The sequence below is a fragment of the Brachyhypopomus gauderio genome, chromosome 18 (assembly GCF_052324685.1).
Source record: "Brachyhypopomus gauderio isolate BG-103 chromosome 18, BGAUD_0.2, whole genome shotgun sequence".
In the NCBI taxonomy this organism is placed as follows: domain Eukaryota; kingdom Metazoa; phylum Chordata; class Actinopteri; order Gymnotiformes; family Hypopomidae; genus Brachyhypopomus; species Brachyhypopomus gauderio.
The window spans coordinates 9,413,488-9,687,776 of record NC_135228.1 but is presented as its reverse complement, the minus strand read 5'-3'; the positions used below and the strand labels follow the sequence as shown (position 1 = coordinate 9,687,776).

The 274,289-nt window shown below is 42.4% G+C and overlaps 9 protein-coding genes and 1 long non-coding RNA gene across 25 annotated transcripts; 6 read left to right on the top strand and 4 right to left on the bottom strand.

The window, feature by feature from the left end:
- Nucleotides 1-9,346: 9,346 nt before the first annotated feature.
- Nucleotides 9,347-18,723, bottom strand: LOC143482246 (organic cation/carnitine transporter 2-like). Of its 2 annotated transcripts, XM_076980558.1 has the most exons (11): nucleotides 18,000-18,723; nucleotides 17,842-17,909; nucleotides 17,229-17,332; nucleotides 12,840-12,994; nucleotides 12,374-12,545; nucleotides 12,053-12,179; nucleotides 11,434-11,531; nucleotides 10,679-10,893; nucleotides 10,197-10,379; nucleotides 9,883-10,018; nucleotides 9,347-9,632 (listed from the first exon to the last, which is right to left on the bottom strand). In XM_076980558.1, exons 1-11 carry the CDS (start codon nucleotides 18,238-18,240, stop codon nucleotides 9,560-9,562), a joined length of 1,572 nt encoding a protein of 523 aa, XP_076836673.1. In that variant the 5' UTR covers nucleotides 18,241-18,723; the 3' UTR covers nucleotides 9,347-9,559. The 2 variants fall into 2 exon arrangements, with proteins under 2 accessions (XP_076836673.1, XP_076836672.1); XM_076980557.1 differs by having other exon boundaries at nucleotides 17,842-18,721.
- A 3,087-nt stretch (nucleotides 18,724-21,810) lies between these two features.
- Nucleotides 21,811-31,546, top strand: slc22a5 (solute carrier family 22 member 5). Of its 5 annotated transcripts, none has more exons than XM_076980432.1 (11): nucleotides 21,811-22,025; nucleotides 22,204-22,606; nucleotides 22,681-22,784; nucleotides 23,533-23,687; nucleotides 23,862-24,033; nucleotides 25,924-26,050; nucleotides 26,132-26,229; nucleotides 26,525-26,739; nucleotides 29,974-30,156; nucleotides 30,320-30,455; nucleotides 30,535-31,543. In XM_076980432.1, the coding sequence occupies exons 2-11, from the start codon at nucleotides 22,220-22,222 to the stop codon at nucleotides 30,602-30,604; spliced, it is 1,647 nt and encodes a 548-aa protein (XP_076836547.1). In that variant the 5' UTR covers nucleotides 21,811-22,025; nucleotides 22,204-22,219; the 3' UTR covers nucleotides 30,605-31,543. The 5 variants fall into 5 exon arrangements, with proteins under 5 accessions (XP_076836547.1, XP_076836548.1, XP_076836546.1 ...); XM_076980433.1 differs by having other exon boundaries at nucleotides 22,161-22,606; XM_076980431.1 differs by having other exon boundaries at nucleotides 21,811-22,090.
- A 1,486-nt stretch (nucleotides 31,547-33,032) lies between these two features.
- LOC143481593 (uncharacterized) lies at nucleotides 33,033-41,466 on the top strand. The gene is made up of 3 exons (XM_076979657.1): nucleotides 33,033-33,111; nucleotides 33,221-33,466; nucleotides 36,187-41,466. The coding sequence occupies exons 2-3, from the start codon at nucleotides 33,315-33,317 to the stop codon at nucleotides 37,229-37,231; spliced, it is 1,197 nt and encodes a 398-aa protein (XP_076835772.1). The 5' UTR covers nucleotides 33,033-33,111; nucleotides 33,221-33,314; the 3' UTR covers nucleotides 37,232-41,466.
- Nucleotides 41,467-47,715: 6,249 nt separating this feature from the next.
- LOC143481929 (uncharacterized) lies at nucleotides 47,716-77,894 on the bottom strand. Of its 5 annotated transcripts, XR_013122108.1 has the most exons (11): nucleotides 77,832-77,894; nucleotides 77,651-77,740; nucleotides 76,679-76,904; nucleotides 64,281-64,564; nucleotides 58,778-64,170; nucleotides 58,442-58,658; nucleotides 57,728-57,957; nucleotides 54,300-54,427; nucleotides 52,112-52,258; nucleotides 51,383-51,537; nucleotides 50,151-50,270 (listed from the first exon to the last, which is right to left on the bottom strand). XR_013122108.1 is itself a non-coding variant. In XM_076980117.1 (10 exons), the coding sequence occupies exons 2-10, from the start codon at nucleotides 77,717-77,719 to the stop codon at nucleotides 48,819-48,821; spliced, it is 7,062 nt and encodes a 2,353-aa protein (XP_076836232.1). In that variant the 5' UTR covers nucleotides 77,720-77,740; nucleotides 77,832-77,894; the 3' UTR covers nucleotides 47,716-48,818. The 5 variants fall into 5 exon arrangements, 2 of the variants coding, with proteins under 2 accessions (XP_076836232.1, XP_076836233.1); XM_076980117.1 differs by lacking the exons at nucleotides 51,383-51,537; nucleotides 52,112-52,258; nucleotides 54,300-54,427 and adding exons at nucleotides 47,716-49,081; nucleotides 49,659-49,765 and having other exon boundaries at nucleotides 49,998-50,270; XR_013122107.1 differs by having other exon boundaries at nucleotides 52,112-54,427.
- Nucleotides 77,895-129,748: 51,854 nt separating this feature from the next.
- Nucleotides 129,749-133,102, bottom strand: irf1b (interferon regulatory factor 1b). Of its 3 annotated transcripts, none has more exons than XM_076979521.1 (9): nucleotides 132,953-133,101; nucleotides 132,405-132,496; nucleotides 132,168-132,267; nucleotides 131,867-132,075; nucleotides 131,613-131,736; nucleotides 131,320-131,430; nucleotides 131,156-131,184; nucleotides 130,850-130,982; nucleotides 129,749-130,468 (listed from the first exon to the last, which is right to left on the bottom strand). In XM_076979521.1, exons 2-9 carry the CDS (start codon nucleotides 132,489-132,491, stop codon nucleotides 130,335-130,337), a joined length of 927 nt encoding a protein of 308 aa, XP_076835636.1. In that variant the 5' UTR covers nucleotides 132,492-132,496; nucleotides 132,953-133,101; the 3' UTR covers nucleotides 129,749-130,334. The 3 variants fall into 3 exon arrangements, with proteins under 3 accessions (XP_076835636.1, XP_076835637.1, XP_076835638.1); XM_076979522.1 differs by having other exon boundaries at nucleotides 130,850-130,979; XM_076979523.1 differs by lacking the exon at nucleotides 130,850-130,982 and having other exon boundaries at nucleotides 132,953-133,102.
- Nucleotides 133,103-137,716: 4,614 nt separating this feature from the next.
- acsl6 (acyl-CoA synthetase long chain family member 6) lies at nucleotides 137,717-159,674 on the top strand. 2 transcript variants are annotated; one of them, XM_076980004.1, is made up of 22 exons: nucleotides 137,717-138,031; nucleotides 147,027-147,247; nucleotides 149,680-149,791; nucleotides 150,155-150,219; nucleotides 150,758-150,859; nucleotides 150,980-151,079; nucleotides 151,343-151,521; nucleotides 152,200-152,232; nucleotides 153,453-153,504; nucleotides 154,469-154,542; nucleotides 154,729-154,806; nucleotides 155,586-155,720; nucleotides 156,019-156,153; nucleotides 156,313-156,408; nucleotides 156,629-156,701; nucleotides 157,725-157,813; nucleotides 158,047-158,163; nucleotides 158,463-158,606; nucleotides 158,714-158,815; nucleotides 158,939-159,010; nucleotides 159,122-159,258; nucleotides 159,360-159,674. In XM_076980004.1, exons 1-22 carry the CDS (start codon nucleotides 137,986-137,988, stop codon nucleotides 159,361-159,363), a joined length of 2,166 nt encoding a protein of 721 aa, XP_076836119.1. In that variant the 5' UTR covers nucleotides 137,717-137,985; the 3' UTR covers nucleotides 159,364-159,674. The 2 variants fall into 2 exon arrangements, with proteins under 2 accessions (XP_076836119.1, XP_076836120.1); XM_076980005.1 differs by lacking the exon at nucleotides 137,717-138,031 and adding an exon at nucleotides 140,242-140,317 and having other exon boundaries at nucleotides 159,122-159,674.
- A 1,146-nt stretch (nucleotides 159,675-160,820) lies between these two features.
- LOC143482355 (uncharacterized) lies at nucleotides 160,821-168,403 on the top strand. Its single transcript, XM_076980699.1, has 11 exons — nucleotides 160,821-161,042; nucleotides 161,359-161,449; nucleotides 163,950-164,013; nucleotides 164,100-164,145; nucleotides 164,242-164,355; nucleotides 164,496-164,621; nucleotides 165,179-165,257; nucleotides 166,179-166,234; nucleotides 166,329-166,414; nucleotides 167,048-167,221; nucleotides 167,502-168,403. Exons 1-11 carry the CDS (start codon nucleotides 160,919-160,921, stop codon nucleotides 167,538-167,540), a joined length of 999 nt encoding a protein of 332 aa, XP_076836814.1. The 5' UTR covers nucleotides 160,821-160,918; the 3' UTR covers nucleotides 167,541-168,403.
- A 181-nt stretch (nucleotides 168,404-168,584) lies between these two features.
- Nucleotides 168,585-192,340, top strand: fnip1 (folliculin interacting protein 1). 4 transcript variants are annotated; one of them, XM_076980695.1, is made up of 18 exons: nucleotides 168,585-168,854; nucleotides 175,173-175,302; nucleotides 176,792-176,923; nucleotides 177,104-177,207; nucleotides 177,333-177,407; nucleotides 177,503-177,594; nucleotides 178,724-178,807; nucleotides 179,894-179,965; nucleotides 183,031-183,166; nucleotides 183,606-183,807; nucleotides 184,273-184,358; nucleotides 187,180-187,326; nucleotides 187,611-187,780; nucleotides 188,024-189,437; nucleotides 189,709-189,874; nucleotides 190,073-190,270; nucleotides 190,602-190,717; nucleotides 190,845-192,340. In XM_076980695.1, exons 1-18 carry the CDS (start codon nucleotides 168,766-168,768, stop codon nucleotides 190,921-190,923), a joined length of 3,492 nt encoding a protein of 1,163 aa, XP_076836810.1. In that variant the 5' UTR covers nucleotides 168,585-168,765; the 3' UTR covers nucleotides 190,924-192,340. The 4 variants fall into 4 exon arrangements, with proteins under 4 accessions (XP_076836810.1, XP_076836812.1, XP_076836813.1 ...); XM_076980698.1 differs by lacking the exon at nucleotides 168,585-168,854 and adding an exon at nucleotides 171,151-171,277; XM_076980696.1 differs by lacking the exon at nucleotides 168,585-168,854 and adding an exon at nucleotides 173,252-173,497.
- Nucleotides 192,341-192,461: 121 nt separating this feature from the next.
- Nucleotides 192,462-253,820, top strand: rapgef6 (Rap guanine nucleotide exchange factor (GEF) 6). Its single transcript, XM_076980813.1, is given in 32 exon segments — nucleotides 192,462-193,045; nucleotides 204,283-204,353; nucleotides 204,851-204,907; nucleotides 205,796-205,879; nucleotides 209,470-209,539; nucleotides 211,744-211,890; nucleotides 226,852-226,983; nucleotides 227,289-227,469; nucleotides 227,895-228,031; nucleotides 228,941-229,099; nucleotides 229,736-229,888; nucleotides 230,930-231,094; nucleotides 231,819-231,926; nucleotides 232,139-232,342; nucleotides 232,703-232,811; nucleotides 233,029-233,272; nucleotides 235,456-235,613; nucleotides 237,725-237,739; nucleotides 238,701-238,941; nucleotides 240,706-241,092; nucleotides 242,314-242,525; nucleotides 243,975-244,098; nucleotides 244,891-244,914; nucleotides 245,581-245,798; nucleotides 247,222-247,401; nucleotides 247,994-248,134; nucleotides 248,229-248,363; nucleotides 249,112-249,319; nucleotides 250,026-250,486; nucleotides 251,022-251,077; nucleotides 251,079-251,310; nucleotides 251,754-253,820. Coding segments are annotated over 32 exon segments (4,893 nt in total). The 5' UTR covers nucleotides 192,462-192,988; the 3' UTR covers nucleotides 251,777-253,820.
- LOC143482441 (uncharacterized) lies at nucleotides 204,518-211,783 on the bottom strand. The gene is made up of 3 exons (XR_013122222.1): nucleotides 211,464-211,783; nucleotides 210,620-211,009; nucleotides 204,518-207,043 (listed from the first exon to the last, which is right to left on the bottom strand). It is a non-coding gene; the product is annotated as an uncharacterized LOC143482441 (long non-coding RNA).
- Nucleotides 253,821-274,289: the final 20,469 nt, after the last annotated feature.

Genomic DNA, 274,289 nt, shown 5'->3' with positions numbered 1-274,289 from the left:
TCATCAATGTTTTGTTATTGTTATGCTCAATAACTATAAGTTCAGGTCAATAGAGTTGTTTGGAAATTTGTTTTTGTATATATTGCACATACAAAAAATAATATTCTGTAACTGGTTAATAAATGTTTCATTTTGTGCAAGTGTATATAATGACTATTACACCATTTATATTTTAGTCAACTAAATTCTTTTGATATTTAGGGCATACTCACACTAGGCACGGTTTGCTCGTTCCGTGCTGGGGCCCGGTTATCCCCCCTCCCCACTCCCCCTCTGGCCTGCACTCACACTGGCTTCAGCAACCCGGCCCGAGCACGCTTACGTCATCACAACGCCGCTTTATTTGGAAAAAAGGGCGCTCGCACAACACTATGGAGCTCATGATTCTCTTTTTATTGTATTTTTGGAGTCGTTTTGGGAGTGCAGAAACACGGTGCAAGCACAGATTTATCGATAATTTAACACAACGATTGTCTGCTAATCGCTTTGCCGCTATAGAGGGTTTTCCATCCACCGAGTTTTTGCGCATTTTGAAAATGCGCACGAAAAAAGCTGGATGGAAAAAGACCAAAATTCGAAAAAAGCCCCAAATATTGCAAAAAGATTTTTACACTAGGAGGAGGTGGAAAAGTTAGACTATCGCATCGCCAAAATAAAAAAAAACTGGATGGAAAAGGGTTTTTCGCATAAACGATGACGTATCATGCCTAAAGTCATGTGGTTCTGTACATGATCGCGATGTAAAGATGGCAAATGCATGCAAAAACAGTTCTGGAGAGAGCAAAAATTGAATTTAACTTCTCCATGTACAGAAAAGAAAAAGAAAAAAATGTTTCAAAACCTCAACGTTCAAAAATGCGTAACTGCCAGATGGACGTAAAACCACTATTGTTTGGCGTCCTCTCACGTGATCTAAAGTTTATTCGCATAAATGTAATGAATGGAAACAAGGCTTCGCATTTTTTTTCTGCCGAAACTTGGAAATTGCGCATTATTTTTTCGAAAGATTTGGATGGAACGTGAGCATCGCATCACTGACGTCATGTTTAAGTTCCAGCGAAATGAACCAATCAGACGAGGCACCAAGCGGGCCCGAGTCCACATGAATCGTGCCCTGGCCCACCTCTTCAAGCGGGCCCGAGCACGGTTAACTGATCCGGGCCCGGGCACGGTTGGAGCGCTCACACTAGCCAAACGAATCGTGCTTCGGCAGGCAACCGTGCCCGGGCCCGGATCACAGAGCCTAGTGTGAGTACGCCCTTAGTCGACTAAATTCTAATGATAATTAGTTGACTAAAACTAGACTAAGACTAAAAACAAATCAATGACTAAATTATGACTAAAACTAAATTACATTTTAGTCAAAAGACTAAGACTAAAACTAAATCAAAAATTGCTGTCAAAATTAACACTGTAATGAAGTAATAAAGCGAAAGCAGATTCATTTGTGGACATGCTGAGAAATATAATAATACATCTGAACATGCCTTCATGTAGATCAGGCTGTTCTACTATCCAGTAAACAGATGGACTGTGTATCTGATGGAATTGCACGCCAATCTAACTCTTCAACCAATCTGAAGAAACATCATAGCAAGGACAAATCTGGGTTTGTTGGTTTCTGTTTTGGAACCACCTTTCAGAACATGTTGGTTTTCTTTTTGGTGGCCATGTAAACTCAAAAGAATGTAAATTGTTGAATGGAAGATGGTTCAGAAATGCAACTGAGCACATAAAACACAAAACATAACAAGGAAGTCAGAAAGCTATGAACAGATCACACACAGTCCATGCAGTGGCGGTTCTAGGGGTGGGGCCACAGGGGCATTGGCCCCAGCTGAAATCTGATTGGCCCCCTGAAGTGCCCCTGTCCTGTCACTCATATGTCCTTTGCCCGAGAGCGATGATCATCAGATTATAGGTGGATGCAATTCCATATCCAAACACTAGTGGCGCCAAATCGGAATGTCCAGAGTGAATAAAGCTTACAGAAGATTTGCACGATCCGGCGGAGAAACTTTTTCTATCCACAACCGATGGCACTTTTGAGGAGTTGGTTGGTAAGTCATAAATACCTGTTTACTCACAGCTGTCACGTAGCTTTAGTCTGATTAACATTAAATTAAGATGCAAAGCTAACAATAGTTAACAGTAGTGTTAACTGAGGCCCTACTTGTGTTTAGACATGAACGTTAGCATTTCGCCAATAAATGCAATGCGAATTCATGTTCTTCTTTGTAACTTGTGTGTTAACATTAAATATAATGTTTGGCAATGATAGAGAATATAAAAAGAAAGGGTCAGTGTCATGCAGGAATTCAGCAGTTTTTAATAATAATAATAATAATAATAATAATAATAATAATAATAAAATTTTATTTGTAAAGCGCCTTTCTGGACACCCAAGGACACTGAACAACACAAGAAAAATAAGATACAATTAAGAGATACAAATAAATATGCATAAAAATACAATATAACAAAAATCTCATCCATATGCTAATTTAAAAAGATAAGTTTTAAGTCCTGTTTTAAAAAGATCTATAGATGTACAAGCCCGCATTGCATCAGGGAGCCCATTCCACAGCATTTGACCCGCAACACAGAATGCTCTTTTCCCAGTGGAACTCAACTTATAGGGCGGAACCACAAGCAAGTGTTGGCTTGACGATCTAAGTGTACGCATCGGGGAGTATGGCTGGAGTAACCTACTTAAGTAGGGAGGAGCAAGGTCATGAAGGGATTTAAAAACCAACATGAGCAGTTTGTACTGGATGCGATACTGCACTGGAAGCCAGTGAAGGTGACACAGAACTGGGGTAATATGCTCCCAAGATCTTTTATGGGTGAGCACCCTCGCAGCTGAATTCTGCACATACTGCAGCTTGCTCAAAGCCCGCGCAGGGAGGCCATACAACAGAGCATTGGAATAATCCAGTCGGCATGTGACAAACGCATGGATCAAGGTCTCAGCAGCAGCAAAAGAAAGGAAAGGGTGAATCCTAGAAATACTCCTAAGGTGGAAGAAGGCTGCCCTACATGTATTTTTAATGTGTGACTCAAAATATAATGTAGAGTCAAACGTGACTCCGAGATTTCTTACCTCAGCAGAGGTATAAACAACAAAACCCGGAATACTAACAGTAGTGTCACCAAGTCTCCTAACTGTAGTAGGAGAAGCAATTATGATGGCCTCAGACTTTCTATTATTTAAACTCAGGAAGTTTTTGGCCAAAAGATTGAGCCAGCCAGACGCTGAAACATTGCAGAGAGAGAGAGAGAGAGAGAGCAGCAGAAGACTGTAGACCAGAGGCTGGTCAGGAGCAGGGCAACAACAGTTAATGCTGTAATGTATGATATTGTAACTTGTGAAATGGCACATAAGTTCGTACACCTCAGTGATGATTTACCATAACTTTAATGTAATGGCTTAAATTTGTATTGGTTCGTATATGACCACATCTACCACAACTCACTATATTTTAAGCTTTCAAGTCTTTCCTTCAGTTTTAAATAAATAATAATGTGGTCTTGTAGACAACATGGTTTCTGCTGAATAGTTTGTGACATATATATGTATTTTAGCCACAAACTGGGACAGGATTCTCTCTGATAAGGACAAGCAGAGTGAAGTTGATGACAACTCCCCATTCATTCTGTAAATGGTCTTTAAATTTCAGTGAATTATGCACTCATTCACTTACTGTTGCTGAATGCCATGAAAGTTAAAAGTTGAGGGATATTAACAATTGACTGTGTGCTATTGTGTGCAAGGATGTTTGACGAATACTTGGCCCCTCTATGAATATTGTGGCCCCTTGATGGCCCCTTACTCAGAAAAATCCTAGATCCGCCACTGAGTCCATGAACCCTTGTGGTAATAGTTGGATAGAGTCACAACTGCATGGCTGATGTACATATAAGGACAAAGGATATTCTAGCTCTTAACTGAGAGATAAATCAATGACACTACTTCACTCCCTCATTTCTTGGTGGATATAAAAGCTACTTAGTTTCTAGTTTCTAGCCATCTGAAAACATGGCAAAGTAGGGGAATTGCTTCTCAAAAACAGTTATATGAAAAAATTTTATTTCTCATTTTTATTGTTTATTTTGTCCCTCTTGTCAACCAGAGAAAGATGGGCTCCCCCTTTAAGGCAAGGTTTCTTCATTTTCTTCATGTTTTGCCACTGTCACCTTTGACTTACTTACTGGAAGCTTGGACCAGGTCGTCCGTAAAGTTGCTTTGTGACCGGTGTTGTAAAAAGCACAATATAAACAAATTTGACTTGACCTATTCTTAATGGATGCCATCCAAAGTCTTGAATAAAGCATAAAAACAAGTGCTGAAACATTTAGTTGTATGTTACGAATTGACCAGGCAGAGAGGGATCCAAATGCGGAAGAACACAGCTTTTATTGAAATGAGACGCTGGCACAGAAACAGGCAGGTGAATCACGAGTACTAGGATAAGTAACAGCGTTTTCTTGGCGTGGTCAGGACGGTCCAGGGTCATACCGGGGGAGCAGAAGTCAGGAGGTACAGAGGGACTAGGCAGGAGACAAGGTCGGGGACGTAAGCGAGGGTCAGAACACAGGAGAGCAGACAGGTAATAGAACGGCTTGGTACGCGGCATGAGTCGGCAATACTTCGCGACTGAGACGTGCTGGGGAAGGTGTATATGTGTGACTGAAAGGGGGCGTGGTAATGAGGGGCAGGTGAGGCTGGTTAGGGAAGATCAGGTGGCATTCCTTACATTGTAAGTGAATTTTAAATATTTTTCTTTGGAATCTTTTTTTTTGCCTGCCACTGATTGAAACTGCTGTTTCAATCAGACCCTCCAGAAAGTCGCGATGTTGCGATTTGCAACTTCAACGCAACTTCAAGCAAACCCCGCGAATTCAGGGCGGTGTTGCAACTTCAGCCAATCACCGCAACTTTCCCGCAAATTTGACCAATCACTGATGTCGTCTTGATGTGACGTCGACAAACTCCCGCCTTACTTCCGTATATACGTTCAAGAGGAGCAGACTGAAAGCAGCATGAGCGACGAAAATAACGGCAAAAAGATCGGGAAAAGCAGTATCCCGGTACACTACATGAAAGCGGGGATAAACTGTCCAGATCCGACCCGCGAATTGATTATCTATGGCCCCCTGGATGATATTTAATTACTATTAGAACCGGCCCGCAGGCCACAGCCGCCCGATGGTGTTTTGCACGCACAAACACTACATTCCCCACAATGCAACGGTAGCCCGTGAAGTCACTGCAGCGCACGCAAGCGGCGAGGGTCTGAGATAAAGTTTATAAGTTTAAACTTTAAACTGAGATAAAGTTTATTTATCTCTGATCCATATCTATGAGTTACTAGTTCGCTCTGGTGCCAACCACTGGCGATCGATCTCGATATAATACTTAATTTGGGTCCATTTTACAGGCCGCCCGGTAACAACTTACGTTCGCTAACCCCGCCCCCCCGATCAACAATTAATGTTCGCCACCCCCTCCAGGTTCAAATCTCACTTCAAGCGATCTTGAAAAGTTGCCAACCCTGAATAAATAGGTAAATAGATAAGTAAAATGGACTACTAAATAGAGGAAACCATACAACATTTACTCCCTATTGTAATGTACTCACAAAAAAGCAAAAACACACCGCAACTTCCATCGCAATTTTTTTGAAAAACACCCGCAACATCAAACATTTTAGCCCGCAACAATCACAAAAAAGGCCCGCGAAATCCTGGTGGGACTGATTGAGAGACTGAGACCTTAGGGAGCTATACAAGGTTTCTATGTCAAATCAAACTGAAACGTCAGGGATTTTGAGCTGTAACCATACAGATACAGGTTTTTCTGTCCCTCTCACTGGGAACTCTGCTGCTCAGAGTGTGGCGACCTTAAAAAAAGAACACTTAATAAAGAACAAGGTGGATTTGTGACCCTACCGTGATTGAGCTATCTGATACAGGTTTAATTATCTTACAAAGTTATACATTAACTCAATCACCATATCTCCACACAAACAAACCTCTTTGTACTATTTTAGTACATTAAGAAATAGTTTTAGAGTGGTACAGTCTTGGAGCTTCTTTAGACACAGGGCCTGAGAAATACACACATGGTCACTTGGATCATATTGAAAATCAGGCAACAATGAACAGTTTAACATTTTGAATAAAGCTGTGACCACATGATGGCATCCTCTTCATGTAGCATAGTCAGGAGAGTTCATTTTCATACACCTACAATGGTACCACTCTTCACAACAGAGAATGGATTGAAGTCATAATTCCAGGAAATATGGCAAAAATAGGACAACCATTTTGTACTTCTAGTGAGAATATAATGCAACATACAGTGAGGAAAATAAGTATTTGAACACTCTGCGACTTTGCAAGTTCAGCAACAGCTGAAGGCTACTGTGCCAAATATTAACATTGATTTACCTGTGATAGTATTCAAATGTGTATTTGCAGCAGTAACATACACATAAATTATTTAAATTTTATTTAGATTTTTTTTTAGATTATGTTTCTCACAGAGGACATGCACCTAAGATGAAAAGACCCCTCCACATTCACACCTTCAGATATCCTTGTTCTTAAATCTTGTAACATTTCTAATTGCCTTCATTTTGATTATTTCTATCAATGACAGATCTCAACATCAGGACCCATTCTAAATCTTGCTTGGTTACAGTACCATTTATAAGTAACTGTTTCGTAACAGTCCCTGCTTCTCTGATCCAGCATCCTATGTCAGTGCCAATCATTACACAGCAAATATGCATGAGGAAGCAAATGGGATCATGAGATCCTTAACAACAGGAGACTTTAAATGGGTAAAATAGCAAGAATTAACAATGCACAGTTTGTGCGCAAATGGATAATTTTATGCTGGTAGTTGATGTAAATGAAAGAGTAAATAAGTGTTCAGGACTTTTGTTTACTTGTATGCTGGTATTAGCAAGCACCCGGGAGCCAGCTGCATATGAAATTTATTAAAAACATACTATGACTTTTAATTTTAAATGTCAGTAGGAATCTCCAGCTCTTCCATTACTACAGATCAACAGATCAAAATTAAAACAATTTTAAGTGATAAGGTCTTAGTGTAATAGCACACTCCCCAATCCCCTAGACCACGTGATACGATCCGCCATGTGATTAGCACGTGTTCATCATGTGCTAGTGCTTGTCATGTATCTGTGTTGCCACACCCCCATTGTGAGTCTGTTACTTCATTCACATTACTGTATGTATTTAAACCCTCATGTTTGGACTCTGGACTCTGTCTTGACTATGGGTGGTGCTATGCTCACTCTGAATACTGCTATGCTACTGCATTTGCATTTAAACATGTCCCATTCTTCGTGCATTGTTTGTTCATAGTTTGTTTTGAATAGACAGTATGTGTGCAAAGCTGGTGTCTGATTCCATCGTTCTTGATGTGCATGGCACTGTATCATATTTCTGCTTCTGAGCACTTTGTACATTACAGTTATTCCTTCTTTGCATGCCTGTTGTAAATGTATCTTTAAATGTAAGTGATTCATTAAACCACCTGATGTGTTGCAGCAAAAATATGTCTGCCATTTGTGACATAGCACTATATTTTTATGGCAACGGATTTTCATTTATTCTCTGACAATAAAAAATGTTTTTTTCATAATAAACATATAAAATGCATTTTATTTATAAGGAACAGCCAAATGTAAGGAACAGCCATCACACCATCCTCCCCTCCAAAGAGTGACCGTCTCTTAGCCCTCTCCCAGCCGTCACAGCCCTCATCTCTGTGAAGCACCCTTGTGCGTAACACTGCCACATACAATTGTCCTTTCCATCAGGGCCATACCCATGCACCTCATCAGAAATCCTTACACTGGGCTTCACATCCCCTCACAGCAGGGGTGGGTTCCTAGGGCACGCTCCTGATGGCATCGGCCATCCCACTTCTGACACCATTTGTGATGAAAGCTGAAGACAGCCTCCCTACCTGGGGCACAAACCCAGGTCCAAAATGAGGTAAACAGATTATTTGACCACTGGACCAAAAAGCATCCATTAAATGTGGAGGACAATGTGTGAAAATGAGAAATGGTCACTTTCACTAAATTTACAAAGCGAGTGAAATGCTAATCTTGCTGTGAATATTGAGATAACACCAATATTTTCTAACACTAACACTCTCATTTACATTAAACTAGTGTCATACTTTCTGCTGTGACTCCACTCACACTCAGCATCACTGTCTTCAGTCACCTGATATGCCTGATGTGTTTAACCTTCCTTGTTGTGATTTGTTGTTCCTAACCCCTCTGTGTCTGAGATTCGATATTGTAATTTTAGACCTTCATTTATCTTTTGACTCTGTTCAGTTTTGTTATTGCTTGGTGTCTGTTATTTTTCCATCATGCCTTTGAATATAGGGTATTGTCTCAGACTGCTCACCAGTTATGACCTTGGACCGTGTGTATGATATTGATCTTGGATTTGCCTGTAATAAAGCTCACTCTCCTCAGCAAGTGTGCCTCCTATTTGCTCCACGCCTCAGGCATTACATTACCCATTTACCTGCCCTATTTAAACCCTGTCTCTCCTCTTTGCCTAACTGTGAAGTCTCCTGAGCCATCTCTTGAGCCTGAACATTCCTCTCTGTGTTCCTATTCCTCTTTCCTTTTCTGGGTATTGACTTCCTTTTTTGATTGCTCCACCAAGTGGAGTGTTTTCTCTTTTCTACCTACTGATACCCAGGTTTCTGCCTGTAACTTGGCAGGCCTAGCAAACATTAAAACAGACAAAGCTCTCCTACAAACCTATAACTAGACCAAATCACATCCCACATAACTAAAACACTAATAAAACACTATACTGTATCATCAGCATACTGTACCATCAACTTACATCCCCAAAGACATAAAGAAGACATGCATCAGGACTGTTTTGTCCTGGCATCCAGATGGTGGAATACATTTCCACCCACTTTTTACAAAAGAAGCCTGAAGACTCGCCTCTTCACTAATGCACAGTCCCAGTGACCCCCTAATTCTCAAACTGTCTCTGATTAGCCACGTTCTATTACCAGCAATGAAATACACTGGTACTCTTGATCAAGCTTGATACACTGGCACACTCACTCAAACCAGCCCCACCTGGCCCTTGTTCCCCAGTTCTTCCCCACTCACGACATTCCCTTTCTCATACTGCTCTCTTGCCCTTCCTTGTTGCCATAATGTTGCAAATCATGGCAAGAAAGCTTGTACTTGGCAAGTACAGCATTGTACCTTTAAAAATGACTCAAAGCCACAGATAATATTGCAAAGCTTTCATTTGTGAAAGGAATTCAAAGCTATAGCTGAAATCTAAAAGATCATAGCCAATATAGGTATGCTCTTTTATACAAATATACTAGTTTAATAATTGAGTACAAAAATATACATGTTTAATAAACACCTCAGCATTAATACTGGTCCAAATAATGACATTTTCTCTGCATTTCACTTTGGGACAAAAAATCAAGTCATAAAAAGTAATAAAAAGAGTTGCATTGTTAGGAAAGAGAAACACATTCTTGGTCACCTTTGGAATGATCAAGGTTGTAAGTAATTTGTCTTTTTTTAAACCTGAAAGACAAATGAAAGAAATTTAAAAATAATAAAAGGAAATACAAATTCAGACACTGTCAACTCACTGGTTCCCTTTTGAAGGTTGACTCTTACTAAATTGCAGTATATAACTAATGATAGTTAAATACGGTAGTTAAGCTTGCATTTATTCCTCTGTTCAGAAGTGTCATCAAAGACCATGTGCCAATAAGTGATCATACATAACTGAACAACAGAGGGTGCTGGACCCTTGGAGCAGAAGGCTTACCCAGTAACTTTCTGCATGTGACTCATGGTCTCAGGAAGAGGCATACCGAGGCTCTCTGGAAGCAGGAGACTAAGCAACCCAGTAAAAATATTTAAGCTGCCCATTAGAATGTACGGCAGGGCTCTGTAATAGCCTCCTGTGAAGGTGAGACAAAGAAGTCAATAAACCAATGTGATCTGGATTATTTTGTCACGTACAACACATTCCCATTATATTGTCTTTCATTGCTATAATACTGATTTCTGCCTAGAATAAAGTTTAAACATAAGTTGTGAGTGATAATGATTACTGAATTAAAAAGAGGGGCTACTGACCCAGATATATGAAGTAGGGAGCAGATATGCTGCCAACCCGTGAGGCCATGGAGCAGGCTCCCATAGCCGTGTTCCTCAAGATGGTGGGGTACAGCTCGGCAGTGAAAGCATATATGATTGCAAAGGCTATAGTGACGCCAAACTTGCCCAGCATCTCCAGTAAAATGGCCACATAGCTCAGGTCTGTGACAACAAAAGACGAAATGTGTAATCGAAATGTCGTGACAAATGCCATTGAAGACATCACTCGTGGCTATATGTTTATTCAAATGCAGAGGTCATCTTGTATGGAATGAGGATAAAGATGGATAAAGAGTGTAGCCCTTATGAATTCATTAAGTTCTCTGCTCATTAAAATTCATGACTTATGAGAAATCTCAGTTTCTTTCATATGATAATCCAAAGATGAGCAAACAAGTCACAATGACTTTGTAGTTTCTGCAACAGCTATACATAGTTGATAGGATCTTAACACTTCTCACGCTGGGGTATAAAGTGTACGAAGAGCAGCACAGTGCCACCCAGAGAAAGGGTGGAGAAGAGACACAACCGTCTGGGCAAGTAGCGAAACATGAGCCAGGACATGATATAGGCTGGCACTTCCACAGCTGCTGAGAAGAAGCAATTCAAGTAGGAGTTCCCATGCAGGTTGGACGTGTTTAGTGACAGTGCAAAGTATCCTATAGAGAGGGTTGTCCTAGGAGAAGGATAAGACAATCAAAGCCTGTTGCAATTAGCCTTAAAAGCCTTATGTTTATGGGTTAAAAATGCTGTCACAATCAGTTGTATAACATATGAATATATTTTTTGATAAATGTAAGGAGATAAGGGAAGTGTAAATTTCACAATTTGCGAACCTACTACACACCTACTACAGCATGATGGTGCTTAGCACACTTGATTAAAAGCTATAAGTAATATTAATTATATGAGTAATGTTAAATCCCTAAATCCATAAATATAAATCTCTGCATTTACAGGGCATGAAAACTACATGTGCCTTTTGTACCAAATATAATGACCCGAGCCAACTCATTAAAAATGCAATGGGTTTTCTATCTTGGAGAAAAAGACCTATGAGAAAACTTTTCTGCTCTAGAATGTTGTTCAAAAACACTACAAATTCATTCTTTCTAGTCTGGTCACATTGCCACCAAAGGGTTACACATTCACATCAGTTGCGTGTGACAGCTGGGCTTTTATTTGTTAGCGATGCAGTGCACAGATGGACACTCACCAGACCAGACACAGCAGGATGGTAATGGCCCGGATGTTGCTGGATCTAACCAGATCACAGAGGTTGTAGGACTTCGCCCTTGCTTCCTTCTCTCCAGCCTATGGGGCACATGTGACAACAAAGTATGTTTTAGTACACTACAGAGAGCCCCTACTAGAAGATCAAAAAAGCAAAACACAAGGCCAAACAAGGCACCATATGACGGCCACAGCTAACAAAGCACTCCAGATAAACACAAGATATTTTTCATTTTGCTTAAGTGGAGCATTTAGAATGTGTCTTTATTTTCTCATTTCTTTAAGATATACTTAAAGCTGTACACAACTCTGATATTTTTGTTATGTTTTGTATTTACAGTATATCATCTGAGCCACACTCAGCTGCATGTTAATCAAAGTGGATTCCTTGTACCATGACCGCTGTGTTTTACTACCTGTAGTAGCATTATAATTTCAGCAATTTCCCAAAACAGCAAATCTAGACTCACCTACATGTACAACCTAGTGGAAACTGACAAGCCATTAACAGAAACAGTTTGCATACATGCAATTTTTTATTAAAGAGTTCTGTCCAACTAATAATGTTATGTACCTGAGAGGTTTTTTCACAAGCGCTGTACCTGTGGTGGTGGAAAAATGACATCAGGCGCTTTGATCCCATTTTTCCTGGCAGCATCCTGTAGTATGGCTTCAGCCTCTTCTATTCGACCCCGAGACACCAGCCATCTTGGAGATTCTGGAATGAACCTGTCACGCCAAATATCAATGAGCTCAGAATTAATAGTTTCACTAACTAGGTCCAGATTAATCAAGCAAACTTATGTCATGTCATGTCTTATTGACAGTAGCATTATTTTAACAAGTAAGTATGAACAATTTCTCACACACATGGTAATTACATATTCTTCATGGTATTAGTATAGTATATGGCACACACCTACCACCAAAGTGGGATATAAAGGAAGCCAGGTAGAGCAATGGCCAGAAGTAGCATCCTCCAATCTCTAATGAAGTACGCCACTAATGGTAGCACCATGTAGCCAATAGAGAAAAAAATGCACACCCCAATGGTTGAGTAGATGATGCGAACCGACAGGCTCAGAATTTCCATACCTTGTAAAAAATTAAGTTGTTACGTCAGCAACAGCTTTGATCAGAATTACTGTGTAAACACAATCATTTTTTAGGCAAAAACAATATTTTTCTGAATTAATTTGATCCCTACATTTCAGTCTTATTGTTACAGCATTAAGAGTTTGATTACTTTCAGTAGTAAGCATTCCATAATATTCATTCTTTCACTTGAAAATACATATTATACAATTATACATAAAAGTGTATACATATTGTATACAATAACATAATTCATATTTAAGTCTAGAACAACCCATATCAGCATATACCTACCTAAAACAAATGCAGCCACATAGTTTGAAATTTGTCCCATCCCAACGATAAAGAAGAGGGAGCAGAATATAACCCAAGATGGAGAGAAGACTTGAATGAGGGTAAATATCGTCTGAACTGCCATAGTTAGAAATAGCACAATTTTTCTTCCAAACCTGTATGTGAAAATAAAATGGTAAAATGTCAAAGACATCTTAAATAAATAAACTTAAATAACATGAAAGCTTATACCTTATCTCACACTTGTCCCTCTCCTTTATTTGGTTACCTGTGGTTTGGTTTTTACTTCTTAGTTTTTAGTTCTTTGTTTTGGTTTCATTAGGTAACGCCTCTCATTCAGTTCTCCACCCCTTATTGTTTTCACCTGTTCCTTCTAACTTGTTATCTTGTTGTATATAGTCCCTGTGTTTGCTCTGTCATGTCACTGACCTATTGTGCAAGCTTGTCATGTTTTGTTCAAGACTGGTTTTATGGTACTACGTCCCCATTATGTAGCCTCATTATGTGATCTGGACATATTTTGTTGCTAATCTGACTTTGGACCATTAAAACAACTCTGACTATGGATTTGCCGTTAATAAATCTCTCTTCTCAGTGAATACATCCGCCTTGTAATTACTCCTTGTCATTGTATAAAGTTTAACTTGATCTTGTAAATTGTATGTTTATTAACATTTGCTACTACCTGTGCACCTCAACCTATGTCCTCATCTTTAAAACCTAACCCTCTGACATATCAGAAATCATAATCATACCATTTTAGAGTCATGCCCTTAGACTGTAGAAATTTTACTTAGCCTTATTGTGATCCTAGGTGAGGACTTTTGTGTGCTTTCTAGGGGCGACCTGCATTAGTCGCTGATTCGAATATTCGACTGAATGACCCCTATTCGACTATGAACGTCATAGTCGAATGTACTATTCTGACTGCATGGGGGTGCCCAAGGATGCTGCTAAGAATTAGTTGTTACATGAAATGTCTTTGTTTTTGTTATATATAGCCTTTTGTCAAATAAAATCATCCTAATTTTTATTAATAAATATTTTTAAATGATGTGTGCGCATTAACAATAGGCATCTTCCTTACTACACATTAATAAATCACACCCTGCAGTTGCACAATCCAAATGAGTGGAGCTGAACACGCTACAGAATATGCAGCATCTGCCAAGATTATAATGGCTACTAAAAAAACTTGTGTGGGAGTATTTTGAAAAGGATAAAGATGAATCAAACAAAGTAAAGTGCAACTTATGTAATCAACGCCTTTAATTTCACACAACAACCAACATGGCATACCATTTAAAACGGGTAAGGCAAAAAAAAAAAAAAAAAAGTTCATCCGTTTGTCAATGTGGGCATTGAATAAAACACATCTGAACATTTATGTGTCTTTTTTCTGACAGTTACACCCGCAGATTCATGTTTACAGCTCAGCCAGCACGTCTGCAGCACCAGCAGCCCCGAGATTAATGCAAACAAAAATTGATTTGAGACCACCACTTTCACAGAAAATAAATTACTGAAAAAATAGCGGTGTTTGTTGCGCTTGATATGAGACCAGTGCGCATTGTTGAGGGTGAGGGATAATTTTGTTGTTGTTTGCTTTTTAAACCCCATTACTTGAACCTTACTTTAATTTATAATTTTTTTGCTGTTGAGGGGCAAATAGTTTTTATATTTTCAGTCAGGCATATTTTATTTAAAATATTTTTGACATTTTCAGGGTTGCCAACTTTTCAAGATCACTTGGAGTGAGATGGGGGGGGGGGGTTGGGTCTGGCAAGTGTAATGTGACGGGTGGGTGAGCGAAAATAAATGGAAGCGATCACGCCAAGTCTCAGGGAAAAAGGATGGTTTAATATGTAAAGTGCGCAAACCAAAACCCGTGAACTGATCCGAATTAAGGATATAATAACCAGCGGTCAACTGGTACAAAGACAAGACATATATACACGAACAAACAACCCTCAGGTGAGACGGATCACGGGCTCCGCCCACCTGAGGGACGAACACAACACCACACCCACAGGACAAGCTGCTGCTGTAGACGGGGGCGACCAGTAGGGGTCCGCCGTACCGTGACATGTAAATTGTGTAAATAGCATGCACCACCATGCTAAACCACCATGACTATGTCAGAGGCCCACAGTTAGTTAGTGTCACTTTCCCAGGTAATCTTTTCCATCCAGTATTAGGCTTGTGGATTAACAATCATGGAAGGAATTCATGGAAGGAACTTAAGAATTCTCTGAAAATAAGGTTGGTCATTGCTTAGACAAAATAAGTATTTTGACATAATGATGTATCAATAAAAATCAAAGCCTCTTGTACAAACATGATACATGTATTTGTTCTATGTAAAAACCTATTTATAGTGTCAAATAGAAATAGAGTCAAAAGAAACTCAATGCAACCTGGTTAACTATCTGGGGTGAGTTTCCCAAAACGTTCTTAGCGCTAAGTACTTCTTAACCTCGTACGTAAGAACTAGGTTATGAAGTACTTAGCGCTAAGAACGTTTTGGGAAACTCACCCCTGAACTATAGTAGTACGTTTTTCTATTCAATTCTTTCTTACTAACTGTAATAGATCATGTAAGCACATCACCAGAAGACAGCATTTTACCAGGATTTTACTAGAGTTAGTTTTTATAGTGTATTGGTAGAATGTCTGTGTGCATTAACAGCTTTGTTAAATAGATAAGATATCATATATAAAGTTTAAACAGGAAGGTTGTGCATTATTTTAAGTCAATAAGTTTTTTTTATTATCATTATTATTATTGATAATGTTTTTCCCTGTGCAGTTTTGAGTTTGGCTAGGAAATTCCATGTCAAATAATTTGATCTTGATATCTCTTAACTCTCTCAAAATTCTCAACACAGTTCTTGGGAAATGTACAAAGGTCTCTTTGAGTACTTTGAACATGCTGAGTGATTTGTTACTGCTGAAGTCAGCCTTTAACATCTTTCTTGACTTCCATGGTGGGGACTACGATGAGCCTCTGTTCTACTATAGAATCCAAAAATCATTGACAAGTACCCTGAGTGTAACCTATGCAGCTAAGCTGCATCTTAGTATCATCAATGTATCTCATGAATACATTTTTGTGTTTTGTTTTTCAAAAGTCCAAAGACATGGATGTTAGGTAAATTGGGATTCCCAGATAGAGTTCTCCCTGTGTATGTCTGTGTGTTCAATAAAAGCAGTTGTCTGAGTGTCTGTGCATGAATATGTGTGTGCTTGTATGCCCAGTGGTGGAGAGAGGGTCTGTCCTCTCTCCCCACTTCCTGCACCCCATTCAGTCCCCCAGGGGGCTGTGGATTCCGGTAGAGAGTACGCTGTGCACAATTGGCTCGCCGGTGTGTGATTCGTAGTGTAAGAGTTGTACCTGTGTTAAAATTGTAAAGCGACCTTGGGTATCTAGAAAGGCGCTATATAAGTTGAACATTCATTCATTCATTTATTCATTCAAAATATTTTTTCATGCTTAGGAGACTTTGTCCCCTTAGTGTCTCTAAAAGGGAGTGGTTTATTACATCTATTTAGGATCATTGGAAGTTCACTTTTTCATTGGAAGTTCACTTTCCTGATGTTTTTTTTTGTTGTTGTTTTTGTGTGAATATGTATACAAATTTAGAATGCATTTCCCATCTTTAATTCATAAGCATATTTTGCATAAATGTGTCAAAATCCTTACAGGATGTAGCTAAAGAAAACCAGGTAATATGCATTGTGCATTAGCAAAGGGCACTAGCAGGAGAATCTACTCATTTAATTGCAAGCTTATTGTCCTAATTATCACTTCAGATATGAAAGAAAATGTCAGTGACTTTCACAATGATCGATTTGTCCAATTGAAATTTAAGTTAATACCATAAAATGTTAATGGGAATTTTCTTAACCCTGCAGCAGACTCAAAGAAACCAAGTTCACCTGTGTAAGGTGGTATTGGTTTGTTTGCAGTCACAGTGTGGTACAGTACATGAGTGAGAACTTATATAAAAATACTACAGATTTGAAAAAGAATCAATAAAGGCTTTTCCAGACTTATCCATTAAACATTGTGATGATATGCATAAAACGGCATCTTTAAATTCAATCAATCAATGAATCACCTGACTTTGATCATGCAAATACGTATGTGTATGGGTGGTCTGTTGCGCCCTGTTCACCAATACATTCATTAAGAAAAGGGAACTTGAAAGTTGTAGACTCTATTTGTCTTCAGTTCAGTCCATACCCCTTGTGAACAATTTCTGATTTTACATGTACTGAATTCATCAAATATTTACCTGGCTGTAGTTTTTCTTTAATAATTTTGCTGTCATTGTTGTTGCTTTCTTTGTTTTGTAATAAAGTGTGAAGAGGTTTCAAAGGTACCACCTGTCAGACAGTTGTCCAGAGATGAAGGATCCAAGAAACACACCACAGAAGAAGAGAGATGAGGTCAAAGGTGTTTTCCAGTCATCTGAGCACACCAAATCCCACTGTCCGGCAGCAAACATCAAAAGAACACAGTCGTACTTTAATGTTCAAAAGAAATGCACATTAAGTATTTTGTAATACCACACTTCCACATCAGGAGTCATCTTATCTGCAATCATTTGGGTTGTCAACAACTCCACCACCACAACTAGCATCACTGTGAATCCCCACAAAGCATTGACATTATATATCAATGTTTTATGTGTCCAAACATCATGCTCCTCAAGGGTTTAGATTTTTTAGCCAAATGACTATAAACGTGTGATCGTACGGCTAAAGAGCATATTATTATTTTACCTGTTATTACAGTCATAGGGGCGGAGTTAACGGAGTAAGCGTTACAAACGAACTGTCTTGTAAATCGATTGTAAACATGTCGTAAATAAAAGCAATAAAACGCTGATTAATTCAGCTATCACCCGTACAGAGCAACTAATATACACAGTACAAGTAAATTGAAGTGTTTTGATAATTACAAGCACAAAAGCCCACAGCATCCCACATAACATACCTCAGTAACGATTGTCGACACATACGTTTCCCGATCGTAATCCCACCCATCCTCACAGCTCTCTTGTTCTAATGCAGATACATTCACATCAACCCATGGGATTAAGCCTTTGTCTGAATAACCTTTTATCACGTCTAGTTTATATCGAGAGCATTTACTAATCCGCGTATGCCCGCCGTCCACTTCAACAGGGATCGAAACGTTTCTCCATTCAACAGTGATGTTTACGCTTGCAGGAATGTGGCAGTGATGAGCCGGTGTATCGCCGATGAAAACAATAGATAAACCGGTAAACCCATTCGGGATAATGCTGGAGCACAAAAGAAAGAATACAGTCTTTTGAAATGTCCCCCAGTCTCCGAGAAACGCGGTGTTTTCATCATATTTTGAAGCGTGCATTGCAAATGGATGGGAACTTTTAAAAAACCGGCAAGGAAGTGAGACTACCACACAAAGGTCGTCGTTTTATGATGAGGTGGAGGGGTGGGGGCTACTGCTTTGAGTTTTTATGCGGTGGCAATAAACTGCACCACGCTTGTACAAGCTGTACATTAAAAATAAATAACGCAATGTTGTTTTTCAGTGTGTCCAATCTTTATATGCTGTCCATACTTTACATGCTTTACTTCCTCAGACGTTCCAAACATGAACATTTACGGAAATCAAACGGTGTTAAATCTGCTCATGAACTTGGTAGTGGGGGAATAAGTGGACCTGGCTACCCAGGGCCCGAGTAGGGAGAGGGGAGAGGACAATTTGCTGCTACGCTCCTGCGTAGAATATGCACTTGCTGTAATTATAATGCTGCATTATAAATAGGTAACCTATGCACGATTACATCTCCGATTTAATTATACATGTAGGTTAGCGATTTATAACGTATTGGGTATTTCAATAGTTGGGCCAATTGACATATTTTATTAGATTTATCCTACTATAGAATATAATTAGAATATAGTTGTAAAGTGGTCTACAGCAGGGGTTCTCGACTGGTCTCAGCCCGGGACCCACATTTTCTCATTGTCATTAGGTCGCGACCCAGTTTTATACAGTACAAATGTTATAACAAATTAAAAAGGTAAACAATTGGTGGTTACCATGGCAACAAGACTGGTTCGCAGGCTGGGCTCCAGACAAAAAGAAATATTTAAGGAGCCAGTGGGTCCTAAAAGAAAAAAATCAGGCACCAATAACTTTTTCTAGGGGCCATAATAATATACAAACTAATAAGCATTGCAACACTCACATCAGATCAGATGTTATTTAGGATCTCTACTGTCACCACTACAAATTACTGAAAGAAAGTGGCGGTCGTAAAGGCCCCAGAGCACTGCACACTCTGTTTTTCTGCAACTATTTCAATAGTTTTTAAATGATCCGTCATAAGATAAAAACAAGTTGTATACATATTAAGTGCACATTTTGTCAAATATTTCAATTGCTTTTAAAATGTCCATCATAAGAGCATAAAACAATAGTACATTAAGTGCATCCTAATCAACAACCTTGTTTTGTGGACTTATGATGGACTGTTTAAAGCTATTGAAATATTTGACAAAAACTGACCACCACACATTGGTGCAATGTATAAATACCCATCTTAATGTAATACTTGTTTGCTGGACTTAGATGTACCGTTTATAAGCTATTTAAATTACTGCAAAAAATGCGCAGTGCTCTGGGGCCTTTACGACCGCCACTTACGTCTGTGGTAAACCTTCTATAACCTACTCAAGCCTTTCATTAGACACAATATCTTTATCATAACTGAGAAACTGTGACGGGTAGGGTGAGCGAAAATAAATGGAAGAGATCACGCCAAGTCTCAGGGAAATAGGATGGTTTAATATGTAAAGCGCAAACCAAAACCCGTGAACTGATACGAATTAAGGATATAATAACCAGCGGTCAACTGGTACAAAGACAAGACATATATAGGCAAACAAATGACCCTCAGGTGAGACGGATCACGGGCTCCGCCCACCTGAGGGACGCACACAATGTCACAAAACAACAACAACAACAGCCGCTGTGGACGGAGGCGACCGGTAGGGGGCCGCCTCACCGTGACAGAAACACTTGATAGTTTAATGTGTTAAGTGATTTTCATTGATCCCAATACCAAAAGCTTCACTAAAAATATCTATAGAGAACTTAAAAAATGTATATCTTTTATTTTTTTTAGACAAAAAACATGTCTCCAACTATGAATTTATACTGAAAAATCTGTGTTTTTTGAAAACCTCTCTTATCACCAATCCATTTCCGCCCACAGAACGGTATCTTTATTAACTCAATATTTGTTATCCATCAACTATAGACTGTTGTTTGTGGGAGTCCCAAGAGGCAAGCAGTTTATGAAATACTCTAAGCAGCTCCACTGACACCAATCTTGTCAAAGTCACATTATTTGGGAGTTTTATTTGAATTTAAAAATTCTTGACCGGATTTTATGCATTGTGCTCCTGTAGCACAACTGCGTGATTTAGACATTAGGTATTTCAGCAGGTGTTCCTAATAAGGAATTTGTTGAGTTTAGCAACTGTTAAGTATTTCTGATATTGGCAACACTGTCCCAGTCCAGTCATGCAATGCAGAAGAACATTAAATTTAAATAACATCCAAAACTACCCAGGATGCATTTTTATATATCCATAAACTGTCACTACTGCCAAAAAAAAAAAAAATTTTCCTCGGTTATTACATCTGTACCGAAGCGCTCTAAAAGAGTAGCCTTCCACTTTTGCTGCATCACAGATTACATTTTGTTCAATTTTTTTGTTACTAAAACTGTTACTGTTTAAATCATGTGTCAGTTTATGTTCAAAATCTAAGTTAAATGGGGATATGTTGCTCTGATAAAACAAGGAAACACCTTTACCATCAAGCATGCATTTCTATTTACATTAAAAAATTACAAATTTCTTATATTCTGGAGGAACCTGATTGTAATGGTAGTCTTTGATATGCTACTTTGTATGTCTAGTGTAATCTCATCTCTTTGGATAGGTAATCTTCACTTTTAACAGAATGATCTTCCACATGAATCGCCCAGGAAAAGATCTTGTCAACAATTAATAATTAATCATTGATAAAAGTTCCATATAACTAAAGACAAATGTCTCAGATCAGAAGACCCACTTCACTTTCTCCAGCAGTGCAACAAAACAGAAGTCAAAGATGAAATATGTTATGCAGCAAACATCTTTTTTACTTATTATTAGAAAATTGTATGAATCTGGTGCATAGTCACAGTGATTTAAAACAATGTCTCTCAGTGTTCTTCTTATTATAAAGTTCAACTGATTACATGGTAATCAGGGAATTAGATAGGATAATTTCAGGATGGAAGATTCACTGAGCTGAACAGTGATGACCAGCTTCTCGTTGGGCTTAAAATTAACCAATGAGGTTTATATCTCCCAAAAACCCACAATAAGCTCCTTTCCTTTTTTATATTCATGCATGTCTGTGTATTTCATGTTTTTTTAATAGAACATGTTCTGAAAGCATGTTCTCAGTGATTCTACATTTTAACACAAATTTTTTTCATATAATGAGAGTTTCAGTTGTTAAAGCTTTTAAATTCTTAAATGATTTGATGCCTCAAAGCTTTGCTACGTTTCTCACAACTAAAGCTGTAGGCTTTCCGATGCATTAAAAATATTTTAAAAAGCAGCAGTCCTACCCATTAACAACTACCAAAAAACTGGGAGTGCATCCGGTTTTTAGTAATTTGATTTACAAAATTCCACAGTAATGTACCTCATAAAATCTGATTGGATTTCTTTTCATTTATATCATTGCACTTCTTCTGTAAAATTTGTTTTTGGCAAACTATTGCTAGTCTGTGTTTCCTTGTATTGCACTAAGCTCCCCAACCATTGAGTGTGTGCTGTGGAGTTTAATGCCACTAAAGCCATTCATATTGCAAGCACGTGTAATTCTTTTTGGTCTTTGCACTGGCAAGAATGCTGCTTTGAGAGGCAGCTGTATAAGGACACTTGCTGGACACTTTCGGAAACTCGTGTTTACAGACTGGTCTACTACAACAGACATCTGCCTGTTTTTGTTTCTATGAACAATGCATCAGAAAACTTCATTCCTGCATTTTTTGTGCTCCTCGTTGTGTTCAGAAGACGTGGATAAGGCCATTCTCTCTGCATAGAGGCCTCTTCAGAAAGGTAAACAAACATCGAAGCAGCTAGCATTGAGGGCCCCACTGCAGTCACATCAATGAGATAAAGAGGTCAGAGACTTTAAAATCTTACAAGGTAGATTTTTTTCTTTCCTCCTTCCTGTTGTGTTGTTCACCACAGGAGGCCTGGCTCTCAACACTCTTATTTTCTGTACATGTCTCAGTGTCATCCACACTACAATGGGAGATTATGAAGAGGAAACAGCCTTCCTGGGCCAAAAAGGTCCTTTCTTCATTGTAGTTTTTCTACTTCTGAACGTCATCTACATCTCTACTGGTTTCCATAGCTTCTATATTGTATTTGCTGGGGCCTCTCCTTCACATAGCTGTCGGGTCCTGGATGGGAATCTAAGCAAGGAATGGATTAATGCCAGCATACCTATTGAGGAGATGAATGGAAAATTGGAACCAAGCAAGTGTTGGAGATATAATTTAGACACAATTAAACATTTAGCCACTGTAGGGTACAACTTTGTTGATGTAAACCTCACAAAGGTCTCAAAGGAGAGGTGTGCGGATGGATGGAATTACAGTACAGAGATCTACCACTCCACCATTGTCTCTGAGGTAAGAATCTCTTGCATGAGAAAATCATGAAAAATAACTTGGTGAAATATTAAATATAGTTTAATATATTACAGTGGGACCTGGTTTGTGAAAGAGAGTGGAGAGTTCCATTTGCCTCCTCAACTTTATATATGGGCTACTTGTTGGGCTCTCTCGTCTCGGGCCAGCTCTCTGACAGGTACCAAACAGCCTTCTTAGTATCTTTACATTTGGTGCACTTTTGCATGTTGAAAGACTCAATAAAGAAAACATGTGTATGAAACATGTGTTTCTTTCATGGTTTAGGTCCTAATTTTTAATAGTCAAAGAAATTGTTGCCAAAATAATCCAAAGTCCATTTTATGTACAAATGCTGCCACCTGGTGTAAAAGAGATGTACTACGCTATCTATGGAGGCTCATATGCTGTCGTGTAAACTGATGATTGATGTTTATAATGTGTGTAATAGTTGTCAGGAACTATGCTGGATATTTTACCAGTGATATCTATTTTTAAATGCGTGCCTAAATGAAATAATGAACAATACTTAATCATATGATAGCATACTACTTCATATAATAGTCTTTACATTACATTTCCCTATGATTTTAGTATGCCTTTGTCATTGTATGCCAACATTGTCTCTACTGTTACTCAAATTAAAAAAATACACATTGTTTGCTAGACTACATCAACACATCAAAATACACCCATCTGATATATAATGCAAATGCAACATATTGTAATTTATCATTTTGGGTCATATTTTATATTATTTACATTATTTGAACATTTATTCTTTTAAATCTTGGACAAACTTAAAGGTACAGAACTTCCCAAGAGTAATTCAGAGAAGGCTCATACATGGATAATTAATTATTTATATTATCAGTTATCAGTTATTATTATTATATCAGTGGCATTAATCAATTTCTTTTTTGTTCAAGGTTTGGGAGAAAGAAGGTTCTTTTTGTGTCTCTTGCTTCTGAGTCTCTTGTCATCTTTGCTCAGTCATTCTCTCAGTCATGGTTGGTCTTCTGTACCCTATATTTCTTCGTGGGTGCCTTCCAGATATCTCTGTACATCACAGCATTTGTTCTTGGTAAGCAAGCTCATGAAATATAATTTTCAATCATATCATGATAATCACATCATCTACACTAATGCTGTAATTAAACAATCCTAATGTATATGTCTGCAGTTGTAAGTCCACACAGGTTTACACACCTAAAACAGTGACAGAAAATGTAACATTTAATTGTAATCATTTTCACAGGTACTGAAGTGCTGAGTAAGTCATTTCGAGTTCTTTTCACTACATTGGGTGCTTTTCTACACTACTGTATTGGATACATGCTGCTCCCATGGATTGCCTTTGCAATCAGAGACTGGCGAACTCTGCTCAGAGTCCTATCAGGGCTAACACTGGCATACATCCCATTATGGTGGTAAGCAGCAACACACAAAATGAAAAATCCAATCATGTAGACAACAAATTTGCTTTGTGATTTGTATGTGTACTAAATAATATTCATGAATTGGACTGAACTCCAGTGAAGCACAGGATGTATCCACATAGAGCACTGCTGAGATGTGCTGCAGCTAAGATTCATTTGTAGTTCCATCCGTGCCAAAAACAAATGCATGATCCAGTTCCCACAAGGCCTCACAGGGAGCAAAATGTGGCAGGAGTCAAACAGTCTAGTCTTAATAATTTAGAGTTTTCTGTCCTTTTGACTCAGCGAATGCAAAGACAAACTTTGTGTGATAAATTTGGTATCCTGGGATTCTGTTAATATTAAAGAAAATACTCATACCATGGCCTTCTAAAGCAGGAGTTAGAGGATACAAGACCTACATGTACCTCAAGTTTAGTGGTGCTGCAACACAGCTGTGGAAATAGTATGCTCTCTTGCCATGACAATAGGTTTAAATTGAGCTCAGTCAAGGGAAAAGTCCACCTTCTTCAATTCCATAATTTCAAACATAAAATAATAAGTTCAGCTCCAAATTATGTTGAAATTACACCATAAAATTGTATTAATATTGGGAAAAACAAATGATTGAAACAGATTGGACCAACAGTGAGACTGACAAGCATGGCATTTAAAGCTGGTTCTAAAGCTTGTCACAGTACCGAATCTGCTCTTGAAAGTTTTCAATGATTTGTATTAGCTACTGCATCTGGGATCTCTGCCTTTCTCATACTTATTGCTGCCTTTGATACAGTGGACCATAGTGTTCTCATTTCACAGTTGGTATTAAGGGTATTGCTCTGGAGTGGTTTAGATTTTACTTGACGATCAGAAGTTTTTCTATCAGACATGGTGATTTTTTATCCTCCTTATCTTTTTTTGTGGAGTGCCCCAGGGTTCCATTCTTGGGCCTATTTTTTTCTCTTTATATGCAATTATGAGGGTGTAACGCTCGCAGGAAGGAGGCATGACGAGCGTTGCAAGGTGCAACATACAATGTTTATTGACAAAAAACACGCAAAGCCCAGCACAGATGGTGCAAACACGCTAACGCCGATGCTTGCACGGGCATGAACTTTAGACAAAGACGAGCACAAGACACTGCGCGAACGCACATTAAATAGGTGATTAACACAGACCCTCGTGATCTCGAGACAAGGCACAGGTGATACTACGAACACACTCACGGACAACCCACACCCACGGAAGTACTAATATGGACACAACAGCACGCAGACAACGTAGCGGCACGCCCACAGGGAAGGGTCCGGGACTGTCACCGTAACAGAGGGTCCATGCTTAGAAAATAGGGCATTTTCGTCCACTGTTATGCAACTGATATGCAACTTTATTCATTGATGTAACAGAAAGAAAATCATTTTCTAAAGCCATTATTAGACCGCCTTGAGGACAAAAGTTTGGCAGGCCTTAGCTTTTTAAAATGTTTTTGAAAACTGAAATTTTTATTTACCCCAAGAGTACATGTAAAGCCTATCAGTTATATTTGAGCTCACTAGATGCCTTTGTAAGACCTACCATAAAAAGTTAATTGATGATGATTTTAAATTGGACAAACTTGTTTAAAACAATTTTTTTTTCCAGCGGAGGTTTGTTTTAATTTCATCCTGATTTTATCCTGATCCTGACTGTGATGTTCTGTTCTCTAAATGCACTCTATAAATATAATGAAGTGGAATCAAATATTTGTTTGATCTCAGCCCTCACCCCAACACATCTTATAGTTTGTTGCATTATGTTATTGCAGTGTTAGAAGCCTTAAATAAGACCAGTGCCCCTTGAAAACTGAGACCATGTGCATGCCAACAGAGTAGTGAGATAGCAGTAAACCATATCATTTTACAGGTTCATTCCAGAATCTCCTCGATGGCTGATCTCTCAGGGGAGAATAGAAGAGGCTGAAGCCATAGTGAAAGAAGCAGCTAAGAGAAACAAGGTCACTGCCCCTGAGGTCATCTTCAAGGTGTCTGAGGTCCGACCCTAAACATCATAAACAATAAACAATAAAGTGTTTGCTAAATCTTAGAAAAAAATATTTCTCAATGTCTTTTAGGTTAAAGTGGCATCATCACATATGAAAAAGTACAGTATGATCGATGTTGTGAAGACCAGCAATATATGTTGTACTACTTTTATGTGTTTGTTGCTGTGGTAAGTAATACATGATTGTGTCCTCACTATCCTTTAACACCAGTGGTTCCCAAAGTGGGGGGTGCGCCCCCTAGGTGGGGCGTGGAGCTATTGCAGGGGGGGGGGGGGGGGGGGAGCTTGGAAGTAAAACATGTGCACATGTCTCAGTATGGGGGGGCGCAAAAATATTCTCATCTACGAAAGGGGGGCACGGCAGAAAAAGTTTGGGAACCACTGCTTTAAACTTATATTAATGAAGACTATTTAATCTTAATGTGTGCATTTGTTACCTTTCCTATTGTTTGTGTCTTCCTAGGATGGCCATCAATATTGGATATTTTGGACTGTCATTAAATACATCAAATCTCCTTGGCAATCCATTCCTGAACTGTTTTTTATCAGCGGTTACCGAGGTACCTGCTTACATCATAGCAACAGTGCTGCTGAAGAACTGTCCCCGGAGACCCCTACTCTCTGCCTTCCTCAGTATAGGTGGAGGATTCCTGCTCTTGATCCAGCTAATCCCTGACAGTAAGGAAACAGCCTTTTCTAATTTATGGACAAACGCATTGGACAGTTTCTCTGAAAATACCTCCTCAAATAAGAGTAATTTGTGTGTGCAGATGTATGTGGTGCTCTGTACTCCTACTTTATATGAACAGATATGTGTAGACAGCATATGAAACACAAATAATATGGATTCAAGATGAAAATAACAGATGGACAAACAAATGCCCTCTTTGTTAACTTAAAGGAGTAGTAAGGATAAACAGGTTGCACACTCTGAGATATACACATTTTATTAAGGGCATTTTAATTAATCATAGAACAGGTGTAAGGACTGATTGGAAGATATATGCAGTGAAGCGACAAGTATGCAGTGAAGCAACAGGTTTATTTACAGGGATTTCACAAACAGGACTGGTAGATTACTACATTGGCTAGATCAACACGACGGACACAATTACAACAAGGCATACTGAAGATAACTAGACAGTGTGACGATGCCAAGTGAGCAGGATGCCGAGATGCAGGCAGCGTATAGAACACAAGGTTATTCCAATAATCTGGCTATCGTGCTATTAGGGCAAGACATTTAAACAAAGTAGCAACATCACATTTCACAAACACCCGACAACAAAGACAGCACAACACACACTTCAGTACACGGAAGACAACAAGTATCACGTGCATCACAATACCAAAGACGAGATGCACTCACAACTCTCATACAACATGGAACACACACAGATGTACATATATGGACATGAACGAACATAACCACACAGACACACCCACAAAGGGAGGGGTCTGGGGCTGTACCGTGACAAACCCCCCCACCAGGGGCACTTCCTCCCAGAGCGCCCAGCTACAGCAGTGAGCTCCAGACCCACGACGACAGGTGGGGCCTGAGCTCAGAGAAGCTTGCACCAGGGGCTTCCATAATTTGCCTCATCCTCAACTTCTATATCGCTCTCCACCAAGGAGACAGCTCTCTCCATACCCTTGTCCTCTGGGGAATGGGTGTCCTGGACTTCCATGTCACTGCCTTGTCCCTGCAAGAGAGAGGTGTCAGATAGAGATAAACCAGCCTCGTCCTACTCACACTCGCCCTCAAACAGCAGAGCTCACCCCCTTTCCCGCATATTTCACAGTTCAAAAGGAGCTCTCTGAGGGGGGTGTGCTAATCCCCTCACCTAGTTCGCTGAGTACTCCCACAGACGGGGCTAATCCCCCACTCTCCGTAGTGCCTAGTGCTATATGAGTAGTCAAATGGAGGGTGACTATTCCCCTTACCCCCCATAGTCCATGGTGCTATGAGTATTGAGTATTCTGAGGGCTGAAAACTACCGTATTTTCTGGACTATAGAGCGCACCACAATATAAGCCGCACCTACCAATAGTGCAGTATTACAGCAGTATTATGTCTAAATATCTAGTTAGGACAAAACTAGAGTGCTCAATGAAGTTATAGTCACTGTAACTCCCTAACATCATCTGTAGCGTCTTTATGCGTGTGCAAACAAGGGGACTCGGAATTTGGCACAACAAATGTTGGTTTGAATAAATTTCTCTGTCGTGCCTGCTGCTTGCATGTGCTAAATGAAATTTGACCTGTGCTAAATGAAAACTTTGACCTACCACCTGATTAACTTTCTGCTCCGCCCCCTGACGGGTGAAGAAAAAAGTGTCTACAATGTCTACAGAAAAAAATGTCTACAGAAAAGCCGCACCTCTTTATAAGCCGCATGGTTCAAATCGTGGGGAGAAAAGTAGCGGCTTATAGTCTGGAAAATACGGTATTTCAATTCTCTCCTCCAAGTGCTCTCAGTCAGAGACCATCATTTTCGGTGTTTCTCTCTGAGGCCCTGATGAACTGTCCTGGTTTGTCAGGGAGGAGAGGGAGGGATTATGCCAGTCCTTACAAGTGCCCCCATCCACCGATGGCTGTCTCAATAAGTTTGTTTGGGATTTCTCCTCAGTGCTGACAAAAGACATGGTTCCTCAAGACCCTCAGTTATAGGAGCCTGGGCCATACTTCCACCTTTATTTTCCTTTCCATTCTTCAGCATATTTTGTTTTAGGTCCGTTGTTCTGTGGCGATGCCAAAAGAGCAGGATGTTGAGACATAAGCAGCATACAGAACATAAATTTATTCCACTAATACCAGGCTATAGTGCTATTAGCACTAGACAATTAAACAGAATAGCAATTTCATGTTTCACAAATAACAACTGAAAAAATGACAGCACAACACTAACTTGTTCAAGAAAGACAACAAGTTACACCTGCAGCACACTACCAAAAAGTCGAGACACACAAAAAACTCTAGTGAACACACACAACACAGAATATACATGGATGTACATATATGAACATAGACAAACGTAACCATACAGACACACCCACAAAAGGAGACAAACAAACAAACAGACAAATGCACATACAAAAAACAAATCACCAAAACCTAAATGAAAGACAGGGAAGTGTGTTACCAAGTAGAGAAATAACGAGCAGACACCCAAGGTTAAGACACAATGGTGTTTCTAAAACAACAAACAACACCAACACAAATGTAGACTACAGATCTGATCAGGAACACCACATGTGCATAATCAAAAAACGCAAGAAATACCATGACTAGATAAGATTCAAGGCCTGATCTGTATAGACAAAACAAAAAAGCTATGGGGGAATTAGAATGAACATGAGGAGCGATAATACATGGATAACAGACCTGACATAACGAGAAAGCAGCATGTGGCATGACCACAGTAGAAACACAGTACTTAGGAGCATTAATGATCCTCAACAGAAAACTCAAAGACCAGGAAATACATACCCAAGTAAATGATAAAAAAACTATGGACAACTGGAATTAATAAACGAAGACAAGGATATAAACAAGATGTACAGCAAAGGGGCACAAGGATAACCAAAACAATTAAGTGACCACTGAAAGGGGAGGGAGAAATGGGAATCCTAAACCTCAGTGACAGATGGGTCAGAGCCAAACGGGACAACAGGTTATGGTTGTGTATCTGGAAGACAAGGCCAGGAACAAGAAACAAGGCCAGATTGTAAACCAAAACCAAAATGTAGTGACAAATAGAACAAAAATAAATACAAATACACTAAGAAACAGCATAGACAAAACAAATCTTATTAAATAATCTTGTTGCTTGTCTGCTTGCATTGTAATTCTGTATATACTTTGTTTTACTGAACCATGGACTGTAACCAGTGACTGTAACTCTCCTACAGGTCTTCATACACTGGCACTGTCCCTAGAGATGGCTGGCAAATTTGGCTTCACCATGTCCTTCACTGTGGTGTACATCTACACGGCAGAGATCTACCCCACTGTGCTTAGGAACCTGGGAATTGGAATGTGTTCTTCTGCTGCACGCATTGGCAGTATCACCGCACCTTATGTCATATTCTTAGGTGAAACCAGTGATTTATGTACTGAGGACATGTAGCTTATATTTAATCAAACACTGGATTGAAAAGGAACTATATTCCATTGACTGAAATGCTTGTTTGATCTCAGTCATTTTAACTGATTGTGAAATTCTTGTCTTGGTAATTCCATTCTCTTCTTATGTAGGTACTTTCAATAAATATCTCCCATACATTCTGATGGGAAGTCTCACCATTGGCTCATCCTTAGCAAACATATTCCTCCCTGAGACTTTTGGTAGAGTTCTGCCTGAAACTGTGGAACAGATGCAGAAATGCAAAGGGTATGGCTTTCCAAATACACTTTTCTGAGCTCAGTTTATCAGTTTGCAGATAATTAAGCTCACACTGCTTTTGCTGCAGCTGCCATAAGAGAGATGTTCCTGTGGTCGAAGGAGGCAAGAAAGTCATCCTACAGGAAGAGAAACTCTGAAGACATCACCGTGGAGACACAATAAGATGCCCTGAAGACATCACAGTGAAGACACGATAAGGTACTCTGAAGACATCACAGTGAAGACACAATAAGGTACTCTGAAGACATCACAATGGAGACACAGTAAGGTGCTCAGGAGTAAAGATAAATGATTGAACTTTATCAAAACCAAATAACCTTTTCCCATTGAAAATCTATTTTGTTTTGTGGAAATCAGCACAAGGATGGAAAAAAACTCATAAATACAAGAATCTTTCACAACTGGTTCTCTGCTTCTTTACATATTCGTGTGACGGTACAGCCCTCGAGCCCTCCCTCTAGGCATATCTATGTGTTTGCAGTGTACAGTCATTTCTGTGTGTGTTTTGGTGTGTGTGTATTCCTTTTTTTCATTCATCTCACCTGTCTCTAGTCTCATTCGCATTATATGTTGCTCTTGTGTCTTGTTATTGTTCATCGTTGCTCATCTTTGTTTGAGTTGCATGTCTGTTTAGTGTTTGATTAGCAATAACACTAAATACAATAAACATGTATTCTTTGAACTGCTATCACCTCACCTTCCTGCCATTCCCTTGCCCACAATTATATTATTATTTTTATTATTATTATTAGTTATTATTATTATATATTATGAGCCTTTGTCATAAAACATGCATTAGCTTTATACAACCCTAACCCTAATCTACTGTTTATTATTGGATATTTTATGGAAGCATATGTTTAATTATTGAGAATGTCACTGGGTTTCTTGCATTCAGTGTTCTCAATGTAAAAGATCTGTCATCATGTTTGTTGTTTTGTACCATTTGTGTGCTCATGTTATTCTGTTGCCTTTTATACAGGGAAGATCAAGCTACAAAAAACATGCTTTTGTTATTTCTGAATTTGTACAGAATTAATACACTAAATTATAATATTAATAAAAATGACAGAATACATCTATTTGAGCATTCATCGGGAATGATTGTGTTATATATTATTTAAGCTGGTATTTAAACTGAGTTCTTGTATAAAACTTATATCTGTGTGACGGGCAGGCAGTGTGAAATAATGTGTAGTGGAGATAGCCAAGGTCCCTTCATCATCACACACAGAGAGGAACCCTCCTTCGCAGAGTGTAAAGTTTCATCCCATTAATTGTATGGGAAAGTTAAACATGGCTTTTCATCCATCACTGCTGCTTCCAGGAATTCACAGTCACAATGGGTTTCTTCTCCAAAGCTTAGAAGCCTAACCTTATCTGATCACCTGAGCGTGGGATGAAGGCCATAAAAGTGGTCTGGTCAGGATCAACCCTCCTCTGAAGGACACAGGGCTCACAACTCAGGAAGAATCCGCACTCATAAACCTAAATTACAGCCTTAACTGATTCCCCAAGGTTTAACCCCAATTTATAATCTGAGAACTGAGGATGCAAATATGTCAAGAGGTCTTTATAACTTCAAATCTAAACTGTACACTAAATCAAAATCCAGCCTACAGAAATCGACTCGGCGAACTCAATCTAAGACACAAAACTGAACAGCTTTTCAACCAAGGGAAGGGTAATTGTTCTTAAAACCAGTATTCAATTTAAATAGCCCTTAAGGACCCTGGACAAAGGATCAATGCATAAGCTGAACCATGTGCCTATGAGATTTGAACATTATGTGATCTGTGGTTGATATAAAAGCACAACTTATGATCTTTCAGTAATAAATGGTTCCATTATAATACCTTTTATTGTATAATCACCGCACATTGATGCATGTCTATGTATTCCTGTGTGTTTCAGTAGTTTAGATATCCATGTCCCTGTATTCTTGAATTGAATTATGAATGCATGTATATATATACGTATATAATATATATATTACTGGTGGGACTTTAACGCGTTAATTTTGATTAATTAATTACAGGGAAAATAACTAACGAAAAAAATTTACGCATTTTAACGCATTTAACGCATGAGACACTTTTGCACCTTGGAATGATGTGGTCTTTCAAGGAGGGGAAGCTCAATTTCTGCTTGAGTGATAGAAGTCAGTCTCCAAACACAAGCAGCTACAACAAAAACCACCAGAAATAGAAGCTCGATTTATCGCTAGTTGTTTTTAACGAAGAAAATGCCGCTAAGAGGATTAGGAAAATCTCCGGTTCAACTCAGATCAGAATGAAAAAAAAAATTGAAAATAAATGCTCCCGTGGAGGTTTACACCAAAAGATCGCTTATTCGCTCATTTCACTGTCAATCAAAAAGGGATTCGGCCTCAGACAGATCATCCAATCATCATGCAGAAGCTGAGCGTCCGGGCCAGCCGAGGGCAGCCCACTGCCCCATAGACCCCCAGAGACGCTGAGCGTCCGATGGGCGGGACAAAGCCCAGAATTCATCCAATGGCTCGTCTCGTTTCGCTGCACTCTTTGCTTCGCTATTGAACTCTGTAGACGTTCAGCGTCCACACCGTTTAAAGCGCTGTGAAGCTGCGGGACTGAGTAAGAGGAAAGCCACTTCGTTACCAGTGGTAAGAAGGTGATTCTGAACAAATGTTGAGTGCGTTGTAGCACATATTTAGTCAATGACATGTACACACAACAGTATATATCTGATCACTTATTTTTTTGACATTTTAGGGGAAGCTGAGCTTGCAGTCTTAAAGCAATCACCACTGGTGGACGCACAATAAGATGAGCATGATGGATATGAGTGAAGAGGCTATGTTGGTGGATGGGAAATTTAAATATAAGAAACTTCCAGATGGAAGTACAAACAAAAATAGTGTTATTTGCACTTTATGCAGGAAGAAGTTCGCTTATCACAGGAGCACTTCCACCCTTCGTTACCACCTCAACACAAAACATGTTGGGGCTAACGCGCAGGTCAGTAACTTAGCTGCTAAATGTATTCCTAGTACGAGCAAACTGTGTCGTCAGTCAACACTCGACCACATGTCGGGGTTCAAATTAAGAAACAAAATGTCAAAGTCCACGTCAGACAAATTGACCAATTCACTGGCAAGATGGATTGCTGTGGACTGTAGACCGCTCTCTGTGATCGAAGGCTTAAGTAAGACGCGGCAAGTTTAAACGCCTCCGCCGTTCGCGTAGGTTCGCGCAAGGTGGGCGGAGTCGCGCGCTACGGTCACTCGCGAAAGTATAATGCAGGTTTTACAAGAAGTGCTGCAAATTACGTCAGTTGATGCAAGTTACGAACTGCCGTCCAGAAAGAGAATGTCGCGAAACCCCCAAAATTAAATAACATTTTTGGTCAGAATTTCCAGTGTTCTGAAAACTGTTTGCTCTGTTTTCTTCACTCATCTATTGGTCTGTGTAGTAGACTGGTGGAAAATAAACAAGATGTTGAAGTTTATGCTTATGTTCATTGATTCATTCATCATTCAAACTTAAATTAATATTTAGGAATTTATTTAGGAATAGGGAATTCTCGGTCTTGAATTGTGCTGCGGCTCTTTATCTAGTCTACTTTTTACATTTATGACATTTAGCAGACACTCTTATCTAGAGAAACTTACAAAGTGCTTTGCATCTGATCACAGAATTCATCCTAGGCAGTGACGTGCACAGACATTTTGGGGGGCAAGTGCTCAGGTGGGGGAAAGGGCACTTTTTAGCGCATGTGGAACATTTTATTATTAAAAAAATTACACACACACGTTGAATGAAATTTGAACCTCGCGCCGGTCGCGACGCGTCATGTATATACCAAGCTTGACGCGGCTCAGGGATTACGGCACATGCAGCGCCGTGCACAGTGCCTAGTGCCTGTACATTTAAATTGTAATGGTCCAATGAAAGTAATTTAAAAACCAGGACATTTCCTCACTTAAAAAAATACCCAGGACAGGACGAGAAATACGTCCCGGGAAATACGGACGTTTGGTCGCACTACACAGTAGACAAATCATTTTTGGCACTTACTTACAGTTAAACTGCATTTAGCAGCGAATGACTCGATATGCATATTACTATTACGAGTGCTATCATATCGCTTGTGTTTTTCAGATTTCATATGAGAATCAAGCGCTTTACAGCCCATTGTACCAAGTTTGAATGTTTTTCGTCAAGTTCACATCGCGCCTCATACGAATCACTGGAAGGTTTCAGCTAGCCACATCCTCCAGCCACCTCATTGAATGGACATTTACCCATGTCTGCATCCTTGTATTGTTGTTCCCACCACAGCCCTCAAATAATAAAAGCAGCTTGCTTATTTAATGCCTCCCCTCCTAAAATTCCAGACATTTTAAGACATTTTTAGACCCTGAATATGTAAAACTAAATTTAAGACATTTTAAGACTTTTTAAGGACCCGCGGTGTACCCTGGATATTACACATAGCGGCGAATATATATTTTAACAATATGCACACAGTTCTTCCTTCCAGAGTTCGTCTATTCTCCCTCAACAGCTCCATCGCTCTGCAGAATTGTACACATTTGTCCAGTGTAAGTTTATCTTCTCTAAGTAATCTCTCTCTCAGAGCAACATCATTTGTTCCACACACAATCCTTTCTCCTAATATACACTGCTCAAAAAAATAAAGGGAACAATTAAACAACACAATATAACTCCAAGTCAACCACACTTCTGTGAAACCAACCTGTTCAGTTAGGAAGCAACACTGATTGTGAATCAATTTCACCTGCTGTTGTGCAAATGGAATAGACAACAGGTAGAAATGAGAGGCAATTAGCAAGACCCCCCCCCCCCCTTCCCCCCTATAAAGGAGTGGTTCTGCAGGTGGGGACCACAGACCACTTCTCAGTACCTATGCTTTCTGGCTGATGTTTTGGTCACTTTTGAATGTTGGTGGTCCTTTCACACTTGTGGTAGCATGAGACGGACTCTACAACCCACACAAGTGGCTCAGGTAGTGCAGCTCATCCAGGATGGCACATCAATGCGAGCTGTGGCAAGAAGGTTTGCTGTGTCTGTCAGCGTAGTGTCCAGAGGCTGGAGACGCTACCAGGAGACAGGCCAGTACACCAGGAGATGTGGAGGAGGCCGTAGGAGGGCAACAAGCCAGCAGCAGGACCGCTTCCTCCGACTTTGTGCAAGAAGGAACAGGAGGAGCACTGCCAGAGCCCTGCAAAATGACCTCCAGCAGGACATAAATGTGCATGTGTCTGCACAAACGGTTAGAAACCGACTTCATGAGGATGGTATGAGGGCCCAACGTCCACAGATGGGGGTTGGGCTCACAGCCCAACACCGTGCAGGATGCATGGCATTTGCCAGAGAACACCAGGATTGGCAAATTCGCCACTGGCGCCTTGTGCTCTTCACAGATGAAAGCAGGTTCACACTGAGCACGTGACAGACGTGACAGTCTGGAGACGCCGTGGAGAGCGATCTGCTGCCTGCAACATCCTTCAGCATGACCGGTTTGACAGAGGGTCAGTAATGGTGTGGGGTGGCATTTATTTGGAGGGCCGCACAGCCCTCCATGTGCTCACCAGAGGTAGCCTGACTTCCATTAGGTACCGAGACAGCTGACGCTGTTGCGGAGCGAATTTTGATTGTTTCTCTAAAGGGTGATAATCTGTTTACGTACTAATCTTTACTTTTTCCCTCCCTAGACAACTATTACAGGTAGTGCTTCCACTATCAAGACAGTTGACTACTCTCTTCGACTGGAAACATCTTCGACATTTCGACATCTTAACCGAAGCTAAGTATTACATCATGTCTGAGTCCCTTGTTGCTTGTGTTGAGTGTGGCATGTATAGCTACTCTTCTTCCGTCAGTAGTGATAATAATAATTATATTTGTGTGAAGTGTAGGTTAGTTATTAGTATGACGGAGAAGATTTCGCTTTTAGAGGAACGCATCCGGGCTTTAGAAAGTCCTAGAAAGTTTGTAGCAGCTAGCGCAGCTAGCGTAGCGGCTAGCGCAGCTAGCGTAGCGGCTAGCGCAGCTAGCGTAGCAGGCCCGGGTTGCACAGCTGTAGCTAGCGAGCCCTCAGCTCCGGCATTAGAGCCCTCGCAGCGGGGCGAATGGGTGACGTCTCGGCGGCATAACCGTAGGGCTGAGCACCGTCCTTCTCAGGTTCCCGTGTCAAACAGGTTTGCCCCACTCAGTAATACACCGACTGAGCGACCTGTTAAAAGAGCTCTGATGATAGGAGATTCACAGCTCAGACACGTGAACGTAGCGACTAGTTTAGAGACACCAGCGGCCATAGTCAAGTGTATCCCGGGGGCTAGAGCGCCTGACATCAGGGCTAATTTAAAGGTGCTGGCTAAACGTAAATATTCTAAGATAGTTATACACGTCGGCACCAATGATGTGGGATTGAGACAGTCTGAGATCACCAAGGATAATGTTAAAGAGGTGTGCGAGTTAGCGGGGACGATGTCAGATGCCGTAATATGCTCTGGTCCCATTCCAGTTCGGCGTGGCGCTGAAACCTACAGCAGGTTATGGGCGTTACACCGCTGGATGTCTAAATGGTGCTCAGATAACAAAGTGGGCTATATAGATAATTGGACACGTTTTGAGGGCAGGCCTGGCCTTTTGAAGCGAGACGGCATTCACCCCTCTTGGGAGGGTGCTGCTCTCATTTCTCATAGCATATCTGCTAGGCTTAATAGTGGTAGTGTAGGTGTAGTTAATGGGGATTGACAAACCAGAGCCGAGGCCAGGCAGCAGACAAACAGGCTAATCCGACTGTCTGCGAGCTGCAAAGAGACGTCACCTAGGTCACACCAGATTGAAACTGTGTCTGTTCCTCGAGTACCAAAAAATAATTCTCGTAAAGTTAGTAGACAAAATTTAATCAATGTTAAATTCAACTATGCTCCCTCAGAGAGCAGTTTAAATCTGAAACTAGGACTACTAAATATTAGATCCCTGTCATCTAAAGCATTGCTTGTTAATGAAATGATTACCGATCATGATCTATGCATGCTTTGCTTGACGGAAACCTGGACCCGACCAGACGACTATATGGCCCTAAATGAAGCTTCTCCCTCTGGCTATAGATATGTCCATAACCCCCGTCCAAATGGTCGAGGAGGTGGGGTCGCTACAATATATGACTCTGATATAGGCATTTCTCAAAAATTTGGCTTCAAGTTTAATTCTTTTGAACACCTCATCCTCACTGTATCAAATGTTTCAAATTTAACAAGCAACAAAGTGTCACAGTCGTTTATGTTAATTACTATTTACCGCCCCCCTGGTTCATACTCTGAGTTCTTGCAGGAGTTTTCAGACTTCCTGTCTCATGTAGTGCTATCAGCCGATAAGGTGATTATAGTGGGTGATTTTAATATCCATTTTGAAAATCGGTGTGACTCTTTTAGCATTCATTTTCAAGCAATTCTTGATTCAATGGGTATCACTCAGAATGTGGTGGGTCCTACGCATAACTGTAGTCATACTTTAGACTTGGTCTTGTCATTTGGTATTGACATATCCAGTTTAGCAATTCTTCCTCAGAGTGAGGCTGTTTCTGACCACAGCCTCATAACATACGAGTTGTGTTTAACTGACTGTGTTCATCGGCCACCCCGCTATCAAATTAAACGAGCTATAACACCCAGCACCATAGCCGCGCTCACTGATATTTTACCGGGTCTGACAAACACTGATCCACTTGTAGCTCCGGAAGGACTAGAGCGTTTCACCGAGCACGTCGAGACTTCCCTTCGTACAGCTTTAGACAAAGTTGCACCACTACGATATAAGAGAGCCACGGAGAGAAGAATAGCGCCATGGTACAATGAGCACACGCGTAGCCTCAAACGAGCCGCGCGGATTCTGGAACGTAAATGGCGAAATATGAAGTTAGAAGTGTATAGACTATCATGGAAAAGCAGCCTTATTGAATATAAGCATGCCCTCCATATGGCAAAGTCCTTATACTTATCGGCCTTAATAGAAAAACATAAAAACAACTCAGGACTCCTTTTTAAAACTGTTTCCAGCCTTACGAGGAGTCATGAACAAAACAATTCTCTTATTCCACTAGAGTGTAGCAGTAACAATTTTATGAAATTCTTTAATGATAAGATTGATAAAATTAGGGAAAACATTAGTAGTGCTATCTCAGAGCCTGTCAACATGCCAATGCACCTTGACAGCTGTCTGGTCAGCTCTGATGCCCTGTTAGAGTCTTTCTCCCCAATTGGTCGTGAGGAGCTTATTTCACTGGTGAAATCTGCTAAACCCTCCACATGCATACTAGATGCTGTACCAACCCATCTACTTAAAGAATTACTGCACAGCAATGTAGAACCGTTGCTTACTATAATAAATTATTCTCTGAGCCTGGGCTACGTTCCCAGTTCATTTAAACTTGCAGTCATCAAGCCGCTAATTAAAAAACCTGGTCTTAACCCCCAAGAACTGTCCAACTATAGGCCAATATCTAATCTGTCATTCATATCCAAAATTTTAGAGAAAGTAGTTTCTTCACAACTCTCTTCCTTCTTACAGACAGAACATGTCTTAGAGTTATTTCAGTCTGGATTTAGAGCTCATCACAGCACTGAAACAGCACTAACTAAAGTACTGAATGATCTCTTAATATCCTCTGATAAAGGACACATTTCGTTTCTCATACTGCTAGACCTCAGTGCTGCTTTTGACACCATTGATCATAATATTCTACTTAATAGACTGGAGACACTCATTGGCATAAGAGGTCAAGCACTCTCCTGGTTCAGGTCCTACCTGACAGATCGTTACCAATTTGTGCTAGTAAATAACGAATGCTCTGAGCATTCTAAAGTAAAGTATGGTGTCCCACAAGGATCTGTACTGGGCCCCATATTATTCTCATTATATATGCTACCACTGGGCACTATCATTCGTAGGCATGGTATTAGCTTCCATTGCTACGCAGATGATACTCAGTTGTATATATCTTCTAATCCAGATGATACAACCACAACTCTCAAGATTGAGAACTGCGTCCAGGATATTAAAAACTGGATGGCGTCTAATTTTCTTAAACTAAATTCTGACAAGACTGAGGTACTGATTCTTGGGCCTAAAGCTGTTAGAAGCAATTGGGCTGATATTCCCCTTACCCTAGATGGTTTTTCAGTAACACCAAAATCTACTGCAAAAAGTTTAGGTGTCACTATTGATTCTGATCTTTCATTTGACACACATGTATGCAATGTCACTAAGGCTGCCTTTTTCCATTTACGTAATATTGCCAAGCTGAGACACTTACTTTCTTTAGCTGATGCAGAGAAGCTAGTTCATGCTTTTGTCTCGTCGAGATTGGACTACTGTAATAGTCTTCTAATTGGATGCTCTAAACAGTCCATAAAGAAGCTACAACTTGTACAAAATGCCGCAGCTAGAGTCCTAACCAAGGCTAGGAAATTCGATCATATTAGTCCCACTCTCGCTGCACTACACTGGCTGCCGATTAAATATCGCATTGAATTTAAAGTTCTCCTGTTAACCTATAAGGCGTTAAATGGTCTTGCCCCACAATATCTGAGTGAACTCATTGATTACTACAACCCATCTCGCCCTTTGCGCTCCCAAAATGCTGGATTTCTCGTAGTTCCAAAAATTAGTAAAACTACAGCCGGAGGCAGAGCTTTCTCTTTTAAAGCCCCTCAATTATGGAATAGCCTTCCAGCTCCAATCCGAGACTCTGACACAGTTCCAATCTTTAAATCTAGACTTAAGACTCACCTGTTTAGTCAAGCCTTCAGCTAAAATTCCCCTTGTAAGGTGTAGGGGCTTGGGGGCCCCCAGACGTTGAGATTTCTGGTGATCTGAGATGTTGATGCTGTCATCCAGCTGTGTCTTGGCATCACTCTATTTGTGACTATGACTTGACTGGAAAGCAATGTCTCAGTGAGCCCTCATGCCTGTGGTCACCTCTGAACCTCTCCCTTTAGTTATGCTGCTATAGATTAGTCTGCCGGAGCCACATGCTGATCACTGGCACGTGAGCTACGTACATTTAAATCAACGGTGGTTTAAATTCATGTCCACTCAGTCTGTATTATCTATCTTCTTGCATGGCTCTACCCAAGACGATTGGATGCAGGCACCTGGGGGATGGTCTGGCTGCCGGTGGATGTGCTGATACCGGGGTTCACCTGGGGAGTAACACTGCAGTCGGAGCCTACAATACCAGCATCACTGCTCCGACACGGAATGAAAGCCTGGCATTCATCAACAGACATTTACAGTGACAATATCAAAACCCAGAACTTTCAATTCTACCTTTTACCTAGTCTGATTGTGTGAATTATGTGTGACTTGTGTATTTGTGTGTTAACGGGCCGCCCAATGGAGGATGGGTTCCCTTTTGAGTCTTGGTTCTCCCGAGGTTTCTTCCTATTCCTCACCATCATAGGGAGTTTTTCCTCGCCACTGTCGCCTTTGGCTTGCTCATTAGGGTTCTGGACCCATAGTATTGTTAACCTTGTAAACCCTGTAAAGCTGCTTTGCGACAACTTGAGTTGTTAAAAGCGCTATACAAATAAACTTTGATTGATTGATTGAGATGAGATCCTCAGACCCCTTGTGAGACCATATGCTGGTGCGGTTGGCCCTGGGTTCCTCCTAATGCAGGACAATTCTAGACCTCATGTGGCTGGAGTGTGTCAGCAGTTCCTGCAAGATGAAGCTATGGACTGGCCATCATGTCTCTCTCCATCCACCAACGTCACGTTGCACCACAGACTGTCAAGGAGTTGGCGGATGCTTTAGTCCAGGTCTGGGAGGAGATCCCTCAGGAGACCATCCGCTACCTCATCAGGAGCATGCCCAGGCGTTGTAGGGAGGTCATACAGGCACGTGGAGGCCACACACAATACTGAGCCTCATTTTTACTTGTTTTAAGGACATTACATCAAAGTTGGATCAGCCTGTAGTGTGTTTTTCCACTTTAATTTTGTGTGTGGCTCCAAATCCAGGCCTCCATTGGTTAATAAATTTGATTTCCATTGATGATTTTTGTGTGATTTTGTTGTCAGCACATTCAACTTTGTACAGAACAAAGTATTCAATGTGAATATTTCATTCATTCAGATCTAGGATGTGTTATTTGAGTGTTCCCTTTATTTTTTGAGCAGTGTATATAAAATAAGAAGGGGTTATTTTAACTAAGGTTTCAGGGTAGCTTTGATAGTTTTATTGCCCCCCAATAAAACTTTATTGCCCCACCCCCTCATCCGCCATTTTATTGCCCCAAGTACATCCTGAGAGTGACCCCCTAATTTTAATTACCATATTTTCTGGACTATAGAGCGCACCTCAATATAAGCCGCACCTACAAAGGAAAATGTTGTATAAGACGCACTGGGCAAAAAGCTGCATATATCTACTAAACTGAATACATTTAACTGAACTGATCAGTTTCCGAACAGTGCCTGTAGCATTTCACGTGCGACAGATTTGGCATTCAGCCGGTGTTGTGGCGAATTCCGACTCCCCTCGTTTATCCACGCATAGACGCTACAGATTATATTGTCAATTTACGTTTCTATATATAAATAAGCTAGACTTTAATTATCCATCACAGCAAACGGCACGGCATTATCTATGTCCAAAGCCACACTGGCTCAAGAGTGTTAATTAATTTAAATAAAAAACAATGGCTATACCGAAGTTCACCTCTGATCACATGACTTCTCAGTATTACAGCAGTATTATGTCTAAATATCTAGTTAGGACAAAACTAGAGTGCTCAATGAATATAATCATTGTAACTCCCATGAATATAATTACTATAACTCACTGTAATGCTATCATCTGTAGCGTCTTTATGCGAGTGCAAACGAGGTGAGTCGGATTCTGCTGGGGAGTCGGAACCAACACATGTTGGTTTGAAAAAAATTCTCCGTCGTGCCTGCTGCTTGCATGTGCTAAATGAAAATGAGCACTTTCTTCTTTGATTTACAACTTTGACTTACCACCTGATTAACTTTCTGCTCTGCCCCCTGATGGGTGAAAAAATGTCTACAGAAAAGCTGCACCTCATTATAAGCCGCATGGTTCAAATTGTGGGGAAAAAAGTAGCGGCTTATAGTCCGGAAAATACATTTAGTTAAAATACGTTTAGTTTAGTTATTTATCAAGAGTCCCTAAAACTTTTGCCCCTCCATTGTCTTTTATGTGTGTGTGTGTGTATGTGTGTGTCGCATCCCCAAACACAATCTTTCACACCTTACACATCCTTGGGAACGCACCCTGTCTAAGGGTGTCTTAGGGTGACCACCACACATTTAGAGGAAGAGGAAAGGGTGAGCGGTTTAATTTCGTTCCACCTCATGTACCACATGTGATGTGAATGACAATAAAGTCTCCTTGAATCCTTGAAAGCGCGTGTCCCCACCGGTTCTACGGCAATGCCAAAATGAAAGTATACGTTTACAGAGGAGTTAATGAAAAAATACAGGAATTTGTGTCCCGGATTTTTACTCTGAATTTTTTTTGAACATGTACTTTTGCCTCAGAATTTCTGAACACGTATTTTGTGAGCCAAATTTGGCAAATCGAATTAGAGCAACTCAAAAATGTAACGACGGGGTGAAGGAGGCAGGCACCACGACGTTGAAGGTGAACATACAACGATTTATTAATACTGACGTGAAGCTCCGGGCGGAGCGCGAGCAGCACGCAGTTCACACTCACACAGACACGAAACTTTAGACAAAGACGAGCACAAGACACTGCGCGAACGCACATTATATAGGTGATTAACACAGACCCTCGTGATCTCGAGACAAGGCACAGGTGATACTACGAACACGCTCACGGACAACCCACACCCACGGAACTACTTATATGGACATAACAGCACGCAGACAACATAGCGGCACGCCCACAGGGAAGGGTCCGGGACTGTCACCGTAACAGAACCCCCCGCCAGGGGCTCGCTACTCCCGGAGCGTCCCGCGCAGCTGGAAAGCCCAGAACCTACACCGACGGGCAGGACCGGAGCCGCCGGGATCACGAGCCTCCGAGAGCCCTCACCCCCGGTGGAGGGAACCGCCACGAACAGCCCTAGTACACCTTTCCTGGGAAGACAGGGGAAAATACATTAAACAACAGCACGTTGACAAACACACACACAGGTACATGAAACACGAAAGGCACAAGAGGGAAAAGGAAATTAGGGAACAACAACGGGACAGACAAACAGACGGGTACTGTCAGCCATGGGACCGCTAGCACACTTGCAGCCAGCGGCGCAAATCCCCCTGGGGCAACGGGATAGACCGGAGGCGTGATCCCTCCAGTCGGGACAGTACCCCCAGCGCACGCAGCGCTGGGTGTTGCTCCGGGCGCGCTCGTGCCCTCCTGCGGTGGTCGCGGCGTTTTTGCCGCGCCTCCAGGCGCCACCGGAGGAACCCTCTTTCGCCGCACGCTGACGGCCCTACGAGGCGGCGATCCTGCAGCTTTTCTGGGCACCACCGGAGGTCTTCCCCGTCGCCTTGTGCTGGCTGCTGCACGAGGCGGCGTTCTGGCCGCTCCTCTGGGCACCACTGGAGGTCCTGTCTTTTGCCGCGAACCGGTGGCGGTTCGAGGAGCCCCTGTCGGAGACCCCAGCCTCCACTCCTGGCCGCTGGCAAAGCCAGTCTCCCCTCGTACCTCTCGGGGTAGCGGCTTCTCGTCCCCCGCCATCTCCATCTCCTCCTCCTCGGAGAGCTCCTGGTCCACAGCCATCGGCTCCTCGGAGTCAGGATAGCGCGACCAGCTCATCTCGCTCCCCTCCGAGGGAGCACAAGGGACCTTCTCTCTGTCAGGGCACCCCTTCTCCGACCTAACGGTCTCTTCGGAGCTGACAGAGAGGCTGTCTTCCTCCTCGCCATAGCAGACGGTGGGAACGGAGTACTCAGACGGCGTTGGGCTGCCGCCTTCTTTCCCACCGTAGCAGACGGTGGGAACGGAGTACTCAGACGGCGGAGGGCTGACGTCATCCTCTCTGCCGTCGTAGCAGACGGTAGGAGCGGAGTAGACTGATGGTGGAGGGCTGACGTCATCCTCTCTCCCGTCGTAGCAGACGGTAGGAGCGGAGTAGACGGACGGTGGAGGGCTGACGTCCTCCTCTCTCCCGTCGTAGCAGACGGTAGGAGCGGAGTAGACGGACGGCGGGTAGCGGGCTCCGTCGCCTGTCTCCTCCTCTCTCAACTCTTCACTCTCTGTGTCGAGCTCAGGAGGGGTCGCCGCTACCATACCCGCATACTCCACCAGAGGGCCCTCTTCGCCCTCATCACCGCTTGCCGGGGGGGAGGACTCCCTTCTCAATGCGTGGAGACCCTCTCGCCACGCAGCTTCAAAGAAGGGGTCCTCTCTCAAATCCTCCTCAGGGTACGCCGGGGGTGGAGAGCAGTGACTCCCCTCCCACACCCTCTGTGCGGCCAGCCGGAAAACTTCGGCCCCTTCCTCGCTTTCGGCCGCCAGAGCCTGACGCAGCAGGTACTCACAAACCGGATCCTGCTGCTTCACCCCTACTGGGACGGGGGTGTCGAGGTGGCGTGCAGGGAAAGAAGAGTGGTGGCGTTTCGCCTTCTTCTTCTTCTTTTTCTTGCGCGCAGATGTGTAACCCAGCATCTTTATGGCTCGTCTTTCTGTAACGACGGGGTGAAGGAGGCAGGCACCACGACGTTGAAGGTGAACATACAACGATTTATTAATACTGACGTGAAGCTCCGGGCGGAGCGCGAGCAGCACGCAGTTCACACTCACGCAGACACGAAACTTTAGACAAAGACGAGCACAAGACACTGCGCGAACGCACATTATATAGGTGATTAACACAGACCCTCGTGATCTCGAGACAAGGCACAGGTGATACTACGAACACGCTCACGGACAACCCACACCCACGGAACTACTTATATGGACATAACAGCACGCAGACAACATAGCGGCACGCCCACAGGGAAGGGTCCGGGACTATCACCGTAACAGAAAATATATCATTTGAATTTTTTTACACTTGAATTTCTTTCATTGTAATTTATTGACCATGAATAATGAATAGTGAAAACGTGCTCTTGAAAATTCAAGCATTAAATTCAAAAGCAACAAAATTCAGATGCATAATTTCAGTGCAAAAAAAATTCTGTGCTTCAAATTCCAAATCCGATGACACTGATTTGCTTCCATACTAGCAGCGTTAACTTAGCTAGTCGGTAGTATTCACTCGTCCGCCGCTGCAGCCATGTTTCATTATGCTCACAATAAACAGATTGATGATTAAAGCAATACTTTTGCTTACTTTTTATTTAGAACAAAAAAATAATATTCCAGAACTCTCGAATGTCTGGCAGGAACCCCAGTAGCCTGTTCTGCCTGTATGTCACATTCTCATAGGTCCGTACTGAAACATGAACCTCAGTTCACCAACAATGATATTGTTAGAGTCTACTCAGAGAACTACTGCATAACAATATAGAGCCTTTGCTCACTATAATGAACTCTTCTTAATAGCCTAGGCTACATCCCCAAATCATTTAAACTTGAAGTCATTATGCTAATTAAAATTAAGCTACTAATTCTGTTAAATTTAATAATACAAAACATTACCCTATTGTTGTGGAAATTTCCTGAAAATAGATGATAGATAATAGATAATCACAGGAATCTCGTCTAGCACAAGAGCTCTGGGGAGAGAGGGCAGTCCACTCTCCTATATACCACGCACGCAGGTGGGTCAATATTATAATTATCTTAAACACATTTCCCAGCTCACAGTAGGTTGTTTTTGCTTCACAAGTGTATTCTCCCATATATGGAGCTTTCCTGGTTTTAGTAAAACATGAAAAGAACTGATGGTTAGCAGAAGGATGACAGACATAACATAGTACTCTCTGTACACATGCTCCTGGCACCGGTTACACACAGACAAGGACATGATTACAAACGAATCACTGATCAACCTCAATCACAATTCTTCTGCTAGTCAGTACTAAATCTTAAATGACATTAGCAAATTTCCCTAACACCTATGAATTGTCATTGAAATTTGGACCTTAGTGGTGAGCAAGAACACTCAGAGGCATAGGTAAGATATTAAAAGTATTGAAAGTATTAAAAGAAAATGGTTCAATCCAAAGATCTGTTACATATACTGAAAGCTCCTGCAAGGAAGAGCCAACCTTCTCTGTAGTCATGATCCTTTACATCAGGGCTATTCAACTGGCGGCCCATGAACTTGATCCGGCCCGCGACGAAAAATTAAAGCCTGGTTTAAGCCTGGTTTATACTTGACGCGTCGCGAGGGTCCGCGCGGCGAAAATGACGTAATCGCTGTGGCTCCGCCCGTGCGCGAGGGCCTCGCGTGCTGTCGCTGCGCGAGGTCGTGCACCTCTCGAATTTTGTAACTTCGCGCGCGCCGCGCGTCAGCGCAATGAACAAAGTCACGTTTTCAGGGTTCATACACCTTTATAAGGTGGAATTAAAGCACTTGCATGTCACTTTAAAGTTTCATTTCAATATTTCCCAGCATGTTAAACTTAATTAAGTTAAATATTTATACATATACTCGAAATAATTTGCTTTTAATCACATTATTTAATGGTGGTTTATTTTCAAAACGTCTTCACGTTCTCTCATGTTTCGTCCTGGAATTACAAGAGGCTCTTCAGTCAGATAGCTATTTGTTGTGAAACTAAGTAGTTACAATTTCAAACATTTTCAAGTACTTTAGTCTAAATTCCAGCACTTTCAAACCTGAAACACAAAGCAACATTAAAATTTGTCATAAATGTTAATTCCCCTGTTGTTGAGGGGTGTTTCTTTATACTACCTCATATCGTTTCGGCGAACACTGCACGCGGATTTTGACGAATTTTAATGTTGCTTTGTGTTTCAGGTTTAAAAAGTACTTTAAAATGCTTGAAATTGTCGTTTTCAATTTATCGTTCTCTTGTATTACGTTAATACGAAACATGAGAGAACGTGAAGACGTTGGGCGTTTTGAAAATAACCACCATTAAATAATGTGATAAAAAGTGAATTATTTCTAATCATTTTGAGTATATGTATAAATATTTAACTTAAATAAGTTTACCGTGCTGGGAAATATTGAACTGGACCTTGAAAGTGATGTACAAGTGCTTTAATTCCACCTTATAAAGGTGTATGAACCCTGCAAACACGACTTTGTTCATTGCGCTGAGGCAAGGCGCGCGCGAAGACAAAACTTGAGAGGTGCATGACCTCGCGAATCGACAGCGCGCGAGGCCCTCGCGCACGGGCGGAGCCACGCCACAGCGATTATGTAATCACTCGTGCCGCGTCAAGTATAATTAACCAGGCTTTACGTTTGCCCCCCGTCAACAAATTACATTCGCCCCCCCGTCAACAAATTTCTGGCCCACAGGTCAGAGCTCTCTGCCAAATCTGGCCTGCAGATAAATATAGTTGAATAGCCCTGCTTTACATTATCTATTATCTATTATCAAGAATTGTTTAGATACAGAAATATGGATGTCCCATTGGTCCCATCCGTGCCCGGTGAGGTGGGTGCTATCTCTTCCTCCACTGTGTCATCGGGTCAAGGCTCCTCTGTTGAGCAGGTGATTTAATTATTTTGGATACAGAAGGACCATTAAACGTTTTTATCTACAAACAAACCACAGTTATGAATGCATTTGTGTATAAACTGAGAGACGGACCCAAGTGCCGGCTCGAACTGGCACAATAAGCCGTGATTTAAGTAGTGAGTGCGAGAGTAAAGCACACACACGCACAGCGGCAAAAACATCAACACAAAATGATGCAGAAAACTCAATACGCAAAATGAAACTCAACTGTGCACACTTGGGAGAAAATAGAAACAAAAACAATGCGGAAAACTCAGAGAGAGAGAGAGAGAGAGAGAGAGGAGAAAAATAACAAAGGCAACTCCAAAGATGCGGAAAAAACTCGTCGCGTAAAAACAAAACCAAGAACGCCAGGGGAAGTAACTGGCTGCAGGCAAAATGCCGCAACAAACAAAACCTTCCCAAAATAAATATATAACGGACAGGAAGTGAAACAGATGGAGGAAAACTTGAGATAGGCCAGGTAGCGGCGCAGGAGATAGAAACTCAAATAAGTGACAGGATTTTCAAGAGAAACAAAAAGAGAGAGGAAGGTGGCGAGACACCTTACAACAGCGCAATGGCAGAAAAAGCAGAGAAGGGCTGAAATCGTACCAGCATGACCAAAACGAATCAGCAATGATCCGTCTCCACAAGCTTCCTTAAGAAGCCATGGCAACAGGTAAAACGGATCATTGCTGATTGCGCCGATTCAGTCTAGGACTGAATCTTTTTTGTTGTTGTTTTTGTATTTCACTGAGAATCTGATGATATTCAGCAGTTTTTTGAGATTCATGTAAGTCTTGATCCACCCATGTTTCCAGTCGTTGTCTTTGATTCTGATCAATGATTCTCATGTGGCTGTACTCTTTCACAAGACTGTGAAAGCCTGCTTTATAGTAGGCTCGTTTGCCTTCCACAGACAACTCATGATGCGGAGGGTTGTTATTGATACCTGGAAGGACAGAAGTGAGAGTAATGAACTCTAGGAAAAGTGTTGAAAAAAGTCCTCTGCTACATGCACTTACCTGCCAGTTGCAAAATTTTTTTTAAAAATCACTAAAAAAAAGTAGATTAAAGTATATATACTATACTGCTAAAAGTATTCACTCACAATCCTTGACTCGCATATGAGCTTATGTAACATACCATTCCTAATCCATAGGGTTTAATATGACATTGGTCCATACAAAATAATATAAATTTAGCTAGCTACATCAGTTATCAAGCTCAATTCAGTCATACTCTGCCATATGTGCATACATCAATTACCCACATTTCACCCATCTCCACCACCCAGACCCCTGACATAGACCTTCACTGCTCAGAGTTAATCACCTTAAATCACTCATTTGTCTTTCTTCTTATTGACTGAGTTCTATTTCTGCCCTCATTAAATATTAATTTTGTTGCATCCCACTTGATTTACAATATCACAGTAACAGTGGGAGTGAAAATATTTTTTAAATATGTTGTACAGGAAACATTTTACCTTAAAAACACACAGGTTCTCTATAAAAAGCTTTTCTTACCTAAATCAGCTTTAAGTCTTTCTGAGGTTAGTGGGTGATGCAGGATCATACACTGCTTTAGTAACAGCTCAGAATCTCCAGCAGCAAGAGTTTCTGCAATCAGCTTCCTGTTAGAAATGAGTTAAAATTATAATTGGTTAGACTTAACTACTTTGTGTAATCAATCAATAGTTTACCCAACATCTTACAGTTATCCTTTAAAAACAGCCAATATTAATATAATTTTTTTCAAAGATAATTTAATTAAGACTGGAGGAAGATGGAATACCTCCTACAACAGTTAAAATACTGAATGCTGCTTTTTAAACCCAATTAAGTATTTCAAGGTCTAAAGCTTACCTGGCTATCTTTGCTTCGTTGCTTGAACCAGTAATTAAAGCCAGCCTGTGATCTTGGCCCAAAACCTCTATTGTAATCAAATTCTGTCCTCTAACATCATTTTGTATGCTGTCAATCATTGCATAAAGTTCAGGATTTTTATTTTTTAATGTCCCCCGATTGTCTGGAGTGTTAATTATCTCGAGGGCTTGTATAATGGAGTTCTTTGGTGGAACATGATCTGCATTACATGTTCCGTTGTTGTTGAGGCTGGCTTTTCGAGCACTTAGCATGCTGATAAGAGAAAGAGAATTAGTTACATATCAGTTATCCAATGGAGACAATACTGGATGCATGTGTAGCAGTGTAGTATTGTTTCTTCATTACTGTCAATCAAAGGAAGTGCATTGCCTCACAAAGTTAGAAACTAGAAGCTTTTAAGGTTCCTGCTGCATGAAGTAAAAATTGTTAAGAAAAGGTTTCTTTCAGCTCCTCTGCTGAGGACCCAAAGTTAACAACCCCAGGACTGAGGAAACCCTTCTAATCAGATTTACCAGGACCTAGTCTGAGGAATTATGGCTTCCACCAAGGCAGAGTTTGTTTATCTAATGCAATCCTAACCAGGAAGCATCACCTTTGGAATTTGCAAACACACCTATATCTAAGAATGCCAGAATTTACCATGATTTATATAACTCTATATTCTGGAATAGGTACTGGATTCTAACCCCTTTTAGAGGGAGCAGCATTTCAAAACCATTTATTTTAATAAAGAAGAGGACAAATTATAGCTAAAGTGTCACAACGGGAGGAGGCAGGCACGACGCGCGGGTACTCCAACATATAACGTTTATTTTGTGAAACAAATAAAGTGCGGCACGGGTTGCGCAAGCACATCACAAGAAACACTCACAAGGCACGAGCTTTAGACAAAGACGAGCACAAGGACTTTGACATTTTGTTTCTTAATTTGAACCCTGACATGTGGTTGAGTGTTGACTGGCGACACTGCTCGTACTAGGAATACATTTAGCAGCTAAGTTATCACTACTGACCTGCGCATTAGCCCCAACATGTTTTGTGTTGAGGTGGTCCCAGTCAACATGTCCATGCGGGCCCCACATGGGTTTGAAATGGGCTGGCACATGGGCCCTTTTTGGGCAACCCAGCTGGGGCCCACAAAGATTTGTCCATCGGCTCCACATGGGCCCCATGTGTGTTAGCCCATGTGGGCCAATATTGGGGTCAATGTGGGCCTCAGGTGGGCCCCGTATGAGCATTGATTCACTGGCCCTACATGGGCCCCATGTGTACTTTGCAAAACTGTTGTATAAGAGCACAGCACTAAAGACTGTATTATCATAAGTAATTTCAATCAGAGATGAGCTGTTTATAATAATACTTACATTTAAATGACGACAAATGCTTGATCAATCCTAATAAAAATGTTTTATTGAAAACGACAACTCATTAACAATTTTAACCATAAATGTCCATAAAACATATGTTAAGAGTCTTTAGAATCCTTTACTGTGTGTTGCTGAGTTGTGTAGTTTCACATCTTGTAGAGAGAGAGAGAGAGAAGAGGGGAGGGAGAGACAGACAACAGTATTAATTAAAGCACACAACAGTAACACTGCAGATTATCTAAACCACTTTTAGCAATGATAAAACATCCTTCTCTGTGAATCTAAAACATGGTAAAGCATAAAAATCCTGTTTGTACTATTGAATTAGCACACTAGGCCTGTTTAATGGGCATGCATTTTCTGCACCACCTGGGTCCTGACCATAATACACTGTACAGAACTCTATGAAGGCTCTTGCCAGCTTCTAGTTTGCACAGTATAATAAAATCCTGACCAGTACTCCTTCAAATATACTATACAATTCACTAATTTGAGCTGCTGCAGTTACTCAAAATTTCCAAAGACACTGATGTCTAACACTTTAAATCACCTCTTGGGGGAGATTTTACAAAGGCCAAGTGATGTGTTTACAAGTTAGGTGTACATAAAACATTTAAAAACTCCAATATAGGAGCTGTCAGGGTTTTGGAAAGTAAAAATGACTGATTTTCACATGCCTTCATAGTCACATTATCACAAACGTGTAACTCACTATTGATTACTTACATCTGTTCTGCGTTCCTTTTTTGAAAGTCTCTCTGTGCTCTCAGTGCACGGTTTCCATCATGGTCACGAGCATTGGTAAACCACTTTGAGACAGCTCTCTCAACATCTTTAGTTAATTCTGAAGATAAGCATTTTGTTTTAGGGCACCTACAAAACAAAATTTAAAATTCAGATAGAATAAACTGAGGCAAAAACAACTACCACATGTTACTTTACAGAGCACCAAAACGAGAAAACCGCTATCTAACTTGGACCCATTACAAGAATGATTAGTAGCTGTTTATCCGTAAGACAATACTCTTTTCTGCTATACACAAGATTGTCTATGGTAGGTTAGGACTACGATCATTTGTTTTTCCCCTCATACTGGGATTAATACTACACAGCTCTACCTTAGAAATGCAGTCATTTGTACAGTGGTACCTCGAGATACGAGTTTAATCCGTTCCAGACCCGTGCTCGTATCTCGAACTGCTCGGTTCTGGAAGCAATTTAACAATGTAAAATATTGTAATTGGTTCCGGTCCTTAAAAAAGTCACAAAACTAGCGTAAATGTGGAAAAAAAGACATGTACTCCGGCCGAACAGACGAGCGAGTTCGGCTACACGAGTGCCTTTCTCATGCAGGTGAATAATCTCCTGCTTAGTTTCTATAGTTATCATTCTCTTCTCACTGGACTTTCCACTACTAGAGCCTTTTTTGGAGCCATAATGCAAAACAAACGTTTGTAGTATTGAAATACTGTACTGTATACACCGTACGTAGTGTTACTCGTTGCAAAGCACACATGCGAATGGCTGTTGTTACGACCACTGGTGGTCGTTGTGGTGTTCGTGTCTGACGTTACAGGTCCAGATGTGTGTCTCCTCCCACCGTGTATGTCATTCGCTTCCTGGTTGTTGTGGATTGGCTGTCCACCGCCCAAGACCCACAGTCCCCCCTTTAAAAGACCATCAAATCAGCAAGACGAGGAGATTATTCTCCCGATTGGCGTGTGGTGTGTTATAGAGTTTGTTCGATTGTTTGGTTGATTTTCTGGAATTTGACTTTGAATTATTTCGTCCCTGTACTTGAGTTTGGATTTGCCCCTTTTGGTCTTGGTAGCTGGTGTATATATTGTATGTGTTTATGTATATAATTTATGTGTATATACAGTATATGTAAATAGTGTGTAAATATAAAAATCCTGCTTGTTAATTCGGCCCAGAAGGGAAGAAAGGACACGACGCTCTTTTGGTTAAACCGTTCTCTTTGTTTTGTCATAGGTAGTTAGGGTAGGTTATTGTTATTTACTTTCATTTCTTTAAATCACATTAGGTTAGGTAGTTGATATTATTTTGGTTAGAGACGTTTTTGTTTGTTATTTTGAGCATTGTGTCGTGTCCTGGAGTTACATCCCTTGGCCATACATTGAATAAATTCGTCATTTCATTCATATCCATCTCACTCCCTCTTTTCCATATCATACTCATTCTCTGTTAGGGCTATAGCCTAGAGTAGTCGTAACACTGTGATGACCGGTTCATGCTCGTATCTCGAACGTGCACTCGGGTGTCGAACAGAAATTTTGCTCGTCTCGGTGCTCGTATCTTGGATCGCTCGTATATAGAGCAGCTCGTATCTCGAGGTACCACTGTATTTGGTATATTTAATGCCAGGACACGACTTACTATTAACTGTAAAGGTTTATCACTTAATTAATAACTAACAGGACAATTATCTTTTCTACCAAAACGTTAAGCAAACATTCTCTAAACATAACTAGCTAGCTAGTTAACCAAGGTGACCACTTAGTTCTAGTGTTTGCTAAGATAGGTTAACTCACTATCTTAGGTTAGCTAGCCTAGCAACATTGAAATTTGCACTTATGTCTTAGCTGATCTAGGAAAATTAATTAACTAAATCTAGGTGGGTTACGTCGAAAATGTGTAAACATAGACATTTAAACACTATATTTCCCCCCACAGATTATTCCTCTTAGCCATAACAAATGAACGCTTGCGTTCTACCTTTCAACGCTAACGGTTGTTTTAGCTATCAAGCTAGCAAATTAACATAGCTAGGTTTGAATTAAATATAACGTCAGGCATTATATCCTCAGATATTTTTCTTTCTTTCATTGTATATTTGTTCTTTTACACATTGATAACCAAATTAGAGAAACCGGATAAAAAGTTAATTTCTTACCTCAGTGAATGATATCTCCAACGGATATAAAAATTCACTTTCAGTCAGGCCAGGCGGGAGACCGTTTAGTCTTTCGTTGGAGGCGGGCGCGCACGAGAGGAGGCGAGGCAATGGTTTATTCCATGCATCTGAAGCAGGTTCATTAACTTTCTTAATATTTTGAATGAATTTAGTTATTATAACTGCTTCACAAATTAAACTATATCAACATGCAATTTATTTGTTTGTGTGCCAGAGAAATATCCAGTTCTACCATCATTTGCTTGAGCTGAGGTATAAAATCGTGTACTATGTAAAAATGTCTGTTTTGTAAATGGTATTTAAAAGTCCGTTTTTAAAATATTAGGCTGTTTTAAAAATCAGGCCCACGTGGGTCCCAACTATAACCCAACTGGGGCCGGGATTTATAACCCCAATGGGGCCCACAAATGTAACTCAACTGGGGCCCGAATAGAACCCTTAAAAAAGCCCACTCTAAGCCCATGCCCAGATAAAACCCATACTGCCCAGTTAAATCCCATGTGGGGCCCATGTGGACATGTTGGCTGGGGTAACGGAGGGTGGAAGTGCTCCTGTGATAAGCAAATAACACTATTTTTGTTTGTACTTCCATCTGGAAGTTTCTTATATTTAAATTTCCCATCCACCAGCGTAGCCTCTTCAGTCATCTCCATCATGCTCATCTTATTGTACATCCATATAATCAGTATGCCCGGAACTCGTGCACTGAGAAACATTCCACGGTGCAAAAGTGTCTCATGCGTTAAATGGGTAAATTTTTTTAGTTCGTTATTTTCCCTGTAATTAATTAATCGAAATTAACGCGTTAAAGTCCCACCACTAATATATATATATATATATATATATATATATATATATATATATATTATATATATATATAGTATATATATATAGTATATATATACTATAGTATAGTATATATAGTATTAATCTAGATTAATTTCAAGATTTCAGTGAGATTAATCTATATATATATATATAGATTAATCTCACTGAAATCTTGAAATTAATCTAGATTAATCTATATTAAAATGGCTCATATGTGTGCTACCCAAGTAATGACTAAAAGTCAGTTTTTGAGATAGGGTTTCTTAATACAGAGGTTGCATTAGACCAGGAGCTCATCTCCTGTTTCCAAAATGCATCAATGACTGCTTTTGAGAAAGCTGTTCTACTTTGATACTTGAAGAAAAAAAACATGCTCAATAAAATGTAGGCTACTCGTGTTCAACGGTTTATTCAGTTAAACATGAATTTGTAAGCCTACATACTGTACATTAAAAGGGGTTAATAACATGTTTATTCAGCTAAACATGATATTTGAAATGTAAGCTAACATTTAGTACATTTAACCTCACGGACGTAATTTGGGGGAGACTTTTTCAAAAGCCGGTTTTGGTCCTCTGCAGTTTTAACGATTAAAAAGAAATATTTAAATAGCGACGAATCTAGCGCTAGGACCATAAAGAAAACGACCGTTCCGAGCTCCGCTCCGGTAACACTTTACGTTCCTAAAAATGAATTTTCCATGAAGCAAACCTGGCGACTTCGTGGCCGCATCCATATAAACACATGTACGATTTGTAATTCACAGGTTTGAAAACTCGTTCTCGCCCCTACTGTGCAATTTGGTTAGGAATACAGCCGAACTAAACTATCAAGTTGAAAGTCATCATAGTTTGCTTACCCATTTTGACCCAGTTCCCAACTAGTGTTGCCACCTGTCCCGGTTTTCCCGGGACTGTCCCGGTTTTCACGTGCCTGTCCCGGTTTTTCTTCTTTTTAATATTTGGTCCCGGCAAAAAAAAAACAGGTTAGTTCAAACCACGATTCAGACTGTTTCTGCACACTTTAAATCTTTTTTTTTTCTCGCTGTGTCCATTTTAAACTCCTTCGGTAAAATTTTACGTTCGCCAACACCCCCCCCCCCCCCCCCCCCCCCGCTCAACAACTTACGTTTGCCGCCACCACCCTCCCCCCCTCGTGAAAAGATTACACTCGCCACCCTGTGTCAGTATGACAGTGTCCTTGTTTTTTGTCAGACCTAGGTGGCAACCCTATTCCCAACCCAACTTTAAGAATAGATTAACGGCGATAACGGCGCCCGATAAGAGTATCAAATTAACGGATATATAAATATATAAAATGTGTGCTATATATATATATATTAGTGGTGGGAAAAATGAGATGACAGTACAGCTTTAGAAACGCAATAAACAATAATATCTGTACTATATAACTTCTTAAGCAAAATAAGGTTCCAAACAAAATAAGGTTCCACAGCTCTGTGTTCCTCGGAAGTGGAATATGTAAACGACGCACACGAGGGCATCAAAGGAATGAATCGAAACTAGCTAGCGGTGGTACGCTAATGGTAGCTAGCATCGCCACAGCGGGCGGAAATTATCATACAGTTAAGCCCGCTCACTAAGAGGGAAGATATGATTGGTCAATTTTGCTGTCATTTGAAACTGGTATTGCACTGAATTATAACTGCCTGGCCCTCTGTAAATTAAGAGCGGGCCCACCAATCACCACCATTCTGCGGAGGCATCACAGTCCTGATAGGGGGAGACACAGACTCACAGGCTTCCACTTAACTTAACCCTCACCTTCCAACACAGATTGAATACACGGTTGAATAATTTATGTGCTTATATTTTTGTAATTGTTTAGATGTCGATTGTCAAACTGTAAGTAGATAAAATAAAATTAGATAAATTATATTATATATATTTATGTTTTAAGAATATTTTAGGCCCTCTGAGAGGGCATAGAGGGCCCTGACAGTGTGTGTGTGTGTTTAATTTATTGGTTACATATTTAGCTTGTATTTTTTATCCTGGTTACATGCTTCTACAAAGACAATTCCATAAAGCACATATAAAATGCTTTGGCTTTCCAGTGGATGTGTCAAAGCTGTGGATGGATGTGTCTGTGCTGTCAGCAGATGCGCCGATACTGCCAGCAGACATCCCGGTGCTGACTCCTACCTGAGACCCATCATCCGTATTGGAGGGACTGCTTAGCCTAGAAATAGAACTTCTACTGGTTGGGCCACCAAATGGAGGATGGGTTCCCTTTTGAGTCTTTGTCCTCCCAAGGTTTCTTCCTAATCCCTGCCTAGGGAGAATTTCCTTGCCACTGTTGCCTCTGTCTTGCTCATTAGGGATCTGGACCCATGTGCTTGTAAAGCTTCTTGGTGACAACGTGTTCTAACAAGCACTATATAAATAAATTTGTCTTGAGAAGTGAGATCTAACAAAGCAAGGGAAGGGGCTCAATGTTGCTGACCAATAATCGGGGGAGGCAGAGTGCTAGAATGAGGCATTGGGACTTGGTGACTGGGGATTCAATTGTAAATGCAAAATGGAAACTATTCTGGAATTGAAGATAAGATAGCTTACCTATTATATTTGCCAACAAATCCAAGACGGTAGCTTTTGATGGTTTTATAGTCAGAACTGCTGATGGACTTGCAATGGTAATGGATACTCTTAGAATATTCCTGCAAAGCATGATCTGTCTCCTTTTTGGTTCCTCCAATGATGGCATATTTCCCTGGATTTTTCTGAGAGTAGTCATACCCTCTCTGAAGATTTAGGATGGGTGCATATAATTCAAGGTTTTTCTGAACCTATTAATAAAATAAATTAAACATCTCAGTATAGCAGAATAAGCATATCCTAACTGTCCTGAATATTCATTTATTTCATTTATTGATTTCAGTGGATTTTATGAAATCACCATATGATCTGTAGGTTATTTGGGGACGCATTACTTGAACATCAATGAAATCACATGACACATGCATGTGCCATCACCTTACCTGGGTCATACAAATTATTATTGCAGTTAATTAAAGCAACACAACATGTGTTCTCAACATTACCTACATAGAACATTGAAAAACATTTGTCCTTTTTCTGAAATTAGAACACTAAAGAATGTTATTATTATTAAAATAACCCAAAACATTGGGATAGCATACAATGAATGTGTTGTAAATTCAATACAATAATAGTGATCAATATTTTTGCTTTGGAAAAAAACCCAGAAAGGTCTGGAAAACTACCCTAATACAAGTTGCCATTTAACCAATATTATGGTATTAGAAATACCTCATTTTTCACTTTTTCACGGAGGATTATAGATTCTTTCTTTGGGTCATCTGTATTGCTGCCAGTTACTTGTGCAATTGCATGATAAAGACAATTCTGATTTTCTGAGTTGACACGGAGTATTTTCCCATCAGCTTGCACAATTTCAAAATGCCCACTGTACAGTTGTTGTTCACCCTGGATCTTTGATTTGAACCATGTGAAAAAACCTCTCTTCCTAAAAGAAAAATTCCATATCAAATAATCATTAAATACCAGTCATGTAATTAAGTACATTGTTCAACATAAAATACATTATTTAAAATATAGTAGATGATACTTTGTTATTAGACTTACTCTGGTGGATGCAAGTCTTTGGCATATTTTGTCAGTCTCAGTGATATGTCACCTGCTGATTTGTTGGTACCAGGATAAAATTCTTCAGATAACTGATTTCCATGCTGATCAACGACTGAGAGTCTAATTCCTTTTCCATTGATCAGGTCACTTTTTGTGAGCACATAAATATCTACAGCTGATGCAGGGTGATCAAATTTGCTTATATCTTCTGCATATTGCAATAGCTCTTTCTGTTCATCTTCTGAGAGAATTGTTTTTGTACTGTGGCTAGCAGATTTCATGTTGTGCTTGTGTCTCTGATCATAAAAAAACTGTTGAGTTTTGTGTTTCTGTAATATATTGTCAACAATGTTTCCAGCTCTTTTGTTCAACTCTCTTGTAAATGTCTTTGTCATAAGCTTGGTCATATGTTCAGAACAGACCTTGAGAAACTGATCAGCGACATCTTGAGCAACTACATGTAGAAGTTCAGTTTTGAGGCGCTGTACATCTTGTAATTCATGTCGTCCGTCTTGATCATACTTTTCTCCCTGAAGCTCATTGATGCTCTTCAGTAATTCTGGTATGACTTTGCTGTCTATTATCTCCTTTGTAGGAATGTTGTTCAACAATTCAATGAAATAGGTGTAGTAATCAGAACCTTGCAAACACCATTTGACTCCTTTAGCTACACCTGAAAGTCTTACTTTGTCCAAAAGTTCTGTGGCTGCATTACACACCTCAGAAAGTCTGCTGATAACTTGATGGACTTTTGTGCCGTTGAAAATGAGCTGAGGGATGATGTCATTACAGAGCAAGGCAACTGATGTTTTCACTTGTTTCTCATAATTCTGGTCTATCTTGAAATTACTGGTTTGCAGTGCTGCTTTTGGAACATCTGAGCTAATGAGGTCACTCAGAGACTTAACCAAGTCCTTATTCCCCTTCACTGATGAACAAACAAGATCCCCAAAAGCTAATTTAAAAATCTCCTCAAATGTTTTTTTAAGTGCCTCGTCGATTCCATAGTTCATGGCAGTGATTACAGATTGTTTTCCTAGTTCCTGAGCAGCAAACTTGACGCCATGTCTGAAGTTCTGTTTAAGCGCAGTTGAAGATGTCATTTTTTTTACCACACCACCCAAGGATTCCTTTGCAGCAAATGATGTCCCAGATTGAATGGTACCTTTAAGTGAAGTAAACATGTGCTTTCCTGATTTGATAACATCAGATGCAACAGAAGAGAATGACTTTGTACCGTTAAGAAGACCTTTGGTCACATTATACACTGAAGTGACTGCTTTCTTGATAGTGCTGAAACCAGCACTTAGTAAAGACATTCCAATACTGATACTCTTAGATATTGCCCATGATGCCCAATCGAATGATCCCTTTACCATGCCCTCTATCCCATTAATCATGTCTGACACTCCTTCTGAAATGAGGCCAAGTCCAAGTTGGGTAGCGGTGCCAAATGACAAGGCACAAACAAGAACTCCAGCAACCACTTGTAAGAGCCCAAGGAAAAAGCAAATCAAAGCATCCCAGCAGAACTTAGGCTTCTGTTTTACTTCAAAAACAATTCCCAGGCCGTACTCATATAACGCCATCAGCTCGTTTGTGATGATGAAGTTGTTTTCTTCTGACAGCGTATAGACTGAACACTCTTCTGTAATGGCATCACTATTGCTTTTTTCTAACTCTTCCAGTTTGCCCAAAGCATTATCCACATATGTCATCCAAGACTTGAAGATGTTCATTCTGGCCTCCATTTGACACTGAAAATTGTTTATATGATGGGATTCAAAGTTATCAGAGACTGCTAAGTTGCATGAGACCATTGTGTTTGAAACCTCTGACACATAGACACCTATGAAATCTTTTGTTTCCTTTAGTAGCATCTTAGCCTCTGCCTTATAGTCATCCTTGGCAAGATTAATTGTGATATATGCCTGGTTATAGAGTGCCACAGCTTTGTAGAATGGGTCACATTTTGCAACATTTTGCCAACAGGATTTTGCTCCATAGTCATTTTTGCATTTGTTTTGGCTGTGTAGATTCATTCTCACAATCGCTTGTCCAGTGTGATCATAAAAATTATTGCTTCTTCCTGCGAGCAGGTTTTCACTTGTTTGTTTCAGTGTTTGGATAAGGTCTGATTCAAGTTCAGTGAAATCATCGTGTTTGTTGATGTGTTCTTCATGAAGGGTCAGCCACAAGGCCCATGATTCTTTCAAAGTATTGAGTGCAGGTTGATAATCAAATTTAGCCTGGTAGGATGTAAAGCAATCAGGAATATCACCAAGCTTCAGCTGCAAGGGGTCCTGGCGTTCCTTCTCTGTGTAATGTCTTTCAAAGTCATTCAGAAATGTACAAAAAGTAGAAAACAGTTTTTCCTTTAGATTTATTTCAACAAGCTCATCACTTTCCATGTCATGTATGCGCTTAATTTCATATTCTTCTCTGAGCTGTCGCATGATTTCCACAGACTGATCTTGGTAAGCAGGTGCTAGATGATCTTGATTCAGAATCATTTGGACCATGCCAGGATTTCCTTTCCGGGCTGTGCGGCCAAAGATTTGTTTCTCTACTCTTCTATTGCGGGGGAAATGAGTAAGAAGAACAAAAAGGCCACCACATTCATTCACACTTTCCTCAACCTTTATGTCTGTCCCACGGCCTCCAAGATTTGTGGCGATAATAATTCTTCCTGCACAAAATTTCTGTTTTTCAATATTGTGTCTCTCGCTAATTGTATACAGAGTTATCTGGTCTGCCTTACAGCTTCCTTCACCATTCATTTTCCTATGAACTTCATTTGCAGTTTTAACATCTTCACAAATTACTAAGACAACTTGTCCCCTATCTGCTACTTTCCATGAACATTCACAAATAGTCTGAATCCATTCATTGTTGTCTCCTTTCACCTGGAGAGATGGAAGCTCAACAACCTTTTTGTGTCGATGAGCAGGAATTGTGTAACTTTTTGTTTCATAATGCCTTGCCAGGAAGTCCTTGTCTGCATCACCTCCTAATGTACCTGAAACACCAAATATTCCAGTTCCATTAATGTACCTTTTAAAGTAATGGAAATTTGACATGTAGTTTGTCACATTGGATAGTGATGAAACTGCAAGGTGGTGCTTCATCTCCAAAAACTGTTGCAGCCCATTTCCCCACTTCTTGTTTTTTTCCAACACTCCACTTGCTCTGAAGTCCACTGGAATTATGGAATTATATTCATGTTTCTCAGGACCATTGGCAAGTCCTCTCTCTGCAGCTGGTGAAATGTCTATCATGTATTCTCTGCCCAGAGTCATTTCAACAGCCTTTAGTGCATTCTCAACAAGCACTGGTAACTGATTCTCAATGTAGTTTTTCAAGAAAAAAGGGATGACAATGAACATTTTAGATTCTTTGAAATCTGGAGCTGATGGGACTTTATCTGAGTACTTAATAAATGAATTTATTGTACTCACAGTTTCCTCAATGAGTGACTTCTCAGCCATGATTTCACATGCCAATCCACCTTCAAGCAGTAGCATTTCAATGTTAAGATCAGCCTGAACTTTCTCTGGTCCGAAAGTCTTGGCTTTCTTATTATTTTCAGAATAGCAGTGAAAGGCCACACTATTCTCAAAAACTTCCTCAAATATTCTCAGAAGGTCATATTGTTGCGAAATTCCAATTTTTTTCATGACTTCAGCAAAAGCTTTTGACATACTGTCCTGGAAGTCACTAACTTCTTTTTCTTCCTCTGTTTTAGTCTCGGCTCTACACAACATTTCAATGTCCTCCTGGGAATAAAACCCCAAATCCACTCCCGGCAGTAAGATTTCATTTACTGAAAAGTATTCTGATGTTTCCAGTCTCATAACAGCAGATGTTACAGTTTTATGAAAGTGCTGTATTCTTGTTATCCATTTTATCTCACCTGTTTCTAACATTTCAATTGGCTGACATGTTGATATCATGGCCCATATGCTGGCAATAACTTGCTCCAAATGTCTCAAACCACTGGCTTCATGGGACAAGAACGTTACCTGAACTCCATTGTCCAAGGTCATATAGTCCACTTCGTCCACAATTACAATCTCAAATTTCCTTTCTCCACGAGTGGTTCTCTTCTCAAACTCTTGTTTAAGTGTGTCTGCTGCAAAATAACCAACTGTGCCATAGACTATTTGTTGTCTGTATGCTTCTTTCAACAATTTGTCCTGTTCCTCAGAAGAACACACACCTGAGTGAGGTGGAGGTATTACAGATGATGTGACACCAAACATTTGAAATAGTTTTTGCCACTCTTCTTTGTCCCGCCGTGCCAGAACTGGAGAACTGGTCACAATGTCAACATGTACTCCACGAACTGCCATAATTGTAGCAAACATGGCTAAAATACAGGACTTCCCTTCTCCTGTTCCAATCTCAAGGAGACAACCTTTATTTGACAGAAGTAGCAAGAGTAATGATGCTAGTTGTGTAAGCCTGGGAAAATAGCCTTGAATCACCTGGTTATCTGTTGCTGTAAACGTTGAGCTATCTTGCACAGCTATTGACATGTCAATTAATACTTGTTTTAGAATGTTTATATCTGGATTTGCAAGATCAAGAGATTTAATCATTCTTTTGTCATCCTCTATTTGGTCCTTGGTAAGATCTACCCATTGATATTTTGGAAGGTCTGATTCCATGTACCTCAGCACATCCTCCATAATAACCAAAGTATTTAATGAACAGTTTTCTTCCTGAAGCTCCCTCAAAATTGTGTCTGCATCTTTGTCCTTGACATTTTTTGCTTGTTGTTGCAGAAACATTAAAGGATTTTCATCTTTGAAAGCAGAAAGTGTTAGGAGACAACTTAACTGGTAGGTTTGTGCTGTGTAGAGAATTGAATGTATTTCATTGCAGTTGAAAACTAAAGCCTTGCGAATGAAAAGCATTATTTCTATGGGAATCCAAATCCCATTAAACAGCATTTGTCCCAAAATCTCCCTGCTTTGTTGTGATAGGTCTGGAATTGAATCAAGAATATTTAATAAAATACATTCAGCCAGCGTTGGATTTGTGACATAAAGTTCTTCGATCAAACCAAAGAGAATGTCGTACTGTTTCCCTCCACCAAAATCTTGATCAGTTTCCTTTTCTGTGTCAATAACACTGTGCAGTGTTAATTGAAGAGACGCCTCTAAAATTATGAGCTTCTCCGTCAGAGATAAATCCTCATATCCTACAGCTTGGTCAAAAGTAAACTGAGACCAAACTGAAAGACTGTTTTCTCTACAACATTTGAGCATTATTTCATTGTGCAGTGTCTTAATCCTGTTGGCTATTGTTGAGGTCTCTAATTCTTTATCTTCTGTAATTTGGTGCTTCAGCAGAAGTCTTTTGAATTCATCTTCTATAACAGAAACCTACATTGAATATGACCAAAACAAAAAAAAACACAAGCAACACAAGTAATGAGTAAATAAAAAGTGAAAAAGTGCTTAATGAACTTTTGCAAACCCCTGATGACACATACCTCATCTCTCTCAATTGCAGCTGCATCATCATCTATTTGCTGATGGAGAACTTGTGTTTGCTGCTGATATTGTACATGGCCTTTGAAACTCTGTTTTTCATGAAGTCGCTCACTTGCTTGAGACAACTTATTTCTGGAAGATTCCCACTCTCTATCTATCTCTTCCTGAATCATTCGCTCTCGTTCCAAACGTTCCAGACGCCTTCTCTCCTCCTCTTGTTGTCTGCGGTATTCTTCTTGTCTTCTCTGCTGTTCAAAATATTGTGCATCCTCTTCCATTTTTCCTGTTTAACGAGATGATTGGGTACTACTGAATTAAGAACATCTTATATCAGTGACAAAGTTGAACTTTAACATTTCAAATTAACCATTTTTGTAATTGTTTTACAAAAAATGTATGTGTCTCTAATATATATACCTGTTTCTTTCTGTCCTACTCTTAATCTTGTGGATGTAATTCCTCAACCAAATCAACAATGGTCTTTGAACTACTATAGAAAGCACGGTCATACTCAGTGAATATTGAGAACTATTAAAAGCCTGCTTAATGATTCTGACCAAATATATCCTAACCAAACAACGGTTGGCATAACAAAGTCAGTGCCTCTGGAGCAGATGGGGCCAGTATTAACATGGGTTGGAATAGGGTCACTGTTTAGAAGTGTTTCATTGTTTGCTTCACAGACTGGAACTGGTGATGCTGGACACTCAAAAATCACTACCAGTGATTGAAAAAGTCTATGACCTGTTGCAGCTAGTATGGAAAACATACTCCAAAAGCAAGCATGAGCTGAGGGCACTTGGGGTGAAGTTAGGATCTACCATGTGCACACCTTCTGCAGTGAAGACTCAACAATGAATGCCTCACATTTTCCAAGCACTGTCTGTATTTCTCCAGTTGGATCACACCACAGGACAAGGCCAATATACAGCTGTGCACTATGATATAGAGCCTCCATACTCAAATAGCGGCCCGCGGGCTATCTATTTCTGGCCTATCTATTTTTGAAAAGTTTTTTTTTTTTTAGGAATCTTTGTTTTCAATCGCCGCTCTTATTTTGAAATCGCGCACCGCGATCTCAAGTCGATGCCGGGGATTGCCTTTATGGCAACAACAAACAGGTAGCAGATGCCCAAATGAAAATGTGCTGCAGCAAGACAAGACAAAAAAAGGTAGCAAATAGCATTCCCGTGGGCATAAGATTTCAGAGTATCCAGCACAAATGCTCAAGTCTTTCAAGCTGTAAAGACAGAGATGAGGCATACTGATCCAAGTCTGTGTCAGTGAACATACTCCTATCTGTGTTTTTGAACTGGTCCTGAAGCACAGCATCTGTCCCTTCCGGCCACACTTTTACTATCCTCTCAGTGGGTTTCACATGTTGGATGAGTGGTGAATAGAAAATGGGAATCTACGTCACGATGCTCTGCATGCTGGGTAGTGGCTGCCATATTTTAGGACACGGATCCAAGAATAAATGGACCGTGTCAATGGTAAACGCGATATCGCTAACCGTGACAAGTTTAACCTCCACTCAAACCATGGGTGATTATCAGTTCTAGTGGCCAGGTGGACTGCGCACACTGCACATGCATGGCTGGCATCGCAGTGTCCTGTACACACACTGGGGCTCTCCTGTTTAAAATTAAAGTAGCAGTGCGGATACGGGTGACCAAAACGGTCACTGATGTTCCAGCCTACTGGATGATGCCTGCTAATGTTGACAAGGTTCAAGCAGAGGAGGCTCACAAGATTGACTTCTCCACTGGTGCAGCTAAGAGGAAGGCACTTGACAAGTGCATCAGAAGAGAGAAAATTAAGCCGGGTATACGTACTGGTGTCGGTTCCAGAAATCTGTGTGTGCATTAACCCACACTCTCTGACTTGTCTCCCTTGCTTCAGCTTTTGCACACTCATAGCAAAGCTGTTTGTCTTTCTGGAATGGAGGACTACTACCGTCATTATGGAGACCCTGTTAAGCCAGTGGTAGTGCCGAAGTAATTGTTGCATCTTCGTGCAACAATTACATCTTCTGTGTCCTAAACTCCCATAATGCACGTGAGCCAGATTAATTTGTGCCACACATTACCAGACATTGCACTATGGGCAGGCACGATAAAGTCTAGGTAATGTTCAAGTGAGTTTTGAAACATTTTGTAAAACCTTTTCTTAACCTTAATGGGAACTAGTGCTTTTCTGAGCATGTGCTCATGAATGAACTTGAGTACGTTTAAGACTTTCAGTGGAAGTTTCAGAAGTTGAGTGTAAGTTGTTTTGTTTTTTTTAATACAAGGTCTTTCAATTTTACCATATTCCAGGATTGAAAGGTTGTGGTGAGATCTATGGGTTGCTGTAACAAGCATCTACTATGATGTTCTCCATTACCTTGAAGGAGAGGGCTCAGCATTTCCAACATCACACACATCTTCTGTTGCCACTGTGTTCCTACCACGCCTGCTGAAAGACTGGGCAACACTTCGTACACAAAAAACAGATAACCTATGTCCCGCTACGTCGTAGGTTTGACGCAGAAGTACAAGTTCGCCTTAATTTAGCTGAGAAAAAGAGGTGTAATTTGGACGTAAAATCCATCCGTCTGATTCTAATGGTGAGCCTACTGCCCTGAGTTTACCCACAATAAATGGCCTTACCCTATAAAAACACTACACTATAAAAATGGGCACATGATTAGTCAGCATGGAAAGAGGCATGGCTTACTGTTACTAAAAACACAACTCAGCGTGACATCGCCTTTATGATTGCCAGCTAATGTTAAGTGAATACTACAGCACATGAACATAATTAGGTTAGCTAGCTAACCTTAGTTAGCTAAAAAAAAAACCAACTAGTGATTACTAACAGCTAAAGCTAGTGTGTCTTCTGTGCGTTATATTTATAACTTACATTGATGTGTTTCTTCAAGTTCAAAGGTGAATTTTTGAAGGCCAATATTTCACCCTCTTTAGGGAGGAAGAGATGGCACTTCATCCTATAGGAATTTACTTTCGCTCCAGCAAACGTAAACACTTTTTTTTACCCCATTTGACAATTGCGTCATTTTTCAGAGTCAGTGTTTTTACACGTGTGCCGAAGCACGCCAGTGACACACGACACAAACAGAGAAGAGACAGAAATGGAGAGTCAGGAGCAAGCCGAAGAAAAATTAGCATTTTCAAGGTGGCGATATAAACATTATTTAAGAAAATACATGAAGTTCCTGAATGTATACCAGACTGGGTATTTGATTTATTTAATTAAGAATAGAGTTTTTAACTAAGAATAGTTTTGTTAAGTTTACATCTGTTGTGAACAAACCAGTTGTCTCAGGTTGAGATAATTTAATTTAATTTGATAGATGTAAATGCACTTTATATAGTGTAACTGTTTACTTTTGCTTTTTTTTTTTTTTTTTTACAAAGATTTGGGATTTTAAAGGATTTTATTCTGCACTGGTCTGTTGATGTGCAATAAATATCAAAAGTTAAACATCTTTCTGAGCTACTCATTTCAACTGACTGTTTAACTGTAATGCAAATAGTTACTTTCCCTGGTAACGAGTTACTTTTATTATAGAGTAATTCAGTTACTAACTCAGTTACTTTTTTGAGCAAGTGGTGAGTAACTATAACTAATTACTTTTTTTAAAGTAACGTTCCAAGCACTGTTTATAATACATTCTTTTTGTTATCATTGTCATTGTTTTTACTGTAATGCAGTGGCTCCCAAAGTAGGGGGAGCTATTGCAGGGGGGGCGCGGAGCTTGGAAGTAAAACATGTGCACATCAGGGGTGTAGTGTTTAAATTCGCCAACTACTGGCAATCGATCTCTATCGCGTCATACACTCGCCACCCCCCCAACAACTTACACTCGCCCCCCCCCGCTCAACAAAATATTGGGCGCAAAAATATTCTACTAAAGGGGGGGCACGGCAGAAAAAGTTTGGGAACCACTGCTGTAATGTAATGTAAATGTAATTAACTGACATGAGACAGTACTCTGCATTTACTCACTAATTGAGTAGCTTATAATCAAAGTACTTTTTTACTTTAACTCAAGTACATTTTTGGATGCATACTTTTACTTGAGTAAAATTTGGTTCAAGTAAAAGTACTTTTACTTGAGTTAAATTGTTTAATACTCTACCCATCTCTGCATATGTATTTGTTTTTGAAAAGTGTGAAATGTTTGAAAATATATTGAACGTGTTTTCAACATTCTGTCTTGTGATTTTTAAATGCATCACACTCTTGTAATGTAATTTACTGACATGAGACAGTACTCTGCATTTACTCACTAACTGAGTAGCTTATAATCAAAGTACTTTTTTACTTTAACTCAAGTAAATTTTTGGATGCATACTTTTACTTTTACTTGAGTAAAATTTGGTTCAAGTAAAAGTACTTTTACTTGAGTAAAATTGTTTAATACTCTACCCACCTCTGCATATGTATTTGTTTTTGAAATGTGTGAAATGTTTGAAAATATATCAAAGGTGTTTTCACCATTCTGTCTTGTGATTTTGTAAATGCATCACACTCTTGTGTACATACAGAATATTTTAAGGAGTATATTTCAAGTACATAAATAGTAAGCTACAAGTAATATGCCAAGCAAAATTAAAGTAGCCTAAACTAGTGAAATAACCATACTTAAAGTATACAATAAAAATAGACTTGAAGTATATAACTAGCACAATGGCAGTATATTGATAAGTGGTATACTTTAAGCATATGAGAGGGATATACCAAGTACATTGAAAGCATATAGATGAGTATTCTAGTTTTATACTATAAAGTGTACTTTTGAAAACTTAAAATGAACTTTAAAGTATACTTTTATAAACTAGAAATGTTTATGTTTCGTCCGAAAAAGTATTAAATTGGTATACTTTCTAGTACACAAGTATATGGTCTGTAGTATACTTGCTATACTTATACTGAAGTATACTTAATAAAATGAACTTTAAGTATACTACTTTTTGCTAAAGTTAGCAAGCTGGTAGCAATAGCTAGCTAGCTCTCCATAATTTGACAACAAGGATTAAAAGCAATGCATAATTATCAAAACAATACTGGTCTTCAAACTAAGACCAATGTCTGTATTTATACACTTGGGTCTAGTTCCAGTTTTAAATGGTGTGGCAGTTATTTTGCTCCAGAATGGAACAGTGTGGAACAGTTTATGGTGGAAGGGGGAAAACGAAATTGGTGAATGGCAATTTCTGAAAATGTTACCAGCTGTAAATGGATAATAATGTGATTTTGATAGCTTAAACCACTGTGTCAAGGTATATGTAGTATTATTAAGCAAGGTCATGTGTATGTGTGTGTATATTTTACAGGTACAGTAGTTCACTCTGCAATGAGCTTCCCATGGACTTTATGTTTCTCCCTCAGGTGGGCATGGCTCATTAGGGAATCCAACACCTGAGAGTCATTTGTCTATGTACATGTTTTGTCTATGTACCAGTTGACTTCTAGTTATTGTATCCTTTATTTGGTTTATATCACAGGTTTTGCATTAGTGCACATGATTCATTAAATCCTACAATTTCAATGTGACTGATCGCATCCTTTTTTTTTTACCATTGCTGGTCACATCTCAGCTTAATTTCTACAATGGTTTTAATATTCAAAGTGCACACAGTAGTAGAGATGAAATTTTGTACATTATATCTTTTCACAATGTTTTAGTTTTGAAGGACCTCAAGAGAAAAATAAGCAAAAAATGTATGGGAATAAATTCTAATTAACATTTTAATATTGTTAATAGCTAACAATTTAGAGAATTAATAAAAAAGCTATTTTTAAAATCCCAGTGTTACTTTAACTCCATTTTGAAAGTTAACAGAGTAACTCACCAAGTGTCTAACTGTTTAATAAACTCTGAAGAGTGTGGAGCTATATAAACCCTCGAAAAGTGTTAAAAGTAACTCTGTGGGATTTGATTCAACACTGGACTTTTTGTGGTGTATGGACAGTAAAGACACGTCTCTGCCACCATTATCTACTGCTCTTTCCCAGTGCACCCAGCATTGCAAGTAGATTTAAATAAATGTATTTTATGGTAAACCAGGCCCAGTGAGGAAGGGGACCCCAACTCCCATGCCCCCTGTCACACAGAGGCTGAGTGGGCCAGACACAAGTGCAGGAGATCCACAGGTTTGTTAATAAAATACACAAAAAGACTAAATCTCAAAATCCTAACCCAACCAAACAAGGGACAAACACAGCTAACAGGAAACAATAGTATTAAACAGTAATGGATAACCAGACATGAAAAACGTACACGACACCAGAGCTAATATGGACAACAGAAAATAGAAAACGGAGCAACTAGAAAACAGGCACTTACAAAACTCAAAAAACTACAAGGAGCACAGAAACATAGAACTTGGACAAAACCAAACACTAATCATGAACTAATTAACACTTAAAAGAAAACACTACAGCAGGGGTCGGTCAATGAGTGTCTAGTCAATGAGTGTGCCACTTTCAACAAATAAAATTGGAGCTGGGGGGGCAAGTTTTAAATTGTTCACGGGGGGATGTGGGGGGGGGTTGTGGCGAGTGTAAATTGTTAGCGGAGGGGAGGTGTAAATGGACACAAATTAAGTATTATATCGCAATCGATCGCCAAGTCAGGGTGTCCGCGGGGTTGTAAAAGTATTAAAAGGTAGTAAGTTCAGTTGGCCAAAATTAAGGCCATTAAAAAGTATTAAGCTTAAGTTCGGGAGATTTACATCTATATATATATATATATATATATATATATATATATATATATATATATATATATATATATATATATATATATATTAACTATCATATTGACTTAATAAGCAAACAGAGCACAAATCGGCTATTTCAATGGCACAGTTGGCCACCCAATATCAGAAACAGGTAGATTTGTCCCACCCAAAAATTAAACAAATTTAAACATGGGTCTGTGGGTGGAGCTGAGTGCAGAGCGTTGATGAGCGATTTCGATTTGAGGATCATGCTCTCTGTCTGAGATTTTTTATTATTAATTTTTTTTGCTGATGCTGGTCCAGCGTGTCACGTGATTATGCCTTGGCGTGCCAACGGTGGCACGCGTGCCATAGGTTGCCGACCCCTGCACTACAGCATGGAACCCCTTAGCAAAAAGAAGTGTATTCAAGTGTACTATGATACTATTAATCAAAATTTAGTTAAAAAAAAAGTATTAAATTGGTATACTTTTTAGTCCTTTTAAAGTATATGGTCTGTTGGCCTGTGTGTGTGTATATGTGTATATATATACAACAAATCAAAAGGTGACAGGATTAAAACAAGCAAGGAACAAACCAGGTAATGAGGACTAGAATAGAACAGAACAACAGAGAGGTAACTGCACAAGACACAAACAATACAACTAGAAAGATATCACTAAAGCAGATGCTACAACAAAAAACAAGATGCTACATGTATTGATGTCAACAGGGCCGGCCCTTCCATTAGGCGACATAGGCAAATGCTAGGGGCGCCGTCTGTCCAGGGGGGCGCTCGCGTGCATGCGTTTTTTTTTTTTTTTTTTTTTTTTTACAAATGAACAATTAATAAATGTGAAAACAAGCAAAGTACACAATCATAATTTCATTTTTTATAATAGTCAAATTAATAATTCTTATAATAACAAAACACGACACCTATCACCCGCGCGCCAACCCGTCCTCCCTCGCGCACTCTGCGCACCTCGTTACTGTTTCTCTCTGGGGAAAAAGACACCACAGAGTGAGTGACATCTCCTCGAAAAGACGTCAAAAAGGCAGAAGTCCTCTGGTGCCCAGGGTAGAAAAATAAGAAATGTGGAGGAGGAAAGGCGGCAAAAAACAGGTAGTATAATGGTAATATGTGGTGAATTAACACTATACCATTGGCGAAGCGTCAGGGACTTCCAACGCCTTCTCTGAAGGTTAATTGATCTTAAAAAGGATGCTTTATCTATTATATGTAATATATGTTAATAACGCTTCACCAATAATTTGTATTTTTCCTATAAATCGGCTTTCAAATCCACTTTTCGTGCTTGTGCTGGAAAAAAAAACTTAGTGCTGAAATAAAAAATCAACCAATCAGAATATTTCACACCGTTGTTTCTAGGTAGAAAGAAAGGCCCTCCCCCAGGAACTTCTGTTTATCTGTCGCATACGCTTGCCTTTTACATTGAAAGCTTTTATTATAGATTGGCAGTTTTATCAACCAATCATATTATCCAATTAGAATCGTTATGTAAAATAGTTTTTAAATATTTTTTGTGCAACACCTTTATATTTATTGCTTGTTATATGGTAATATTTAAGTCATTTGCTTTTTATTTGTTTCTTTAATAGTGACACTATCAACCCAATGATTGATGATGCAGGGGGCACCAACCAAAATCTCGCCTAGGGCACCACATTGGTCAGGGCCGGCTCTGGATGTCAAACTCGAAACGCAGAATCAAACTGAATCAATTCATTTGAATCGAGGTGTTCCGAAACACTGTTTCGACCTCGTATCAAAAGGAGAAAGTCACGTGACTGTTCTAAAAATGGGTTTCGTTATGTCACGCAGTTTCGCTACATTTAGAATCTTTTCGCGTTTTAGTCCGCACTTAAGTTCAAGCAGCTGGTCTGAGATCAGAATGTTTACTGATTACAACTGATTACTTGTAATGTTTAAAAAATTAAGGATTACACAAGTATTTCCCTACCTTGCAATGTAAAATGAATAATGCCAGCTATATCAATCCATTGACTAACAATGTGTAACGTAGGGCTACGCCCCCCTCTCCTAGCTGTCACTCCGGGTTCCCTTGTGTCTGTGTTCCTTGCCCGTTCATCGCCTCCTATTGTCTGCCACGCCCCTGTCGTCATTGTTATCACCTGTTCCTTGTTTAAGTTCTGTGTATTTATAGTCCCTGAGTCTCCTATGTCGTTGTCGGTTATTCGTGGTATGTTCCATATTGGATTGCTGTTTGCCTGTTATTCGTGTGCTCTGTGTTTCCCTGCCTTGTTCGCGTTTCCCTGTTTTCGTCATGCCTGTGTATCTTTGTTATTCGGACTGCCCTCCCGTTATGACACCTGATTGCTTTTCTGACGACGATTACGGAATGCCCTGTAATAAATCTCGCTCTTCTCAGCGTTTGTGTCCGTCCCCTCGCTCCGCATGCAGCGCATGCAGCGTTACAGAATAACCGACCAAACAAGGACACAGCGAGAGAGCAAGACTCTGGTAAGTTCAATCGCTGTAATGAGATGTTGGCTGGTTTAATACGGTTCGACTCTCCGGTATTACAGCGCGAGCAAACCAGAGACAGGAATTCCCCTTGCGCTGTGGGTACAGGGGAGTCTCATCGCTGTAAGAACAAAGCGAAATCACTTTCGGTTTCTAGCTTTAGCGACGAGCTCCCTGATAAGCGCTATGTGTCTGCCCGACTCGATAAACGCTACAGGGAGGAGCAACCTGTAGCGCGAGATTCGGGCAGGCGGAATGAATGTGCAGATGAGTGTTGGCTTGCCTCTCGGTTGGCTTTCAAGAGCCATTGTGAACTCCCGGTGCCTCCAACAAGGCGGAGTCACAACAAAGCCAGTGAGAGGCAGTTGTGTCTATATGTTCTTCCAGGCACAGACCAGACCGGGGAAGGAGGAGGACCATGCCCCCGATTCAGAGCCCCACTGCCACAACGCATGAGGTCATCGCCAGTGATCTTGCCAGCCTCTCCTCTAGAGACGCCCAAGAATTTTTTGGGGGGGGAGTAGTGGCCACTCACCCCAAGAGTGGCCGGCTCGGACCCCCGATGATGTCAGTATGGCGGTCACGCCCCCTGATGATGTCAGTATGACGGTCACGCCCCCCGATGACGTCAGCTCGGTGGTCCCACTTCCCGTGGACGTCAGCCCGGTGGTCCCGCCTCCTGTTGGCTTGGCGGCTCCGTCCCCCGATGTCGTCAGTATGGCAGCTCCGCCCCCCGAAGACGTCAGTATGGCGGCTCCGTCCCCCGAAGACGTCGGCTTGGCGGCTCCACTCCCCGAGCGCATCTCCTCACCTCAGCGACCTGTTCCCGCGACACAAAGGGGGTCGTCTCCTGTTCCTGCTGCCCGTCAGCAGGCCCCGCCTGGTCCTGCTGCCCGTCGGCAGATCCCGCCGGTTCCTGTTCCCGCTGCTCGTTGGCAGATCCCGCCGGTTCCTGTTCCCGTTGCCCGACAGCAGACCACGCCGGTTCCTGTTCCCGCTGCCCATCGGCAGACCGCGCCGGTTCCTGTTCCCGCTGCCCGTCGGCAGGCCCCGCCTGTTCCCGCTGTCCGTCGGCAGACCACGCCTGTTTCCCCTGAGACTGTGCTGCCCATGTGTGGGCCTGGACTCAATGATGGTTTTGCTCCTCCCCTTGGTAGTCCTGTTTCATTGCCCGTGTTCCCCTTGCTCCCATGTTTCGTCCCTGGTTTTGTGTTGGTCCCGGTTCATGTGTGTGTGCCTGTTCATATCCTTGTGCCCGTTCCTGTGTCTGTGTCCTGTGGTGTTATCTCTGTCCCTGTCCCCGTGTCAGTTCCCCAAGTCGTGACCCACTTTGTTCCTGTCCCAGTCTTGGTCGTTCAAGCAGTCTTTGCCTCTGTCTTTGCCTCTGCCCTGTTCCCTGGCCCCACTCCTGTGTCTACTCCCGGTCCTGTCCCGTCCAGTCCTGCTCCCGTGCCTCGCCCTGTCCCTGCCTGTAATGGCATGCCCCGGCCCAGCTCCTGGCCAGTCTCTGGTTCCCCTGTCCCTGCCGTGGCCCAGTCTCCATGCCCTGCTTTCCCCTGATCTGTTCCTCCAGTCTGTCCCGCGTCCGCTGTCCCTGTCCCTCGCCGTGTACCGTGGGTACCTGTCCTGTCCTAGTCTGATTCCTTGTCCTGTCTGCCCTTGCGTGCCCCGGAGTGGCACGCTTTGAGGAGGGGCACTGTCACGTAGGGCTACGCCCCCCTCTCCTAGCTGTCACTGCGGGTTCCCTCATGTCTGTGTTCCTTGCCCGTTCATCCCGCCCTGCTCGTTTGTCTCTATATTTCTTATTGTCTGCCACACCCCTGTCGTCATTATTATCACCTGTTCCTTGTTTAAGTTCTGTGTATTTATAGTCCCTGAGTCTCCTATGTCGTCGGTTATTCGTGATATGTTCCATATTGGATTGCTGTTTGCCTGTTATTCATGTGCTCTGTGTTTCCCTGCCTTGTTCGCGTTTCCCTGTTTTCGTCATGCCTGTGTATCTTTGTTATTCGGACTGCCCTCCCTTCATGACCCCTGATTGTTTTTCTGACGACGATTACGGAATGCCCTGTAATAAATCTCGCTCTTCTCAGCGTTTGTGTCCGTCCCCTCGCTCCGCAGCGCATGCAGCGTTACACAGTGCATCGTAATGAAAAATACATCTTAATGACATCATTAAATCAGCCCTGTTCTTTGCTAAATTATGTGTTTTCGTGACTAACATTTATTTAGGGACACAATATGCAATGGGGGAATATTTCTTGTAATTTTTCATTAAAAAAAAAACACATTACTTATGTTTCTGTTAAGAAAACGTTGTGGATTTAGGCCCTGGTTGCCAAATAAATGTCACTGTGGCGTGTGATGATTCAAATGTCTCACAAGATCGAAAAGCCCCACTAGCTACATGCAATGACCAACAACATGGCTGGAGAATCACAGGGTTTAAATAGACAAGCAAAACGAGGATAAACGAGACACAAATCAATACACAACGTGGGGGACACAAGATACAGGAACGTGAAGACAGACACAAATAGGTATTTCAAAATAAAAGCACAAAGAGAAAAACCAGGTAATAAAATCAAAACAAAAGGCGTTGCTGTGTGGAATGTAACAGCCCCTTGTCACTCCCACACACACACACACACACCCCTCGCTCATTATCCCTCTCATATTGACACTCCCTTTTCACATGACTCACATTTGTGCACATAAATGTTTGCAGCATTTAAGCCCACAGGTTCTACAACCCAGTGCTGCACATTGAACTTAAATGAGTGAAGCACTGAACGCATGCACTCTTGACTTGCAATGCCTTGACTTGCAATGACATTGCACACCTTTCTTCATATTAAGAGACTACATTCCTTTTCGTGTATCTTATTGTATCTGTCTTTACTATGGAAAGTAAACATGACACCTGACTCCGATGCTTTCTCATATATAATTCCGACAGCATTACATATATCTAAATAAATGAACATTCACTGAAAGATTTTCAAATATATAAAATAATTGTACTAAAAAGTACTGACTTTTTAAAACAAATAATTTTTAAGTTAATTTAATATCTTTGGTTTCTTTTTTGTGGTGAAGTTATAACAACTTATTTTATTAAAATGTGCTGGGATTTTTATTTTTTGCAAGTTCTTACCGTAGTTTGGACAATTTGGAACATTTCCTTCAGTGCTGCAAAATAGCTGAATATAAGCACGATCAGGGCTTTCTCTTAAAGTAAAAGTAGGGTCGCCTTTATGTGTGTTGAACTCATATGTAAATGTATTCCAGTTGTGATTCCAGTATCTGAAATAGATGTAGCAATGGATTGCCCTCTGCACTCCATACTCTTGATGGGATCTACTGCAGAGAGGTTTAAAGCTCTAAGAAGCAAAATTAAAGATTAGTTGAATCAACAGCAGTTCACAGTACAATGTAACCCTGTTTCTATACTGGTGTTTCTATACTGTTTGAATAAAGTAACAAATGTGTAATCTAGATAATCTAGATGTAGTGTAACATATTACTATATACATTGTTAATGACAGTTACTAAGTTATATGAATGTATTTTAAATGTAATATCTATAGGAGTGCTTGAAGGTTTGTGAGCACTTTAGTCAACTACATACATTTTTACATAATACTTCATAATTGTCAGAAAAGTAGATACAAGTATAAAGATAATCTAATCAAATACATGAGTTTATTTGTTTGTCAAGGAAATTATTGAACTATTATTAATATTCCATGTATGTAAATGGAAACAGTATGTGAACTTTTGCTTTCAGTATGATGTGCAGCAATAACTACAAGTAAATATTTCCAGGAATTGTTGATAAGTTCTGCACATTGGATTAGACATTAGCTTTAGAGGCTAGACACCAGAGATGAAAGATACCACAGTGACATAAAGCTACATTAAAAACATGACAAACACAACTACATTACTTTTTTAAAGAAATGAAAGTGCTTTCATTTATACTTATATCTTTATACATTTGTAACAGTTGTATTTTATACTAACTTGTGGCTTCCTATAAAAAAGGATTTTGCATTAAGTTGCAGAAATGAGCAAGAAAGTGACATTTTATGGAACATGAGGTGTTAAATATATCAAACCAGCTTACCCCTGAGGATGATGAGGAGTAGTACCACATATAGGGAGTCTCATTCCTGACTGAAACTGTATTACCCATTGCAGGATCTGGTAATGAAACCTTAAGTGCAACAAAGTACTGTCAGTGAGAAAATGTATGAAGTCCCTGGTGCTAAACATTGAGCTACAAATGGAAGAAACAAAGAGCAGACCTGGATTTACTCCTGTGCAGACTTCTCTATTGATCTGGACAACTGTAGCAGTGAATGCTTAAGTACAGAATCTAGACTGCTGGTGGTAATAATCCACTCCTCCTAGTCATGTGGAATGAGGCCAAGAAAGGTTGGGCACTCATGAGTCAGCAGAATACTTCTGCAGATTTCAATGCTGAGCCACTCTGCAATTTTGCATGTGTACTGTTAGGGCTTTAACTTCTATCAACCACTTTAGCCCAGCATGTTCGTTTGATGCAAAAGACATAGCAGGAACAACATACCAAAATTATAGCAATACCAAAAAGGCCTTTAATAAAACAGAGATATCTCTGGGGATTCCAAACTATTCTCATTTACATCAGAGAGATCCGAAGTAAACTGGTAACAAGCAGGTTTATATACTATGGCCCCACCCCTTCAGTCCTCTTGCATGGTCATACTTAGGAGTTATCAACGTACATGCATGACTTGTGCACTGTGTCCCAACCTAATAGGGTGTCCTTACAGGCAGTTGGTGCAAGTGACCTTCTGTGGAGCTTATCAGTAGGCTATAGAACATATTCTACAGACACTTCACTCCCTATAGACCAAACTGTTCTCTGATGCAACAATATGCTATATGGCCCCTTGTGAGGCCCTTCTTAAGATTATGTATAAACTTTAATAGTTTAAGGAAGCAATTATTTATCTAATTAATAATTATATATCCAATTTTAATATCCATTTCATTGATGAGCAAAATATATTTTGCTAATGTTATTGCTAAGCAAAAACTTATTTTCTCAACAGTACCTTTTTTATTCTGAATTTCCATTCAAATGAATCCTCCAGACTGGACCACAGGACCTACAGACATGAAACTTCAATAGGTAGGAGTCTCTTCCGCTACTCAGGCATACAACACCAATCCAGTTGAACTCTAGGTGGACCTACAGTGCACCCAAACACTTTCCCTCAATTATTGTCATGCAGAGAATTTTTGTTATATGTTATTCAATTAGTCATGCAGACAAAAATGTTTCCAGTGATTACTAGTCTTCCAGTATACAAAAAACTATTAATCTTGCAAAATTGTTTGTGAACTAGTCCAAGGTTTTCATAAAACTCACATATGACAGTCGAAAATGCGGTGGACTTTCTACTGCCAATACAGTACATATTTAGCTCAACTCGAGATAAGATAGCCTTTTATTATACCACAAGGGAAAACTTGCATTGTCACAGTAGCAAGGGGTTCTTGATTTGAGTGCTGCATGAGAATTAACACAGCGGGTGTTAATCAGTGGTATTATTACAAAGGTAATGTTGATTCAGTAAGCATTGCATGCACTTAACAGTGTATGACCAGCAATTTTGTAGAGTAAGAAGTGCTGTCAGTGAACATCCAGACATGTCTCTGTAGATCAGGGGTGCCCAATACGTCGATCACGATCTACCGGTCGATCGCGAAGGAAGTGCGGGTCGATCGTGAAGGAAGTGTGGGTAGATCGCATGACGTTAAAAAGTAGTTGATGAATGACAGGCAATCGTCCATCCGCACTGGCAGTTGTATTTTCATTGACATACATGGTAGCCAATCTGACGTCATTTGACACACACGCTGTTAAAAAATAAATTTGTTTTGCATTATTGTAGTAGGTAGATCATTTTGACTTGGTCATTTTATAAGTAGCTCGCAAGCTGAAAAGTTGTGGCCACCCCTGCTGTAGATAGAGTACTGTTCATATAGTGTAGTGTAATTGTACAAAGTGTCTGTTGCTGTGCTTGGGGAGGTGATGGTTGTAAAGTCTCACAGCAGAAGGGAGGAAGGAATTGTTGTATCTCTCCTTTACACACTGTAGATGGAGGAGCTGATCACTGAAGTGGATGCCCAGTGTTGCTACTGTCACCTGCAGTAGATGGATGTGTTCACTGTTAAGGATGATGGCTAGACCAACATTTCCTCTCTGCAGTGTTGATACTGCTTCCCCAACAGACACTTCTGTAAAACTTGGGTGTGGCCACCATAGACTAGTAAAAATAGGTCAGTGAACCCTGTACTCCAAAGGTATGGAGCCTCCTCAGCAGGTGGAGTCTGCTCTCGCCTTTCTTGTACAGTGGTTGAGTGGTCATGTGGCTAAGACAAATTCTGTGTAGGCAGGACAAGATGGAAAGCACAACATGAAACTTTCATTTCTCACAATTTGTGTCAAACATTTGAACCAGGTCAAACAAGACTCGGTGCAGAGGAACCATGTACAGATCTTGCGCAACTTGTGAAAGTAAGCCCTTGTCACCATAAATCTGCATGCATCATATGCATCATAACTCAGTAACCCTTTTTACGTGTAATAGTTTTGGTCTCACCAATAGAGTACAGCTCAATACAGACCCTTAAAAAGACCCTTAACGTCTGTCTACTTGCCTTCCCTCTATCCCCCTGCTAGCTCATTTTATACCCATGATTCCCACAATGAATCTGTGGGTAGGAGCCATGCAGTATTCATAGGTGGGTATACAATTCAGACGTGTCTGCACAATAAGAATGAATATTCATATCCATAGTCCATTAGCCCGTGTTGCAACTGCATTCTTTCAATCACAAAACATTACACATGTGTAATGCTAAAAATGAATTGTGAAATTTTTGCTAAAATAAGTCGGCCCCACCAATCCGATGTCAGCACTGCAGCCCGCTATGAGTAAGGGATTATGGGATACTCACAGCAGAAAAGTTTGTGCACTGCCACAAGTAGGTACTCATCCCCACTCCTTGAAGTTAAATGAGTATTATGATGATTTGATATCAAATTAGGAAATTAATGAGTCTGCAAACTATTACATGGAGGAATGTAGAGTATTGGAATCAAATGGCCAATAATTTAAGATAGTATTTAAGTTCTACATTCACATTACATAATGCAAAATCGGTCATTCCTTCAAGTGCACGTTCATAAAAATGTAACGTCAAAAGAAAGGACAAAGCACGCACACCGATCAGTGTTTAGCTCAACGGCAACGCAGCAGCGTAACATTTAGGGAGATGTTGAAGTGTTGCTCGCTTTGCGTGTTCGCTCATGTATAGAGAGGAAATCAGTCGGAGTCTTTCAAGTGCCTTCTCTGCCTGCCTCAGTCCCATCAGATTTGTTCTTATAGGAATTCCCCATTTTGACCATATAGGGGTTTCACCTACTAATCCTTTAAAGCCAGTGAGTCTCATTAATTTAGAATAGAACTATACCGTAAAAACACAACATTTAGTTCTCAACTAAAGTTAATTATTGTTTTGGTATATGAAGGATTTACCTGTGAATTCTTTGGAGGTTTTGGCAACAGCCACTTTTGAATGATATCAGCACAGATAATGATACATTTATTTAAAACCAAGTATTCTAAAACACAAACAGCATCAACAAGGATCCGTATTGTGGCGTGGTGTGGAAAGGAGAGGCAGTAGGCAGGTCCATTTTCGACATAACAAGGCTCTTTATTAAATGCCTCAATAACAATCACTAGGGTTACCTGCAATAGTCGCTGATTCGACTATAGTCGAATATACCCCCTAGTCGACTATGAATGTCATATTCGAATGTACCATTCTAACTGCATGGGGGTGCCCAAGGATGCTGCTAAGCATTAATTGTTACATGAAATGTATTTGTTTTCGTTATATATAGCCTTTGTCAAATAAAATCATCCTAATTTCTGTTAATAACTATTTTAAAACGATTAACAATAGGCATCTTCCTTACTACACATCAATAAATCAAACCCTGCAGTTGCACAATCCAAATGAGTGGAGCTGAACACGCTACAGGATAGTCAGCATCTGCCGAGATTATAATGGCTACTAAAGAATTCAAAAGTGTGGGAGTATTTTAAAAAAGATATCATCAACATCTTTCATTTCACCAACATGGCATACCATTTAAAACGCATAAGGCAAAAAAAAAACAGTTCAGCCATTTGTCGTTTCGGTCGTCTCATCTCGTCTCAGCAAGTAGGCCTATAAACATTTTTTTGTTTGTTTGCTTTTTAAACCCTGTTACTTGAACCTGTCAGGGCTGGCTCGGATGCCGTGCCATCTACATCCACAAGGGGCACCCGAGCCAGTCCTAGACTCCAGCAACGCAATCAGCAATGATCTGTCTCACCTGTTGCCATGGCTTCTTAAGGAAGCCAGTGGAGACGGATCATTGCTGATTCGTTGTGGTTATGCCGTTACGCTCTCAGCCTCTCTCTTACTCTATTTTGCAGCGTTTGCCTCTTTAGGTGTCTCGCCACCTATCTCTCTTTTCTATCTTCTCTGTCTTTTTCGAGTCCTCTCCTGCGTCGCTTACTGACCTCCCTCAAGTTTTCCTCACCTGTTTACCTTCCTATCCCGTTGCTGTTTGTATGGGAAGGGTTTTTTGTTTGGATAGCCTTTTGCTATTAGTCAGCTACTTCCCCTGACGTCCTTGTTTTTGCTTTATTTCTTTTTACGCGTTGAGCAGTCCGTGTTTATTCAGGCGCTCCTTTTAGTTCTGTTATTTTTTGTGGCACTTGGTTCCACCTTTCTCTCGCTCTCTCTAACGCGGTGTGTGCGTCCCTACCACCGCCGTTACAGAACCTTTCCTTATAATTTTTTTTCTGTTGTGTGGCAATTTTTTTTTTTTTCAGGCAGGCATATTTTATTTAAGATATTTTTGACATTTTGCACAGTGCCTGTGTGACAGTTTGATATGTTCGATATTTAAGGTGCTCTAGATTAAAAAAAGGCGCATGCTTTTGTCAAGTTGAGGACCCCGGCCCCTCCCTTTTGGGCGTGTGTCTACGTTGTCTTCATCTACACACGGGACTCATGTGGTTTGTCTATTTAATGTGCGCTCGCGCAGTGTCCTGTGCTTGTCGTTGTCTAAAGTCTGCACGTTACGTGTCTCTGTTTAATGTTTCTCATGCGCTTACCGCGCTTATCTGTTAATAAAACAGTGAAGTCTGTTGCTAAGCCAAGGATTCCGTGTCTCATCCTTCACCGCTCCACATCCGTCACAGTTTTGACTTTTTTATTCATTTTTTCTGGATGGTTTGTACATTTTTTAAAGAAGTGAATTGGGGTTTTTATATTATTTACATCATGTTTAAATAAATTTAAATTTTGTGCATTGGATGGTAGCCCTCTTCACCCCATAATCTCAGTGCTCTCTGGAATTCCTCATAACAGTCGAAGGAGTCTCCTTCACAAATGTTCTTTAGTTTTTCTTCCTTCTTGGCAGAAAACACAAATATTAGCGTATATAAAATAGTCATTACATTATAAGTCTGGCATATTGACTCTGTCATGCAAAAACCTTAATTCAAAAGGACAACTGTACAGAAAAACGGTCCCATTTTTTCTAAAACCAAAAGTTTAAAGCCAAAATGTATCTCCTAGAAAATGATTGCACTTACATCTTTTGTTATACACATTCATGTCCTTTGTGTGTATTGAAACAACACAAAAATAGAGAACAAAAAGAAAAGATTATATAATTTTACACAAAACACAAAAAATAGACTGGACAAAATTGTTTTTGTAAGATAGCGACTGTCACGTAGGGCTACGGCCCCCACTTTAGCCGTCACTTCGGGTTCCTGCTCCTCGTGTCTGTGTTGTTGTTCCCTGTGTGTCTGTCTCCATGGTTCCAACCCCTGTGTCTAGGTTAGTTCTGTGTATTTATAGTCTCTGTGTTAACCCATGTGGTTTATCGGTAGTTTTGTTCTAATTGGTTAGTTTGTGCTCTTGTTATTCATGCTCTTTGGTCTTTGTTCAGTGTTCTACGCTTCCTGGTCTGTGAGTTGTACTCGTTTCGTTGCTTAGTCGTCTGTATTTTCCGTAGCCTGATTTTCTAGTTTGTATGTGTTTACCCCGTGTTTGGTTTAAAGTGTTAATTCGGTGTTCTAGTGCCCTGTTTAATTCTTAGTATTGTCACGCCTGTTTATCTGTCAAACCTGGAAGGCTCGCCCGTTATGACCCCTGCCTGTTTGAATGATTTTGATTATCTCGCTCTCCTCAGCGTTCGTGTCTGCCTCCAAGCTCTGTAGCGTCAGCTAGGTTACAGCGACAGACATTTACCTGAACACACCTCATTTCGAGACCAGCACACATATATGCACAATATATGTGAAAAGACCGTTGTTATTTAAGCGGCACAGGCTAAAGGCGTAAAAATAGATTTTTGACGGGGAGTAAGATAGCAATGAGCATCGCGACACGTCATGCATAAAACATAAAATAAGATGACATTTGTTTGCAACTCAAAAATATATCAGTGTTCAGTCAACAGTGTTCATTGGATAATAATTCTCACACTATTTCTTAAATATATATCTTAAAATGTAGAGTTAAATTGAGTGATGGACCTTTTATACATAACTAATAACCAAATTCTGCTTACCATTTCCTACTGTCTCCGTTTCCCAGCGGTTCATTTGAATTTGCGCCTTTTCTCTCCCTGTAACGTTGCATATGCAACGGGGCGAGGAGACGGACACAAACGCTGAGATGAGCGAGATTTATTCATGGGAATACCGAACTCGGAGTCGTATGTACAGGCAGGGGTCATAACGTGCAGGCTATCCAGACATGAAACGTAAACAGGCATGATAACAGACAAGGGGAACAACGAGGCGGGCGAACAACGGAAGGGCAGGCAAAACTCACGGAGGACGGGTAAACCAAAACGCAAACAACACGGCAGAACTCACGGCAAACAGGAACAAACCAACAGCATGAACAAACTGGAAAGACAAAACCACGGATCCCAGACTGGGGAATGACGGGACTTAAATACAATGACATTAAACAAGGGGCAGGTGACGGTAATAACGAGGGCGTGGTAATAAACAAGGAATCACAAAGACAAACGAGCGGGGCGAGAGAAACAGGCACGGAAACACAGACACAAGGGAACCCAGAGTGACAGCTACGAGAGGGGGCGTTGCCCTACGTGACAGAACCCCCCCTCAAAGCGTGCCACTCCGGGGCACGCAAGGGCAGACAGGACAGGGACACCGACTAGGACAGGACAGGGAACTACGGCACACGGCAAGGGACAGCAGACACGGGACGGACCAGAGGGACAGGACATGAGACCTGGGGCATGGCAGGGACTGGAGACAGGGGAGCAGAGACTGGCCAGGAGCTGGGTCGAGATACGGCAGTACGGGCAGGGCCAGGGGGAGACACGGGCGCAGGGCCGGGGGAGACAGGACTGGGAACAGACACGGGAGCGGGGCCAGGGGCCAGGGCCGGGGCAAACACAGAGGCAAACACGGCGTGGACTACTGAGACCGGGACAGGAACAAAGTGGGTCAGGACTTGGGGAACAGACACGGGGACAGGGACCTGGAGGAAACGACCAGACACAGACACAGGGACGGGTACGAGGACACGAACAGGTACACACACAGGAACTGGGACCAACACAAAACCAGGGACAGAACATGGGAGCAAGGGGAACATGGGCAAAGAGACAGGGGCACATGGCAGAGTAGGGGGCACAAAGAGTCCAGGCCCAATAGAGGGCAGCACAGTCTCTGGGGACACAGGCGCGGCCGGGCGGCGGGCGGCGGGCACAGGCGCGGGCGGGCAGCGGGCACAGGCGCGGCCGGGCGGCGGGCAGCGGGCACAGGCGCGGCCGGGCGGCGGGCAGCGGGAACCGGTAGGGTCCGCTGGCGGGCAGCGGGAACCGGTAGGGTCCGCTGGCGGGCAGCGGGAACAGGAGCCGGCAGGCAGGCAGCGGGAACAGGAGCCGGCAGGCAGGCAGCGGGAACAGGAGCCGGCAGGCAGGCAGCGGGAACAGGCCGCAGACGTGACATGACGTCCTCGGGGGGCGGAGTCGCCGCACTGACGTCCTCGGGGGGCGGAGTCGCCGCACTGACGTCCTCGGGGGGCGGAGTCGCCGCACTGACGTCCTCGGGGGGCGGAGTCGCCGCACTGACGTCCTCGGGGGGCGGAGTCGCCGCACTGACGTCCTCGGGGGGCGTGTCCGCCATACTGACGTCATCGGGGGGCGTGTCCGCCATACTGACGTCATCGGGGGGCGTGTCCGCCGCGCTGACGTCCTCCGGGTTCCGAGCCGGCCACTCCTGGGGTGAGTGGCTAGTACTCCCCCCCAAAAAATTATTTGGGAGCCTTAGGGGAGCGGCTTCCGGGATCATCGGAGGGAGGTCTGCGTCACTGGGGTCCTGGGCGAGCCTGGAAGAACACACAGACACAGAAGCCTCTCGGTTGCTCTCTCTGCGACGGCTCCGCCTCCTCCGAGGCGTCGGGAGCTCGCAGTGGCCACCGAGAGCAAACCGAGGGTTAAGCCAACGCTCGTCTGTGCGCTCATTCCGTCTGCCCGCTGCAAGCAGGGCAGACTCACAGCGCTCAATAGGAGTCTCGTCGCGAAAGCCAGTAGTGAGAGACTGCGCTTTCTTCGGTCTGCGACGAGACTTCCTTGTTCCCACAGCGCCAGGGGTATTCCTGTCTCCGGCTCGTTCGCGCTGTAACACATGAGAGTTAAACTGCACGGAAGCAGCCAACAACTCGTTACAGCGACTAAACTCACCGGAGTCTCGCTCTCTCGCTGTGTCCTGGTATGATCCGTGGTTATGTAACGTTGCATATGCAACGGGGCGAGGAGACGGACACAAACGCTGAGATGAGCGAGATTTATTCATGGGAATACCGAACTCGGAGTCGTATGTACAGGCAGGGGTCATAACGTGCAGGCTATCCAGACATGAAACGTAAACAGGCATGATAACAGACAAGGGGAACAACGAGGCGGGCGAACAACGGAAGGGCAGGCAAAACTCACGGAGGACGGGTAAACCAAAACGCAAACAACACGGCAGAACTCACGGCAAACAGGAACAAACCAACAGCATGAACAAACTGGAAAGACAAAACCACGGATCCCAGACTGGGGAATGACGGGACTTAAATACAATGACATTAAACAAGGGGCAGGTGACGGTAATAACGAGGGCGTGGTAATAAACAAGGAATCACAAAGACAAACGAGCGGGGCGAGAGAAACAGGCACGGAAACACAGACACAAGGGAACCCAGAGTGACAGCTACGAGAGGGGGCGTTGCCCTACGTGACACTCCCGCGCATTAATTGTTAGACATACGCAGATAGGTTCGCTTTCTTTTTTTTAAATTAAGGGGTGAAAATAGCCTCGCTGTGTGGCAAATGCTACTTGTACCTGGGTGCAAATAGACACTCCGTAAAAAATAAAAAATAAAAACCCCGATTAGACTATTAGTTGACTAAAGGGAAAATCTGACTAATCAGATTCGACTATGAAAATCCTTAGTTGAAGACACCTCTAATGTTGTTGTTGTCATGGTGACCGGTATCGGCCAGAGGAGGATGGGTTCCCCCCCTGAGTCTTGGTTCCTCTCGAGGTTTCTTCCTCATGCAAAAAAACTAGGGAGTTTTTCCTTGCCACTGTCGCCCTTGGCTTGCTCACTGGGGGCTAGGACTCGGCACTTGTAAAGCTGCTTTGTGACAACAACTGTTGTAAAAAGCGCTATATAAATAAAATTTGATTTGATTTGATTAATAATCAGGCAGTAAAGTCGTGATCATGCAGAACAGACTCAACTTAGACACGAAACACGAGGGAATGTCATCGACAAGGTAACATCACTCACACATGGCAGGAATGACTCACAACTGTACAACTACATAAAGCGATAAAGGGGAACTTATCTTAAAAGCACACAATCACATACAAAATCAATAGTCACATAGACATATACAATGTCTAATATAACAATACCGGAGCTGTTGGGGTTCATGGGTCGCTAGCATCATCAATCATTGGACTGACGCTACACAGGCCCCCCCGGCCCTGGTTGCTGTAAAGCACATATGTCAGTCATATTGATTATCTATGGCCCCCTGGATGATATTTAATTACTATTAGAACCGGCCCGCAGGCCACAGCCGCCCGATGGTGTTTTGCACGCACAAACACTACATTCCCCACAATGCAACGGTAGCCCGCGAAGTCACTGCAGCGCACACAAGCGGCGAGGGTCTGCACGGCGAAAATGACGTAATCGCAGTGGCTGACGTCGCATGCTGTCGATTTGCAAGGTCGTGCACCAGTTAAACTTAATTAAGTTAAATATTTATACATATAGTCGAAATGATTCGAAATAATTCACTTTTTTATTCACATTATTTAGGCTAATGGTTGTTTATTTTCAAAACGCCCAATCTTAACGTCTTCACGTTCTCTCATGTTTCGTCCTGGAATTACAAGAGGCTCGTATTTGTTAACGTACAAGACAACTGTTCAGCCAGACAGATATTTGTTGTAAAATGAAGCAGTTACAATTTCAAGCATTTTCAAGTACTTTAGCCTAAATTCCAGCACTTTTCAAACCTTTATTACTTTATTCATTTAATGTACAGGACATGTTTTCTTTGAAGGAAGGTTGTTTTTATCTGTTTGCTTGTTGAAAAATGTTTTCACTTGAAATTACTGACAGATCCATAAGAAAATATTGCTTTATTCATTTAAGCATTAAATAATATACACTATGTTAGGTCTTGGTTCAATAGGCTATGTGCAATCATTTCAATATGTTTTAATAAACATTGAACCAGTCCGGCCCTCGGCTTGTAGCAAATTTGGTTTTTTGGCCCTCGGTGTATTTGACTTTGACATCCCTGCTGTAAAGCATCTCCGGAACTGGTTGACCAGGGTCTCTGCGGTCATCCCTGCATCCTTGTCTGGTATCGCGTAGGCCTCCGGCCACATGGTGAAATAGTCCATCGCTACTAGCACTTAGTGATTCCCACCATCCGTTACAGGGAACAGCCCCAGGACATCCAACGCCACCCACTCCATCAGACAGCCTGATTGCATCGGATGAAGGGGAGCCTGGGCAGCCCTCGGCGGCCCCTTCTTTGCAGTACAACAGTGGATGAAGAGCTCCACGTCCGCATGGCAGCCCAGGCACCAGAAACGCTGTCATAAGCGCCCCAGGGTTTTGATGATGTCGAAGTGCCCCAAGCCAGGCAACCCGGCACAAGGAAATGTCACTTGTGACATTTGACAAGGTAACATCACAGACACATGGCAGGAATGACTCACAACTACATAAAAGGATAAAGGGGAACTTAACTAACAAGCACACATAATAATCAATAGTCGCAGAGACATAGACATTGCATAACAATACTGGAGCCGTGGGGGCTCATGGGTAGCTAGTACAGTATATTTACAGTGAAGACTCGGCATCTAGTATGTGTGAATGTGTAGAAAGGGGAGGAGAGTGCGCGGTTGTGCGGGCATGTTTGAGGAGGCGGGAGTTGTAATCTCAGTTCACCTATGAAGAACAAAGCAACTAAAATGGCACCAACTTTAAACAGTAGAGCAGCGTGCAGTGTTGGGTAAGTTACTTTAAAAATGTAAATCATTACAGTTACAAGTTACCTTGTTTAAAATGTAATTGTAGTGTAACTTTTCAATTACTTTTAAAAAGTAATGTAACTAATTTACACTTTCTCGGGCAGTAACGGAGTTCATAGTGAAAGACATGATGCCCGTTAATATTAGTGAACAAGCCCCAGAACAGGGGCAGTCATGGCCTGGTGGTTAGGGAACTGGTCTTGTGACCGGAAGGTTGTGGGTTCGATTCCCAGACCTGAGACCATGACTGATGTGCCCCTGAGCAAGGCCCTTAACCCTCAATTGCTCACTTGTATAAAAATGAGATAAAAATGTAAGTCGCTCTGGATAAGGGCATCTGCCAAATGCCATAAATGTAAATGTAAACACCTCATGGCTTTGTTAAACACACTGGATATGCACTACCAAATGCCCTCACACACGTATTTTAGCCAAGTTGCTATACCTGCAGGGTTGGCAACTCTCACACATTGAGCGTCTTAGACTAATAAGTTACTAGTTCGCTCTGGCGCCAACCACAGGCGATCGATCGATTGCGATATAATAATAATAACACTTAAGTTTTGTCCATTTTACACCGCCCCGATAAAGTTCGCCACCCCCCCCCACAACAACAAATTACGTTCACCACCCACTCCAGGTTCAAGTCTCACTCCAAGCGATCTTGAAAAGTTGGCAACCCTGTATCTGAGCTGTATGAAAAATGCCGAAACAGAGTTTCCTGAAAACAGTGGAAAAAATCACATTTTAAATCGCAATCTCAATTTATAGAAAAAAAATTGCAATTAGATTATTGTCCAAAATCGTTAAGCCCTACTCCTAACTATCTCAATAGCCTCCTGGGTTGCCAACATTTGAAGATCGCTTGGAGTGAGATTTGAACCTGGAGGAGGTGGCGAACGTAAGTTGTCGACAGGGGGGGGATTGTTGAACGGAAAATGGACACAAATTAAGTGTTATATCGCGATCTATCGATCGCCGGTGGTTGGCGCAAGAGCGAACTAGTAACTCATTGAATCATAGATATGGATCGGAGGTAAATAAACTAGATTATTTTTTCCGGCGTGAAATATCGCAAGTGTGTGTGAGAGAGTGTGAAAACGGTCAAATGCGTGTGTCTCACGCTCAATGCGTGAGAGTTGGCAACCCTGGTCTCTCCCTGAAAGTTCACCGCGGTAGTTGAAGAGGACTTTGGAAATCCACCTCTGGTTCCTTGGTTTTACTCATGTTGATCTAGAGGAAGTTTTGTTGGCACCAGTCTACAAAGTTGTTTGTCAGTTCTTTGCACTCGATATCATTGCCATCTGAGATATAGCCAACTATAGCAGAGTCATCTGAGAACATCTGTAAGTGAAAGGTTCTTATGTTGTATTTGAAGTCTTTAGTCAAGTCCTTTTTGTTATAGCGCTTTTTACAACACGTCACAAAGCAGCTTTACAAGCACATGGGTCCAGATTCCTAATCAGCAAGCTAGGGACAAAGGTGCAAAGGAAAAGCTTCCTAGGCTGGGATTAGAAAGAAACCTTGGAAGGACCAAGACTCAAAAGGGAACCCATTCATTCACGGCATCAGCACATCACCTGGAAAGCTATACCATTTTCTATGTGCTTTTATGAAATTGTCTTTGTAGAAGCATGTAACCAAAATACAGAATGCAGGTTAAATATGTAAACATCAAATTAATACACATGCCACATTCATGTGGCTCTGGCAGGCTTATCTATAGCAGCATAACTAAAGGTAGGGGCCAGGAGAGTGACCAAAGTCATGAGGGATCACTGAGCCATTGTTTTCTACCCAATCATTGTCACAAACTAGAGTGAACACATGACATAGATGGGTGACAGCATAAACATCTCAGATAATTAAAAAAAAACCATCAAATCAATTCAACTTTGAACTGGGAGCCCGTGCAACACAGAGAGTAGGACTAATATGACTGATGTTTAGAGCATCCAATTAAATGACTGTTGAGATAATCTTGATGAGACATAAATGAGAACCAGGTCTCAGTTTGGCAATAATGCATAAAATGGAAAAAGCAGCCTTGGTGACATTGCACATGTGTGTTTCAAATGAAAGATCAGAAATGTGGTGGAAATTTTAATCTTTTCCTTGACCATTTAAGGGTTACAGAATTTCAACCACAGAATCGTTAGTGATGATATTGTTGGGATATTGGAAATTGAACACAAATGCGGACTAAGAAGAGGTTTATTAATGGGACTAACAACTAAGAAAGCTACAGACAGTACACTAACATAAAACAAAGATAAATCAATCATACCAAGACCACCAACTAACTCTGACAAAACAAATAACATTTCTATTTTTTATTATTTCAGTAGGGTTAGTTTCAATCCCTATACTGATACACTGTAAAAAATTTCAAGTCTCACCAACTAAAAAAATCTTAGTGACCCGTTGCACCTAAGTTTTTTAGTTGGTCTAATTTAAGCTCTGCAAATTGCAAATTTTAAGTTCTGCTGACAACTACAGACTTCAGTCTAATTAAAGAAAATAAGTTGAGCCAACAAAATGTTATATATTAACCAAATACACCTAGTGAGTCCAACAAAATGTTTTATGTTGTTCCAGCTACAATTGTTTAGTTCAGGTAATTATTCATTAGTATCCAAGTTGCCTAAACTATACATTTTATGCTTTATGAAGTAAATTCAAAATATACAGAATATAATTAAGTAATTGTGCATTTTATTTGTATGTCAAAAAGTAAACATAAAATATCACCAAACAGGCATATGAGAGCTGCTTTATAAATGTAATAAAAATAGAAACGTCGTTGAGTCAAGAGGACAAGAATGAGCCATGACACCAACGTTAGCTCAATGCTAATTTATTAGCAATACGCTAACGGCAAAAACACACTGGTTCTAAGGGAGGGGGGACACTAACACGCATACAACACACATCCAGGGAAACGGGAGAACTGACCGCGGAGCTGTATGTGGTTGGAAAAAGTATCTAAAAAAGTACTTAATTAGAAATCGATTGGGCTTCAGCAAATGCTTAATTACTACGCAGATCTAGCTAGCTAGGTAGCTAACGTTAGTCCGCATGCTAATAGTTTGCAGACGTGAGGTAGTTAAATTCCAAACGGACAGTTAACGCGTGACGGTTAATTAACCGTTAATCGGTAGCTTGTCCTTGCCAACCACAACAGTATTAACACTAACATTACTAAACTCATAGTTAAACACTGAAAAACAACTTGTTGTCTTAGCGCTAGTTTTGATAACTATGTTTGGAAAATATGTTGAAATACGACCTTGTTCAAAATTCAAACTAAACAAACACCACCAAGTTAGTTGTGTTAGCTTAGTAAAGATCCACATTAACTTCACTCAGTGAACGTTTGAAGTCCTCTAGATAAATGGTGACACGCTGGGTCTTCATTTTAGTTTTGGTACAGAAGGCGCCAAGAAAATCGACTCTCTTGAACATGCGCATTAGTTTCACCACTACCACTATTGCTCGCCCAACACAGTTTTTTACTTTGGACTTGACATGTTGACTGAGATCCATAATGCTCATTCACTGAACACAAAATATTAAGTTGAATGGTAAAAATGCAGCAGCTGATGGCACAACTCGTTTTTTGTTTTTGGAGTAACTATTTTTATGTTTCATGCTTTGCCCACATTAATTTTTATATTCACAGAACATAAGCAAACAAAGATTTTTTACAGTGTAGCTATTAAGTGACATCCCATTCCTAATAGGACATTGGTCCACCCTTTGATAGAACAGCTTCATTTAGGAGTGTGTTTATGGGGATTTTGACCATTCTTCCTGAAGTGCAACCCCACACCATAATCCCCCCTCCACCAAACTTTACACTTGGCACAATGCAGTCAGACAAGTACCGTTCTTCTGGCAACCGCCAAACCCAGACTCGTCTCCATCTGTTGACAGATGGAGAAGCGCTATTAATCACTCCAGAGAACACACCTCCTCTGCTCTAGAGTCCAGTGGTGGTGTGCTTTATACCACTGCATCCGAAGCTTTGCATTGCACTTGGTCATGTATGGCTTGGATGCAGCTGCTCCACCATGGAAACCCATTCCATGAAGCTCTGTATGCAATGTTCTTGAGCTAATCTGAAGGCCACATGAAGTTTGGATGTCTGAAGTGATTGACTCTGCAGAAAGTTGGCGACCTCTTTACACTATGTGCTTCAACATTTGCTGACACTGCTCCGTCAGTTGCTATTGTTCCCAAACACTGTTGGAAATTATATTTTAATCTCTTTATATTTTGCTAGCCTTACAGTATTAATCAAACTGTTTATTTTAAATCCCTTTATATTTTGCTTACATTACAGTATTAATCAAATTGCTTATTATCAATAGTGTCTTAGAATATGCTTTTCTGCTCTTTCACATATTCTAAGTGCATGCAGAAGAAAGTTTGCAAAAAACAGGATGCTTCAAAATAGCCTCCATAGGTGCACTTGACATTTGCAAACCAAGAAGTGAAAACATCGCTTCCACTTCTAGAGAAGAAACATATGTGTGTTTGACGTCTGTAACCTCTGTGCAACCCCAAGTTGTGAAACCAGTTTCACATCTGTGACCTCTGAAGTGTCAAAATTGCGATAGGATTTAGGGAACTAGGATGAGCTCATCTATTGTGAAAGACTCAGAGAAACATGCACAAACTGTTTTTGGGGAACAGGCAGAGTTTGGTGAATTCCAACAGAGACAGGGGGTGGGGGGGACAGCCCAGGTTCATTATAAAATAGAGACAGAAGCAGACTGGTTCAGAGTTACACTCTGAGTGACCCGAATAGCTTAGGCTTTTTCACTCTTGTGTACTTTCAGAGATCTCTATTATTTCTTGTTTGTATTAGCTTTAAAAAAAGGTTAAAAGACACAAGACTGATGACTTTTCTTTTTTGCATCAAACGGACGCGCTGCGCTAGGACGGGAGGAGAGGAAGCGCAACAACACTTCCATTTTTTTATAATACAGCTGACAGTTGACTGTGGAATATTTAGGAATGAGGAAGATGGCATCCCAGTATAGTGTATATATGGCAATAGTGTGAATATATACATTTAACCCCACCCCACCACACACATACACAGAAAATTGCAGATTTTAGCATTTGAAGTCCAGGAGGTAATTATAACACAGCGTATGCTGCAAAGCGATGAGACAGACATAAACGCTGAGGAGAGCGAGATTTATTAAAGGGAATTCCATAGTCGTGGTCGAGAAAGCAGGCAGGGGTCATAACGTGAAGGCAGTCTGAATACGACAGGTAGGTAGGCATAATGACAATAGAACAAAACAAAGCAGGGTAACACAGAACAGGCAGGAACACATGCTAGAATAATAATACTTATGACGACGACAAAACAACAGAGATCGCAAAACAACCGACAAGGGAAACTCGAGGACTATAAATGTACAACACTAACAAGACACAGGTGGAAACACTGATGAAACGGGCGTGGCAGACGGAGGGAGACCATAGAAACAGATAACAAGGCGGGATAAACAGGCAAGGGAAAACACAAGCACGTGAAACAGGGAACTGGAGTGACAGCTAGGAGAGGGGGGCGTAGCCCTACATGACAGTAGTGCAGAATAAAAATTTTATTGTACAATGTATCTACATGTTTCTCTGTACATATGACAATTAACTCTTGAATCTAATCATTGTGTAAAATATTGTTGGAGCAAACTGCCCATTTTATGTTGCAATGGTTTTGTAGTTTTAGTTTAACATTTTCTCCAATTGCTTCTGGGGCAATTAGCTTTGATCCTGGTATAGTTCCATATGTGTGCAAACACCAAGGATACTTTTGAGACATTCTGCTGGAGCCTGATAAGTTTAATGTTAGGAAAGGTTAATGTCAGCATATTGCCATATTATTTATTAAGGACAAGAATGCTAAATGAAAACATTTAATCTCTCTTTATGTTCTTGTGATTTTTAACCCTTAATATAAACACTATCAGAGCTGGGCCTAGGTGATATACATGTAATCAGGAGTTTCTAGTTACTGGATGGATATATAGGGAAAGAATGTTTTGCTTTCGTGTTTCTGTCTTCCTTTGTGCATTGTTTTTACTTTCAGTTTCCACATCTCTGTTCAGCCCCTCGTCTCTGTCATTTACATCGGCTGTGTCTTGTTTCAGTTGTGGAGGAAATTAGCTACATCAATCTGATTACAAGATAACTATAAACAGTGTGATTTAGTACGTTATTCTGACAATAAGAAAATTGTATGATTCAGTATGTAATCATGAGCTCATGTGTACGTGTGTATTGTGACCCATGTTAAAGGAATGCGCAGATGTAGAAAACACCATGCTATCTTCCATGACTTACTGATACATCAGCTGTTCCTACGACACAACAGCTGCTTATGCTGAAACAGGAAAACTACTGTCAGAAGAGAATGCACATGTAAGACCAAAACTGTCTACTGTGCATTCTCCCACTTAGATTCTCAGTGTGCCCAAACATGCTGTGCTTAAGATAAACATAATGACCCGTCTGCGCTCGAAATAAAGGGAGAGAACTGCCCTCTCTCATCAGAGCTTCTGTTCTAGACTGAACTCTCATGCTTATTTGACCTATTAATAAATTTCTCTTTTAACCTTATCACTCACATGCCATTTTCAGCCCATTTTTGAGCGTCTTGTACTAGTACAATTTAACACTAGTTATCTCAAGTTGTACATATAGGAAAATGATCATTCAGGGCTCAAACTGAAGTAGACAGTTGGACCAACATACTGATTCACCTCCAGGCTTATATTTCCATCATTTTGGTTCTATTTGAGAGCCTCTATTACAGAAGAAAGTAAAGCAGTTTTGACCTTGGGGATGTAGGCTACAGTGTGTATATTCACATTGGTGATTAAATGTTGTTCTATAATATAAAATATAATTCAATAGCAGCACTGATATCTAGCAGTATGAGAAAAGAAATGTGTCCTTCATCCGAGGATATTAAGAGATCGTTCAGTACTTTAGTATGTGCCATTTCAGTGCAGTGATGGGGTCTAAATCCAAGAATCCAAACTCTAAGACATGTTCTGCCTGTAAGAAGGAAGAGAGTTGTGAAGAAAATACTTTCTCTACAATTTTGTATATGAATGCCAGATTAGAAATGGGCCTATAGTTTGGGTTAAGACTGGGTTTTTTAATTAGTGGCTTGATGACTGCTAGTTTAAATTAACTGGGACTGTAGCCCAGGCTCAGAGAATAGTTAATTATAGTAAGCAAAGGTTCCACATTGCTATGCAGTAATTCTTTAAATAGATGGGTTGGTATGGCATACGATTATTTTAGTCAACGATGCGATAATGTACGATACCTCAAATTATGTCACGATACAATTCCATGCGATTACAATATGTTCCTTTTCAAAGAACTAACAAATGCAAACAAAATATAATTTGAATGTTTTATCATTAAATGTCAAATGCAGTGTAATCATAAGCAGTAAACAACTTCACAGTAATTATATAAAGTAAACAATTGTAATTATCAGAGAAATGAGGCTGGCTAAACAAAAAGCAGCTGTACTGCAAATCTTTACTACTGCAGTGCTTACCAACTGCAGCTTTGCTTCTGTAAACATTTTAACCAAGGTTGCCATTTAAAAAGTTCCAGTAAAGTAGTACAAACTTGCTTATCACTAAAGCAATAAGAGAAAAGTAAAAAAAATGGTTATCCACTGGATATGCATATTGTCGCTGTGCAATGAAAAACACTTATCTCCAAAACAACAACTTTACAGGAGAGAGAAAAAACCTTCTTAACTTTCAATGGAAGTCAATGTAAAAAGTTTATTTCAGGGCATTTTGGAGAATTTCTATTGGGCCATTCATTGAGAAAATTTGACACAGTGTAAGTGACAGTTTGTGTGTTCAAATTATGTAATAAACAAAAAATTGACAAAAATGGATACAAGTGTTTTTCATTGGACAGCAACGATATGAGCTGCCCTAGAGTAACTACAATACTTAATCTCTACATCAAAGAAAGACTTTCAGTGTTTTTCTTTGAGAGGTTTTTCTTTAGAAAAATCAGCTGATCAACATGTTCAGGAGACAGAGCACTGCGCTCAGAACGAACAATGTCACCTACAGTGCTAAAAACTCGCTCAGAAGTTACAGTACTTGGAATGCACAGATATTCCTTAGCCAGGTTTACCAGGACAGGAAACTCAGACTGATGTGTTTTCCACCTCTCTAACACATTACCACCTAGGTTCAAAGATGCAGTCTCTCTATACTTTACAATCTCAGCTTGGGCTAGGTCTCTGGAGCTTTTGGTCATCTGGTTAGGGTCAGCAGTGTACAACGCATCACCAAAAAGAGCTTCTAGTGTCTTAAGCTTCTTAGAAGGAGGAACATGTTCTAGAACAACACAAAACATAAAAAAAAGTTATCCTTGATATATAACTGTTTGAATCAACTGTATTTAAAACACACACACACACACACACACACACACACACACACACACACACACACACACACACAAACACACCTTCAGTGATTTCAACTTGAGGCTCATTTGTAGCCTGGCCACAAGCAAGAGGAGTTTCCTCATCCTGTGTTACTGTGTCATCCTGTAGACACATGCAAACACATTCTAGCAAAGGGAAATAAAGTGATATATATTTTATATGATTTTAAGTAGAACTACGCGTTCATTCCACTGTAGTGTGTTCGCTTTACCCCGTAGTAAAGAAGTGAGGGGCATTGCAATTGCACTGTAATTTTGAATAAAACGGCTGTAAAAGTTTGCAAAGCCCAGAAAATGTTGGAGGTCCTTAATGCTCCATGGCTGCTTGTACCTTTGCATCATCCATGACCACCCTTTGAGGGCCAATACGATAGCCTAGAAAGTGCAACTTGGCTTGGTGAAAAGCACATTTCTCTAGCTTAATGAACAGCCAGTTATCACGTAATCGGGAAAGAACCGTTTGCACGTGATCCTGGTGCTCCTTGACATTGTCAGAATAAATTAAGATATCATCAATATAAAAAATCACATATCAGTTCAGTATGTCACGAAAAGTTTCATTCATAAAAGACTGAAATACGGCCTGAGCGTTGGCTAACCCATAGGGCATCACAGTATACTCATAATGTCTATTCACAGTAATAAAAGCTGTTTTCCACTCGTCTCCCTCTTTTATCTTAATTAAATTATAAGTGCTTCTGAGGTCTAGTCTGGTATAAATCTTGGCTTTCCGAAGATTTTCTATAGCTGATGGAACTAGCAGCATTAATAGCATTAATTCCACAAAAATTGATACAGGGTCATAGCCCCCCATCCTTTTTACTCATGAAAAAGAACCCAGCAGCAGCAGAGGAAACTGAAGGACAGATATAACCAGACTGCAGTGCCTCTGAGATGTATTCCTCCATGGCCTTGGTCTCGGGCAAAGAGAGGGGATAAGCTCTACTTCTCGGTGGCAATGTGTATCAGATCAATAGCACAATCCCATGGGCGATGAGGGATAACAGTAGCAGCCTGGGTTTTACTGGAAACATCTGCGAATTCTCGATAGACCTCAGGAAGCAATAGTTATGTGTTGACTTGTGGACTTTCGAAACTGGTGGCGCGAATAGCATGTGCTAAACAGTGTTTATGACAGTACTCACTCCAGCGAGTTAGCTTACCTGTCCTCCATGAGACCACAGGGTTGTATTGGTGTAACCATGGGTAGCCCAGAACGTTGGGATGTTCAGGTGAGTTGATGACGTAGTATGTGAGGGATTCGCTGTGGAAGGCCATGGTCGTGAGTGGTAATGTGCGCTCCAGGATCTTCCCCGATCTGACGGGAAGACCATCAATCCCTTTTATGTGCATAGGGACAGGGCATGTGACAGTTGGAGGACTAGATAGAGGACTCCTTAATAAAATTCCTGTCGATGAAATTACCGGCTTACTAGGGCTGAAACAAGACAATGTTCAACACACCAGGTTAGCTTCACCGGTACAGTAAACTTCCCTGTGTCAAACAGCAAACTGACACACACACTCACCCGTAGCGTAGGTCGATACTTGGATGTTACGACCCCTGTCTAGGCTCTGGGGCGCAACAGCAATGAGGAGAAAAATAGAACCAGCGACGTAATTTATGGACATTTATTTTGAGGACAAGCTTCAGGAGCTGACCAGGCCAAAACAATAAACAAAAAAAGGAGTCCAGAAAGAAAAACAGTACCTTACCTAACGTTAAAGAAACACAACTAAAAAGACAACAAATTTCCCTGACTCCCTAATCAAAACAATACTTAACGTGAACAAAAGAAATGCGTCAAGCTCCCTACTTCCTCGTATACCTGTAATCACTCTTTACACTATGTACAGAATTTACACCCAACATTCGTAGACACACACACAGAAGGACTCAGAAGTACACTCACAATCACAAAAATATTTCAAAACGAGCAAAACAAACACGAACTGCACAGCCAACTTTAACATGTCAAAACCAAGCCAAACACACACACATCAGTCACGCCTTGTGTCAAACGGCGGAGGAAAAACACCCCGCTTCCTGATAGCCGAAGAGTTTCCTTGTTTTAGCTGGAGCAGCTGCTTCCCTGGGTCTTCTTGTACTTGAGTGATCGAATAGTTCCTTAAAATATTTTTCAAAAGCAGCATACGTCTGTGCCGCTGGGTCCATACTGCTCCATAAAGCAGTTGCCCATTGTAAGGCTCTCCCAGTGAGGGGACAGATAACGAAGGCGATTTGTGAAGCATCTATGGGAAAAGCCACAGCTAATACCCGGACGTATAGAGAGCACTGGAGGAGAAACCCTTGACATAGACCAGGGGAGTCATCGTACTTTTCCGGAACTGCCATACGTACTGAGGTGGAGGCACTAGGATGCAGTTGTGTAATCGGAGGAGATGTGGGATTTTCAGGTGCGGGAGTGGGAGCAGCAGGCACAGTTAGCACCAGGCACGGTTAGTCCTTGAACTGGATGTAGTTATTTACATGTAACTACATTCTAAAACTATCACACGGGGAACACAGAATTACAGGGGGGTTCCCAACTTTTCAAGATCACTTGGAGTGAGATTTGAACCTGGAGGGGGTGGCGAGAGTAAATTGTTGAGGGGGGGGGGGCACATTCACCACCCCCCTCAACAATTTACATTCGCCACCCCCCCCAACAATTTACACTTGAGGCGAGGTAGATCTTTCTGACTTGGTCATCTTATAAGTAGCTCGCAAGCTGAAAACTTGTGGATTAAAACAATAGATTTAAAAGAAATTTATCACATTTAAAAGATGGAAATAAAAAATTTGAATAAAACTATGCTAAACAAAGGCGTGGATGAGTTTCGCCAGGTCTGCTTTAGCCAGAAAATCTCTGATTTTGTTGATGTTTTTAAGGTGATAGAAAGCTGATTTGGTGACAGCTTTGACATGACTGCTAAAGGTGAGGTCAGAATCCATTAGTACACCAAGTTTATGTACTAGTTCTTTAGATTTTAGGGCTCTCGAATCTAGATAGGTAGCTAGTCTGTGTCTTTCATTGCTGTTCCCAAATAATATAATCTCCGTTTTATCTTTATTTAACTGCAGAAAGTTGTTTCATCTATTTTTTTTATGTGCTCAAGGCATTTACACAGTGAGTCTAGGGGACCATAGTCGTTTGGGCAGTGAGCCATGTAGATTGTCATCTACATAGCTGTGGTAAGATATCCCATAAGTATGCATGATTTCATCCAGAGGAATCATATATAAATTAAATAAAAGTGGTCCAAGAATTGAAACCTGGGGTACACCACAGGTCACTGGCACAGTCTCAGAAACATTACCCTCCACAGATCCACAATATCAGCACTATATGAATTTAACCATGTCTCTGTTAAAAGCATGAAATCAAGCCCATGAGATGTAGTTAAATCATTAATTAGTTAAGACTTGTTTGTAATAGATCTGATATTTAGTAAAGCTAACTTAATAACCTGTGCATTTTGTTTCAAAGACTGTGATATACTTCTAACATACTGTAGGTTGGATTTGTAGGCGTCAGTCTTGTCCCTACAGATACAAGCTTCTCCATGGTTTCTGGGAAGTTCAAGTGAGGTGATGAGGTGGAGGTGGAGGATGGGGTGGAGATAGAGGATGGTGTGGATTGTCTATTCGGTTTTGGTGTTTATGGCAGCTGATACAGCACATGGCTCCCATCTGATAACTCCGCATCGTCTGTGGGGGGAGGATGTCGTGTCTCTGTAGTGGCCACAGTGTCCTTGGGTGTTAATGTTACAGGTCCCAAGTGTCAGGATCACTGCAACAGTGATGTGCGCAATCTGAAGAATTGTAGAACAGGAGAGAGTGATGACGACCGATGTACTGCTGTTAACGTCCAGACTGCATCTATTTGTTATAACCAATAAACATCTCAATGTACAATACAAATGGTTTACTGTTCTTCATACACTTTGTTTATCTTACACAAAAATAATTAACTCCAACACATTTCCTTCAGGGGCGGCACGGTGGTGTGGTGGTTAGCACTGTCGCCTCACAGCAAGGCGGTCTGGGTTCGATTCTCGGTCTGGGCTGCTCTGTGTGGAGTTTGCATGTTCTCCCTGTGCTTGCGTGGGTTTCCTCCGGGTACTCTGGTTTCCTTCCACAGTCCAAAGACATGCGTGTTAGGTTGATTGATCATGCTACATTGCCCGTAGGTGTGAGTGCGTGCGTGTGTGTTGGCCATGCGGTGGACTGGTGACCTGCCCATGGTGTACCCTGCCTTCGCCCAGAGATGTTGGGATTGGCTCCAGCCCCCCGTGACCCCGACTAGCGGGATTAAGCGGTTCAGATAATGGATGGATGGACATTTCCTTCATCATCTTTTCACATCACCAATTCTCACTTAGATGGAGACAACTAAGGCACAGTGTATTACACTGGGTATATTAACTGGTTTTAAACTTAATCGCATTTAGCTGCACATTAGCTGATTTAAGCATCACAATGTACACTGAATTTAACCTACTAATTACCAAAGATACAATTGCAATATCTACAACAAATGTAACATTCAACACATCATTCCAATTCAACCCTTTGAATTCTCACGCTTAACATACCGAGAACAATTTCTCTTTCAATAAATTCAGATGAACTTACTTTGCTCTCAAACCCTAAGTTACTTTATGAATCACAAATTAACACACTGAATTCTATTCAAGCAAACAAAACAAAACTCCTAAAACCGGAGTTGTTAAGATATCACGGCCTTCCATTCACCCAATTCCACAGGGCTTCCCCAGTGGCAGGCTGTAACGTAGCTCGCGCTGCAGAGCGAGGGGACGGACACAAATGCTGAGAAGAGCGAGATTTATTCAAGGAAATACCATCTTCATTGTCAGATAACCAGTCCGGGTTCAACACGGGAGGGCAGTCGGAATAACAGAGGTACACAGGCATACTAAACACGATGGGGAAACACAGAGCAAACTCACGAGCAAGATGAAACGGCGAACAGGAAAGCACAAACCAACAGCATGAACAAAACCACAGATAACCAGACGGGGGAATTGCAGGGACTGATATACATGAAACTAAACTAGGAACAGGTGACGGCAATGACAGAGGGCGTGGTAACAAACGAGGAATCACGGAGACAAACGAGCAGGGCGGGATAAACAGGCAAGGAACACAGACACGAGGGAACCCGGAGTGACAGCTAATGGAGGGGGCGAGGCCATACGTGACACAGGCTAGCATTCTGTCGATCTCAAATTCAGCTAACTAAATTTGTAACCATTAGCAGGAAAGCGCACAAACTTTATCACTGTGTCATCCCCTGCTAAAGTAAGAGGTAAGCACCTTACAAAATAGTTTTGGTGTGATTTTACCGGGTACTGACCTGAAGAATAGTAGAACAGGAGAGAGTGATGACGACCAATGTACTGCCGTCCAGAATGCGTCTGAGGCAGACGAAAGGTCCGCCCCCAGACCAATACAGCGCAACGCTCATTACACAGAGGTTCTGCTTCGCCACTATCTCTCTCCCATTCATATCAGGACAGAACTGAATACAGGCAGATTAATACGCCAAAATTTTAACAAAATGTAATTTGCTCAATTGTTTCCCTGAAGACAGTATAAATTGCATGTAAAAAAAAAATGCTTCAATATGACAAAACCCAAAATAATGTGGGGACGTTTTTAGGGGCACCACATTAACGCTGACATTTCTTTACCAGTTGAAACAGAGAAGTTACACAGAGAGAAAATAAAGTTTTCTGACAGGAGATTGACACCCCTCTTGTTAGTTTGCAGTCCATCTCAATTGAAGAATTCTCTCTTCCCAAAAAACAGATTGAAGTTGTCAATAAAGTTCAGTCCATTTGACCTGCAGGTTTTCTGCAGCCAAACATTTAATGCCAGTAGCCTTGAGAACATATTGCAGCCCCCTGCAGGCACAGGGCCACTGATGAATATCTGGATGTTGAATTTCAGCAGTGTGGAAAAAAAATAAAGTCCCTTTTCAACACCTCAGACTCCTCTTTTCTTATGTCGTTCTTTCCAACATGAATAATGATCCGTTTCATTGTTCTGTATTCAGCCAATAAAGTTGGAAGCTTCCCATTCAGTTCAGAAACTGTGATGTTTGGCTCACATCGAGTTAATAGTTTCTGATTGTTTTTCATGCCGTGAATAGAGTCATCCCCAAAAACAAGGGTGTCTGCTGTGGCTACGGCCTGGAGACTGGTGGCTCTTCTAGGATGTTCTGAATGGCTGAATCTTCTGGTTCTTTCTGGGTTCTGTTGACTGTTATTGAGAAAATCATTGAGGTCTTGCAGTGGCTCAAATCAGTCAAATGCGTGTGTCTCACGCTCAATGCGTGAGAGTTGGCAACAACTGGAATTATGTACCTAGCTAGCTATACAGCTAGTTACCATCAAGTCTCATTTATAGCTAGCTAGCTAACCTAGCTATCTCATAGCTAAAATGATACTATTCAAACGTTCACTAGTTAGCTGCTTAGTTAGCTTCTTAGTTAGCAAACGAATGCTTAATGTCTGATTTCAGACACTGGCAAACTAAGGCTAAAGAAACAATTAATATTAATTATTCTTTTTAACTTGAAATTACTGAAAGAAGATAGCTACAATAGCTAGCCATTACCTACCCGTCATGACGTGTGCTCCTATGTTCTGTGGAAAATTTCAGAAGGCCAGCTCCAAAGGGGAGAGTGGCGTAGAAGCTGCTGATGTGACTGGTCCACACTCCAGCATTTGTTTTTCATGTTATTATATTATTTATTATACCATTAAAACATGAATAATGATACCTTTACCTTTGATATTGACTCAAAAGAGCTTTTACTTTGCTCTCAAACCCTAAGTTACTTTATGAATCACAAATTAACACACTGAATTCTATTCAAGCAAACAAAACAAAACTCCTAAAACCGGAGTTGTTAAGATATCACGGCCTTCCATTCACCTAATTCCACGGGGCTTCCCCAGTGGCAGGCTGTAACGTAGCTCGCGCTGCGGAGCGAGGGGACGGACACAAATGCTGAGAAGAGCGAGATTTATTCAAGGGAATACCATCTTCGTTGTCAGATAACCAGTCCGGGTTCCTTTACCTTTGATATTGACTCAAAAGAGCTGCTCCATGGGCTCTGTGACTAACAGATGTACTATCCAACAACCAGCAAGAACTAAGGATGGAAGAGAGGAAGTGGAGGAAGTCCCAGCTTAATGCTGATCTTCCTTTGAGAACTTGGAAAGGAGAAACTGATAGGAATGAAGTTACAGCTGCCATTATGTCCTTCTACAAAGAGAAGCTGGTGATTAATCATTTTCATTAATCATCTTTTCCTCTTCCTCCCTCATGCAGCTCTTTCACTGCAGATGATTTTCTTACCTTCTTTGAAGAGGTCAGCAAGATTCATTGACTCTCTGATTATCCCCAGACTCTCTGACATAAGTCTTACCTGCTCATCTCCTCTGTCCACTGAACAGGCACTTCAATTGCTAATATTCTACAACCCAGCCACTCTTCTACAGGCTCCCAGTACCGTCTACTTCTCATCGCCACAAAATTCAACAGATCCTTCTCATCAGGATCAGTATCATCAACATTCAAATTTGCTAGACTTGTTTTGAGAACAAGATTTACGTCTTTTCAGTTGTCAATTCATTAAATTTATTGATTAGTGTTTTGCATGTAATTCTTATTTTTGTAATTAGATGGTAAAACGTTAATGCACCAATGTCCAGTTCGAACTTATGTGCCACCACAAGTTAGCGGTATGATACTGACTCAGTAAATTTTGCTATATCGAGATAGCGGTGCAATACGATCTCTTTTTTTTATATCATGTGCATTCATTGAAAAATACACACACACACACACACACACACGTGCTACACATGCACCACACACTCACCCACACATATGTATAGAATAAAAGAGTGTTAAGTGCAAAACTGGGCCAACTCTCTACCTCATAATCTCAACTCACCTGGAACGTATAGATTTGTAATCCTAACCCAATCCCCTGAAGTGATTACAACTCCTCAACACAACTAGCTACAATCCTCTATATAGTCTAAAGAAGCCCAGACTTGATGGCTCTAATATTAGCATGGCATCCCTTCTTTCTTTTCTTTATAATGTTCTAAAACATTCTGTCTACAAACAATGTCCTCCTTTGTTTCCCAGAATGAACTTCAGAATCCCAACTAGTCTGGATTCAAAGCAGCGCATTCTACAGAAACAGCATTCATTGCAGTGTCTGAGATGCTGCAGGGAACAAGATCGGCTGGTTTTCCATCGGTCCTGATCCTCCTTTACCTTTCTGCAGCATTTTACATGGTCAACCACAAGATATTTCTGTCTATCCTTTTCAGCCTTGGGTTAGGCTCCTACCAGGCAACATGGAGGGGCTCAACATCTGCTCCATGCAAACTCAATTCAACCTTCCTAAGTTCAGTCGTCACTCCCTTCATGTGTACCCATCACTGGCTTCCTGTAGCTGCTCACATCAAATATAAAACCTTGATGCTGACCTACAAAGCCATAAATGGTCCAGCCCCTCCCTACCTGACATCAATGGTCAAAGCCCAATGTGCACCCAGAGCAGAGGTGGGTAGGAACATGTTACATTTACTCTGTTACATTTACTCAAGTAGCTTTTTGGACAAAAATGTACTTGTGAGAGTAGTTTTAATATGAAATACTTCTACTTTTAGTTGAGTCAATATGTGGTGAGAAAAGCATGACTTTTACTCCGTTATAATCGGATTTGTGCCGTGCATTACAGTTACTTTTGTAAATAATTCGTTTTTCAGTGAGAAGACTGACCAACGTCTTATCTCCGGTGTATGTGTGACCAATGAAATTAAGCCGATCAATCACGTGATCGCATACACAAACTTTCTCCACCGTTAGCTAGAAAGTGACAGAAAAACCTCCCGAGCATCCCTGGCCTCACATACAGCCAATGTTTACATTACAAACAGTTATATAACGTGCTGTCAGTTGTGTCTGTCAAAACGTGTGGACATTGCAGCCTACAAGAACTCAACATCAAATTTGAGGAAACACGTTGCGATAAGTTTGTCGTATATATAATTTTGACTTCCTTGTGTAATGCTATATCTCTGGTACAAATGGAGGCATAATTTTGTATGATGTAATTATTAAATGTAACAGTGCAATACTAAAAACCAGTTCAAACTCTGAGTATACACACTAGCAATATATGATGATTAAGTTGAACCAAAGTTGATTCACAAATTGATTCAGTTGGCGTCAAGTTGGAGCTACACGTATTTGCTGACAGTCTCCTCAGTTAGTGCCTTTGTGGAACACATTGAAGTTACACAGGCCTAATAATTATGAACAATCAAAAATACATATTATTTATAATAAATAATATTTATACTTATATATATTATTTATTTATAATAAATTATTTTCATTATCATTAAAAGTTATTGTTTTCTAAATTACATCATGTTTTCCATGATGTAATTTACTGACACAAGACAGTACTCTGCATTTACTCACTACTTGAATAGCTTATAATCAAAGTACTTTTTTACTTTTATTCATGTAAATTTTTGGATGCATACTTTTACTTGAGTAAAATTTGATTCAAGTAATAGTACTTTTACTTGAGTAAAATTGTTATATACTCTACCCACCTCTGACCCAGGGTCCTTTATGCCTCAGACTTTTCTCTCTCCTGGCACCAAGGTGGTAGAATTGACTAGGTAGAGTGTCCAAAGTGTGGAATCAATCACTTCAAACATTGGATTGAAGATCCACCTTTTCTGTGAACACTTTACTGATTACTAACACCACATCTATTGAACCTCTGTTTTTACTAGATCTTGCACACCTTTCACAGTATGTGTTTAACATTGTTCTTGATGTGCATTTGCTATTGGTATTTATTGTATGGGATGTTAAAAAGTGTGCATTAAGTATTGCATGTATTTGATATTGGATGCCTCGGTTAGACAGAATTCTAGCTTTTTGTAACTGTTTTCGGGTCTACCTGTATTTGCTTTGGATATTCCAGGATAATGACTTTTGTAAGTTGCTCTCTATAAGAGCATCTGCTAAATGCCATACATGTAAATATGTAAATGTGACGGGCAGGGGTGAGCAACTAAAAGGAAGCGATCACGCCAAGTCTCAGGGAAAAAGGATGGTTTAATAGAAAGTGTGCAAACCAAAAACCCGTGCAATATCTCCAAATTAAGGATATAATGACCAGCGGTCAACTGGTACAAAGACAAGACCTATATAGGCAAACAAACGACCCTCAGGTGAGATGGATCATGGGCTCCGCCCACCTGAGGGACGCACATGACGTCACACAACAACAACAACAACAACAGCCGCTGTGGACAGAGGCGGCCGGTAGGGGGCCGCCTCACCGTGACAGTAAATGAATACACATTGTTACACTGAATGTGTACCCCTACATGTGTAAATCTGCTTTATGACATTTGTTGTAGAAGCAGTATATTATAATGTGTGTGTTCACACCCATATGTGTATGTGCATGTATGCATGTCCACTTGGCTATGGGTTTACAGATAGTTGTTGGAATTCCCTTTGTCTTGGTTCAATCAGTCAGCTTCCTGTATGTGTCAGGTCTTAAAATGAATTACTAGCGCCTTGCAGCCAGGAGGTGTGTCAGGGTTATAAAAACACTTCAATCAAAGGTTAGTATGAAGTCCGCCGTGAAACCATACCCTTTACGGTATTGTCACAGTATTTCCATCATTAAAAAGCAGAAGTATAGGCTACTTGCTCAAGCCATGAACATAAAAACACAAGCAAAAATGCACAAACTGATAAGCTGATCTAACTGAAGGGGAATGACCCTGGAGAAGGAAGCATCAGCTGCTTGTGTGGTGGGTTGGATCAGCCTAAAAACCTCCTCACTTAGCACAGTCTGGAGAAGAGGGCCATTGACCTGAGTGGTCAACATGGTTAAACACTGGCGTGTCCATAAATGCTTGAGCATAATTAGATATGCATATCACTACACTAACAATCAACTTGGGTGTTACAGTATTCAGTATTATTATTAGTGAATTATGAGAGAGTAGAATAAGCAAAACTACATGCACATGAGTTTGATATGAAGTAAACTCCTTGCAGCTGTGCATAAAGAGGCTGCAGATGAGAGCCAAACACACCAAAGCTTCAGAGCCTACCAGAGGTCAGAGTGTCCCAAAGCTCATCCCAAAGGACAATTCTGGGGAAAAATCACGACAAGGATTCAATCATTAAAGGGTTCAATGCATGTACAATACTTTGCATCACGGAATGATTTGAAATCTTTGGCTTACCCATTGGCTCCATCTTGTGGCCAGAATATGTGAGTAAATTGCAGTTTGACCAGCAGTGGTGCTATTGTTTGGGATTCTTAAGTTTTGGTATGATTACGTAATTGTGCTCTGATACTGTGTCTACATTGAAAATAAGTTGAGTCCAATTTTAACTTTCATTTGAATAATTTCAGTGCTGCGCAAGAACATCTCAACATTTTATTCCTATTCTGTATTATGAATATTTTTCACCATCAGCTTCTTTGTTTTTGCAATATACCACTTCATTGGCATGACAGATATCTGCAGGTTTTGTTTGGTTCTGGTGTATTTCCCTGAGAAGTCTAGCTGCCACCGTATTAACAAAATAGATGATGCAGTCTTAATTATTCTATTGATCTACCATTTTCACACTTCTGTACCTTGTTTTTTAAATCCATCACATTTTCATCAGTTGTTTCATTTGGCTCTTGGACTCAGATATTTGATATTTTTATGAGGTTCACAGTATACTCTGGGTACATCTAAATCATCCACTTCATCCTGATGACCCACTAAATACCATTAAATACCCATGTGTCTGAAGACCAAGCCCCTGGTTGGCCACTGGATAATCATAAACCCTGTGTTGGATGGGCATAAACCCTGTGCTGGGCATCTGTTCGAAGCAAGAAAACTTGTTGATGAAATCATGTATAAAAACAGGTGGAGTTATTTTTGAAAATGTTTATTTTGAATTTTGATAGATTTATGTCATGTAACCACTTTGATTCTCTGTTGTTTGTAATCAATGATGATGCTGAATTAGGGCATCTTTTGAGAAAATACCACATATATAATGGTTGGTTAAACTTGATTTATAAAATGTATTCATTTAATATTTAATGTAATCTAAAGAGGAACAATAAACCAAATAATTGCTCTTCTTACAAGGCTAATGGGAGGTTTTCTTATGGTTTTATGTTTTATTGTACTAATTCACCCAGATGCCCAGGCATGTGTTTGGACCTTACTTGGCCTCCAGGAATGGATTTGGGCCTTTTACTTTGAAGACCTCCAGGCTGAACTCTGATCTCTTGCAGTTGTTTAATAAGATAATCATTGTAAAACAACAAAAAAATCTAAACTACTCAAAATCTACACTACTCAAGAAGTTCATGAACCATATTAAAGCAGCACTGTGTATTCAAAGTAAGCACAGACACACACGCGTATGCCTATGTGAACAACGCAGTAATTACTTCGACTAAACACAACACGATATGTAACTTAACCTTTTTAAACCATAACAGATGCATTTTAACGACTGGATAAGGGCATTCTACACGTCATGTCTCGTCGTTTTTTTCAGTACTGTCTCCTCCTCTATTGCCACCACTCGCACTGGTACAACAAGTGAAAGTAAAAGTGGTCGACGAACCGAGGTTGAAAGAATTGTTGCCCATCGTAGTTTTTTATGCGCCACCGGATAATGGATGAATAATGGATTATTTTCAAGTCACAAAACCCAGGAATTTAATGTTCGATATGATGTTCGGGTGAGTGAAAATTCAGTAGCTTATCAATGTTTTGAAGCTCTTTGTGTGCACGTCTCTGATGCTGGAGAATGTATCTTCAGGTTTTGTAGCATATGTAAGCACTCCAAATAAACAATACAGAGACACATTTGATCAGGTGCGTATTATGAAATGTTTACATGTAAAACATACATTTTCTTCCACTCGTGAAGGTGTAACGTTTTACGATTACTCGAAGAATCCGAAAGAGAAAGTACGCAGCTTGTGATACAAAATTACCTCTGTTGCTTTCCGTCGTGACTTTCCTTTAGGGGCTCTTTGTAGACCAATAGCAGTTAGCTGTTTTTAGGCCTACATTTAAAGTAGCCAAAATACACTAGTAAAGATAGAATATTTTATTCGTTATTTATTATTAATTAGTCAGTTTACTATCCCCCTCTGCAATCTGAAAGTGTATCGTGTTTTTTTTGTTATTAGTTTATATATGACCCCAGAATCTAGTGGCAAGAGACTAGGTCAGATACATTCAAATAGCTTCATTTGAAATTTTCATCTTAAACAGAAACCACAGTCACATAAAAACACAGTGCTAGTGAACAATGTATAGCCCAAAATAAAAATAGAATAATAAGTAAATAGATTATTAATAATGTGCTATAGTTTATTAATAAAAGCACAGATGAAAAGTAGGTATTTATATTGTTCTTAAAACAAGAGATTTATATTTTTCTAGGGATGTAGGGACCATTTTCCTTAATCATGGACTTGGCACACTAAAGTATTTATCATCAAATACCACATGGAGTGGCCTATAGATTTGGGGATGTAGACCAATAGATAAGAAGATGTAGTGTATGTTTTTAAGGAATTATATCCTGAAGATATAATGTTTATGCAGCAGAGTAAAATATATAACTGAACTTTCTTTCTGTTCTTGGAAAAGTCTGATCGTGTACATGAACCACCTCATGAGCACATTTGAGTTAAGGAAGGCATTAAATAATCTTGCACAGATTATTTACACTTCTACAAAGATTTGCACATGAGAACCAAGTGGCAGTGTTGCATCCATTTTAACCCCAAGGTTGTTAACAAAAGACAAGTGAGCATTTAGTGTCATGGAGCTAGGCATTCCTTACGTTTATTCCTTATATCTTTAAGAGAATAGTAGAAGGGAAATAATATTTTTTTGGAAGTGCTGAAGTTCCATTTCTGGTAGTAAGAAAAGAAAAACACACGTTACCTTTATTCATATAATTTTAGCTGTTTGTCCTAACATTGTTAACAATGCCTTGTTCCAAGCACCAACGTCCTGGGACTTGGTAATATGGCCACTGTCTTTATATTGTGTTTTTCCAAAGAAAACAAAATATGTCTTCTGTATGCTTTTAAAATGACCCTTTTGTACCACTGGCTCAATACTGACCCTCTCTGCTCTCAGAATAAGCCTCTTCCTTAATGGCAATATCCAAAGCAAATATAGGTTTAGTGTGTTGTTTACACTTTATCAGCTATATTCAGACGCCTGTGACAAAGTATAATATTAATTTAACATTTGATGCAAATGTAACATTTTCAAATGTAATATGCACTAATCAAATATAATTTTTTTTGTTATTAGTTCACTACTGTTTGAAGGATGAAAAATGTGATTTTATATTTTATTTATTTCTCTTCATTTTTGCTTAATTTCAGGTTAGGAATTTTCAGAAAATGGTAGGAATTTACGGTAAAACGATTGCATTTAGTGCAGATGTATTTTAATGTAGTTATACACTAAACCTACAGAGTCAAAGTAAAAATTTTATAGCGCTTTTTGTAACATGTTGTCACAAAGTAGCTTTACAAACGCATTGATCCAGATCCTTAATGAGCAAGCCAGGGGCGACAGTGGCAAGGAAAAACTACCTAGGCGGGAATTAGGAAGACAAGACACAGTATAACATTATATGAGAAAGGCACTGTTTAAAAAGAATGATTATTATTGTTCACAAACGTCCAGTTTAAAGAAAAGGTTTTCTGCTAGTCTGAAATGGTAATGCTCAAAACAGGCAAAGGACAGCAACACTACAGAGGAGAGGAGAAGAGCAACAGTAGACAGTAGTATACATCAGATCAACAATAGTAGTATACATCAGATCAACAATAGTAGTATACATCAGATCAACAATAAATAGTATACATCAGATCAACAATAAATGGTATACATTAGATCAAAAATAAATAGTATACATCAGATCACCAATAGTAGTAAACATCAGATCAACAATAAATAGTATACATCAGATCAACAATAGATAGTATACATCAGATCAACAATAGTAGTATACATCAGATCAACAATTAATAGTATACATTAGATCAACAATAGTAGTATACATCAGAGCAACAATAGATAGTATACATCAGATCAACAATAGCAGTATACATCAGGGGTGGATTTCCCGAAACGTTCGTAGCGCCAAGTACTTCGTAACCTCGTATGAAACGTACGAGGTTAAGAAGTACTTAGCGCTACGAACGTTTCGGGAAACCCACCCCAGATCAACAATAAATAGTATACATCAGATCAACAATAGATAGTATACATCAGATCAACAATAGCAGTATACATCAGATCAACAATAAATAGTATACATCAGATCAACAATAAATAGTATACATCAGAGCAACAATGTATAGTTGCTCATATTGTCATGGTCCGGGGCAGTCATGGTCCTGGGGTAGGGAACTGGTCTTGGGACCGGAGGGTCGTGGGTTAGATTCCCAGGCCTGAGGCCATGACTGAGGTGCCTTTGAGCAAGGCACCTAACCCCAACTGCTCCCCGGGCGCCGGGCTAGGGCTGCCCATCGCTCTGGGCATGTGTGCACCACAGCCCCCTAGTAATCACTAGTGTGTGTGTTTGTGTGTGTGTGTTCTAATTGCACAGATGGGTAAATGCGGAGGACTAATTTCGATTGGGGTGTAAATTCACAATTGACAAATATGGCACATTTCATATTTATAGTAGTATATAGGGTGACCAAACATCCGTATTTTTTTAAAGTGAGGAAATGTCCTGGTTTTTAAATTACTTTCATTGGACTATCATTTGTTATTGAAGTTTTTGTTGTTGACTTTTACTGAAAAGCATTTTTAATAAACCAACAGTAAATATCATGTTATTGTAGGATTACATGGGCCTATGTTAAGTGAGTGCATGCCACAGTATATGTGTCCAAGGTGTCCTGGTTTTCCTAAATAAAAATTATGGTCACCCTAGTAGTATACATCCCAGTAACAACAGATAGTAGTATACATCAGAGCAATACAATATTAACACAGGGGGAAAGGCTGTGCCCATCAATACTGACTTAAATGCACATTAACAAAAGCATTTAAATGGCACTACTCCACCCCTTTATGATTAATTATATACATTCCTGAACATTCCTGTTTTTATGTATTTAAGGACATATGTGTCCATACTTGTAGTTCGGTTCCCTTGGTCCGGACCAAACAAGAAAATTACACATTATTGATATGTTGATACATAATGCTTGGTCCGTTGTAGATGCCTTTGCTTCATTTTATATTCATACCTCAAAACCAATTAAGTACGAACCGCACCAGCTTATACTATTGTACACCAGAGATCGAAATGAACTGTTCATACTTAACCTAACTACTCTAATGATCCGCACTAATAGAGCACTTACAACTGTTTAAGTCTGAACACAACCTATGACGTTTACGATTTGGGGGCTGGCTTAGAGTATTAGGACGTTTGCTCCCATCGGGCTGACTTGTTTAGTGCTACCTTTCTCCACAAGATGTCAGTAGTTGTCTGTACTTTGTAGGCAGTCACTCTAAATAAGAGTTCAAACGTGATTCTGCGTGCCGCGCACATCTACAGCTGACCCATCGCCTGTAACGCAGATTACTGGCATTATATTAGTTTATTCATGCTTCACTGTAATTTAGTAAGATTAAGAACTGTATTTATTACATTCGTATATTACATACATATATTTTATGGATATATAAAGAATTGTATTTATTACATTTTCACAACTGACATAGGGTAAATTAACTTAACATAGGGTAAATTATCCTAAACACACCACCAGAAAGGAGGCCACAGCCATCTTTGTACAATCACTGGCTCCCACTCAGAGAATGGACATGCATATGCATAATATGGTGCAAAATATGCTTCTGTTTGATATTGTTCATTAGGTAACTTAATGTCTGAAAGAAATAAACAGATGTGGGCAGCCAGGCACCATTACTGTATAATCAGGATCGGGGTGGGGGCATACATGATTGTTTTACTACACCATTATTTGAATTTATTTGAAGTACTAATTTAAACAGCTGTGAGATTTGTAAACTAATTATCCATCCATTATCTGTACCTCTTAATCCCACTAGTCGGGGTCTTGGGGGGCTGGAGCCAATCCCAGCATCTCCAGGTAAAGGCAGGGTACCAGTCCACCACATGGCCAACACACACAGGCAACTTAGAGTGATCAATTAACCTACATGCATGTCTTTGGACTGTGGGAGGAAACCAGAGAAAACCCACGCAGGCACAGGGAGAACATGCAAACTCCACACAGAGCAGCCCAGACCGAGAATCGAGTCCAGACTGCTTTGCTGTGAGGTGACAGTGTTAACCACCACACCACCATGCCACCCTGTAAACTAATTATCTAATATAAAAATATATAAAAAACAGATAAAACCAAACCTTTTTTTTATCGAACAACTTATTATAGAGAAAAGCATGGCATATTCTTTGTTCTATAAACTACATTCAAGTCAAGTCATCTTTATTTCTATAGCACTTTTAAATGAGATCAGGTGCCGACCAAAGTGCTGAACAATAGATAAAATAACACGTACCTAAAAATATAAAACAAAAAATGTAAAAAATAATAATAATAATAAAGACACTGGACACACTGACACCTACTAAGTAACTGGTTTATTATGTGCATTATGATCTCATTAGTCACATTGACATCCACCAAGCATGCTAGGTGAGTTTAATATTTTTTCATTAAAAGACTACAGCTTATAGTTGTTTGATACATACCACGTCACGCTAGTTGTTTTGTCTAAGTCATGTTTCGTTCAAGCCATCTGTTGCTGTGGTGCTAAAATACTCATATGACTTGTTTGTCAAGTGCTGTAGATGTTTTTGCTGTGGTGATGAATAACGTCCATTAAATGAGAATGTTAGCTACAGATAGAAACTTGACAACACATGTTAGTCTTGTCAGATTAGTTTATATATATATATATATATATATATATATATATATATATATATATATATATATATATATATATATATATACATATATATATATATATATATATATACATATATACACACACACACACACACACACACACACACACACACACACACACACACACACACACACATGCCCACACTCACATACATACACACACACACACACACACACACACACACACACACACACACACACACACACACACACACACACACACACACACACAACAGCTTCCGTACTTTGTTGCTGCCATAGTACAAACTGGCAGTGCAAATCAGTGTTTATTAAAGTACAGTGGAAATGGCACATCCTTTTTTCTGATGGTCCAAAGTGTTTATAAAGATTCCATAATATGCTATCAAGTGAGCTTCTTTCATACATGACAATCACATTCCTGTTAATATTACACCCCCCCCAACTTTTGCTCTGGCATCTGTGAAGGGGAAATGAAATTTAGCCTTTATTGTTGCCCTGTAGCTTAACATGGCAGAAGGGCTCCATTGTAAGTACATAACATAATTCCCCCCCCCCCCCCCCCCACCTTGTGCTATAGTCATTCATATACCATAATAAGAATGTGGGATCATGATTCCTTTTCCACAGACATGTCCCTTCAGGCTTATTATTGTCTTGACTGACGAGGTCTTTACTGCCTCACAGAAGGAAATGTACTGCAGATCCCAATGAAGGGCCTTGGCACTGCACTGAGATTACACAACTGCCCCTAAATATATAGCTGTTTTAATAGGAATGTTTACTTTATGTAAGGTTTGAACCACATGACCTACTTAACTTGGGTTGTAATTCCTGTGCAATTATGCTTTGACTACACTGTGTTTCCTGATGTCCTGTTATGGGCCAGGAAAGATCAATAATATGCACAGATTGCGTGACCTGGTGCAATATGAAATCATCACACAAACACCTTAGTTCAGATGTGTCATAGTCCTGTATGTGTGGGCCAGAGCTTAAAACAGTTTGGTGACTTCCATGATCAGCCGTACCTGTTTCAACTCATCAGTTCTTTGCAGGATTCAGCAGATGAGTTGAAGCTTGACTGTAAACATGCTGGTGTGATCTATGGCCCTCCAGAGCCAGAATTGGTCACTATTGCTTGAAAGGCATACTATGCGTAAACAACAGTGGAAATAGCTATGCCAACCACTCCTTATTTCAGCAAATTACAGTGGAGGAGTGTTTGGAATGGTGTATATGCATGAGCCTTTGGAGGTAGTAGGACCTATTCTGCAGGTCATTGTTAAACCACTTTCATATGAGGGACTGTGGTGAGAATGGACAGAGCTATGTTCACATAACTTGAAAAAGTCACAGTTGGCAAAGTTGGCAGTGAACTTGAAACTCAGCACAGGGAGTTTCAGCCACATCCAGATTGTCATACTCTTCATATTCTCAGCCCCCCCAAAAGAGAAATAATAAGAACAATAGCAGACTGAAATAACCCTTTATTAAACGCTAAGCAAAAAAAAACATTAAACATTAGAAGAGTAACATGTAAATTAAGCTTTGTTTTATGGGTAGCAAATATGTTGAGTAATGCCTGTGTGCAGTTTATTTTTATTATTATTATTTTATTGCAGAATTGCTATTTTTATTGCATGATATTTAAGGCCAACAAGGCATTCGAGGCAAGCAGTTGATTACTCACAAGGTCACTTGAAAACATCCAGGATCCTGGGTGCTTTCCAGGTCAACAGAGGGAGTTTCTTGTAAATGCCCATGTTTCTTCTCAATGGCGACTCCGCTTGGTCATATGGCAGTACTGCGGCATTAAGAAAAGTCACGTGATTTACAAGAAATCCATGAAGGCATTTAGAGCATCCAGTGACTGGGAGCACACCAACTGCGGAAAGGGTTTATGTAACGTTGTGGCTGCGCTGTCACTAACAATGCAGAATCATCATTCATAAAAAAAGTTCAGAGATACAGACAGAGATCTCAGTGAGAGGTTTCTTTTGCTAATGTTTTCTTTATTTTTTATTGAGTACTAACTAGGTTGTTTGAAGTAGGTGTCAGGTGACTGTTACACTTGAATATGCTCTTAACATTTTTGCTGCTTTTTTACTGGAAACCAAGCAACTTGCAAAAATAGCAGTAGTCAGTATGTGATCAATCTCTATGCTCATTGTAGTATGCATGAAGCAGACCTCTTTTTGAACAGCTATGCAGTGTATAACAGAGAGCTAGATCACAGAAATGCATTTTCAAAGATTAAAAGGCTGGGGGAACTGAGAGACTTGTTCCCATGGTGTAGACACGAGACTAAACCAAACCTAACCTCAGCAGCGCTTGCAAAGCATGTGCGGATGTAGTAATGCTCAGTTCGTGTCTGAGACAGCAAGGTTTCTGTGGTAACGCACCCCGTGACCTGCTGCAAGCCTGCAACAACATAAACCAGGCTGTGTGTCACACCACTGTGCACTACCAACCTCTGATGACACTCGAAAGATGAAGGTTTTTTTCCGTCCCTCATTGCTGCACTGATCAAAACATTCGCCCACTGTTTTTGTTTATAATACAGAGGTAACTGCAGGCGTGGTGATGATACTTGGGTTTTATAAACCCATGTTAACTCCATAGGAGTTAATCTAATAGTGTAATATTGATAATAAAATAGTGTAATACTGATGGAGGGCTACCACAATATTAGAGGCATACCTACTCTGAAGAACACTGGGAATTTAAGATGAGACAATATACAGGTTTAGGCAATATTTTTTATTAGGCTGCAAATGTGACACACACTTCCTTCACAGTCCATAACAGGAAGTGTTTATAATAGAAACCTTTAAAGAAATACCATAATGGCTTAAGAAGGGCAAATAAGAGCCAGAGCACAATTCTCTCTCTTTCTCTCTCTCTCTCTCTCTCTCTCTCTCTCTCTCTCTCTCTCTCTCATCTCTCTCTCTCTGTCTCTATCTATCTATCTCTCCCTCTTTCTTTCTGCCTGTTTGGCAAGGACCAACGTCTGGCACGTCAAGTAAAACAGGTTTGGCTTTATCACAACATACTGACCTATTAAAAGTGTGCTTCAAAAGTATATAAGAATCCATGAACTGAAGAAATTAGGGAACATTTGATTAAAAGCATGAACCTTCTGGGTTACAAAACAAATCAAACTTGGTGGTGTCATTTGTGCTATTAGCTATCGCAAACAAAGTATGCAAAGAAATGCACCAGTGTTAAAAACTCATGCAGTTGGTTGGGCTTAAGATGGAAAATAATAAATAGTATGTTAGTAATATTTACATGTGCTATAAAGTACATGTGCTGTAATGTGATATTTTTTGAATGAGATATTTTTTGAATGGGATCTTTTTTGGATTTTACCCAAGTTTTCCCTATTTCAGTTCTAGCCAATTCCCATCCATCAGGTAATTCTCCCCCTGTCACATGACAGCTGCCAACCAGGGAGGGTGAGGACCGTCACATGCTTCATCTGAGGCACTTCTAGCCAGACACCGGATCTGTAGAGCTGTAGATCAAGCAGCATCAGGGTGTGGTATAACACATTTGGAGCATTGCCCTCTCCACCCCCTGTTGATGATCTCACAGACATCCATGCCTGGAACTATAATTGTCAGAGAGGAGAGAGACTGTATGTAACCCCCTGCCTCCCAAGAGCACAGCCATTTTTGCTGTCTCAGGTCTGCGGCCACAGCATAATCAGGATCAAACTCACGATCAACGTTCTATTGCATCATTTCTGGTGTAAAAGATTCTTAAACTACTTTCCATGTTTGTTTTGCTGGCCAAGAACATATTTTAAATGATTTTCAGTGATGACTTTAAATGTTTGTGTACTAATGTCATACAGCAGACGCAGCCTACTGGAAATTGGAACAACAAATTCTGTCAAATCTGAAAACTTTCATATTAACAGAAGAGAGCTGTTACAACCCACTTCTAGGCAATGAAGTGATTGGTGAATGAACAGATATAGTCTATAACAGTGCACTGAAGAATGAAAAAGAGAGGAAGGCTGCATACACAGACACACACAAATACAAGACAAGAAGTCCTAACAGGTCTAATAATGTCATCACAGAGCGAGCAACTCAAGCACATGAGAGACGGCACAAGATGAGGAGAACTGTTGAGTTGATGCTAGTGAAATGCAGACCATTTTATCTGACGAAAATTACCCAGACATTTTCATTCTTGCTGTGTTTACATTCCATGGCCAGCAAGCTTATCAACAGCATTCAGTATACTGCACGATACTATCAACTCAAAGATCTGCACTGCTGGTTGCTGTGTTCATTGTTGTGAGTTACTTTAGAAGATCAAAACACATTGTTTTGTTTTTCTGCCCTGCAAAGCTCCTCCAGTAAGTAAAAAAGCCTGACCAAACATGAGTAGATGATGGGATTCAGGTCTGCTTTGATTGCATTAACTGGGACATTCGAGCAGAAGAATGTACTACATAGAGAGGTATGCTGTAAGGGTGACAAGATACATCAGTATCTCCACTGACATTAGAGTGCCTACAAAGGGCCTCAGGACATACCCCAACCACAAGTCCTCAGAATCTGTTACTTCCAGTCAATAATGCACATGCTCTACAGCACCTGTCTCGGGAAACACTGAAGTCTAACAAAATATCCAGGTATGACCTACACAGAACCACAAAAGAGGCCATGACACCCTACTGACTCAGGCTGAAGTGTTAATAGCACACTCCTGACAAGTGTTGCTTGTTGCATAGCCTTCAACAGATCACAGACAGTTATAACAAGAATAAAGTGGTTATCAACCAAGTGACCTGAACAATGTGTGTACTCTCTTTGAGGCCCTCAGTACAGATACGCAAAGGTAGAGACAGACGCAGCCCTCAGTACAGAGGCACAGACACAGAGACACAGACACAGCCCTCAGTACAGAGGCACAGACAGAGACACAGACAGTCCTCAGTACAGAGGCACAGACACAGAGACACAAACACAGCCCTCAGAACAGAGGCACAGACACAGACACTGCCCTCAGTATAGAGGCACAGACACAGACATTGCCCTCAGTACAGGGGCACAGACACAGAGACACAGACACTGCCCTCAGTAAAGAGGCACAGACATTGCCTTCCGTACAGGGGCACAGACACGCCCTCAGTACAGGGGCACAGACACCAAGACACAGACACAGCCCTCAGTACAGGGGCACAGACACAGAGATACAGACACAGCCTTCAGTACAGAGACACAGACACAGCCCTCAGTACAGAGACACAGACACAGCTCTCAGTACAGAGGCACAGAGTTAAAGCTTTTGGAGGCACTGGAGCCAACAATTAATCTCAGCTCCTTCAAATACAACTTACATTTCAGTCCATGTATATTGTTAGATAATGCATAATCTAAAATGAAAAGTTTAACAAGGGTGGAATTACAACATTCACAGCGAATGTGTACGTCACTATTCCAGTTTAAGTTCACTGTTCCATTCATTTATGATCATGGAGTATTTGTAAACAGCTACAGTACAACAGTAGTAAAGTGAAAAAGGGGCCCCTACAGGGAATAAATCTGTAAGTCCATATGAAATGCTACATATATGCTACATGCCACTTGTTGCCTTCTATGGAAAAGTTCTTTCCAATATTGATTTGTATAACCAGATTAATATTATTCCTGCTGCCATCATTACACACTTTCTCCCTGAACTCACAGGTGAGGTCAAACAATTACACATCATTATCTTGGATCAAGTCCAGGTCCTTTCGCTAGGTCCTGAAGAGTGTGCTATGTGTAGGTTACAGTTGATCTGAATGATCCCAGTAGAATGCTAAGCAAACATCATAAAGGAACTCTTGGAAGTCTGGTGTGAGCCAAACCAGAAAGTTCACTTTATCTCAGTTTACTGTAAGAGGCGGGTTTTATGTTAACAGCCCGGTTCAAAACCATGAGACGTCACAAATCATGTCTCAAATAACAAAAATGTCATGTTCACAATAAAGGGCCCATATCTTACATTTTCCTTTATTTTATGTTTTTCCATGATGTCTATGTACATTACCAGTATGGATTTGTAAAAAAATAAAATAAAATTAGGTTAATAATTAATCTTTACATGACCATTATCAAACCTTACTTTATCACTCAGAATTAAACAGTAGGTTTAATTAAACAGTAGGTTTAATTCTGAACCTTAATAATGCTGTTGCCCCTCCTCTGTCGTCATTGTTCATGGCCACACATTGGCATGTGTTCATTTTCTTTTGGTTTCTGTGCTTTCTCTTTGTTTTGGTTCTGTGTCAGAATTATACACCGATGTGGATATAAGGACGTGAGGATATAAGGTAAACAAGCTCTGTTAAAATTGTATGCTCTGTTTTGAGCCTCATTAAAAAAGCACTCTCAAACATGCCTGAGAACTACAATGTAAGTGGGTGGGGCTAAATTATTATAGGCTGAGTAGGAAGATATGTTAATGAGTTTGTTCTTGGAACATGAACAGTAATGTGAGGGAAATTTAGTTTATATGATGGGCCCTTTAATATTGATATTACTGACTCAGTCCTACTTAAAGTGAATTGTAATGTAAAATTTCAAACTGAAATATATTTGCTCCTGTTTTGTGTCCGCAGAAGCCTAATTTGTATATGAAAATGTGATGTCTTGCAAGTTTTGCATTGGAACCTGTACTGATGCACACTTGTACCTCGTGATACATCGCATGTAGCCTTATTTTTTTCTCAGTTAAGCAAGCATGGAATGCAATTCGAATTTTCTTAATTCGATTCAGCTTTAGTTTAATTCAACATTAAATTAAACAACATTAAACAACTACTTTTTAAGTTCATTCAAACCTGTAATTTGTGAAGTTTGATGACATTGTTAACCCAATAGGCTGATTTTATTTCCCAAATAAAACTGAGGGATGCAGTCAGTTCAACTCAATAAATTCAATCTTTCTTAAATATTCTTACCTCTGCACTGCAGTTAATTTGAAGATCATTTGTCAAAACACACATAGTCAAAGAATTAAATTTTGCTGTTGGCTTGTGATCATCGATCATTGTTTTAAACACTGAATTTAGAACTAAATTCATAGATTAGTCATAGATTAGCATATGGCATGAAACAGACCATTTCTGTCTGCATGGAGTAAAAAGACATCCAGCAATGTAATGTTCTGCGTGACGCAGAGCATGAAAGCAGACACAAACACTGAGGAGAGCGAGATTTATTAAATGGAATTCCATAGGCTGAGTCGTAATACTGGGCAGGGGTCATATTAGGCAGGCAGTCAGAACATGAAATATAAATAGGCATGACTTACAATACAAGGAGAACACAAACCAGGCAGGAACACACAGAGATTGTACGGGGGACAAAGAACACCAAAACACCGAATGAGCGAATACGAATTACAACACTGACTGAAAAACCAAAGCACAAACCAACTCAAAGTACAAAACAACCGATAACCGACACGGGAGACACAGGGACTATAAATACATTGAACTAGACTAGAAACAGGTGAAGACAGTAACGACACGGGCATGGCAGATGAGGGGAAACCATGGAGACAGACAACAAGGCGGGATCAAGGAGCAGGGAACAACACAAACACGAGGAACAGGGAAACCGGAGTGACAGCTAGGAGAGGGGGGCGTAGCCCTAAGTGACAAGCAAATTGGTACTCAATAGCTTGATTAATGACAATAGCTTTTTGGTCCAGAATGTCAGCTAATAACAATAAAGTGTTATCTTAATGATAATTACAGCTTATTGTTATCAGGACTGGTAAGTCTTCAAATAAAGCAAGGTTGTACTTTATTTCATATTTAAAATTAACATACAGATATTTATAAAGTAAATGTGTAGATACTAATTGATACGCTTATAATACTTTACAGTTATTATGTAAGTACAAGCAAATGAATATGTTATAATGCACAGCGCAACAAGAGGCAGTTACATGAATCACCCACTTAAGGTAAATTAATGGAACGCTATCAGTCGTTTAGAAGTTAGATTGCATGAGTTGCTTGTGGTCTATTGTAAAGACTGTGCTGTGCTGGGGTGGGAGGAAGGACTACTCCCCTTGAGCCTGCTACTTCAACTTCCTGTCTCCTGTCAGGTTCCGTTGTGCTTGCACAGATATAAACAATCTTCCAGTGGACATGATACAAAAAAGCATTTCATTGGAAACATGTTCAAAGATATTTTCACATGCAGTATATCTGTCAGACAAAGCTCAGTTCTACCAGTAATTGTCATGTTTTAATCATTTGCTAATGTTTATGTAAGACATGTGCCTGAGACATAGATTGGGGGAAGTACCAATGAAAACCCACCAGAGATTTTTTTTTCTTCATTATAATTTCAGGGAGTTACCACTGTGGTTTTTGCCTGCTAGTTAGTCAAATGTCTAATTATTTTTATCATATTAATATTCCTATTAATCTCTCTCTGTGTGTCAAAAATATATCATACAATAATGCCCAGAGACATTAGGACAATGTATCCCAGTGACTTTATACATTTAAGTTGTTCCCGCTTCCTGATTTCTCAAACTGCATCACTACATCTTTTAGCCCCACGTAAAACAGCTTCTTTCACTAATAGTGCCCCTGGGTCACTTTAGATCCCCAACAGTTGAAGGTTACAAGATGTAGATTGGATAGCTAGTTTAGGAGAAATTACATTGCAATGACATTCATTAGAGGCATATTTAGATCATCTTTAATGTTACAAAAAACACCCGTTACTCATTCTACTTGATATAATCTACTTTCAGTGAGGTTTGCCCAAACAACTTGTGACTGAACTCAATAGGTTTAAGTGAGGTTAAGTAACCTCAATACTTAAACTTGTCCCTTACATCTCTGCCTTCCTGCACTAATGCCTCATTTTCTTTCACAGCAGAATTGTCTACTTTCAGTGAGGTTAGTATAACCAATATTGCTGAACTTGTGACTGAACTCAATACTTCAACGTCTCAGCTTGATCCTTTTGCTACTTCTCAAATCCTATCTGCCTTCATTCTTTCTCTTAATCATTAACATTATGAACTCATCTCTGTCTGCTGGTCATGGTTCCCATTGCCTAAAAATGTCAGTTTTCACACACATTTCTTGGAGCCTGTAGTTGCTACTCAACTTCAAGCCTGTTGGCAAATTATCTCTGGGAAGGTGTTCAATCAGGGTTTCATACTCTTCTAAGTACTTCTAAATAACAAATGATCTTCCATTAGCAGCTAGTTCAGGTCTACGTTCTGTTCTTATCCTATTGGTGTAAATTGGATTGCCTCCAAAAGTATCACTTACTTTTTATTTTAATATTTAATATTAATTTCCATTGTTATACATATAACACACATCTGTACATGTCCTCATTGCCAAAAACTTATCTACTTCTTCTTCTACTCTTATTTAATGTCTATCTGAAAAAAAAAAAAAAAAAAAAACGGATAACCCATAACATCCTAGATCTGAACAGTAATAAGACTGAGGTCCTGTCGGTTCTAAATGTCCAATTTCCATGTTTTATTAAGTGACATTAGTCTCTCCTACTCAAGTCAATATTCCTGGCGTTATCTTGGATAGTACAGTGGAACCCCCCATTAAAACTCACTCATAGGTGTTATTGTCATCTTAGAAACAGATTTCCTCCTCAGCTACACTGCTCTTCAGTCCTAGTTTACATTTATTATATAGTAGAACCCTGGAACTCGATGCTAATCCGTTCCAGAAGGAGCATCGAGAAGCGATGCAGTCGAGTTCCGAATAAATCCTCCCCATAAGAAATAACTGAAAACGGATTAATTCGTTCTCAACCATCAATTTGAATTCTATTGCTAAGTCCGTCACATGAATGTCTTTTTTATACTTCTCTGTGATCGTCTTTTTCAACTCTATTGTTGTTCTTACCGTTTTCCTCTTCGTTGTTTCTGCTATATCTTTCTTGGGATCCATGCAAAAGTCACGAGTCGGGTCAGATTCCGAAGTTTTGTTCAAGCCCCGAGATTTTCTAAACATTTTGCGTCAAACTCCGAATATGTTGAGTACTGAGGCGGTCTAGTTCCGGGGTTCTACTGTAGGCCTATATAAATTCCATGGCTGTGGAACTCTCTTGCTCTAGACCTTAGTCTCTTAGCCTCTCGTCATGTATTTAAGAAAAAAACTAAAAACGTGTTTACTATGACTTTTTCTTAATTTTGTTAAAATTTTTATTTGACCCATTTTTAGTCCCCTCCTACTTTATGACCTACATTGAACATATATTGTGTTTTGCTGTATTGTGTTTTCAGGTGGTAAAACAGATTGATATAACTTGTAGACAAAATAGGTAGATATAGAAAGTAACTAGATAGGAAAGTACATTATTTCTCACAAGAAATTCTGTTGGGTGACTGTGGGGCTGTGACTAACACTCTAGAAGAAATAGGTACTTTTACAAATTCAGCTTGCCAGCACTCCCTGCTGAGTGTGTACTGTAGTCATCCTGTCTTGACCAAAACAGCTAATTGGGTGTAGTCAAATGCTGTCAGTACAGGTCTGTTATACCTTAAATGTACTGACTGGCTCATCAGATTTATTTTCTATATTGAAAACCTATGAAAATTGGGGAAATATAACCATGGTTGCGTAAACAGAGGTTTAGCTCTGAGGTTTATGCACAAGCTGCAATGTTCCTCTTTCCCAGGTTGACCACCATAAAATTTTGTAATAACATATTTGCTGAAGCTCTCCCTCCAACACATACAAAGTCTAGCCACTTAAATGTCTTAATTCAGTAATTGGATTCAAGTTAGTAAGCTTGTCCTGTAAAAAAAATTGTTGCTAAAGGCAGCGGACGTTATGAGGTGGCAACATTCACAGTGATCATATGTTGCAATTAGTCACTTAGAAAACTATATACCTATTGTTAGTGTTACATTGCCCCTCTTCTTAATTCACATGCAGTAATGATTTTACAGATATTCTATGCTCGATATATAAGCTTTGAAACAATGTGTACTGAGGTTTAAGACGTTAACTTGCACTGAAACGAACCCCTTACATTTGCTGAGTTGTCATCTGAATACTGCTTCCATCTGAATTGTTTACTAGTTTCCTATATATTCATGTTGTTTCAAATTTCAAAACAGAACTTATTACATTGAACATGCATTGCTGTGTGGTATATTAGTACTTTATTCATTTTTTTGTATTCTAGTGAATTAGGCCAGTCTGCAGTCTGTGCTTTGCTACACTACTTTATTAGACCAGACTGTAGTCTGTATGTTGGTATACTGGTATATGGGGCCTGTCTTCTGTATCATGTATTTAATATGACAGAATCATATTATATTTTGAAATTAAAGTGCATTATAATGGCACATCCTAACATTCATCCAAAGTGTAACCCTACAATCTTAATTAATGAATTTATGAAGTGATAGTTAATCATCACTCGTTAATGCTACACAGAGTCAGACTCTTACCTTTGCTATACAGAGTCTTACCTGTAATGTGGAACTTGGTCTTCTGGTATTATACCATGCAGATATCACAAATACAGTACTACAAATCTCAGAAGGCTCTGCTGATGTTTTGGCATTTCAATCATGACAGGACCCATAAACTTCCTCTCCTCTGTTGACAGTAGTAGTAGCAACCTCATGCTACTTCTGGCACCATGCTACCCCTTCCAAAAATGGCGACAAGAAAGGCAGAAAACAGGAGCTTTCTGGACAGGTGGAAGGCAGACAATCTGTTCACATATGTAAAAGTATCTGGAGTCTGGCTGGGACACATCAGAGTAGATGAATATGTAGCAAACTGAGCTGGAATTAACATTTTTTAATGCTGTTTTTCTTGCTATTCCAAGGCAACTCCATGCTACTTCATGGGTTTGAATGGCTGTAATTCATAGAAGGATATTACTATTAGTGCATTGGTTTATTATTATTTAATTTTTTTATTATTATTAGCCTGTGGAAAATGTTACTGTTAATCAGAAGGCTGCAAATAAAAAAGAGACATACAATATCTGGAGGATGATTTTTCAGTAAATATTAATGTTGGCCCATGACTTTGTCCAGGTTTGAAATGTTGGCCCAATGTGTATTTGAGTTTGACACCCCTATCTTACATAATTTTTTACTCAGGTCATTTAGCAGGTCAAGTACTGTGAAGGAAGTGGTCACCTTGCTACCGTTTATCCAGATATGCCCCATTGAAAGCCATTATGATCATATTCCATATGCACAGAGATGCTGGAAAATGGTAATAGCTGTAGGTAAATAGCTCTCGTAGCATCCACCACTTTGTTTTTGTGTTCATTTGTGGGTTAGGGTGTTGCACTTTAACAATAAGATACTCTGACACAAAGGGACTGCTTCATTGAATTTTAATATACTTTATTTATAGTAAAAAATGTTCAGGGACTTTATGCAAGCAATGTGTAATCAAAACTACATTATCTCTGAAGCATTCTGTTGTTGTGAAGCATACTCTTGTTCCAAACTAGAAATACCTGCTTTGGAAAGACTTGCTAGCTGTGCTTCTGAACTATGTGAAGCTGTATATACCACATTACTGAATTATGTCAAGCTGTATCCTCCAGATTACTTATTTTGTACTGATTTTGAGCTTTTGGAAACATTCTTCCTCTTACCTAGTCCCTAAAAACTAGAACATATTTATGAAATGTTATCAAGATTTAAATGACATAGATTAACTCCTTGCGGAAAGAAGGGAAATCGTTATGGTGACATCTTTTTCACAACAGTGTATTAAATTTTTGTTTCTATGCCAGAACACAAACTAATTGTTATTGTAGACAATACTTTATGACAATAAATTACCAATTGTCATGCTGATTGTTTTATATGGTTAAACTTGAAAACTTGAACAAGGTGGTGTGTATATATAATAAATATATATTTAGATATTTAGGTGACATTTGTCTTCTTTGCTTTTTGCTTCCTAGAAAACCACTACCACTTTGCAAGAGATATCAACAAGTGATGCAGACGTCCACATCAAAAACCCCAAAGAATAAATATAATCCTGTATAAGGACCGTTATTGTACCTAAGGAGATATTTTGGTCAACCACTCACAAAGCACCTGCAGCTCACAGCCTCTACAGCCTCTGCAGAACCAAGCAGCCACCATCTTACAGTGCTTATGGGTTTTGAGAGATCACACTTCCTTCCCAAGCCTTCTACTTTGCCGTGTAGTTTGTTTCAGCATGACTTGCCAAAAGGTGTGTCTGAAAGTAGTGAAGAGAGCTAGCCAAAATTGCCTTTAAAGAGAACTGTATAGGAAACTGGAATTGATTATGAACAAAACACAAAACAGCCACTTCTGGTGTCACAAGACAGACCATAAACTCAGACAGTTGTTGATTTACAATTACTCATATTTATATTATTTTGCTTTACAGTTCTCCAACTTAAGATATTTTATTGTTTATATGCATATTAATGTTTTTTTGTTTATGTATTATATTCTAGCTCATCCAAATGTATTAAAGGTCATTTTGTACTAAAAGAGCTTCAGTGTTCCTACTTCTAATTGTGAACAGTAGTGGCGCAAAAGGTGTTGGGAATTCATGAACCCATATAGCTTGATCTGAGTGCTTATGTGAATATGAATTGAGTATCTTTGTGAGTAACGTTTGTTAAGTCGGTCCTTCCACTTTAACTTGGGAGTGTAAAATTGAGAAAATCACTTTAAGCCAATTCTGATAGGTCCTTGCAGTCTAAAGAATACATCAACTTTTTATCTGTTGAACACTTCATCTAAAACAAGTATTGTGTTATATACATCATAAAATGGTCATCAACTTTTTAATGAATCCTGTGCAAAGACATTAAACACTTTCACTTTTTTTATTACAAAACAATTTATACATTATTTACAATTGTTCACCCAAAACTCGTAGAAGATCGTACAAAGGTTTACCAAGCAAAGTTTGAGAAGAAAAGCATTAAACCCCTGATGAATGAATAACGGAATCTGTCATACATCACATTAAATGAGACTACATGTTTATATACAGTTCAAACCTTAAAATCCCAATAAGGAATAGCATAAGATAGCTTTTTAGAAGGCTCCAAACCTAACAGCCTTACACCAAACAAGGCTAAAGGATTGCTACGTGGTTTTCTTCTGAAACAAAGATTGCAGTTTTTATAAAAACAGTGGAACAACCAGACACCTGAAAAAAATTCAAACCTAGTGTAACAACAGCAATAGTCCAAAGACATATCCATGAAACAAGATGTCGATTCACTGACATGCCATTCATCTCTGCTCCATTGCTGCCTTCCATCTGAAAATGTTGTCTGGCTAGAGTTTGGCTTTGGGTGATATCAAGTTCACAGACAGTGATGGATAAGGGCTTTTGGATGCCCTGTGTGAGGTATGAGGAAAAATGAATGGGCGGAGCACCCGGTGGTTCTCAGAGTGGACAGCCAATCGGAAGCAGGTTGGTGGTGTGCTGAGTGCTGCTCCATGGCTCGGTGTAGCTGAGGTCATCTGTTGAAGACAGGCCTGAGCTCAGTTCTGTGTAAAAGCGCAGTTCAAGTTCCTCCCCTAAAAGGAAATCAACAAAAACACTTCACATGAGGACTGATGCTCTTCCTAAAGACTACTAGGTTTTGTTCGCCTACAAAACTTTACATTACAGAATACGTAGCGCAGTGAGTCTCCAAAGCACAATTAGTAAATGCATGATGACCTTCAACACATAAAACAAGTAATGACACTTTTAGATGAAACTTCCCAAACAGAAAAATCTTGTTGACATCACATAACCTAAAGGACGTTTATTGATTTGACTAGCAAATCTAGCCAAATCTATTTTGGCAAGCAGTAGAAGACACAGAACTGAGAATACTGCCTGTTGTGGGGAAGCTGATCTGGCACTATATCCCATATTCATACAGCTAAACTAATTACACAGCACTTATTTACCTGAGTTATCACTCCATTGGCTCTCTGGACTGTGGTAAGATTCTGTCATGCCTTCATTGCACAGGAACCCCTTTCCGCTGTTATTGCTTTGTAGCCACTGCGTACTATCAAGTTCCAATTGCCGTGTGATCTGCTGGAGCAAAACACAGAATTTGTAACCGACTGAGTTTTGCTTGCTCTGTACTATTACAAACAATTGCACAATGCCAGTAAAAGGCATTTGGATACATAACAAAACCAGGGTATTCCTGACAATGAAAAAGCACAACGGACAGGGTAATTTTGATATTCCAAAGCCAAACTCACCTCAACTATAGCTTCATTTTCCTCGTAGTCTATGAAATGCAAAATAAATAAAAAACAGTACAATTAATACCATACACCACTTGCTCAGTATTGTTGAACAATTAATAGAATTGTAGATTAAAGATTGTCGAATTGTAGATTATAAATATATTTTTTTTTGTTACCTGTCGTGTGAATAGGCGAAAGTTGAAATCTATTTGTGAAAAAGTCGCTGTCAGAAATTTCCACTTCATATGCAGAGCAGGGTGGGACATCATAAGTAGGGCTTCCTGTGTCTTGAAAGAAAAGGCAAAAAAATAGTTTATTATTAGTTTTATTTCTAAATTAGATCAAAAAATAAAATGTGAGATAAATTAAAAAATAAAATCGATGCAAGATAAAGAAAAACGAAATAAAAAAAATCAAAAATAAAGCTGCAGTTTCAGCAGCAGACTACAGCAGAGGTAACAAGACTTACTCAGATTTTCAGTGCTGTCTATGGTGTTATCCTGAGTGGTCCTGTCTTCCTCCTTGTGCGTGTATGACTGCTCTCCAGTGGATGTTTCTTCCAAATCCATTTTCTCTGCCTTCACCTTTGATACCTGGTGAGCCAAAAGTCACATGCTCACATTTAGATCTCACTGAGCAGGTACTCATACCCGCCTAGATTTTGCCCCTGCACCAATGGTACTGACGCAGACCAGGAAACACGGCAATGTGTGCACAACTCACCTTCCTCTTCCTCCTGCAGTCGGCCGTCTTTGACCTCTTTCCTTTGTTCTTCTCCACCTGCAGCATGCGGTAGACCCGCACCGCCTCGCAGCCCTTGTTGACGCTCTTGTCCTTCACCTCCTCGATGTCGGGCAGCGAATTCATGGCACAACGGAAATTGGCCTTCCATGTTTTGGGATCGGGATCAGTGACGCCTGGCTTGAATTTTCCTGCAAACGTAGGCGGTGGAGCGTTGGTTGTTGTTTTTTGGATGTTGTTGTTTGTTTTGTGTTTTTTTTTTTGCTTTAGAATGCCTCATCACCTGTATGGATGGCCCACTGTTTGAACAAGCAGGCATCTTTGTCCATCTCCCAGCCATGGCGGGCAGCATGTTTCCATGGAATGGAAAACATTTTTTTCTCCTAAAAACAGGAACAAAGTAATATGGATTAAACTTTGACCATTTTTCTGTTGCTACTTCTTGGAAACACACTTGACAATTGATTACATTTTCTCCCAACAAATGCAGGTGCAAAATAATAATAATAATAATAATCACCTTATCCACCCAGATAAGTCCGGCAATTGTATTGGATTCTATCTTATCCTCCAGCCATGGTCGCATGCGCATTCTAGACACAGGCATGGTTCCTAAATCAAATGAAGAGAAACTTGAACTTACACTTGGAACTTTGACCGTACAATGCCAAGCAAAGAGAAATACCTAATATGCAATTAATTGTGCAAGGTGCACAAGGACGTGCATAAGGCACCGCGATGCTATTGCAGATTTCCGAGAGAACCGTATCATTTTATTAAGGTATTAAAACATGTCATCGTCAGAACCTTCCGCCTAAAAGCGCTCGGCACGAGTACGTTTAACATACTGTGATCATTTGACCGTGGTCTTCCGCAAAGGCTGCTCACGCAGCAAAGAAACGTTTTCAATGCAATCTTTAAATCTTTTTCTACATTTATATTACAGCATCAACCATGCATTACGGAAAATATAGCTCATATAACCAATACAATTTTTATAAATGTGTCATATTTCATAATATGTTAAAACAAAACACCGATGTTAAGATATCCCATAGACAGACTTACAGAATACTCGCGGTAATCCAAACAGGTCAGAGTAGTAGAAATAGAAGCGTTAGTCCACTCGGTCTTATGTCAAGTAGCTCCGTGAGAACTGAACTGTCTGTGACATGTAGTACTTACTTATATGTTGAGGCGGGGGGGCTTTCCCAAATTAAGGCGCATGCGCAGTTGAGAGGCAATTGAAGCGCGCTCAAACTTAAGTAGACTGATTTCCGAGAAATCATGCCGTTGCGAGCTATGCGGGCTACGTAGCGCTACTATGTATCCCGTTTAGGTCTTATACGCATGCGCGTGGGCATTACTTCAACAACAACTTTTATGTTTGTTAAAATACAAATGCATTTGTCACTTTGTTTCAAAAATAAAATATTGGTAAATTGCTATGCAAAATTCAAAATAAATAATTCAGTCATGTTTTAAAAAACATATATTTTTATATATGTAGGCATACTGAACTAAAAACACCAGCACAATTACCTTCATTTTAAATTGTATTTTAAATGATATTTAAGTGGATGTTAGCAATGCACAATATGCCCTGGGAGGAACTTGTAATCCTCGAGGTCTGAATAAGAAAACGGTGCCTTTCCGGGAAATGGGTTATTAAATTAGAGATACCGATAGAGGGAGCTACATAGAGGGAGCTAGATAGTCAGGATTTTACTGTAAACCTAGTTATTTATTAGAAAGGGATGTTTCGACCGACGCGTTTATGATATTCATATTGCGAATACCAGACATACCGCTACCTTCCGAGGTTTTAACTTTATACAACGTTTGCAGGCAAGGACCCCACCCCAATACGAAAGTAGGTTATGGCCAAGAGATTCTCGGATAGCTCTATTTTAAAATCTTATCATGATCTTTAAAATCAAAGGTAATGTACTACCAAGTGAATCAATCGGTGTAATGCCTATTTAACCGAGCCACATTCAAGTTTCTAGTGAAGTTTTATATCAGACTCAAACCTAATACGCATTACCGCTGTTGTACAGCTGGAGGAGCGGCGAACAGGGGGGTGTTTTCCTACGGAATTTCTGCTCCGTAAACCACTGGGTTTTCCCAAGGTCCATCCAGTAATATTCCCCCTGGAATCCCGTGTATTACCAACTGTCAAACAACTGTTAGGGAATTCAGATTATAGCCTATTAACACAAATGAAGTCTACTGCGAAGCCCAAAGCTTTCCGCTTCTTGATGCATTTGTGTTGTTGTTGTCTTTGCTGCATTAAGTCAACTTTCGCTGACAACCATAAGTCGCCAAAATCTTTTAATACATTTGTTAGGTAAAAGGCAGGAGCATAATAAAAACATTTTTAAAGTACCATTTAAAATTCTTAAAACCCTTATCAATATTTCATCGCAACATATCGAGGTCGATACGTCAGCGTAAAATATGATCGCATATAATAATATAGTATATTTATATGACTATATAATAATAGTGTATGACTATAACTATGACTATATAATAATATAGTGTATATAATTAGTGTATGACTGGCCAAATAATATTTGCTCCATGGGTTCAAAAGATAATTTAGATTTTCTAGCGTCGTGCATTATTGCATTATTACATAGGCTAAATGTAGATCGAAAAAAACTGATCAGTCCTGATTTGTCACTTCCCCACTTGTAACTTTTTCATTGTGGGTAATAAATGTCTTTTGCTGACAACAGAAACAAACCTACACACACCCAACCACTAATAATACAACCTCCTACTCTCCCTGAAAAATCCAATATGTGTGTGCTTGCGCTTTTGCATAGCTGTGGGTGTGTGTAGAGGCATGCATGTGCTCTATATCTGCTCCACAGCCCTGTGACAATGGACTGAGTAGCAAAGCCATAGTAAGAGCATCACGGGCTGGTCTGAGCCCCTCTGCACTGTTGCCAAACTCCCTCCCAGTCTCACAGGCATGTACCCCTTCTCTACTGCACTCAGGTTCTCACAACACAACTCACACTCAGTCCACAAGCTGGACTGTGGCCCACGACCTAATGACCTAACCTAATTTTTCTCTCACAGTAAAGTGAACAGGACATGTTGATTATAGTTAAGGGACAGATCTAGTTGTCTGCATTTCACATTACTAACATACTGCTCTAATTTGACTAAACCTGAGAAATCAGGGCAGGAAAGTATCATTCCTGTTTTTAAGGATAATGCTACCTGTTGAGTTTACTGTTTGAAGGGACACTTGAGAGCATATATGATTTGTACACCTACCTTGATGTAGCACCAGGTCTGAGTGAATAATGTCACCCAACTGAAACCTCACCCATCTAAGTTAATATCCTACTGTATTTAAACACACCTTTGCCTCTTGAGATTCTGAACCAGATTAACTAGAGAACTTGTGATGTGTCTCCATATTTGTTCTAAGTATGACAGCACAACCCTGTTAAACAAAGTTAAAATTTTTATATAACAGTATAAGTATATGTTATATGTGCATAGATTGATGTTGGAGACACCGGTTATTAGATCATTAAAATGTTGACGCAGCACCATGGATGTTTTTAAACAAATACAGACATTTGTGTTAAAATGGAAGTTATTAGCTTTAATTTGAGCAAGTAAATACAAGTAATTGTAAATACAGAGGTGAACTTATATTTATAACCTTGTAAATCCAGTGCTATATATAATATTTTATAACAGTATTTTATGTGTCCATTTATCATTATTTAGAGCAGATTCTATATGCAGGTATCAGGACAACATAAGTCTCCATAATCAGAATAAATCTATCACAGATATAGTTGTTCTGTTAGCAAGAACACATTGGTGAGGTTAGCAATAGCAAGGACCTGTCTGACCACAGAAACTGTTACGTTTCATGAACAGTTATGAAACCTAATCGTGAACAGCAGTAAGGACTCTTGAAATGGACCAAGTGGCAGACTACCTAGATGATAAAAACATAAGAACACAGGCCACATCACAAGCCAGCAAGGGCATCTTGTCGGTTCAAATGGAGGAGACATGTGCACCCTTGGATTTAGTGAGATGGGAACTTGAACATTCAGCAAGTATTAAAGGAGCATTACCTCATTTTTCCAGTGATTTTTCTTCACACCGTGAATACTGACACCTAGTGGCATGGATGCTTCTGAGATTCTGTTCTAAATCAATTTTTAACGTGGTTGCTTCCATGTTTGCTCTATGGAGCAAAAACTAGTTCATCTGAGGACTACAGAGTATTTTGATTCTCATTTGAGATGCATTTTATAGAGATCATGATATACACATTATAGAAAGCATATTAAAAATGTCCTACTTCTTTAAGTATGTTTTCACATACAGGTAATTATTTTCACGTTTTCCACATACATTAAAAGTTTGCTGCTTCTAACTGTGTGTTTACATCACTGCAGTATTATTGAATATGTGACATATATTTTATGTTCTTCTCCAGATATTTGTTCATCCAACATAACATATACAAAAAATAAAACAACATTCCTTAAAATAAAATAAAACGATATGGGAAATGCTCCATGGCCTCTGTGAAAACATTTCTGAAACAGAATTTTGAGCCCAGTCTTCATAAAAACAGCTACAATATGTCTTGACTATTCTGATTCCCAGGCATCCCACTAGTAAGTTACATAATGCAACTTTCATCGATAACTAGTCCAACACTATAGACTGGTTTTGTAGAATCATATTTGAATCCTCCCTTTATAGTCATGTGTTGTCATTTGTTATCCTGATTGTGCATTAATTGTATAATTGTTACCCCAATAAAAAATGTCATTTTTATAATCAGGGGAAAGGCAGCATCCATGCACCTGTCATCACAGAGGAATTCTACAAAAACTTCATAAAGTGGTGTAACATCTGCACAAAATGTTATAGGGGCCCATAGGAACTTGGAACCTCCAATGCATGCAGTCAGTGTACCTTAGTTGACTGTTTAGTCCATAGTAAACATAATATATTTTACATAATATATCTAATAATATTAGAATAGCTATACAATTAATTATATGTATGTATTTAATACATTACTGACACTAACATTTAGATTTGAATTGATATAGCCTAATTGTTGAGCATGTACTCTATGTATAACTTGTATCAACCTATCTCAACCTATGACGAGTCACCCTGTGCCCTAGTGGAGAAAGGGGGTGCCTTAAAAAGCATGGGCGTGTGACGGCCCTGGTGCTAGAACGTGTACTAGAAAAGGCACAGCGGATGCCATTTGTAAAGGCGCTATTTGAGTGGGTGTCAAGTATTTTGCGAAAGCTGCACAGTAATTCTGAGATCTGTTGTGAAACATTTCAAGAAACCTCAAAATTTAAAGGGATGCGCGTCGGTTAAGAACCGGAGTTTGTAGAAATGTTCAAGGTTAAATATCCAACGAGAGGCAGAGCCATGTACCACGTGACAAGGTGTGACCGTCAGACAGACCCCCTTTTTCCGTAAGGGGAAATCATTGGAGGCTCACGGTGATAACCCAAATGAACTATAGAACAGGCCACGTTAATAACGTCACTAAAACCGAAAACATTATATTACTAGAATAGACCTACTTAAAAAAGCACCTTATAGCCTATAGCCTGCACGCTTTTGGCTAGAAAAATAACAAGATTGTCTAACATTTAGTACGATTTTCTGTTGTCTTTTTTGTCTGGCCTTTCTTGACATGTTAAAGCATTATTATTAGTTATTAATCTACTAAAATTATTAACGTATCGTATTAGCACGAAGGTCACATTCCCAAATTTAATGCGTAATCTCAATTTTAACCTTGCGCATTATCCTCTAGGTTGCTCACCCCGCAGGTTCATTCTCCATCGGCCAAGACCGTCACGCTAAAATTCATTGACAGAATTGTCACTAAAGAATTAAATAGCCTTAAAAGGGTAGATAGTACTTCACGAGGGGTAGCAAAGCCCCAACTGACCAGCTCGCGTTACTCAGCTTCTCACCTAATCTGTTGGGTAGTCGCTGCAGTCGATGCTGCATTTTCCCGTCTTGGGCTAAGGGTTGTGTGCTGCGACAGCAGTCTCAATGAGAGAGTCATGCTTGCTTTCGCTCTAGTTGCGGGTTCTGTCTGGATCGTACTAGGTGAGTAAAATGTCTTTCGCAGAATTTGTTCGTTTTAGTTCATGTGATGCCTATGGCTTTGAATGAGACGATCCACCGCTCTCATGAGTCACACGTACGTTTTAGAATCCGCATATTTGTGTCGAGATCTGTAGTGGCAACTAAGCAGATTAGGCATGTCCTGAATGACAGGCCTACGTTACTTCTTTTAATGGTTAACGCATGGTGCTGAACTACACTGCAGCATCTGCATTACTGAATTGACAGAGTGTTAATATAACTGTATATAAATGAAGTATAAAACTCTGTATATTTTACATGTACGTTTAGAAATGGTATGCTTAGAAGGCTACCGAATCGTTTTAATGTGCTATTTGGTTAAATATCTTTCACGTCGAAAATGATGGGGACACGACCACTGATGCTATATCTAATGCGTCGTGGTTTATTGAACGACATTCTCTGAATAAAGACTATACGCTGCTTGTACAAGGACGTTGTTTCTAGGAGTATATGAAATTGAATCAAAATTATGTCAGTCCGCTCTAATTCATTAAAGGACCTTTAATTGTGGACTATTGGTTATGACTTGGAAGATGTGCATATCAAGAATAATATCGACGTGGCATTCACTATCAAACGTACCGCATGTACATTCTTAATTGTGGAATTGCACGTCTATTCAGCGGTGTTCAACCGCATGCCGGTGTGGAAGTGTTAGAGCAGTTCAGCTGCGACAGGGACGGGTGACGTGTTTCTCCACGCGCTACCGCTGCCGAGCGTGATTGGAAGGAGCTGTCCAGCGAGGAGGGTTCTGAAATGATACGACCGGTCTGTGTAAAATCCACCTTTCATACGCCTTGCCATGCAAGCACACGGCGTTTTGTTGGGAATAAAATTTCTCTCGTGGGTCGCCGGTATTGCATGTTTGATGGTACTGCGCTGACAAACGGCAAACAGATGCTGTAAAGTTTAACGTGTTTAATGCGTCCCTGACTCTCCATGTGACGCATTCATCAATTATGTAAACTGTCGAACCAGAGTAGAACCAGAGACAGAGGTAAACCTATTCTTTTCCCTTCCTCAATAATTAAAAGCTCAAGAATCGTATAACCCACCCAACACTGACTCTCACAAAGCGTGCAAGACAAACGTCTGTGTGGTTGGTTTAATTGTTGGCCTAATGTTCTTTAGCTATCCTTTTTTAGATTGAACGCAGTATTCAGGTGCTGGTTAGAAGGGCCACTAAAACTGGGTGGAAGCACACAGGACAATATTTACACATCACTGCATTTTATTTTAATGAACCCTACTTATCAAACATGAGTTAACCTATCATATTTCAGGAAAATACGATGGTGACATTCAGAGTATGTCCTAAAGTCACTGAGTTGAACACTATCTATCTGCACATAATCTTATGTACATTGTCATTCTAGGGAGTTGATTAGTTAATGGGCTCCTATTTGGACCACACTGGTACTGCTGTTCTCATTTTTACATTGTAAGCCCAAATATGGGTCAAAATGTTTTTCAAAGAGCATTGAGGTTCTGTCTATGGTTTTGCAGCAGTCTAGCAGAGTATGAGGAAGGTAATGTGGACAGTCGAAGAAGACCTGTTATTTAGTTAACAGCACATCTGAAACCAGTGCAGCTCATGGTAACATTGTATTCAGTGACAGACTACCTATAGGCAAAGCTACTTGTCTAATGTTGTTTCTACCTTACTATGGCCATCTTCCTTGCACTTCCTATTTTCTAAGTCAAAGCCCGTCTGGAGGGTTTGCTTTTCAGTATTTAATGGATATCTGCTTGCCACATGCATTCAGCAGTGCTGCAGTCTATGTACAATGTAGCATCTGTTGCAAGGTGTATCTAAGAGTGAGATACAGGGGCACAAAAGGTACATCAAAATTTGTAATGATGTTTTGTGTGGGTATCTTTTGTCTGACTGTGTGTGGAGGTGTGTCATGGGCATGCTCTGTAAGCTAAGACCGGTGTATCATGTGCTGAAGGATAGAGAGAGCAGCATGGATTATGGAGTGGGAGGGGGAGGGGAAGTGGGGGAGGGGTTGGGGAGAGAGCCGTGTCTGCTGAGGGTGGTGTGATACGGTGGCCAGGCAAGCCCATAACAACTCGAAACTCATTTGGCGTTTTGCGCTGCTCTAGCCCATCTGCCACTCAGCACTCTTTGTGTGCCATAATCTCCCAGAGGTAGGAGGTACTTGCAGGTTTTCCTCAGGGTGATGTGCAGTTCGTCTGCAGAGCTGACACACACGTGCACACTCTCCATCTGGCTCTACCTCTGTAAGTGACCACCATTTTCCTCTGTTTGTACTTGGTTTATTTTGTGGTGCAGCTTTCCACGGTACTTAAGTAAATTGTGTTGCCGTATGGAATTTGAGGTCTTTATACCACAGAGTGTCTGCGGCTGTGGCTTATGAAGCCTCTGCCATGTGCTGAGTAGCGGCGACGTTTTCCTTGGGTTCCTTACTTTTAATAGAGTTAGGTGTCAGCATAGGTGTCTGTGTGCGAGGGAAGTCATTTCAGTGACGCTATGCGGAGAGGGGCTGACAAACTTACAAAGGGGCTTTAAATAGTCGTGGGCGGGCAAAGGTTGCTACCGCACACCCACGTTCTGGGCTAATAGGCTGTAATCCCAGTAGCCGTGGAGCTTAATTGCTTCTGTAACATTGGAGGTGGGGAGAAGGGGTGTGGGTGGGGGAGACGGGACCTTCGTGATGATCATCCCCATGGAGACAGCAGCAGCCAGTCCCCTTCAGTCACATTCAGCCCGGTTCAGGGTCGTCGAGGCTCCAAGGAAGACACACATGGAAGGTCACAAGGATTAAGGGCATTTCAGGAAGCTCGAGGAGTGTCAAATTTATTTATTTAGTGTATTTTTACAACACATGTTGTCACAAAGCAGCTTTACAATCATATGTGTCCAGATCCCTAATGAACATGCCAGCGGAGACAGTGGCAAGGAAAAGCTCCCTAAGATGGCAGGGATTAGGAAGAAACTTTAGGAGGACCAAGACTCAAAAGGGAACCCATCCTCCATTGGGCGGCCCGCTATCAGAAGTCTGTATTTATAGTTCAAATGTAGTTCTATAGTTATAGTTCTAATTCCAGGCAGAGTAGTCACAGTCCCTTCAATGCAGATGGTGAGCCTCAGGTAGGAGCTAGCTTCAGCACGTCTTCTTGCAGCAATGGCACATACAACAATGGCATTGGCGCATCTACTGGCAAGCCAGACCATCTCCTAGGTGCTTGTATGGAATTGTCTTTGGTAGAAGCATGCAACCAAGATATAAAATACAGGTTGAGTATGTGAACATCAATTTAAACAACAATTGATTTAAACAGGCATACATTGCACAGGTGCCAGTGATTAGCATGTGGCTCCGGCAGGCTTATCTACAGCAGCATAATTAAAGGGAGGGGCCTGGAGGTGACCACAGTCATGAAGGCTCACTGAGCCATTGCCTCCCACCCAAGTTATAGTCACAACTGGAGTGATCACATGACTGGATCACAGCACCAACATCTCAGATTATTAGAAGACTTAATGACTGGGGGCCCCGAGCTCCACACCTTCACATGTAGAATATTAACTGAAGGCTTGATTAAATAGATGAGTCTTAAGTCTAGATTTTAAAGATTGCAACTTTGTCAGATTCTCGGGTTGGAGCTGGAAGGCTATTCCATAACTGAGGGGGCTTTAAAGGAGAAAGCTCTGCCTCCGAATGTAGTTTTGCTAATTTTTGGAACTAAGAGAGCAGAGAAGTCGGATGGGTTATAGAATGGGTTTGTGGAGCAAGACCATTTAGCGCCTTATAGGTCAACAAAACCAGAAGATACTAGATTTTCTGGCTCTAGTGAGGACTCTAGCTGCTGCATTCTGTTTGAGTTCAGTTCGAGTTTCTTTAGGGATTGTTTAGAGCATCCAATTAGAAGACCATTACAGTAGTCCAATCTCTATGAGACAAAAGCATGGACCAGCTTCTCTGCATCAGGTAAAGAAAGTAAATGGTTTACTGGGGAGGAGCAATGGCTGAAGAGTGTTACTTACCTGAAGAGTGTTACTTACATAATTAACCCAGTCACATTAGGCACAGGGAACCCTCACCGGTCCGGTTGCCCTGTAGTAACACCTAGAGCCTAGCTGATTACGTTAGCACTGTGGAGGCAGACTCCTCATTGGACAGCTGTGCAACTGGCTGTCTGTGGTGTGAAGCTCTTCTGAGTCAATGACCGAAATGAATCAAATTTAGTCCTCTTTTCTGCCACTGTGCACTTGTTTGCATATTGAGTCTTGCTACTATTGTTCTGATATCTTGACTCTGATGTAAATACACCACCTGATATACAGTACTACACACATATCTACACATGATTTAAATTTAGCTCGTACCTTTCTGTTATTTTATCAGCTCAATCACAAAAATGTTCTACACACATACATACACAAATATATAAATGTCCACTGGTCCTTTTGCTGCTTTTCACTTAGGGTATGTATGACTAGAATAAAACTGAGGGGCAGAAATGTCAGGATAAGAGACATGACAGGTGAGGAGAGAATTTAACAGAGATGGAGCACAATAAATCATGTACAAACTGTCGCGCATTGTTTTCAGTATGGAAAATTTGCGTTACATTTAAGTGAATGAAGTGGAAGCTTTTATCCATATATTTATTTCAAATATGTATTTGGGAGTATATAAGAACTCTTTACCTCTCATCTCCCGGGTCTACACATGTCCTACGGGTAAATTTTTATGTGCCACACAATGATACTATGACACGTCTTTACTGGCAAATATCTAACAATATGACCAGTCACTTCACTTTGGGGAAATGTCCCAAATGTCCAGTTCCTGATTCGCTTAAATACAGTGATACAGAGTCTTAGTTTTCAGCGTTCACCCAGAAGTTATTTATTCACTTCAAGTTACACCAGGAAGCTTCCATGGCGTGATGTCATGAAACAGTGGGGCTGTTCTCTTTGGGACATCTACTCAGAATTATTTATTAATTTATTTGCTTTCCACCATACATACACCACTATAACTACTGTTGTATTCTTCCCAGTAGAACCACCTACAGTACTAGAGACTTTACTGCTTGTTAACTGTGAGTGAGGGATTGAGATACAGTACAGTTTTATGAGGTGCCTCATATCTAAAAGTCAAAGATCCACATCTACATTAAATGCAATTTGTGTAAATATTTCAGGTGATTTTCTAAGCAAACTTGAGCAGAATTGCTCTTGTCCATTCAATTACTGCTTTTGGCTCATTTTTCAAAACTTTGTGATTCAATTTCTATTTGTTTATTTGTTTTTTGACTGACGTGTGATCCTAAGATTGCTGGTACATGTGAGTCTATCTTGTGCATACATGTCAGTTAGGGCATTACCATTATGAAAACTTTAGACAAGCATTACTGGTAAGGAACCGTTTAAGCATGTTCTCATAGTCAGTACTCTAAATACACTGTCAGCTGTTTGGTGCTCATTACAATACATTAAAGATGAAGCAGTGCTCCACTGTGACTCATGTCCTGCGTCTGTCTTGGGTCTTTTCCAGTGTCAATACCTTGCTACAAACATACAGTAGATGAGACTAAAATGTGTTGCATAAAATTAATTAATGCTATTGTCTCTGGTCACATTTTGGAATTTTGACCATGTCATGTGTAGGTATAATAGTTCCAAACTAATATTTGGAACTTGTAATGTTTTATAAAAATATCATGTATATGCTCACAATTTCAAGCTATTTTTTTTGTTTGGGTTCAATGCAGTGAAACACAAGCTTACCATAAATTTACATTATGATTCTCTTTGTCATTCTGAACTAAATATTAACACCCAAATCCAGCATATCCTGTGTCTCTCCACCTGCTGACGACATGTATAGTTTGTGGAGTAATCTGGGAATTAGATGAGGGTGCAAATTCTGCTGGGTTCTGCATTGTGTGCTTCGCTGTGTCACAGAGTAATGCTAGGAGGGCTATTTTTATCATACATAGAGAGAGAGAGAGAGAGAGAGAGAGAGAGAGAGAGAGAGAGAGAGAGAGAGAGAGAGAGAAAGGGAGAGAGATAGCTAGTCAGTGAGTGTCAGAGAGCCAGGGCAAGAGGGAGGGAGGGAGAGAGATAAAGAAGGAGGGAGAGATAAAGGAGAGACAGAGAGAGAGACAGATAAAAAAGGAGAGAGAGAAGGAGCTAGAGAGAGAGAGAGAGAGAGAGAGAGAGAGAGAGAGAGAGAGCCTGCATATGTGAGGGGAGAGCAGATATGTTGACGTCACCTTTGCCACTGCACATTGCAGGAAATCAAGTCTCGGGTGTGCAAGAACTTAGAGCCAATACAATGTAATCCAAGAAAGTTGACTCAGTTCGTCTGGGCACCAGTTTATTTATTTAGATACATTTCTGAGTCAACTAAGTCAACTTTATTGGATTCTTGTACTTGGATTACAGAGCATGCATCAAGTCAATGAGACATAAGGGGCGACAGTCTATACAATCATACAATTACTGTACCAAAGTCCATATAAACACAAGGGCTGCACAGGAAATATGAACTTTCACACCTTCCTCCGCACGACTTGATGGTAGACGACTGGAGGTCGAACTGATGTGACTGTGTGAACTGATGACAGGCCCCATGATAGGCTGACCCTGATGAGTCACGAGGCTCTTCAACAAATCAGTTGTGTTTCTGTGCATGTCTATGAGTGTGTGCATGTCTATGGGTGTGTGCGTTTAAAGTTCAAAGACCACATCCGTGGACTACCCACGGATAACATCAAAACCGTTCAACTGTTCTGCCCTCTCAGGCTCTGGGGATTAATGACAGGTGGCATGTAAAATTAGGACATTTAATCATTACATTGCTATAACATTACACGCTAGGATTAAATGTCTTGCTAACACTTGGTCATAGCATTTGCATAGAGTAAAGGTGCTATGTTTGAGACTCTTGATCATAGCATGTTGTATCTGTATATAGTAAAACAATTCAGTGGTATATTGGCCCATATATTTAATGTTTAAGGTACCATATCATAGTCTCTGGGTAAATTACACCATTAGTAGAATCTTTCTGCTTGTGTACAGCATTGCATTTATTCTGCCCAGCCAGATCACAGTCAGGCGTCACTAAAGGAAACTGGTCCTTTGTGATTATGAGAATATTCAGCGAGACCTGGTTCTTTGGTTTCATAACAGGTGCACTCTTTGATCTTTTGATAGCTGGTTCAAAGGTGCAAGCTTTCAGACAGAAGTAGTGTACTGAGTATCTGAATTGGCCATATTATAGCTCTAGTACCTGCTGGCCATTGAAGTTATCGGGCTGTTATATAATTTAAGCCGTTTAGTGCATCTTTTTCTGTTTTTATCTACCTCAGCATATTTTTGCAGGTGGTATTTCTGAGCTGTTAAAATAACTAATTCAGCATCTCTTAAATTCCTTCATTGTAGCCAAATCAAAATCATGTTTTGATTGCAATCATGTATTGTTGTATTATATATAATACCAACAATGTGTGAAAATCAGACATCCCTTGGAAATCTGTGGACTCCAGGGAAAAGTGTTAAATGTGTTGACTACCTGTGTAGTTCTGGGCTGATCCCTCACCTTTGTGAGATCTTGCATGGAGCCCCAGGCTGAGGGAGATTGATAGTCATGTTTAGCTTCTACCATTTTCTAATAATTGCTCCAACAGTTGATCTTTTTTTCACCAAGCTGCTTGGCAATTGCCACATAGCCCTTTCCAGCTTTGTAGAGGTCTACATTTTTGTCTCTTGTGTCTTTGGACAGCTCTTTGGTCTTAGCCATGTTAGTAGTTGGAGTCTTACTGATTGTGTGGCGTATACAGGTGTCTTTATGCAGATAGCGACCTCAAACAGGTGCTTCTAATTTAGAATAATAAGTGGAGTGGAGGTGGACTTAGATTATGTCTCTCACAGTGGACATGCAACTAAGATAAAAATGTCAGACCCCTCCATGATTTCTAAGTGGGAGAACTTGCAAAGTTGCAGGGTGTACAAATACTTATTTTCCTCACTGTACATATGTATAACATAATTACTAATAAATATGTAGACGTAGTGTGAAAACTACTTGTGTGTCCTATGCTCTGTTTTGGATAGTTGTGTGTGTGTGTGTGTGTGTGTGTGTGTGTGTGTGTGTGTGTGTGTGTGTGTGTGTGTGCGTGTGCGTGTGCGTGTGTGTGTGTGTGTGTGTGAGTGAGTGAGTAAGAGAGAAAGAGTTGTGATTCTTGACTATATGACAATTATATTCCTTGATTATCAAGCGTACTACAGTGTTGTACTACAGCTCTACAAGCTGGTTTCAGACAGGAACCCAGGCGGCTGCCCTTTCCAAGGTGTTCATGAAAAAAAAGAGGTGTCACTTCCTTATTTGTAATTGAAGACAACAAATCTAAAGCAGTGGTACTTTTGTGGTTCTGTTATAGCCATTAGCAGCTTCTGTGGTTTGTTGTTTTGCTACTTCAGGAAGAGCCCAGCACACACAGCAGTTTGCGTCTGTATGTGTGAAAAAGAGACAGACACCATGAGGTTATGTCGCTATTGATGTACTATGAAAAGCAAAGACCTGGCCGTCTACCCACATCCACTTTCTGGAGCTTTGTTAACTTTCTTGGTTTCTTTTTCTGTACTCGTGCTTTGCTCCTGGTTGCTGCTGTCCAAGCTTTAAATGAATTAACTTTTGTGTTTGAAGAAGTATAATTTGTAGAAGCGTAATTATGCATCTATTTAGATCTAAAAATATTACAACAGGTGGCACTTTAAACACTGATATACCCTAACACACTTGCACCATACACAGCCAAACACGCACACAACCTAGCGATCTCACTTCCACTTGTAGCATGGCGTGTTCATGTGTCAGATTTCAATACTTCCTGACCAAAACATATGCTTCTCCTCCTCTCATAAATCAACAGATGTCACATACCGTCTCTCTCTCTCTCTGTCGGTCAGAGCTAAGTTCGACGCTGATGGAGAGGATCCGGGCACAGGAGCTGCTGCTTGGCCTGCAGTTGCCCGAGCTGGGGCAGTTGGGTCAGCTCTTCCGTTCGCTGCCTGCCTCCACGCTGGTTGGTCTGGGTGCTCTGGCCGCCATGCTGGCCTACTGGCTGGCCACACGTCCCCGCGCCATCACGCCCCCCTGCGATCTCCGGCACCAGTCGGAACAAGTCGAGGTAGGCCAGTTAACCAAATGCCATCGATATGTTATATCCAGCTTTCATAAAGTCGCTGGGAATGGGGATGCGGAAGTTGGGATTAGGGAAGTTCCCCAGATGGTGCGCAGGTGGGATGGGGTTCTTTCTGCCGTCACATCGTTACTGGTTAGGGCTGAGGAGGCTCTTTCATAGTGCTTGCTTAAGATCAGTTGTTCTCAAAGTCATTTAGTGAACACAGGAAACAAGCCCCTGCACTTTTAAGTATAAGTGAAAAGAAAAAGCATGTGTAATTAGCCTAATTTCCAAAGCTTTGTTCTCAAGTCTTTGTATCTAAAGTTTTAGTTTTTGAGAACAAGTCAGTACTTTTATGCTTAAGTGTAGAATGAATGCTTGTAGGTTAGATTTGCATGAAAAGAACAATTGTCTCAGAGCCTGTCACTGGCTAATCAAAATACCTGTGACAGCAGTACATTCAGAGCAAAAAATCATATTCATGTATATTTTACCATATGGGTTTACCATTTTCACATAATAATTTAAAGTCTTTTAAATCTCTTTAAGATAGGCTTCAGCAAGCGCACGTCATATGTAACATTATTATTGAGCATCATTATAAACATATATTGAGCATCAATTGCAGTTTGACAATGACATCCCATGCAGACATATTGTCTGTTGAGGCATGGCATTCACTCTTCTTGAAAGGTGGTCCTCATGTCATTGAGGTTCTGGAGGTACAGAGTTATGAGCCTCTACATGGCGATTCAGCTGATCCCGTAGGATTTCCATGGATCTTCAGATCTGGAGAAAGTTCAGGCCACTCCATTTTAGGTACCCCAATCTCTACACTGTTACACCACCACCAAAGGCTCATCTGGTGACAACAGAGACTGAAGCACAGCGCTCTCCTTGACGTCTTCAACATCGTTGGTGGCCATAATTTCTGCTCAGTGTGAATTGACTTTCATCAGTGAACAGCACTGAGGCCCACTGGTCCCTCGTTGAGTGTAAATGCTCACTGGCCCATGTAAGAGAGTGACACCTTTGCCTGGTGGTGTGGTCTGGTACCCTTGCAGGTCATCTAACATGTAGACCACTCTGATGTAAACGGTTTTGAATGGTCTGACATGACACTTGGGAGCTTCCCACCTCCCTTAAATGTACCTAGAGTTGCGACATGGCACTGTTCACAATGAAGCAGTCATCAGTGTGGGATGTGTCCAAAGAACATCCACTTCTACGCATTTCTGTGACTCTTCCATGTGTCTCCATGTATCTCTGCAACCTGCTGATGACGTTCTGTGACACTCTAAGCTCAGTCGCCACTTCTGTCTAAGAACATCCTGTTTGAATGCTCGCAATAGCGAGGTACTGTTGATCAATTGTTAGGTGTCATCCTGGTCTTGTGATGTCAAAATATGAACAGCATGATGAGTAGGACTGTTTAAACGCCAATTCTAATTGAACCAGGAAATATATTAATCGATTCTTGGATCACAACACTGTTGTGAATTTTGCTCATTCACTCATTAAGCTCATTAAGCTCCTCGTTAGAGAACAGCAAGTTGTGCAGAAAGTACTGTAACATTGAACAGTTGGACATGTACATTCGAAAGTTTAGAGACACTAGGTTCACCTGTAAAGGTCAGAGTGCATTTTAGATTATTCCTGAATTTCATGTGTACTCTAACGTAACCGCAAGACATTCAACACCCATTTCCCTCCCACATTCCTGCCTTGTCTGACTGACAGCTACATGGTTTCCTTTTAGAAAAGGAAATGGATCAGAGTGAAAGAGACCCTAGCTCTGATGGCGTAGCCATTGCAAACACGCGTATACATCATTTGCATAGGAGTGTCATGGCAGGCACATTTGTCCCCTTAGGCCTCTCCACCCATGTCCTGAGATGACACAAAAGATTCCTCTCATGCCGATTGTCATGTCCTACGTGCACACAAGATGCCTGTAATATTTGGGCAGCTGTATTATTGCTGTGAATGTCTAGCAATGAGGCAGCATCAAGGAAGCAGGCTCCATGCATGTCGTTCTTTTAAGTCTGTATCCCAGAATGGGTAAGAGGAGGAAGAGAGGCAATGATTAAGACTAACATTCAAAAAAGATCTTCACTTGCTATAAGCATAAATATATTACTATCTTAAAATTAAAATAAGACATAATATACTATATGTTACTGTTATTGAGTTGTTTTCATTTTTTATCTATTTACACATAAATAATTTGTTTTAGGTATGTTTGTTTCTGAAGTCAGACAACAGAAGAGTGTTTTAAAGAGGTTTTAAATAGCCTTAGATAAAATTAAAGACATTGAATAAAATACATTAAATTAAATACATTGATCTGTATTTGCACCAAACAGATCGTGTTGTTGCGTCTTCTGCTGCTTTGTCTCTCTTTACCAAGATTTTCTCCCTCCTCTGTTTTTGAAAAGGAGAGCGGCGGCCGGCAATCTATGCTGGGTGACGATGGCAAGCTGCTCACACACTACCATGAAGATGCCAAGACCTTGTACGAGGCTTTCCAGCGTGGACTACACGTATCTGGTAAGTCCAGAGACCCACTCCTGAGAAATCCATGACAATATATGTTACTTACACTTTAATTTGAGGATATATATTGTAATGTATTCTGTTTTCATATGAAAACATGTAGGGTCTGCCACTTATGCAGGTGCATTTTGGCTTCAGTGTTTATTTTTTTTATTTTTTTGGTTAAATTCAAGAACAGAGGGGCCATCAAACCCACCATTTTATTTGCGAGGTCAATTAAGTGCACATATTTGAGAAAATCCTGCTGTCACATGCAGGAGATATTGCTGCCCATCTCCAGGGGTTCATGTAGGAACCAGTGACCACTTGACCACTTCTTGCGTGACCTAACTCTGGCTTATGATATTGGCTCCTCAGGAAATGGACCGTGTTTAGGGTCCCGTCTCCCCAACCAGCCTTACAAATGGCTGTCTTATAAAGAGGTGAGTGAGGACAATACTCTAAATCTTTATTTGTAGATGATTACATGTGCTGCAGAGGAGTTAGCCTGAACTTTTTTAAGTACTGCTTAAATTCATAAAGCAGATGGCAAAACAATCTCGATATCTGGCAAAAGTGTAGGCAAAAGTTATCTTCTGAAGTAATTATCAGTAATGCACATTTGAGATACTAAAGCAAAATTATTATTATTACATTACAACACTACACATTGCACACTATACTATGTCTGTAACACTCATTTTAACTAGGTTTTAAAATTGAAAATATTCAAATTGTTGTATTGTCCTTTTTTATTATAGGTTATATGTTTAAGGTATATGAGTTGCAGTACAATTTGACAAAGATATTTACTTCTTTTTTAGACAATTGGCACTTGCATTTACTTGGACATTAGACAGTATGTGTTGTGTCTCTGCTAACCTGCTGCTGTCCCCAGTTCCGACCCTGTTCAGAGTGATTAGCAACTGTCATGGCATCTTGCTCAATGGTTTGCCACATGGTTTTCCCCTATCCCTGTAGGTCACAACCCGGGCAGAACACCTGGGGTCAGGCTTACTGTCTCAGGGATGCCTCCCCAACCCAGACCAATTCATTGGTGTGTTTGCGCAAAACAGACCAGAGGTGAGAGGCCAATGGGTGATTGGAATGGAAATGGGGCAATGACATAAATTGGTATTGAAAATAATGTTTGTCAGGTTTGTCCAATGGGTTTAACGAGAGGCAACATGTGTGTCCCGGTAGTGGTTAATCTCCGAGCTTGCGTGTTACACCTACTCCATGGTGGTGGTACCGCTTTACGACACACTTGGGCCTGATGCTATTCGATACATTATCAACATTGGTAAGAATATTAGTGATTATCTTATTACCTCTTTATTAATGCATCTAACTCTATCAAACACGTGAATAAAGTCTTAATCTATCTATGCTCATGGCAAATGCAAACAACAATGAAAGGGTGAATCGACAGTCCCCCAATTCCTGGCCGTCAACCCCAAAATATAGCGGGCTGGATTTGGGGGGCTGTTTTTCATCAGCTGTCCATCCTTGTGCACGTCCTTGAGCAAAGTAGGCCGAGCAAGACCTTGCCGTGTGTCTCCGTAGCGGATATCTCTACGGTGATCTGCGATAAGCCAGAGAAGGCAAAGGTGCTGCTTGGAAATGTGGAGCGGGGGGAGACGCCTGGGCTGAAGAGAGTCATCCTCATGGACCCCTTCGGCCTGGAGCTGTCGGACCAGTGCGAGAAGTGTGGCGTCCACATCCAGGCCCTGAAAGACGTTGAGGTACACAGGCACTGCCAGATGAATGACTGTAGCGCTGGAGAAGAAGTTACACGCACAAGTGAGGCCTTTTATGCTCCATATTGTGCACTCTTGCTGTGCAAACAACAGACTGTACAAATCCACGACATTTCAAAATCTTTCACAGCGCACATTTGACTGTAAACAAACATTTTATTGAGATCCCAGACTACCAGATTACTGTGATAGTTTTGAGAGTAAGAATGCATAACAACTATGATCCTTTAAAGGTTGTTGATGCAGATAAGCATGTAAAGACCTGTTTGCTTGTAGGATTTTTCCTCCGTTTGCACGTGGTTGTGTGCAGGCATTCCATAAATACTTATGGGATTCTATAGTTTTTCGTTGGTAGTGTATCTGACTCACTTTGCATTCAAGACAAATTATTAAAGGACTACAAGGTGAAACAACATGAACATTTCATGCTTTTACATTTACTGCTGGGACTGAAAAACACTGTTGTTAAAAGCTACTATCTAAACGGGTTCAACAGCTTGTCCCTCTCTGCTAGCAGTCTTGTTATGTTAATTGTACTTTTCCGAATGTTGCCATGGTTAAAAATTCCATGATGAAAACATTTATCTTACTGCATTTCAAGCTTGCCACCACTGAGACGGTAACACAAAATGTTGTCTGTTTGCATGGTTTTGTTATCTTCAGGCTTTAGGTCAAGAACATTACAGAAAACCAATGGTGAGTAAGAGTGAATTTATCACCACCCAGTCATGTGTGCTTGTTTTGGTTAGACTTTTATTTGTCATTTTGTATCACATCCCCAATTTTCCCCAGATTCTCAGCAGTGGCTTCTGGGGACACATAATTGACCCTAATTACAGATCAGTTTGTCATAGCAGAATAATTGCCCTGATATTATGAAGGACTAAGAACGTGCACATGCAGTAAAGCCAGTTAGCTCCGGGCTCACACCTTTACGGCATCATTTAAGGTCACTGCTTTAGAAAAACTGAAAAATAATAGAAAGTCTCGTCCTCTGTTTAATGCTGTGGAGGATTTGTGGGTAAAATGTATGGTATGGTATAGTATGGCATAGAGCTTTATTGTCATTACACATTGCACAAGTACAAGGTAACAAAATTACATTCCTCTGGCACCACCAACCCAGAGCGGCCGCAGCATCGATGTTTACTGCAAAGTTACAGTCTCTGTAAAAAATAACTATCTTCAAATGTAGACGGAAGACCAGTCTCTGTAAAATACACTATCTTCAAATGTAGACGGAAGACCAGTCTCTGTAAAATACACTATCTTCAAATGTAGACGGAAGACCAATCTCTGTAAAATACACTATCTTCAAATGTAGACGGAAGACCAGTCTCTGTAAAATACACTATCTTCAAATGTAGACAGAAGACCAGTCTCTGTAAAATACACTATCTTCAAATGTAGACGGAAGACCAATCTTTTCAAGCAGTACTTGATTGACCCATTGTCAGTTATATCACTTTTACTAGAGTAATCACCTTTATTAGAATAAATACATTGCACTTTCTTTGTGTGTTGTCCCTCTGACAGGGTTCTAGTGTTAATGGTCTCCTTAGACTCAGGCCTAGTATACTAGTATAAGGATATTTCTCAACGGTCTCCTTAGGCTCTGGCCTAATATACTAGCATAAGGATTTCTTCCACTGAGACTACTAAACATTATTGTAAGTTGGTCCAGACAGGAGCATCTGCTGAATGCTGAAAATGTAAATGTAAACTTTTAAATGTGCATTTTTGACCATATATGTCCTTTGGTATGGGAAAATACAAATCCCTATAGCAGGTGAAGTGCTGACAAGAAATATTAGTTATTAATATTAATATAATTAATTATATATTAGTTTTTATATGCTTAAATATTTGTTTTCCATGTTGACTAGCAAATGATAATATCATGTTTGTCCACCCAGCCGCCTCGACCAGAAGACCTCTCCATTGTCTGCTTCACGAGTGGAACAACAGGTACATCAGCTCAGAACAGGATTCTACAGCACTCATGTCATGCTCACTTTTGCAAGTATATGTCAGGAGATTTGATTACAGAAGTGAGAATGTGACCTTTGCAGGGTGTTTCAAATTTTTTTTATCATATAAAATAATATTTAATATCTGTGCATGTTTAACCCGCTAAAGCCAAGCACAAGAGCTGAGATTAGCAGGCTTAATGTAATTACTGCTATTTTAAGGGCTGTTTGCATACTGGAGGGTGGTTATTATTTTGTGTATTATACGTGAGCAATGTTTCTTCCTCTACATGTGACTTATTTAACGCTCACTTGCCCGCTGCATTGTGTCCCGCTGTATTGTGTCCCGCTGTATTGTGTTTGCTTTGACAGCTGAAAGACACCCACAAACATTCAAAAACAGCATTCAGTGCTAAAGTCGTACTGCAGCCCATGACATCATCACCTTCAGAGGGAACACACATCTTTCTAATGTTTCTGTGCTGGACTTGGCCAGCATGTGGTTCCCCTGCACAATGACCTAACCCAAAAACCTTCAGCTGTCCTGGGATGCACTCTCCTAGGTAGCAATATCCTGGGTAACACTGTCCGGGATAGTGATGTCCTGGGAAGTGCTCTCTGGCTTTAAGGGTCTCTGTCTGGAACCCAACATCACTCTGCTTCTGGCCTTTGGCAAATTTTTAATGGGATTCAACACGGTATGGAATGCGGATGGTTGTTCGGTCTTTCAGGACAGAAGCCATAAATTTCGTGTTTCCTTTGGAATCTGCTAAAGGTCATAAACAGGGAAGAGGAGGAAGAGTCCTGCCCCTGCATGAGCTCTGCCTGCTCAAAGCTACATACGCAATTTGTTGTACATGGAAATGTCCCATTTATTAAACAGGATGTTGCAGAGTGTTTTTGTCTAATGTTGTGATAAAGTTTGTGTGTGTATATATGTGTGTATGTGTGTGTGATTTCAGGAAATCCCAAGGGTGTGATGCTTACACATGGAAACGTTGTTGCGGATTTTTCCGGTTTTATAAAAGTAACTGATGTAAGTCGGTTTAAGAAAGAGTCTGACAAACAATATCAGAAGCAGGCTTGGGTCATTCTGAAGAGCATTTAGCTGGTACTGGGGGGAGATAAGCTAACTTTTACTTGCAGGAAACAGCACTTTGTTTACATTTTTTCAGGCGAGCTAGTTTTAACTACAGTCGCTGTCTCTTGTGTGTCTTTGCAGAAAGTCATCTTTCCTAATCAAGACGACGTCCTCATTTCCTTCCTGCCGCTTGCCCACATGTTTGAGAGGCTCATTGAGGTAACCTGTGAGAACATGTTAAGTACGTGTGGGTAGTAGGCATGACACAAACAAAGGGTCATCTGTATCAGTGGCACATAAGTGCTGAGTACTCTCATACTAAATTAGCCAGTGAGAAGCTCCATCCCCACACATAGATTTTTCACTTTTAAATATTTTTGGCATATGTCTAAACTTAATACAGCACACAAAAATACACACTAGTTTTATGGCTTGATAGAATGTGAGGTTGTAAATATGTCACATATGTAAACATTGGCATGTACACAAAATGGTATTTCTAAGCAGTAGTCCTAATCTCAGAAAGCAAACAGAAATGTATTTGCTCTTTGTGTCTTTAATCTCTTTATGTATTTTTGATGGACAAGTTACCTGTTCCCCCTGCTTTTCTTTGGGCTTTTTGGCATAGTTAGGACACTTTTATCTCATAAAACAGCCATATATACACCCACCCACCCACGCCCCCCCACACACATAAATACTGGGAAACTGACCGACTTTTCACTTCCTGTAAAGATTCCATGTCCTCAAATGCTCCCACTACCACATGACACCTTCCTTCCAGAACAAAGAACCTGCATGGTGTAACTCCGACTGACACTTAGCTGTGCACTTTTTGTCCAGTATCACTCATGGTTTGCTTCTTTACACTGGAACCTGCTTAAGATTTAGCTCATGATTAAATGTGTGCATGCATGTTCATGCACGTGTGTGTGTGTGTGTGTGTGTGTGTGTGTGTGTGTGTGTGTGTGTGTGTGTGTGTGTGTGTGTGTTTCCAGTCAGTAGTATACTGCCATGGTGGGAGGATTGGCTTTTTCCAGGGTGATATTCGTCTCCTATCAGAGGATATGAAAGCCCTTCGACCCACTATCTTCCCTGTGGTCCCTCGCCTCCTAAACCGCATGTATGACAAGGTGAGAGGCAGGCTGGTGGGCCGAACCATGCGTTAGCCCTGCGGCCTCCAGTGGGTCTCCAGGTGCATGCTGTCAGAGCGTGCTCAGTGCAAGCAGGAAGGAAGCGTTTAGCCGCGACGTGTGGGAAACATGCTAATCGCTTCCCCTGTTCTCTGTGACCTGGGCACAGGCGGTTAATTGACACTTTGTGCTCACTAAGAAAACACAATTAATTTAAAGTAGTAATAAATAAACCAAACGAAACAAACACACATACGCACAGAACAGTGACGGTGGTTGTTTGTTGGTGGTTGTTCAGATCTTCAGTCAGGCCAATAACCCTGTGAAGCGTTGGATTCTCAACTTCGCTGCAAAGAGAAAAGGTGCCGAAGTCAGCAGCGGTGTCATCCGCAGTGACAGCATTTGGGACAAGATCTTCTTCAGCAAGATTCAGGTGTGTGTGTGTGTGTGTGTGGCTACGTCACATTTACTCCCTGCCATCTGAAGTGGCTGCTTAGACATGGTTGTACAGGTGTGAGTGGGTGTGCAGGTTTGAGCATGACCTTATTAAACGAATACTGTGGGGCGGGGCCTGATTTGGGTGTGTTCATAGGCAAGTTTAGGCGGGAGGCTTCGCATGATCATAACAGGTGCTGCACCCACCTCCCCAAATGTGCTCAGCTTCCTGAGAGCAGCGCTGGGTTGCCAGGTGAGCACCATATACACACGCGTGCGCACACACACATACGGGCAAATACAGGCACAAGCACGCACAACTGGCTGCACACACAAAACACTCAAAAGTACTATTGTTCTTTATCTCTGACTTCCTCTAATAACTTTTATTCCCGTTTCCATGTGTATCAACCTGCCGTGTGTGTGTGTGTGTGTGTGTGTGTGTGTGTGTGTGTGTGTGTGTGTGTGTGTAGGTGTATGAAGCCTATGGTCAAACAGAATGTACAGCTGGCTGTACTTTCACCACCCCTGGTGATTGGACTTCAGGTAAATCTTGCTGTCATGGTGACAACCTGAATTTCAGTTAAACAATAACCCGGAAACCGGGCGAATCCACACGTTGACATTTCTCAGGAAACGGAGTAGCAGGTGCCTCCCCTGCATACCACGCCCAGCACAGCCACTCAGCATGGAAGTTCCTATCCAGACGCTAACTGCCAAAAAGACCTTTTGCATGCCGTGCTGGAGACCTTTATTTCACACAGTCAAATGCTGTGCTCAGCTGAGTAAGAACAAAACTGTAACGGAATTCAACAGTTCCTCTTTCAGAGGGTGAGAAACAAGCTTCCCACCACCACAGAGAATACAGTGTCAATGTGAAATACAGGACAACCATATAAAGATATATATTTCCTTTCTGGAAAAGCTCAGACTGCCCTGTCAGATGGATGCGAGTATCTTTCAGCTCCATGACATGAGGCAAACCTACTCACTTTGTAGCTTCTTGTGACAGATAAAAATGGCCCAAAACGACCTGTGGTTCCATGTAATGGTCACCAGTGTTTCATGCAAGGCTTGGGAAGAATGTTCTGGATGTTTTATCCTTCTAAACATACACATACGGATGACTATCACACTTTATGTATCTGTTATGTTTCATTATTTGTAAGATATCCCCCTCAACCTAGACCTTTTGTATTTATTCTTACAATGGAAGAGAAAATAATAATAAATCAATTACTCCCCCTTGTGGCCAGACATTTATTAACAAAAAAACCTGGTTGTTTATTTACCTGGTTGGATCTTATGTTCAAGCAATATCATGTATAAATGTGTTTCAAAATGAAACCGATGTATGTTTGCTGATTTTCTGGTCTATGTAGTTGGATATACAAAATATCAATACCTAACTAACTTATCTCACTGTTTGAAAGAACAGTTTAAAATACAATTCAAAGTATAAGGCAAATCTTTAATGAACCAGACAAGTTTTAAAATTAGCTTAGGACACTATCTCTATTTTTCTGATAATTGTGTTCTTGTTCTTAATCCTGCCCCTGTTGTTAACAGGTCATGTGGGTGCACCCCTGCCCTGCAACCTCATTAAACTGGTGGATGTGCCAGAGAAGAACTATTTTGCTTCAAAAGGAGAAGGAGAGGTACGTCACAATGCCATTCCCATAACCCACAATACCTCCCAGCTCAAATCATTTCATATTATCCTGGACCTGAATAAACTATTAAGAATCTCCTTAGAATCTCATTAAAAAAATGATTTTGTCTTCATTTCAATATCTCACACTCTGGGAAATTGAATATCTCACAGCAAACTTTACTTTTTGATTTATATATGCAATCGAGTTTTCTCAGACACATTCTTCTTGAATTGCAGGTCTGTGTAAAAGGCCCAAATGTTTTTAAGGGCTATCTGAAAGATCCAGTCAAGACAGCAGAGGCACTGGACGCTGATGACTGGCTCCACACAGGAGACATTGGGCAATGGTTACCTGTATGTTTACAAGACGCTTTTCATATCAGCTCTGAAACAGTTACACATCTGTCATGTTCCAAATCCTGAGCATCATGTTACATTTAACATTAAACCAAGATGCAAATCATTTATAAGTTAATGTTTATCTTATTATATTTTGGCACTCTGTATCAATGCTCATTATCTTGTCATTTCTATATACTCTTACCAGATTAGAAGTGATTTAAATGCTCATTGGTCTTGACAGAAGAATGGTGAACACTTGCTAATTTGCTTGGTTCCATTCCAAACAAACTGTTCTGATCTTCTTATGTCAGAATGGCACACTAAAAATCATAGACAGGAAGAAGCACATCTTTAAGCTGGCCCAGGGGGAGTACATCTCCCCAGAGAAGATCGAAAACATATACAGCCGCAGTGAACCTTTGGCCCAGCTCTATGTTCATGGAGACAGCTTGCAGGTTGGTGCTGTCTTAAGTCAGATGTAGCCGCCATTACCTAATGGTCAGAATCTGCACAGGCTTCATACGGGTCATTTACAGTGCTGCTCCAATTTGCCTCCTTACAGTCTTGTCTAGTTGGGATAGTGGTACCAGATCCAGAGGTGATGCCTTTATGGGCTCAGAAGAAAGGCTTAGGTGGATGTTATGAAGACCTGTGTAAAAATGCAGTAAGTGCAATTCAAAACCAGTGTGACCTGTCATGTGTGTCAATTAAATAGTCCTTGTGTGTTTTATTTCAAGCCATGACAGATGTCTCTAGTGACAGCCTTTCTACACTGTTGTTTGTAAAGGAATTAAAGAAAGCCATCTTGGATGACATGGTACATTTGGGCAAAGCCAGTGGCCTCCATTCCTTTGAGCAGGTGAGATTATAACTGTAAAGGTTTACCGTTGTGCGCGTGAGATGTTTTGAACATGAGATGATGAACAAATCACAAAAGGTATCTCACACATATGCATTATTTTATCCACAGGTAAAAGACATTTACATTCACAGTGAGATGTTTTCCATAGAAAATGGATTGTTGACCCCCACGTTAAAAGCCAAGAGGACAGAGCTGAAGGAATATTTCAAGCTGGAGATCGATCAGCTGTACAACAACATCTCCATGTAAAAGTTTCCCCATCACCAAATAAAGACAGAGGATTTTTTTTGTGACATTGCTGACAATTAACCGTTTGTCCTTAAATTTCCCTCATCCAAACCCCTAGCTGACACACTGTAAAGCATGCAGAATGAGTCATACACTATGAATGGAGCACAATCTCGGTTGCTTGGACAGTTATCAACAGTCGTTGTGCCTTTGGGAAGAGTGGCAAAGCTACAACCAAAACTGTCCCCTGCCGCAAAAGCGGTAGCAGTCTCAACCAACAAGACAACATGCTTACTTCGTTTTTTCCTTTACAGACTGACCATGCAATGCAAATGTACCTTTCATCTTTGTGTTTTTGTTCATTGGTGCAGTTGAAAATGTCAGGGTAAAAAAAAAACAAACAAACAAAAAAAACCCCACAAAAACAAAGGACGATGCATGCTGTGTACCCAACATTCACTTGGAGAGTTCTTGCTTGAGATTCCCATGTTTTTTCAGGCCAAAAAACCCCCATTCATATAAGAGACACAAACATTCATATAAGACACATAAGCATACATAGCAAACACTCACAAGATGAATTGCTGTAATTCTAGGTAGTTAGCTTCTGTTACATTAGCTCGCTTTTCACGAGTGGGCATGCCACTGACTTAGCAATTTTGGACCTGTCAAATGTTTGGCTTTTCCATTTCTTTCCATTCCGAAGTTTAAAAGGTAGTGTAAATACTGATGAAAACTAGATGTAAACATATTTAAGCAATGGTTTGAATGGATTTTTGCGTGTAGTGACAAAAACTGTATAATCTACTGTTGAATGAATCAGTATCATATCTTTGTATTTAAGGGGGTATGGATGGGGACAAAATAAAAAAGGAACGACTAAGGTTTTAACTGTGTCTTATATTTAGAATGTATTCCTTTGAGGTAGTGCAGAAAGTAGTAAAGATCTGTGTAAAGTTTACACTTTATTTACTGTATTTGCAGCCATTAATAATGTATCAGCAAGCAATTAATTCAAAATCAGATGGACAAATACAGAAAAGGTTGATATAAATACATGCATGATGGTGTAATGCATCAGGACATGATAGTAATTTAATTCTAAAATTACTGTGAATTGTAGATACATAATGCACAATACATCAGTACAGTCTCCTGATATCTCATTTGGCATTTTGCAGCATCCATAGTTAAAAGGTTTGATGATACAGAAGGTGTCCTCAAAACTATTTAGGCCATTAAATAGATGTAACATTCCAAGAAAGCATATGCTGATCTTGGTAAACATACGTTTTAGAACAGCATGTCACATTAGAGCATGTAACAAAGATTACCTCTTTAGAAGAGAATGATTTTTCTCAGTTATTTTAGGTGTGGATTTTAAATAGTCTACGATATAAAAAATAAGATTATGCTCTTTCGCTGCAATGTTTGCTTCATAATAAAATCGGTTGGCTTGATTAAAAGAATTTTTGATTACTTCATGAAAAAGCTGAAGGTAATATAACACTAAGGATTTAACACTGAAGACTGTTTGATCAATCGGCTATTTAAGAAGCTCCTCCAATCATACGGCTCGTTCTGGGTGGAGCTTTATGAATATAAAGTAGCTTTCGGTCGTTATATTATGAAATTATATTATTATGAAGTTATATTATTCGTGTATGGTTAGTGGAGATGGGTAGACTAAAGCGTTATACACAGCCACGTAAGGTCGTGGTGGCAGATTCAAAAGGGAAGAGGAGTATACCGGCTTGTGGCTCGAGAGGCCGCCGCTGTGTAACTCCAATGAGGATCTCTCGTGCGTACTTTACATAGGAAAGCTAAGCTAGCTAGTTAGCGTTTTTAAAATTAGCTAGACAGTGTTAGCATTTGTGAGATAAATGTTTTACTTTATCGTTCAGGTTTTATTTATACTAGTTGAAGATGCTATTTTACTCTAGTTATAAGATGTTAATGCCGCAATGGATGGCAATAAAACGTCCGTTGTATGAAATACTGTCCAGCTATCCTAACATAACGTAGCTAGCTAATTTGACTTGGGTGAGATTAAGCAGACTTTGTGCTCTCTGAAATATCGTTGACCCAATTCTCGACTATCTAATGTAACCTAATAGATCTGAAGTCACATTTACACAAAAAACGTTGGAGTAAATGTCCGGGACGTGCGTTGTCTCCTGTAAGTGAAGGGGATTTCAGTCAAGGGAGGTAAGAAGCTTTCCTTAAGTTGCCATTAATTAGAATAATGCAGCTTAGGATTTGAAATATTAGGGTTTATTATATAACTAATAAACACACCAAATTACTTCATAATGGTTTATTATTTTAATTTTTTAACTCTTAATTTCTTGCATTCATACTTTCTCACCGCCCATACCCTCCTCCCTAGTAATCAAGTAGTCTGTTGATTACTCTGATTAATATAATCAGATGACAAATGATAATGATAATAATAATAACAATAATAATAATAATCTTTATTTGTATAGCACCTTTCATACATACATGCAACTCAAAGTGCTTTACAGTATAAATAAAAAGAAACATTAAAAGGAGATAGGACAAAAAGAAAATGTTCAAAGAAATTAAAGATAAAAATATTAAAATAACATAAAAAGTAAAGTAAATAAGATGATAATATAAAAAGGAAACAAACACAATGAAATAATGAAATAAAGTGACAAATTATAAAATAATAGACAACATAATGTAATAAGGTAAATAAGATTGCGAGTTTCTTAACTAAAAGCAGATCTAAACAGGAATGTTTATAGACCATTCTTGAAACTATTCAGGGATGAAATGCCTCTGAGCTCTTCAGGAAGAGAATTCCAGAGCTTTGGTCCATACTGACTAAAAGCACCCTCGCCAATCTTTAATCGGCTTTTAGGAATCACCAGTAGATTACTGTTTGAAGACCTGAGAGACCTGACTGGAACATATCTAACCATCATTTCACTTCGGTAAAGAGGGGCAAGACCATGAAGACATTTAAAAACCATGACTAGAACCTTAAAATCTATTCTAAAGCTGACGGGTAACCAGTGTAGTGAGTGGAGTGCAGGTGTAATATGATCTCTCTTTCTCCTGCGGGTCACAACCCTTGCAGCCGCGTTCTGAACTCGCTGTAGGTGCGAAATAGAGCTCTTTGGAAGAGCAGATAGAACAGCGTTACAATAATCTAGCCTTGATGTGATAGATACATGGACAAAATACTGTAAAGTGTCTGGATCCAAAGTTTAGTGGAACACTGCTCCTTTGCCAAGATAGGATGCACATGCACCCAGCACCAGTGATGTCAGTAACGCGTTACGTAGTACTCTAATCTTACCACTTTTTTCAGTAAAGAGTAATATAACGAGTTACAATTTCAGTCCAGTAATCAGATTAAAGTTACTTATCCAAGTAACTGTGCATTACTGTTTTTATTTTCCTTAGTAAAAATATATATTTTTGCTTTCTTCTTGGCTCAGTTATACTTTTGTGTCTGACCTTAGAGACTCCGCACGCTGCATGTGAACCTGTACGAGTGTGTTTTACACATCATTCTTTGCTGTGTTCTCCGTAACTGTGGTAGTGTAGTGTGGTAGTGATTAGTGTAAAGAAATACCCCTCAAAAACAGGGGAAAGAACATTTACCTGACAAATTGTAATGTTGCAGTTTGTTGGTACTTGAAAATGCTTGAAATTGTAACAGTATTTTGTTTCACAACAAATTGCTCTGACTGAATAGTTAACTTGTATTACGTTTCAAATACATTTACAAATAATACTGAGCAGCGATACAAACGTAATGTCAGGAAATACATTATTTAAATGTAAAGAGATACATTTGTTACTGTTAAAAATGCACTTCCAATAAAGTGAGTATGAATGCTGAATGTAACTACTAAAGTAACTTGCAATCTAATGTAGTTACTTTTAAAATCAAGTAACCAGTAATGTACAGAAGTTACTTTTAAAAGGAGTAATCAGAAATCTGATTACTTTTTCAAGGTAACTAAGCCATCACTGACCAGCACTACACATGACGGGGGTGCAAACAATAAAATGTGATTGATCAGATGGGCAAGATTCCTCCCCCATGTGTGTCCATGCCCTTTTGTTGACCTTCCTTGGACCCCTTTTGATGGGGTACTAACCACTGCATACAAGGAACACCCCACACTGCCCAACATCTGAGGTGCTCTGACCCAGTTGTCTAGACATTACAATTAGGCCCTTGTCAATCTCTCTGATCCTTACGTTTGCTTATTTTCATTCTTTTTCGATTGAAGATGTATTTATATAGTGAATTGTGAAATACCCAAGGTTGCTTTACCATAAAACGCACAGCTTTTACATCCAGTCACATGTTGGTGAGAAGCGGCATAAGTAGAAACCTCAGCCTCCCCATGGGACTGATTGAGGTGCAGGGAGGGGAGAGAGGATGACGCCCAGAACGGGATCGTCTGACTACAAATATGCTAACCACCAAGCTGTCTTGCTGTCCATGTTTTTCAACATGTCAAGGCCGGTCTGTCACTTGCATGTTCACTTGCTAATATATCACACCCGTTAATGGATACCTTCATAATGAGGATCAAGATTATTCTTCAACCACCTCTTAAATCTCTTCAGTTCAATGATTTCTACAGTAACCTTGGGTGTAAATGAGGTGCTATATAAAGTTGATTTAATACGCTTTTAATACATTTCTTTATTTCAGTATTCTGAAGCCAGATTTTGGAACATGCTTTGAAGGCCAATCAACATCACAAATCCATAGTAAGGTACACTGCAAGTAATGTATATAAACTTCTTGGTCTCTGCAGACACATTACAACCTCCAATTTACATACTCATTCCTGTTTAACAGAGCATAGTGACGACCGGTATTAAGGACTCTTGCCAGGACAGCACAAGTGCGGCTTGAAGCATTCCATGCTAAGTATTTCCACTGATAAGTTACATCTACCAATTGGACCTGTCTAAAGCTGACTTTTCCTGTTACAATTCAGGTATGATTCTACCTTCTGGTGTTTCCAGCTTCTTAATGGAATGTCTGGATTTAGACTCTGAGTCAGAGGAGACACTTCCCTCCATTGAGACACTACGCAAAGCAGAAACTAATGGTATACATTTGCTGTTGATAGTCTTGCTGTCGTGGATAGAATTTTTCAACTATTAAAAACACAATTTAAGACATTTCTGAAGCCTGGTTTGACTGCAGCCTAGATGATCAAACAAATTGTCCTTCCTTCTTTCTGAGAAGAGGGCACAGGTTGGATCAGCGATGAAGAAACACTCCAGTCCCATATCAAGAACTCTACTCTTCTCGATCTCAGCCATGCTGTGGATATAGCCAAGCAAAGATCTCCAAACCTCTCCTCCATTCTTGGTATTTCTGTTATGCTGAGCAATGCTTTATTTTTACAAAGGGAATGTTTCTGCAGACTGTAGGGATGCTTTGGAGGTTACCTGTGTTTTTAAAGTAATGATGTACATGACTAAAGTTGCTGAGTGAACCAAAAATGCATTTGCTGCAAAATTGCAAATCTTATTTCTGATCTGATGAAGCTTTCAGCTTTTTAATTTTTTTAAATGTGATACAAAGTCATCCACACAAAAACTGAAAGAAAAAAAATTAACACATGCATTATCAGAAATGCTGCAGATCCTTCCAAAACCCAATGAGGACATGAAAATAAGTGATCATATTAGACTCAACGTTTGAGTTTATGGAACTGGTTCAAGTAGAAAACTGGCCAGTTAAGTCACAGGCAAATAATGAGATACAGTTGTCTCGTGTTTGAAAAATGTTTTGCATGAGTCGTCAATGGATATGTTTTATGATTTTGTAGTGCATTTCTAATTTGGGATTATTTTGGGATTCGTTGCCACCATACATGCCTTATGATTTGCTTGTGTTTACCAGTGTTCCTGTTGTCGTTACAGAGCTGTCACCTGTAACGGACAGACTAGCTACAGAGGAGTCATTTTCACTGTCGCCACCTCAACCTGTGTCACCTGTTGGGTAATTAGGTCATGTGTGGTTTTACAGCTTTACCTAATGCTTGATTTTGCTTCTTGCCAAGTTAGAGTAGACAGGCTCTCCAGAACGGGAGGGCTGCGGATGAAAGCGTTACCTGGTCTAAGGAGGCTGGGTATTATAATTTGAGGATCATAATTTGGTATGAATCCATAGACCCAATGTCCCTTTGCCTCAGTATGTCTGTGGTTGTGTACAGTCCTTAATATTTATAGTACACGCCACCTAATACACCCCCTAATATTGTTACCTATGTTAATATTGTTGCTAACCCTGTGCAGCTTTTTATGACTGCAATTTTTCCATCTTAAGACTGACATCTCAAAACGGGTTGCGTGACATTGACTTCCGTGTGCCATGCACCAGGTCTGAATCCAATAGCTCTTCTTTGGAATGCGGTAGGATGGAGGATTGGTGGTATGAGCAGCGGACACGTCTGCAGCAGTCATATGACCGAGTCATGTCAACATGGACCAAAATCAGAAAGCCATGTTTCTAACGCTAACGATTAAGGCCATTGACTGTATGTATATAATAAGTCTGTTTTTATTTTCATTTGATCTTTCCCCACTTTTCCCATAAGCGTGGGATGGTGATGTCCATCAAAGTATGTTATGCTTGCTTCAAAACTCTTAGCAACCCACTAGTCCTGCTGCATTCCCTGGTGTATCGGTGTGCTGTTCAACTTTCGGCTTGGTGACACAAAACCATGCACTTTCCTGTTTGGCTGTCAGTAGTGAAGAGTCTTTACATTCTTCCCTCCCAGCAAGAACAACATCGTTTGCGTTCTTGGTAACGCCTGACTGTGATAGACATGTAGAACAGCTGACATTTGAAGGCTGTGACGGTTACAGTACTGAATTTGTGTTCATATCTGATTTTTTTGTTTTTCTTCCTTGTTCTTAGATTTTCACCTTTGGCTGGGCCATCAAACACTTTGGGATCCTCAAAAAATACCCCAGGTTTTTTCCTTCCCAATTGTCTCAGTATATGCATGCTACTGTAAAAGGGCGATGACACAGGATGTCTGTAGTGATGGTAAATTTGTGCTTGCAGAAAGGGAGATCAAGCCAGTTGTGTTTGAAGAAACTTGTCCAGTAACTCTTAGAACACCGCTGCTTCCTCCAGCTGTGAAAAAAAAGGTAATTAAGTTTTTTTTTTTGAAGCTTCATCAAGTGGTTGTTAAATGGGTCTGTAGAAAAGGCCATGCCAATGTCATTCCTGCTCTCGGGGATTCCAAGCACTGCATGTCTTATTTTTTTTTTTTTGCCTCCCCTTTCCCATCTGTGCCTCACCTAACTTGGCATGTGAAGGACTTTATAATTATCTGATGGATCACGTTTGGTGTGTCTTGGGCCAGAAACTACATGCAGTGCTTGAGGTCCTTAGGACAGTTATTAAGAATTATTTCTACTGGGGCCTCTCTGTGGCTTCCATCCAGCAGAATGCCGTGTTGCAATCTTCCAGTCCTTGTATATCACAGGCAAGGCCTTTGGTTTCAGGGTAGTGCAAGGCAGAGGTGTCAATTCCAGGTTCAGAAAGTAAAAGTCCTCACCAGGATTTTGCTCGGGCTTCCTGGATTGTGTTGATTCCACTAATTTTACCTGGATTGCACTAATTAAAAAATCCAGCAAGCTTGAGCAAAATCCTGGTGAGGACTTTTACTTTCTGAACCTGGAATGTCCACATCTGGTGCAAGGTACAGTTGAGCTCCATTAACGATGCTCAAGTTACTCTTAAGCAAAATTAAGAAATGCACGTTTCTTTTCCGGAAGCGTCACGTGTGTAAACTGAGGGGCAACACGGTGAGTCGGGTGAGGAAGGAGCTCATCCCCCTGGAGCCTCCCTCCGAGCCAGCGAGATTTTTCGACTTTGCCGACGAAAGTGACAAAGAAGCATTCTTCCAAAGACTGAAACGGACATTCACCTTTCAGTTCCCCGCTAAGCTGGTAAACGGGTCTCTCTTGCTGTGTGGGACAGCCGTCTGATTCCAGCCTGAATGGCCACAGTGCTGCAGTGAAGAGTCCTATTTGCTGTTCTATTTCTAGCATATCTGTTAGTTGGTTCAGGTATGTAAAACAAAAATTATTCTGAACTGCAGTATTGTGGCCTTTCAGCAATGTATTTGGAGAAACCTATCATGTGTTGTAGGCCTACATGTAGAAAGAATTGATTTGCTGTAGTACGTTTCAGGTTGTACATCTTTTGTTGTGTTAAAACTCCCTCTAGATTACCTTTACAGACTTGCCAGTTACGGAGGACACGTGAGTCAGAAATGGAGGCAGAAAACTGACCAGTCCTAAATTTTCTGGATGTAAATTGCGACCTGACTTCCTGCAAATAATTGTCCACATCAGCCACCAGAGGGCGACCTTGTCTACAGAAATATGCAACCATAACACATCCTTCATCCACCTAAATCCTTTGGTTTATTTTACTAACAGTTAATTAGACTGTTATTGGAAATCAAAACAAGATTTAGGATGAACAATGACCATGCTGAATTAAACAGGCAAAAAAAAAGATGCCAGAACTTTGGCCAGGTCTTCCTTCTAAAAGACTATAACCTGGACAGTGCATCTGTTGACTTGTAATGAAATTGGGGCACATATGGGAAAAGAAAAAAAAGGAATTCATAAATACAACATGTCCAGTGAAGGTTAAATTAATCGGCTGATGCAAGCTGGCAGCCCAGTAATTGTTGGTCACTTATGTAGTCCTAAAGATGCAAATATGAAATTATTTTAATTAAATGTATTTAATTAGAGTTGTGTTATTTGTTTTACAGTTTCAGCACAAGAAAAGAGTTGGATTCGACATTAAATGAGTCAAAGGCTATATTTTGTCTTGACAAAGTAATCTGTTGAATGGCTTATCTATTATTACATGATAAGATTACTTGGCTGTAAAGATTATAATGATTTGCCTTTGTAATGCTGATGCACTGTTCCGTGGTTTTTGTTTTGTTCATGATGAAGATTTTAAATTTCGTTTTGCATCTGTCTTTGAAAAATGTATTGCATTCTTATTGATTCTTAGACAGGCCTTATTTTGGTAAAAAATAAATATTTGGTTTGTATATTGTGAGTTTTGCGTGTTCTCATCAATCTAAATAAACATGTCGAGCACTGCATGGATTTCTTTGAACGTCTTCACGTCAAACGGAGGACGTGTTCGGTTTACATGCCTGGCTTGGGGGGGGGGGGGGATTATTTTTCTTTTAAAGTGATCTGCAGCTTTACTAGCATAACTCTGTGAAATGAAGTTTAACCCCAAAACATCAACACAGCAGATATGTCCACCACGTGGTGCCTTGGACGAAAATAGCAGCCAATGGGTCCGTAGAGCAGCGCATGGTGGCGTTTCTGAGCAGCTCTTGTGACTAACGCCCGTCATATGACTAGGCCGCAAATGGAGTCAGTTTCAGAGACTAGACTGTGTTTCGGGAGTTGAGCAGAAAAGGGATTTTATATCGAGACGGTGGGTCCAAAAAATGCCTCCCACGCTGTTTCACAAACTTTTTAATAAAAGAGGGGCTTTTTCGTCGTTACCAAAATGTAACAAGGACGACCACACGCTGAGGTAAGTGTCGCTGTAGTCGGCCCGCTCGCACACGGACCCGAACGCGCTGGTTATTTATGTACGTTTTTAGTGCAAAGACTCGTTTGCGTCACTTGAGTAGCCAATATGGCAAGCTGGCGTGGTAGCACGTTGTGTTTTGGTTCGTAACCTATAACGTGGTGAGCATGTTGTGAGATATCTACCATGATGTGTAGACACGGCGTCAGTGCGTGTTTACGGATACACAAGCGATGGGGGGTTTAAATCAATATTAACGTCAATTAAACCGTAAAGGACGTGAGACAACACCGGATCACGCCGTCTGAGATGCGGTTCCGACGGTGTGGTCGTTTGGTGAACGGTACCGATCTTGAACCCAGCAGGCGATACCTTGGTTGGCTTGGCGGAACTGTTGCAGTACTGTGGTTTTAGTTTAAATTAATAAAAATCATTACCGATTTGGTTTAGATAAAGATAATACCAGCGTTCCGTAGGTTCAAGTAGCCCAATACATCGTGCATACTTTCTTGGCCTGAAATACCAGAATTTGCTTTTGCCTAGGTTGTATATATTACAGGTAATTCTTGAATTGTTTGATTATTTATTTATTTAATTCCTGATTTTTGGTATTCACTAAAACCACAACATTAGCGGATCTATTTACTACACGCTTACTTCTGTTAGTGTTCAAGATTTTTACTTATTTACCTCAGACATTAAAAAGGCAATTTTTATAATCCAATATTATAATTATGACTTTAAGGGTTTAAAAGCGTTAATGATAAATATCTTCTTATCACGTGGCTTCATACTACATCAGTATGAACTACTGTTGCAGTGAAATCTTCTCTCTTTCTGTTCCTGAATTATATCTACTGGTTTGGATGTTGGTATAGGTTTGTGAATACATTTTAACATTACTTTGCTTATTCAGTGTACTGAATCTGTGTATAAATTGTGCATGTTTGTTTTTTTGTTAGCGGTGTTCTATCTTCTAAGTTTGACATTCTATACTCACAAAGAAGTTAGTATAGAAATCTGTGTTGGTGTAGTGCGTTTCCTTGGACATCACTCATGTTATTGCATTTGGAAAACTGTAAAATATACTATATTTGCTTGGGTTACTGTCTCAGTTGAATTTTACACTATTTGTATCTATCCAGATGTCAAGGACCAGACCAGTGGTGCCCATTTAACATGGTTACCAATCGTGGTCATATACTAATGAGTTGAGCCTTGTGCGCTTGACTTAGTTTACACACATGACTTAGGATCATGCTTGCGTTACTACCACATAGCTCATTAACTGGCTAGACTGTGCTAGACCTTGTTTTCATCCATCCTTTTTTGGCATGCACACTTCAAATGGTGTATGGGTCCTTTGCTATGTCTAGGCAGGACAGATGGACTATATTGTACTGAGTAGTTTCGACTTATATTTATAAGAGAATTCAGGCCAGAGAGCCAGTATAGGCCTAACATCACTGTCATGTGTCCTTTGTTTGTTTACCTTTATACATTTGACACCATCCATGCCTTAACTGTGCTTTGTGTTCACCTGATATCGGTCACTGTTTTAAGGTAGGATTGCTTCAATGAAGTTTATGCACTTATGTAACAGTTCTTGACTGTGGAGGCGCTACCTTTTTATGTGCTCTCGCAACCAATGAAATGGCTAAAATGGATCTAAATGATGACGGCTGAGGATGCCCTTGTTAGGGTAGTCTGCATGGGAAACACGTTGTTCATCAGGACTACGGTGGCACTGTGCTGGTGGAAACCAGTGAGGGCAGCTAAATCGGTGACCTAACCATAAGAAAAACCCAAAGTGCTGCTCACGTTTCATTGGCCGGTGGTGGGATGGCATACCGCACATCGCTCTGCACCGCACCGGGCTTTTGTGTGCCTGGCTGCCCTTACCTTGGACACTGTTCAAGCCTCGGGGTGTGCATCTCTTCTGGGCATACGCAGTGCCAGACTAGTGCCATCTAGTTGCGATGAATTTGCATTTGAAACCAGTTGACCCAGTTTAAGGTCGTTGGTTTACTGCTGGCAAACACAGGTTAATACAAAATGTATGTCTTCAGTGATGGGGAGTGGGGGGGGGGGGGGTGTCCTCACTGAATATAGCACTTTCACAACTTCCTCATTTGTATATCATTTTGAAAGGTCTACCAGGGAAAACTCTAACATGCTGTAACCAAAGTCTTAACACACAGTGTGCAAACTGAACTGCTGGCTGTGTAATTCACCTCACCATGTTGGAGAAGCTTCCTTCCATAATGCAAGCTGGCTTCATTACACCAGTTCCCACAGAGCGCGAAGACGCATCCATCAGGCTGTCATCGCTCATGTGAAACCTAAACAAACTCCCACCTTGAAAGCGAAGAGGCAGGAGTCCTGACCGCAGCTGCTGTGCGGGTTACCTGGGCCGCAGGGTGGAGGTGAGAGGTGCGGATATGTGGGGTCCTCAGCTCTGATTCCAGGAGGCAGCCACCGTCTGCTAATGCTGCTTCCAGTCACGCTCCACGCAGCGCTATTTAAAGCTGTCCCAAGACTTCTGAGAAGTGCAGTGTAAAGAAGTAGCATAGATGTAGCGTAAAGGGTTATCGACTCCGGTTCAGCCTTCATGTGTGTTGTGTTGCACCAAACGTCCGTTTTCCTGTTGGAGATACCGTGTGAAAATCGAAAAGATATTGAGACGTGATTTTCATGATTAGACTACAGCTTGTGTTGACGGTGGTGGTTTAGTCAGCGAGGATACGCGTTTGCTGCTGATTTGGAATGATGACAAATGCGGGATCTTTTCATGCAGTCCCGCAGTCATGCTCTTCAGGGTACATGTGAGTCTTGGGCCTTATCTCATGTTTACAGGGACAGCTGTAGATTAAATAGTTTCTTATTTTGCTGTCTTGCATTGCTCAGGTTTGATTGTAGGTTTCCTTCATCATGAACACCAAAACATTCCCAACTTTTAAAAAATGTATTTTTGTTCATTTTGTTTATATACAAATATGTAATATAAGCATGTCATATTTTTATTATGACTGTTCAACTGTATTTTTTCTGGAATGAACTGTACTCTAAATGAACAACAAATACATCTAGTCTAAATTTACTGGTCAAGCACCAGAACGGACAGACAAAGCCGGGACACCTTCATGGTCCACGACAGCATCTAAATCGCGATGGATGTTGCAAGCAAAAATGTGTCATGCGACCCTGAGATGACTGAGGATTCTTGTGATTAAGAACTGGTTGGTTTGGTTTGAGAAGCTTGGCCAATCCTGAAATGTCTCCGTGTGACTTCATCTGCCACTAGTGGATCATGTGAGTGTGGAATGCCTCAGTCCTCACTTAAAGCAGGGTTTCTGTAAGGCATCTGGGAGGGGTCTCTTCAAGGAAAATGGAAAGCTTTTGAGCATCAGCAAATGGCTATGAAAAGCTTTCACTGAGTTTTTCTTGTCCTAGCAAAATAAAATGTGACTACCTCATTATTTAATTTACCTTGGACTGAATGCTTTTTGGGGGGATTTATTTTACATGAAATGTGTGTTTGAGTACAAACTGACTTTTTGCACGACCTTTCTGTGCCTCATCTCTACCATTGCTTCCCACTGAGAACGCACCTTTTACCTGTTCACACGTAGTCAGTGATTATTGACGGAGGCGTAATTAGCTAACATTTAACCCACCACCTTTTCTGGTTAACATTTCGTTTGTATTACGCAAAGGTGGTTGTGCACATTTTCCCAACTCTGATGAAATGTTGTTGAATTGGATTGGAATTGGCAATGTAGAGTCATAATGCAGCCCCTGCAGAACCCCAGGTCTAAAATAGAAATACCAGCCTGAGTCTGCCAAATCACGTTCCTGAAAGTGTTAGGCCTGTATCTTAGTATATGGTTTTGCAGCAAGCACGGTATAGGCATAAACTAGGCCTCTTGGGAGAGATAAGAGAACTTGTGTACATGCACATGTGTTTGGTGGAGCAGGTGAAGGAGGTGCCAACAGGCGTCTGCTTTCAACCCCTGCGAAAGTGCGATGGGGCTGATTGCTCCAAGCAGCTCAGTGAGGTCTTATTTTCATCGAGGAGCGTTTCTGCCCGCGAGAATGCCAGACTGGAAAGAAAAGCCACCACAGGCATTTCAGAATGACCCCGGCTAGCGGGCAGCAGGCACACCGCTGGAACAGCGTCTTCATGTAACACGCCCCCCCCCCCCCCCCCCCCCCCCCCCCCCCCCGACCACTACAAATTCTATAGACCCCCCCCCCCCCCCCCCCCCCAATTAAGTCATGAAATCCAGGGTCTCTACATTAGGGGAGAGCGAGGGCGGGGCTGTTGTGCTGTTTGAGGTCAGAGCCTGAGGCGGAGGGGGGGGATTAGCCCCTTCTAAAGTAGTCAGCCCCCCGGCTCTCACTTTCTTCAGTTTCGCGGCAAGCTGGGTTGCGTCCGCGCGCCGGTCCTCGTCGAGATGCCTCTGTCCCGGGGCCTTGCCCGGCCCGCACGTCACCTGACGGTCTCATGTTGTTTTGTGAATTCAGTCGAGCGCTATTCTTAGCGACTCTCGTCACGGCGAGGGAGAGGTAGCGAGAGAGGGCGCTCGCGCAGGGCTGGGAGGGCGTGCGAGAGGAGACGCTGGCAGATCCACGATGATGCCCAGGTACCCAGCCACGCTCGAAAACCCCCCGCCGTCTCACCCCTGATTCTGTCCTCCGCCCGTTCGGGCTCGGATTGATTCATTTGAGCTGGTGCTGTGGTGACTGTCGTCGGTGAAGATGCTGGTGACTGGCTGAGAGATCTGGGTCATATGGAATGGGGTGGTGTGAATTGTGTGGTGAATCAAAGTGTGTTGTTTTTGGTTTGTGAGTTGTGTAGAATCATGGCTGTCTTGCTTAATGTTGAATTGGTAAAGGGCCGTAGTTTGTGGATTAGTTCTCTGTTATACTGTTAATGATGTGGAACACTGGAGATTTAAATTCTGAATGAAGTTTAGGGAGAGAGTGTACATTTTAACATGATAAACAGTTACTCAAATCAACAGTTGGATTGTGATCTAGCTCAAATATAGAATCTGTTTATTTAATAGTTATTTTCAGTTATTATATGGCGTATTGAATCCTCCCAGTTACCTGACTGGGTTCCAGACTAAACTGCTCTGTTCTTTATTACCTGAATTTTCCTTTTAGTGCTGGTCTTCTCACTTCTTCATTTCTGGAACAGCATTTTGAAGCTCTGTGTGCTCTGGTCTTTAGAGTCATTGGTTGCAGTGTTGCTTTGACTAGAAGTCTGAATGAATCTGAGTGAATTGGATGAATTGAATGCTTTTGAATGAATCATCTGTCACATGACAAGTGACATTTCAGAACAAACGTCTATAGGCAGAACAAGCCAGTGCTTTTAGTTAAGAAACTCTTCTGCTTCAGGTTGTTATTTCATTTGGGAATGTTTTCAATTGCATTATTTCATTGTTTAACTTTTTTCACGCAGGTTTTTTGTAAAGCCATAGCCTATGTATTGAACCTGCAGATCTGTGTATATGCCACGAATTCTCTGCTCTGTATGTATACAGTGAATACTGTTCTGGTCTGGTGTGTTGAGCTGCCTGCTGTTTGATGGTGAAAGGTTATTCTTGACTTGGTTTAGAAATGCTGAATTCCCCACAGGCTGTTGCTGCTGTGGACTGTTTCAGTGCAGCTGTGGGCGGAGCCATCTCTCTCGGCCCGGCTTTGGAGAAAAGTCTCGAGTCTGTATTTCCTTTGCTGCTCCAAAGAAACGTGTCTCGCTAAACCTCACGTTTGAGGACTGGAGGTTGGCGAGACGAGCTACGAGCCCGTGGCGTACTAGGGCCGCCTGGACGGTGTCCAGAGCAGACCGAGGAGCTGTCTGGACAAAGGCGTGCGGAATGCAGTGGTGCCTGTGGCAGTAAACAGCCATGTCCACCATGGGACACCTTCTCGACCACTCTGACGCAGGGGCCCAGAAATAATAATCGCCTGTGACTCTGGTGGTCCAACACCCCCCCCCGCCCGATAGACACTGTCACAGTGTGAATAACTGTGCCCGGTTTCCTTCCATGCCCCCCCCCGTCCCAGAGATGTCCCATCAGATGCACTAAATCCCTTCTCCTCTCTCCGTGCCTTGGGGCCTGGTGCTGGTATGAGCGGTCCCCAGCCAAGCCAGCTGACAGCTCAGGGAAGCTTATTAGGCAGCTGTCACTGTGTGCGTTTATTTTTGCCCCTGGGTGGTGGTGGTGGTGGTGGAGGGTGGGTGGAGTGTTGAAGGTACGGGAGCCCCGTAGTGCTCCAGTCGGCCTCACGCTGGCGTCTGCCCCACAGCTGGCCCTCCCCCGAGCTGGAGCCCAGCCAGATCCGTCTCATCGTCTACCAGGACTGCGAGAGACGCGGACGAAATGTCCTCTTCGACTCCAGCATCAAGAAGAAGAGTGCAGAGGAAGCCTCGGGCACGGTGAGTCCTCTCTCTCTCTTTGTCTCTATTTTTCTCTTTGTCTGTCTGTCTCTCTGTCTCTCTCTCTCTCTCTCTCTCTCTCTCTCTTCATCAGCAGCATCTGAGCTGAGCCATCCTGCATGACCGCGTCATGCAGAGGTCCTGAACCGGTCTGAACCGGAGACCTTATCTCCAGTAATAATAGCGTCAGCTGACACTATTACACAGCATTCTTGAGCGCTCACATGACGGGTGTCGCACCCTCCCTCCCTCATGTCTTCAGCTCGTTTGTCATTAGCTGTCACGGCGACTGAGGGGAGCAGCTAGCACTCGCAGACAAGCAGACCACACAAACGCAGTTCAACAGTGCTGAACTGGGTTACATTTACAGTTAAGCTCGGTTTGAACTGTGGAAAGAAATGCTACATATGCATAAATTGCATAACTTCACAATACACTTTGTACTTAGGGTATTTGGCAAAACTGATCAGTGTTGAATTTGTATTAAACTCACAAGAGATGTAACAACAAGCACAATATTTGTATATGAAACTAAAGATTGTGTAGGACATTTCTGGGTTCCACACTGAAGGAGTGGTGTCCAGGTAGAGCTGCCCTAAACATCCTAACCAGTGTGTCTGGCATACGTGTTTGGGTGAGGCAGGGAGGGATCTGTGAGGGATCGGAGTCTCAGTCCAGCCACAGTCACATGACGCTTTCTGGCAGAGGTTCTTGTTGAGAGAGAGAGAGAGAGAGAGAGAGGCGTGTGAGTAAGTAAACGGCTCCAGCTCACGAGTTGTTGAGGAAGTCATATGACCTGTGCTCACATGCCCGGGTGGTTTTTTGTGCATGGTCAGGGCGCGAGGAAACGCTTGTTTGGTGTGAGCCATTAGAGGAGCGTCGATCTGCACGCATTCCACATCGCGCGAGCCACACCGTGACTTTGCCTGCAGTACTTATTAACTCGCACTCCACATCGATCGCTTTATTTTGGACCTTTTACGTAACGCCGTCTGACTTTAAAAGGTCTGGCTAGAAATAAGGGCAGCCTGATTACAGATAAGAGTCCTCACCCCTGCGTGGCCCCCTGCCTCTAAGCTTATATTTATTAAGAATGCATTATTAAGCCTGTTGAAAAATTCAAATATAGATACTTATTTTAGACAAAAATCAACTTTTAGGTAGTTTTTTCTTCCTGTTTAATATTTTACTAATTCATGAAAATAAAACAAAAGAAACATTTTTTTTTGGTGTTTACTTTATTGTGGCCATCAGGCTGCAGTGTGTTTGCATCAGGCTGCAATAAATGTTTATAAATCCACATTCTGTTTTGAACTGAACTGTCAAGTTATGAGTTCTGTGGAAAGTTTCCACATGGTAGAGTTGTTTGTTTTTGTTATTCGTTCCTGCTGACGAATGCCGACTCGCTCCCTGTGACGCACCGTACCACATGGGGGTCACAGGTTGACGGCAACCCCCGCTAACCCCACTATGTTCATGGTGTGTGCAGAAGGTGTGTGTTGAGTCGCAAGCCCGGATGCTGGGGAAGTGCTGTCAGTTGCGGCCCACGGGGGGCAGCTCCAGCTCCCTGGACAGCAGCTCGTCGTGCACCTCCGAGCCCCGCGAGCCCAGCCGTTACCAGGTGAGCCAGCCGCGTACTGCCCAGGCCCGGCACTGACACAGATCCTTAGAGCCACGCGTGAACACATAGCTGTGTGATACTTATTTCTTCTTTGTCTGTTCCCTTTCTTGCATATCTCTCTCTCTCTCTCTCTCTCTCTCTCTCTCTCTCTCTCTCTCTCTCTCTCTCTCTCTCTCTCAGGGCACCTCACGCTGTTCTTCAGACGCCAACATGCTGGGGGAGATGATGTTTGGCTCGGTGGCCATGAGCTACAAGGGCTCCACGCTAAAGATCCACCAGATCCGGTGAGGCGTGAGGACTGAGGCCGGGTCTCACACACATTCTGTCATTGACCAGACAGATGGACGCTGCCTGCAGGTGCCAAACAGTCAGCGATAATCTCCTCTCCTCCTCCCCCCCATCTCTGCAGATCCCCCCCACAACTAATGCTGAGCAAAGTGTTTACAGCCAGGACGGGCAGCAGTGTCTACGGCAGCCTCAACACGTGAGCACCACGCGAAGCTCCTCCCCTCCTCCATCACCCCTCCACCCCTTACGATCCACAGCTCGCTCCACGTCTGATTTATGTCTGTCCATCAGGCTGCAAGACAGCTTGGAGTTCATCAGCCAAGACTCGAACACTCTCAGGCCAGACCAGAACACTGTGGTCAACGGTTTCCTGGGGAACATAGGTAATCTTAACCACACGTTAGGACAACAAGATCTCATGACTGTTGGACAAGCTCATATCCCTCCTACACACACACACACACACACACACACACACACACAAACGTTCTTTCTCTTTCTCAACTGACACAACGCTGTCGACTCTTGGATCGTCAGCCTGACTTTGGTCTTTTTGAACAGTCTTGTTCTCCATCTCCCAGGGCGAGAAACGTACGACGCCAGCGTTATGTTTGGAATGAACCATATTCGTATTCCCCGAATGAACATTTTGTGTGGCTCTGTTATTTCGCTTGCCTGTACTTTCTGTCGGTGAAAGCAAAAGGCGTGGAGCTGCATCAGGGCGTCGAGCCGCCCGCTCAGCCGTGGTTCTCTCACGCCGCCTTCCAGCGCCCGCACTACAAGCGTTTGTGTTTAATGTGCTCTCGGTTTCCTTAGCGTGTTACTAGTCAACGGTTACTGCACAGCTGGTCATGAGCTTGCATCTTGTGTGCAATTTCTGTTTCTGCTTTGAAAATATTTATTTGTATTATTTATTTAATTTGTTTATTCATTATGTTTGTTTTTACTTATTCTTTTTTTTTTTTTTTTACTTATTGACTTACTTATTTGTTTAATTTTATGGTCAGTGTGTTTGTTCTGATCTCTTCATGTGCTCCATTTGTATATGTAGACTTATCTCCGCCCTTTATCGCTGTTTTCTACAAAATAAAACGTAGCGCTCAACACACGCCGAAACGTTGGCAGCCCCGAGGCGGGGCTCCATGAGTGTTCATCTCTTCATTGGTCACGTTCGGCGCGTCTTGAGCGGACTTCACATGCCATGCCCACAGAACTTACAGCGTAGTGATATCCGTCTCCATGTCCACTTCATTTGGAAGGACAGGAGGACGCTGGAAGCTCATTAGCTTGCCTGCGCTAACAACTTTTTGTATTTTCTGTGTGGATTGCTCTGCACCTTTTAATGAACCGCTAACGTGCTAATGTTGTTGTTCTGACTGCCTCGGATGTATTCTCATGTGTCTCCCTCTTTTTGCTTGACTAACCTGGTTCTGTGTCTCTCGTTTTACTCCCCTCCCTCCTTCCCTCCCTCCCTCTCTCCCTCCCTCCCTCCTGTCTCCGGACGCCGTGCAGGTTTCTCTCAGCTCTGCAGCCCTCGCCGGGCCTTCTCTGAACAGGGCCCGCTCCGCCTCATCAAGAGCGCCTCTTTCTTTTCAGGTTGGCGCTGTGTGTTTGGGTGTTTTTCGGATCATGGCAGCATGCGCGTGTGTGTGTTTGTGTGTGTGTGTGTGTGCGCGGTCAGCATGCGGGCCGCTACTTGTGACTTGCGCACGCACACCAGGAGCGGTCAGGAGTACCACCCCGCCCCCGGTCACACGGTCCCCTCACACAACTTCCTCCTGCTGCGTTTACACGTCCTCCACCCCCCCCCACCCCCCCACTAGGACGCTTACCTGCTCCCTCCATTAGCTCGTTGTTTGTTTGTTTTTGTTTGTTTTTTTTTAGTACTTCTCTTCCTCTGCTGCTCTCTTCTCACGCATGGTCCCCTCATTCTGCTCCTGCTCCTCACTCACTCGCCCACTCCCTCTCGGCGTGGCCCTTATCTGGGGGACTGATGACAGAGGTAGGGATAGAAATAGATTATAAATAGCCCTTCCTGCCTGTGACCTCCTTGAGCCTTGGCTGACTGTCACGCCATCTTGCCCATCAGTTATGCAATCATGGAATGGCCAAAAGGCTTAAATGGCCTCCACACAGCACTGTCAGAATCTAGGCAGTTATATAACACTGTCCTTAGGTATCGCTGGCTCCATCTGATACTTGTCCCTCGATCCGACAAGACCGATTCAGAACTTTGCAGTTCCCACGCAGTAAAGAGTTGCTGGTGCTTTTGCCCTATACCCGGCCTCTCTCTGCGCGTGCTGGACTGCAGGTAGGTTCCCTTTGGAACACCGTAGTAGACGCCAGCAGCATGTAGATTAACAGACAAAACGTGCAGGTACGATTGGCCAAAAGAAACGTTGAACAGCTTCACGAGGAGTTCTGTGCCCAATGCCTGACCTTCTGCTTTATATTGGGGTCAAACCACAGGCATGAGACATGAGCCGTAAACGGTGTCCGTGATGAGGAGTTCTAGTTCCCCAGCATGGTGGGTTGCGCCTCTGTACCCTCGAGACCTGCCGGCCGACCTGGTGCGGTGGCGTGGCAGCGGTGGTGGGTGCTGTGGTGCTGTGGTGCTGTACTGTGGCTGGCTGTCGCCTTTGTCTCATGAGGATTCTCTCTGTTCCTTCCTCCCCTTCACAGGACACAGTAACCCCATGGACATGCCAGGGCGAGGACTGTACGATGAGCGGGACAGTGGCATCGCTCGATCAGGTTCGCAGTGTGTGTGTGTGTGTGTGTGTGTGTGTGTGTGTGTGTGTGTGTGTGTGTAAGTGTGCGCATGTTTGTAATAATTGAATTGACAAACAACAAAGCCAAACACTGGAGTAATTGCACTTAGAGGAGGATCCAAAATGAACATAAACAATGCTGCTGTTATGTCGTAATGTAATGGTCACGCTCAGTAGCGAACCGTGACCTTTAAACCTGGGCCCGCTACCCCCCCCCCCCCCGAAATTTTTTTGTTCCTTTCTTAATAAACTGCAATAAAGAAAAACTGAGACGACAGTACAGCTTTAAAAACGCAATAAACAATAATATCTGTACTAGTTAACGTCTTAAGCAAAATAAGTTTCCAAACAAAATAAGGTTCAAGCGGAATATGTAAACAACGCGCACGAGGACGTCAAAGGGATGAATCGAAACTAGCTAGCGGTGGCGCTAACGACAGCTAGCGTCGCCACAGCGGGCGGAAATTATCATACAGTTAAGCCCGCCCACTAAGAGAGAAGATATGATTGGTCAATTTTGCTGTCATTTGAAACTGGTATTGCGCTGAATTATAACTGCCAGGCCCTCTGTAAACGAACAGCGGGCATCACAGTCCTGATAGGGGGAGACACAGGCTCACAGGCTTCCACTTAACCCCTCACCTTCCAACACAGATTGAATAGACACGGGTGAATATTTTATTTGCTTATATTTTTGTAATTGTTTAGATGTCGAATGTCAAACTGTAAGTAGATAAATATAAAATTGGATAATTATATATATATAATGCTTTAAGAATATTTTAGGCCCTCTGAGAGGGCGTAGAGGGCCCTGACGGTTCCCCACTGGTCACGCTCCAGTCCCCTGTTCAGTCATACTGTAACGATCACGCTCCAGTCCCCTGTTCAGTCATAATGTAACGATCACGCTCCAGTCCCCTGTTCAGTCGTAATGTAACGATCACGCTCCAGTCCCCTGTTCAGTTCGTAATGTAACGATCACGCTCCAGTCCCCTGTTCAGTCGTAATGTAACGGTCACACTCCAGTCCCCTGTTCAGTCGTAATGTAACGGTCCACGCTCCAGTCCCCTGTTCAGTCGTAATGTAACGATCACGCTCCAGACCCCTGTTCAGTCGTAATGTAACGATCACGCTCCAGTCCCCTGTTCAGTCGTAATGTAACGGTCACGCTCCAGTCCCCTGTTCAGTTGTCATGTAACGGTCACGCTCCAGTTTCCCTGCTCATGTGGCCCTACCTCCTCCTTATTTACCCTTCCACTTGTGTTAAGTGGACCTTGTGCCACCTACTGAGCAAACAAACGAATCAGGGCCAGGTGAATAAAGAGCACGTCCTCATGACTTGGGTAACAAAACACTGCCCTCATGAAGAATCCATGCTGCGTACATTTCGGGGGGGGGGGGGGGGGGGGGGGGGGGGGGGGATTTGAAGGAGGGATTTAATCTGCTGTCTCGGGTCGCAAATCGGTAGCCAGAAGCAAATGGAAAACACTATATGGTAACATCCCGAACATGCAGAGCACGCGGGACTGTGTGCTGGAGCAGCAGCAGAGGAGAAGTGTGGGCTCTGCAGAGCGTGCCAGGCAGGCAGCTGGCCACAACGCCAGTAAGGCAGGTACTGCCTGAGAGGTAGCCTAATTACCAGAGGCACTTTACATGTTGGAGAAAAAAAAATTCAATAATGTGGGTGGAGTTATGGGATAGAAGTTGCAGGCCCTGGCACAGTGGGCACGATAGGAATCCCACTTTGTGTGGAATGCTATGCGACATCACATGCAGCCAATTACGTATTATATATAGAAGTTCCACGGACTGCTGCGGTGGCCTAGTAAGAAGGCGGGGCTAATTCAGGCCTGGGCACCCGTGTGAGTGGTCCACCCCATCACCCCCACCGAGCCCAGATCTTGGCCTTTTCCCCCTGTGGGTCAGACAGGAGCAGAGCCATCCCGCTGTTGGAGGTCTGCAGCCCTGTGGGGTTCAGGGTTCAGGGTTCAGGGTTCAGGGTCTTCAACCTCAGAGTTGGACAGTTCTGCTTCAGGTCATAACTGCAATCCTGCCCAGTCTGACGTCTGGAGGAATCAAACAGCACAAAAATGGCAATGTGGTTAATAATACCTGGAAAGTAGAGGGAATCGAGATAATGCTGACTAAAGTGTAATTGCTGCTGTGTGTTCTGTTAGACACATTTTCTGTAGGTGAGTTATTTCTGAAGTGACAGCTGTTTCATCAGAGACTACATTTGTTTTACCATATTATTAGCTTGAAGATAACCATTATTTTTGTATTTAATTTTACAAATGTTAGTACTTCTTCAGTGCTATGAAAATGCCAACTTCTTAATGATTAAGTATAAGTGCCATCCGAAAGTAACCCACGTCTATAAAACTGTGACTCGTTTTATTATTGTTTAATGAGGGTGAATTGGTGGTTTGTCTTTAGATGAGCGTAAGAATGTTGACCTTAAAGGGAACTAGCAGAAGTGCCTTGGGGAGACTTTATTTCCCCTTTGGAGTCAATGGCCTGCTGTCATAGAAGAGCTGGTCTTAATAACAAGCCTGTGTGTGTGTGTGTGTGTGTGTGAAGGAGGGAAGGGGGGAGATGGGGTGTGTGTGTGGGGTGGAGGTGAGGGGGTCAGGACTGGAGGGGGAAATAGGAGAGGGAGGGAGAAAGATGGTGTGTGTGTGTGTTTGTGTGTGTGTGTGTGTGTGTGTGTGTGTGTGTGTGTGTGTGTGTGTGTGTGTGTGTGTGTGTGTGTGTGTGTGTGTGTGTGTGGAGGGAACAAGGGAGGGGAAGGAAAGCAATGGAGTGTGTGTGAGAGAAAGGGAGAAATGTAGAGAGAACTTGGGGGAGAGATGGTGTGTGCATTTTGAATAACTGAGGTGTGCAGTCAGCCATTCAGTGGGGAGTTGAGCTCATGCAGGCGGACGTGAGCTATGAGAGTTTCCGCTGTTCTCAATGAGTGAACTCACTGACTCACTCCTCCCTCTCCGCCCTCCCCCCCACTCTACACTAACCCCCTCCCCCATACTGCCCCTGTACGTCTTCCTGCAGCGTCCTTAAGCAGTCTGCTCATCACTCCGTTCCCATCGCCCGGCTCTTCTCTCACCAGTAGCTGTGCCAGTAGCTATCAGCGGCGCTGGTTACGGAGCCAGACCACAAGCTTGGAGAACGGAGTCTTTCCACGATGGTGCGGACACACACACACACACACACACACACACACACACACAAACACAGTCAGCATGAACAGAGACACGTGTCTACATGTACCTTGTTTCCCTCTGCAAACTCTCTAGAGACCCACAGTCTACATTTGTTGTTGTTGAGGGCCAATTCTACTAACAGAGGGAAGGAAGTTGCTTCAGTTTTGTTGCTTGGAAACCAAACAGTAACATTCGACTACGAATGTTAGCACATTACCACTTCTGCTGATTAGATTCCTTGCTTAATGTTTGCCAACCCTGCTCACTCATCCTAAAATATGAGATAATGATAATCTCAATGATAATAATGAGAAGGGACAGTGAGTGCAAAATGACATGATACATCTACAGCTTGAACCAAGGCTTTGTGAGACTGGTGAGGGTTCTGCGTACTGATTTTGTGTGTGTGTTTCGGGGATTCAGGTCTGTGGAGGAAAGCTTCAACATGTCCGATGAGAACAGTGGGCCAAGTCTGGGTGTGGCAAGGAAGAAGAAGATAGCCATTGGTGTCATCTTCCTCCTGTCACCCAACGAGAAGGAGAGCAGCAAGTTCCAGGACTTCTTTTTCTCCCACTTTCCCCTGTTCGAGAGCCACATGAACAAGCTCAAAAGTGCTATTGAACAGGTATTAGCACTGCGCCTCTCCAAGCATGCTGGGTGTGTCTGGGCAGGTGGATGTGTGTGCATGAGGTGTGAAAGAGTAAACGGTCCCTCCTACTGGACGACATTTGAAACTTCTCAGTGTTCCCCCAACATTCCCGCAGTTTAGTCGGGCCCCGAGCAAGACACACCGGGAGTATACATTTACATTTACGTACATTTTACATTTACGGCATTTAGCAGACGCTCTTGTACAGAGCGACTTACAAAGTGCTTTGCTTCTGATCACAGAATACATCCTAGGTAATAGTGCGGATAGGCCAGAATTCAAGACACCATTGAGTCAGACTACTACTAAACAGGAGTCAATATCATTACCTAGTGTTACCTAGTATACAGACATTAATCAATGAGGCTGCTAGGATGGTGGACAGTTAGCAAACGTGTATGTGTGGTCACAGTGGGATTAAGGGTGCTTTTCTTCCTCAAGGCAATGAAGATGAGCAGAAGATCGGCTGATGTCAGTCAGAGAGTCCTGGCCCACAGTCGCATGGTGGACGGCCTGAATGAATTCAGGTACTTTTGGTGCAGAAATTAGTGTAAGGAATGCGTGTGTATTTGTGTGGTGATAAAGACAAGTAGGTCAAGTCAAAAACGTTGCATGGGTACAAGGGTTTCGGTTTGTCCAGGGCTGAGGAGGATGCAGTGTGGTAAGTGTGGGAGGGGTTTCTAGAACGAACCATGGTAGAGCCAGAGTCTTTACTAAGACATTCTCAATTATCAAAAAAATCCTTTTTTTCTTTTTGTTTAACTGGGAGGAAAAGGATTTAGTGGGGATGCCATGAAATGTTAACAAATATAAACATTTTAATGAAATTCTCTCAGTTGTGGTTAAAAGGCTTTGGAAGATTGCATCCTTAGCAAAATACACAAAGGACCAAACTCGGACTGGCCGTACCAGTTAGGCTGTGCCCGTGGTGGTATGTCAGGACAACACTGCTGTCATGTCAAGTGCAGTAGGCAGAAATGCAGTGTCTGCTGCTTGACTGGTGCTGGTTTTGGGTGACTGCATATGGAAGGTGCAAGCAAGGCCGATGATCATGAATCGCCAGCCTGCGTGGCCTGGACAACCTTGTGAACATGTCTATTTGAATCATCGTCTCAGGTGCATGGGAACAGAGGCTTTCTGTTCCATGCATTGCATTACTTCCTAATTACTTTAGAAGAACTAGCAAACTAACTAACAAACTAACTTTGTTTGGGCTGCGGCCCTACCAAACAATCTTTATATCTCTCTTTTAAACCTGTGCGTGGATTGTTACATGCCTTTTGTAGCAGGGTCAAAATAGCTTTTCTAGTAACCCGTCTTTTCTGACAGCAGACATACCTGACAGGAATATAAGAAAGGGCAGGAATATAAGAATACGAAGCAGGTAGACTCTAACCCTCCCTCATTTCTGATGAACATGCAGGTCAGGTTTGGTGGGGGCTGATCACAAGGTGTTTTTGTTGTTTGGGACACCCCCCCCCCCCCCCCCCCCCCCCCCCCCCACCCTCAAGGTTTTAATAAACACTTAATCCACTCATGTGATGTGGACTGGCCGCTGATCAGAGGGAGCAGATCCTCTGCCCAGGAATAGACTCAGTAAGCAGCTGCTGACCTGGGCCAGTTTGTCAGTTTTGTAAATGGAGAAGGGGTCCGTTATCAGAGCTGGATGTAGTTGCACACTGGACTCGTGGTCCTGTTTGAGTTTCCCCTTAATCTCAAGTGCGTAGATAAGAGTGTAGTGCAGTCTCCTGCCTCGTGTGATCTAAACATACGCACGGGCTGTCATGAGATTGGCATTTATAGAATCATCATTTAAAATCTCATGTTATGCAGATGCTTTTATGCAGAGTGACAGAAAAGCTTCCTTAGCTACTATAAATGACCTTTGAACTTCGAGTAGCACAGTCGTAAGAGCCAGCTGAGCTTAGCACAGGTGGCAGGAAGGGGGGTGTGGTGGTGGTGGTGGGGTTGTCGTGTTCTTCTGAATACATACTGCATGTTCATCAGTCTTCACCACTGGACCAATGATTTAGTAACCTGCCACATCATTCATCTATTAAAGCCCAGGCTGTCAGCTAATTTAAAGGCATCAAACCTTTATAGCCTGCGGTGTGTGTGTGTGTGTGTGTGTGTGTGTGTGTGTTTGGGGGGGGGGGTGACTCCTTCACCTTTCTGCCTGTAAGGCATCTCATAGCCACAGTCATATGCCTCCTGGCTAGCTGCCATGGCAACCCGATCTCCCTCAGACAGTGATGGCCCCAACCAGAATAGTAAATAATATGCAGGAGGCCATAGGGAGAAGCAGACAAACAGATATCTTTAACCTCTCACCTTTGGCAGCTCACCACACAGCCACGGGCTTGGTGTTCTCAGTCAGGGCTCAAAGCGCAATACGCAAAGCTGTTGATTCACACACCTGCCCAACGAGTCACCACAGGGAACACGCACTTGGGGACACACATATATGTAAACACACTTACAGATGTGCCATAGCACTAAACTGTCCAGTCAGCCTTCGTCATGATTGTCAAAATAACTTAATAGTTCAAGACCTGGAATTACGTATTTTCCAATTTTACGAGCCAAAAAGTCTTCTTCTAGTGTTTTGTGTTTTATTTACATTTGAACAAACACATTTGTTTATGTGAAAGTGTGCGTAGTGCAGAAAGTTCTCAATAAATGACACTGACTGTAGTCCAATAGCTCCTTAACATTTGATCATTCACAGCTGAAGGGACTTGTACAGTGGCCAAGCCAAATGAGTCTCTGTCCAGAAACAGAAAGAGACCAGAGCTTTTTATAGGCCACTACAAACCATCATCAGTACTGGAAAGTCATGGAAAAGTTTTTTTTTTTTCTTCCCTCTTTGTAACCATATACCTCACTCTCTTTCCTTTGCAGCAAATCTGTCATACGAACCAGCTCTGGTACCACTTTGTATTTCTGTGTGGGTTTGGTGAGCCGACTCCACTGAATTCACACACTCCGAACGAGAAATCCCATGTAGGGTTTTCCCGTTTCCCGCGCCTACTACTTTTATCGTATAGTTAAAGAATTAATATTCTGTATCGATTCTTACTGTGACGTAACAGTTTGGCACTAAATAAGCAGTCCTTACCAAATCTACCTTCAGTCCTTGGATATTTTTTTTCTGACTGCAGATTGCTGTGCTAAGCTCTGGCCAGCCGCCCAGTCACAGGGGCGGCATGGAATTTCCAGACGTCGTTTCTGCCCCGCAGGTCTTCCCCAGTCAGGGGCAGCCCTGCAGAACTGGGCTTCTCTTTGTTCCCACCCCTCACAAAGGCCTCTTCTGTTTGCGTTTTTGCGTACGCGTGCGCGTCTCCACAGGACAACCATCTGCAACCTGTACACCATGCCGCGTGTTCCTGAGCCGGTGTGGCTGACCATGATGTCGGGCACCCCCGAGAAGAACCAACTCTGTGGCCACTTCATGCGTGAGCTTGCTTTGCTCATGGAGCAAACCTCCAAGAACCAGTTGAGTAGCTGAACTGTATGAGGGTGTCCGTATGAAGCTATGCTAGATCACCTAACGCCCGAAGCCAGACTTACACATGGACAAGAATCAAACTATCTTACAGATGTGTTTTTGAAGAATTGTTGACTTCTGAGGGTATAGTTGGTATAAAAAAATCTTTATAGAAAACATAGTAATAGAATTTGGTACCTAGCAAATACGTTTGACACATTTTAACAAGGCAGCAGGTCGTTTAATGGAATTCTTCCATCATCTAGATTTTGTTATGTTATTTCTCTTCCAGGTTCCTTCCAGCTCTTCTTACAGCCATACTCACCAACCACTTGGCCTGGGTGCCCACAGTAATGCCCAATGGCCAGCCCCCCATTAAGATCTTCCTGGAGAAGCATTCCTCTCCGAGTGTGGACATGCTGGCTAAGACACATCCTTACAACCCTCTTTGGGCTCAGCTTGGTAAGTCAGTGAGAACTTGTACAAATGCCTGAATGTCTCTCGCCACCTAGTGGCAGGTTGCAGGAAATTACCACTATAAATAAATAAGGATAAAGGAGTGTGGTTTGAGGTTTTGACAGTTCACTGGCACCCTTTTAGGAAATTCATAACATTAAAGATGTAACATGAAGATGCACCAGGCTTTGTACAATCAGTATTTTCCCTGCACTTTTTCAGCATGACACGACAACTGTCTTTCCATAGGTGATCTGTACGGCGCGATCGGCTCGCCCGTGCGGCTCTCTCGCACGGTGGTGGTGGGCCGGCGTCAGGAGCTGGTGCAGCGGATCCTCTATGTGCTCACCTACTTCATCCGCTGCTCTGAACTGCTGGAGACCCACCTGCTGGAGAGCGCCGAGGACGAGGCCATCGTCATGCCCGGCTCGCTCATCACCACGTCCCTGCGTCGTGGCGAGGTGGAGGAGTCCGATTACGTCCTGGTCACCGTGCACAAGCCCAACCACGACTACTTGACCCAGGGTGCCCAGTCTGAGGAGGACTACCCCTCTGAAGGCAACAGCCTGCAGAGCAGCACCTACACGGACACGGGCCCCGGGGCCTCCGAGGAGTGGCTGGCCGAGCAGCGCACGCGGCAGGTCTCGGCAGTCAGCCAGGTGGAGGATGTCGGCGAGGGCCCCACCTGCCGGGAAGTGGGAAGCCCGCGGCAGGAGGCACGGCTGGAGACCGTGGTGCAGGTGGGTTCCACCTCACCCAGGGAGAGCGGCCCTCTGCTGGACAGCCAGTCAGAAAAGCGTGACATTGATGAAGATGCCGGCGGTTTGCCTATAAAGATCTTCCGGTGGCCTGGAATCAAGAGCCAGGCGCCCACGTCTCTTCTGCTAGATGAGGAAGAGGAGCCTGCTTCTAAAGTCACCTTCCTCATCGGTGACTCCATGTCCCCTGAGTCTGACACGGAGAGCAGGCGGCGGAGAGTGGAGGAGGCGATCAAGAAGCACAAAATGCACTTCATGGAGAAACAGCAGCAGCAGCAGTGTAGCAGCAGTGGGGCCACGCCCCTGGCGTCTAAGCCCCTCCCAATGGACCAAACCAAGACCAATGAGTGCAAGGAAGCCAAACCTTTGGCCCGCATTTCTAACAATATTCCTTGTTTCAGTCCCAGGGCCCAAGTGGAGGCAATGGACCTGTTTGATGAGTATTTTAGTGACGAAAACCCTGTAGAAACGAGGACTATCGACGATGTGTCCTGCGCGCCGTCTGAGACGGCGACGAGTGGCGAGGAAGAGTCTAGCCGTGATGCGCAGGGCTCACGGAGGGACTCGGCGGCTAGGACTCTCGAGCCAGCCTGCGAGTGTGGGGAGGCGCAGCGGTGCAAGTGCAGCGCAAATACCGGCTGCTGTATCGCGTGTCGATTTGCTGAGCAGGACAGGGGCATCGAGATTTCACTCAGCGTACCGACACAAATGGAAATGGGAGACCAAAAGAAGACACCCCTGCTGAACGACTCCGAGATCCCGCGCAACGAGAGCTCAGACAGCGCTCTGGGAGACAGCGAAAGTGAGGACACGGGGCAGGAGCTCCCCAGGCAGGAGCCAGATGGACAGTTCTTCAGCGAAGAGCAAGCTGACTGGCAGGATGAGCTGGAGGTACCATTCCCTGGGTAAGAGGATGGAGGTCTTGAGACCAGCCTCCCACTGATCTCAAGAATCAATGGGTTTATGGAGTTTTTCTTATGTGATTGGTTGCTTCTCTTTCATAGTAAAGCATTTTTCAACAATTCAACAAGAAAAAGTAGAATCAGTTATTTATTAATTATAGGTATATAATATATATTCACCACAAATTAGAAACTGTTATGCTTTCCAACTACAAGTCTTTAGTGTAACTACAGAATTATGCATTGTGATTTTGGAGGAATTTATTTTTGACAGGGCAAAGTTGGTGGAGAACTACTCCAAACCAAGCATTGCCAATTTTGGGAGATCGTTGTTTGGGGGATACTGCCCCACGTACGTCCCTGACTTTGTTCTGCATGGAGTCCCCAATGACGACAAACTGAGGCAGCGCCTTGTGTCTGACTTGGCTCATGCTGTCCAGGTGAGCATGAACAGACATCTTTTAGGCCATATGGTAATTTGTACATGGAAACTATATTTAGAGGGGCTTCAGAGTAGGTTTTTACCGATTTCTGCCACAAATCACCAGTCTTCTTGTCTGGATTTGTGCAAGTTCTGTGCTCGTTTTGAAATGTCTTGTAAAACCTGACAAGCTCTCGTTTCCCCGCTCACCCCGTAGCACCCCGTGCTGGACGAGCCCATCGCAGAGGCCGTCTGCATTATCGCGGACACAGAACGGTGGGCGGTGCAGGTGGCCAGCAGTCAGAGACGGGCCACTGAGAACAAGCTGGGCAAAGAGGTGCTCGTGTCCCACCTCGTGTCCAACCTGCTTCAGTCCACCTACCAGCTGTACCGTCTCAACGTCTCCCCCAACTTTGTGAGTGCACCCTCTGTTTTCCAGTTGGCTGTGGTACGGGGCTTTAGTTGAACTTTTTCTCATTGGCAAACACTAGCTTTCAATTCTAACGTTATGTTGGCATTGTTAGGTCAAGTTCTCTTTTTAAACAGCCATTGATGCTTCCCAAAGGCAAGGCTATGTCTTTTTTTCTGCCAACACCTGGTATTCTGCTACAGCTGAATGAAACGACCACCTCACTTCCACTGGTGCACAGCGTGGTGTCTTCACTGTTGATACTCGAAGACCTCTGGATGACCCATTTGACAGTCACAGACATAACCATTACCTTTACTCTCTCTATGGCTTACAGTGCATTATGCATCTAGAGGACCGGCTCCAGGAGCTCTACTTCAAGAGCAGGATGCTCGCAGAGTACCTGAAAGGACAGACCAGGGTGCATGTCAAGGAGCTGGGAATGGTTCTCGGGTAAGGATGTGCTATGCTTCTGTGTGTCCTTTCGCATGTATGGCATTTGCAGTTTTAAATGTCTTGCCATCTGAACGCAGTACTTCATTCCCCATTCATTTCAGTTATTTGTCCTCTCTGTTCACAGGATTGAATCCAGCGACTTGCCCCTCTTGGCTGCTATCGCAAGCACACACTCTCCGTACGTGGCCCAGATCCTGCTTTAGGATATGTGGACATATCTTTGCTCTTCGCTGGCAGGGGATGTACTGGCAGGACTCCTGGACCGTTCTATGGTTGGTGCATCCTGAAACATCAGAGACCCTTTGGGAATTGGCTGCCAGAGCTTGCTAGTCCTTACCAACTACTTACTTGGAATTGGCAGGTGCCTGGATAGACTCCATACCACTAGGTGGCAGCAGGGCGTGCACTAAAGACAGTGTTGGATTACCCATAAACTACCAATGAGGGAAAATCTGACTGCATTTTTAAAAATGTTTTCTAGACTGCGGGCACTATGGCTGACTGTATTTTTATATACAGATAGCATTTGTTTTAGTCCTTTCCTCCTGGAAAGATGAGGAATCCAAAGAGGAAATGCAAGTGGCTTTTAAAAGTGAAAATTCACTTCAGTGCACCATCTAAAGCATACAATAGGAAACCAAGCTGTCACATGGATTACTGATGCAATCAGTCATATTGTTTTTTTTTTCTTTTAAGAATATACCATATGTTAATGCCAGTTATGTGTAAGTAATTGTCCTATTTGTTTACACCTTACTAATCCCAGTGTCTCATTGCAAATTGTTGACAGGCAGTGAAATGGATGGAGATCCTGTCAACTGTTTTCATTTTTATTGTCCTACTGGCACAGCACTACCTCAAAAAAACAAAAAACAAAACAAAAATAAAAAAAAACAATTGTCTGATTTGCATAGAATAATTTAACTTACTACAAGAAATATTAAAATGCAAAGTTGATTTGTTCTCATTTTGTGGGTTATGATCAAGAAAACAATGCTGTGCTATGTTAAAAGGGATATTTGTATAACAAAAAATGAGTTTTAAAGAAGAAATGCTGAAACTTCACACAATGAGCTTTGTGGCCACCATACTGTGTTTACTGCTGAAATGCATGGGGCAGGGATGGAACAGAAATGTACATTTAAGAATGTCAATCTTGGTATGCTTGGACAGTCATTTGAAAAAAATAACGAGGAATAACTTTTGAAAATGAATTGATTTTATAAAAAGGTAACGAACAAATGTATTTATTCAATGTTCTTTTTGGTCTTGGGGTAAAGCGTGCATCCGAGTCTTAATGGACATGTGGCATGAAAACGCAGAGGCTTTGCAGAGTTTATTTTGCCGGTTAAAATAGCAAATGAAATGCTTCTGCAAGAAACGTGCAACTTGTTTCATTTCGTTAGAAGATCCTTACGCACTGTCTTCTCGAATATGTATTTATATTTAATTATTTCTTCATACATGACTTAGTACAGCATGTGTTCATGTAAATTGTATATATTGCTTAGTTTTTCGCTGTGTATATGTACATAACGTCTTTCATTGTGACTTTAGCCTTTTTATTCTTTCCCAATTTTATGGGAATATTGTGCAATAAATGTCAATGTTATACATTTACACGCGTGTATTGTTCCTCTTTGTGAGTGCTTCTTTGGTAGAAATTGTGAAACATCACCTCCCATTTACAAAAGAACGCCTATGCATTGCGTTTCCAGTAAGCTTGATATGAGTATGTGAATACAGATAAACGTAAAACAAAGTGTTTCCTTGATCGTTTTAAAGGCGACCTTGTTTGGAACTGTGTATTAGCTGTGGCATGTCCTCTCTCTACACGGAGTAGCGAGGACTTCAGCGAGGTACGCCCAACAAGTTCTCATGAACTTCACAGTTGAGGCCCTTCACAGATCTGCAGTACAAGCCCAACCAGCAGCGCAGCTGCAGTCAGACGCCCTGAGGTTGAGGAGACGCTTGGAAGTATCGGCTGCAAGAAAGTCGCATTTTTAAAACTTGTTTCGTACGGAACTAGGATGGGTTTTTATACCGAAGGACTTTTTTTTACTCGTCTGACTTCTTTCTGAACATTTTTCTCAGAAAGAGTTTTTTGTACAGGAGTCTTGTAGTGCTGATTTCTTGTAGTTGGCTAGCTAACAGAAAATCAGTTTTCAATGTAACCGGCAGACAGGGGTTTAGGGGTGTCGGAGACTGAGGATTTCCGTAGCGATAATCTTTCTCTTGGAGGTCAGCTGGTGAAATATTAATCCCTCAATGGATCCTTCACTCAAGCAAGTACTGCGGAAAGTTCCTTCACGGCGCAGTGAAGAGGTAAGGTAAAGTTAGCCAACTGCGGGCTACTAAAGCGAGCTAGCTACCTGATAACCCGTCTCTGTTCCTAGATTTAAACTAGTAACTAATGCGTCTAACTTCAGTAAGCTTGCTTACTATCTACCGAAATGTGTGAACTGTTGTGCTGCGGTGGTGTGTAACTCTGGTTCGGCCCCTTGAGCGCTTCACTAACGCCCGACATGATTTAGTTAGCTGGCCGGGATGACATCAAGCTCGATGTTTTTTGATAGCTCTACATTGCAGCCAGGTTAAACCTAACTACTGCTATAAAGTTGTGTATCTAGCATCTTTCTTTTTTTAAAACTAGGTTGTAAAAGAATGGCGATACGCATGTTTTGACTGTTTTAAGCTTTCATAACATTCACTTCGATAGTTAACCTAGTTAGCGCTTCACCAAATCACACGTCTTGTCAGCAGGTTTCGAGTTAGGTCTTCGACAGTTTTGGACCAGCCACACACACACACACACACACACACATATATATATATATATATATATATATATATATATATATATATATATATACACGCGTTTGACTTCGATACACACCAGTTCCATAAATCCACTAATACTTGTGTCCATACATTGTCATTCGCATTTTACTATAGGGTTGTCCATTATCTCGGCTTACGTCCCTATCTGTGCTAACGATTATTGCCGCCGGTGTTTCTGGCATGCGTTATGGACTTGCGACACAAGTTGGAGCTACCTGGCAGTATTTTGCGTGACTTGATGTCCTTAAAACTGTCAGTTTACATGGTTGGCCTGAATGAACACGGGATAATCTCGGTAAAGTTAGCCTTTTGCTGTTACCGTTGAAAGGTTAAAGCTATAAATGATTGCTTATGCTTATGCTTTCATTTTTTTTCAATAGGAGCAAGACGAAAGGCTCTCTGAAATCCCTACCCTTCCCTCTGAAAGCTCTTCTCCCTGAAAGCTCTTCTCCCTGAAAGCTCTTCTCCCTGAAATCCATTCCCTCTGAAATCCCTTCTTCCTGAAAACCCTTCCCTATGTAAGCCCACTGTGAGGTAGCTAATGCCTCTTGGTTTGTGTGCTTTAGGCTGGGCACCTGATATGATTATAATTTTAACAGATGGAGTCCTTATGACATTTCAACGACTGCGGTTTTCACTTTAATGTCGGTGTTTGAGCGCTGAGTGATGTATTTTAATGTGTTGTGTAAGTTATTATTTAATTAAGATGACTAGCTATTCATGCAGTGTCATAATACACCGTTGGCATAATAGTAATGGTTTTTACATTATTTGATGTGATGCCATAAGGTTTAAGAATATTTTCAAAAAATATGTCAAGTTATCTTAACATGTTTGATTTATTGTAGGATTTAGAATTATATTTTTATGCCAAGACATGAATAACAATAAATGTGTGAGATATTATATAATAATAATACTTTATTCTTATATAGCGCTTTTCTGAAACCCAAAGACGCTTACAATACATAAGGAAACAGAAACGTATACAAAACAGTACAAAGAAAACTATGGAGCAGGGAGATCATGGGTGAGAGAGAAGAGGTGAGTCTTAAGTTTAGATTTAAATGTGGAAAGAGAGGGAGACTGATCACAGTTGGAAGGTGGATATTATGATTTATTAAATAGAATAAAAATAGATGTAACGAATAGAATGTGCAAGAAAGCAAACATTGTGTTGTAGAACTGCCATTCTTGGATGTAATGCGATAGGAGTACACTTTTCTTAATGTGATAGAAATAAATCTATGAGAGACTACTTTTGAGGATTTCTATGGTTTTTACCAAAGAGATTATAATCTCCATTCAGAATTTAGTGTAGAAAAAGTGCAAACACATGGTTACGTTATTAACTTTCATGTAATACATGTTTTTTATAACAAGGCTGGCCCATGGAGAATTTTAATAATCCAGTTTAGTATCACAGCTTTATGACCACTGATGGGCAGTGCACCTTGAAATTACAGATCGCCAAGATGTTACCCACTCATGTTTAAAAGCAGCCTAGCTATATTATTAACTGTAGCAGCTAATTGAATGTATAAGCCACTAATAAGCAAATACATAGAAAAATGTGCTGAACAGTGTTCATGCTCTATTTCAATTAGTAATGAAGTTCATTTCAGATTTGGTACAATGATGTCTGATTTGATACAATGTGCCATTAGAAGTCAATGAAACAACAATTATAGATAATTTTAGACAAGATAATAATAAACAATATAAATGATAATCCATCTCTTGGGGAAAAACAAATAATTTGTTTTGGTCTTTGTAATGGTTAGATTGTTAAAGTTCAAAAGCTTGTAAAATTAAAACTACAAATAAAATACAAAGAGCCCTTCTGTTTTAGTTAGCTAGCTGGCTTTACTCTGACGGTGAGTACTTTGAGTACTGCAGGTTACAGCACAAGCAATAACCAATGAACATTACTGCCAGTAGAAGGAACTTTCTCAAAGACTGACCAGATCATTCTGCAGAAGAGGAGTCCAAACAAGTACAGAGCTTATCTTCCTAACTGCAGATTTCCCCCTGTAGAATAAACATAAACAGGAACAAAATGTCAGGTCTCTTGTACATGGATTTAGGCTAGTCTTGGATTAAGTTGTGACGTGAGTGTGATTCACCACTGAAAGTCTTCATCAGCCTAGGTTCTCTTGGTCTGGGAAACTAGCCTGTAAAGAATAAGCCCCTCTGTATATGATTATAATATTTATTTGTATGTAATAATAATATCCTAAGCACACATATAACTACACTGTTGTTTTGGAATAAGGATATTTTTTTGTCATAGTAATGTGATTATAAATCAGTTTGAAAGATAAAGCATATTTTCCCATTTGTCTCAAGAAAGTATTTTTAAGAAAGACCTTGTAAAGGTCTGGAATTCCTTTGTAAGGAAATCAAATCAAACAACAAGCTTGCAGTGAACATAGCATGCATAGCTAGAAATAATATTAAAAAAAATTGTATTAGAAATATAAAACTAATCATGTAACTAAATGCAGGTGCCAGTTTCAGTTTTACCAGGGAATCTGTTTAAATTTAGAAAAAATGTTAGTATGGGTTTACTTACTAGTGGCATGTTTTGTTATTTAGATAAATCATTTTAAATGATTATATGAAAAAGAAAATGGTGAAGCCTAAATTTGAGTTTGCTACTGGAAAAGCTGCATTATTTTGAAAATACCAAGACCATTTTCATGTTAATGAAGAATGTTGTCAGGCAAGTAGCACCATTTCATACAGCTAAATACAGTATTGAATGGCTAATGGAATCTTGTTCTACCATTATTAACATATTATTCCATTTGAAGTGACCGGATTTAACTTACTTGTGCTGACTTTCATGACAACCTTCACAACAACATTTTACCTTGTATAATAGCCGGACAGATTTGTGTGTTGAGCATCCCTTTCTCCTTGCTGTTTGTCCATTCAGTACTTTTGTTGGTTTAGTTAATCTGCTTGCCAGTTGGAAAAACATTGTAAAAACTAGGCTACATACTTAAATACTACTGTATTAAATAGTATGTAATTTTTTTCTGTTTGCTGGGTAGGAGTGTATCTAATGCTAGGGTCAAATTATGAAGCACATGGTTTAAAGGGCTTTCATTCTGACTTTTTCTTATTAAACTAAGATAATTTTTTTTTAATTTGTCAGGCTAAAGCTGGACACTCCTCTATAATTATCCTTTCTTGTACTAGGAGTTGTTGTATACTTGGGTATTAGAATGTCTTTACTATTCAGTAAAATGAACCAATTTCATGACCAGCAATGCACCAACACTGAGTATGTTAATGTTGTTGGTACTAGCAGTGTAACATTGGTTTGTCAAGAATTGATCAAGAAGCAAAATCCAGTGCTCAAATTCTTGGCTGGTACGTGTAGGTTTGCCTCCAGGTGTCAAGTGTAGGCTGTGATATGAGTGTGAACAAGTCATAGTGAACATCGGCATGTCGGCACAGTGGAATTACTTTGCACTCTAATAAACAATAGCGGGGGGGGGGGGGGGTGCATTGCAATATTTTTGAAATTTTTGAAGGTCGCTATATTGAAGATTGTAGAGGATAAAGAGTAATTTCCAGGTCTTGTTGCAGATTTTTGAAAGGATAAAGAGCAGGACCTTTACCCAGTTGATCAGAGCCACTGCCACTGAAAACAACCCCTTTGATGCTTCCAATACCAAACTTTATAATAGAGATGGTGTAACCTGGCCTTCTCTGCCCACATTTAACCAACATTCAAAAAACAAAACCTCCATCATCAATTTCATGGGTGACCCCACAGTAATTTGCCTAAGAAGGTATTTGGTGAGGTTGTTTAGGTTGGGTCATGTTTTTGTTATGTAATCTGAAGAGCATTCAAGTACCCTCTGAAATGAATTTGTTTTGTAATTTGTTAGTAGTCAGATCCCTGACCCACATAGAACATTTTTATCTAGGTGAAGAATTCTCAAAGTTTGTATCATACATCAGGTGTCTTAATTTTACAGATTTCTAGTAGACAACTTTCACTGCAAATGTTATCTGTCAGCAATGTATTAAACTTGAATAAGTGTTTATTTGTTAATATATCATAATCACTAATGTTCTCTGTTAACGGCAGCTCTGAGGTCTTCTAGGTCTGTCCTCCTGGCGTCCTGGAACAAGTCATGCACAAATAGTATCATTTGCATTTATTACTTCATTATAAATTGCTTGAGCCTGCTTTCAGTCAAGTTGGCCAATACAGTCAACTGACCTTTATGTTTCTAGATGACCGATGCAGCAGATGTGGTAAATGGTACCATGGTTCCTTTACTGTCCATTGCGCAGCAAAGGAGCACAGCACACTAACAGTGTGTGGCAGAAATACACGCATAAGGAGCAAAAGTCACAGAAACTTGGTGTTGGACTAGTAGCAGTGTAAGACGTCATGTGCAGGCTCACTCCGAGTAGCGCAAGGGATGCACAGCACTGTCTTGCTGTTGGCTTATATTGAGGACTGAAGGTGATTAGGAACAGGTGCAGGTGATAGTTGAATAAGTGGGTGAGTTAAACTGTGAGAGTGATCGGGAGGTGGAGTGTGGTAATGTGGGCAGCTCCCCTGTGGGGCTGGCCTTGCTTACTATGACAGGGCCCCCCACCAAGGGCCCCACCCTCCTCCTAGAGCGGGGTGTCGGTGCGCTGGTCAGTCAGGGTGCTTGCGGTGGAAGGAGGAGGTCAGTATCAGGTCCAGAATCTGGGGCCCTACCCCTCTCAGTCCACCAGATATGGAAGGCTCTTCTCACACCGGTGTGAGTCCAGCAGCATCCTTACCTTATACACAGGTCCGTCTTCCAGCATAGTAGGCAAGGGAGGCCCAGACTCCTCCTTGTCACCGAAGGGTCCCCTGGTCACGGGCTTCAGTGTGGACACGTGGAAGGCAGACGGTTGCTCCCCGGTATGCCGATCCTGTAGGTTACCAAATTAATGCACACGGTATAAGGACCGGCATACCTCGTGCCCAGCTTGCTATGTGGTCCCACCTGGCCATCCTTCGTGGCCACCCAGACCTTATCTCTGCAGTTGTTGGTGGGCGTGTCCCCTCGTCTCCCCGCGGCACATATAGCCTGTTCTCCAGACACTGCGGATGCAGGTTCTAATGTCAGATTGCACGGTCCAGTCTCCAGTCCACTGCTCCGAGGAAGCACTGAGGAGGGAGCTAGGGCTCTTCGCAGGTGGAAGTAGCCAGACGGTCGTATTGCCGAGAGAGTGCGTTCACACTCGTGTTCTTATCTTCCGGTCTACACGTTACAGTGAACGAAAACCGGGAGAAGAAGAGTGATCACCGAGTTTCTAGTTCAGTCTCTTGATTTTACGGAGGTATCCGAGGTTCTTATGGTCAGTGGTCACCATGAAGGAGTGCAACGCTCCCTCAAGCCAGTGTCTCCACTCCTTGAGTGGGAGCTTGATAGCCAGCAGCTCCCTGTCACCTACCCCATAATTCCTCTCTGCTTGTGGGAGCTATTTTGAATAGTAGGCCACCAGCTGTAGGCGTCCTCTCTTCTCCGTCCGCTGGGACAGTACGGCTCCTACTCCCACATCGGAGGCGTCTACTTCTACAAAGAAAGGGTCGGTGGGGTTAGATAGGAGTGGATGTGAACGCTGCCTTCAGGTACTGAAAGGCTTTTTTGGCTTCTTCGCCACACCTGTGGCGTTGAGCTTCTCAACGTAGCAGGTCTGTGAGGGACCAAGCCAGGGTGCTAAGTGACAGGATGATATGCTGGTAGGAGTTGGCGAACGGCTGGGGTCTTTTCCATCCGATCACTGCCTCCACCTTGCATTGTTGCATGCGTATTGAGCCCTGCCTAATTATGTAACCTAGGAAGTTTACTTCAGTGAGGTGAAACTCTCTTCTCGAGCTTGCAATACAGCTGATAGCGCAAGAGGGTCCTCACGACTGCAAATATATCATGAACAAATTGGTCCTGGGTCTTGGAATAACTCAAAATGTTGTAGATGTAAGCGACAACCGATTTACTTAAAACGCCCTCAAGACCTTATTAATGAACGGCTGAAACACATAAGGCAGCACACGGTATTCGTAAAGACTTGTGGTGGTACTGAAGGCCGACTTCCACTCATCCCCTTTGCGGATGAGGTTGTAGGCGCTGCGTAGATCAAGTTGGGTGAAGTACCACACCTCCCTCAGCTCCTCTAACGCTAGGGGTAGGGGTTCTTCACTAAGAGGGAATAGAGCCCTCAATAATCTACACAAGGCCTCAGCCCGTCATCCTCCATGTTTACAAAAAAGAACAGCTGAGGCTGGCGTGGTTGAGGGTAACCCTGAGCTAGGGCCTCCTCGATGTACTGCTCTATGACCTGCTCCTCCTCCTGTGACAATGGGAAGATTCTACCCCTGGGGGGCACAGCCCCCTCACGGAGGATGATGGCACAGTCCCAGGGCCTTTGAAGTGGTAACTGTGTGGCTTTGACTGGGCTGAACATGTCACTGTACTCTGTATGTGTCTCACAAAGTATGTCTCACACTTTTTCCCAACCTCAGGTCCTCTCCACGGAGGTGGACTGGAGAGGCACGGCCCACAGGATGTGCAGCTTTGCGCATAGAGGAGACCAACTCACTATATGGTGACGGTTCCAGGAGATGTGTGGATTATAGGTAGCCAGGGAAGACCCAGGGTGATGGCATAGCGCATGTTAGGTAGGATGTTGAATGTGATGTTCTCAGAGTGCTGCAGAATAGTGAGGTGTGTGCAGTGGGAGCGGTGTGTAACTAGTCCAGAGCCCACAAGTCCGCCGTCCAGTGCTCTGATCCGTCTCAGTGGGTTCAGTGGGATTATCATCATGCCCAGGCGGATGGGCACCGCCGATCTGCATGGGCTCACCTCCGCTCGTGGTGCTTACATGACCGTTCTGCTTGAAGTTCACCGCTGAGTCCATGAATAAAGGCGTCTATGAGGGCAAGCTCGTTCCACCCTGTACCTGCCGCCATAGTATGAAAGTCCATAGCGTATTCTGTGGCACTATGCGACCCTTGCTTAACCCGCAGCAGCGACTGGCCACAGACTCGCCCCTCACGAGGATGGTTGAATATCTCTTTGAACTCCGTGACAAATACCGAGTAGTTCTGTAAGAGAGACGAAGAGGTGGAATATAAGGCGGTTTCCCAGGACCTGGCTCTTCTGGTCAGCAACAAGATCGTACACGCCTCCCAAGCTGGATCTGGAAAGCCTGGCTGGTATGCAAAGTATATTTCTCATTGCACCACGAACCCCTCACATTGCTCCGGATCCCCTGAGTGATTTCTGGAAGTAGAGGGGCTCATGGTGCTACCAGACCCCGCTCGGGTGGTCAGCTGCTGCACGAAACTGGCCAGGTTACCCCTAACAGCTCGCAGCTTGCCCAGCTCCTGCTGCTGCCATTCTCGGTCAGCGGGCTGGGCAGTCAAAACTCTGAACATCTGCCTTTATTTTTACCATATTTACATGTACATACGTTACTGTAGTGTACTTATACTGTTATGAGCATGAGTCTCATGCTCTGATTGTAACTGATTGGCCACTCGAAAGCCTGACTCGTAAAGAAGGTGTGGAAGGCTGTTATATGACACAAATTAACAACCAGCTCTTGGAAAATACGAGATGACATTTTAGATTGGACTTCCAGAGTTGAAGACTTGGGTCATAGGCCAGTTCTGTAATAAGCCTCTGCCTGTTAAAGGAATAGTTTGGCAAAGAAAATCAGATTTATTGTTTTTTTTTTTTTACTCCAAATGTAGCCAGTCAGCCAAGACATGTTGGGTGTTCAAATGGGTTATTTTCTTGCTGGACCTACAAGTCTTAATGTATGGAACATGTACAGGACCTTTATTCCTACCAACTGGAATGTTGTGCAGTTACTCCCAGATCTGCTCACAGCAAATGTAACAAAGCTAAAAACGGCAGTAGTAGCAGCAAGGATAAATTTTCTCTGACGCTTTTGTCTGTTTTAATTAACAACTGAATCCCTCATGTCTAAATGCGGTTTGTCTGTGATGATTTAATACTTTTACACAATGCTTGTGGATGGGAATATGCTTGGCAGCATTAGTCTTGCAAGCTTGTACACAAAACATGATTTTTGTTGATGAAGTACATTTGGTTTGTGGGGATATTTTTGTAAACTTTTCACTAAACTATTTTTTTTTAACAACCAAATGAAGGTCAAGACATTGAAGGTTTTCTACTGATGTTCTAAATCTTTAGCATTCCTGTTTCATATAATTGTCTACATGAAACATTATTGCGTTAACTTTATCTAACCACTGATTCTACATACTGCATCCAGCGGTGTCTGTGTTCATTACACTTTTTCATCAAAAGACTTGAGGATCAGCAAATGAAATGGGGATTACGTAACGTTTTCCTTCGTTGCCATGGTAACGCTGGGATTCTTATTTTCCTGAGCGTATTTGGTCTGGCAGTTTTAGTGCAGGAATGGCAGCTCTCATGGCCCGGCCCCCTCCCGACTCTCCATGACATGCTGTACTAGTCTTTCATGCCCTCTGCTTTTTCCCCCCTACTGATTATTTCATACTTCATCCAAATGTGCCTTTGGTGTCAGTCCTGGATCAGTGCCTTGAAAAAGTCTGATGCCTTAAATCAAGAGAGTGGGAGAGAACCAGAAAAACACTGAAGTGAGATGTAAGATGGGCCTTTAAGCTCGGGACACTGAAGACTATTCAAAGCAATCCAAATATCCTTATGAAAAGATTAAAAAGTAGGCACTGGATGCAAGGTTTCAGTTCAGTTTTATTAAGATGGTAAGGCTCTGCATCTCTCTCTCTTTCTCTCTCTCTCTCTCTCTCTCTCTCTCTCTCAAAGAACTTTTAAGATGATATTTGCAAGCGCAGTTGATCCTTGATGTCTCGTATGTCTCACTGTTGCTAGATATCAGAAGAGATCATGAGTTTCTCATCTGGCACTGGTCTGAGTCAGAATAAATGTGCTGCCCATCCATCTGGTCTATTTTAGACCTGGAACTTGATACTCCTTATACAGTTAAAGTGAAAATCATGCCTGCCTTACGTGTGTAATTTAGAAGTCTCTCTTTTCAAAGCTTACACAAAGTTCTTCTCTTGTGTTTACAACTCTGAAAATGTTTTGGAGTTCAAAGCCATTTATTCAGCAATTCTGTGATCTCAATAGCAGTTCTGTTCCAGCGTGGACAATGGCCATTCTGTGAGAATCCTCTGCGGTCTATGTGAACGCAGTACTGTGAGATCTCTCACTGCAGTAGGCGGATTTACAGCTGGAGTTTGTGCCAGAAGGTGGCAGCATCACTGTACCTGCCCGTCGTGCTGAGGAAACCAGAGATGCGGTATAACCTTATCACACCATCTTTGAGTATATACTGCGTATCCTTTCATTTGACGAAAGTGAGGCTTCATGGCTTGTCCTTTTATAAAGGAAATAAAGGTGAATTAATCTTTCACATGACAATATTGTGACTTTTTCATTATATTTAACATGCAACGCAGAAGAGAGAATACCTCTAGAGCATATGGAGAAGAATATAGTGTCTGACCTAAAGAGTCTGTACTCTAGACTAACATGGAGGGAGTGGTCCTCACCAGCGTGGTCCTCACCAGTGTGCATTTTGAATAAGGTCTGGCTTTGGCATCATCGCTTAGCTACTGTCACTGTGGAAACAAAGATGTAATTTTTGCAACAAATGCAAATTCGAGTGGAACTGCATCCAAATAATGTTGAATAGTTATCATTTTGCTGCAGTGTAGAAATAAAAACTTGTTCATTTGATGTTGTTGTTCCATGTTGGCTGTATTAAAGCTTAAAGATCAGAAGCATTTGCCCACTTTTGAACACCATGTGATTTCAGCTCAGCTGATGTTAGAATATTGGTGTCTTTAGTCAGCCTTAGTCAGGTTTGGGTTGTTTCTCATGTGCCTCAGTTTTACATTCACATCCACCTCCCTCTCCACTGTCTAATGCATCAGGTGCTATTTCCCCTGGTAACTTCAGCATTGTGTGTCTATTTTTATTTTGTCAACTTATAACTGTTTTTTAATATAACTTCTAACTTCTGTTTTTTATTGGCTTCATATGTGGAGTAGGTTATATATGGGTGGTCACTAAAAGCCAAAACGTACCTATAAAGTTTTTAGAATGCATGGCAATACTTAAGAGAAATTAGGGCCGTGTGTGTTCATGCGCATGCGCGTGTGTGTATTGCTGATGCTTGGAGGAAATCAGGCATGCTGTCCCCTGTTAATGCAGCTTGCCTGCAGGCTCAATAAACCCTCAGTGTTTCCCCAGCATATGGTCCCATGTATTTTTTGTCCCTCTGCGCTTAAAGTTTGAACAGCTGCCCATGATGCGTGCTCTTTCAGAGCAGGTTTTGTGAGTGCTGTGATGATGTCAGTTTAATTTGAAATGTTTGGGACATGCCTGACAAACAGAGCACACCTCTTAGTAGCTGCTGTTGCTTTGCACAGGCCCACTAGAAGAGTAGACTCAGTTTTCTGAGATTAATCCTTCCAGTGTGTCGTTTCACTACGTACTTTCCCAGCATGCTTAGTTCTATGTTTAATCGAATTAGAACACATATTTCCACACTAATCCCGTAATCCAGACCTAAAGTGTTGGTGTTATTTTACAAAGCACTTAATCGATGACCATACACAGCTTTCAGTGTTGAAGCGTCTTTTCTTACACATGGTGCTTCTGTGCTTTGATCAGGACCTGAACAACATTTACTGTCACCTCTACCACATGGATGTCCTGTCTCACCTCAGGGACCATCAACTCAGGTGAGTGTTACACTCTCTTTATGCTGTGTTCATTCAACAGCTAGCATCTGTTAAGCACCTGTAGCCTTGCAAGATTACTGACTCACTGTCTGTACAAAAATATGTACATATTGTTAAAACATTTTCTGCCGTTACTTCAAAAGTTGATTTATTCAGTTCGACATTAACTTTAGTTAAGTTGGTGGAACAGGTTCCATGACATGTCTGTCGTATATTAAGGAATGGAGTAACAGCATTGTGGTACATACATGTTCATAAAAAAATTACATACTGGTACTTTGTGTACCAAAAGTGCAACATATTTTATATAATATATATCAAGAGACCTGTCCGCAAAAAAAACGGCACCACCTCTGGTTAGTGGGAGAAGTGCTCAGAGACGCTGCGCACATGTAGTCGTCCGTCACATTATCGCTCACAGAAACGGTGGCTAACCTGTTGCTTTTGGGCCACTTCACCAGCCCCTGATTACAAACACCACATTGCTGTGCTTTCAGGTCCATGTCCAGAACAGCCAGGTACGAGCGCTGCGATGCTCACCACGTCCTGTTTTAGTAAGTACACCAGGAAGCAAAGCGAGGCCTCTGATATGCAAACCGTCGCCTCGCTGAAGTGCTTACCCTAGCAGAACAACCTCCATTATTGCATTTGTCATAACAAACTTTCTAACTGTAGCCAGGAGATTAATCACACACACAAGCAAATGGATTAATGTCAAAGAATAGTAATGTGCGATAATGTACGAGTTTTCCGGCCAGTGCGGTAGATTAATAACTCTTCTGTGCCTGCAGCACACTGTTCATTACTCAGAAAGATTAATAACAATGCACCGCGTTGTTGGTTTTATTGGTCCTGTTGAATTTGAATGATGTGAGGTATTTGATAAAAAACGTACTAGGTGTAAGTGAGCGAGGAACGACTGTCCTAGGTCCGGTTAGACTCGGAGCAGTCTCTCTTCCCGGAGATATCAGAAACATTTCATGTGGTCTCTCCTCAAGAGTATTTAAAGAAATATTGAAATGATTAGGATCCCTCCAGAAAACAGCCACTGCAGTTAATTACGTTCACCTCAGGCTCCCATAAAACTAATAATACATTTAGTTAGAGCAAGAAGCACCCAGCCCGTTACCAGCTGGTTTATTGCTGCTGCTCTTAGCCAAGGCCTGTGCTAATTTCTAATTACGGCTGCTCATGCTTTTAGAGAGTCCTCATTCAGAAGAGTGGGCTGAGTGGTTTGCTCTCTTTCACTGAGACTGACAAGGGTCCACTGTACGTGGCATGAAACTCACGAGAAATCCATTTAGAGATGGGGGGCTTCAGAAAAGTCGAGTCCTAACGCCCACTAGAGAGACATATTTATTTTCCAGCAAAATGAATAGCATGTCTAACCAGCAGTTTTAGCATAAGCCAAGTTTGCATCTTGTCCTGTGTCTCTTCTACAGCCCCGATAGCATCGCCATGTGCTGGTATATCCTGCTTTCCGGATCTGTCTTAGTAAAGGATCATATGTTCTTGGCACGGTGTTGGTATGTACCACTTCAAATTACTTGTGGGGGGTGGGGTGGAATGTGAATTACACATTATTGTATTGCATTGTCAAATACTTTGTATTTGTGTTTGATTTGTTACAACGTAGCAGACGCCGGTTGGGTCTACTCGATGGTATGTTGTCTTGTCACAACACAAGTGAATGTGAGAGACTGAAACATGGGTGTAGGAGAAGTGTCTCATGGTCACACCAATAGCCGTTTGATTCTTTTGTAGTTACATGACACCTCGTAAAGCTTGCAGCCAGTCATGACAGGCGTGTTGTTTTATTAAATGCAGATGTCTGAGGAGGCTCAGACACTCCAGCAGGTTTGAACTTTATTACTTCTCGTCATCTTCATCAGACTCGTGCTCAGATTAGCATAACAAACACATCTTCATAGTTAGCTGTGTGGTCTTTGATATGAATTTGAAGTAATAAAATCTAGTAATCTTGTGCAAATCCATCAAGTGGGTGAAATGTTAAATATATGCATATATAAAGACTGAATATGTGCATGTTGGCTTTGCTGTTGCCAACTAGAATAACAATAAGTCCATTGAGGGACAACAGCTCAGTTCCACTTTACAGTGGTTTCCTACAAGGGCAAAAAAGAAGTCAGGCCAGCCCCTGTGCTTGAAGTGGGAAACCCTCTCGGTGTGCGTCCCCTGCTCGAGGTCGGGGGGGGTGTCGGGGGTGGCATGGAATGCGGAACTCCTGATTGAACAGTTACTTAGCCATGTGTTCCCTATGCAGCCGCTGCCCACGAGCACACACGCCCAGGCAGGAAATTAGCACGTTACCACTGTAGTCCTCGAGCTCTGCTGAATTCACAGGAACTGTGTGACTCAGAACACAAGAAAGGCTGGGACATCCAGGCAGGACGAGAGGAAGGCTGGGAAGTTCAGCGTGGGGCAGTCCCGTCCCGTCCCCCCCCCCATTCAGGATCCCGCACAGCGGTAGTGAAGTTCTGACTTGTTTTGTCTCTGTTTTGTTTGGATCCCCACTCAAGAGTTTTCTGGAAGGTTTTCTGGAATGCCTTCTCCTCTTTGATTGATGTCTCGTTCGTGGGTTTTGATCTGCTGAAACTGTGTCATGTGAAGGCACAGACGTTTTGGATGTTCCTGGATGCCTCGAAGCCGGTCGGGTGACATAGTTTTCACTTGATGATTAAAAAAAAAAAAAGAAAGAAAGAAAAAAAAAGAAAGGAGTTTCAGCACAGGTGTTTGTGTTACTTTTGAATGAACAGACGTTACTACTAAGGACCTCATGCCTTGCCAAAAGGATTACAGTTTAAGAACATTCAGCTTCACTCTTTCAGTACACCTGTTGGCAGAGGTCGACTCACTAAACTAAACTGTGAGTAATGAATGCCTTGTTTGCTCCTCTCCTGTGTTCGCTGTGCTGTGTTTTGACTGCTGAAACCACAGCTGTCTTCCTGTGTTCGTTTCTTCTGTCTTTGAACTGCTCATATGATCATTTAAAGTGACTTTCTTAAGTCCCTGTTCAGGCAGTTTCATATATTAAGGATGTGTTCTGTGGTAGACTTCACGAGTGTCAACATGAGGGTGTCGTGTGATGGGCTTTCATTTGATTTGTATGAATGTAATCTACGTACATGACCAGTGTGTATTTACCGGATCTAAAAGCGTTGGTTGTAAAGCATGCTTGGGAATTTAAAAAGGCACTTTATAAGTGTAAATAATAATAAGTAGTAATAATAACCCTCATGTTAGGGTTTCAGAGTAAAGTGGAGCACGTCTCATTTCTGCAGCACAGCGGCTGGTCAGGGTGTATCTGAGGTATGACACAAACGTGTCTGCTCCGCTCACCACGAAACCCCCTTGGGTTTGTGTTCTATTTAGTTTTTTCTAGTGTCAGCAGTCTGTGTTGCCATGGACACATTAAAATAAAAGGATGTCCAAAAATTCCAGGGCTGTCCAACGTGATTACCACAATGAGGCCTTAGTGATATTCACTTGAGGAACTTTGGTCCAGTTGTTTCACTTCTGCTGTTCTTGTGTTTACCCTATTATGGCCAGGTTTAACTTGGTCGTCATTTTCTGAAGGAAGTCTTCTTAGCAACTTGGGTGCGGACCAGGTTTCTGTCACGTACTTTCTGGACATTCAGTATTCTATTCAGTATTTAGCTGTATTAACACAAGACATGGCATACTGAATGTTCAGAATGTGTGAATATAATAAAGCACTCTATAGGGACTACGCTCAGCATGATTAGGGTTCTTCTGTTAGGTTACCAGCCCTCATCCTTGTAGTCCCTCTGTGACAGAAGTACTCTGCTCTTCCCCTTAACAGCACATCCATTGATATCCAGGCCATCACCGCACCCAGAGAGCTAGAGAGGGCATGGGGCGTGAGAGGGCTTGGGGCTCACTAGCTGGGAAGGCTTGCAGACATCACTCAGCACTCCCACCTTGGCTGGCAGGCAGGCAGGCAGGCCCGGTTTCAGGCCCAGTCTGAGTGAAGGATGGAGGTGTCTGAGCAAGGTTGACCTCCCAGACGACCTCTTAACCAGAACCGCTGAACAGAACTAGGACAGGCGTGCGCCAACATGTTCGCCTGAACCCCAAAGAGGAGACCGACATTCGGCCTCGTGCTAATCCTCACCCCGCGAGACTCTTCACTGCCACCGTCATTAAACACGTTCCCCCCTGGCATTCCATCGTTGGCTTCCCCCCGAGGGTGTGAAGTGAGGTCGAGGCAAGAGTGCCCGAGGTGTCGTCAGCACGCGGCGCCGTTCGGCCCGGGTTCCAATGAGCTGGCCATTTGTTGTGGAAACTTCTCCGCTTTCAGATCAGCATCTGGGTCAGGAAAGCGCACTGGAGCCTTAAAGCGCCCTCAGCAGCCGACGGCGCCCCAGACGCGATGACAATGGTGACCTTGTTCAATGAGGCTTGGCGCTCTAATGCAGAAGCCTGGCTGGTATCAGCCCTGTGTGACCTCGAGCCCTCGCAGCTCCACACCCACTGTTCCTGGGTACTGAGCCCTTGCATCTAAGGGATTCATTTGAATGGGGATTTTCTGGGCCCAATCCGATCGCCCCTGCTGCGCATAGCCGAACCGTACTGGGAATCGCAGCGTGAGCAAGAAGGAAATCAAAGCGCAGTTGAGATTTAAAAACCAAATTGTGTTTACGTCAGGACCAGTTTACGTCACGCCCAGTCACATGACTTTCACTTCTCTCGTCGACGTGCGTTACTGCTGACCACATGCTAACTGACTGTTCCAGTTTAGGTGCACTGGAACCCATAAGCTTCTCTGTCTGGAACCTCCTCAACCTGCGTTACTTTTCATTCAAATATTAAAGCCAGGTGTCCAGCCACTTTGATGCTACGATAGTCTTTTCTAGTCCTGTTGTTAAACATGAGCAGTTATGTTTGACGTCCTACGAATAAACAGGACCTGGTTCAAGGCAGGTTCTCTGTGTGTTTCATGTGAAAGGGTGATGTTGGCTTGAGTACTACATGTTCTCTCTCTCTCTCTCTCTCTCTCTCTCTCTCTCTCTCTCTCTCTCTCTCTCTCTCTCTCTCTCTCTCTCTCTCTCTCTCTCTCTCCCTCTCCTCACAGTTTTGGTCAGCAGCGGGGCGGGAGAAGAGGCTGTGAATGCATCGTTCTGCAGCCGTCAGAAATGATTGTGGTGAGTAAAACCTTCTCATTTTGCTCCAGAGATCGTAAGATGTGTACACCTGCAAAAAAAATGCAGCAAAACGTGTTGTTTGTAGGGTGCAGGGGAGAAGGGCCTGGGTGCATTCCTCAGATAGCCATCTCCAAAAAGTACAGATACAGCTGCTTTGTTGACACGAATTCAGTGGGACAGGCTTTGAGAAGCCCAGCCGCATACCAGCGAAAATGGCATGTTGCTTTAGAGCTGCCCATCTGGGAGAGAGAGAGAGCCACTGAGGGGATGGTGGTGTGCAGGCACCTGCCCCTAGCACGGGCCGGGGGGCCTGTGGCCATCGTCAGATGCGGGCCCCATGGCGACGGAGAGTCCCCTTGCCTTGAGAGCACACCAGACCAGCATTCCTTCAGTCAGGAACGCAGCAATTCCACAGGTCAGATATGCGTGCCCTTTAAAATATGTGCGATACCTGTCTAAACACACCAGACCTGGGGACTCATTTGGACCAGGTACTGAAGGGGTGCCGTAACATCCATGGTTGGCCTTCGCACTGTAAAGTATTAGTAACTGTGCTGCCAGTGGCAGACTGAACTGGTCTGACCCAAACCGGCCATCGCTGATCACTGATTCTAACAGAACTCTCCAGCGGTCCTGCTCCTCACCCAGCGCTCGCCGCCGTGTTGTCCACCTCAGTCCAGTGGCACTACACCGAAGGGAGCCATCAGCCTCCCCTCCCCATCGCATCCCGACCAGCGAGGTCCATTAAAGCCCATCGGGACACCACCCCTCTTACGAGAGCGCAGCTGCTCTTCGTAGCACCTTTTAAAGAATAAAAATCGCCCTAAGCAACCCTAGTCGTATCTGCCATCCTGTGTTGGCTGCTCTGCAGGAAATGAACAGAGCAAAATCCGTAAATCTGCTGATCTGTGATGACCTCACGGTGTCGCCTTGCCGTCTCTTGTAAAATTACAAGAGATTTTCCTTTTGCTGGCTTTGCCTGTTTGTGGCAATGCACACAGATATATGTGTGCCCCCCCCCCCCCCCCCCCCCAACTGATCTCGCCTCCCCCTTTCCCGCTCCATCCTCCATCCACGCACCATGTTTGTAGCCGAGACACTTGTGTGCTGATGGATGGCCGAATGAGAAGGCAGCTGGTGCTCCACCGTCCCGTCCCTGATTGCACGTCCCACCCTGATGGATGACTGGGCCGCTCCGATATGACAGTTCCTCAAACAGGACTTCCTTCCTCTCCATCTTGACCCACACGCTGCCCTTTACACGCATCTGCCACCATGGTCACCATGAGTGACGGGGGTACAACAGGCCCTTTCGCCCAACATGGGTCCTACTCCCCTTCTCACAAATGCAAATCACGGCGTGGCCAGGCCGCCGGAGGGGTAATTCTGTGCTGTGTGGTCCGTCCAGGCACGTAATCCGGTATTTACAAGCTTCTTCAGGCTGAGACAATAGTAGCAAGTATTTGCCAGCTGTGAACAGTAAAAAGAAGAGGGAGTGGTAAACGTTTGGCAGGGTTTGTTTAGTGGTTCAGGAAGAGATGTTTGGGGGGGTCAGCGGTGAACCCTGCCCCACACCCAGATTTTCATTACTTTTCATTCTTTATTCAGCTTCTGTATGATTTTCTGCTGTGGTCATAGCCACCTTCACTTGCTCAATCAATTTGATTTGAAGTTGCATAATTGAATAAATTATCAACCCTCAATAATAGAGCCTCAATTATAGAAGCCACTCTTTGTGATACTTGTGACAATATAACTCACCTACCATGAATCAACACATTTAAAGGCCTTTAAAAATTTTGTTAACAAAATCGAATAAAAGAGCAAATGATTTTTTGGCAAATATTGCTATCCTGAAGACCCTGTTTTTAAAAATCTGTTTCTCAGCTTTTTTTATTTCGAGAGAGAATATTTGCGTACTTACAGTTTCCTGCAGGAAGCCGTGGCCTCAGTCTAAGGTCTGTTGTCTCGCTGCGCCTCTCAAAAAAGAAAATGCCTCTCTGTCGGCTGGCCGCCCTGTCGGTGGTGCCTGCCCCGGAGTCCTAGAGTCTCCTTGCGCTCAGTCCAGTTCTGTTACCGGTGTCAGGGGGGACACACCCGCCCCAATGGACTTGCTGCGCTTGCACCGGCTCTCGGCTCTGTGGAAGAGCTGGACGTCGGAGCCGGAGCAGCCGCGGACCCCCTCTGACGCTGTCGCCCCGCAGGTGGAGAACGCCAGCGACTGCGAGGACGGCGTGCTGGGGAGGGATGGGTCACGACGCAGCTCACGCCGCCGCTTCTGCCGGGTCAACCACCGAGGGGAGCGCGTGCTGGTCACGGACGTCCAGGAGCCGCTCGGCGCCGAGCCCACCGTGAGTCTCGCTTCACCCGCTACTCAGCTGCTTGTTGCCAAGGCTTTGGGTTGGTTAAAGTGAGGTACGAGAAGAGGAAGGTAAATGTCGACTGTGTCTAAATGTTGAGGTTGACATGGCACTACATTAACGGAGCATTGGCGCTGTGCAGAAAGACTTTAAAGGATGAGGAAGAAGTATTGTTTAGCTTTTTCCTTGTTGCACATTCCTTGAGAATGTTTTCAAAAAGTTTTCTGAGATAACCTATTGTACAGGTGCTTTCACAATGATTTACTGACTTATTCATGACCATGATTAATGTTTGAGCAATATTCAGTCATTCAAGGGCTTATTGTCTCACGTTTTTGGATAGCTGCTTGAGCCGCACAGCAGTGTGGGGTACAGTATGCTTCTTCCAGTGGCGATGGAAAGTTCCTGCCTGCTGATAACATCCATTTTGAGCGTTTCAGTTACAGCTCTGAGTAATCTCCCCCAGCCACGCTCCACTGTGGCCGGGCCATGCCACGCTGTTAGCCTGCCCCCCCCCCCCCCCCCCCCCCCTCCGTAGGGCGGCCTGGTGCCCGAGAGGCTCACGCCGTGTGATACCACGTCTGCTGTGGGTAGCGTGGACGGAACAAGACGTGTGCGCACGGCGCACCTGTGAACGTTTCGCTCCATTAACGTTGTCTTTAATGAGCGCTTCTCTCTCACCATTACACCATAGTGCTCCGCCCTCACCGTAACCTCCAGGATACAAACAGGCAGGTCGATTGCAATTGCTGTCATAGATTATAATCAGACAGTTCCTAATTGCTCAATAATCTGTTAATCCTGGAGAAATGGCTTTATCTCTGCTTTCATGCGGCATACCATTGATCAGCTTGCGCAGCCCAGGTGGTGATCATGGTTTTTACTCTACGTGGCCCTAGATCACGGTTAGGGTTTCACCATGCAGGGGATTCACACATGACTGTGTGCAGAATATCAGGGAACTCCTGCTCTCCTTCAGCATGAACATAAATGTCACACTGAACTTTAAATGTTTCATCCGTCTGCTACATGCACTGCATTTATATGTACAAGCAGGGTTAAGTAATAATAGAAATGGCATTACACTGTCAGTTTTGCTGTGCTTAAAACGACGATGACAAAAATTTGTTGCTGGTATATATTTGATGAGCACCTCCAGCTTTCAGATGAGATTAGGTGTAACGACTTATTCTGTGGTTCACTGTTGTAGTTGTCGACAGTTTCGTCTCAGGAGGATATGCGCAACATTTTTAAAAACACATTTACCCTTTTTAAATGTCTTCTGTCACCCGTGAACATTTACAATAATATTTTATTGTATATTTACTTTCTGGATGGAACAAGGTTGATTTCCCCCTTGATCGTGATTGGCTCAGCCAGTTTGTAGTCTTTCTACCAGTTGTTGTTGTGCAATGGTTTGAAGAAACAGTTTGAAGTGTTTTTTTGTGTGAGGGAGACAGAAAGTGCTATAGGCCGGAAGAGGGTTTGTGGTGGCGTGCTTCCTGAAATCGCGCAAGACGTCTGGGCTGGTGGCCTTAAGAACCCATGAGATGCCTTTGCTGTAACATGGATACATAATGTGATGTTATCATATGATATGACTAGATGTTAGAGAAATGGTGTCAAACAGAAGCAACATCCACATTGTTTTCAGTAGTCTCCAGCAACATCCAATAGAAAACCACAGAGGTTCTGGAAGATGAAAAATTAGAAACATGTGGAGAGTCTCTTTTGATCAATGCTGGGTTTATCTTCAAATAACGGTCCGGTTTATGGTCCAGTTCACGGTACAGTAGTTGTAGTGGTCCGCTATTAGTTTACTCTGATCATTTTTGAGCTCACCTGTGATTCACCTCAGTCTTTACACATTCATCTTATGAAGGTTATGAAACAGTTCTGACTCATAAGTCGTAAGTCTCCCATGACCTCATTATGCCGTCATTCTTAGCTTTAAGGTTTCTCGTACACGATTGCACTCTATAGATTGGGTCTTGAGATTAGGTGTCTAACTGTATAGATTACATGTTGAAGGCAGAGCAAACAGGTGCTTCCATTCTCTATGACACTCACACACTTTTGATTGGGGGCTCATCAAAGCTGAAGACCAACGATCTCATTAAGCGCATCCCTGCTCCACAATAAAGCATTCTTCCCAGTGAGCCCGTGGTTACGACACGTGGGTGAATTTCACCGTCGTCGTTCCGAAGCCCTTCGGCCCGTCGTCGTTCCGAAGCCCTTCGTGGAGCTGGCGTGGGAGGGGCTTCTTCATGCTGTGTCTCCTCCCACCTAACTGATATTTAATGATTGTCATCCTTTTCCTTTCACTGTGCTTCTCGGGACTCGGCTGCTCGGCTCAGGCCTGTAAGTGCAGCTGAATTCTAAAACCCTTCGGTGAAGTGTAACGGACATTAACGAGTCATGTCGGCCCGTATGCGAAGGGCCGGTGGGCCCCACCAGCTCCATCCCAGCATGCCGCGCCTCCGGCTGCTGCTAGCTGCACCGCTGGAAGGCTAATTTTAGGGCATTACATCACAGTAGCCAAGATGATGGCCTCTATGGCCCCTCCTCCCCCTCCCCTCCCAGACCTCTGGGGACAGCTCATATTCTCATCCCACTTACAGCCAGGCATCCCAACCACCCTGACAAGCAGCCCGCTTTACCAGCACCCTCGTCTGGGAGCGCCGAACGAGCAGGTGGCGCTCGGGTACCGCCCACTCCTCTAGGGCCGCCACGCCCCTCGAGGTTCCGAAACGGCCCACCTGCCCCCTTGACCCCGAGGATGTGGGCGTGTGGGGCTCAGGAAAATGGCAGGAATTCCTGCAGCAGCAGGACGGGTTGAAGCTGAGCCATGTGCGTAATCCAGAGCCCTGCAGGACTGCTGTTGCTTCCCCCGTTTTTTAGATCTTCCTATTTCGTAGCAGGAAAAGTGAGTTTAAGCCAACAAAACTGGGGGGGGGGGTGGGGGGGGGGAATTGGATCCTGGCCCGCAGCAATAAACACCATTTGTTACACTCCTCTGCAGAAAAAATGTATTGCTGTCATGTGCTAAAAAGTGTTGGTTTGAAAATCACAATCCAAAAGGCTTGTTATATTGTAAGTAGTGTCCCGGCTGCTTTCACCTAACGGAGGGAAGGGCATGCCGTTGGGGGAGCAGTAAAACCTTTAACAAATCGAGTAATTTGCTTAGTTAGGATTTTTTGCCGGAGGAGCTGTCCCCACCACGTTCTTAATTAGCATTGAGAGATTGATTAGCCGTTAGCAGCTGCCCCACGTGCCTCGCCGAGCCTGGGGTTATTGTTGCGAGCTCGGTGGGCTGCGGCATGGGGAGTGACTAGGACCCACCTCCCCCAACCTCCTCAACCTCAACCCCCCCACTCCCGTCTCGTCACCGTCACTCCCCTCCATGCTGAGGGGACGACGGGACCCCAGGGACGCCCCACCCCCCCAGTCTGCTCCAGCCGTCTCCCCAGGGCTACTCGTGTCTCCTGCATTGTGCTCTCATTAGTCACCATCGCCGCTGCATTAATCAGCGTAGCCATCAGTGGCGGATTGCTTCCTTCCCCACGCGCCATCTCGCTGCTCCGGTTCGCCGGCCACGTCTGAGCCAGGACGGAGGTTTGCAGCTACGTGAGCGGACATTACGTGTAAACCTGAAATGACAACAGACACAGGATGCACATCCTGTCTGTCGTCTGCTTGCACGCTGCACTTGAGGCTGTAGTTTTGCATGAAATTGGACGGCAAATAACACAGTGGGCGTGGCTTAATCGCCGATCATAGTCTGTGCTGTGGGACATTCAAATTCATCTTAACCAGTTGTGGGAATTTGCCGACATTCATGAAATAGCCAGTAACAGTTTTTGTTGGCCGGTTTTTTTATTTTATTTTTTTACCCCTCTAAACAGATGGGCTTGAACTTGGAATTGAATTGGACACGATGCTGAATTGAACTGGCACGTGCCAGAGCACCCCCCCCCCCTCCACATCCCACACCCCCCTTGCCTCAGGCCTGCTCCCCCCCCCCCCCCCCCCCCCGCGCTCCCTAAATAAAAGATGACAAAAAGCAACCCTCCTCCACTGCAGACTGCACCTCTCCCTCTGTCCTTTTAACTGGGAAGTGGGGAATCCTCCAGCAAAGAGGGACGTGTGCTTCCTCGTCCTCCCTCTCCCCGAGACGCCCTGCGCTCCGTGTCTCCGCTACCACCGCCGTCCGCGTGAAGCTCCAAGTGCTGCGCCGCCATTGGCTGCCTCAGTAAAAGATGATGTCATCTTTTTTTTTTTTCTTTTTTTTTCTTTTTTCCTTTTTTTTTCCTTTTTTTTTGCATCAGAGGCGAGGCAAGCACAGGATTGAGTCCACGTTGCCGGTCCGGCAGAAGTGCAGAGATCCTGCAGCCGCAGCCATGAGCAGCCGTCTCGGAGTGGGTCGTCCAGATGCCTCGTGTTGGCGACGAGAGCGAGGGAGGCCAGCGTGCAGCGGGACCGTTCCTGAGCCCGCAAGGCATTAATGGAGCACTTTGTCCCTACTGGAATACAAACAGGAGACGAGAGAACTGGGAGGGGGGGGGGGGGGGGGGGGGGGGTATAGAGCCAACGATTAGGTCTATATTTAGTCCCTGCTCACCGGCATGGTTTCCACACTGCTGCAGGAGTGCGTCTTTGTCCTGGTCAAAGAGTGTAGGAAGGGACTGTGTTATGTGCGACCAGGATGCATTAACCCAGCCAGCGTTTCAGCTTTCTGTTAAAGCCGCGCGTCTCGCGCTCTCTCCCGATCCTCTTTGTTAGCAAGTGATTTATGCTTCTGTGTTATTTATGCACGCGAAGCGTACCAAAGACACCGGGCTTTATACGGTCCGATCAATAAAGATGCTTCCCTGCTTCCCCCACCCCAACACTGAGCGGAAGGCCAATAGCCCTAATGCACCCCCCCCACGCTGCACCTCACCCCGGTCCTCCCTTCAAAGCTCCCTCCCTCGTGCGCCCTTCACAGGTGATGTCATTCCTTTCCTGCTAGGCTCCCCCCCTCCCCTCTCCGCCCGTTAGATGTTGCACCTCGTCCGGCGGACGGGAGTCTCTCCTGGGGGAGCTGCTTAGGCGCTGTTGCCGTCGGGGAAGCGCGCTGGGTGCTGGAGACGGGCCTCACCGCTGGAGACACCCCCCCCCCCCCCACACACACACAAACACACACACACCCCGGCCCCTCCCCCCCCCGCCCACCATTGCCAGCAGACACACGAGCGCTGCAGAGTGCGGAGTTTGATGCGCCGCTCACCAGCTCCGGCTGCAAGGGACACGAGTGCTGCCGGAGCCGGCCCACTTTCCTGCAGCCCAGACCTCAGTCCGGAGCTCGCGGTCCTCACCAGTGCCGGGAGCAGATTGGCACCGTGCGCTTTCTTTTCTTTCTTTGCATTCAGGGACACTTGAATTTGCCAGGATTAGTTTCTCTTCTCGCGTGGAGACTTGAGCGGGCTGCTGTTAACTCGGATCTTCGCAGCTGATGCGATGCTTTGGAAAAGCGGTTTTTTTTTTTTCTTCTTCTTTGTGACAAATTACAATGGGAACGGATGAAGCCGGCGAGCGATGAACCCCGCCAGGAGGGCTCTCGCAGCTTGTAAATTCTTTTGTTCCTCCAGAAGTATTTATCTTTTAAGTATTTATCTATATTAGTATATATGCTCTTAGCTCACTCTTTTAGAGCCCAGCCTGCGAAGAGCCTCGTGTAACGTGGTGAACAGCCGGCTGGTTTCAGCGCTGCCTTTTCCCTCCCTCCCTGGTGAAAGGACAAACTTTCCCCTCGCATCTTAGGAAATGGCTTTCCTAGTCCGTTGCTATGCCAACTGCTTGCAGCCGTGGTCGTCCAAAGTAAGTGATGTCGTAATGCTTCTGTGTCTAGCTCTGCTAAGTGACCATGTAGAAAGTGGCCTGTGTGTTTGATTTGGGTGTGAACCATGCAGTAATATAACCAATATGCACTGTGCACTCTGTTTCAATGTTTGTGTTCATTCAGTGCAAGATGCACATCTTGCATTTCAATTTCAAGTTCAATTTCATGTTAATGTGTATTAAATTAGGAAAGATTGACCACGACTACGTGATGTGCAGTCAAATGAATTAAATAATAATAATAATACTAAACTCACAGATTGATTGATACTTTATCGTTGAATGAATTTAAATTTTTGAATAGTAATCTTAAAGAACATGGTCCTATTTCATCGTGATATGGTGTATTACTTTGGGCTTCTACATCTTAATGTAAACATAATATTGAATATTTGGTAATAATTTGTCTCATATTTATGCCCATATTCCCAGCATAGTTGCTGAGGAGTAGATGGTTTATAGCAAGTCCTTCCTGTTACAGGTCATAACCACATGCAGTCTGTGCCCCAGACCAATCACTAAGACCTCAGCAAAGAGCCATCATTAAAGCGGCCTTAGGTCAACAGATTCTCACCTGAAATCTGAACTCGTTAAGAATTCACAAAAACTGCTGGATGCCTGTTTGTAAAAATAAATAAATTAATTAAAAATCAGACGGATGGATAAAACCAAAAAATATTCTGTGTCAACTTTTGGTTTTAAAAGTTGTTTAAAGCATGAAGAAGATGAATGTGCTCCAGCTGCTGTTCTGAACTCAAAGCCAGTTCTTCACTCTAATTCACAATAAAGAATGTAAAGTGGCACAAACCTCCTTCTTATTGTAGTCACCAACATCCATCAGTTCTGTACAGATAGGTATTAACATAAGGCTCTTTTCCACCCCGATTATCTTTTCTACATTATGATTGATTGATTGCTTTGTCAGTCCATCCTCACACTGCAGTAGAGATGCAGCAGCTTGTTCACGCTGTGTTGAAGGCATGTCCGAAAACAGTTCTGGGGTCAGTCTGTCCTGACTTTCTTTCCAAGGCTGACACTGACCACCAAAGCACTGAAGTGGACACCTTACATACTGAAATAGCAGTTGGGCCGCTCAGCTGTTGTTTGTGCTGAAAACCCTCTGGGATGAGATGTATTGCATTCATGCATCAACTTCGGTGTCTGTGCCTTTTGCAATTTGTTGTGTTCGTTTGATATAGATTTGGAGGTTTTCATATTGGTTTAAAATATATTTTCCTTCCCATTGTCACAGATCTGGTTTTGTGCTTAAAAAAACGCTTGATATGAATGAGACGATACCGTGTGCACGCGCGCACACTCCCTCACGGTGTTGTATTTGTTTAGTCAGGAGATCTGAGCTTTCACTCATGTGCCGCACTGTGATTGGTCGGTGATGGGAGTTGGAGGCCCGCCCTCATGCATAATTCAGTGGTTAGTAATGGGTCTTCAGCGCGTGTTCCCCAGCGCCCGCGTGTGGCATGGCACTTTTAGATCTCCATTTATTTCCTGGTGTCCAGCCATCTTCGAACTTGGCTCTGCAGCAAACCTCCTGGCAACATTGTTAATGGTGCCCTGAAAGCCATTAGCATCTATTTGCCTCTTATTTATGGTGTACAACTCGGGAAGGCCGTCGGTCAGAGTCGGCCCCGCGGCCCCATTTTCACAGTTATCCCCGCAGCACACGAGCGGGCGGAGTCACGTTTACCCGCGTGGGGAGGTCCACGCTCAGGCATGTGGCCGTTCGGATCGTTATTGCGTCTTGTGAAAGCCACTCCAGAGCTTGCGCTGAACTGCTGTCGGGACTCATGTCTGTTTGCGTAATATTGCTGAGCAGAGACGGTGGCACTTGTGTGGGCAGTCCAGGTGTTCCGGCTGGGTGTTTTTTCAGACGGTCAGACGCTTGAGTGCTTTCCATTGTCTCCGCCTCGGCAGGAATTAAGCTGCAGGCCACCAGAAAAGCACTTTTACCTGCAGATGTAGCTTGGTTTAGAGAAGCCTAATATCAAATCCGAATCACACCAGATTTGCCGCCGCGTTCGGAGAAGATTTTGACGTGCACACTCAGTGAAAGCCTCAAGGATGTGTCCATAAGAAGAAAAAAAAGAAAAAGAAGTATGAATCAAGATGGTTTTTTTTTTTGTTGTTTTTTTTTTTTTTACGATTTCAAAATCACCTTCAGATCATCGCTAAATTTGCTCAGCTGCCGGTATGGGAACAATGTGGCTTTAGTGCTGGCCAGTCAGGCCTTGCCCCTCATTTCTTGACGAACAAGGTCGGAGTCGTACCGTTTGGCCAGGTGTGCTCGATACCCGACCTTTTCAGCTATCCGTCTCGTGCTGGTTTGTTCGGATTCTGCGTATAGGTCTTCACTCGTCATCAGCACGAGCAGCTCAAGGTGACGCGCTCAAGCGTCTTCTGTGGGCTTATCGATCAGAGCCCAGCTTTGCTTTTGAAGATTCATAATTTTACAGTTGGAGGGGGGGGCGGCCTAATGCATAGCATATTGATCCTTATCGCTTCGGCTTTCTGTCCAGATGACACCCAAAACCTCCCAGGGCAGGGCAGCTAAAAGCTCTCAGCCTCCGTTAGGCCAATGTTCAGATGTTAAGAGCTGCAGTTAAATAATGCATTGCTTTATTTTTGTTTGCACAAACATTGCTGGTTTTGGAACTGGCATGGTAGAACCAGACTTTGAAAGTGACCTGGGAGTGTTCAGTGAAGGTAACGTAAGTTTGAAGAAATGCCACGTTATCTTTGATTTGATTATGATGAAAATCTTTAATAACAAACAGTAAATATTCAAGATTAGAACCCCCCACCCTCCCCCCTTTATTTTCTTACCCTTTGGTGACCTGATCTCTTTATGAGCAGGTCTGCTCTGTAAACCCTTCCTGGTTAGACATTTTAGTAGTTACCTACTGCATTGATCGCTGTGTTTTGCTCTCTCCCCCATGATTTCTTGCTAATAATAAAAAGAGACTGCTGCAATTTTAAACACAAGCTATAGGATATGAGATTTTCTTAATTATTAGCAGTCAATACTAAATTACCCGTGACGGACTATACAATGAGTATCAGTGCAACTGATCTTGTTATGTCTAACCCATTCCATATCATCCTAATGCCATAATTCACCATCTAATTACTCACTTCTACCTCAACCATGGGGCTAATGTTTCAGCCTTGCTTCTCACATAACTGGCTGTCTCCATTATCTTGGTGTTATTGATTATCCTGTCTGCTGAAGGTGAAGGGTCCTTATATATTGTCGTCTATAAATTCAAAATGCATTGGGTCCGTTTTCCCTCCCCGGGCAGTTTAAGCCTCACCATTGTTTGCTTTGAACGGCCTTCTTCACTTTCATTCATGGAGTCAAACGGACGGAGCGTAACTCCCCCGGGCCTGTCCGGACCACCAGAAGAGGAAGGATGGGCGAGGCAGTAGGCGACCTTGCGCGTGCTGGGGCCCTGCTTCCGAAAAGTGTGCCGGTCGACCACGTTGCGTGCCTCTCAGGGACCGCTGCCATCTGGAGAGCTGAAACAAATATGTGGGCCTAGGGGAGGGCCCTGAAAACAACACCCCCCCCCCCCTCCCCCCCTTTATTCAGACCTGGTCTCATGACCCATAGTGGCTGTGAAAGAGCTGACAGGAAGCATCTGCAAGTGTGGGCATGGGGCACAGAGGCCGGCGCCTCGGCCGAGCGTTTAGCCTCTTCACAACTATGGCAGCATGGCGGAGGTTGTCCTAACCGTACTTCCTGAACTGACACATCCTGTTTCTCGCTCAGTTTCGCCTCCCTCAGTCCCCACAAGTCCCCTCAGACCCTCAGTGCCCACAGCACAGGCAGAACCTGTGACTAAACATCTATATATAAACATAAACATGGGCACGTCATCTTCACACAGTCAGAAATGGTTACACACCATCGACACCCCACATAACACCTCTACAACCAGCGACCGTTAAAACTCTGCTCTTCACTGAAGGACAAGTATGTCCATTTCAGCCACTTTCATTAAGAATGCACACAGTGTTTCATGAAAGAGGAAACAACACGGTCTGTTTTGGCCTGTCCTGCCTTATTGGCCTCTGCCGTCGTGGGGTGGCCCGTCGTGGGGCCTGCTTCAGGACGCCCTCACCATACCTCATGAATATTCACACCAGAGAACATCCTGAACAGCCCTGTCTCCTCCTCTTCCACCTCTGGTTTAGGCTTAATCTAAAAATAGGCTACATTTTTAAAATGGTTTCATTCGTAGTTTAGCATTTAACTACGTTTATTTATTTTTTCTTGATGAAAAAATGATGAATGCAATCTCTAAATACTGCTGTTGCATGTAGTCACATCTCTTAATGCTGTTTTTTGCCCTTGGTTTAATAGAACGTGGTCTGTCATTGCCAAAAAAATTCAAAGACTTCTGACAAAAAGGAAAGTGGATGAACGTGTATGTGCGCATAGCAAATCACTTCCTTTATGTCTCAACCATTCTGAACTGCTCACTGTTGTGGAATGTACACAGTGAATTTCCTGTGAGTCTTTGGTCATGTTCTTCCCAGGTGACAAGCTCACTTTTTTCTCAGCTGCTCCTTAATACAGCTTTAGCGTGGACTCTGATATATCTCCTGTTTTTGGATACACAGGACTGTAACAACACGTGAGTAAAAGAATACGTGGGGGCACGTGGTTGTGTGTTTTTGGGATGTTTTTGTAACATTCCTGATTTGTAAACGGTCCTTCTGCTTGGTTTATAGACGTGGAAAGTCTGGAAATCCTGAATTTGCCCCCAGTAAGTTTCAGTTGATCTAGACTACTTTCTACCAAGCACAGATTGCATTTCCATATTGTGATCTGGGGAGTTCCTCTGGCACCCTGTCTGGACTGGGTGGCCATGTTCATCCTTTTCCATGTTCTCCCTCTTCCTGTCTCTCTCTCTCCGTCGCACCATCTCCATTTCTCTGCTGCTTCGCCTTCACACCTGTCAACTTCAATCCTAAACTCAATTCATTATGCCTCCCTACTGCCGGTTGGCTTCAGCTCAGTCGCCTAAGGGTTACAGCAGAGCCCCCATCTCCTGCTCTAATCTCTCTTATGAATCTCTTAATGAAGAGAGTCCGGGTGGATAGTCTCACTATGTTGGGGGGGGGGGGGGGGGGTGCGCTGGGTAAGATACTCTGGGATGCGCTTTGCTCAGGTTCAGCCAGAGTTTAATGGGATGTAGAAGAGTCTGAGCTGCTCCTGTCCTCCTCTAATCCCATTAAGATCCGACATACGCCGGCCTTCATTGATCAAAGCTGAGCACCGTGGGGCTAATTTCGGAGAGTCCTTTCCCCACGGATCTCCATCAACGAGGGAGGAGGCCACGTCTGACACTGGCCAGCCTGACATCTTGCGCTGGCTTCTTTTCTGGCAGGTAATTGGCAGAGACCACTCCCATGGTTCCTTTGTTTGGGCTTTTTTTGTGAATGGGCCAAGCTTAGGTTGTCTTGAAGGGGGCGTGTTTCCACCCTCTCTCTCTCCATTCACTAGTTTGGCGTGCTTCCATTTTGATGCTGAAGTCACACAGCTCCTTGCTGAAACGTGCGTTACGGCTGCTGTATATCAAATGAATGGAGTTGCTCTCATGTTGGACTTGGAACTGAAAATGTCTGCATTTTGCATCTACAGGCTGATGAAATTCAGACCCTTAACTTCCTGACACTGTTTCTTTACTGTCTGACACCGGATTTGTAATTCTGTGTTTTGGGAATGTGTGAAACTGTATTTCAACACCCTTTATGTCCTGTCCCCATCCATCTGTCTGGCCATCCGTCTACCAATCTATCCATCCCTCCATCCGTCTATCCATCTGTTCAGTATTTTGCAACTTATCACTTATGTATTTGTATGTAGTCCCAGTCAACTGCTGTTGGTTTTTAAGTTGAAAGGTCGAGTAAGGTGTTTTCTGTGTGACCACAGCTTCACAGCCTTTTTTTCACCTTTTACTATTTATTCTTAACAGCCTTCCTGTTCACACCGCATCCTGCCCTGTTTAGATAGCAGCGTTCAAGGTAGACGTAACGATTAGGAGTTATGCTAATTGGACTGCTATTAGCGTAATTGCCTCGTGTAATGGGAATTCTGCATGCTGCACTGGGGCTGCCCGTAAGCCGCCCTTGTGTCAGTAGCCTGCTTTAGTGCGCCCCAAGCCTGGCCCTGGTGCAAGGGGCGCTGGACTGGGTCGTTTTCATTAACGAAGAACTCCACGGGGTGGCGTTGACTGAAGAGCAGCGTGCTGTAGCACTCTGATGGACGGAGCGTTTCAGTCACGGTCTCCCAGGTTGCCGTGCAGAGGAAGCCGTGAAGCTGGCAAATGTTTGTATATCTCTGTAAATGACACTGAGGGGTTCAACATGAATAATGCAGACCAGTATCTGCTCTGCTCTCTCCCTGCAGGTCTAACTGGGAACAGTTTCCCCCTCCAGTCCGCTACTGCTGTTCCATAGATAAGCCCCCACCCCTCAACCTTTCATATGGAGTCAGGATTTCTGACTATGAGGATTGATAAAAATAGCCTCTATCTCCGTGACTCCACGCGGGTGAAAAGCGCTCCCCTCCGCCTTGTGGAGCACCCAGGAGGAGATGAGGATGAGAAACTCGTAGTCGGAAGCCGTGAAGGCGGCGTGGCCTGGTCCAGAGGAGCCGCGGTTCCAGCAGAGGCAGCAGGTCCGACAGAGGCCAGCAGACCCACTTTCATGTGTAAAAGAGGGTTCTGCTGTGCTGTGTGGCAAACGGTCGAAGCTCTCTATTCTGGGCCTGTAAGAGCCAAGGAGGAGCACACTTGACCAGCTAGCGCCCGCTAGCAGTGCACGTTGAGCAGCGCACGCTAAGCAATACATGCTAAACGCACGCTAAGCAGATCTTCCATGCTGCCTCTCAGGGAATGCAGCTCTGAAGACTGCTGCCACTCATTTTTCCTGCTTGTGGGAACCGAGGAGGCAGATGAAAGACTACCAAGGGCTCCATCACGCTAGCAGTTCCTTTGCTTCTTTGAGCGCAAGCTACGGTTTGAGGAATTGTACTCCTTTCATGAGGATGAGGTCCAGGATTCGGGTCCATGTGGAGCTTGTTTACGCAATAGATTCATGTGGCAGAAGGGAAGCGAACATTTATATTTAATCGCTCGGCGCGATCATTAATTCATGGCGTGAGTGGGAGAGCCCCGTAACCGAGAGGGTGGTCGCCGGCAATTAAGCGCTGCACTGTGAATTAACACAGTGAGAGCAGCAATTAGCGGGGTCTTCCCTTCTCTCAAGCGCCTTCATTACGAGCCCATGAGAATGCCTGAAGTTCATTCTCAGGATGAAAGCAAGACACCTGTCATGGAAGCACATCACTGCCTTCCATAAGGACCCAGCTGCTAGCCAGTTTACTGGGCCTGCCATTTTGGCTTTGATAGGAGAGGCCGTATACCTTTTGGAAGTCGCCGGTGAAGTGTCCTCAGCTGACGCGCTGAAGCCGAGAGGGTAACGAGAAAGCGCCCCTCTAAACGCGGTCCACAAGAAAACGACGCATCGTAAATGGTATTTTTAGAATCCATTTCTGGCGTTGTGCTGTCGAAGGAGCGGCAGTGTTTTAGCAAAGCTTGTAATCTCTACAGCTAATATACTCCTACGTGCAACCCCTGGAAGCCAAAGCCAACAACCCGAGGCTGTGTCGTAATTATTATCTGTAATTGTAGTACGTTGCTGTTGGGGCTTTTTGGGCCTTGTCCTGTCATTATGTGCTTAAGCTGACGTTCCCGTCTGACGTGCCGTGTGAAAGTCGAGCTCCGTCCCGCAATTTCGCAGGCTCTCTGTATGTGTGACATGACTGCAGAACGGCACCACCAGACCGCCAGGCCTCCCGGGTTCGGCTGATCGATTTCTGCTTGCGGCTTTGGGGCATCACCTAGGACGAGGTAGGAGTTGAAGGTGGGCTGGTGGGGAGGTGCGGTCACATGGCTTCATGTAGGCCTGGGGTGGTGGTAACGCCCATACGCTGAACTCGTTTCGGTATTGCACGTGCAGTCTAAGACTATAGACTGTAGATGGTGGTGTTAAGTTGTCTGTAGCCCAGCCTGGTATATGTTGGCCATGGTAGAGTTCTGCTTCAGGTTGTCATGCTGGAGATGAGCCTTTGGGGCAGCGCAGAGACGTGCTTGGGCTCCGTTGGCTGACTGGTCCTGCTGGTTGCTCTGTACTGATAACGGGCTCTTACTACGTGTGCTTAATAGTGCACAGCCATAGACTTACTGCATCGCTTCGTGGTACACGCAGTATACAGACATTGACGGGGCATGAACTTTTGATTTGTTTTCCTAACATCATCATTACAACACTGAAGTAATGTAGCGCAATGCCTGCTGATTGTCACGCTAATAATTCATAACGGCCGTTATACGACCGTTTGGGACTGAGCTGTATCATGGGAGTGTTGTAATGTTGGACCTAAAGGGCAGCTAATGGCACCGCAGCTCAACCCCCCCCCCCCACCCGGTAGTTTGTAAAGCGCCTGGCACTAACTCCTCTGGCAGAGTCCCCGGCTGGCGTTTTGATGGGGCCAGTGTCATAGCTGTGCATCACTCCTGCGTGAGCTATGACGGACAGGGGAGTACTGGGGAGTACAGGGGAGTACTGGGGAGTACTGGGGAGTAGAGATGCATCACGGCTCCACGCTCCTCAGATTTACTGTCATTCCTCCCACAGGGAGGGGTGCGTCCCTCGCAGGTCACCCGCCAAACACAAAACGCTGTTTCCCTTCAACACTCCAAGAAATATGGTCATGTTTGGAACTAGTGGTTTTATTATAAATCTTATTTATTATAAGTCTTTTTATAATTTTTCCCCCATTTGCGGTCATTTTTGGTTGTTAATTGCCTATCTGTTGTTCTCGTTATGGTTTTCGATTACCCATGTGCTCTCATAAAACTGTAATGTGATTGGGCACAACGAGGATGGTAAGTAACTCTTATTACATGGTGGGGCACTTGCCTGTTGGCCAGATTTCTATCACTTTACCTCATTTGTTCTCTTTTTTTTGTTTTGTTTCTGAAGCTTCCTGGAGACCTCAGCAAGATGCACTTGACTGACCACCCCCATCAGCAGGTGATGCATATGCCACCCAGCCAATCAGGATGCAGCATCGCAAGCGATTCGGGGAGCAGCAGCCTATCAGATATTTACCAGGTACTAATTCTTTTTTTTTTCCTTTTGTTCTTTCATTACAAAGAATGCTTCTTGCAGCTGTGAACACATATTCTACAGTTTCTTCGCAAAGAAACTACATATATCGCAGCAGCCTGGATGTCTGCATAAACATAAAGGCAAATAATTTAATTAAATTATTATTAAATGTAATTTAATACTTAATGTTTACTAGATTGATATATAATTCTTAGGATTTAGAAGTGTCTCTCTGCATTCCAAACAAGAGTTCAGAGGTGTGCATGAATGTACCCGTAATCAGCAGTCACGTGTGTATTCTCACGCAGGCCACGGAGAGTGAGATGGGCGACGTGGACCTGTCCGGGCTGCCAGAGGCCCCTGTCGACTCGGAAGACGAGGAGGAGGAAGATGAAGACATTGAGCGTGCCTCGGACCCTCTGCTAGGCAGGGACCTGGTGCGTGAGTGCCTGGAGAAGGAGCCCGCGGACCGCAACGACGATGACATCGGTCAGCCTTCCTCCCATTCAGCACCAACAGCTATTAAAAGATGCATAGTTACTGTTATCGATTGCTCATCAAATGGCTGACCTTATTAGAATACAGTGAAGAGAAAACAGCCATGCTCCACTGCTGCTGATATTTATTTATTTTCTGGTTTATTTAAAGCCCTTCTGGTTTGCAGGCATTTAGAGAACTGTCACAGTCATTTCTGAAGAACCTATTCTGGACCACCAGGATTTCCGCATTTGCATGTCAGAGCGGATGTAGTCGCAGGTGGTGTTGGGAATAGATGCCATACAAATTTCCATCACTCAAACACTGTCCCATCTCTCTGTTGCTTTCTCTCTCTCCCTCTCTCTCCCTCTCTCTCCCTCTCTGCTCCTGCCCACTCTTCACCCCTTCCTCTGTCCCCCTGCTGGTTTCACATACAGAACAGCTCCTGGAGTTCATGCATCAGCTGCCCGCTTTTGCCAATATGACCATGTCTGTGAGGAGAGAGTTGTGCACAGTCATGGTGTTTGAGGTGGTGGAGCAGGCCGGCACCATCATGCTACACGACAAGCAGGAGGTAAGTGCCTCATGAAACACATTTCACATCTTTCTCACAACTCTCTCACTCAAAACTCTCATCTCTCTCTCATATCTCTCTCTCCCAACTCTCTGCCAACTCTACCCATTCCACTTTTTGCATAATTTCACTTCAGTTGCTTGGCTTATAACTTAAGCCTTAAATACTCTTATCATATAAACATAGTGAAATACCATTTTGTCACACACACACACACACACACACACACACACACACACACACACACACACACACACCCACACACACACATATATATATAAACGGGTGCTATTAACAGAGATTACTTAGGACCACTAAACAAAAGCGGCTAACTGTCATCAGTTGCACCTCCTCTCTGTGGTCCCTGTGAGCGTGGGAGCTGTGTAAATAAAGGTGTGTGTGTGTGTGTGTGTGTGTGAGAGAGAGAGGGAGAGATAGAGAGAGAGAGAGATGGTAGTGGGGGGCTGGAGTGAAGGTCAACAGTATAACTTATCATTTCACTGATAAGAAACTGCATAGTCAAAGTGAGCAAGTGTAAGAAAAATTATTTGACATTTTATTACATTTACACACAGACACATGGTGACCAAGTGCTGCATCATACTACATGGAGTGTAACACAAAGCCTTTGTCTGTATAGACTTTGTGTCCCTGCCTTAAAATATACCATGACAGACATTCTGACTGTGGTGTCACTCCGAGGTGTTTTCTTTAGCACTTTTGTGGTTATTGCATGCGTCTCGAACACTTTCACAGAGCAAGTTTGCATTTTTCACTGTTGCTCTACCCCGGTCGCTTTCATTACGTGAGGACTTTAAAAACGTGTAAGACGTGATGGAGTGAGGGCCGTTGTCCTCCCCACTCTATGATGACGACCGGGTTGGGGGTTTGTTTCGCCGTCGTTCTCAGCTGGACCTGTGGTACGTGATTCTGAACGGCTCGGTGGAGATCGGCCATGCGGACGGCCGCTCCGAGAGCCTCTGCATGGGGAACAGCTTTGGTATCACGGCCTCCCTGGACAAGCAGTACATGAGCGGCGAGTTGCGCACCAGAGGAGATGACTGCCAGGTAAGACCCCTCGCCGCCACGGCTCACGTACGCGCTCCCGCCAAAACGGATTTGCGTTAAAGGAGCCGCGTTGCCTCGGTCCGGCCGACAAAGCACGCCAACAAACATTAAACCGATCCGATTAGACAAAACCAAAGCAAGCACATCCGCCATGTCAGTCTCACAGATTCCCCTTGTACATTATTCATTTATAGAAAGGACGACAATGCTGTTAATCAGTAGAGGACCAAAAGCAGAGGGTCACGTTGCGGCTGCCAGAAGCAGAAACACGTTGACGGTTCCTAATATAGCCAGGCGGAAGTTAGCACTCGCGTCAGAACTTTCGCAGTCACTTCTTGGCCACAGTTAGCTGCCCAGTTCCTCCGCGTTCACTTCCTCTCGCGGCACTCTTCTGGCCCGAGGAGCTGTCGTCTGCAGCCAGCATCTCCGCCAGGCCCCCTGCTCCCTCAGGGCGCGACCCCCTCCCCCTGGAGCGTGACCCCCCCCCCCCCCCCATCCTCCTCCTCCTCCTCCACGAGCGCCCCCATGTGCTGCCACCGCGACTCCGTGCTGTTACTGGAGTGCCCCGTGGTGGTGCCCAGCAATGCGCTGCTCTACCACAAGCTCACCCGCCTGCCTCATGTCGTTGTCGACCAGTTCGTGTGCATCGCCCAGGAGGACTACTGGCGCATCCTCAACCACGTGGAGCGCAACACGCACAAGGTGGAGGAGGCCGGCGAGATCGTCATGGTGAAGGAGCACCGAGAGCTGGACCGCAGCGGGACACGCAAGGGCCACATCGTCATCAAGGTGAGCGGGCTACACCGGCCCCAAGGGCCCCGCACACCCCACTGACACTGGCCTGAGCACCTGGGAACTCTTACCAAGTGCCTCATGTCACAGTGTTTTGTGTTCTAGAATATTCCATCCTCCGAGCAGGATTCTTTGGATTCTTTGTGATGTGATGCTGTATCAAAATTCTCTTTACAACTCAAATGCAGTGTTTCTATACAGCGTTCTGGAGCGCATGCAGATTTGTTTCTGCTAGGCTCTAGCCCTTTGTGGAGCACACCTGTCTGAACCGCTTTGCTTTCTGATCCTCTATCTACTCGCCTACTAGTTTCACTGGAGCATATATATGCATATGACACTTTCTTTACAAATATAAAACTTGCATCAGTTACAACACATTTTCTCTGTCAACATGTTGCATTAGCTGTCAAAGTAGTCTGTGTTGTGTACGGCCATGTATCGGTTCAACAAGTAAATATTAAATGGTTTTGTTCTTTGTTTAGTTTTTTGAGGAATAGGGCAGCCTGCTTGAGCCTTGAAAATGTGTTTTACACTGTTAAAGAATCTGAAGGGGACTATATGTTGTTTCCCCATACATTTGAGAACACTGTAGTGTCAGTAATAGTGAAACTGCATGTTATTGTTCTCTCTGTGATCGTCTCAGTTCTGCAAGGGCTGAAATTCCCCCACTACCTCTCAGCTTCTGTCCTTCTTTGTTATTTCATCACTCACCACAGGATCCCATGTAATTGTTGTAGGTGAGCCAACATTATGAAGGCTTTGTGTTGCCTTCTCTTGACTCCTACCTTTGATATAGAATGTGGCACATTAGTGTCACCGGTATAAACCAGATTCAGTTTTGGCATCTACATCAGTTTTGCAGTCCAGCATATTTTGGTCTTTTAAATAATTCTGTGGTCATCAAGAATCAGTTTACTGTTCTGAAATCGTTGCTTGCGAGTCTCTTTACAGCGTTGTCAGTAGTTTTGCAGTTAAACTACGTTTGTGAATGGAATGTGAGTTTTGTTAAAACAGTGAGGTTTGCATGGCTTGATTCAGGGCACTCCAGAGAGGCTGATCATGCATCTAGTGGAGGAGCCTTCAGTGGTGGATCCAACATACATTGAGGACTTCCTCCTCACCTACCGCACCTTCCTGTCCAGTCCGATGGAAGTAGGCAAAAAACTACTCGAGTGGTTCAAAGTAGACGGCCTCAGAGACACGGTGAGTGTGAGAGAGTGTGAGTGTGTGTGTGTGTGTGTGTGTGTGTCAGAGAGAAATTTTTGTGTATATTGATCTATTTATTCTGTTAGTCTTCTGTTAGTAAATTGACTTATTTCCTTAATTTCTTGTATGATTCCTGCTTTGCGACTGAACTACACCATAGTTAAAGTGCTTCTGCTTATAGACTAGCAATAGACTTTTTTTAGCAATAAAATCCCCTCACCTCCTGTTCTGCTGCTCAGTTCTTTGTTCTAAAACCAGCCAGAACAATGAGTTCAAATGGTCTTTTAAATACTGAAAAGTAAATTTTTTCAGAGAAATAAAGAGCTGTATTTCCTGCAGGTATTTAAATGGCTGTTTTCTAATTCAGCATATCTGCACGGAAGCGACATTTGGTGAAGTGTCTCTTCTCCCTTTAGACCCAAAATGAAGCAGTCAGAGGCCTCTGGTTCCATATATTCCCCCTCAGCTGTCTAACACGCCTTTGTGGGGTCCGCCGCAGTAGCTTAAGGGGATTGTAGTTCGCATTCGAAGGTGACCTGTTGGCACCTCCGTCGTCTTGCTCCATAACCAAACGTTCTCGAAATGAGTCGACAAAAGAACTTCCCCAAAGCAGACAAGATTTGGACGTCCAAACTCCTCTACCTCAGCTCACCTGCAGGAAAAGATCCGAAGTTGTACCGTTGTAACAGAAACATGAAGATGTTTATTTTCCCTTCTGCAGGTTACGCGCATAGTGTTGCTGTGGGTGAACAATCACTTTAACGACTTTGAAGGAAACCCTTCTATGACGCAGTTTCTAGAGGATTTCGAGAAGCTGCTGGATGAAGCGGTAAGCGGACCAGGGTGCATTATTTACCTCAGGCAAATCATTAAAATAAAAATAATGTACGTACAGATGCATAGATTTGCATGTCCGTGTCTCGTACGGACCGTACAGTAAAAGAGCTGTACGTATCGACCGCACACAGCACTCCGGTCGGCAGGTCAAAGGTTATCCTGTAGTCGCTAACGTGAACCGTCCCCGTCCCTCCACCACCCCAGAAAATGAAGGGTCACCTGCGGCTGCTGAACATCGCCTGCGCGGCTAAAGCAAAATGGCGGCAGGTGACGCTGCAGAAGGCGTCGCGCGAGGCCCCGCTCCACTTCAGCCTGCAGGGCGGCAGCGAAAGGGCCTTCGGCATCTTCGTCGAGACGGTGGAGCAGGGCAGCAAGGCCGCCGAAGCCGGCCTGAAGCGCGGAGACCAGGTGACGCCAGATTAAACACCGGTGGTGGGGGTGGGGGAGAGTGTGGGCGTGTCTTTCTTCCTTTGATTTGATACATTTGTGTCATTTCTGAGTTCACAGTCCATGTATATTTTTTGTATACGTTTTTGGTTCAATGTAATTTTAGTAACAGTGTTGTGTGTACTGATAATGTAGTTGTTACATCAAAGGGTGTGTGCAATGAACACATTATAGGCCTACAGTATGCATTTATATGTAAATATATGTATAATGTTTTATGTCTTGTGAAGAAAGAAATGCCCCTGCAGTGAAAAAGACGAATGTAAATGAGGTATTTATTGTCTGTGTCTGGTTGCTCGGTGCTACCTGTCTCCCTCTCAGATAATGGAGATTAATGGTCAGAACTTTGAGAACATCTCTTACTCCAAAGCTATGGACATTCTGAAGAACAACACCCACCTCTCCCTCACTGTAAAGACCAACATCTTTGGTATGTTTAAAATTCAGTTTCCTAAGAAAAATCACTCAATTTTACAATAATTAGCCTGAATGTAAAATCCACTGAAAGGCTATGAAAGGTTATGGAGAGGCCTTGTTCTTCTTGAAGGAAGAAGCCTGTTCTTCCCAGCGAACGCAAACCAACTGAAATTGTCCTTCTTCACTGTGGCCTGTGCCTGCTGAAATCCATAACCGTGTCTCTGCCCCAGTCTTCAAAGAACTCCAGAGCCGCCTCAGGCACGAGAAGAAGAACGGAGGTGTCCACATCCCCAAAATCCACGACAAGAAGAGCAACCGATTCTCCATCGCCGAGCTGCCGGGGGACCTGGAGCTCCAGAGCGACAGCAGGAGCCACAAGAAGCTGAAAGCCAACACCGTGTCGGGCGGACGCAACAAAATCCGCAAGATGCTGGAAAAGACGCGATTCAGCATCCTGCCCCCCAAGCCCTTCAGGTGAGGAGGGCGGGGACTCGTCCATGGGGAGGTTTATTCACTTATGCATGGATTCATTATGAAAATTATTATATTATGATTCATTATGTATTATGGATTTACTTACGAATTCTGTAAAAAGCGAAACTTTTATTTAGCAGCCCAAGGCCTTGGCACTCATGTTAATTCTTGCAAAACAGCCATTGAGTTTCCAATTAGCACGCAAATAGATGGTGTCAGCTGTGAATATTCATAGCGTATAAATGAATAAATATGAACCAATTTAAACCGTTTTGACTATTGCCGCCTGTAACTGTGCATACTGATTGGAATGAGGATGACTTATTAGTGATCGGACAACGTCGTTGCATCTGCATATCGAGATTCGTAGTTCTGTTCTTGACACCTACCTGCGTCTTTTCACTGATCAGAGACCTGCAAAAGGTCTCTTGCTCACGTGGAGGGTTTCATCTCCCTCGGTATAAACGCTGTTTCGGCTGCAAAATTGATCAGCCCTCGGTCTCTCGGCCGTTGCTCCCATTTCCTGGGCTCCATGGAAACATGCCGTGGGACATGCCCCCCCCCCCCCCCCCCACCGATCACTCGCTCTCCGACGAGCCTTCTATCGGCTTTGAGCAGCAGACGACACAGCGGGCACAAAACAACCCCGCTAGACTGGCGGTGGTCCGAATGCTGCCCTCCACTATCTAATGTTCAGTGCAGAAATGCCCCCGATGTGTCCTGCGCCGCTCTGGTGCTGAAGCTAAGCTCCATGATAAAGGTGTTTTGTCAACGCACCAGTCATGGATTGATGCAGGCGATAAGCTGCGCTACCACTATTTTGTAGTACATTCCACGCATGTCAGGCCCAATAGCTGTGATCTGTGTGTGTGTGTGTGTGTGTGTGTGTGTGTGTGTGTGTGTGTGTGTGTGTGTGTGTGCGTGTGTGTGCGCGTGTGTGTGTTTGAAGTGGTCAAGCTTTGCTTAATACTTGCTTTTTGCTTATTGTCACTTGTCTCTTATCTTTGCAACTGCTTCCTGCGCTCAGGGGACTGTTTGGGTAAGAGACACCCTCACACAGTGCCCTCCTGATCTCTCTCACCTGAATGCACATTTTCGCTATATATCTCGACAGTGCATTGAACATATTTTTTTTGTAAAATACAAAAACATGCTCAAAGGTCACGGAGTCATTTAGTGTACATGACTGCTGAGTCACAATCATGGTTGTGATCATTGGTGCAGAGATCATTTTAGAGATGAATAGACTAAAAGTAGATCATATAATACAAGGCTGCTATTTCGCTCTTGGTTGCTTTGGTTCGGTAGTTACTGTTAATCATACTAACCTACTTATATACTTACACTGTCTGTGCTACCAATTAAAAAGCCAAATGCATCAGTGGGTAGAGAGCAGTTATCTACTGTACACTCAGTTGAGGATTTATCTCCCCGCTCGGCAGCGAGACTCTCAAGCTACAGCTTCTCTAATGAGCCTGTGGTCTGAGACCTTTCGTCCTTCTTCCCCGACACCACACGAGTGCTCAGAGGGGCCAGCGATGGAGGTCAGCACGTGCAGCCAGACCCCCTAGGTTGAGAACAGACCCGGCTCCCAGACGCGTGAGGAGCAGCGGCCCGGTCCAGAACCGCCCCACTGCAGCTAGCCTCGCTGTGGGCAGAGAGAGAGGGGCCGGATCCCGACGAGCCAGTGGGTGTGAAGGTCGCAGGGCGGGGCAGCTCATGAGGAGAGGGTGCTCAGTTCTGCGCCGAAATAGCTCCAGCTGCTTTTCCAGCTCCTCCTCCTGAGATCTGTGCATGAACGCCACACCTGTCCTCCTTTGACTGTGTTCACTTTTGATTTCTGTCTCACTGAGAGTCCGTAATGGAACAGGAACCGTGTGTGTATCTTTTTTGTGTGTGTGTGTGTGTGTGTGTGTGTGTGTACGTCTCGGTTTGGTAAATAAACTATGCCCTTTTTTAGTCGTTTTGTGATGCATGATTTTAGTCATGTGATCCATTCACAATTCACTGTGCTGTGTGAACGTTAGTGGATTTCTCTGTGCCGCCAGTCTTGCCGACTAGACCATCTAGATGCCCATTGTGTGCACGCTTGAAAAAGGGCAAAGACCTGAAGGATTTGTGCTTATTATAGCTTAGCCTTCTCTCTCTCTCTCTCTCTCTCTCTCTCTCCATCTCTCTCACAGTGACGGGGGCGTGGGCCAGTCTCAGGACGACAGCATCGTGGGGACCAAGCAGGGCCGGCACAGCGTGGCCATCATGCCCATCCCAGGGAGCCTGTCCTCCAGTAGCCCCGATCTGCTGCAGCCCACCACCAGCGTCCTCGACTTCTCCAACCCCTCAGGTGAAGCTGCCCCCTCCAGCCTCACCTCACAGTCCTAATCCACTGCAAAGGACCACGAAATGGATGAGCTCACCTCTAGTCTTCATGCACGAAACCGGGCTTTGTTGTTTATTCAGCGCATCAATCATGCGTGTGTCATGGCCAAAAAAAAAAAAAAAAAAAAAAAAACCCCCTCCCTCCAACAGCGATCCGATATGGAGTCTGTTGAAGAAGAAAAAAAAACTAGATCTGTTTTCCCTGGTTTCTGTTACAACCACGAGTATATTAGGATACTCGTGCGTTTGCCGCTAGCTTGCTAATGTCTGTCATTCGAGACGCAGTTCAGAGCGCGTGAGTAGACACACAGGAGAGCCCCAAGTGACCTGGAACTAATAGCTGTCGTGTTGTCTCCATTGTCCATGTGAAGTGAGCGTATGCTAAACAAAAGCTACTTCCATACACGACGCGGTAGTTTCACCTGCTGGTGCGGGCCCCGGGTGCAGGAGTGTCCGAGCTGTTTGTCGTGTTTCTTGATGCGTGCTTCACCGAGAGCGGCTGGGGGCGAGAGAGTCCTGCACTCTTCTCCCCGTGAGAGCTGCTCTCCGGTCCCCCCGTGGACCGCTCAGAACACAGCCAGAACTTGCCTGCATCCTTCCAGAACATTTGCCTGGTGTTTCTCCTTTTTTCCTTCTTCACTTATCGTTTACACCACCTACAACATTTTGCACTTTCCATTATGGATCAGCACTCCACTGCAGTCTGTGAAAAAGCCACTTATGTTGAAGCATGTGTGAAAGAACAGGGCATGAGTTTCAAATGCATTCAACACACTTCATTCTTTATTAAACAATTGCTAAGCCCAATCACAGTCATTTATTACAACAAAATATTGTGACAGATCATCTCTGGAAACTTTGGAGAGTGTGCAGCGATAGAAAAATCACCTCACAAACCATTCGGATTGTGAACAGAAATTCACTCTTTCACAGAAATTGGATCTTTAGATAGTTTTCACCAAGAGATCATGCGTGCCAGAATGATGCCGTATCCATGAAATCTATCCATGAAATATTAGCCATGCACAGTGCGCTCTGCTGTTCAGGAAGGACAACGCTGCGCTCTGTTTTCCCCAAGCAGTCATGGGCGGTTATGTCGGCATATTTCAGCCACCTACAGACAGGAGAGCCAATGGGAACTCTTTCGTAATTAACCAGTAGAGTCTAGATCAGTGATTGTAGTTTGCTGGGGTGTCTGATCTTCCAGAACAGCGTGTTTGGGACACAGTAATGAGTCTGGAGTCAGGAACGTGGAGGTCAAAGGGTCAGGAGCATCCCTGTTTGCATCAGTCGGCATACTGTTGTTCCACTGTAGTCGCATGCTTAAGGTCATAGTTAGCATACAGCCTTATTTAGTAAGGCTGTACAATTTAGTGTTTATCTTGCAATCGTAATTTATTTAGTGTTTTTTTTCTTCTTCATGTCAAGCACCTACCTTGTAGCTACACTCCCTGACTGCTTAATTAGGCACAATGCGCACCGGCCTTTCCCCTGTTCATTACTCATTACTTACTGGGTGTCGTTTCGGTGATGGAGTGATGGAATCAATACCGACATAATAAAGAGTGTTGCGTTGTTATGAGTGTATCTAAGAGTCTGAGAGGAGACGCACGAAGCGGGACACACGAAGCCGTCCTGCCTGAGACTCTTGGACGTCTTGTCTGAGTGGTAGAACGTGAGGAGGGCAAGGCCATGATTGATTGTTTATTTTTTTCCCATCTCATTTCTTTGATCGGTTAAAGACATGTTTACACAGAGAATGACATCAAAACAGCTTTTAAATGCAGGAACCCGTTGTACTCGTTCTCTGTAACGGTCGCTTTCTGGATGGAGAGGAGCGGTGCCAGTTCTGAAGAACCCCAGAGCAGGAGGCTAGGATCACAGAGCTCTTTGTGTGGCAAGCCACACGCACTCAATCGTAAACAGATGTTTGGCGGAGCGCTGAGAAGTCTCCAAGAGGGAGGCAGAGAGACTTTTTATTTTTATTTTCGAGATGGTTCCAGGCCTGCTACTCCACTGTACCCCTCTCTTCTGTCCTGCCATGTTTCCAAACTCTCTTTTCTCCCTGCTTTTCAGCTGCTGGGTTCTACTGTGAGTATAAGCCCTTTGACACTTCAGCTGTTGCATCTTGGGCTTGTTTGGATATGATTAGGCATGCGACAAATTTTGGTTTTGTCTTCTGCTCACTTTGCTAAACCTGTGTTGCCCCCCCCCCCCCCCCCCCCCCCCCCCCCCCCCAGTTTCACCGCATTTTGAGTTCTTGCCTGTTTAATGTTTAACACACTCCTGGTCATGCGGTATGGTAGTGTGGTTGGCTTGTCTGCGTGATGGCCGTGTTCTCATTTAATAAAAGACTTGCAATTTCTCCTGACCACAAATCCCTTAAAGTGCTCTCCATATATTAACACTGTTTGACACTGTGTTTTCCTAAGCACCAACACCCAGATCCCTCTACCACTGTAACGTCAGATCCTTCCAGTTGCGTGTCTCCTTATTTAACTCCTCTAAGCTGTAGGAGACTTGCCAGCATCTCTTACAGAAGCCCATTTGCATCTGGAGGTGCTGGCCTTAGCCCCGTTAATTTTAGTTACCTCCCATTAAACACCCAAAGAGCAGGAGAGTGTTTCAGGCCTGTTATTGCCCATAGTGATATGTTGGACCACATCTGACCATTATTTTGACTCTGAAGCTCCTAACCGTATCTCCACTGCACTGTTGGCAGCCCCGCCTGAGATGATGATGATGTCTGGCAGTGCTCACTTGAGAACTTTCAGCAGTTATTGCAGCCGCTTGCTGTCTAAGCCAAAAGAAGATGCTCTGGTTTCGTTCACGTAATAATGTGTTTCTTGGAGTGATGCATGTGCTTGCAATGCAGCGTGCATGAAGCCATGATGCACTTACTGCTCATCACTGGCTGCATTAAGGAGCTCTGGGCAATGGCCTTAGTTAAAGGGTGGTGGCATGGGTCTGCTGTAGCCTAATCTTGACTTCCGGACCTATTTGATTACTTGAAGCCCCTTAACCGATTTGCCCCTTTGTCCCTGTGCCACAGACATCCCAGACCAGGTGATCCGCGTCTTCAAAGCAGACCAGCAGAGCTGCTACATTATCATCAGTAAAGACACCACAGCCAAGGACGTGGTGTCGCACGTGGTCAGCGAGTTTGGCCTCATTGCTGCCCCAGACACGTACTCGCTGTGCGAGGTGTCCGTCAGTCCGGAAGGCGTCACCAAGCAAAGGCGGCTACCTGACCAGCTCTCCAAACTGGCCGATCGCATTCAGCTCAATGGCAGGTAAGACCAGAGCTGACCCAGGAGCGTACACAAGCTCCTTATCAAGCTCTGCTGATGCCACCAAATGGTGTTTTCACCGCCTTGGTCTTGTGTGACTGGGTATGATGGCAGTGTCTTTCTTACAAGCCTTCACTCAGCGGAAATGCACTTCAATTAGATAATTGAGTACCGACAGGCTACCGTGTTCTCTCACTTTATGAACACTCATCCTTTCTTCCTAGTCTCCCAGCCCCTTGTGATAAATGGACTCCTCTTTTTTTTCCGCTACCCAGCAGCCTGGCTTCAACTAGGTTAAGATGAATATTTCATTGGCTGGGTGTTGTCCTGTAGACAGCATGTCTGGTGTCCTTCCTCCAATACCCAACCCAGGATGCGTTCAGATGCTGTGTTCACAAACTGAGGCCTGAAGGTTGAAGCCTTCCCTGAAATTAGAGCATCACCCGTGAGACTCAGATTTCTTTTCCTATCAACCCTGAGTTTACACAGCATGTTACCGCCATCGTGCTTAGCTTACATTTATTGATTAAGTACCTAGGAAGAATGCACTATAAGCTATTAAAATATTTTAGGTAATGCTAAAATTCCAGCATTCAGCAAATTTACTATTAAAAAAGCGAGATATGTATCATAAAAGCACCGAGTTGGCTCATCAGCTCTAGCTGGGTCTGGGTGATGGGGGGGGTGATTTGAACTTACCGATGAGAATCCAAATTCAAACAATTCTAGAATCCATTACGTTTTTTATGCTCTTTTTTTCAGGATGAGAACAAAACTGTAGCCTTATACATAAATGGCTCTGTAGACTGAAAAATTGCAGACTTCAGTACAAAATACTGCAATCTTGGTGTCACTTGATGTGTGTGATGCTGTGAACTTGAAAATGTAGGTATCGGTAGAATGATTAGAGCTTTGGCTCACTGTCGGGCAAGGTGGCTCAGACCCGACAACGCTGTGAGGACATGGGAAACGGGACCAGCATGAGCTTGAGAGGAAAGTGTAGGATGACATCACAGATTTTGGTTTCCCGGGTCTTTAAGTGCACTGGAACGGCACCAGGGACCATAATGGTGCACTATCAGTGCGCGCTGGCTTCCTAGGCAAGGTTCAGGTTTCCAGCAGTTTCCATCACCATAAGCAGAAAAGTTTTTCAGCGCAGATGCACTTGTCTCTTTAGCTGCCATCTGAAGACCATTAAGTCACGTTTGTGTTGAAGTAGCGTGAACGGAACGGTGGAGCGGTGTACATTACGGGCCCATTAGACGCAGCACTGTAGCGCCGCTCTACTGGACGCTTTCCAGGCAAAGCAGAGCAAGAGAATGCTGGCTGTTTGCTGCCCCTGCCTCACCGGTGTCCTGGCTGGTTTTATTGAGACTTAACGTACATAAGATAGAGCATAAGCCAGTGCAGCGTGACTGAAATTAGCAGCAGGAGTAGACATTGTTACAATAGCGAGATTCTTAACAGGTCTGTGCTGCCGTACCAGTTAATAAATGGAAGGCCCAATTCTCTACTTTCTATACAATCTCAAGGAAAGGCCTCCATTTGTAGTTTTCCAATGATGGGCTGTATCATTTCTGAGTGATGTCACACTGCTAATTTAAATTCATGTTGCAAGGATAACAGTTCCGCATAGTTCCCCATATTTGTGCAGCACTGAATCTCAAGGTTGGCTGTAAAGTTTTGTTCAGGCCCCTCCAGGCTCTGCCAGCCTGACTTAAATTGAGCTTTGTGGCTGACACGCTGACATCGCCCACCTGTGGTCAGGTACTACCTGAAGAACAACATGGAGACGGAGACGCTGTGCTCGGACGAGGACGCCCAGGAGCTGCTGCGTGAGAGCCAGATCGGCCTGCTGCAGCTCAGCACGGTGGAGGTGGCCGCCCAGCTCTCCATGCGCGACTTCGCCATCTTCCGCAACATCGAGTCCACCGAGTACGTGGACAACCTCTTCAAGCTGGACCCCGGGGGCGGCGGGGGCGGCCACCTGAAGCGCTTCGAGGAGCTCATCAACCAGGAGACCTTCTGGGTGGCTTCAGAGATCCTGCGTGAGTCCAACGCCCTCAAGCGCATGAAGACCATCAAGCACTTCATCAAGATAGCGCTGCACTGCCGCGAGTGCAAGAACTTCAACTCCATGTTCGCCATCATCAGGTGGGCGAGGGCACTTCATTACTGCCGCTGTTTGTTTTTTCTTGAGCAATGACCATACACGCAAAACCAGCAAATAACTAACCTAAACTATTAATAAACTATTTATGCAGAGGGTGTGTTAACATAATCTAACTGCCTATGATGCAATCCCACAAGTAAATGTTGTAAACCACAAGAAACTAGTTTAAATTGCTTTGTTGTGCTTTCTTTGTTTTGGGTTTTGAGTATTGTAGGTCAAATTATTTTGTGATTTCATATGCCACTGCTCCCTTTCTTTCTCTCTCTCCCTCTCACACACACACACACACACACACACACACACACACACACACACGTGCACACACACAGCTCCACAGACTGTATTCCAAAACCAAGATGATTTCATCTTTTTTATTGATTGTAAGCAGGAGCTCTAGTGGCTTACCCATGGCCGGGTGCCGCACTCGGTCAATATCCCACGTTACTGTTGTCATGGGCAGTGGCTTTTTGAAGGCGGTGACATCATATTGCTGCTTGTTTACATTACGGGCGTAGAGGCAGCCTGTCTCCTGCGGCCGGTAGCGTGGAGGCGGAGTCAGGCTCTGGCCACTCTCCATCTCTCCTTCTATGTGAGGACCCTTGGCTCTCTTAACCGTGTTTTAGAGCAACATCTGCCTTCAGTTAGACACCGGGTTATTAATGTTTGCTGCTAACACAAGTTCATAGAGTCCAAAACCAGTCTGCCTCGTCTGAATGTCAGTGAGCAGTCTGGGGAGTATTTCTTTATGCTTTTAATCAGTATTTCTTTATTCTTTGTTGAACAAAGAACTGGTGTTTAGATGCCACTTGTTATCTGCTTCCTGAAACCTGTGGTCATTCAAACAGTCACCAGGTTGGAGATTCAGTAGTTAGTAATGGTAGAGAAGAGTATAACTTGACTGCAACTGATCACCAAGTGTTGGTGACCATATTACTTTGTTCAGGGTCATAGAATAATTTGTGCATTAGTGACTTAAACTCGGCAGAACGCAAAACCTGAAGAAAAACAGGATCATTAAATGCTGTGAATGTGGAAGTCTTTTGTATCTGTTGTTGAATGTGCTATGCATTTTTATTTTGAGTCATTTTGTTTGTTTGTGTGTGTGTGTGTGTGTGTGTGTGTGTGTGTGTGTGTGTGTGTGTGTGTGTGTGTGTGTGTGTGTGTGTGTGTGTGTGTGTGTGTGCGCGCGCACCTGTATTTAGCGGGATGAGCCTTGCACCTGTTGCCCGGCTTCGAGGCACATGGGAGAAGCTACCCAGCAAGTATGAGAAGCTCTTGCGAGACCTGCAGGACATTTTTGACCCGTCCCGCAACATGGCCAAATACCGCAACATCCTGAGCAGTCAGAGTGTCCAACCGCCAATCATCCCCCTATTCCCCGTGGTCAAGAAGGACCTCACGTTCCTGCATGAAGGTCTGTGCACACAGCGCCCTCGAACCCACACATGTTCATATAGATGCAGATATCAGCATTTCTCGTGAAACCCCTCACCATGCTAATCTTGTAATGAGAACAGTGAAACCCTTCACCGTGCTAACCTTATAATGAGAACTGAGTGAAATCCCTCACCGTGCTAACCTTATAATGAGAACTGAGTGAAATCCTTCACCGTGCTAACCTTTTAATAAGAACAGTGAAACCTTTCACCGTGCTAACCTTATAATGAGAATTGAGTAGAAACACCTCACCTTCCGAACCTTGATGATGCGAACTGAGTGAAATCCTTCACCGTGCTAACCTTATAATGAGAACAGTGAAACCCTTCACCGTGCTAACCTTATAATGAGAACACTGAAACCCTTAACTGTGCTAACCTTATAATGAGAACACTGAAACCCTTAACTGTGCTAGCCTTGGTAATGAGAACAGTGAAACCCCAGACCGTGCTAACATTTATAATGAGAACTGAGTGAAACCCATCACCGGGCTAACTTTGGTATTGAGAACAGTGAAACCCCAGACCTTGCTAACATTTATAATGAGAACTGAGTGAAAGCCCTCACCATGCTAACCTTAATAATGAGAACATTGTAACCCCTCACCATGCTAACCTTAATAATGAGAACAGTGAAACCCCTCACCGTGCTAACCATGATAATGAGAACAGTGAAACCCCACACCGTGCTAACCTTGGTAATGAGAACAGTGAAACCCCACACCGTGCTAACCTTGATGATGAGAACAGTGAAACCCCAGACTGTGCTAACATTGATAATGAGACCTGAGTGAAATCTCTCACCGTGCTAACCTTGATAATGAGAACAGTGAAACCCCACATTGTGCTAACCTTGATGATGAGAACTGAGTGAAACCCCATCAGGGCTGTTTGACATGATGCAAACATGATCATCTGTTCCTCGTTCACATTTATTTACCGTTAGCTGATCCCCTCATGACTGGCAGGTCAGACCAGAAGTGCTTAAATTATTATGAACCAAACCAGCCTTTGACTTGTGCTGAAACGTGACAACCACACGCTGCTAATTGGGGTAGCGAACAACACACTAAGTTTGTCCTCATGCAGTATGACTCCGTCAGCCCTCTGTCTGCCTCTATCCAGGCCTGCCTCACTTCCTCTCCTCAGGCCTCTACCGTTTCTCCTTTCTCATGCCAGTATTGCCTAAGCCCTACGGAAGTGAAGATAAGACGAAGATCTCCCAGGGCATGAGAAAAAGTACATTTGTAATCAGAAGCAGATATTTGTTAGGCAGAAAGCAGCTGATATGTTTTGAGTCACTGATATGAACAAAGTATGTGGGAGCTGTGACTATGTGGGAGATGATGCAATACTGTAGTTTTATTGCTTATTGATTTGCTCCTCTCATTGTCCAACTTCTGCTTCTCTCTCTTTTTATGGCTCAGGTAATGACACGAATGTGGACGGCCTGGTGAACTTTGAGAAGCTCCGGATGATCGCCAAGGAGATTCGCCACGTTGTTCGCATGACCTCTGCCAACATGGATCCGGCACTCATGTTCAGACAGAGGTTTGTTATTGCAGTGTTCATTACACACACACCCAGTCACATGATGATTCGGTCACCATTGGATGATGCATTAGCCTGTATGGAGATTTACCAGTGTGTGCATTAGCATGTACACAGTTCTCATCCCAGCAGTGAAATAATAACCAACAGAGGCATGCAGCTCAGGTTCAATGTAAAGGCAGGTGGAATAGTTTGGTGAAACCAACCGGTTGAAACTGAACATTTACATTTCTGGCCACCAGTGAACTAGTCAAAATGTCCATTGTTCTATTCTAAGGGACCCTTGAAACCAGTGCATCGCTGCACTAATTTAGCAATGCATCACTGACCTGCCACATGTAATTATAATGTAATTATGAGGCCACGTGATGCAAACCCTTGCTCAGAGCTAACAACAGTGGGCATAATAAACACTCTTGACTTATTTTTAAAAAGTGGTGTAAGGCACAAAGCTGACAGACACAAGACACCACTGAAAAGTCATTTTACTATTTGAATATGTCACTGTGTCGAGGTCGTTCTGGGCTGTGACATACTGTTGAAATCCTGTTCGTTGGATGATACTGGTGAGGTCACGTTCATTATAATACTGGTGAAGTCATCTTTACTGGAGCCATCCCAGTTTTCTACAGTGGACACCAGCTGACGGTGCAGTCTTCGGTGGTGGTTTCCTGTTCGGTCAGACATTTGCGTAGATGTAGGGGGGGGGGGCAGTGTGGCCTCTTTCTGATTCTCTCTCTGCCCCTGCTATCCTCCTCTCTCTCCCTCTTTTTTCATGGCTCTTGCTTGCAGGAAGAAGAGATGGAAGAGTTTAGGGTAAGTGTCTCCCTCTCTGTCTGTCTGTCCCTCTCTCCAGCTGCATTCCTGCATGCTCTACGCATCATCATTAACCCTTCATCCCCATTCCTTTCTCTCTCATGTACAAACAGAAGCTTCGAGCTCTCGCGTGGAGGATCCAGCCGTGGCTGTCCCATCATTTTTTTTTTTTTTTATTCCAATAACCCTTTTGGCGTCATGTGAAAAGTTTGTTTTCTTTTGGTAAAGACGACCCTTTTTATTTTTAAAGGCCCGTTTTATTTGAGCATGGTATGTGGTTTGAGCCAGACCCTGGTTGCATGGATAAAAAACCTGTTCCAGAATGCCAATCTGCAATCAGGGATTAGGGACGCAGTCATTTCACTGCGCCTGCCGAGGCATGGCGGCCTAACCCAGCGCACATCCTTCTCCACAAGTTTCTTCTTTGGCATAACCTTGATGGCAAACTAGTAACTAATACGGGCAAACCTGAAGGATTGTTAGCAGCCGTTAAAAATAAGGAAAAACTAGGAAAAAAGTAGGAAACGTGAAGTAAAGACGCACCAACGGTTCCAGCTGCCCGAAACCTCTCGTCCCCACGTGACTCCCCAGTTGCCATTCGTGTCCGTTCGTCCACCTTAAACGTCTCTGCCACCCCTCACGTCTCTGCGCCCTGCTCTCCCTCAGGTCCTTGAGCCAGGGCAGCACCAACTCCAACCTGCTGGACGTGCAGGGCAGCCACAAGAAGCGAGCGCGTCGCAGCTCCCTGCTCAACGCCAAGAAACTTTACGAAGACGCGCAGATGGCACGCAAGGTGAAGCAGTACCTGGCACACCTGCAGGTGGAGACGGACGAGGAGAAGTTCCAGATCATGTCCCTGCAGTGCGAGCCAGCCTACAGCACACGTGAGTCTAGCGTGGCTAAGAGTCATTGTAATCAGCCTCAGAAAATATAGGAAATATAGCTGAATAAAGGAAATGTAGCATAATAAAATATAATAAATGGAGCACTATACAAAATAGTAATCTGCTAGCGCAATCTGATCGGATCAGCCAAGCTTTTGTTTTTTTTGGGTGGTATTCATTTAACCTATATGAATTTCACTGAATTTAATGGATTTTTAATACGGTTAGATTTTTTTAATGTGCCTCTCTGTTCTTGGATGCTTGACAAATCCTGCAACAACTGGAAGAAATATGGAAAGGAACCTGAACAGCAATTTTCCATCAGCTGTTTCATGAGTGTTTTTTCCTGTGCCGTTACTGCCATCTAGTGGTGCAACTGCACACAAGCTTAGACACCAAATTATAGCCCGTACAATAAACTAATCTCACTGACAACTGAAGTTGACATGGTAGTAGATCTATATATGACATGCAAATTTAACAATTGAACTATCTTTAAGCCACATTCAGCGTATTTGTTAATGAGCCTTTGTTAATCAGCCTTCAGCCTTTTATCAAAGTTGTGAAAACTCTTGAGTTCAGTGAATATGAACTTTGTAAGCTTTTTTTTTAAGAATTCCAAGCTGGTTTGCTTGTGGTATCAGTCCAGCATATAATGGCAGAAAATCCTGAGCAGATGACCTGGGCAGGCTTTATGTTTCCATTCTACAGTTCAGCTGTGTCATTTATCAGCCGGCTTTTTGCTCTGGTTATAGTTATATTGCTCTGTTCCGTCTTGTGTATGTCCAAAACGACACAATAACTGGAAAGGTCCTTTAGCAGTGGATAATCAGTGCTGAGCTCTGAAAACATCTCCAATAGATCACCAGGAGATCCCCAGTAGAGCTCCTGTAACTGTCAGGACTGGCTCCAGGGTTGTTACATCTACTGCCACTGGGGGGAGGTCACGAGCCAGCTCTCGTCAGGGCAATCAGCGTAATGAGAGGTGATGACCTGAACGTGTCTTTCCCCTTACTTAAGAAAGACAGATGCAGTGTCTCACCGCTGAGTTGTCTGTAGCCTTGTGCTATGTTCCCACAGTCAGCCTCTTTGCCTCGATATTGTTTTGCGTGTTGGTGTCTCGTCACCTTGCTCTCTTGTTTCTGTTTGTGTGAGTGTTTTCACTCCTGCGCCGCTCTCCGGCCCCTCCCAAGTTTTCCTTTGCTGTTTATTCCGCTATCTAGTTACTTTGGAAAGGGTAAAAGTAAAAATCTAGTTTTTTGTTTGTAGTTTTTCTTGCTTAAGAGAGCCAGCTACTTTCCCCGGTGTCCTGAGTCTGTTGTTTGGGCTGTGTTTCTTCACGTCGAGTTTTCCGCGTTCTTTCAGTTTTTTTCCTACATCATTAACAGCGTTTTTTTATTTTTTTATTCTCTTTTCCCGACAGTCTCGAAGAACTTGAACGAGAGGAGGTCCACCAAGTCGGACGCCTCTCCCGTGTCGCTGCGCTCGGGCACGGCCGCCTCCAGGCCGCAGAACCGCGTCTCACAGGTGCTGCAGGTGCCGCCCGTCAGCCTCAACCCCCTGCGTAAGAAGAGCATCGCCAAGGACCTGGCAGGCCTGCACGGTGAGGGGGGGGGGGGGGGGGGGGGGAGCAGCTGGCCTCAATGCTGTGACATGCTCTGTGGCTTTAATCTTTAGCATTGAAAAGCGGTTTGAGCAACTTAGACTAATAAATGTCTCCCCCTGGTGGTGGAAAGTAGTGTAGGGACTCTACCCAGAACTAGTGGTTGAATGTTGCTTTGTGTAACTTCTAATATAACTGAAAAGCACCTGATGCTGACTCTACACTAGTGACCTATATTTTACCATTTCAGGTTGATTCTATTTAGTATTCTATACTAGTAGGTCAAAGACACTGAATGTTGACTGTTAACCATTAATTCCTGTGTTGCTTTCCAGTGTGTTTGGCAGTCCGTATGTTGCTTCATAGTACTTATAAAATTTAAAGATTACTTCAAAGCTTTTGGGATTCAATAAAAAACACATTTGCAATGAAATTTGGTTTGAAAAAATAAACATTTGGTTTGGACTTTCTGACCATAACTGCATTGATAATATTGCTAAGGCCTTATTCACCTTGAGTGCAGGATTTGTGCCCTGTGTCCTGCTCTGCTGGTGGGGTTGGGCCGTGTCTTAACCCGCTCTCTGTCCTGCAGGCTCCAGCTCGCCACAAGCGATGAAGAAACTGTCCATCCCTTCGGAGGAGAGCAATGGGAAGAGGTGTGAAGAAGGCCCGTCCACCGTCTCCTCCCTGCACTCCAGCCCAGCGGTGTCGCCACAGAGCTCTCCTCGCAAAGGTGATCCGTCACACACACACACACACACACACAGGATTCACACACACACACGTATCGGTGCTAACCGAGTTCCGCCGCGTCGTCTCCTTTCCAGTGAGCAGCACGGCCAAGACGCAGGAGTGCGGCCCGCCGAACCTGTCTGGCTCCTCGTCGTCCCTGGGCAGTGAAGCCAGCACCAGGGTGGGGACAGGGAGCAGCGCGGGGGCTTCACGCCGCAGCTATGGCATAGGTGGGACTTTCCTTCTCAAGCAGATCCAGAGGATCACCCAGCAGAAGGAGGCGTGCTCGGAGACCTGTGCGTCTCCTCCTCCCCGGAGGCACTTCCCATCGCCCTCCAGGCTTCCGTGGGACAGGAGCAGGTCTAGGGACAGACGGGGAGGAGCAGGACAGGGCAACAGCTCGGCTAGACAGCCAGAGAACGCAGAGAGGACAGACACTCAGCCGGTGGACAAGCCCCGAGCCTTGGTCTGGTTGCGCAGGGACAGACACAGCAGGAGGAAGACTGTTTGACTGAGGGACAGGGTTCAGGGCCACAGCACTGCAGCATGTAACGGGAAACACTCCCAATAAGTTGAAAAGATATCTTAAAGTGTTACAAATTGCGTAGTTTTTAAGAAGTTACAAAGCTAGAGATGAAATGAAAGAGAATTAAGGAGCTGTGGTGCTTTCAGGCACAGTGAAAAATGGCGTCCTCGGGAGTGCCAGTGTTTGCTTACAGGGACGGTGGCAGACCAGGACTTTCTACGCAGCCAGAAAAGCAAGTTTTAGTCACTGTCCCCAATGTTGCAATGTTACCCATAAGCAGTGTTTGTTGTTTGTTGAAATAAACCAGTGTTCCCATACCAAAGTTAACTCTGTTTTAGCAGCACTCCCTCTCCGGGTTTGGTAGAAGGCGGCATAAGCGCCCTGGCTGATGGTGTGTGTGTGTGTGTGTGTGTGTGTGTGTGTGTGTGTGTGTGTGTGTGTGTGTGTGGCAGGCTACGCGTTGATGCCGTCAGCGAGGCAGGAGCAGTCGGACTCCAGCCACAGCGAGATCTCCTCGCGCTCCAGCATCGTGAGCAACTGCTCGGCAGACTCGGCCCCCGCCGGCCCTGCTGAAGAGCGGGGCAGCTGCGTCAAAGTCAGCGTGCAGGAGACAGCGCCACACGGCCAGCAAGCGGTCAACCACTGCCAGGCCGGCGCCAGGTACAGCACCTCTGGACCTCCTGCCATCTCTCTCTCCATCTCTCTCTCTCTCTCTCTCTCTCTCTCTCTCTCTCTCCCTCTCCCTCTCAATCCAGTCACATATCAACATACTGGTAAAGGTGCAGTCTCACACGCTTGTGTTCCGTGGCTGTTCGATTTTAGATAAGTCAGAAACTTCACAGCTTTAAACGCTGCAGTTTTACTGGGTCTGTGTGTGTTGTGCATTCTGATGGATGCATTGTTATGCATTCGGATGTTTAATTCTCACCAAGGACAGGGGTATTTCATAGAGAGACCATGATGCCAGATCTTTCACAAACTGCATGAACTAAAATGTAATAATGGGTTTCTGTGTGTCAGGTTGGCATTTCCACCAGAATCTTTTTATTCTTTATTGGTTGTTTTTAATACCTTGGAGTAAAATATTTATATATATATATATTATATTTATTGAAATATTGATTATTTGTCCCTGTAGTGAGACATGTAGATGATTCAGCTGTTTTCATAATCTTGGACAGACACCTTGAAATTTGTTTTACTTACACACACTGGGTTCATTTTAATTATTCGTCCCACACACCCGTGTCTCTGAACGTATTTAATGACAACTGGTAGCCTTTGTCTGCCCCCAGCTTCCTGTGTGGCTCCCAGGTTTTCATCTGTATTGTGTCTCTTCCTGCCTTCACTGCGTTTCTTCTCTTAGTTCGTCTTTGGCGAGGCACGCGCTCATGCAGGCTCCCACCTTCACCTCCTCCAACAGCGGGGAGGAGCTGGCACCGCACGACCCCCCCGAGGCGGCGGACAGCGGCCGCGGCAGCTGGACCTCCTGCTCCAGCAGCTCCCACGACAATGTGCAGAGCCTCCAGGCCCAGCGCGTCTCGGACCTGATCAACCACAGGCACCCGCCCATGGGCGGCCCCATCGCCGAGGTGGAGGCGGGGCCGAGCCGTCCGGACGAGCGCCCGGACGCGGGACTGGGACGCTCCAGGCAGAGCTGGGCTTCCTCCGGCTCGCTGTCCGACACCTACGAGGGAAACTACGGCACCGTCAAGCGCAAGACGGTCGAGCGGCCGGGGGAGGGAGGCGAAGATCCCACCAACGGACAGCCGTGTGCGGACGGCGTGTACAAAACGGTCACGTCCACCACAGACAGAGGGCTCATAGGTGAGAGAGGCCCGTCCGTCCGCCTCTCGGTGGGCGTGCGGACGGCCCTGGCCGTGGTTTGTGCTTGTGTAATGGCAACAGCAGATTTGATGTGCACTGCTGTCCTCGCAGAAACGGCTGTTGATTCTAAAAGGCTTTGTGATAGCGCTGCTTCAAACGAAAGCAACTCTGAAGCTTTCTTTCACCTTCTGCTGGTTTTGAGACTGCAATTGGTCACGTAGCTCCCCTACCCCCACAGTCAAAGTGATAATTCCTCTAATCCTTTTCAGACCTGTTTTTAAGAGGGTAGGTGGGGCTCATAAAACAGAATGACCGAGCAGAGGACCAGACCCTCAGAACGCAGCCTGCCACCAACCTGCTGCTGCCACCGTCGCTCTCGCATGCTCTAAATGTGTTTTTATTTGATTTAAGTGCCCTGTTACTTTGTGAACATCGCATTAATTTTCGTGCTCCGTTGTCTTTTTGTTTTGCTTTCTGTTCTCCCCTCCCCTCTCGCCCCCTTTCCCCCCCCACCCCCTCCCCCGCTCGCTGGCAGTGTACTGTGTAACCTCGCCCTGCAAGGACGATAGGTACAGGGCTCCTCCGCCGACCCCCGCCGGGCTACCAGGGGCTGGCCCTGGGCAACGCGCAGGCGCTGGAGGGAGGAGCGGCGCGGCCCGCCCACCTAAAACCGCCCGACTATAGCGTGGCGCTGCAGAGGTCCAAGCTGCTCCCGCGCGGCCCGCCGGCCCTGGCCGACGTGCGGAGGCAGGCGCCCGGGCAGCGAGCCTCCCTGGCCGCCCCCCACTCTGTAGTCCTCCAGGCACTAGCAGATAGCGAGGAGGGTACGTGCCCCCACGCCTCGCATGCGCCCTGATTGGCAGCCGGGTTGCCTGGAGACGAGCTTGGAGATCTGAACTTGCTGTTAGCATCTGCTCAAGCTGTTTGTCGCAGAGTTATGATGACAGGATGACTCTAAAGTAGTCGTTCCGTAGTAGGGCATCGTGTAAACGGACCCGTCATTAGTTTTTGAAGAACGGAACAGTATGTTTAACCAGACACAATGCATTGCTTTATGTTGGTAATTCTCTTATTTTGAGGTTTCTGTGTGTTGTATGTAGTTTCTTGTAGTGTACTCGTGTTTCTGGTTGAAAGTAGTTGGATGTTTTTTTTCTCTAAATGTCCTGTGTTGTTATTATTATTATTATTATTATTATTATTATTATTATTAATATTATTATTCATCACTTTCACTCAGACTTCTTTTTTTCATCTTTGTCTCTTACAGATGAGCAGGTCTCGGCAGTGTGACCCCAGTCATATGTGTGTGTGTGTGTGTGTGTGTGTGTGTGTGTGTGTGTGTGTGTGTGTGTGTGTGTGTGTGTGTGTGTGTGTGTGTGTGTGTGTGTGTGTGTTTGTGTGTGTGTGTGTGTGGGCGCGCGCGTGTGTGTCTGTGTTTCCATGTGCGTTTGTGACGAACAAGGGGTCCAAAGCATTGAAGACGGCTTCATAAGGCCTTCATGCTGAGCACATTCCCCTGCACACTCCAGGCAGACCCATGCAATGCCAGCCACTGTCCTTTTTCCTTTTAAACCACAGACCACCGTGTGTTTGAACAGACGCCACACACTAAAACTGAGCTAATCGAAGAGTTGCTTCGGTCCTCCGCTTCCCAGAGCAGCATGAGAAGGGGAGTTTGCCTGTGTGTCACACTCCTCTCACAAACACCATTGTACACCAAGTGGCCCTTTTGTTTCGTTTTTATATACATATGTGTTATTTTTGCCAATGAACAAAGAGTCTTGCAGAGTTTACATATTAATTATATTTTTTGAACCTCATGCAAAAGGCATGAACACTGCTTTTTTTTATTCAGTTGTAAGGCTTTTCAGCTGAAGAATCTATTGCTAAGTGGGTTGTGTGTGTGTGTGTGTGTGTGTGTGTGTGTGTGTGTGTGTGTGTGTGTGTGTGTGTGTGTGTGTGTGTGTGTGTGTGTGTGTGTGAGAGAGAGAGAGAGAGAGATCAAAGTTTTATTGTACCTCATCAAATGCTTAGCTCTGAGTGATACTCCGACAAATTTTAACTTTCATGATTTTCTGGATAACTTAATGTGTATCAGACTAGACTAGATTTGATGTGTACTATCCAAACAGTGTTGGTGCATTTAAAGCTTGGGCATCTCCTGTCTCAGTTCAGAAAGAATACAACTCCTGTGAGCCTGAAGTGTTCATTGTAGTTCCTGTCAAAGTGTTTACATAATTGGAGTATACCAGGTCTGTAGAAGACCTTGTCTCGAATGTATAATCCTAATCTTGGGTTTGTGAGTGCTTGCGTTTAGTGGACATTCCTGATGTGCCCATCCACTTCTTTAATCTGGGGGTTTTCAGCGTGCACATAATTGGCTTTTTTTTTTATAGTTGTGCAAATATGAACAGCTAGCTAGAGGCAGTTTGATTTCAAAAGCAGTTTTATCATCTGAAAAGGAAAGCATGAGAGTAATGTGGTATTTTAGAGGAGTTTGACCGTAGCATCTCAGGCATGCCGTCTTCACGCAGACGCTTGAACTGCGCTCACTCAGAGACCAAATGATCAGGCTCTTCTGTGGTACACTGCTGTCTGTTTGCTTAATGAACTGTGCTGTGTATGTTCATAAGAGTCAGTGGGGGGAAAGCGCTCATCTGCTGTAAGATATTAAACATTTACTACTTTATTGCAGCTGCAGTGGCACTGTAGAATCATAATAGTGGTATAATTAGGCATGTGTCCAGATCTAAAACGTTTTAACTTTTAGATGCAGGTTTCTTTGTATGTGTTTACAGTGATCCTTACAATTTGTTTACAGTGTTCATTGGAGCTAGCTGTCATTTATGACATAGAACTGAAGTCTTATTTTACTGTGCCAGGCTGATTGGAGGTTTATTTTTTTTATTTTTATTTTTTAAGCAATAAGAACAATGTAGATGCAGAATCTGTAACAGTTTGGTTGTCTGTGTACCTCATACACCATCTTGCTTGTAAATGACCTGTAAATATTGTTTTTGCTCCTCCTCCAGGTTGTACATATATACAAAGAGAAACGTGTCTTGGTGTCGAGGGCCAATATATTTATATGCTACATGTGCGTTTTCTTTCCTTGGTAGCCAATGGCATTTTGACATTTTGTATAGTATTTTAAATATGCCAGATTGATTGTTGTTGCGTACTGCAAGTATATAAATATTATTTGTACATTATATTCTAACTAACCCTTAGTTTTCTAGGGTTAAGATGTGGATAGATCGTATAAACCCAAGGGAAAAACTGGAGTATTACATTTTTTTTTTCTTTTTTCAAACAATGACTTGAAAATATGAATGGAGATATATATATATATATATATATATATATATATATATATATATATATATATATATATATGGATGGATTTTTACATATATATTTTCTTTGTTGTAAATTAATGTTATTGATCATGTATAGTAGAAAAGAGCCCTCTATAAAGTCTGTATTTTGAATATTTTATTAAAATAAAAGTCATGGTTATGATGCCTGTACCAACAACACCACCATTGCTCTTTTACCAGGCAGAAATTCAAAGTCCATGCCACCTGCCTTTCTGTAAAATGTCCATGTTTTGAACATGTGATTCGTTCTAATGCAGGTTCAAGTAGAGCTGCACAAATACATGCTCAAGAACAGGTGATGAGAGGATATACTAGAGTGTCATAACCTATGAATCTGTACATGTAAGACTTTAAAACAGTGAGTGGCTTATGTAACTTTTCCCTTGTGTTCCCATCTTCACAATCAGCAAAAACTTAACATGGAAACCATTTTGTTGTTATTGAAACAGCTCCATGGTGATCCGTTATAGCTAGTGCACTTTGCTCTCACTGAATGACATTAAATGTCTTTCAAAGTCTCTACTTGCTGGTTTAGGAACCTGCTCTCTTGATGTTCTGAATGAGACAAAATAGAGCTTCTCTTCAGTGGAATGACCACCTAGCACCTCTTAAGTCCACAATCAGGGATTGGTAAACCTTTATGTGTTGACACTGGATTTTGGGCTTAATGCAACAGTTGTCTAGTGGATAAATTTAATTAACAAAGTGCATTGGTAATCTGTTGAGGTGATGGATTATGGTTATTGATCCCACAGTTTACATACATTAGCCTTTGATCAGCCTTTGAATTACCTGAGGGAAAATGCCAGTAGCCTTTCCTTCATCTACCACCTTATTCTAAATCCCTGTTTGGGGGTTTGGAAGGGGCTGTAACTGCCATGCGTTGAAATTCTAAGCTGTGTACCAAATGTTAACTGCTATGTCCGGGGCAGTTTGTGTAGAACTCAGATATTCAGTGTGAAGTAGTTCCAGAGTTTTTATTATTATTATTATTATTATTATTATTATTATCATTTCACATTAATAGGAAGAACTCTCGCCCAAAAATAAATGCTTTAGGCTCCTGGGCCAATTTTCCTCTTATTAAATACATTCAGAAAACTAGGCATAGGTATTATGAAAGAAATAATACCTATGCCTTTTTTCTAGGGTTACTCCTTCATAGCACATTATTGACCAGATCTAAAGTACGAATATTTTTGTCTTTTTAAATGGAGAGAAATTAAAAGTACATCAGACATGATCGATCCAGCAAATACTCTTAGCCCAGAAAAGTCCTGACATGTTGTAACCATCACCAGACCATTCATGAGTTCTATAAGTCATGAGGCACTTATTTAATGTGATAGTAAAATGTGTGTATACGTCCATAAAAGGAGACATTCATGTCTCTGTTGATGATGTATAATGTATATATTTTTATCTCTTACCTGCTGCTCAATACCTGCTGAGACAGCCAACATACTCTGGTTTCAGGTCTATCAGAACATTGCCCAAGGCACCACTGTGAGAATCATCACTTGCTTTCTGCTGCTCTGTCTGTATGTTCTCACGGGGAACACAGGAAAGTGTGGCAGAAACATCCAGCGGTAAGGATAACCTAGTTGTGCGATGCAGCACAACTCTAAATGTTCAAGCTTAATGTCAGAGTACAGTCTGGCTCTGTTTTTAGGTTACTTTGTCTTCAGGTCCTCCTACCCATGGCGTTGCTGTTGTAAACATACTGTATGTCTTTTAGAAAGACATTTTCATGTATTCTCTTGTATTTTTACTAATGATTGTAAATACTTTGTATATTTTTGTTTGATAGAATGGTTTAAAAAATACATGGAATTCTACAGCCATCAATAGGGGCAGTAATAAAATGTTTAATGTTTAACCTCTGTATGTCTCAGTGATTTATCCTTTTTTCCTCTTCATGAACTTACAGTATGCTGTGTGAAGACTAATGTTTTCAGTTTAAAATTGTGGTTTCTCAAGTTTTTTTTTATGCATTATTAGGGCAAAGAGCAAAACATCACCTTTAATTCAAGGTTCACAGTTGGCCACATAATTTCTTAGTTTCTAATCATCATATGTGTTCGTGTCACTGTTGGTTCACACACAAGTACATTTTCAGTAGTTAAGGATTTGATTCTTCCTTTGCATTTGGTGTCTGCTGCTGTTGTCTGTCATCATAACAACCATTAGACATGTAGTAAACAGCCTGACAGACTAACCTGACACAACACCATAGCAAGACACTTTATTTCAAAAAGACAATTCCAAAAAAAATCTTTAGAGCACTATCAACACTATAACTAAAGGACAGACCACATACCTGAATTACCTCTGATCCTTTACTACTATTGGCAAACAACCAATACAATTTGGGAGCAAGAAAGCCAGATTACAGTTTTCTTGAAGAATGACAATAGCTGAAAAAGACCTATAGGAGTCTAATCCCAGATGAGATGAAACGACAGTGTTGGATAGAAGAAAGTGGGGGAAGAAATTGGACTTGCCCATGATCCTAAGCTTCTGTCTGACATGGTGGCACAGGATTACAGAGAATACCAGTTCATTAAGCAACACAGCACAGTATTAGATGGAGCAACTCGATCCTTTTTTATAGTCAGTTCTGTGGTAGTACAGTATTAGGTGGAGCAACTCAATCATTTTATAGTCAGTTCTGTGTATTCACATACAGTTGTGATCAAATTTATTCAACCCCCAATGCTGCGAAGGGTTTTATGGAATTCAGTGCACATTTGTAATTGTGTTCATAATGAAATCTTACAAGGACTTGTTAAAGAACTAAATGCAACTAAGATAGCATCAATTTTTTTTGTCATAAAGTATTAAATGGCCTTTTTGTGATTTCTTCATTGACACAATTATTCAACCCCTTTACGACTACCACTCCTAAGAACAGAGGTTCATTCCAGTGTTTTCTATCAGGTATTGAAAACATCTGTGGATGTCAACGAGCAGCAATCAAGCATGATAAGCACCAATTAGGCAGATTTAAAAGGACTGTGATACTCAGCTCCTTCTAGACATCTACTGGTGTGTTTCCAAGCATGGTGAAGGCAAGAGAATGGTCCCAGAAGACAAGAGAAGAGGTTATTGCTCTTCACAAGAATGGCAATGGATATAAAAAGATTGCGAAGTTGTTAAATATTCCAAGAGACACTATCGGAAGTATCATTCGCAAGTTCAAGTTAAAGGGCACAGTGGAAACGTTACCTGGTCGTGGCAGAAAGAAGATCCTGACCGCGACTGCTGTGCGCTACCTGAAGCGTAATGTGGAGAAAAATCTCCGCGTGACTGCTAAGGAACTGAAAAAAGACCTGTCAGATGTGGGCACTGAAGTTTCAGCTCAGACAATAAGGCGCGCACTGCATAACGAAGACCTCCATGCCAGAACGCCCAGACGCACCCCCTTGCTGACTCCAAAGAACAAGAAAAGTCGACTGCAGTATGCCAAAAGTCATGTGGACAAGCCACAAAGGTTTTGGAACAGTGTACTGTGGTCAGATGAAACTAAATTAGAACTGTTTGGGACAATGGACCAGCGCTATGTTTGGAGAAGGAAGAACCAGGCTTATGAACAAAAGAACACCTTGCCTACTGTGAAGCATGGCGGGGGGTCAATTATGCTTTGGGGCTGTTTTGCTTCTAATGGTACAGGAAAGCTTCAACGTGTGCAGGGTACCATGAATTCCCTTCAGTACCAGGAGATCTTGGAGGAAAATGTGATGGAGTCAGTCACAAACCTGCGGCTTGGGAGACGTTGGACCTTCCAACAGGACAATGATCCATGTGATGGCTCACATGGACCGAAGCACACATCCAAGTCCACTAGAGCATGGTTGAACATGAAAGGCTGGAACATTCTAGAGTGGCCATCGCAATCACCAGACTTAAATCCAATTGAGAACCTCTGGTGGGACCTAAAGAAGGCAGTTGCAGTGCGCAAGCCTAAGAATGTGACTGAACTGGAGGCTTTTGCCCATGAAGAATGGGCTAAGATACCCATAGGTCGCTGCAAGACACTTGTGTCAAGCTATGCTTCACGCTTGAAAGCTGTCATAACTGGAAAAGGATGTTGTACTAAGTACTAAAAAATAATGTCACTAGGGGGTTGAATAAAACTGATAATGATGTGAGCACAGTAAAGACATTTGTGGTTATTCCATCATAAATATTATGTTATGTTTGTCTAATTTATAAGTGCCTCTTTGATATAATTGTAAATAAGATGACTGAAATGATCAAAATCAATGTCAAACTGGCCAAAACACTTTATTTCAGTGGGGGTTGAATAAATTTGATCACAACTGTATTTTCCTCTGGACAACTCTGTCATGTTTCAGTGACTGATGTCATGAATTACCATAGTTGGAAAAAAGGTAGTTATGAATTTAAATACACATTATGTGATAAGTATTTGCAGAGTGCATTTACAGTACAAATGTAAATTAAAAAGGATCCAGCTAAAATATGTCCAGTACTGTTAACACCTGCCTTCGGAGCAGGTGCCAGGAGTGGTGGATTACCTGTAAGTAACTAAAATGTATGGCTGACTATGAGGTGTTTTCTATTGGGTCCATGGTCCATGCTTGAGAAATTACACAATTTATGGAATTATGTTTATTTCCAGTGTTACAGATGCACAGTCTGATATCAATATGAAGATGCAGTACTGTCTCCAAACACTCTGACATTCAGCTTTTCGATTTTGTAACAGTTGGTCAAAGCACATTTCTCCTGTGAGGGTTGATGATCACAAAACCAGTGCTGGTAGAATATTTAGTAGATTCCTTTTTCCACACTGTGAATTGACCCTTCATTTTTACACCAACACAGATTAATAAGTAAATTATGATGTTAAGTATTTGTTTAAGACAGCCATACCCCGAAAGACGACCGCTAATAGGAAAACATTCATCCATAGGGTTTCAGAAGAGGAGTTAATAATTCTAACTGATATCTAATTAGCTGGCCTGGGATAGGGGGTTGAAAATGCACATATAGAGACCTGAATGCTAAATGCCAAATCAAAGAAGTGGGAAGTTCACAGAGAATTTTTCAGGGTGGTAAAAAGGCAATTCTTCCATGAAAGCTCTTCTTTCTCTTAGGGATTTCTTTAGCTAAGTTCTCTGGAAATTACTCTGATGTTACACACACATAATATATTATACATCATAACCAAGAAAGAAAGGAGATGATTAAAAGAAGAAAAATAATCGTTGCTAATTAAATCACCCATTAAATTTCATACACTTGAGCACCTAAGGTTCTACTCAAAGTTGCCATGTCAGTGTTCTTTGCCTAACACAAACCTAAAAGTAGCCTCCACAACCCGATCAAAATACTTTAATTCTCTCTTACACACAAGACATAAATCTACTTTATAATTTGATGACCATGTTTAATAAAACTAGAGGAAAGATTAACTAAAACTGATGTCTTGCAGAAAAGCTTGACGTGTTAATACTTAATTAGGCTCCAGTACTTCACTCTAAACTCCCATTCTGGCCCTCTGTCAACAAATATCTGCAAAGAGAGACAGAGAAGGTCTTCAGGGTTCTGATGAATGTTCTGGCTTCTGACACAGTGCCTCTCCTACTGTTAGTTATCCCTAATGGTGGAAGTCAGGTTGGCCAAACTCATTTCTCACCGTGGGACAAATTGAGCTTGCTCTTGTGCTCTCTCACATCACGGTGTTGGCCACAGCCTGAACCCCAGGCCTGGTGACTTTAACTTCAGTTAAATACTGAAGCTCTGCAAACTGTATGTTTGTCTTCACTTTCACATGATGAGTTTGCGCTTTGAATAAGTTAGGTTTCAAGCTATTGTGAATTCTCCTGCATTTTACAGCATGTGTCTATATATGGTTTCTTTGAGTTAAAATGCTGAGAGAGAAGGTGCAATTCCAAATAAAAACTCCAGATGGCAATGGCTGTACACTCCAGAAAGTTACAGCCGAACTTCAGACTGTAAGACCACATAGCTGAAGGAATTGTATGGAGACTGTTAAACTAAGCCTCTTTTTTTTTAGCATGATTACCCATTTTATTAGAGCACAAACTGGCAAAAATCAGTTTGTACTGAAAACAACTTGATTAGGCCTTCATCGAGGGGATTGTATTTGTGTCAATTGTGTTTTCCCTCATTTGTTGCTTTTCCTTCGTGAATCAACATTCCTCCCCTCCCCAGAACACTGTTAATGCCTAAGCGCTGAAGAAGCTTGTGGCTGATTATGTTGGTTGAGAAAGAGAAAAGGGGTGGACTTTACTCCCCAGCAGGGCCGGCGCCACGGGGGGGCGAATGGGGGCGTCGCCCCCTCAGTCGAGGTGTCCCGCCCCCTCAATGTAAAAAATAAGACCCATTTATTTTACAACAATCGCTACATGGTGCCCCCTCGGCCGCTCGACAATCGTTAAACGCACCCCCCCGCTCAACAACTTACGTTCGCCCCCCCGAAATTTTCTGACGCCCCCTCACTGTATATGTTCTGGCGCCGGACCCACTCCCCAGTATTAAAAACCTGTGAAAGTGTGAAATGAACAGCTCGTTTATACTGATGAGAACAGACTGACATCAGATCGGTCATATAAAACAAGCAATATGGCGTCTGAAAAGAAATGTATTTGAGGTCAGTTGAATACAAGCTTTGATTACAAGAAAAAGAACCCGTCATCTGTAATGACCTGAAAATATTCAAAGTAAACAAGTAAAAGTGACTACTTATTCCTCACCTCTACCAGCCCAGCGAGCCAGCGTTTGTGGTGACTGACATACACAAAGTCATCTTGTGTCCTGTGCCATTTTCTTCAAGGTTAATAAAGGAGATTGTGTGCCAAATGTGATCATTCTGCTGACAGAGACGGCTCGAGGGTCATTCCGTGTCACGGTGAAACAGTGCACAGTGAGATGATGCCCTGAACTCACAGGGCAGGGATATCAGCTCAGGACAAAGTCTGCAGTCACCCAACAGCACGAATTCTGTCCTGAGAATGAGGTGATATGAAATGGACCTCAGAAAGATGGACCTTGGAAAGATGTTTTACTATATGAACATTCAGTCCATGATCACAGTTTCTTAAAGTGATTAAATATTAAATTAAATATTTTAAATATGTGGTGGTCTCCAATACATAAATGAGTAGATATATCAGCTGTGCACCATCAAGGTTTCAGCTTTGTCATTAATACTTTAGTCAATCTTTAGTCAACAGCTTCTCCAGTCTCTCTGGGATAATACCTGTTTGTTTATATATGAATGTATATACTGTATATGTATGCTTGAAATAAAATGCTGCTTTAAGATACCAAATGCGTTTATATAGAACAGGGGCGGCCAACCCGTCCCACTTTTTTTTACTGTGTTAAGGCAAAGAGCCACATCATACATGGGCATGTAAATTGTTGAGGGGGGTGGCGAGTGTAGATTGTTGACGGGGGGGGGGGGGGTGTAATGGACAAAAAATAAGCATTATATCGCGATCGATCGCCAGTAGTTGGCGAATTAGTAACTCGTTTGAGCGTGTGAAGACAGTCAAATGCGTGTTTTCCACAACGCTGGTTTTAAAAGTATTAGCGGCTCGCTAGGCTTGTAAACAAACCGCGCACCACGAAGGTGTAGCAGTGTGTCGCCCTCAGAGCTCATGAACTAACCGGGCCACGGCACAGATCGTTAGTGCAGGTGAGAGCGCGGACCGGCTGGGGAGACCCATGAAACCAGGCAAAGAGCCGCATGCGGCTGCAGGTTGGCACTCCTGAAGATATGAGCAAGATATTATAGTCTTCGCATTTAATACCAGCATTAATCACTCTTCACCAATCAAATTAAGACATAAAAAATGAAATTTGCATCAATTATATTAAAAACGAATGTACTTAGTAATTAGGCAATTAGTTTCCATTGTTTATTACATGATTTATAATAGTTATTTTAGATGTTGGTTGTATGCATTCCCTCAATGGTCATGGGATTTTGCTAAATCTAAACTGTATTTATGCTTTATTACATGCTTAAAGAAATGTATGAGAAAGTCTTACTGCATCCAATGTCAGTTGACTCCCATAGAAACAAACACAGCCATAATGAGCAGTTTGAAACCCTGATCAGTCCTAATACGCTGTTTCACCCTCCCCAGTAGTCCGTTCATTTCTGACTTTGTGACTGTGGTGTTTTCAAATTGCAAGTCTTTGATACTAAGGAGAGCACTTACCCTGACACAGTACCCAAGGTGAGTCAGCAGGGGTGTATCAGGGGTCAAAGAGGAGTCATCTGTGGTGGGCCAAGGGCTGACGATACAGAACTGTGCAGATGAAGACAGCCCGTGGGTTGCAAATCAGGTTATGAATGCTATTTGTGTTTTGTTCTTCTATACCAAATGAGCCTATACAACTATCATTGCATTTGCTAAATTCTATATTTCTGCAGGTTGCATGACTATGGAATTTTCTGGATTATATATATATATATATATATATATATATATATATATATATATATATATATATATATATATATATATATATATATATATACACTTCATTACGTGACTGTGGCAACCATGAAGTGATATAATCTGGAATGACAATAATATTTACTATGATGTGTTTATCATGTATTGCAAAATGTAAATAGATAATTTTGTGAAATGGTTCCTGTATATTGCATTTGGTATGGTAGGCCTACTTCAAACTGAAAAAACAGAGAGACATAATGTTGTATCATAATGTTACTTTACTACTGCTCAGTCTCTAGCGCAGCATAATCTGTTTTATAAGAACCTTCATAGTCATATTACATTTTGACATATAAAAACTTTTACTGAATAAACTGATATAACCTGTGATGGAAATTCCATTTACATTTACTTTCCAATACATCAGCATACATGAACGTACAACTTTACATTATAACTGTGGTCTCATGCCTGTGGAGCATGTGTGTGTGTGTGTGTGTGTGTGTGTGTGTGTGTGTCTGTTAGAGACTACAACCACCAACCTGATGAAAGGTTTTTTATTTTCATCTTTCATCCTTCCTTAACTCATGTGCTTCTGCTCCACAGGCAAGTACAGGGTACTCCAAGGCCAGTAATTGGCACAAACACACCCGTCCTAGAAATCATGGAAGTCATTTACTTTGTGCAGCAAACAGACAGCTGTCCGGTGTGTATTTTCCATTCCATGAAGCTGCTATTTGCTTTGCTGTCTGGGCTGGTTCGACCAATCCTTGTTCCCTAAGACATATCCATACCATAACCAGCAGCGTCTCTCTCAGACGCACGCAAACACAAATTATAGATGGGGAGTTGGTCACATCAAACATTAAGAAGGGTGTGAAGACAGGCTACTTAAAATCACACGCACACCTCGTCCCATGATCTCTAAAGAATTCTAAGCCACACAAGATGGTGGTTGTGTTCAGTTTCATTTCCTTTTTACTTTGCCCCCTTGTTTTCCCCTTTTCAGACTTCGAACCAATGCCCTCTGGCAGGAAAAAGCTGTATTTTTTTTAATTCACAGAAAATGCTGTATTCTCTTAATCCACAGAAAATGTGAACATGTGGCTGTGTGTTGCATAAGCACTATCTCTGTAGACAGCATAAGCACCATAGAGACTCATAGAGTATAGTTTTTTTATGTGGACTAGAATTTGTGGTGAAAAAAATGCTCCCATGGTGACAGGTGAAGTAACACTACAAGCATGTTCAAAGTTATTCACTGTTTCAGAAATATTGCAACAAATTGTGTTTGAGTGTTTGTGTTTGAAACTAGGCTCTCAATATAGTTTATTTTCATATACCTACAACGTATTGCAAAGTGTAGTTTAAAGACAATAGATGTTTGCTACATTTTCAAAAACAGACATAAGTAAACTGTTACAACATGTTAGTGATCTAAGATGTGCAGCTGCTTTAAGACCTTCTTTTTAGCAAAAGTAATCTTTTTAGGATACATTTTATTCTAAAAAATCAGTAATAAGGAGATTTTTATATCTGGTTGCCTATGCTAGTAGGCTGAAACTGAGCTGTGGATTATGATGCATTATGATCTAAAGCACTCCAGTATATCCAAAGAAACATGGCCCTCGGACCACAGAAACATACAGAGCCCATCAGAGGACACTCCATAAGTGGGGTCCAAGCACCTGGAAAGCTATAGAGAGGTGTTGAAATAACAGGAGCTATTAATATTTGCTATCCAACCTCATCTAGAATGGTAAGATAAGCCTCACGTAGGTCTTCTTTTCTTGGCCAAAGAACACAAAGTACTAAATGTGTAACACGTCAAGGAGCAAAAGGGCAGACACAAACGCTGAGAAGAACAAGATTTAATAAAGCGTATTCCAAACTCTGGGTCATATAATCAGGAAGTCCGAAAGGAAGTCCGAGACATTAACATAGCCGATATTTAAAGACATATTTGAACACAAAGAACAAACAAGCACAAACCATAATGAACACTGAAGCAATACAAAACACAGGATCGAAACCGGGGCTGTACAAGGAAACAATTATCAGCAACACAAAATACCAAACACAGGGTTTAAATAGACAAGACCAAACAAGCAACATACGATATCAATAACGAGAGGGTGTATATATATTGTGTGTGTGTGTGTGTGTGTGTGTGTGTGTGGGGGGGGGGGGGGGGGGGTGGTGAGGGTGTGTACCATCCTGGTGCTCCTGTGCATTAAAAGCTTTTTTAAATTCTGCCCTGTTTTAAACTCCATTACTCACAGGTGCATTTTTCACAACTGTCACTCTACCTCTCTCAATGATTGCCTAGTCCTAATGATTTATACAATACAAGTTTAAATAATCCTGGGATTAGCTACCTCAGCTTGCAGTTGCTGTAAACTGAAGTGGTTTGTTTTTTTCCTCAGAGGTCTGGTGTTGTGAGAGAATAAGAGAGAGCCATCATGGGAAAACACAACTCCACCAGTTATTGTACAGTTTCTTTATTTATATACTCCTATGTACTGTTCTATTAATTATATATCAAAGATTCACCCTAACCCCGAGCTGATGGTGGGAGGTGGTCAAAGAAACACAACACCATGGGTTGATGGAACTTTTTGCAGCTGCTTTTCCATTGCGGGATCATGAGCAAACCCTCAGGCTTCATCACGGTCCAGTTTGTGATGTGAAAGAACTGTCACGCTCTCTGTTCTTTTCCTTCAGTTATTTACACATGCCAGTGGTGGTGTAGGCACAAAATGCAAGACATTAAAGGCATTTAATACACTTGAGCTGCTGCCCACCTGCCCACAGCTGACACATTTAATTGATTGTTGTTGTGGCTAAGCCATTCACAAACTGCCTGACATGAATCCTGTAAAAAAAATAATTAAATATGCCAACTTTAATCAGCTGCCGCAGACTGACTGTGGGTTGAGGCAGAGATTATCATGACCTAATAAATACAGAGAGGAACCAGATTGGTCAGTGTGACTTTTTCTGTATCGTTCTGTTGTGTATTGACTTGTCTGGGTTCAATACACAGTGCAGTCTTTCTTGACTGTGGAATACTCTGAATGAAGTTTGGCATTCATTATCTCGTTTGACTTGATAGCCACGGTCCCTAAGGAGTAGTGAAAGGACACATACAGAATGTAACGATTTTACCTTGTTGAGATCAGCACAGCAGCAAAGTGGACAAAAAGTGATGTATTGGTTGTAATAGATATGAAAGGTCATAATGGATTTGGATCCAACATTCTCCAATGCATTTTTCACCACTCCAGCAGACGTAAGTCCAAGTTCTTATAGCATAGTGCATGTAGTCTAGTTCAGATAGGTGCTACGTGATGAAAGTCAGCAATGATACTGTTTTTTTGTGTCAGGTTAAATTTCTGTGGATGCCGTAGTTGGGAGTGTCACTCTTTCAGTAAGAGGATGTGCCTGAAAAGCAAACAGTGCTGTTCTTGGTGAGCTAACCCTGATGTGCTGCTGAAGAGATCGTCACCACACAGGCATAGAGAAGAGATACATGAGTACCGATTAAAGCAGCTGTTCACACTAGGGATGCAAATGATTAATCGACTTTCGATTAATTGTCGATTAAGACGTTACTCGATCAAAATGTATTAATCACGATTAATCATTAGAGAGCGCTCCTGTATTAACTTGAACAGAGCGTAAGAACGAGAGGTGAACACGTGTCGCGAAAGACCAGAGTGGAAAACAAAATGAAGCGGGCGAAAAGACGTGCGGTGTGGGACCATTTTGAAGCGTGTTCGGGAAACGAGGCAGAAACTGGTAATCCAGAAAATCCCAAGGAGGGAAACTTTATTTTCCACGCAACTCAAACAACAGCACTGTTCTCTTCCCCTCCCCTGGCGCGCGCAGGCGCCGCTCTCCCAGTGTCACTTAAAGGGCCAAGTGCCTGTCTGTTAGGGAATTCGCTGCGAGGAGTAGTAGTCGCTACAATTTCAACATTGTTAATTTAGGCAAAGAAGTCAAATGTTCTGTGTGTAATGCGGTATTGAAGTACAACAGTTCCACTAGCTCACTCAATTATCATTTGAACACCATGCATGCAGCTGTCCTGCATATCACCAGTGCACCTGGTCAACCTAAAATCACAGCTACACTGGGAAGGCGAGCGTTTTCGAAGCTCGCTACAAAAAAATACGAGTGAGCTAAAAACAAAGCTATCTACTGCTACTACTGTAGCCCTTACAACAGATTGTTGGACGGCTCTAACAACAGAAAGTTACATTACTGTGACGTGCCACTACACTGACGAGAACTGGCAGCTAAAATCTGCAGTGCTGATTATGACGAACATGTCGGATAGACACACCGCTGACAGTTTAACTGACAAGCTCAATGATGTTGTGGAAACTTGGGCACTCTCCGGTCGCGTTACAGCATGTGTTCACTACAAAGCTAGAAACATTGTCCAAACATGGGCTCAATAATATTCTGTTTGGCTCTCTATTTAATTTCTTCTTTTTTTAAAACATTTTTTTTAATGTCTAATGTTTCAAATTGAACTGAGCCAGTCCTTAATTTATTCCTTTTTTAAAATGAAAGAATGTATTTTGTTATACCATAAAAATTTCCTCATGCATAATTACTTGAGCAATATATAATATAATACAATATAATTATCATAATATAATATATACTTTTTGAACAAAGTGTTTTAACTACACTGCTCAAAAAAATAAAGGGAACACTTAAACAACACAATGTAACTCCAAGTCATCCACACTTCGTGTTCAGATAGGAAGCAACACTGATTGTGAATCAATTTCAACTGCTCTTGTGCAAATGGAACAGACAACAGGTAGAAATGAGAGATTTAACTGATTTCAAAGATTTTTATTAATTGAGATCTAGGATGTGTTATTTTAGTGTTCCCTCAATTTTTTTGAGCAGTATATTTAGCTGATATTTTTAAAATCCCTATTGAAACACTGAAATTCAGGTGAAAAACCCCGCTTATCGATTAATCGAAAGTCGATCGATAAGATCAGTCAACTAACGATTAATGAATTAATCGATAATTTGCATCCCTAGTTCACACAATAGATGGCTGAAAAATGGCTTCATTACATCTATTTCTTCATCATCATTTTATTATTATTATTATTTGTCTTCAGTTTATCTATTTTTTTTTTTTTACAATTTGTGAGATACACATATTATGTATTTGGAGAGGCAGTGTAGGAGTGTAGCCTACTGCTACCCATGTTTATGGGGTCATGCACATATCCCTATGCTGAAACGCAGTCATAAGAGGAGACATGTCTTTGAACTCATGCAGGACAAGCTTTTCTTGACGGTCTGGGTCTTGTGATTGCCTTGACAGTGAACTGTGGGATTTCCTCCGGTTTGCTGTCGAGCTGAAGAACCATGCCAGGGTCTTTCCATTCACACTGCAAGGAGCTGCCATCTCTATACTCGTCTTCATAAACCTTTCACTCCTCTGACACCTGTAGGAAATGCCAAACAGACACAGTTCTGACTTCTACCATTCCTCTTCATGAGATCTGAAATCCTTTTGGCTTTGAGAAGTTTGCTTAATATACAATTGCTGCTCAGAAGTTCTTACGGGTCAGAAGTGGACAGGTGAATATTGACTCCTGTTGGCTTCTGCTGTACATGCAAATAACTTGCTGTGTGTGCTGCAATGCATGTTGGGAAATGTTAAGCTCTTTTGCTTTCTTTCTAAGGCTGTTCAAGGTTTTATTTTAAGGCCATATAATGTCTGCCCTGTTTTTTGACCTCATGCTGATGCCATGATTTTATTTGGAGATATGAAGGTGATTCACAGCATATTGGTGTGAATACAGTGCGTGTTCGAGGAATGGGCACAGTGTGTGCATAGAGACAGAGAGAGAAGAGGGAGACACTGCTGCAGTTTCTCCATGCAAAGGAAAGACAGATGTAATATTCTTTACATGGAAATATGCACTCAAATCTGCAGTTGAAACAAGCCCAGTCTTTGATGCGTCAAGATGTGCGGTAGAGTCACTAAATGGGTTTAGGTTGGTAGTTATCAGCTAGCATTGATTTATTATGCTCCAATTCATGTAGAACAGTTGGTTTATTTAGCCTATTTTCCTGTTTACTGTAAAATCGATATTATTTTTAAAAAAGCAATCCTGAAACCTTTCAATTCTTGGAATTTGCTGAAACTAAATCGTTTTAAGAATGTACATGTGTATATGTGCTGTGTGCATGTGACAGTGAATATTTTCATCAAGCAGTGATTATTGCACTGCAATCAGCATTGACATATTGATGTTGTGTGGAAAAATGCCTGGTTATAAGCCTTGTCCTGTGTGACGGTCCTAATTCATAATACATGCAAGGATCTCCCAGTTGGAGTTCCAGTATTGAGATTTATATGATGCAAAATGAAGTGTCACAGAAAATTGCACTGATTAATTTTTACCGGATTTATTTATTTTTTATTTTTTATTATTTTGTTGTGCATATATCCATTTAATAACCTAAAGAGAAAAACACATGTAGTTACATGGATAATCGAAAGGCATTCTCAGACTCTTTGGAGTTCATATATATTCACCTCAGTTGACTCACTGATTAGTTCTTCCTCATCAAAGCTAAACCTGTTATGCTCTTCAAATACTCCATAATTTCTCCATAAGGACCCTCCCTGCGTATCTAATGAACATAAGAAGCAACATAAATGTAAGTGTGCTCATTTACTACAGATCATAGTGACCTTCTGAGAGTATGCTATTATACCAGTAAGAAAGTGTTCCAGGGCCTCACATAGTGTCCTTCTGGGGCCACAACACTTTAGCCTTTAGACTTCACTTTGCACTAACACACTCAAATGAATATGTGAAGTGCTTGGTCATTAGCTGATGATTGGAGTCATGTGTGCTGAGTCAGGGAACACACTGATTTGCTGTAGCAAATGGTCACTGGTCACTGCTGCGTGACAAGGGCAGCCCTAGGACCACTACTTCACAACCTTGCGAGCTTGTTCCACAAATTCATCATTTTTTATTCATGCCAAGGATGAATATGGGAAATGACTGGCCCCACCATGAGGGGCTCCTTGCTGCAACATCTAGCCAATCACATTTATAATGGATGGTAATTCCCATCCAGAGAGGTGCTGTCCCAGTAAAATGCCTCCCCATGTACAGGAGATAGGATCCTCTGATGTGTATGGAGTGGTTTGGAGGTGGATGAGAAAACATGTGCACTAACTGGTCACTAGACACCACAAATCTGTCAGGCTTGATTTCACTCTACCAGCATTCATTGTTCCTACCTGGTGTTTATTTGGTCTGGTGAACTACTAATTGTAAGTTAACTAGTAGTAAGTGTTAATTCACAACATGTTTAGACTGATCATAAATAACTGCTTAGCATATTGTCTTTGTCAGTAATTCAAGGGCAGCCTACCAAGTCATGTTGCTGAGTTCTCCACAGAGGCCTTGTGCCAGATCAATGCCTGCCTTACAGTTCCAATTTGAGCCTACCCTCCATGACCACATATATATCCATATCCCTGATGTGATTACAGGAGGCTCAGCTGATCAATCACATTCTGGCAGTGATGAAGTAGAAGGGGCTTTCAGGCTTCTCAGAGCTCAAAATGATGATAGAGTTCAGGTGAACTGACTGTGAAACTTTTATTTATTTATTTTATTTGTTGTTGTTTATTTATTTATGCCCCTTCTGGATGCGAGGAAACTGAAGCCTTTGGCACATCACTCTGAGAATCCTTCATCAGGCGACTCCATCACAGGCTGGCTCAATCACAGCAGAAGAAGGAAACAATGTTTTGGATTGAGACAAGACCAGTGTAGTGGATAAAGCAAATATGTTTCTATTACTTCACCGATCACGACACAGAGATTACCTTCCCTTGCAAAGTGTAAGACACTGGCCATGTCTAGTCCCTTAAAGTGCTTGGCAAAGGTAACAAGGAATGCAAGAATGTTTTCTACCCATCACCTCTGCTCTGAGGTATTCATAGATCACAACCATAACAATGATCTGCCCTCCATGTCCATGAATTCTTGGGTTGTATTATCACAAGTACATGCACATCTATGTATTTAAATCAAATCAAATCAAATCAAAGTTTATTTGTATAGCGCTTTTCACAACACATGTTGTCACAAAGCGCTTTACAGGATTTACAGGGTTAACAATACTATGGGTCCAGAACCCTAATGAGCAAGCCAAAGTCAACAGTCGCGAGGAAAAACTCCCTATGATGGTGGGGAATAGGAAGAAACCTCGGGAGAACCAAGACTCAAAAGGGAACCCATCCTCCATTGGCCGTCCGTTAACACACAAATTACACAAAATACAGACAAATACACAAGTCACACACAAATCACACAATCAGACTAAGTAAAAGGTAAAAATGAAAGTTTTTGGCTTTGATATTGTCACTGTTGATGAACGCCAGGCTTTCATTCCGTGTCGGAGCAGCGATGCTGGTATTGTAGGCTCCGACTGCAGTGTTACTCCCCAGCTGAACCTTGGAGAAAAGATACGTGATGTGGTAAATATGTAACAGATTAATCAAAGGCCAAAGTAAACAGATTTAAACAGATTTAAACATTGAGACCGTGTCTGAGTCCAGAATAGAGGCACAATTAAAGCTTCCACAATTGTGGAGCTTTAAAAGAAAAGGCTCTTCCACCTGCTGTGATCTTTGTGATCCTAGGAACAGTTAATAACCCTGCATCCTGCGAGTGAAGTGAACGCGCTGGGTTATATTGTTCAATAAGTTCCTGTGTGCTCCACTATTTTAGACATGCATGTCCATGTATTCTTGTGTTACCTCAGATGACAAGGAACCAAAGTAATACTTAATTAGGCTAAGTGATAGAGTTTGACCAAAGCTAGAACACCGCTACCAGTCCTAGCCTCCAACAAAGATCTTTGTTTTATTTCTCAAAAAAAGTTACGTACTTAAACTAGTTTTTCTGTTGTTGTCCTTCCTTGCTCTCATTCATTTAGTCTTTTAAGTCAATTTTATTTTCACTAAATTAAATTAAAATTAATCCTGTTCGGCTGACAGTCATTTGTCAGCCCCCCCGACTAAGGTCATTAGAATTTTCTCTGTAGCAGACAATCCTTGTGTTAGGTCATATAGTATATAATATAGCCACACATCAGTCATGGCCTGGCGGTTAGGGAACTGGTCTTGTGACCGGAGGGTCGTGGGTTCGATTCCCAGACCTAAGGCCATGACTGAGGTGCCCTTGAGCAAGGCACCTAACCGGGCTAGGGCTGCCCACCGCTCTGGGCACGTGTGATCCACAGCCCCCTAGTAATCACTAGTGTGTGTGTGTTCAAACTGCACAGATGGGTTAAAAGCGGAGGACAAATTTCGATTGGGGTGTAAAAATCACATATGGCAAAATATTTACATTTTACATAAAAGCTGTTTCTGACAGCTGACTGGTTTATACTTGACGCGTCGCCGTAATCGCAGTGGCACCGCCCGTGTGCGAGTGCCTCACGCGCTGTCGATTCACGAGGTCGTGCACCTCTCGAATTTTGTAACTTCACGCTTCAGCGCAATGAACAAAGTCATGTTTGCCGGGTCCATACACCATTATAAGGTGGAATTAAAGCACTTGTACGTCACTTTAAAGGTCCATCTCAATATTTCCCAGCACGTTAAACTTAATTAAGTTAAATATTTATACATATACTCAAAATGATTAGAAATAATTCGCTTTTCATCACATTATTTAATGGTTGTTTATTTTCAAAACGCCCAATCTTAACATCTTCACGTTCTCTCATGTTTCGTCCTGGAGTTACAAGAGGCTCGTATTTATTAACGTAATACAAGAGAACTGTTCAGTCAGACAGATATTTGTTGTGAAACGAAGTAGTTACAATTTCAAGCATTTTCAAGTACTTTAGCCTAAATTCCAGCACTTTTCAAACCTGAAACACAATGCAACATTAAAATTCGTCAGGTAAATGTTTTTCCTTTCTTTTCTGCGATCCAGAGTTCTATTTACTTTAACTATCCACCACTGTATTTCTCGCTGTTGGGCGGGTACCAGCCGGCTACAGTTGGTGCTGGATCGAACCATTTTTCAGTGGGAGGCGGGGGTGTATGCACTTAATGGAAAATATGCAGATAGGTAAAAAAACATATATATATATATATTTTAGCCATTGAGTTTATTTTGAGTACAGAATTTTATATTAATGAAAGATTTCAAGATTATATTTAAAATTATAGACTTTAAATAAAAAATAAATTGCTGGGCTCTTTGATGGGCCCCCCTGGCCCTAGGGCCCGGGACAACAGACCCGGTTGTCCTCCCCTGTCGACGGGGCTGCTCCTAGGCAAGATAGCCAGTGCAAACGAAAGTCTGACTGAGCACATTTGAGCCACCGCGGTGATATCCTGCAAAGACTTCACTACCCAAGTAAGTTGAGAGCAGCCTGAAAAAGGCTGGAACTGTGAACGTTTTAGATCTGATCTTAAGGATGGGACCCGGGTTGTGTAAGCGGCAACTGCAAGGCCAAGATCTGCTCAAGAAAGGGCGTCGACTCAAGCCTGCCTTCAAACTTGTGACAGTTGACCGCCCATGGACATGATTTCCTCTCATTCTCCAAGTAAGCTGCTATCACATGTTGTTTGGCGTGCCAGTCTTTAATGGTTTGCCTCTGCATATTTCTATCCTTTCATAATGTCAGGTTTAATGCGATTAGCGTTCTCATTAGACTCTGTCAGGGTTCTATGCTAATTTCCTTCTGAGACCCTCCTTTCCTCCTTGGTCCTACCTTAGTTAGAGATGTGTTACATTGGGAATATAATCCATTCATAGTCAAGTAAAAGTCAATATTTTATTTTGTTTATTATTCTCCTTTTGATTTAGATTTGTAAATTTACATGTAGGTTTAGTTATTTTCCTGAGCCAACCCATTCCACATGTTATTCCTGGTAATGCTTGAATTGTGATTTTAACCATAAAAAAATGTGAACATTTATTCATTAATTTGATCACAGTGGTAAATACATATTTTGGTCGATAGTATTAGGTAACTGTGGGAATTCAGAACTTAACCCTTCGGTAATAAAACTCAAAGAAACAAGACTCTCAAAGAAAGAGCAATCTCGACTGTGTGACGCTGTGGCGCTGGAGAAAGGACGAGACACGAGTCCAGGTCTCCTATCCAAACGGCACGTTTTATTTACGTATATTGCGCAATAGCGCACGAAGAACAAACACAAAGCACACAACGTGCAGACTATAGACAACGACGAGCACAAGACACTGCGCGAACGCACATTAAATAGACAGACCACATCAACCCCACGTGATGACGAGACGAGCCACAGGTGATACGGATAATGACAAGACGCACCCGCACCCACGGAGATACACTGACGCAGACAAATAGACGCAGACAATGTTAACACACGCCCCAAAGGAAGGGTTCGGGGACCGTAACGTGACAGACTGGCTCAATAGCAGATGTAGTGATCGAGCTCACGCCAGGAGGGATGAAGAAGACTCAGCTAGTCTGTTCTGTTTTGGAAACTCTCCCATTCCTCCAGTTTGGAAGGAGCAACTGACCCAGCAGTTATCCAAGGGGACTAAAGGGTTCTCCGTAGATTAATGGGATGTGGGATTAGCCAAGGGAGTAGAACACGAGTTAAGTGTAAATGACTCCTACCCTTTCAGGGAGAGATCATGCCGCATAGTTCCAGATGACTTTGACGATGTCAGGTGACACCTTCAGGAGTTGCTTGCCACAGGAGTAATTAAAGAGTCACGTAGTCTGTATGCTTCGACCAGTTGTTGCCAGGAAGAAAAATGGATGGATCAGAATGTTTGTCGAGTACTGGACATTGAACACAAGAACCATTACTCACAAATACACTGTACCTAAGGGTAGATAATGCTCTTGTATGCTTGTTGGGGAGCA

Excerpts from the sequence above, each read along its gene's own strand:
- LOC143482246 (XM_076980557.1), bottom strand. The coding sequence starts at position 18,240 with ATGCACGCTTCAAAATATGATGAAAACACCGCGTTTCTCGGAGACTGG. Across the intron at positions 12,546-12,839 it reads TGTGGCTGCATTTGTTTTAG|GTATGGAAATTCTGAGCCTG; the intron begins GTAGGTATATGC and ends ATTTTTTACAAG. Across the intron at positions 10,019-10,196 it reads TCCCTACTTCATATATCTGG|GAGGCTATTACAGAGCCCTG; the intron begins GTCAGTAGCCCC and ends TCACCTTCACAG.
- slc22a5 (XM_076980432.1), top strand. The coding sequence starts at position 22,220 with ATGGGAGATTATGAAGAGGAAACAGCCTTCCTGGGCCAAAAAGGTCCT. Across the intron at positions 22,607-22,680 it reads ACTCCACCATTGTCTCTGAG|TGGGACCTGGTTTGTGAAAG; the intron begins GTAAGAATCTCT and ends AATATATTACAG. Across the intron at positions 26,051-26,131 it reads TCATCTTCAAGGTGTCTGAG|GTTAAAGTGGCATCATCACA; the intron begins GTCCGACCCTAA and ends AATGTCTTTTAG.
- LOC143481593 (XM_076979657.1), top strand. The coding sequence starts at position 33,315 with ATGGGAAATTTAAATATAAGAAACTTCCAGATGGAAGTACAAACAAAA. Across the intron at positions 33,467-36,186 it reads ATGTTGGGGCTAACGCGCAG|ACAACTATTACAGGTAGTGC; the intron begins GTCAGTAACTTA and ends TTCCCTCCCTAG.
- LOC143481929 (XM_076980117.1), bottom strand. The coding sequence starts at position 77,719 with ATGGGTAATACAGTTTCAGTCAGGAATGAGACTCCCTATATGTGGTAC. Across the intron at positions 64,171-64,280 it reads CTGCAATTGAGAGAGATGAG|GTTTCTGTTATAGAAGATGA; the intron begins GTATGTGTCATC and ends TATTCAATGTAG. Across the intron at positions 50,271-57,727 it reads TTTGTTGGCAAATATAATAG|CATGCTAAGTGCTCGAAAAG; the intron begins GTAAGCTATCTT and ends TTCTCTTATCAG.
- irf1b (XM_076979521.1), bottom strand. The coding sequence starts at position 132,491 with ATGCCTGTGTCTAGAATGCGCATGCGACCATGGCTGGAGGATAAGATA. Across the intron at positions 132,076-132,167 it reads ACAGTGGGCCATCCATACAG|GAAAATTCAAGCCAGGCGTC; the intron begins GTGATGAGGCAT and ends CTACGTTTGCAG. Across the intron at positions 131,185-131,319 it reads TTCGCCTATTCACACGACAG|ACTACGAGGAAAATGAAGCT; the intron begins GTAACAAAAAAA and ends TGCATTTCATAG.
- acsl6 (XM_076980004.1), top strand. The coding sequence starts at position 137,986 with ATGCTTGCTTTCGCTCTAGTTGCGGGTTCTGTCTGGATCGTACTAG. Across the intron at positions 149,792-150,154 it reads GCGTGGACTACACGTATCTG|GAAATGGACCGTGTTTAGGG; the intron begins GTAAGTCCAGAG and ends TTGGCTCCTCAG. Across the intron at positions 155,721-156,018 it reads TAAACCGCATGTATGACAAG|ATCTTCAGTCAGGCCAATAA; the intron begins GTGAGAGGCAGG and ends GTGGTTGTTCAG.
- LOC143482355 (XM_076980699.1), top strand. The coding sequence starts at position 160,919 with ATGGGTAGACTAAAGCGTTATACACAGCCACGTAAGGTCGTGGTGGCA. Across the intron at positions 161,043-161,358 it reads AACTCCAATGAGGATCTCTC|ATCTGAAGTCACATTTACAC; the intron begins GTGCGTACTTTA and ends GTAACCTAATAG. Across the intron at positions 164,356-164,495 it reads ACGCAAAGCAGAAACTAATG|AGGGCACAGGTTGGATCAGC; the intron begins GTATACATTTGC and ends CTTTCTGAGAAG.
- fnip1 (XM_076980695.1), top strand. The coding sequence starts at position 168,766 with ATGCCTCCCACGCTGTTTCACAAACTTTTTAATAAAAGAGGGGCTTTT. Across the intron at positions 179,966-183,030 it reads CAGTGGCATCGCTCGATCAG|CGTCCTTAAGCAGTCTGCTC; the intron begins GTTCGCAGTGTG and ends GTCTTCCTGCAG. Across the intron at positions 190,271-190,601 it reads TCAACGTCTCCCCCAACTTT|TGCATTATGCATCTAGAGGA; the intron begins GTGAGTGCACCC and ends TATGGCTTACAG.